The 288,358-nt window shown below is 42.1% G+C and overlaps 2 protein-coding genes and 1 pseudogene across 5 annotated transcripts; 1 reads left to right on the top strand and 2 right to left on the bottom strand.

Annotated features, from left to right (window-relative positions):
• Positions 1–46,881: 46,881 nt before the first annotated feature.
• On the top strand, positions 46,882–55,338 carry LSM8 (LSM8 homolog, U6 small nuclear RNA associated). The gene is made up of 4 exons (XM_088457679.1): positions 46,882–47,028; positions 50,627–50,667; positions 51,811–51,938; positions 55,151–55,338. Exons 1-4 carry the CDS (start codon positions 46,998–47,000, stop codon positions 55,239–55,241), a joined length of 291 nt encoding a protein of 96 aa, XP_088313805.1. The 5' UTR covers positions 46,882–46,997; the 3' UTR covers positions 55,242–55,338.
• A 14,611-nt stretch (positions 55,339–69,949) lies between these two features.
• On the bottom strand, positions 69,950–200,060 carry ANKRD26 (ankyrin repeat domain 26). 4 transcript variants are annotated; one of them, XM_088457675.1, is made up of 39 exons: positions 199,646–200,060; positions 191,320–191,434; positions 191,050–191,223; positions 187,621–187,727; positions 179,234–179,371; positions 178,127–178,284; positions 171,996–172,046; positions 153,305–153,341; positions 151,474–151,537; positions 150,398–150,446; positions 150,077–150,306; positions 147,734–147,854; positions 147,122–147,183; positions 145,961–146,057; positions 141,558–141,595; positions 141,396–141,471; positions 141,268–141,312; positions 138,792–138,998; positions 128,446–128,492; positions 125,266–126,243; positions 124,638–124,780; positions 120,068–120,101; positions 119,765–119,888; positions 119,122–119,335; positions 118,525–118,708; positions 117,605–117,742; positions 111,163–112,131; positions 104,371–104,523; positions 104,116–104,291; positions 101,167–101,260; positions 100,815–100,892; positions 96,433–96,567; positions 95,074–95,186; positions 92,189–92,327; positions 87,873–88,163; positions 76,690–76,901; positions 76,355–76,598; positions 74,292–74,337; positions 69,950–70,909 (listed from the first exon to the last, which is right to left on the bottom strand). In XM_088457675.1, the coding sequence occupies exons 1-39, from the start codon at positions 199,849–199,851 to the stop codon at positions 70,761–70,763; spliced, it is 6,636 nt and encodes a 2,211-aa protein (XP_088313801.1). In that variant the 5' UTR covers positions 199,852–200,060; the 3' UTR covers positions 69,950–70,760. The 4 variants fall into 4 exon arrangements, with proteins under 4 accessions (XP_088313801.1, XP_088313804.1, XP_088313802.1 ...); XM_088457678.1 differs by lacking the exon at positions 125,266–126,243; XM_088457676.1 differs by lacking the exon at positions 171,996–172,046.
• Positions 89,393–89,491, bottom strand: LOC148538004 (U2 spliceosomal RNA; annotated as a pseudogene).
• Positions 200,061–288,358: the final 88,298 nt, after the last annotated feature.

Here is a 288,358-nt window from a genome sequence, read left to right as displayed (position 1 = left end):
TTGTTGGTCACCTCACTGGTTTATACACTGTGGGCCTGGCTCTGAGTCAAACACAAGTAAAATTGCTGGTGCATCTATTGATGAATAGTAAACTGCGCATGCACAGCACCATGTATAGTATATGCACGCATATGTGCATTGACGGAGGGTCCGTGCGCAGCTGGTCCCATTTGGAATGGCTGGGAGGTATGATTCGTGCATAAGCCACACCGCCTGCTTTCAAAATGCTTTGTTATACCTCATTTACACAGATGCTTCGCTTTTTAAATCCACTACATTTATATTCTTTGGCTTTGAGTGAAATCATGTACATCAGAAAAGCATGTTCCTACCGCACTCAATTAACAGACCCTCATTTATAAGTGTACCCTCTACTGTAACAGACTCACCCCAGCCCATTCCAAAGCAAGAAGAAAGAATCTGAATTGCAGCAGATGTGAGTTCAAAGCAACATTCTCTACTACATTATTCAACTAGTGCTCATTTCTTTCATGTAATCATGATATTTTCAATAGAAACATTACCATTTTAATTGGAATTATTCATTCTAAAGATATTTATGTTTTTTGTTATGAGTCTACTACCAGAAGATCTCAATGTCTCTGTAAAGCACTGCAAAATATGTATGTGTTATACAACTAACTGGTGATAAATAATAATACATGTGAATGGAAAATTCATATAAGAAGATTTTTTTATGCTTTTATACTTATATTACACAGATTTTCCATTTTCTCATTTCATGCCACTATTGTACATGCAACAGCTGAAAAAAAAAATCAAACCTGACAGGTTTACCTTGGAAATTGTCAAAAGAAAATAAGTAGTATTGTTCTGGATTAAGCAGTAGATAATTCAATAACCTGACAGACTGGATGAAATGAATGGTTTGTGAATGTTGCATGTACTGGCTTGTAAAAAAAAATGTTCCATGAAACACAAATCAATATTGTATTTTTTTTTATCATGATTGTCACCTTAATTCTCCTGACATCCTTGACAACCATTACATATTTGGCAAAGAAAGAATCTAAACAGGACTTACCTGGTCATCTAGCATTGTCAGGAGTAGAGGATACTGACTGTATTCTACAACTCTCCAATTTCAGAAATGAAACTATAAATCTAGTAGATGAGGAATTTACAATGAAAGGTATAATACCACCCAGCATATGTGACTCACTAGCAGAGTGCGTTGATGAGAAACGGCATGGTCACGCCACAGGGGGGCAGCAGCCCTCTACCCCTTGCCTAAAACAAACCATCACTTTGTCCTTGTTACTACTTAGGTGTTTGGATTTGGCCAATTATTGCTAATGTAGTTGGTCACATCATTGGTTTATACACTGTGGGCCTGGCTCTGAGTCAGACACAAGTCCAATTGCTGGTGCATCTATTGATGAATAGTAAACTGCGCATGCACAGCACCATGTATAGTATATGCACGCATATGTGCATTGACGGAGGGTCCCTGCGCAGCTGGTTCACTCTGTCCGTGAAATCTGTGTCAACTGGGTAGCCATCGTGCGAACTCACTCAAGACGTGTTTCATGGGTTATTATGGGTGTTATGAGAGTTATATCCTATATTTGCAAAGAGAAGCAAAAAAACCACAAAAAAACAAAAAAAACCTTTTCTGGGGCACAATTCAAAATAATATATTGTAGTATTGTAACTATTTAAAACATACTGTCTCTTTTACTAAATATAATACCCCTAAAAATCTATATTGATTGTATTACTTTGGGTATATATAGGGAACCAATATATTAAAATTGTATTAAATCATTTCCTTACATCTGAATGATAAAATAGACATCTAGAAGTAATACCCAGCAATAATGAAACTAATTTTTACAGGTTTTCAGGGAGATCGTGAAAGCACCACTTATAAGCACAGTGGTAAAGTGGACTGTACTGCTACATCTGAGAGGCATGTCATAAAATTTACTAATCCAAATGTTAATGAGCCCCAAAGCAGTTAGTAAGATCTACTTGTTGATGAAAACACACTGATACTTTTCAGGGCTTGCTCATGTGTTTTACAAGGGGTTCTATTTAAGTGGCCAAGAGAAGCCTTATATGAAAATACATGTAGCCATACGGATCATTGTGCCTTATTACCAATGCAAGTAAATGGCACTGATGATCCCATTTAAATGTATATATCTCTAGTTTCTTTTTTTTACCCCCCAAGTATATGACAGCTACATAATGGGGTAAGGTGCAATCAGGGAGAATGCTAGACTCTTCAGGGAGTCAGGGAGATTGCTACTATTTCAGGGAGTCTCCCTGACAATTAGGGAGAGTTGGCAAGTATGGTTATAAGAGAAAACAATGGCTCACCTCCAATATGCGTCTGTATCCATGAGTACATTTCTCAATGCAATTTATCTCCTAAAAAGATAAATATAATATATAATATCACAAGTTGCAGTCTGGAGTATATATAATATTTGCAAGGATAAATGCTATTGATGGTCTAGACCAGGGGTGGGGAACCTTTTTTCTGCCGAGGGCCATTTTGATAAATAGAACATTATACACAGGTCTGGTTCAGGTCACGTCCCCTCCATGTGATGTCACACGTGGGCATGGCCACAATCGCCAGTGATTACAGCAATGCCCAGAGCATCCTCAGGAGCTGTAAGGGCATCAGTGTGACCATCTGAAGCATCCTAAGTACATGTCAGGCGGCACTGCTGCATATAGTCTGGCTGCAGGATGCCATTCTAGGCACCCTACTAGCCAGATGAGGCTAGCAGAAAAAAGCTCAGAGGGCCAGACCTAATGATTTCGAGGGCCTGATATGGCTCCCGGGCAGGAGGTTCCCCATCCCTGGTCTAGACCTACCTGATTACTGTTATGCATATACCACCAAATTAACTAAAAGTATCTTGAGAATTAACCAGGTATATGGATATCCACTCATCTTATAAGAACAGTATTTGGAAATTATCCCCACAGGCATAGTCCAGTAATCCATAGTCCAGTAATCAGTTTTTAAAACAATTGCACAGCCTACTTGCCAACTCTCCCTGATTGAGTCCCTGAAATAGTAGCAATCTCCCTGACTCCCTGAAGAGTCTGGCAATCTCCCTGATTGCACCTTACCACCATTATATATCTGTTATATGCTTGGGGTAGAAAAACAATCAGAGATATATACATTCAAATGGGATCATCAGTGACATTTTTCTGCATTGCTTATAATAAGGCATATGCATTTTCAAATAAGGTTTCTTGTGGTCACTTATATGGAACCACTTATGAGTAAAACACAATACATGACCAAATTATCAGTGTGTCTTCATCAAGTGTGTGTGTGCCATACTATATAACTGCTTTTAAGCTTTTTTACATTTGCATGTAAGTCAATTGTATTACATGCCTCTCAGATAGACTAGTACATGTCCACTTTAACACCGCTTTCATGGATGCTGCTTTCATAATCTCCCTGAAATGCTTTTTCAAAAGTAGGCAAGTATGTTGCACAGTTTACCATAAACCAGTTTACCATGATAGTATAACCCGTACATAAAGTTATTTCTTCAAATAAATCAGTGGCGTAAGTAAGGTATTTGGGGCCCAGGGCAAGATAATTGCACCCGCCAACTGTGGGCCACAAAAACTGGGTGTGGTCACTGAAAATGGGGGTTTGTCAACATGACCCGCCACCATTTCTTGTCAGTCTGGGAACATTCCTTTCCATTCCATATGCACCTTAATGCCCCCAGTAATAGTGCCCCTTATGGAATGCCCCAGTAGTAGTGCCCCTTATACAATGCCCCTAGTAGTAGTGCCCCTTATGCAGTGCCCCAGTAGTAGTGCCCTTTATGCAGTGCCCTCAGTAGTAGTGCTCTTTATGCAGTGCCCCCAGTAGTAGTGCCCCTTATGCAATGCCCCAGTAGTAGTGCTCCTTATGCAATACCCTCTGTAGTAGTACCCCCTATGCAGTGCCCCCAGTAGTAGTGCCCCTCCCTTATGCAGTGCCCCCAGTAGTGCACCTTATGCAGTGCCCCCAGTAGTGCTCTTTATGCAGTGCCCTCAGTAGTGCCCCTTACATAGTGCCCCCACTAGTACGCCTTATGCAGTGCCCCTTATGTAATGCCCCAAGTAGTAGTGCCCCTTATGCAGCACCCCTAGTAGTGCCCCTTATGCAATGCCCCCAGTAGTGCCCCTTATGAAGTGCCCCCAGTAGTTCCCCTTAAACAGTGCCCCCAGTAGTGCCCCTTATGCAGCGCCCCCAGTAGTGCCCTTATGCAGTGGCCCCAGTAGTGCCCCTTATGCAGTGCCCCAGTAGTGTCCTCCCTTATACAGTGCCTCAGTAGTGCCCCAGTAGTAGTGGCCCTTATGCAGTGCCTCAGTAGTGCCCCCAGTAGTAGTGCCCCTTACACATAAAATACACAGACACACAGAACACAAAACTACTTAGCCAAATCCCCGCTCCTGCGCCCGCTTCTCCCGTCCCGCTCGGCACTGTGGGAGAGACGTCATGATATCTCTCCTTCACCCACTGCAGGAGCCGGAAGGCAGAGCTTATGAGTGAGTTCCACCCAGAGCTGGCCCTAGGCATAGACAAACTAAGCAAATGCCTAGGGCATTTGAAATGCCTAGGGGCATCCAAGCCCACCTAGGGCCGGTGGAGGTTTGGTGCAGGTATGGCCGGGGCACCTGCTGTCGATTGGGCAGAGACTGGCAGTGGCTACTGCCGCTGCATAGCATCCGTGATCGGAGCTCAGCTAACACCTCCGATAGGACCTGGCAACAGCAAACAGTGAGCAGGCAGTGGCAGAGCAGCTGGCGACATTTTGAAGGGTCGGAGCACCTGGATGGCGGCTAATGGTCATCCCCGGGCCGGCTCTGAGGCATCACACAATCAGAATAAGCTTCTGCGCATGGCAGAGGCTCATTCAAGACTTTGAGTAATGGTCAAGGGAGGGCTGTTGCACCATGGGCCATTGTGGAGCTCGAAGTAGTGAGTCACACCTTATGGCTCTGGGCTCTGCCTCCAGCAATCATCACTCACAGCTGCGGCCTGCCAGCCTGAGACGGGGAAAATGGGTCCGCCAGCAACAGCTTGCTTTACCTTTAGTCGGACAGCTCTGCAGGCTGCGTTCAAGTAAAGTAAGTTTAAAACTGGGAAAGGGCCTGGGTGCTGTGGTGCTCACTGATGGGAGAGTGGTACTCTGCTGGGATAGGGGTGGTGAGTGAAGGTGGGTGCTGATACCGTGCTTTGCTGGGATAAGGGGTTGCTTTGCTGGGTGAGGGCCCCTTCCATGAGGCCAGACCCCTTTTCAGGATCCCACGGAAAGGGGGCACCACCTAAAATCTTACCTAGGGAACTAATTTGGATAGCGTCGGCCCTGGGTGCAGCAGCCCACTGCTGGCCCAAAGCACCCCGTGCCCACCAGCCCCCAACAAACACCCCCCATCCCCCACCACACACACACACCAGCTGATGTCGCGCTAACATCAATGACATCAGGCGCACCTCACCTTCTATCATTTTGGAGGAGTCTGTCAGTGTCCGTTGAGGGCGCCCATCGGGACCAAGTGAGTAAATCACTGTTCGTGACTGCCGCAGTGCCCCCTTCATTCTGGTGCTCTACGCAGCGGCTTACCCGGTGTATAGGTCGGCCCGGCCCTGTTTCTAATGGAGTAGTTTGGGTCCCAGTCGACCTCACGGTGGAGTGTGCCGGGAAGCACTTTGACCAAGGGAGCCTGTTCTGTGTATTTCACTGGATGGATTTGGATGACATCACATAATAAAACTAAATAACTTTAAAATTTAAACCCAGGCAACGCTATATGTACTGTATATATATATATATATATATATATATATTATGATAAGGTCAGGATAGGGGGTCCCTCTCCTGGGGTAGATGGACACCTCCTTACACACAGAAGCCAGGAAATAGCACACCAGTCGTGGATTTTTGTGCAAGCTGGTCGGTGCCAGTTTTTAGTGTGTAATATCAATAATCAAAGAAACAAAACATAAAACAAACCCTAGCCCGGCTGGGCACTAACTAGACATTAAGTTCCCTCACTAACCGAACACTAAATAAATCCATGTCCGCAGTACCTTCTGGTTTGTAGCCAACAGTGTCTCAGAGCAAGCTAATCTGCGGCCTGCTCTCCCAGGTATGAGACACTCAGCTAAAATAAAACATAGCTTATCACAGCCATTTGCAGGTGCAAGCCCTGATGACCTGCTTTGCTACCAGGCTGAAAGGCCCAACACTTGGAATGGCCTGTGGATGGAGCCCTCCCTCTCCTCACATCCACACCCCCAAGACCCATTCCAGCTTTTCACAAAAGCCGACATTTATAGTCTGCTTATTTTTGAGAAGTATTCCCCTTTAATTACTTAAACAATACACTGAGTGCCTGATTATTTTTCCCTGTGTTTAGTATGCTGAAGGGACAGCTGTTTCTGATGCAGCTTTTGCACCCAGCACGGGACTGGTGTAAGTGACCATACTGATGATAACGGCTGCCACTATGGACACAAGAACAGTTGGCGCTGTGACTATACGCATAAAGCCACACAGATACTCACACTAACATAACGTAAATCTGACTGACGGACGCAATTGCATTTGCATTGGGTCCTTCTCAGAATCAGGCTCTTTGATAGTTGGGATACTTACTTCAAAAGCATAATATATATTCATAAACTACAATGCTATGAACGTGGGCGCAAACAAAAAAAGTTGATTTTAAATCTAAATCTAAATTGATTGAAATCGGTGTTGTGTTTCAGAGGCTAAATTGCACATTTACTAACATTTAAAAATCAATATAAAAAAGAATATGTCTGTAAATGTGTGATTTAGCCACTGAAACACAACATCAATTTAGATTGATTTAAAATTGATGAAAATCGACCTTAAGTAAATTTACCATCGGGCTAAAACTGGATCACTTTGGCTAGTATATACATAAGAAAGCATTGAGAACTTATTTGCAAGAAGTGCATCAGGTTTGCCCCAGAAGTTAATTCAGTATATATCTTTAACTAAGGTATCCTATTTCGGTACCCAGACGGGATGCCGACTGTCGAAATGCCGACCGCCGGCTTCCTGACTGTCAAATCCCGGCAAGGTACTAATGACAGGCGTCGTAATCCTGACGCCTGTCATTAGACCTATGCCGGGAGCTCGACGCCCGGCATCTCGAACGGAGGTGGGGGGGAGAAGGTTAGCAATAGTTAAAATACTTACCTTCGGGATTTTCAAGGCTGCCTGTCTTCCGCTGTCAGGATTTGAACCGTCGGACATAGGTCCGGCGGTCATTCATATCGATCCCCCTATTTCTACTACATAATAAATTGTACTGTGCAAAGCAAACTTGACCTCATGTGAATACAATACTTCAAGGAATAATAATATAATTGTACCAGCACACAGGTAAGTCACTGGGGGTGTTTACAGGTGCCTGAATCCCCCATCAAGCCCAGATTAGGATTAAAACATAAATTACATATGTGTCCTCCTAATACACCTATCCTTATTGTGTCTGGCACGATTTAAACACTTTACAACGTGGTTGTGTACTTTTTTCCCCTAGATTTTGTTTCTAATAGGGGCTTATTCATTATGTTAATTATTGGGGCTGGGTTTCTAATACACTGCAAGCACCGAAGCAATTCAACATTGCTCCGGTGTGGAGACAGCTGATCCGAAGATCAGCTGTCCCCACGAATCCTTTCACTGTTACTTTAGAAGCAGTGAAATTAGGACTGCCGAGCTATGTTACGAACCCCCTTGGTGCGGTTGCACGATAAGTCACTGTATAATAATATTTATACTGTAGTATGGTATTTATTCTGGGAGAAGGCATACACACAGACAGGGCAGGATTAAGGCTTGTGGGGGGCTCCACCAAGCCACACGGAGCCTCGGCAGGGTCACACCGACCCTATGTGGGCAGGGGCAACCGCAGGAATTTCTGGGAGGTACTATATATATATGTATATATATATATCCATATATACAGTATATATATTAGAATAAGAAATATTTTAGAAGTGAACTTGATGTGCAGCAACAATAGTGCTTTGATATATGGAATAATTAGTAATCGTTAATTCAATAATAAATAAATAAATAAATAACTGTGAATATTAATATAACAGTGTACAGTTTTCTAATGAAATGTAGATACAGTAAATGTGTGCCTCTACTCTGCCCTATTTAGCATGCCTAGGTACCCTGGGCTGACACTCATGCAGTGGAGCTATGTTTGGGCTCTCAGTTTCCCTGTGTCAGTAATCAGGAGAGCAGAGCAGGGCCTTGTAGAACGCTGAGCAAATAAACACATTTCCCATAATACCCCTTTTCCACCTAAATTCCGGGTCTGACCCGGAGTTGGAACAAAGTTCCTATCCGGATCAGACCCGGAATTTTGCCGGCGCTGACTCTGGATATTCCCGAGTCAGCGCCGCTCACACCGCAGTCGGGTCTGCATAGACCCGGCTTTTGCGGAGTGAAAGTGGACGCTTGGAGATGACGTCATCTCCAAGCGCCACTGAAGCCGGACCAATCGGCCGGCTAGCAGCGCACTCCAGGTCATCGTGACCCGGAGTGCGCTGTTCCCATAGCAGGGTTTCACGGGCTACGCCCGTGTTAAACCCTGCTAGTTACCTGGGTTGGATTGCCGGGTCACTCGACCCGGCGATCCAACCCTCTGCCCTTTTACACCAGGGAGCTGCCCGGGTTAACCCTTCAAAAACCCGGGTTTTAGCTCCGGTGTAAAAGGGGTATTAGTGGGCTTGGTGATTGCTAGCTGTGACCCAGGCTCAGGAATGTATGCAGTAATGTAGTCATGTGAAACCCTTATATAAAACTCTCTTTAACAATAATGTCTACTGCGCCTCAATAGTGGAGAAATTTAGCAATAAATAATTATATGGTAGTAAAAAATACAAGGCATCTTTACGTTTTTATAAAATGGTCCACATTTCTTTTAGGCTTGGCAAAGATCGTGCATCACAATAAAAAACAAAGTAACTATAAACAATTTTTGGAGTCCTGTGACATATATTTATAAGACAAATATAAATCCAAGCATTAAAGCCTCGGATAAGTAATGGTCATAACAGGGAGCTTTTCTATTGAATGGTAAATATACCAGCACAGTTTAGTGAGTGCAGTGATTTAGTACAGGTTACCAAAGCTCATTATTCCCTAGCCTATTACAGTGGCTCTGAACTCTTGGAGTGTAATCTTCACAGCTATAGATGAAAGTAAACTGGTTTGGGGCTTTCTGGCTTCTGCAGTAGTTTTGCATGAAGTAACAATGATATGGAAATAGAAGAACAGCTGTAGGATCTCCTCAGGGGAAACAAGGCCTACATTCATAAATAGTTCTGACATATCAGTGAAGTAGAATCCTCAAATTAGAGCTAATTATAAAGCTGTTCTCCAAAGCTGGTATTCAAATGAAAATCACCTACAAATTATACTTTCTGCCATTTTAATCTTCCTTTATCCATCAAACAGGGACAGGTCTATTAGGGCTTGTGAACCAAGGCAGTTTTAATTCACCCGTGCTATGTTTGTATCACAGGTAGACAGAGTAGAGATAAGAGGGTGACACTGATGCATTAGGGATCATTGATATCCAGGAAAGGTAGCCGTGCAGTTCTCTGGGACTAATATAGATGCATAAAAAGGTCTTGTACATTCATCCTCACGCATTCTTATTATTACTTTTTCATACTGTATAAGGAATAGAGGGCCTGATTCAGCTTTGGGAATAGAGTAAGACGTAGCAAGTAATTATGTATCTTGGTAAAACCATGTTGCACTGCAGGTGGGGCAGATTTGGATTTGGGAGGGCCGTGTCCAAATTGACATCTAAAATGCAGTGTAAAAATACAGCTGTCCAGTATTTGTGGGCTACATGCAAAAGCAGCCAGTATTTACCCCGCATGCAAAAATAAATGATGTATTTGCACCACTTTTATTGCAACATTGTTTGTCCAGGTACAGTTACTTTCTTTGTCTTCAGGGGCCTATCCTTTAGCAGATCTTTCTCTATGATGAAAGACAAAAGATTTATCCCTTGAAAATTTCTGGGGCTGCGGTGACAGATATCTGTCATGTACATGACAGATTTTTGCGAACGACGAACAATATTGCATGACATCATTCAGGGAGTGGATTTTTTTTTATGTTTCTATTAATTTTCATTAAAAATATCGTTCGTCGTTTACCGCTTATAAACTGACAGATATTTCTAATGTCTGTCAGCAATAAGCGATAATTGACCAACATGTTGGAGAGACGAAAGACACAATTTGTCGACTGCGGGAGTGCGCATCTGTTATCGTTCAGGGCCTATCCATGACAGATAAATTGAACGACTGAACGATATATCGTTCATCATTCAAATTTATCTGCTAATGGATAGGCCCCTTTATTCTATTCCCAAAGCGGAATCAGGCCCAGAGACTGCTAGTGCACCAACATCCCTCTTGCATATCCTAGAAGAAAATGACATACGTTACCAGTGGAATAATACTGATGGCATACACAATGGTAGTGTGATATGTTTCTGTGCACTCTCTTTTGTTTTTGTATTTAGCAGGACCTATATTTGATCTGACGCAGTGCTCGAAGTGGGAAATTTGAAGAGGGGGTATGGAAATTTGAATACCTCCCCCACTGCCATGGGCCTGGAGCTGAAATTCATGAAGGGCTTATTGTGTGCAACTGCAGGGAGTGTGACAAGTGCCGCAATACTGTGACTGGTGATGTGGGGTCGTGACCAGTGTGGTGTAGGTGTGGTTTACATAGAGGTGTGGCCTGTGCTGTGGGTGTGTTTAGTTCCATGGAGGGCATAGCTGGTGCCTATCTTCAATCTTGTGAAAGGATGTAAGTTATATTGCATGTCTTTCCTTGTGTGCTAGAATAGTGTAGCTTTATAAAATAAGAAAAAGAATCCAAAATTATTGTCATATTTCTAGAAGTGTTATCAACGTTTCAGCGGGGTTAGACACTAGGGAAGGTTAGGGTTAGGCTGTGGGAGGAGGAGGATAGGGGAAGGTTAGGGTTAGGCTGTGGGGGGAGGAGGATAGGGTTAGGCACTAGGGAAGGTTAGGCTGTGGGGGAGGTGGATAGGGTTAGGCACTAGGGAAGGCTAGGCTTAGGCTGTGGGGGGGAGGAGGATAGGTAAGGCACTAGGGAATGTTAGGCTGTGGGGGTGGAGAATAGGGTTAGGTACTAGAGAAGGTTAGGCTGTGGGGGGAGGAGGATAGGGTTAGGCATTAGGGAATGTTAGGCTGTGGGGGTGGAAGATAGGGTTAGGTACTAGAGAAGGTTAGGCTGTGGGGGGAGGATAGGGTTAGGCACTAGGGAAGGTTAGGGTTAGGCTATGGGGGGAGGAGGATAGGATTAGGCACTAAGGAAGGTTAGGGTTCGACTGTGGGGGGAGGAGGATAGGGTTAGGCACTAGGGAAGGTTAGGGTTAGGCTGTGGGGGGAGGAGGATAGGGTTAGGCATTAGGGAAGGTTAGGCTTAGGCTGTGGGGGGAGAGAAGGATAGGCACTGCAGGGAGAGTTAGGAGCTAGGGAGAGGTTAGGTACTACAGGGAGGGTTAGAACAGGGGAGCATCTATAATGGGTGCAGGGTGTTCACACCCTGCACCAATATTTTTAATACTTACCTCTCCAAAGTCCCACGTCGGCTGCAGCAGGGTCACATAAATCACCTGGAAAATAGGAGTCGGCCATTTTCTCTTCATTTTGCGTATGCACAGTAGTTAAATCACCAGGAAAATGGCCATTCCCCCAGTGACATGCACATGCACAGTAGACTCTGGGCACAGACTAGTGCTCAGAGTCTACTGCTACGCTCAGTACGCTGCCAGCTGCTGGGGAGTGAGGAGGGTACCCATGTGCATTCCTTGTCTGAGGCCCCTTCCTTTCTTAATACGCCCCTGGGTTAGGGATAGGGGGGAATACTTGCCGGAGGGCTGGAGCAGCAGAGGTCATGACTGCTGGGACCTGGAAGCTGTGTGTGTGTATATACTGTATATGTATGCAAACCTAATGCCGGAGTTGTGTTGTTATTAAGAGCATGGAGTGCAGCTTCCCCCACTGCTGTATGTAAGTAACATTGTGCAGGCACCCAGCCAAGCATTTTTTGCACAGGAGGGCCGGACCACACGGACATATATATATATATATATATATATATATATATATATCGGAAAAGAAATAAGCTTGCGCTCGGTTTTACCCATATCATACAGCAGCAGCGTGGCAATATTGATACCATAAATGTATACAAATCAGAAAAACTTTTGCTATCGGCGCTCAAATAATATACTGCAAATCTATGTGTGTGCAGCAAATAAAACCAAGGGGATTTTGTCATGATTTGATCAAAGCATATAAGCCTGTAGCCCAGCGTCAAGGGACCCCTTCTTTTTCTGCAGGTCCCTAACACTAGCATATATGTCCAGCACATCATTACATTGCAGTTAAATGTACTCACCTCCGAGATACAGAGGAACACGTCTATACATGGGCTGGCTGTGAGCCACACCCAACTAGGCCTTTTATAGCCTTAATTGAAAGCTGCCATGATAGCACAAGGCAAAATTTTGAAACAAAACAGAAAAGAAATATGCCCGCACTGGGTTTTACCCATATCATACATGGTACCAGCAGCGTGGCAATATTAATACCATAAATGTATACAAAACAGAAAAACTTTTGCTATCGGCGCTAAAACTAATATACTGCAAATCTATATGTGTAGCAAATAAAACCAAGGGGATTTTGTCATGATTTGATCAAAGCATATAAGGCTGTGTATATATGTGTGTGTATATATATATATATATATATGTGTATATATATATATATATATATGTGTATATATAAATATGCATGTGCGAGTGTATAGATATATATATATATATATATAAACTGTATATATATGTTTATATATACACACACACATTTATATATGCACACACACACATATATTCACAGAAATACATATATAAACATACAAACACACATACATATATATATACACATAGATATGTACATGTGTACCCACTTAATGTAACACCTATCTATCTATCTATCTATCTATCTATCTACAGGGCCGGATTATAGGAGGGGCGAACAGGTTGGTCGTCCAGGGGCCCCCACACTGCTGAAAATATTGACTGGAACCTGGCCACTCACCCTGCCACTGATTCACGGACCTGACACAGTGGCTGTCTATGGAAGCCCCTGCCCCATTGTTGACATATTGGCGCGATTTGTGGGTGCACGGGTAGTTGACGGGGCCTAATGCAGCGATGTTCCCGCCCCCATCAGAAGACTGATGGGTTGCCTGCTGCAGCTGCAATAGCTTTGTGTGTGTGCTCCCTTCCTCCCTCTCTCTCTTCCCCTCTGTCCCCTCCTCCTCTCTCTCCCTGTCTCCCTCCCCATCCGTCTGTCTCACTCCCACCCCCTCTCACTCTTCCTCCCTCCCTGTCCCTTCCTCTCTCTCTCCCTCCCTTTCTCTCTCCCCTTACTATCTCTCTGCCCTTACTCACTCTCTGTCTCTCTTAACCCTCCCTGTGCCTTTCTCCCTCTCCCTCTCCCTCCCTTTCTCTCTCTCCTCCCTCTCTCTCTTCCTTCTCTCTCCCCCTCCCTGTCTCCTCTTCCCTCCCCTTCTCCCTATCTATACTGTATGTATATATATATATATATATATAGCTCTATCTTTATCTATCTATAAATATATCTATATATTTATCTATCTCAATTTATATATCTATATTATCTAAATATGTCTATCCCCCCACTCTAAATCCTGTGTTTTACCCTGGCAGTGGCCATTTTCTTTTATGGGCACCCCACAACTTAGTTGTCTCGGGGCCCCCGCAATCCTTAATCCGGCCCTATGTATACAGGGAACAGATATTATTATTACACTGACCTGTGGAAAGATTCTGAGCATGCTGGGGCCTGGGTTGCTTTTCTTCCTGAGCTAGGAAACAGCTTATGAGTATTACAGCACAGTGGGTGAAGCTTGAGATGACTCGTGGGCATAGCTTCGGCAGGTGTGGCTTTGTGACAGCCAGTGAACCCTCTGAGGGGGGGAGTGGGAGTAAGAAGAATAGGCTAAACTTAGGGTAGCCGGGAGGTGAGTGAGCTGGGCAGTGAGATGGGCTGTTGGTGGTGACAGAAAAAAAAAAATTATTTCTTGTTTGCACTGCAGTCTGTGCATTCTGTCGGCCTATTATCAATGGGAGGCCTGGACTGTAGCTCCACCCGCCCCATTGTTAATCCGGTCCTGCCTCCCCCACCCAAAGCTTTAGGGATTTTGATAATGAGTTAAATTTTAGATGCTTTTAGCACTATGGGGTCTATGTCTTAGTAAACAGACCCCTATGTGATGGGAGCTGGTTGGCTGGTACCTTATCTCCGTTCACTTTATCTCCTTCCAAGTCCTAGTAAACAGACCCCTATGTGACAGGAGATGTTGAACAAACTTTGCTCACCTCTCTTATGTCTTCCATATCTCCCTTCTGCTTTCTCTTATCTGTTTCCTTTATCTGTCTCTCTCCTCATGTGCCCATATCTTAATCCCAGGTAAACTTCTTACTGCCCATGTACTCTCCTTTGTGTCTGATCACCTGCAGTCTCTCCTTTTCTTACCCCTTGCACCTCTCACTGCCTTTTTCAGCCTATACTTCTTTCTAACCCCCTGCACCTCTCAGTCCCAGACAGCCTCTTTCACCCCCTGCTCATCTCACTGATTCCCTCTGTCATTCCCTGCCCCTCTCACTAACTGATTCCCTCTCTCACCCCCTGCCCTTCTCACTAACTGATTCCCTCTTTCATTCCCTGCCCCTCTCACTGATTCCCTCTCTCACCCCCTGCCCTTCTCACTAACTGATTCCCTCTCTCATTTCCTGCCTCTCTCACTGATTCCCTCTCTCACTACCCGCACCACTAACTACCACCCATCTGCCCCTTTCACTAACTGGTTCCCACTATCACCCTTTGCCACTCTCACTAACTGCTTCCCTCACTCACCCCCAGCGACGGCATTGTGTGGAGATGTGTCCCACTGGGGACATTTCTTTGATCTGCGCTGAAAAGAAGCAGGGAGTCCCGGCGCCTGCCAGTGCAGATGCGGCGGCACTGCAATCTAAACTTGGCAGGCGGCCTTTTGAATTTGGCTCCAGTCACAAGTGGACTGCTAGCCAATTAGAAGCTGCCAACATTGCTGCTTCTGATTGGCTGCTGGTCTGAGAGCCGCAATTGGCTCACGGCAGGCGCCAAATTCAAGAAGCTACAGCTTCTTCTGATTGGCTGCTTGTCCTCAAGCTGGATCAGCTCGCAGCAGGTGCCATGTTTAAACTGCAGAGCCGCCACATTCTGCACTGGCCGGCACCTGGACCTTTCCAGCTCAGATCAGAGATTTGTCCCCAGCACAGTGGGACACATCTCTACATAATGCAGCTGTTGTTCCAGCACTGGGATCCTACACTCGATCCCAGCGCCGAGGCACTTCTCCACTGGAAATGGGTCTGATAGAGCTGTTGTGGAATATTGATGGGACGTACCCAAGGTTAGGGAGTGACCTAACGCAAAACTTATAAATAAGGAAAAGGTTCATAAATCAGGGGAGTATTGATAAACAAAATGAGATACATAAGTGTTACAAGAGAGGTATCAGAAGGCTACAGCCTGAGTAAGGTGTCCATTCATTTATTGTGAAAAACATAACAACCTCTTATGCTAAGCTTAACGTCTAAAAAAAGACATAACGACACTGACAACAACTGCTTGGTTCGATTCAGAATTTATGTATTTATTAATTGCAAATTTATTTTAATGAAAGAGGGTGGCAAAAGAAGGCGCTACCACAATCGAATTCTAGCCAAAATACCTCTTACCACAAAAATGGGGGAAGACTAAAATGTCCCCCCTTTCAACATGTGTAACCTGCGTTGTGCAAGTCTCGGCGCCCCTTACTTTGGCACAGTCCGGACGCTTTCGCAAAGAAAACGCCCAATCGTCCAACTCGCATAGGTAGACACACTCGTCATCCTTCAAAGGGGCAAATGCCCCACAATGACCGCTTACGCCAGATGTGGCCGCTGGTTAGTAGCACCTTCCCACCAATGCTAGGTTCAATGAACCACAGCTTGCCACCCAAAACCCACACCAGCTAATCAAATGCAGAAAAAATTCCTTTAAGGGAAACTCCCAACCCCAAAGCTAATAAATTCATTCCATCTGGTCTAAAATAATTCGGACTCTCAAGAACCAACAATGGGTGCTTGACCACAACACCCCCGACAGCAATCACGAACTTAGACACCGCAATGTTTACCTTTTTTGTAGCCTTGTCCAAAGCCGTTAAATCTCTGGAGCCTCTCCAAACAAATCTAGGTACAATCTCCGACCACACTATATGTACCCCCGGTCAATGGCATGACACCCTTTCCAAATCCTCTTTATCCTTTATCTGGCCCACATCATTGCCTCCTAAATGCAAAGTTAGCCAATCAGGACGGCCCCATTGCTGCTCCTGCTTAAACAGCAATGCCATGAGGGACGCCCAATGTAATCCTCGGACCTCAAGCCATCTGATTTTATGACCTCCCAGCAACATATCCGACCTTTTTAGCCAACGGGTGCCTTTCAGCCCAAAACAGATAGGAGTGGTCCACAAGCCACACCTGCTCCACAGAGCCAGTGGATGCTGAAAAAGAAAAATACCTAACCGTCAGTGTTCTATGCCCCAAAACCATGTAAATGAACGAAAACGTGCAACAAACAATATTAATATAGAAAACCCAGGTGAAGGAGAAAAATTTTAAATCTCCCGAGGACCACTTGTAAAGCCAATTGTAATCAGGGCCCCCTCGGAGCAAAAATAAAAAATCCCTTCACACCCCAAGTTTTTGAATGCTAATAATTCAAAAACTGACAGGTAAGCAACGTTTTCTGGGTTGGCGCAACATCAAAGTTTATCACAACGAACATAACTTTTAAAAGCAGCTGATTTCCACCTCCCAATCTCCTACATAGCAGCTGCTAGCACTCCTTCAGCAGCAGCGCACGTAGCAGCGCCAATGCGAAACGAGTGAGTACCATACTCCTCACTCTTAAGGCCTAAACCAAGTAAACATTGCCTAAAAACTGCCGCAAACAGGAATTTCATAAGAGGGGAAGAATCTAAATGAGCTAAAAATTGCAAACCCCCCGCGGGCTTTGATTGACTGTAAAGGGCCACAAGACGCAAAGGGCAGATGTCAGGAATGGCATGGGATTTAAGTGAAACTCACCTCACGCGGCCCGTCTTATCTGTTTTAGAACGGGGAATTTTGCAAATGACTGACTCTGAACTTTTATTAACCGCCACCAGCTCGCTGACCCGAAAAGCACCGAAAAATGCAAACAAAAATGCTCACCTGAAAAGCAAGGCTTCAAAATCACTCAAAGCCACAGATGGCAAGATTGACATAAGGTCCCATAATAAGCTCAACTCAATGGGCCTGCGGCAATACACAGGGGCAGATCTCTCTCTGGCCCAACCTTTAAGGGCCTTAGATAGCATGAAGGTCTTGGTGGGATCAGGTATCTGATAAATCTTCAAGTAAAAGGATATACCCGCTAATGCAGCAGCCATGGCTGCCTTATATCTACCCCTTTCATAGTGACCCCAAACAAATGCAAACAAGCAATCCTCCTGGGACTTACCCGCATCCCCATATTTAGCCTGGTATGCCTCCCAGTCCTGCCGCGCAGATGTATATGCTCGTAAAGTAGATGGTGCCAAAGACTTCCGTGCCAGCCAAGGTCTGCATGCTTGATAATCTGCCAGACACAAGTAGGACATGTAAGGCCAATGGGGGCAGCCCCAAGCACCAAAGTGCGAAATCTGGTAAAGCTGAAATGTGACAAAGCATCCACTATCTCATTCTCAACCCCTGGCACCTGCTCTGCTAAAAAATTTTTATTAAATTGTAAACACCTCAGCACTAAATGCCTCAGAAGCCGCAAAGCCTGAGGGGAAGAGGAGCACTGATTGTTAACAGCGTGAACCACTCCCAAATTGTCACACCGAAATACCATGCTCTGATTTGCCAATCTGGCGGCTCAAAGTTCCACAGCCACGATTATTGGGAATAGCTCCAGTAACAATAGGTTGGCCGTGAAACCCTGGACAAACCATGACCGCGGCCAATGTTAAACGCACCATTCCCCCTGAAAAAATGCACTGAAACCAGTAGAACCGGCCGCATTGGTAAATAATTGTAGAGTTGAAATTAAAAACTGCACTAGAGCGCCATAAAAGCTCACGATTAAAATTTATCAAAAAGGAAAACCACACTCGGAGATCATCCTTGATCTCCTTAGAGAGGCGGATGGCATGATGTAGCTTTACCACACTAGCTTGCGGCAAAAAATTCATCCCATTGGAATTATTCGGCATGCAAAATTAAACGAGCCTAAAAGGGATTTCACCTGCCTCAATCTAAGCCTATCCAGCCTCAAACTTTCTTCAATTTGTCCTAAAAGCTACTGGACCTTATCTGCCGGGAGTCGGCAGCATCTCACCCTGGTATTGACCTCGATACTCAAATAGGACAAACAAAAAGTGGAGCCCTCTGTCTTTTCACATGCAACTGGAACCCCCAAAACATGTAACAACGAGCTGGCTGAAAACAAAATTTCCTGACAAATGGTGCTGTCACCTGGACCTATAAAGAGAAAATGATCTAAGTAATGGGCCACGCCATGTTGGCCAGTGCCCGCCACAATACACCAGTGAAGAAAAGTGCCGAATTTCTCAAAATAGGCACAGGAGACAGAACATACCATTGGCAGACACTTATCAATGTCAAACTTATCTTCCAACTTAAAACCCATATATCGCATGGAATCGGAGTGCAATGGCAGTAGCCGAAAAGCCGATTTGATGTCTAATTTTGCCATTAACGCCCCAGGGCCAAAGCTGCGAATCAAACTCAGTGTGTCATCAAATAGCTAATACCGCACCCGGAAAAGCTCCTCAGGAATGGCGTCGTTGACAAAGCCCCCACATGGGTGAGACAAATAATGGATTACACAGAATTTACCCAGTACTTTCTTGGGCACCACCCCCAGAGGGGAAATGCACAAACCCGGCAGGGGGTTCCACCTCAAAGGGGCCGCACATATGTCCCAAATGAAACTTCGTTTCCTCCTTCTGCCTCACCTCCAGTGGTAACTCCCCCGCCGACTTGAGATTCCTGCGAGCGACTACTTGGAAAGAACTGGAAATGGGCAAACGAAAACCTAAACTAAAACCTTCAAACAAAAACCTTGCATCATACCACTTAGGATAACGCGCCAACCATTTACCAAGTTCTTCTAAAATAATAGGTTTTGGCGCCCTATTTAGTGGCCCCACCGCTCTCCCTCTGTTCTGACTGGGAACCACCACCCCCGACCTTGCAATCTTTGGCTGGGTGCCCTCCCCAACAATTGCAACATGAGTGTCGAAAATGACAATTCGCTCCACTCGTACATTTAGAATCATTGAAGACAAAGCACTTACCCTTTGCCATGTAGCCTGAGCTCCCCATCCCCCCTACATTTGGTTTCCTATATTGACTCTCTGATGGGTCTTTATTATTCTTGTGTCACCTCCAACCACACCTCTACGTCCTTAACACATAAAGGCATGACCAAATTCCCCTCCTGCTTACGACAACATTTTTCATCATAATCCCTCCAGACATAACCCTGGGAATTCGTTAACATTTCATGATTGAGGTAAATATATTTAAGCACATTCATGTGCTCCCCAGGCCTGGTTTCAAGGTAGCAAGCCGTAAAAAACAAAACTCCCCTCATCCAATGTTGGAAATTACGAAAAGCATTTTCCCCGATGCCATCCGTCTTCCTAGCCTTTTCAAAATCCTGCTCATGTCTTCCATAAGGGTAAACATATCAATATATTTCCCTTTCCTTATCTTTTCCCTAATTTTCTTCCTTACACCCCTCATTATAGCCGTATTGGCGCAATGAACCATATCCGAATACGGTGGCACTTCCGCAGGCGCAGCTGTTTTGTGTGCACCCTTGCTCTTCACTGTTTTCTTGACAATGTGATGCGCAATCAATTTAGCTAATTTCCTTGGGAGCTTAGGGGACCCTGATGACTCGCTGCTAGTAGATGAGTCAGATGAAAAACTGTCATTGGAAATTTGAGCAGATGTATGCTCACTGGATCCAGACGGGCCTGGAAGTTCCAAATACCCAAATACAACTCCTGCAGGCCCCGTAGGAATGCTCCCTGATGCCGCAACTTTGTCCTGAGATACCTGTCTCTTTCATCAGACTACCTCTTCTGTCACCGTAGTTGGCACTGAATCACTAGGGAAAATATCAGGGGTGGAAACAGACATGTTTAAATCCACAGATGACTCTGACACAATGGGAGGGGGTTCGTGGGATGGGTGGCATCTGCGGGGCAGCGACCGGAGCAGTCTGGAACAATGGGGAAACAGGGTTGAAAGAAGCTGTGGGCACGGCTGGGGATGATGAAAAACTCTGCTGCATTGCGCTTGGTGGAGGGAATACTGGCAACCAGGCCCCGGGTGAAGCATAACCTGCCTGCCAGCGGTACAAAGGGTCTGGCGTCTGATGCAACCCAGAAAAATGTAGCTGACCACATCGAAAATGACTAAACGCTGGGGCCGAGGAGGTGTAGGAGGGATAAGATACCGCCATAGAGGAGAAAATGGGATTCTGGGGCAAAACATGCGGTGATCCTATTGACCATGTGGTTTGCATGGCATGAGGAGAGGACACCACTGAAGGTAACTGAGAACAAACTGCAGGTGACACAGGAATCTGAAAAATGGCTGCCGAGCAGTAATGATGGCAGGCATGGCAGGAAAAGGAGGGGCATGAACGGGAATGCTAGATACACCATAGCCAGCTAAAGCCCTATGTGAATTTAAAATAGTGGGCTGAGATCGGAAACTGTAAGCTGCTGACCACAAACTTCCAGTGTTCATGACCTGCACATATGCTGCAGATCCAGCAGGTGGCAACCCAGGCACATGTAATGTGGGCCCAGCCGTCACAGGGGCTGCAGAGCTCCCTCCTGCAACCCTCAAATTGGCGCCTGTAGAACTAGCGGTTGGCCAGGGCCCTGAGACCTCTGCAGAGAGGCCAGGGGTCCCTGTACCATTGCCCGCTTCATCAATAAGGCTCACCGCAGCCTGGGATTCCCTGTCCCTGGCGTGCACTTCATAATATGCACCCCTCTCAGCCCTGGCATCCAACGCAAGCGCCACAAGGACACTCGGGCTGTCAGGACCGGCAGCAGGTAAGGAGGGAGGCGGAGGCACCCTGCCCGTGAGCACACCAGGGCTGCAACTTCTGCTGGGCCTGGGTGTGATTACTAAGGGCAGTGGAAGCAGTGCTGCCAGGGATTCAATGTCCACGCATCACCACCAGTCCTCTGTCCCTCCCCAGCGGCAATCCCGCAGCCTGCGCCACATTGGACGCTGGAGGTGGGCAGTGGAGGCTGGGAAACTGCGGTCCTGCCTAGAGGAGGGACGGGCGTGTTCACGGCAAGCTCCCCAGCCAAGGTGGGAATGAGGGAGCCTCAGCAAGTCACCAGGGAGGGGGAGCAGCGCACTTGGAACAGGGCATAGTGTATTCAGGAAAAGGGGAAAGATAAAGGTATAAGGAGGGGAGGAGATAAAAGGAACAGGGGTATAAAAGGTTGTGTGAGGGCAAGGTTTGAAAAGGAGAGGGTGACAAAATAGGCTGGCTGAAATTTAAAAGTGACAAACAAGCACCAAAGCAAATGGGGAAAAAAAACAATAGGCTGAAAGAAAAGGGGGTTTGAAAAGAAATTGAAAGGACCAAAAGAAAACTCCTGAGGAAACTACACTAAATACACAGATACTACTTATTTGGCTTCCAACTGAAAAAGAGGCTGAACCTATCCAAATTCATCGTAAATAGCAAAACCTAGATGTACCCGCCCCTATATACACCTTAATTGGCTGACAGTGAACTAATAAAATAAAAGACCTCACAAAATAGAAAACTGCCTAGCAACAGAGTCCCAAAACTACCCATTACAAAAAACTGAGGACTCTTATACAGTCTGATGCTTATACAGCCTCATCTAGTCTAGTGTAAGGTTGTTATAAAGAAGAAAAAATGCTAATGAGGGTGCTGGCAATCGGTAGGTATGTGGGTATATGGTGACAATTTGGGGATATTCTATGCCTTATATACTCCCGGATTATGTCTATTACATATGTGGGAGGAGAGCATATAAATGGTTGTCCCCAAACTCTGAAGGAATATTTTTCCTGGGGAAACTAATACCAGCTGTAATGACAATGTCCCATGAACAAGTAGTAAAGATACTTTCAATATCACTCAAACCATATGTCCACACAATTTAGCTCAATTAATAGATAACAATAGATAACATCACCAATATGCATGATGACACCTTTAGGTACATCTCTAAAGAGCTACAGGTATTCAAAACAGAACTAATTCAACATAGTATATAGTACTGAATTATCTAAGGTCGGTGACTAGGAGATATCGTATAATTTTAAAGACAAAATTTAGAATAAAGTGGGACTTACATTACAAATGAAGCAGATGATCCTGAAGAATGACATTTTATAGATGTAATGTTTTTAGAACTATTTATTAAGAATTTTAGCCATGTACACTGTCTCTGCCCCTGAAACTCATTCCTCCCCTCACCAATAATACTGGAAGACAAATGAAAGCCAGCATGGGATACTTTTCAGCTGAAACTCAGGCTCTAACAAGATCCAGCCACTCAGGTAAAGGAGAAGATCCTGACCTATCTGACGTTGAGTATACAGAGATTCCTACCTGTACCCAATGGGTTTATTCCCCTTGGGCTATTTGAATGTTAATCTTTAAATTGTGCTAAAATTACCCCTGGAAGTCAATGCGTTCAGGATTGAAGCCTTGTATTGGTGCCAATCACACATGACATTAAATTGGAGGTAAGGTTTCTTTATATTGACCAAAGCAGCGTACCAAACTCACAATTCACACGGTGTTGGATGTGCACAACAGAGTTTCTTTCTCTCTATGTATTCTTATTAGTCACCACTCCGTATGATCTAAAAAAAAATCTTAACAGTCCAAAGATGTAGACCCACAAAAATAAGTTATTCGTATGTGACCACACAATTCCAAAAGTATAAAATAACTCCAAAACTGGTAGGTTAAAAGTTATATATGTTTAAAATACAGAAAAAAATTAGAAATACAATAAAAAGGATTCCAAGAGGCAGCCAAAAAACATATAGAAATACGTTTTTTCTAAGTTAAAAGTGCAAATGCCCAATGACATACCTCTGGAACAGTAAAAATTGTAGTACTTCCTCAAGGTTTGTGTATGGATTAGGTGATTTCCATTTAGACTTAGGAGACCCTTTTGGCTGCTCTGCGCATTTGGTGTGAAACCCACCACACCTCATTTGTTACATTAAATTGGCGGTACTCTTTTTATTTGTTTGTGCAAATAAATCCTTTGGACTTTGGAACTCTAAGTAAGCTGATCTCAATTATTTTACTTGAATACTCCCTAGGGTGACCACAGCTCCTTCAGGGACATATTACAGGGTCATAACTAGGGCTGTATGTCTGGTGCTGCAGCACAAAGCACAGGGCTTTGCAGACGGCACCTTTGCCACCCCATGCGTCTAGTGAGCAGGGTTCATGGAATGGCACCCTACAATCTGTAACACTGTGGCAGGCAACCTGCCATGTATACAGCTGCACGGACCTTAATCTAGATGCTACGTGCACTGCCATGCCTCCAGGTGCTGGCTGGACCCGCCATTTATGTGCATTAAAGCCCATGGAGTGGTAAGAAATAAGTGGAATATTCCTTGATTATGAAGGAAAAGAGTCAGTCTCACCAAAGTCTGCTTTCCAAAGATGGCGGAGTCCATGGAGTCTGGTCAGCTTTATAAAAAAAAAGTTACCCAGCGAAGCGCGTTAGTTGTGGAGCACCTGTACTCTGTTGGAACTCTTGGACTTAACACATTTGTGCAACGGATGCACTGTGACCTGGACCAGACTCCATGGACTTCGCCATCTTTGGAAAGCAGACTTTGGTGAGACTGACTCTTTTAATTCATCATCAAGGAATATTCCACTTATTTCTCACCACTCCATGGGATGATGCCAAGCGAGATTGTGTTCCGCATTCACTTCAGGACCCCTGTACATTGTGAGTTGGTTTAAGACTATTTGCTTTCACACTTACCACCATACTGCTTGCAATTGTCCACCATAAGGAGTCACATAGGAACAGGACACTGCCATTTTCCATCTACCACATTGATCAGTAGTACCCAGAGATCAGGTGCATTATGCCAATTGGCTATATTGTTTTTTATATGTGTCAAAGCTGCTTATACTAATGTCTGTATTCATGTATTATTAAATTATGTTTTTTATTCATTTTTATTTTTATTACACTTCATCTGATTGTGTTTTACACTCAAGCCTCTCATAGTAGCGCTGTTTCCCTACCATTTTTTTCTTGATATACAGTAAAACATACACTGTAAGCAGTGAATATCTTTGTGTGGTAAAATGAAAAAGAATACAAGGGATACCTTTTAATGTAAACAATAAGTCTACGGTACTGAACCCTCGTTATGGGACATATTGTCAGCCTCTGTCACTAGCTATGGAAACGGAATGCACAGATTGGAAATGCACATACCTTTACTGGGTTCCATTACTTATGTATCCATTTACAATGGTTTCAGGAGACACCACCACAATTACATAAACTAATATTTAAAATATCAGTGCCAAGATATGTATCTGCTAAAACACATTATTATTTAAAATAAAATGCACCATTCCTCTATTTCACATGAATAAACTATGCCATACAGTGCAGCTACTGAAAGATTCCTTGACATCTTGCTGTAAGTGGCTTTAATTGACAGGGATGAATTTAGCAGAGCTTTGGTTAACTGGCTGAAAACATCATTATTCTCTCATCAGCGTCTGTCATGCAGTGTGTGCTCCAATGGAGGCCAGACTCTATATTAGCAGCTTTCCTACTATCCAATATCCCCTATATTTCCAGTGTAGTTAAACTACATTACAACTGACAGAAAATAACAGTCTGGTTCCTATGTCATGAAATAAGATCAATCATCAATTAGATAAAATGTAACCACCTATAATTGCTGACCACTGCAATCTTTTACTATAGTCAGTGACACTTTCATTCAATTGAAAAATATTACTATAAATTTACAAGAGAACTGACAGCCAAAACTGTATTTATATCAATGTACAGAGCAGAAAAAAGGAGCAGAACACTTTCTTTATGTAAACAATTATCAAAGTTAAATAATACCTCTTTTTCACCAAATACCCAGGTCCGACCTGGGTTTTAACAGACATGGGCCCTGATTCAGACCTGCTCGCTGCTGGAGGTAGCTTGCAGGTCTGAAGGGCGTTTTTTTTTTCAGTGCGGCCTCCTGGCCGCTCGCTAAGCTGTGGGTGACCACCCACAGCTTTAGCGAGTGCCCAGGTGATGGTTGTGATGGTCGCGACCATCGGGGCTTGAGACGAGACCCTTGTTGTAGGGTCTCATCTGCCACAAGCCCCAGTGAGCTTCCAGCTCTAATAGAGCCGGAAGCTCACCACTGATATCAGGTCTGAATCAGGCCCATGGTTCCAACCTAGGTCAGACCCAAGTCAGACACCGTTTACACAGCACCATCGATGTGGGATATTCTCAGGTCAGCCCCGTTCACACTGAACCTGGGTCTGCCCTGCTAAACTTGTGAGGTCATAAAAAGTGGGAGGTGACTGCTCCACAACCACCAATCAGCTCATTTTAGGCATGACCCAGGTCAGATAACCTGGGTTGCGCTGTTTACACTGCACCATTACCCAGGTCCATCCTGGGTCTGACCATGGTAGCTACCTGGGTTGGATTGCTGGGTCACTTGACCCAGGTTATATTTCAGGGACCCTTTTACACTGAGCTGTGACCAGGGTAGACTCAGCAATAACCCAGGTTATTGCTCTGGTATAAAAGAGGTATTATTGAGTTTTTTATCCAAAGTAAGTTCCAATATATATATATATATATACAGTCAGGTGCATAAATATTCAACTCAAAAGCTATTTCATGGACAGGTGTGGGATATTCCCTCGTTATTTCATTATCAATTAAGCAGGTAAAAGGTCTGGAGTTGATTCTAGGTGTGACATTTGCATTTGGAATCAGTTGCTGTCGACTCTCAATATGAGATCCAAAGAGCTGTCACTATCAGTGAAGCAAGCCATCATTAGGCTGAAAAATCTAAACAAACCCATCAGAGAGATAGCAAAAACATTAGGTGTGGCCAAATCAACTGTTTGGAACATTCTTAAAAAGAAAGAACGCACCGGAGAGCTCAGCAACACCAAAAGACCTGGAAGACCACAGAAAACAACTGTGGTGGATGACAAAAGAATTATTTCCCTGGTGAAGAAAAACCCCTTCACAACAGTTGGCCAAATCAAGAACACTCTCCAGGAGGTAGGTGTATATGTGTCAAAGTCAACAATCAAGAGAAGACTTCACAAGAGTGAATATAGAAGGTTCACCACAAGATGTAAACCATTGGTGAGCCTCAAAAACAGGAAGACCAGATTAGAGTTTGCCAAACAACATCTAAAAAAGTCATTACAGTTCTGGAACAACATCTTATGGACAGATGAGACAAAGATCAACTTGTACCAGAGTGATGGGAAGAGAAGAGTATGGAGAAGGAAAGGAACTGCTTATGATCCAAAACATACCACCTCATCAGTGAAACATGGTGGTGGTAGTGTCATGGCGTGGGCATGTATGGCTGCCAATGGAACTGGTTCCCTTGTATTTATTGATGATGTGACTGCTGACAAAAACTCGCAGAATGAATTTTGAAGTGTTTCGGGCAATATGCTCATATTCAGTCAAATGTTTCAGAACTCACTGGACGGTGCTTCACAGTGCAGATGGACAATGACCCGAAGCATACTGCAAAAGCAACCAAAGAGTTTTTTAAGGCTAAAAAGTGGAATGTTATGCAATGGCCAAGTCAATCCCCTGACCTGAATCCAATTGAGCATGCATTTCACTTGATGAAGACAAAACTGAAGGGAAAATGCCCCAAGAACAAGCAGGAACTGAAGACATGTGCAGTAGAGGCCTGGCAGAGCATCACCAGGGATGAAACCCAGCGTCTGGTGATGTCTATGCGTTCCAGACTTCAGGCTGTAATTGCCTGCAAAGGATTTGCAACAAAGTATTAAAAAGTGAAAGTTAGATTTAGGATTGTTCAGTTTGTCCCATTACTTTTGGCCCCTTAAAAAGTGGGAGGCACATATAGAAACCGTTGTAATTCCTACACCGTTCACTTGATTTGGATGCAATTACCCTCCAATTAAATCTGAAAGTCTGCAGTTAAAGCACAACTTGTTTGTTTGATTTCAAAGACATTGTGGTGGTGAATAGAGGCCAAAATATGAAAATTCTGTCAATATCCCAATATTTATGCACCTGACTGTATATATATATATATATATATATATATATAGGACTCATCCTTCTGTACTATATATATATATATATATAGATATATATATATTAGGGGTGTGCACCGGCTACTTTTCGTGTTTTGGTTTTGTATCTGGATCTCTCTTCGTGTTTTGGATCTGGATTGGTTTTGCCAAAACCACCCTTCCGTGTTTTGGGTTCTGGGTTTTGTGTTTTGGATCTGTGTTTTTTTGGAAAAAAAGCATAAAAACAGCTAAAATCACAGAATTTGTGGGTTTCTCTGCTCCTATGCTATTATTAACCTCAATAACATTAATTTCCACTCATTTCCAGTCTATTCTGAACACCTCTCACCTCACAATATTGTTTTTAGGCCAATATGTTACACTGAAGTAGCTGGATGACTATGCTAAGCGACACAAGTGGGCGGCACAAACACGTGGCCCAACTTGTAGTGACACTGCAGTGGCAGACAGGATGGCAGTTTGAAAAACTAGGCCCAAAACAGTACATAATGAGTACAAAAAGAGGTGCAAGATGGAATTGTCCTTGGTCCCTCCCACCCTTATGTTGTATAAACAGGACATGCACACTTTAACAAACCAATCATTTCAGTTCCTAGGGTCTGCCACCCGACTGTGGCTGAAATTATTGGTTCATTTGGGCCGCCACAAAACAAGCTGCCAATTAATCTGTCCCTGCACAAACTGGCTCTACGGAGGCAAGATGTCGTCCTCATCCTCCTCATCCACCCTCTTCAGTGTTGTGTATATGCTCATCTTCACAGAGTATTAATTCATCCCCGCTGGAATCTACCACCACAGGTCCCTCTGTACGTTCTGGAGGCTGGTCTCCCCTGAAGAATTGATAATTCATTTTGATGAACATTATCTTCTCCACATTTTGTGGAAGCAACCTCCTATGCCTTTCGCTGACAAGGTTCCCGGCTGCACTAAACACTCTTTCGGAGTACACACTGGAGGGGGGGAAACTTAGGTAAAATAGAGCCAGTTTGTACAGGGGCCTCCAAATTGCCTCTTTTTCCTGCCAGTACAGGTACAGACTGTCTGACACCCCTACTTGGACGCTGCCACCGATGTAATCCTCCACCATTCTGTCAATGGTGACAGTATCATATGCAGTGACAGTAGGCCTGTCAGAAATTGTTGCCAGGTCCTTCAGTCCGGACCAGATGTCCAAATTTGGTCCTGCCTGCCCTGCATCACTGCCAGTGGGTTACTTAGGATACCTAAGTTGTTTCCTGGCAGCCCCAGTTTCGAGAGAAAATGAAGAAGGAGCTGTTGACATGTCACATTCCGCTTCAGCTGACAGTGTTTTCACCAGCAGGTCTTTGCACCTCTGCAGGCTTGTGTCGGCCAGAAAGAGAGACACCACATAGGCTTTAAACCTAGGATCGAGCACGGTGGCCAAAATGTAGTGTTCTGATTTCAACAGATTGACCACCCACGAATCCTGGCAAAGCGAATGAAGGGATTCATCCACTAGTCCCACATGCCGAGCGGAATCGCTCCGTCTTAGCTCCTCCTTCACATTCTCCAGCTGCTTCTGCAAAATGCCTGATGAGGGGAATGACCTGACTCAAGCTGGCAGTGTCTGAACTGACTTCACGTGTGGCAAGTTCGAAGAGCTGGAGAACCTTGCACAACACAGAAATCATTCTCCACTGTGCAGTAGTCAGGTGCATACCCCCTCCTTTGCCTATGTCTTAGGTGGATGTATAGGCTTGAATGGCCTTTTGCTGCTTCTCCATCCTCTGAAGCATATAGAGGGTTGAGTTCCACCGCGTCACAACCTCTTGCTTCAGGTGATGGCGGGGCAGGTTCAAGAGTGTTTGCTCACACTCCAGTCTTTGGCATGCAGTCGCTGAATGGCAAAAGTGGCCAGAAATTTTTGGGGCCACCCAAAGCGTCTCCTGCATGTCCTTGCTCTGTTTCAGAAAATTCTGCACCACCAAATTTATTGTGTGAGCAAAACATGGGATGTGCTGGAATTTGCCCAGATATAATGCCCGCAGAATATTGGTGGCGTTGTCATATATCACAAATCCCCAGGAGAGTCTAAGTGGGGTAAGCCATTGGGCGATGATTTCCTTCAGTTTCTCTAAGAGGTTGTCGGCGGTGTGCCACTTACTGAAACCGGTAATACACAGTGTAGCCTGCCTTGGAATGAGCTGGCGTTTCTGAGCTGCTGCTACTGCTGACGCTGCTGTTGTTGCTGCATAAGGCGATACATCTACCCAGTGGGCTGTCACAGTCATATAGTCCTTAGTCTGCCCTGTTCCACTTGTTCACATGTCCTTGGTTAAGTGGACATTGGGTGCAACCGCATTTTGTACCTGAGGACACTTTTTCTGATGTCTCTGTACATTCTCGGTATAGCCTGCCTAGTGCAGTGGACTCTAGACGGGATTTGGTACCGGGGACACACTACCTCTATCAATTGTCTAAATCCCACTGCGCTAATGGCAGATACCGGACGCACGTCTAACACCAACATAGCAGTCAAGGTCTCAGTTATACCACCCTTTAACAGGTGAGCCAGCTGGCCCTTAATTTATGACACAGGCGCACACTTGGTGCTGCTACTTTGTTGAAGCATGTGCGGCTACAGCGCACACAATTCACAAACACAGAAAAAAATTATTTTTTTATTTTTTTTGGAGTGCACTTTGGGGGTTACACCACCCTTTAACAGACAAGCCAGCCGGGCCTTGATTTATGACACAGGCGCATGCTTGGCGCTACTTTGTTGATGCATGTGCGGCTACAGCGCACACAATTCACAAACACAGAAAAAAATGTTTTAATTTTTTTTTGGAGTGCGCTTTAGGGGTTACACCACCCTTTAACTGATGAGCCAGCCGGCCCTTGATTTATTACTACTCCCAGAGGAAGACCTTCAGCGGTTGAAACGCATTGGAGACATATCAGACCAACTAAGTGATTTAATTTCCCATTTACACAAGTGAAGAACTGCACAAGCAAAGAACTACTGCAATTTCAATCCGTACATAGCCGCATCACGTGATCGGCCACCGTACATGTGACCAGGAAGTAACAGCACCGAAGAAGGAAGAGAGAATCGGGACGATACAGACGGGCGCCCGCCACCGCCGAACGGAAGATACCACACTCAGGCAGAAGAGGAGGGATCCGGCCACATGGGGGGACAGGAAGACAGGTAAGTCTCTGACAAAGAAGGGGGAACCTGGATTAGGTCACGAGTGGTCTCGTCCGACGATTCCCCTCCCCAGACAGGGGAGTGGCAGGTACATGGTTGAAGTGCAGGATACAGTCTTTCAATAGACGTATCACTCACTTCATCAACACCTTGCACGACCCAGGTCTGGAGATCCTGCACCGCAGCCCAGTGGTTCTCCTCTCTTCTGACCAGAAGACATCCCAGGCAACAATCCCTACAGACTGATTCATCTGGACATTTGATTTGCATTTCTATGAATGAGATAGCGGGACACCGCTAGTCTCATTTTTTGTACACACAAACTTCCAGTACTTTATCATTCCCCTCATTCCCACCAAGAGTTCCAACAAAGTGCACCTATTTATACTTAATCACCATTGAACCACAATAACTATTATATAGCAGGTTCTTTGCATTGCAGACCATTGTGATCACTTGTTGTATATATGCTGGTAATATATTGCATATATGCCATTTTAATCCAGTAAACAGAAGTTTCTGCATAGATTGTGATAGTTTGTCATTATTGGTATATATCGACCTTTTCAAAATCAGGATACATAGAACAGGCATCTGCCTGAAGTGAGCATAACATTTAGATTCGAAAGGTGTAGCGCTGTTACCATTATTTCTTTATATTGGCCCTTGATTTATGACACAGGCGCACGCTTGGCACTACTTTGTTGATGCACATGCGGCTACAGTGCACTCTATTCACAAACACAGAGAAAAAATATATTTTTTTGCACTTGGGGGGAGCACCCTTGATGGACAGATCACCCCCTGGACAACACTACAGCACCCCTTTAGGACTACAGCCTTTATGGGACACTGCACAACACAGCCCAGCCAGCCCCTATAGACTTTGGAGTGGGCACAGCCCCTATGGACAACTGACTGCACAACACAGCCCAGCCAGCACCTATGGACAACAGCAGCACAACACAGCCCAGCCAGCCCCTATGGACAACAGCAGCACAACACAGCCCAGCCAGCCCCTATGGACTTTGGAGTGGACACAGCCCCTATGGACAATAGCAGCACAACACAGCCCAGCCAGCCCTAACTCCCACCCTCCCTCTTCACTGTCCACAGCCGGAGTGAAAAATGTCGCCGACGCGGGGACCTTTTATAGAATCCAAAACCTGCGAGATCTGACAGCGGGATGATGACGTGTTGCCTCAATTTCCGATCCAAGTCAGGCGGGAAAACTCGAGCCTGACTCAGATCAGGGGGGCTTGGGGGGGTACGGATTCCATAAATCCAAACCCGCTCATCCCTTTTATATATATATATATATATATATATATATATATATTCTGCACACAAAAACATATAGCATGCATTCTAGCTCAGCTTCAGTCCTGAACATGTTGGCTTTTGCCCAAAGGCTCAGTTTTATTCAGACATACCAAAAGAAGAGGGGATAGAAGGAGGAGAGAATATGTTATCATGAATATATTATAACATTGACAGCGACATCACTTATTGTTATTTAGTGGTTCGGTTGGCACTCCCTATTTATTTCCAAGAATTTGATTATTCTGGTATATTTATTAACATTTACTCATATATCGCCAACATATACTGTTGTGCTTTACAATTGGGTACAGAACAGTAACAAAACAAGAGGGGGTAATAACATACAAAGAGGTAAGAGAGCTCTACTAGCTTACAATCTATAGGGAAATAAAGATTTCATACATGCGGATAAGTCCAGCCAGATTGCAGAGGGTCTTGGCTTTCTATATGATCCAGTCCCACAACAATGTTGTGTGCAGTGGCGGGCTGGGCCGGGGGGCAGGGTGCCATGTGCCCCCCGGGCCATGGGAAGTCTGTGTCACTGTGACACAGACTGCACCGCGTGTGTAGCGCTGACCGGACAGAGTTCGGTCAGTGCTACACAGCACAAACACACAGCCGCCGGTGCCGGCAGCTGTGTGTTTGCTGTGGAGTCTGTCAGACTCTCATCGGCTGCTGCTGCTCCCACTGCGGGAGCCATCTTCCGGCTCCCGCAGTGGGTAATGGGAGATCTCCCATAATGCAAAGCGGCCGGAGGAGCCGGTGGAAGCGTCGGGACCAGGAGCGGGAGTTTCAGGTAAGTTTTTTTTTTTTTTTTTTAAATTAAGTCTCTCTCTACTGGGGGCACTACCAGGGGGGATTACTATGGGGACACTACCAGGGGGGGATTACTACTGGGGGCACTGCCATGGGGGTGGATTACTACTGGGGGCACTACAAGGGGGGGACTACTACTACTGGGGGCACTACAAGGGGGGGACTACTACTACTGGGGGCACTACAAGGGGGGGACTACTACTACTGGGGGAACTACAAGGGGGGACTACTACTACTGGGGGCACTACAAGGGGGGGCTACTACTGGGGGCACTACAAGGGGAGGGGACTACTACTAGGGGCACTGCATAGGGGGGAGGGGACTACTACTACTGGGGGCACTACAAGGGGGGACTACTACTGGGGGCACTACAAGGGGAGGGGACTACTACTAGGGGCACTGCATAGGGGGGAGGAGACTACTACTAGGGGCACTACATAGGGGGAGGGGACTACCACTGGGGGCACTGCATCGAGGGACCACTGCTGGGGGCTCTATATAAAGGGCAATACTGGGGGTACTGCATAGGGGGGAGACTACAACTGGGGCCACTATTTAAGGGGCATTGCATAAGGGTTACCACTATTGGGGGCACTGCATGGGGGGTGGACTGCTACTGGGGGCACTGCATAGGGGGTACCACTACTGGGGGCACTATATAAGGGGCTTACTACTGGGGGCACAAGGGGCACTGCATAGGGGGCACTACTGGAGGCCTGCATAAGGGTGTTCTCTCCTGTGGCACATGGGGGCACTGCATATGGGCACTACGACAGGGGGCTGCCCCATATCTTTATTTTTACCTTACATTTAATCCCATATGGACCCGCCTCCTCCCTGAAACACTTGAGGGGGGGCGGCGCCGTAGCACGCACGTTCTTCGGGCACCCTGGCTACACGCTACTCCTCTGCCAGGGCCGCCTGCATTCATTTGCCCCCCAGGCTAAAAGTTGCCAGCCAGCCCCTGGTTGTGTGAGTGTAGAAAAGTAAAGTTATGTGTGGACTGTGTTGAGGGGAGGTAATTAGTAGAATAGCTTATGAAGGTAATGTGGGTAGTTCTGGAATTGATATGCTTTTAGGCTAGAAGAAAGTCTTGTTGAGCGTGGGAGGGTATTCCACTGAGTGGGTGCACCTCCAAAAAGTCCTGTAGCCAATAATGGGAGAAGGTAATGAGTGCGGTTGAAAGACACAGATATTGCTAAGAGCTGAGTGGTCGAGCTGGGAGAAATTTTGAAGCTAAGCAAAGAGATGCTGCGTGATTTCATGCAGTGCCCCCAAGACACAGCATGATTGACACAATATACATACTAGGGTTATTTTTTTGTTGGGAGACAATTACCTACAGTACCAGTATATTTTTGGATTGTGGGAGGAAGCTAGAGTACCCAGAGGAAACTCATGCAAGCAAGGGAAGAAAATACACACTCCATTTATTATGGCCTTGGTGGAATTCAAACCCATGACCTCAGTGCTGTGAGGCAGTAATGCTAGTCAGATCATTGTTTAGTCAAGTCCTGAGTAATATCGCTCTGGAAGACATCCTAAACAGTGTGGCTCCTATTTATATGCTTTTTGCCAAATGGATTGTTTGGCCAACTTTCCACAAGTGTTTCCTTAATGAGGTGGACTGCCAATGTAACATCCAGAGAATCTATTTCTGCTGACATAAGTAGAGCTGTATGTTTACCTATTATTCATTGCAAAGTAGTAGTTAGTGATCTGGTATAGACTATAATGCTGAAGCCATACTCAGGGGTAAGCAGATAATTATGAAAGTGAGGATCCAAACTTTGTCTTTTGCTAAAATATTTATATTCTATGCAGGGCGGATTGGCCACAGGGCTCACTGGGAAGAGTATTTCTCTATAATGCGGTACCTGAGGCAAATACTATACTGACATAATCTCCCTATAAAATGCAGTTCTTTATGTTTAAAATATTTTCCCACTTGCGGGTTAGGATTTTCCATTGGGAATGCCTAATTGCTCCTCATATAGGGACATTTTGTGAAATGTTGCAGAATTTTATTCATGTTAATGGTTGTAGAATTCTTACACATATTATTTAGAATATTGTAAATTGCTTTGCATGTTTCATGTTTTCATTGCTGTAAAATGACAGCATACTCAACATCTTAAAGAACACTAAGGGGCTTATTTAATATTGTGGTGCTGTTTGCAGATTTGATGTAACCCTTAGCAGCAATCAAACATTTGTTTTCATTATGTACAGTAAATTGCAGTATAAATGATTGAATTTGATTGGCTGTTGTTGTTTTCCTGTCTCCACACTCTCCCCTCTTGACACTTTCTTCCACCTCTCTCTCTACGCTGACTCTCTTTGCCAGTCACTGTGTTGGTCTGACTCTGCCTACCATTACATGTTGCTTTAGCTTCGTCTTTCACTGATGTCTCCAGGTGTAGTGATGAAATAATCCTGCCTACTTTGGCGTTGGATCCGCAAATGTGAGGTCATTTCTAGAAATTTTACAGGGCCACTTTTAGTTCTCTATCTGCTCCTGCATGGTAGATACTATGTATCTGATCGGTTCTGTGCTTCTCATAATTTTACAGGCTTCACAGAAACCACAGTGGTAAAAATTCCCATCTTTTATGCTAGGCCCTAGAGTTTGATGTGGTTCTTCACAATTTTAGCTTTCAGATCTGGGGCCTTCTGGTAGACTATATTATATTGTTGTGGGGGGCAGTCTGACAAAATTTAAACTTGGAGTAGAATGGGCCACTATTTACAGATGTGACAGACTTCATAAGCCTGTTGGTTATATGGCGTGATGAAGTATACTTCATATGATGTGTTGGTGATAGGTTTTCTTATATTCCAGGAGGAAAGGTGGGAGGGGGGTGTTAAATTGTCTAACTTGCTCAAATGTTTTCTTCACTAAGTTGGTGTCTTCAGACAGCTTTCATACAGTAGGTGTTTGCCGTGCTCTTGGAAGTCTCTAAATTTGGACTAGTTACTTCTTAGGTATTTGAACTGCCAAATAGGAATATTATTAAGCCAGTTGAGGTGATGTCCACTGGATGCTAGGATATAGTATGTACATCAATCCACTTGTGAAAGATGTCGGAATGTATCCTCTTATCTTCAATGAATATGTTAAGATCCAAAAATTCTACATTGGTCTTGTTATTATTATTATTACCAGTTATTTATATAGTGCACTCATATTCTGCAGCGCTTTACAGAGAATAGCTTACCATTCACATCTGTCCCTGCCCTAGTGGAGCTTACAATCTATGTTCCCTATCACATGCGCACACACATACACACTAGGGGTAATTTTGTTGGGAGCCAGTTAACCTACCAGTATATTTTTTGGAGTGTGGGAGGAAACCAGAGTATCCGGAGGAAACCCACACAAGCACAGGAAGGATATACAAACTCCACACAGTTAGGGCCGTAGTGGGAATCAAACCCATGACCTCAGTGCTGTGAGGCAGTAACGCTAACCATTACACCGTCTGTGCTGCCCTTGTTGTAGTTGGTGACTTCTAGGTTGTTGGTGTTGATATTAGTCATTAACATCTTGAGTGATTTCTGACTACCTCTCCAAATGAAGAAATCATTGTCAGTACATCTGGTCCAGATTATGATGTTTACCACAAGTTGATGTTGGGACCATATATATTGGTCTTCCCACCTACTCATAAAGAAATTAGCATAACTTGGGGCAAACCTTGTACCCATTGTTGTGCTGGTCTTCTGTAGAGTAAAAGTATTTTCATACCAGACATAATTGTGCGAAAGGATGAATTCAATACTGTATTTAGTTTTGCTGTCGTATTGCCATGCTGGTGTCATTACTTAAATAATAATTGATGCTCTCTGTACCGTTTGTGATTGATGACAGTGTAGAGGAATGTGACATCACTGGTAGTTAGTCCCATTCAATACTTTGGAGGTTATGCAAGATATGAGTAGTGTCCTTTAAGTATGATCGCTGTAGTTATTCAAATAGTCTATGTGCTTCTGCTAGTCTTTATCATGCATCATTGTTGGCAGATTTGATAATAAGTACTTAGTTGTTTTGCAGGTCCTGTAATGCTAAAGCTTCTGTCTTTGTATTTGTGGGTTTTGTAAGTTTACTACTTAATTCCACAATGTCATGTTCCTCCATACTCGCAAAGGTGTCAATGTGATTCCCCTTCAGGTAACTTGGATAGAATTGTTCCTTGTACTTGTTGATGTACACGATGCTCTGTGTATATGTCTGTTTGTGTATTAAATACATGTACTTTTGGTATGTTAAGTCTCTTGTAAACTAGGTTTCTATTCTTACTAGGGCTGAACATGATTGTTATAGTTTGTAGCTGATATATACATTTGCTTTCGACTTTTGTGGCTAGTGTCTCTTTTATGGATGCCAAACTTGTCAAGTATTTTGGATTTTTTTTCCTATGGAAATGATTCTCTTCTCTTTTTTTTAAACCTATTGGAGTTCAAATTCAAAAGATGTATAAATTATTTGTTAATTTATTAATTTCAGAGGTTCCAATTTGAAGTCTAGTTCTTGTATCTCTACTTCTAACTTTGCTGAGTTCTTGTAGAAATGTGTCTATCAGTAATCAAATGTTTAGAGCACAGAGTATGTTGTTCTATTTGCACATTGTTGTTGGTGTTGTGTGTAGGTGTTTCTTTTATGTGTGAACCCTTTGGTATGGTGTCATTCTGTACATACCATTTAGTGTATGCTTATCCCACAAGAGTGGGCGTCCCAGCTTTGTAAAAATCGTCCATGCCTGACTCAGAATGAGCCCCATTTTCTTAGTTTATTCCTTCCCTCTCCTTGCATATCCCCAGGCAAGGCAGCAGTCAGTGAAGTCGTTCAATAAAAAAATATAATTAACAAGTAGAGTTATCTTATTTTGGCAATAGACCATGCTACACTTTAATTCTACACTAGGGAGTACTGAGTTATGAACTATAGATATAAATGTGGGTATTTGAGAATAGCTTAATATGAACCCTTTTCTCTGAGGGACAAGACAAAATTATCCTGCTATGAATACTCTAAACATTCTGGAGCTGTTAATCTTTTTTAAAACGTCACATGCACGGGTCAGTGAAAACACTCCAGAAGCCTTCCTGTGTATGGAATGAAGAAAGCAATGCTCTACTCTCACTTTTATAAACATTACTTACTATACAATCTGCATTTTACATTGTTCCAATTTTTTAAGAGAATATCACAATTTGTTTATTTAATGAGATCATAATATATAACAATTGCTGTGTTCAGAATAAAAAATATATTTTAAATCTTAAAATTGTCTGTTAACAGCAGGTATCTTATAGTTAATAACAGATGTATAGGGCTAAAGGGCCAGATTCAGAGGTGCATGCAATGCCCATCACTGCTGCAATCCAGTATGCAGAGGACGTGCGAAAATATGCTAATGAATTAGGCGCCATCTTGTGCACATAGACATCCATCCGCTGCTTACATACAAAAGAGGAAACATCGGAAACCACAGTCACACTTTGAACCTCTGAGTAAGCCTATGCTGTCTCAGAATATCTGTCTCACCTAAGACCCTGGGGACTCTCCAGCTGCGTACGAATTTGAGACTCATATGGGCACAACCAGAAAACAGTTCCGACATGCCTGGGTTTTTGTAGCCACCCACATTACCTACCTCAAAAGCTACCACCTGTCACTCACTTTGTAAATAAATCCACACTGCATCTAATGTCTCAAACCCATTGCTGCGCGTGTGCAGTGCGACGTTGTTGTATTTAAAGGGACATTTATATTAAATACAAAACACTACTGGTTTAGTATTTAATATTATTGCCCCTTTAACTCCAGGCCGAAAATGCAGAAGACGGAACAGCTTTGAAGAGCACAGCCTAGTGAATTTAGCCCTTCATTTAATATGTAAACATATTTTCTTCTATGCATAGTCTTTGAATAAGATGCAGTCTGCTATCACCACCTAGTGATGGAAAAACACATAAACCCATCAAGATACAGTACTGTTAACAATGGCTGGAGTGCCCTGCAAAGATGGGGAAGTTGTTTTACCCAAATAGAATGCAAACTTCAGGACTGGGCTTCAGTTCCGCTGCGCAGATGTGAGCTGACAAGCCAGGATTAAGTTTGTAAGCAAATAATATATTAGAGTTTCTTTGGGGAGTGTATTGATATAACTTTAATCTCCCTCAACCTCGAACTTGGAAATAAAACACACACACACAAACATAGTATGCAGTTCTGAGTTCTACGACTGCAATGTCGACACTCAGAACAGGGACAGTGTGAGTTTGAAGCTGTAATGGTAGACTACAGCTTGATTTGTTGGTTCTGACACCTCACAATCTTTTTTTTCATTCTGTACTATTGGTAAGGTAAATATTGAAATTGTTGAAGACGAGATTCCTTTCATATTGAAATTGTTTATGATGAGATGCTGTTTTTTTTTTCAAAAAATGTTTTGTACAAGGGCTGATTGAAAAGTAATGAGAGTGATTTTTTTATTCAGAATCAGATGACTCCACAGGATATGAACATTTTTCTTTTTCAAAGTAGGGTCCTTCACATTCAATAAATTTTTTGCAGCATTTGAACAATGATTCAAAGACATGCAGTAGACTGTTTTGTGACATCACTTTAAGTGTTGCAGCTGTGGCATTTTCCACGCCATCATCTGTTGAGAACGTATTTCCACGCAGTTGTTTCAGGGTTAGAAATGCCCCAAAAATTAGAGGGCGCTAAGTCCGGGCAATATTTAGGGTGTTCCAGTGCTGTTAATTTCAGACAGTGCTGCCAATGCAACAGCAGCAACATGTGGTCGGGCATTGTCTTAGAGCAAAAACCAATGTTTCTTCAGCAAATGCGGTCTTTTCTTCCTCATGGCTCCATGCGAATGGGTTTTCAGGACGTTAGTAGCATAGTAGTCACCATTAATTGTCTGTCCACGGGGAAACCAGTTCTTTAGGATCATACAATGCGCATCAAAGAAAAGCAGAAGCATAACTTTACATGCCAAAGGAATCACACACATTTTTTTGGGTGGAGGCGAATTTGCGTGTTTCCATAAACTGGACTGCTGTTTGGATTCCGGATCATAATGATGAATCCACGATTCGTCACGTCACAATAGATGTCAGAAAATTGGGTATCCTCTCTGACATTCGAACAGGGTTCTTGCACGATTCAACTCGTGAGATTTTTGGGTACCCACCTGGCACACATCTCTGACGTAATCTTACAGACATGTCTTCCTCATCCGCCATAACAAAATCTTCCACTTGCTGTGACCAAAGACGATAGTCCAACCGCAGGTTCAGACACATTGATGTAGGAGCTTCACGTCTACCTATGCGACAGAAAAACAGAGGCAGTCTCATTACTTTTCAATCAGCCCTTGTATATAATGCATATATTATGCGTATAATAGAGACACTCCTTTTTTATTCACACTAAAAGATAACTCTAATGAAGTCTCATGTGTAGACGTAATGGTAAGGGTAAAGAAGCTATAATATCTGTTATGAGGAGTCACAATTGAATGGCAGCACCCTTCTATTAGGGGCAAAAAGATTTTTTGACCTCAGGATTGGATAAATTGTACAGCTATATATCACAAATCTGTAATATATTTACAACTCTGCTATTGTGTGGTTATAATTTCTGAATACATTTTATAATTTTGATATTATCTTGTGGCCATAGGCCATATATTGGGTGTTGATAAAGGTTCAAGTCTAGAACCCATAGATAATTAGTTACTAAAGGCACCAATTGGAGATTTATCAATATTGGAAAATGTAATTTATCTTATATAGATATACTCCTTTTTATCAGTTGGCAATAAAAGTTTTATGAATCTCGGATAAGATTCACCTTTGATGAGGGCAATAGTACTGAGGATTATATGAAGTGTTGGGGTCAACAGAAAAGATAGTCCAGTTGCAGCCTTGAGGGCTGGAAATGCTTGACTGAGATGTGGCCTTGTGGCCAAGTTGCAGCCTTGGGGTCTGGAAATGCTTGGCAGAGATGTGGCCTTGTGGCCAAGTTGCAGCCTTGAGGGCTGGAGATGCTTGGCAGGAATGTGGCCTTGCAGGCAGGTTGCAGCCTTGAGGGCTGTAGATACTTGAAAAAAAGGGGAAGGAAAGAAATGTGCAATAAAAAGTAGGGGTGCAGCTTAATAACTACACGTGAGTATACACCCAAAACAATACTCAATAGCATACATGGAATTTGAAATGTGCAATGATATGAAAGCGCTCCCTACTAAACATGTACATAAAAAACACCAATGTGTATTCACAAGGATAAGAACAATATTCACCAAATAAGGTTAGTTCAAATAAGTCCCATGCAGCTTCAGGAAGGGAGAGTTCAAATTCCTAAGTTCCACTGGTACAGTTCAGGGACTTATACCTATTAACCCTTATTGCACTGGTTCACACCATAGGCATAGGGAACAAATAAAGAGAATAGAATAATAGTGCAGATTGTCTTATTAAAAAACAATAACTTTAATCACAAATTTGCACTTACAATATGCAAAAGAATTAATTGCATTTAACACAATCCAATAGCAGATACTGCAGCCAGCAACCGTCAATGTGTAGACCTCAATCCCAGATGTTCCCAGGGAGAAGTCGGATCGTCACTCTGGATGTTTGGATTCGCTTTAATGGTGTACACGTAGTGATGCAGCAAAGAATCCAGAAAGTGAGCTCCGCTCAATGCATTTCGGACAGCAATGGTCCTTCATGGGAAGCATGGCATGCTCACTTTAGTCCCGCTATAAATACCCTCAAACTAAGTACCTCACCTGGTACCACTTGTCGCTAAATGGCAGATATCCGGAACCACGTCCGTGCACTAGAATCCGGAAGTTAATTACCCCGAGTGTGTTCGACAGCACCTGGAAGTCCTGCGTTCCATTTGCAACCAGTCACGGCCCTCCATAGTTAATGGGATCAAAATACTGGTTTCTTTATTGTTCCATGACATCAGACAATGTCTCCAAAAAAGCTTATGCCCTTATTGTCCTCTGGCAATCCATGGAGTTTGAAAATATGTTGAATGAATAGAGTAGGTAAAAGGTAAGAGTTCTTGATGGTTATCTTATTTAACCCTCGAAAATAAAGACCCGCCCCAACCGGAGATTTGGATGGTCGAATAAAACCCTTTTGCAAAGCATCCTGGATGTATTCTTGCATAGCCTTGCTGTCAGGTATGGACAAGGCGTACAACCTGCCCTTAGGAGGTCTTGCTGCAGGTAAGTCAATTGCACAGTCATATGGGCAATGTGGAGGAAGAGTGTCCTCTTTCTTCTTAGAAAAGACCAGCTAAATCACGATAGGGGGCAGGAATAGCGGATGACGAGTTGGACTGAATGGTGGCAGCAAGTCGAATAGGACGAGCTAGACATTGTGAAGAGCAGGAGGATCCCCACTGCAGAACTTCACCTGCCTGCCAGTGGATAACACGGTTATGTTTCCTGAGCCATGGTAGTCCCTGAACCAGAGGACACTGGGTGCTAAACACTACATTTTTAGAAGTTTAGATGCACCACACACAAAAATTAAGCTGAAATTCAACATTTTAAAAATATGACAATAATATATGGGGTAGGTAGTCATAATTAATTATTAGAAGCAGAAAAACATGTACACTCTTAGTAGTTACATTTTATTGATTATATGCTTGACTCATGTTACAACAGAATGGACATACAAACTAATGTGACATATATTTAATTTAAACCTGCTCTCCTAATTATTTTTACAATATGATTGTTACACTATACATTTATAAGACCCTAAACTAATGATTGACACACAAGCAAAAACCGAATGTTAACCAAACTATACGTAAAATAAATTTTGACATGTGACTCATGTTACATAGAAATGTGACTCACATTACATTTATGTCCCGTCATAGGGCTCTGAAAGAAATTGCCCAAACCTGTAAAATCCACGTGAATCAATATAAGCCTTTTTATCTTTCTGATTAACTGTGAAGATGTATAAAATATTTCACCTGGTGATAATGGCCATTTCCAGTTGCTGCCAGCTTGCTCCATTGTGCTCATTACATATTCACCATCTCTGATGTTCTTGATCTCACCTGGTTAACTTTTTTCATCATATTCAGCATAGAACCAGTCACCAGTATTTACATCATCTGAAATCACTGTGACAGTTATTTTAAGTTAATCAATGAAGCTGAAAATGTCTTGGCATCTGCTGTGATGCAATTTCATTTCATGTATTGTGTCTTATATTTCATAGAATGACCCTACAGTAAATTCACACACAACAGAGAAATAGGGAGGGTGAACCAGATCAGATAGGTAGTAAATCTGCCTAGCATCAGCTATGACTCCACAATTTACAGTCTCAATCCTAAAGGGTAAACAACACCAACACATTAAAGAGACAATACACATGGTTTAAACTCCTGCATTTTTATTTCAAGTCATAACCTTCACGTCCTACTGAGATGAAGGAAGAAATACTTTGGATTTTTAATGTTAGAAAGTATTGAAACATGGTTAGTCAAGGTTTCCAATTTTCACAGTAATGTAATAAGCAGGATGTTTTCATAAAAACATTAATGCTAAAAAACTTTTTTTTTTTTTTTAAACGGTTTAAACAGAAAAACAAAGGTTTAAAAAAATAAACAAAAAAAAGTTTAAACAAAAAAATGTTTTGTTTTTAATTTTATTAAAAAAAAACGTTTTTTTTCCAAACCTGTTACATACCACCTTTAGGCCTGAAACAAAATCTTTGTTCTGGCAAAATACAGGAGGGTGAACGTGGCTAAAAAGGGGAGGTGTGGTTTCCCAAAGAAATAAAAACAAAAATACATTTGTACCCCTCAGCAGTGCTGCAAAAAGGACGATGTCCCCATCAGCAACTCACCAGGCCTCTGCCAGGCTGCTCCAATAAGCTCGGGTCCAGATAAAGAGTACACCTCCCCCCATTGGTGCCCTTGGCCCCCAGTGCATCCCTAGCTTCTTTGCGTCTCCGTGGCAATCAGGGGTGTCTCTCCAACAGAAGCTACTGCCCCCTTCTGTCTCTGCAGCCCCAGGGTCTAACTCCACCCCCCGCATTCCTCCATACAGAGTACAGTCATTTTCTTCTATGTCTTCTTGCCGCAGCTCTTCTCTGCCTTTCAGTGTGCCCTGCACCACAATAAGCGACAAATACTTTATTACACCGGCCACCACAGTTCCGGCAGTTCAAGCTACAGTGGCTCCCTGGAGCCCGTACATCATACTTACCTACTCTCCAGGAAGTTGCGGGAGACTCTCGATTTTTCTGGTAGTCCCCTGCACCCTCGGAAGAGTGGGTGGATCTTTCGCATCCTGCCCACTTCCTAGGCGAAATGGGAAGGATAGGGAGATAATACTGGGAATCACGGTCCATATGGAATGTGCAAAATTACATGAATCGTTTTATTTGCGCCCCGTTCTGCACAGACCAATGAATAACAGCATTTTCTGAAACAGCCACTTGCATCTACTTTCTGGAGAGGACATAAAAAAGTTGGCAAGTATACAATACATGCCTGCGCCCTGCTGACCAAAGGAAGCAGTTAGAGCTAGAATTCGGGACAAACTGCATAACTGTACTGGACGCTGCATGATTCTTTCAGTTGTAGGACGAACCTGTAATATACAGGACAAGTGGCAACCCCAGGGCCGGTGCTTCCATTAGGCAACTTTAGGCAGCTGCCTAAGGGCGTCGGGAGCTGAGGGGCGGCCCGCTGAGGCTACATTGGAGAGGGAGCATTGTCTTGCCTCTCACGAGCGCCACTCCTGCTGGCTTAAGACACCCCCTGAAACCTGCCTACCCCAGCGACAGGCGTCCATCTACACCTGTCTCCCGCAGAGGGCAAAAAAAAAAACCACACCAATAGCAGAGACAAACTGCTGCAGCTGGGTCCCGTGCTGCTGAAGTCAGTGTGTCATCGGCCAGCCCACTCTGCTGCTCCGACCCCAGTCTACTCGGCTTCAAATTATATGCTCTCTGGCTGCTGGCCGGATCGGGACCATCGCCTTTACTCCCGCTGCTGCCTCCCGCCCTCTGAGGATAACTGAGAGTCCCTACAACTAGAAATCCGGCGGACTAAGTCACTACTGCGGGACACGGAGCCTGCTCTCCCCCAAGGTAAGTTGCTGCTGTTCTGATCCCACACTCTGCCAGGACTCCCAGGATGACAGGTCCTTCAGCTGCTCTGCTGATCCAGCGTTCTGCAGAGGATTCCAGGCTGACAGGTCTGCAAGCCAATTAGAGCTCACGGACCTGTTAGCCTGGAAGCCCTAGCAGAGCGCAGGAGGAAAAGTGCAGAGCAGTAGCAGCTTACTTTGGAGTGGCTTGGTGATGGTCCCATGGATTTCTAGTTGTAGGAACTCTGCACCAAAATTTACCCTCCCCACTAGCTCCTCCTCCCCCCACTGTTGCCACCCGGATTGAGATTAGCGTCTTTCCCCCAGCTGCTGCCTCCTGCCCTCCAGTCCCTCGGGGGCTCCTGCTGTTTGCTGAGGGCAGAGGAGTCGGTGCCCTGCTATCGATACTACCTGTCTCTTGCCTACTATCTGCTTGCCTGCCTACTACCTAAATACCTATCTACCTGCCTACTCTCTACTTACCTACCACCTGCCTACATACTGGGTACTTACCAACTGCCTACCTTCCTACTTACCTTACTACTTATCTAGTCTACTATCTAGATACCTACCACTTTCTTACATACTACCTACCTGCTATAAACCTAACTACCTATTGTCTCCTTCCATACTACCCAATTTCCTACTACCTACCTTATTACTTACCTATCTACTCTCTACTTACCTACGACCTGCCTATATTTTACCATCCTGCTATTAACCTTACTACCAATTGCCTACTTACCTACTGCCCACCTTCCAATTGCCTACCTTACTAATTACCGATCTACTGCCCACTTACCTACTAACAACACAGAGAGACTGGATTGCTGTGCATGTAGCGGTCTGTGAGCTCCAATTGGCTAGCGGACAGTACCAGATTCAAAATGACTGTGGCGTTGTGCCGCTGTCTCTCCATGGATGCCTGCTGGGCCTGGCACCAAATCCAAACCTGCTGCTGACACATGGGAGGCAGGTCTGCGGCTACTGCCAGTTGCCCCTTGATGTGGAGGTGAGAGGATGCTGGTGGGACAAGGGGGAAGAGGCTGCAGTAAGGGGGGCTTTATTGTGTGGCATAATGCATTATTGAGTGGCATAATGTGTAAGGGGCACTAATTCTGCGTGGCATCACTGGTAAAGGGCCTGTGTGGCATAATGTGTTATAAGGGGCATTACTGTGTGTGGCGTAATGTGTAAGGGGCATTACTATGAGGCATAATGTATAAGGGGCACTACTACTGCATAGCATTATGTGTTATAAGGAGCACTACTATAGTGTGGCATAATGTGCATAAGGGGTACTACAGTGTGGTACACTACATTGATAAAAAGGGGGCTCATCTTAAGGACACACCCCTTTGGAGTGACCATGTCCCCTTTTCCAGCGCATAAGTACGACCTTATATATTCCATACCCCGACCACTGTGTATATGTATGTATGTATGTATGTATGTATGTATGGAAGGGCAGCAGGCAGAAATTTTGCTTAGGGTGCCTAGAAGCCTTGCACCAGCCCTGGGCAACCCTACCTGAAACCTTCAACAATACAATGCAAAATTAGCCTTCCTGATTACCTAAACTACTACAGAAATCATCTACTGCCAGCCACAGACGCCAGTAAAATAGACCGGCGATTTTTATGCTAGGTTTTATAAAATGTGTCATTGCCTTGACTACAGAAGCCATTTTATCGTAGACTTTTTTTCAGTGGCACCGGGAAAATGTCGACCTCTCGAGAGTTAATTTTCCAGCTTCCTCTAGAGGGGAGGGGTTACAGTGGACGAGGAGTGATGACGTAGGGTGCGCCTGTTCCCCTGGATCTCTTACCGTTACCGAGCGGCTGCAGCTTCGCGGTTACTGGCGCAGAAGAGTACCGACATGACGTCAGCGCTGGAGAATTACATTAACCGTATCCTTGTCCTGGTACCGGAGCGTGATGTGTGACCAGCTGGCCAGCCTGTGGCCCTCTAGCTGTGCCGGAAGCCTCCACGTGTAATAACTCATATATTCCGGGATTCCCGTGTAGCGCTGCGGACATTAGCGGAGACCCCGCAGCGTCACCGGACACACGCGGAGGCCTCCGGGACATAAGTAACCTGCAGTCGCAGTGCAGGGATAACCAGGGACACTGTGCTCCCTAGAGGCAGGTTACGGCGGCCTTCCAGACGTCTCTCTAGTCCAATACCGCTTTTATACCTAAATTCCGGTTCTGAGCCGGAGGTTGGAACAGGGTTCCAAGCTGGATCAGACCCGGGATTTAGCCGTCGCCGACCCAGGACATTCCTGATTCGGCGCCATTCACACTGGAGCTGGGTCTGCAGTGACCCGACTATTCCATCGTGGAAGTGGACGCTTGGAGATGACGTATTCTCCAAGCGCCACTGAAGCCGGCATGCTGCGCGCTCCAGGTCATCGTGACCCAGATCACTCCGTTTACACTGCGGGTTTCACAGGTCATTCCCGTGTTAAACCCTGCAAATGACCTGGGTTGGATTTCCGTATCACTCGACCCGGGACTCCAACTCTGTCCCCTTTTACACCAAGGAGCTACCCGTGTTAACCCTGCAATAACCCGGGTTTTAGCTCCAGTGTAAAAGGGGTACGAGTGGCAGAGGCCGCCGATATAGGAACATGTCCCTTTACTGATGTAGAGTCAGGCTATTTGGTTGTGGAGCGTGACTACCATCATATGGTGCAGAGGGCTATAAATCAGGTGAGGGAAGAGGGCTGCTGGGTTTTGTGATACTGAGCAGTCGTGTCGTTAGCATTTCTGGACCAGCTGCCAATACATTTAGTCAAACGGCCACATGACCAGATTCTATACCAGAGAGATGTTACAGGTGGGTGAAAGATCTTGCACTGTGTGTGTGTGACAGATGGGGCGGCATTTGTGTGACTTGTTGGGATGGGGGGATTGAGATTGATAGAATTGTAAAATCCTTCCATTAAGTGGTGCATTCATCACCTATAAATAATGTATTTTTATGTAATTTACATAAAATATTTTATAGTGACAGCCCCATTCATTAATTTCCGAAAATCATATTTTTCATGAAATTGACTGCTCCTTTATGCCACCCCGATAGTATTCACAAGTTGTCATTTACACGGCAGCTTGTGCAGCAGTGGGATCTTTTCAGATCCCTACTTGCTGTGTTCTGGCTGCCAGCTCCATGCATTCACTGAGACTGCATGAAAAGAGGTTTCATGCCAGCAGTGGGTGTCAGCGCGCGGCCGGTCCCTCTCACTTTTCTCCTGCTCCTCTGGTCTTCCGAGAATCTTCGCAACCTTTCCTCATGCTGCAAATGTTCAGCTTGAAGACAGGCTGTGAAAATTGAAGGAAGACCGTACTCACAGCACAAGAGTCCCCCATTGGCTGTTTTAGCAGGGTGCTACGCCCTGCCCAATTTTGAAGGGACAAAATGCGCTCTGCCCTATTAGCGGCGCCCTGCTAAAGTGGCCTGCCTTGTGCCTTCCCCACTTGCGTGCCACAGTGTCCCGCGGGTGGGAAAAGTTGTGGTAACCGATCTCTGCCGGCGGAATAGATGCCATACACACAACCTCTTTTCACCTTGAGGGGAGAGCTTGAGGATGCCCGCCACCTCCGTAAGTGCTGAGCACGCCCCCAAGTGTGATAAATTGGGGGCGTGCTGCAAAGACCGGCGACTCCCTTCCCGCACACCTTAGTGCTCTGCCCGCGCTGTATCGGGAATATCTCAGATATATTGGGCATCAGCAGTGCAGCACAACACACAATGTGTCTGTGAACGGCGTTGTTCAGACGTATTGCAGGTACACACTGGCCGACGTAAACGCGATATGTCAGCCGTTTAATTGAATGGCTGATATGTCGGCTAGTGTGTACTCAGCATTAGCCTCCCCTATATTGATCAATATTTGATTGTGATCGTTTAGGTAATTATTAGTGAAAAATGAGGTCTGAGGATGACTGCAGTCTGTGCATTCAGTCATTGTTCAGCTGTACTAATTGTGACCCATAGTATCTGGACATATGGCCCTTTCTGATTTGGCTTTGCTTGTGCAATAGGACTGGGAAAATTCCAATGGCTTCTCAAGTACCTGGATGTCCCTAATATATGAGCACGTTTATGGAGATTGCTTTCAGTGCATGTGATCTATTTATCAAAGAGGATTAGAAAATGTGTGAAACTGCGAATGCCTTCAGAGGAGCTCTTCCTAGAGAATACAGGAGCAACTGTGCATACAAACCCATCTTGTCGTCATGGTCACAGCATGATCAGGCTTCACCAGTTGAATGAGAAACAGATGGGGGTGGATAGTACAATAAGAAAAAAAAAGTAATTGTCGCCAATGTATTTCTATCCCAAAATAACAATTCTTCCTCACAAAGACACGTGATTTATACAGCAGGTTGTATATTGTATAGCGATTATAGAACGCAGTGCCTAAATGTATGGTTACTTGCTGTGTCTAAGCATTTCTGATGCCTAGAATTCCTCTAATTAGGTTACACATCAAGAAGTCAAAGCAAATTCCACTGCAACAGTAACAACATATTTTGGTGAGAGAGTAGACATATTGGCAATAAAAAACTGTAAGTAAAATAGTCTGAAATACAGGTAGTACATAAAGAGGCTATAGGAAACCCACAAAGGAAAATGAGTACATAAGGGTAAGAGTTGCTAGGAAAATATTGGCATGCGTATACGTCAGGACACCGCACAAGTGTCACAAAAATTGAAATTAGTTAGTGTAGGATGTTGGGGTGCCATAATTACGCACAGATCAATAATATGTAAAAAGGCATATGTTCTTGAAAACCTCCAAGGGATTCAGTAGGATTTGTTGGTACACTCGTTATGTAGTTGTCGATAGGCTTCCTTGATGTACATTTACTCGTGTCATATTACGACATTGCTGCCTTTGTCAGACGGCTTGATCACATCTTGCCAACTTTGGATGGTTTTCAGGGCCTCCCGTTTCTAGTTAGATTATCAATGTTTTTATGAGAGCATCTATTTTGATAGTTTGTCCAAGTCTTGAGCTACTAGATTAGTAGATTAGCTTTAACCTCTGAACAGATACTTTCATAGGGAAGGTGGATTTGTTTTTACAGCTTGGTCTCTTATACGCCATTGATGGGGCGTCGTTTGATTCCTCTTGTAATTCTTCTGTGTCATCAGTGCTAACTGATCCTCTTCTGTCAGATCTACTGACCCAAGAGACTGACCCCCCCCTCCCCTATTTCTCTAATGCAGCACACATTTTATGTGTTTATTAAAGTAGATTAATCCATTATTATGTAAGTGGTTTATACAGGAGGGCACAATGGAACTTGAGAATAACAAAATTTTAAATCATTGAAATAAAATGTAGATATATATTTTTCTGTTTTATGAACTCTGGGTGTAAAACCTAATGCAGCAGCAGGTGTAGCTTACACAGTCTTGGTGATAAACTTGTATTTGAAAACAAGTTCGTTCGTTGTGTGTGCATATGTTTACATTCCTTGACAGATATTTCAGGAACGGTTGCAGTCATTACAGCCGATGGAAGGATGATTGTGGTAAGAGACTTTATTCATTTGCCTTTGAGCTCTGACATCATAGACAGATGTTTTTGGGACTTCGCTTAGTATTGAATCATTTCAACATGCAGAAGTATTTTTTACACTTCATTCACATTCCACTCATAGGAAAACTATACTATTATAAAACTAAATGTATTACCGGTTTCCTATTATATCGTACCATTTTATCATAATTGTAAAAAAACTGGCTATCCTAGAACTATACATTTACAAATTGAAAGAACTTTACCTATGAGTGTCCATAGAATGGAGTGTTGTGCGTTATGCTGAGTCAGTGTTTAGGGTAGCAAAATCAGTCCCATTGTTAGTGTCAGATAAAATATTTGAATAAATATATTTGTGTCAGCACTTTTTTCTTTCCTTTTTTTTTTAATGACTGACTATGCCAAACCAATGCAATTAATCTCTACAATAGATTTGCAAAGTGTATTCTGGCATTAAACTGGGTGCACACTAGACAATATGACGTCCGATCCGGCGGATCGGAGCGACTTATCTGGCACATCGTCTAGTGCGTACCCACTATGTCGCTGACAATGCGTGCTCCCACGGGTCGTCAGCAACATCCTCAGTCGGCCTGCAACTCTAGATCAAGCAGGCGCACTAGTACTGCCGAGTCAGACTCGGCAGTGCTAAGTTTCACTGCTCCAAAAGAAGCAGTGAGAGCATTCGGTGAGACAGCTGATTTTCGGATCAGCTGTCTCTGTGCCGGAGCAGTGATGATTACTAAGGCATTTTCTGCGAGTTATTGTTAATTATCAGGGTTAGCCCAGACCCCGATAATTAACAATGAACAGACCCCTAAATCAGTGTTTAATGGATTCATAAACTGATATAGTGATATGTTGAGAGATCTATTGGATTGACATTGAGCTACATTTACCACATTCATTTTGGTGCACATATTCCTAAAAAATGTATTGTACCTATGTATGATACACATATTAATATCCATACATTTAATAATTGTTTTATTTTTTTTCCTTTCCAGATGAGTTTTTACATATAGTTTATCAACTGTCAGTTTCAGATAGCACAACGTATGCAATTTGGGGAATGTTTGGTAGATCTTTTCTTGATCATGTTTATGTTTTTTTTTTTTTTTTTGTTTGTTTGTAGGGAACACTCAAGGGTTTTGACCAGACAATTAACCTTATTTTGGATGAGAGTCATGAAAGAGTATTCAGCTCTTCACAAGGAGTGGAACAAGTGGTGTTAGGACTGTATATTGTAAGAGGAGATAATGTGTGAGTATTACTGATGTGGGTAAATGTTAAATTAAAAACTGAATACCCATTTCACCAGTTCCTGAAATAAAAAAATGTAGTAGCCTGTTAAATCATCCTCAAAATATTTAGGCTTGAGTCAAATTAGTTGAACCTCTTTGCCATTGAGGGTTTTCTCCGAGTCTGTGTTTGACACTTCGCGGTGGTTGAATTCCATCAGTATCTGTAATTTGTTTTATACCGTACCCACTAAAATGATAAAAACAAATTAATTTTTTTTAAGACTGAAATTTCAGTAACTGCCATTAGTCTTCTAACGTGACCTATAAATTCTACCCAAAATGCCCCAAAGTGTGGTAGTGGTTGTGGTGGTTTTTTGTTAGTGAACTAAAACAAGTGTTTGTACCTTGTGGTTCTTGGGTTCTTGAGCCGGGGTTAATCCACCTTTCCAAACAGCAAAAAAAAAAAAGTAGGATTTCATAATAAATTATGCACTGTAAAATTATGTTTTTCTTTTGCAACTTTTCTTCATTTGAAAGTAAACCCATACCGTTTGTAGGTATATTATGATAACCAGCCATAGCACACATGCAATTTTTGAAAATGAGAGAACCTACCACATTAGATTCTCCCCTCACACCTCCTTCCCATCTGTGGACAAAATGTTTTGGGTAGTGTTGGGTGTAATTGTCTGGTGATTACATTCTCTTTCTAATATGTCTGTGCAAGTAAGGGGGAGATAGGGCACATTTAATGCTCACCCCAATAGCTACTAGGACCTAAATCATTTGACGGAGGGTGCCCCTGAATTAATGGTGTCATTGTGAATGCCCTCCTTTGTTATGTCATTCCAGGGAATTGACAATCTCTTTGTGTGGATGTGTAGTAACAGGATGAGCTTTCAGTACAGAAGAGCTAGCAGTTCCTCATTTTGCACACAACATTGTTTCACCAGTGTGTATCGATCAGAGCCATAGACCAAATGGCATGGTTGCAAATTTATTTATTTTTTTTAATTGGGGCTGTAATCATTAATTATCTGGACAAAGGGCCTGATTCATTACCCATCGCAGAGTGATTGACAGGAAGCGCCGTTTGTGGGTGGTGACGTGGGGGGGATGGTGGTCGGAACGCAGGTGTACCAGTGCGTTGAACGCTGTTGCATAGGCGTGCATAAATTATCAACTGCGATGCCGTACGCAGCTTGAGGACTCATAGTGTGCGATGAAGTTAGCAATTTCTGAGTAAGTTATGACCTTGTGCAAGTGTGCATGAGGCTGCGATGGCACTAGATTGTACCTATGGTTTTGCGGTCTTGCTAAACATTACGGATGTGTGTAAGTGAGCATCCTTATGTAGTGCTGCAACGGCAAGCGCGATTGCAATGGATTAGCAGACTATCGTTGATGAACTACGTGTATACTCGGTATTGCAATCGCAGTTGTGATCCATAGCGAAACAGGACCAGAGTTACAGCTGTGACCATGGTCATTTGTTCCACTGGCTCTATATAGGACACAAATTGTATGTAGATCTAAAGCTGGGTACACATTATACGATTTATCGTTCAAACGCAGACCGGAATGGTATATCGTACACATCGTATAGTGTGTACGCTCTATTTGTCGTTCAATGCATCGTCCCATCTACTGTTCTGCACGGCAGATGGGTTGATATAATGAACGTGGTACAGTTTCATGCAGCATGTAATAATACATCCCGCTATTGTACGCCGGTTCATGCAGTGTATGTGGTGCGCGCAATGTATAAGCACATTAAAATACAGCACCTGCAGTCTCTCTAGCATTCTGTCTCAGCTTATTCTTGCAGAGAAAGAAGTATTCTTGTATTGTTTTTATTAATTCAGAGCTTTTAGCCGGGTTTACTTAACATTCTTCAACTGCTTATCAGCTGGTATAATCCTAGCAAGTAACCATAACAATGGCTGTTTGTGGAGAGGTACTTAATGTATATTTCTATCAGCACTTTTGGCATTCAGTTCAACAGAAGTATGAATAATCACAATTCTAAGAAGGCTTAGACATGTCTCACAGGGAAGCATTGCAGTCACATTTGTGTTTCTTGTGACCCCTGAAAGTTGTGCACCATGTGAAATGCAATGCTATTGTGCTTGTTACAACCTGTAAATTTATGTAAAACAGCCCAAACTTTTAAATAACATGTTTGGAGTAACGCAGCAACTTTTGTACAGAGGTGTCCTCATAACGGAATCTGTATGGAATCCCGGCTGCCACATAGCCGGCAGTTCGATTCCCGGCAGCCCGACAGATCAGCAGAGCCCGGCAGCGGAAGCCTGACAGCGCTGGAAATGACGATCGTCCCTAAGGTAAGTATAAACTAACCTAACCCCCTAACCCTCCTTAGGGGTGTCTATCCCTAACCTCCCCCCCAAGTGCCTAACCCTAATCCCCCCCCTCTAAGTGCCTAACCCCCCCCCTTCCCCGCTGCCTGAAACCTAAGTCCCCCGGGGGGGTGCCTAACCCTAACCCCCCCTTCCCCTAGCCTAACTGTAACCTTAAGTCCCCCCGCGGCTTAGATCGGGGTGCCGGGCGCCGGGTAAATGACAGGCGTCTAGATATAGATGCCTGTCATTTATCCTACGCCGGGATAAAGCAGCCGGGAAGCCGGCTGTCGGTATTAAGGCAGCCGGTTTCCCGACTGCATACCCTCATAACACCTAGCCTGAAAACGCCAAGCAGCGCAAAATAGCCGCAGCCTAGCATTTTTTTTTCTGCCTGAAGGTACGTGTAGTGGCAATTGAATGTGACAGACCGCTTCACAAGGCTGCACTGATTTTGATTTGTGCCTGAGTTTAAATCTGTATACCAAATACAAGGAAACTTGGCATGGAAAAAAGCCTCAACTGCTGCATCGCAGTTCATATACAGAGTCAGACTTAGTCGCACACAGATATATAAGTGTCACATATCAAATGAATCGGTGCAGTCTCGTGTAAAGGATTTGTTGTATCACATTTCAACAAAGATGCATATTCGGGTGAAAAAAGACACTCAGCACAAGCCGAGTCGCATGGGACCTGGCACACCAGGTGTATGAGGACACACCTGTATGTGTTAGTTTTTGATTTATGTATAAATCAGTGTGTACAAGTTTTTAATATCACTGTATAACGTGTGACTTACTTTTAATTAGTCTTCTGTATATATGTGTCCATCACATGGCTAACTTCTGTTCTGAATCTTGATCAACAGGGCAGTTATTGGAGAAATTGATGAAGAAACAGACTCCGCATTGGATCTGGGGAATATTAGAGCAGAACCTTTGAACTCTGTTGTAAATTAGAAGTTAATGTAAATCTTGAGCTGCACATTATTTGAAGAACTACATTATTTTTTTTACAAACTAATGCATTTGGATTATCGCCATATTCTACGTACATGTTTTAGTTTATTATGTGAATTAAAATGTTTGTACATTTTTATTTATGGAAAGACTGATTCTTTACTCTTAGCACACCACTATTAGAACATGACATTTAATTTATACCATACTAGAATGGCTATGAATCCTGCCTTATTTTAATACTTGTTTCTACAAATGACCACATTAATTGATATTAGTAATATTTTTTAGTATGGTCTAGCATAAACACCTTTTCAGGGATGTAGTTAAAATACGGCGGGAATGGGATCAGGATACAGGCGTCGGCATCTTGAACGCCGGAGTACTGATCGTCCGGACGCTGTTAAGTATCTGTTAGCCGAGGTGTGGAAGGTTAGGATTAGGCACCCCTGGGGGAGATTAAGACTTGGCGCTTCCCCCCTCCGGGAGGGTTAGGGGAGGGAGGTTAGGCAGCCCCCTGGGAGACTTAGGTTTAGGGTGCAGACAGGGGGGGCGGTTAGGGATAGTGGGATACTTACCTCTCCTGTCGGGATCATCACACTTTGGGCTTCTGGCGTTGGGATTTGAACTGGCGGCTATTGAGCTGCCGGGATATTATACCCATTTCCCTTTTCATACATATATGTTGTTACATAGAGTATGGAAAACAAACCATGTATGAATCTAATGAGGATATATGTATTTTGCATGTAACTTCTCTTGCCATCGACTTTAACTGTGTTCTGTTGCATTGATTAGCCTAATTTTGGTACCAGCCCCACTGTTCACGTTTGGTTCCTGCCTGAGAAATTGCTTTTAAAATATGGACACAAGAATCACTCTTTGGACAGGTCGCTAAATTGTTTTAAGCGAGTATGTTATGTTTACTCTAATCTAATTCCATTTACCCAAGGATATCCCAAAACGACCCTTTTAGCTGTGCATAAGTTGAAAAATGTAGATTTAAGTATTGATGTTGTTAGGAATTACTACAGGTGTGATCCTCTGAGGCATATTGAAGGGGAAGGAGATCAGTTATAAGTGTGCTAAATATTGCTATCTGCTTGAATTGGATCTATTGAAGCTGGATGCTACCATTAAAATTAAGGTGATGTCTTTTACTGCTGATCATGCACTAAAATAAATTGTGGATGGAAAAATATTTAAGAGCAATAAAATAAGCTAGAGCCAATTGCACTGCAGGTGATGCAGATTTACCCTTTATTTAATAGCACAAGCATTGATTAGCGTTGTGTACCTTCAGTGGCCTAAATACAGTTCAGTCCTGCTGTAGTGCAAAAATCTCATCCCTATCATCAATAACTTGGAAGCCAGTTATATTGCCAATATGTCTTTAGATGAGAGAGGAAATTAGTATGATGATAGCTATGCATTGATTGGAATAGATACCCCATCCCTGCACTATGCCACATTAATGCTAACCACTGTGCTGCCATACAATTGTTCTACTTGATTTAGGGCCTGATTCAGCTTGGATCGCAGCTGCTAATACGCACGCAGTTAAACTGCGGTGATAGCAAAGATTAGCAGATTACATTGTTATTGTAATGCTCTCACAGCACTTCACAGGGACGCCCACTTTACCTTACACACATCCGTAATACTTAGCAGAATAGCGAAACCAATCGCAGCCTCACGCACAGTTGCACAAGCCCTGACCTTACTCAGAAATTGCTAACAGCCACGCACGCTTGGAGACCTCAGGCTGTGTAGGCTATCGCAGTGACCAATTTATGCACGCCCCTGAAATGCCTGCGTTTCCCCGACCACTCCCCATCACCACCCACAAATGGCACTTCCTGTCATTAACTGTGCAATGGGTCTGCGTAGCCTCTGCGCTCTCAGTGGCCAGCTCACGCACTGCGATATGTATGCAGAACGCAACAATCAGCCAATTGCGTGCGTATTAGCAACTGTGATCCAAGCTGAATTAGGTGCTTAACTGAATAGTTGGACTGTCCAAAAGGCCAGAGTTTATTCAGGATATTCCTCCATTTCACTATAACAGATGGATGCCACAAAATTAATTGATGGATACTATTTTATAGTCAGAACTAATCTATTCTGCAAAGAATTGCTCTTTGCGGACATCAATGTACTGTCCTGTATAGCTGTTCATATTAGCAGCTGCATGGACAGTTTGACATTGAAAAAGGATTGAATTTGGTTGAAAAAATGCATTTGTCACTTAATACTTACAGTAAATACAGAAATACTATTTTCTCTAAGGCAGGTGTTAGTGCGTCATTGTAATAAGTTATTTTTGTTGTCTATGGCATTAGTTTTTGTAATACTTTATCTTATGTTAGAGTGGAGAAATGTGTCTAAAATCATAAACTCTGGCTGCCACCATGAGGACTAGTTTACACTATGAAAAATCATCCTCTTCACAAGCAATGTGGGTCAGATATACTGGGCGGAATTCAATTGATTACGCGGTCCGGATCTCCTGTCTAAAGTGACAGGAGATCGCGGGCAGCTATTCAATTGATGCCGTTTTTCGTGCCGATCGCGCCCATAGAAGTCAGGTTTAGCCGCGTAAAGCAGCTGGGCGCGACCGTGAAAAGTGATGTTTGGGGGCCCAAACGGGTCACTTTTCGCACATTTCAGCTCTCATCCCCCTGGGGCTGCGAGCTGAAATGTAGCGCTGGCAGCTGATCGTGCCCGACAGGAGCAAGAATTGAATATATCAGTCGGGCGCGATAGGGGCTGGAATCAATTGAATTATGCCCACTGACCACTGGTAAAGTGCAGGGCAACGTAGGTCATTGATTTGTGCCTTAAGCGGAGTACACATCTAATAAGATTGGTCGGCTCGATTTGCAGATCTCTTTCTAACCAGCACTGGCTCTTTTAACCTAGTTCTGGTTACCCCCAAATCAGGGGGAAAAAACAATGTGGTGTATCCCCTTATAACCAGCAATTTGGTATTGCCAGCTTGTGCTGCTGGAACCATTGATGGGGTCATTCCAGGGTTCAGCTGCTGGGGCAAACTTTTGTTTGGAGAACCACAAGTGCCAGCTGGCACTTAATCAGGAACATTTTTGTAATAAATAAAAACACTACAAGTTTACTTTCAACCTTGTTTTATTTCATTCTTACTTGTCCAGTTATCCTAAAGTAACCTGAGGGAGCAGCTATACAAGCAGAGGTCCAATATCTAAGACTGTGAAAAAATGGTCAAGTCAATATGTTCAACAACATAATTTTGTTTGTGTTGTGTGTTTGATTAGATTCTCTTTATAGATGTGCCCTCGTACACCATGGCTTCAGTCACACCAAACAGCCCCTGCCAGCTGCACCAAGCGTCTTACTAGCATAAAAAAAACTTGAAGCAACAAAACCACTTTACTAGATTGTACTGATCAATTTGATGTGACACTTGTACATGTGTGTGTGTGAAGGAGTCTGAATCTGTACACAAAGTGCTATTATGCAGTGGCTGCAGAGTTTCTCACACCAAGTTCCATCGTGCTTCATCTGCAACTTTGTACATATTTGAAACTAATTCCTGTGCAGTTAGTCGCATCTCTAGTACACGGTGAGTGGTGTTTTACTGCACCTGCGATGCTAAGACGACCATTTAAAAAAAACAAAAAAAACAGCATGCAACACTCTCTCACCAGCGCATGCACCAAGTAAAACATCTACTGCAGAGGCGCTGATCTCAAGGAACATGACTCCAATGCCTATTTCCTGGTGATCACTCTACTGTGCATGCGCAGAACATTGGGGAAATAAAAGGCACTTGCGCCTTCTTCCCAGTGATCTCTGCAGTGCCGACAGACAGGTAAGTATCATCTATGGATGGCAGGGCGTGCGTCCGTATTATCATGCACTCATTATAGATATGCCCAAATTAATATTCCATTACACCACTTGTCTTCACATTCCATGCACCAAACCACCTTCATCTTCTTATTTGTACCTGACCCTTTCTTGCCTCACTTAGCAGAACAAGATGATAATTAAACTCTTCCCCTTTGCTTTAATTTCTAAATAATGTTTCTAAAAGTGAAAATGGAAAGCTGGAACTGTAGTAGCCAAGACCAGATTGAGTAAATCCAGAATAATCACTTACTCGAGCTGCATGTAAACTAGTCAGATCTGCAAAGGGGATGCAGTCAGGAAGCAGACGGTAGAAATGCCGACCGCCGGCTTCCCGACTGTCAAATCCTGGCAGGGTACTAATGACAGGCATCGAAATCCAGACGCCTGTCACTAGACCTCCCCCGGGAGCCCGACATGCCGAACAAAGGTAAGCAGGGCGTTGACAGCCACGTGGGGGGACGGTTAGGTTTCAGGGCTCCCGGGGGAACTTGGGGCTAGGCGCCTCTCCCGCCCGCAAGACTTAGGTGTAGGCTGCTTAGGTTTAGGCACTTGGGGGAAGGTTAGGGCTAGGCACCCCTAAGGGAGCGTTAGGGGGTGGGAGGTATGGTTAGTATTACCTAAATCCGCTGTCGGGATCTTCACCCCTGCCGGGCTTTCAACGTCGGGATTCGGACGGCAGTAATACATACAGATTCCGTGCAAAGGAGCTGCAGAAAGGTTTAGCAATGTTGAATTAGCGGTCCATATGTCCACAGTACAGCATTATTTACACAAAAATGAGCTGGATGGAACAGTCGGTAAGATCATTTCCTACAACCTGATCACAAGAGTGAATGTGTAAAACAATAGTTGAGCCAGGCTCTGCTAAAGCACTGTGGTCAGCCTTAGGTCCTGACACTCATTCAATGTTTAAGATGCCCCCTTGACAACCACCTCGGTGTTCACCTAATTATAGCATCAGACCTGAATGAGCCAGAAACGTTTTGGAATAAGGTGCTGTGGATATATGAAAAGGTTTGGCAATATAATGTTTGGAGTTAAATGGTAAAACATATAAAGGGAATAAAAACCTTGCCAACCATTTGTGTTCTGCTTTGGGGTTATGTGGCACAAGTGCCACATGAAATATTATTTGGGTGGAAGGAAAAATTTATAAATTGTAAAAGCCACTTTCCCAGAGTGTAGTGGGAAAAATAAGATTTTTACTCTCCGTAAAATCTCTTCCTTGGAGTCCATATGGGGTGAGGTGTGGAGTCAGACACTAATTGAAACTGGCTCTCATTCCCTATATAACCCCTCCCCTTCCTCCATAATCTCAGTCTATGTTTAACAAAGCCAGAGAAAGACTCACGGAAAAACTGAGAAAAGAGAGACCAACAGGTATCTAGTATGAACCCAAACAAGGGAGGGATCTCGGCATCCACCAGATGGACTCCAAGGAAGAGATTTTAAGGTGAGTAAAAATAGAATTTTCTTTTACATCCATATGGGGGATGCCATTACTTCTGGGATATACCAAAGCAAGCCAATTAAAAGGGGGGGGGAGCGTTGGAACAGTCTGCTGTAAGAAATTTCCACCCAACACTGGCATCCTTTGCACCAACTGTATGGAAGCAGTAACATTTAGTAAAAATGTGTATGAATGACCAGGTAGCCGCTTTGCACAGCTGCTCAACCAAGTCACCATGCCGTACAGCCCAAGAAGCCCCGACAGCACGAGTCAAGTGGGCCCAAATTGAAGCCGGAACAGTCACATTCAAGGACAAATATGCCTGCCGAATGGCAGAAGTGACCCATCAAGCGATGGATCCTGTTGAGGCTAGCCAGCCTCTTTTTGGTGCATCAATCAACACCAACAGGGAATCCACTGGCAAATGAGGGAGGTTTCTCATCCTTTATTGGCCTGAAATTTGTGTTTCAACTATTTCAGCAAATTACATTCAATGGATAACTGATGCAAAGTCTCCCTGACCGCATCTATTAACATAGGAACTTCTGAGACAGAATGGGAGTCACCCTCGGATTATGACTGGGAAGACACCTCAAATTCGAAGTCCCCTTCTTCCTGGGAAGATATAGCTGAAGCCTCTTCTCCAGGAAAAACCACTGAGGAATGTCCAGAACGTTTCTTAGCGGCTGTGGTCCTGGCGGACTTTACCATTTTATTTAGGGACATTGCCATCTGATGCGAAACATCGTCCCATAATCTGTGCCCATCTGGGCTCTACTGAGGGATCAGACAAAAGGAGGAGCTTGAGTGCAAGGTATCATATAATTAGCCTGACAGTGACGTAATTCACCTATGGCCTCAACCATAGACCTGGCCCAATCAGGCATCACCGGCTTTTAGGCTGAACGTCCCGGTAATGAATCCCCCTGTGAACAACCAGCACAGAGCAACCCTGGGTCCGTACCTTTTGGCAATATGTTCTCACATTTTTTACAAGCATAAACAGTGACTTATCCGTGTTTTTTGGAACCCTTGTCTGACTTATCCATACTGAGAAAGAAAGACTAGACAAGTCTAACCAATACAGATAGCTACCTAAATTCCTATGGAAAAAGTGTAGCACTGATTGAATAGCAAAAAACCAAGGAGAGGCTAATTAAGACTCTAATTCACCCATCTGTTAAATGCAAAAACCCCATGACTCCTAGAAGTCCCTATTCTTTGCAAACTAATCTTAGTACACCCCTGTATATTACTGCCTAAATTCCTCAGAAAAAGTGCAGTAAAAGGTGCTTATATATACACACATCACAATACTATAAGCCCAACAAAGATCAGCAGGTTAATATAATAAGTAATAATCCTAGTTCACTGCTTATCTGTTAGTACACAGCCATCCCCGTGTATCTGCTGTGAGACTCCAAGCAAAACTTCAGCCTCTCTCATGAGCTGTATTGTTGCGTGGCTCTGAAGCCATGTGAGTTGCTGCAACTGAAATACCTGGGGGAGGCATGGCCAGGCACACACCGCCGGCATCCTGCTTCACTCAGGACACCTGATGTAATCCTAGCCTCTGGCGTTCTTCAGAGGCTACCAGCAGCCCAAAGTGATGTGCAGCGGCGCTACGTCCTGGAACTGATCAAGCCTCTCTCCCCCACAAAAGCCAGCAGCATGTTGCTGCTCTGTAATCCCCTCCGGCAGTCCTGGAACAGTCGGGGTCCTCAGAGCAGTGGGTGCTGCGGAAGCCCCTGGGGAGGTGAGACACGCCGGCCCTACAGTGTAGTCATGCGAGTAATCATATACCCGACCGCTCTGCTCAAAAGCAGTGTGCCGGGAAGCAGCACATATATGTAAAAGACCTTGTTGCCTCTATCTATAAAAAGCTTACCTTCTCTTTGCCAACGCCCCCTCAGATGTGTGTCTGGTATGGAGAGAGACCCAGGGACTATGCAGTTTGGTGAATTGGGCCATCTTTAGGGTGGGATACAGGGTTCACACAAACCTCTATTCTATCTGCTAGTGCTCGTCACCTGTGGCCAGGAACTAAGCACCCAAACAAAAACAGTAAAATAAAGAAATTAAACCTAAGTAAAAGCTAGGACCTAGCCAGTGCCTTACTCCAAGGCACTAAAAAACAAGACTGAGCTTATGGTTGAAGGGGTTATATAGGGGATGGGAGCCAGTTTCAATTAGCTAGTGTCCAACTCCACACCTCACTATGCATAACCCCAGAGGTAATGGCATATCCCAGATGGATGAAAAGGGAATAAACCTGAAAATAATTTAGATCTTTCAGCAAGACAATAATCCAAAACATAGCTCAGAAGCAACCAAAGCTTGATTATTATTGATAATGTGTGGGGAGATCCTAAGCACGTAGCTCATACACAGAGAGCTAAGAATGTCTGTGCTAGATGGAATCTACAAGGTGGACAAGAATGTAAAAACTGAAAAGGCTATAGGAAACATTTGGAAGCTGTCAAAGTGCTAAGTATAGCAAAACATAGCAAAGAACCCACTAGCACGAAAGCTTGATCTTGAGCTCTGTATAACCTGGCCACCTAAGGAGAGGTATGCTGGGAGAAAGCAGTCCAAGGTGCACTGATCCTGCGCACCAAACAAATAAAAACTACGTGCCTGTGGCCAGGGGCAGGGTATATATGGAGGAGGACCCAGTGCATTCTGGGAGCTAAAGCTTGTTACTGTTTGGTGCCTGAATCACTCCAACCACATACCCCAAGGTAAGGTAATTCCTGTGGATCCTATGGAACCTGAAGAAGAAATACTTCATAATTTTTTCAAGTCACCCCATATCCAAAATAATGAGACCCTTAGGGTGCCTCAAACTGAGAGTTTGGGAACCATTGTAACATTGCATTACAGTGTGCACAAATGTGTCATGATTAGGTAGAACAAAGAAAATGTCAGTGTTAATAGAGATCTTTCTACTTCAGGGTCCATAGGGGGTCCGCAGGGTTGACCTTGGGGTTATAGCTGGACAGGATCCATGGGCACCACACAGTTAAGCTTTTAGCTCCCAGGATGCACTTGGGTCCTCCTCTATACCCCGCCCCCGAGCCACAGGCACCTCAGTGTAAGCTGGTGCCCGGCCGGAGTCGGTCACCGCGCAGGGGGGCTGCAGGAGCAGCCCCCAGAAGCTTTTTATTTTAAGTTAGATTTTATTTATTTTTAATCTCTTTTTACTACAGACGGCAGCGAAGGGCTGTCTGTACAGACGCCCACGCTGCCGCTCTGATCCCCGACTGGCGCCGCGACGCCAGTACTGATCTGGGGATCGCGGCGGGAGGGCAGAGTCCGTACTAGCCGGACTCTGTCTACCTCCCAGGACTGCTGCCGGAGTCGCCGGGGATTCAGGTAAGCCGCGCATCGCTGGCTAGCGGCGGCGCGCGGAATGCCTTAAAATGCAGTCCTTTAGCCTCCGGTCCTGGGGACAGACCGGAGGCTGCTGGCAGTGGCGGCGGGCCCCCCCCCCATAACCCGTGGGACCACTAGACCACCAGCGATAAAGGGGCAAGCGGGAAGCCAGCAATCCCTGGGGTTATGGCCAGCCAGGGGAGGAAGCCTTCCCTGTTCAGCGGCTCCTCCCCTCAGCTCAGCGCGCCTTTCAGCACGCAGTCTGGCGTCGCTGAGCTGCAGACTCTACGGCCACTCCTCCTCTGAGGTCTCTGGTGGCCATTTTCTCTGTGGCAACGCAGATCTCAGGGAGCACGCGGACCGGTCCCCCTGTGTACCTCTCCCCTGATTTAAGGACAGCGTACACAGCACTATAGCCCTCCCAGACACTGAATCTGGGCAGGTTGATTGTAGTGTAAAGGTGCAGTGAGTATATCTTCCTGCATGGTATGTGACTTTTGCTAGTGCTGCCTGTCTGTGCTTATTTTCCGCTTACTGTCAGCTTATACCTATCTTTACTTCTCCTACAAGCCCTACAGGTGTGTGGGGGAGGGGCGTTTCTACTGACCTCACTTATATAGATCACGTATTTGTGAGGTCCGTCACATACAGTTGTGTGCTACTCAGTGCCATATTGTGGGCTGTTGTTCAGCACACCGGTGAGTGCGTTTTACTTCTACCCTGGTGCCAGATATATAATATATTCTGTCATGTCAGACGAGGAGGTTGAGCGCTCAGTGGCTCCGGTGTTGGCCTCCTGCGGACGCTGTTCTGCAGGAGTAGATAGGGAGGATTTGTCACAGGATGGCCTTGTGTAGTCGATGCCAGGTGACTCCTGGCCCATCCAGACCTTCTCTGGCGCAGGAACCACCGTGGGCGATGTTTTCTCAAGTGCTGGTGTCTATTGCGGACCGTCTGTCGGTCCCGACTGCTCTCCCTACTAGGGCGGTGCCCCAGCCGACCATCCCCCATTCCCCGGGTGTCCCGCAGTTATTGCGGAGTCCTCCTGGGTCTCAATCAGTAGGTCCCTATGCGGGGTTGCCTATGTATATACAGGCTTCCCCTGTGCCGCAGCAGCCTGTAGTACCTTTTCAGGCCCCTATGGCGACGCCTCCACCATGGGTGGATGTGCTCTCCAACTCCGTGCAAAATTTGGCGGCCGCTTCCTCGGCTTTTCAGTCAATGTTGCAGACTGACATGTCTTCTAGGATTTCTAAACGCCCACTCATGACACGGGCTGCTCAGGTATCGGACTCAGAGGGTTCCTCAGATGATGGGGAGGTCCCTGATGACACTGACTCGGACGCCTCGGTCCAGGAAATGGATACCAAGTCGTCCATTAATGTGCGAGCACTAGTTAGGGCGGTGCGAGCTATTCTTCTTATAGAGGATGAGGCACCGGTTCCTAAGTCGAAGTTTCCTAGTTTCAAAAAAACTAAGGTGGCTTCTGCGGTGTTTCCCCTGTCGGATCAGTTGACGGATCATATGGCGGTAGCTTGGCAGGCGCCCAGTAAGAGATTCCTTCCTCAGAAGCGGTTGGCTTCTAATTACCCCTTCCCTGAGGCACATTGTAAAAAATGGGAAACTCCACCGGCGGTGGATTCCCATGTCACCCGTTTAACTCGGGGCGCCACCTTACCATTACCGTCGATATCCTCGCTGAAGGATCCCACGGACAGGAAAGTTGAGACTTGCTTAAAGTCTATTTACTCCCTCTCCGGGGCGGTGGCCCGACCGTCCATGGCCATCTCCTGGGTGGCCAAGGCCATTGAGGGGTGGGCCAATGCATTGGAAGATACCTTCCCAGACGACGCTCCGGATGTCCAGCGGGCGTTGTTGGGACAAATGAGGGACGCTGCTTCTTACATTGGTGAAGCTTCTTTAGATGCTAGTCTGCTGACCTCGCAGGTATCGGCTGCAGCGGTGTCTGGCCGCCGATCCTTGTGGTTGCGGTCCTGGAGAGCGGACTCTGATTCAAAGAAGGGTCTGGAGGCCTTACCTTTCAATGGTGAATTACTATTTGGTCCGGACTTGGACAAAATAGTGGACACCCTGGCTAAATCCAAGTCGGCCTTCCTCCCTTCGGCGGCACTGCCTGCTAAGGTTCGGAGTTCGGCTTTTCGTTCCTTTCGGGTTCAGGGTAAGGCGAAAGGTCAGTCCTTCCCGAGACAGTCTGCGAGTAAGACTGCCTCTAAACCCAAGAAGCAAGCCTGGAGTGCTCGGCGCCCTTCTTCCAAGCAGGAAGATAAACCTGCGGCCTGATGGGACGGGCCTCCCTCTGAGGGACCTCAGAGTGGGAGGCCGACTTCTTCTATTTGCCCAGTGCTGGCACAATACCACCACGGATGCCTGGGTTCGAGAAGTGGTCTCCCAGGGGTACGCCCTGTCTTTTCGGCACAGACCACCCCACCAGTTTTTCTGCACAAGTCCTTCTCAGGACAAGACCAAGGCGTTACAGGTTCAGGAGGCTATAGAGTCCTTGCTGAAAGCAGGGGTCATTGTTCCCGTTCCTCTATCACAACGAGGGACGGGGTATTATTCGTCTCTGTTTCTGGTGCAGAAACCCAATGGTTCTCATCGCCCTATCCTCAACTTGAAGTCTCTGAACAGATTCCTCAGAGTTCCCAAGTTCAGGATGGAAACGTTACGTTCCATCATTCTGGCGATGGAACCGGGGGATTACATGGTGTCCCTGGACATCCAGGACGCCTACCTCCATGTTCCGATAGCATCTTCACACCAGCGGTATCTGAGGTTCGCTATCCTTCAACACCACTATCAGTTCCGGGCGCTACCCTTTGGTCTCTCCACGGCACCGAGGGTGTTCACGAAGATTATGGCGGTCATGGCCGCACATCTTCGGAACCAGAATGTACGGCTGCTGCCATATCTGGACGACCTCCTGTTGCTGGCGAGCTCCCCGGAGGTACTGCTTCAACATCTCCACCTGACGATCGCTTGCCTGCAAGCACACAGGTGGTTGATAAATTGGAAAAAGTCCTCCCTGATTCCATCTCAGCGGATGGTGCATTTGGGAGCCCTGCTGGATTCGGGTCAGCAAAGGATCTTCCTGACTCCAGAGAAGGTCGCCTCCCTACAGCTGCGGATACACAGTTGCCTGAGCCGTTGCCGCCTGTCGGTCCATTCGGCTATGAGAGTTCTGGGGTCCATGGTGTCGACATTCGACATGGTGGAATTTGCCCAGTTCCATTCCCGGCCCCTGCAGGGGCTGATTCTATCAGAATGGAACGGGTTACCTCACCGGATCCGCTCTCAGGTGCTGGTGTTGTCTCCGGACGTTCGGCAATCTTTGGCTTGGTGGCTTCAGACAGCTCATCTGGTCGAGGGGCGCCCATTTTGGATCCCGGACTGGGTCCTGCTCACGACGGATGCCAGTCTCCGGGGTTGGGGGGCAGTGACCGGCTCTTTGTCGCTTCAGGGTCGTTGGTCAGCGGAAGAAGCACTTCTCCCCATCAACATCCTGGAACTGCGGGCAGTATACAGGGCCCTGCAGTCGTCCGGCCCCGCTCTTCACGGAAGGGCGGTACAGGTGCAGTCCGACAACGCCACCATGGTGGCGTATATCAACCACCAAGGCGGAACTCGCAGTCAGGCAGCGATGTCGGAGGTGTCTCGTATCCTGACTTGGGCGGAGGGTCACATTCCGGCGATCTCGGCGGTCTTCATCCCCGGAGTCCTCAATTGGGAGGCGGACTTCCTCAGCAGTCACGACGTGCATCCCGGGGAATGGTCGCTTCACCCAGAGGTGTTTCAGCTACTCGTGGACAGGTGGGGACTGCCGGAGCTGGACTTGATGGCCTCCCGTCACAATCACAAGTTGCCCGTTTACGGGTCAAGGACAAGAGACGCAGGCGCAAGTCTGGTGGACGCGCTGTCGGTGAAATGGACGTTTCACCTGGCGTATCTGTTTCCTCCGCTATCCCTGCTTCCTCGGGTTCTGTGGAAATTCAAGCAGGACGGCGGCATGCTCGTGCTGGTAGCTCCGGCGTGGCCCAGACGTCCTTGGTACTCCGATCTCAGGAGCCTCTCCATCGACGCTCCGTACCTTCTTCCTCAGCGTCGGGACCTGTTGTCTCAGGGGCCCTGCCTTTACCCGGATCTGGGTCGGCTGTCTTTGACGGCGTGGCTCTTGAGACAGCTGTCTTGAGGTCTCGGGGCTTCTCCAGTTCGGTTATTGGTACCATGCTCCGGGCACGCAAGCCTGCTTCAGCACGGATTTATCACAGAGTGTGGCACACTTACTTTCAGTGGTGTGAGTCCAGACATTATGATCCTCAGGTGTTTCGAGTTTCTAGGATCTTGGAATTTCTTCAGTCAGGATTGGATCTCGGCTTACGCCTTGCATCTCTGAAGGTTCATGTGTCCGCCTTGTCCGTGTGGTTTCAACGGCGGATTGCAATACTACCAGACGTTCACACCTTTTTCCAGGGTGTTCTCAGGATCCAGCCTCCCTTTGTGCCTCCTGTGGCTCCTTGGGACTTGGCGGTGGTGCTACGGGTCCTGCAGGGTCCTCCGTTTGAGCCTCTTGAGGCGGTGGAGCTCAAGTGGCTGACATTTAAGACGGTTTTTCTCCTGGCAATTGCTTCGGCCAGGAGGGTGTCTGAATTGGGGGCGCTTTCCTGTCGCCCTCCTTTCCTGATTTTTCACCAGGACAGAGCGGTGCTCCGCACTCGTCCTGAGTTTTTGCCCAAAGTGGTCTCGAAGTTCCACATTAATCAGGAACTTGTTGTGCCAGCTTTTCAGTCCCCTGGTCTTTCAGCTGGTGAGACTTCCTTAGATGTGGTCCGGGCGCTTAGAATTTATATAGACCGGACGGCTTCGGTTAGGAAGTCTGATTCCTTGTTTATCCTCTTTGGTTTTCACAAGAGGGGTTGGCCTGCCAACAAACAAACGTTAGCCCGTTGGCTTCGTTCCGTTATTTGTGAGGCTTATGCACAAGAGGGTTTACCTGTGCCAGCCTCTGTTAAGGGTCATTCCACTCTTTCTGTGGGTCCCTCTTGGGCTGCTAGACGTGGCGCTTCTGCTGTTAAGCTGTGTAAGGCGGCCACTTGGTCTTCTATTCAAACGTTTTTGAGGTTCTATGCGTTTGACACCTTCGCCTCTCAGGATGCTTCCTTTGGGCGCCGGGTGCTCCTTTCAGCACAGGAGCGTCCCCGCCCTTAGTTGAACTGCTTTGGGACATCCCCAAGGTCAACCCTGTGGACCCTGAAGTAGAAAACAAGAGATATGGTAAGAACTTACCTTTGTTATCTCTGTTTCTACGAAGTCCATAGGGTCCACAGGGCGCCCGCCCTGACGCACCTGGCTTCAAATGGGCTGTGTGGCTGGTCACCGGTTTTCCGTCTCCTATTGCTGTGAGTATGGTTTCTTGTGTGTTCCAGTCTTCCTTCTCTCTGTTCCATATTCTCCTCCGGCCTAGGCTGCTTACCAACTGAGGTGCCTGTGGCTCGGGGGCGGGGTATAGAGGAGGACCCAAGTGCATCCTGGGAGCTAAAAGCTTAACTGTGTGGTGCGCATGGATCCTGTCCAGCTATAACCCCAAGGTCAACACTGTGGACCCTATGGACTTCGTAGAAACAGAGATAACAAAGGTAAGTTCTTACCATATCTCTTGTTTTTACAAGAAAACGTGTAAATATATACTTTCTGAATTTACCCTTTTTGCTGTGGTCAATCTTGCACATGATGCAAATAGACATTCACTTAGCAACAATGCCTATTTTATCAGACAATATTTTCTGTACTTCACAGGGTATTTCCATGTCCCATTTGCAATGAAATCTAGTTAATAGATTTTTTTTAATAATACAAACAAGTCAAGCAAATCTGTTTAGGAATTCTTTTGCTAGAGGAGCTCAGAACACTTTCATTTGATATCAGTAAAGAAAACATAAGTCTTGTAAAATGTAAATGTAGAAACGTTTACTGTAAAGTTGAATAAATACAGTTGTAAACATAGTGTTCAGGGCAGAATTGAAATAAATAGTAATTTTAAAACATGCTTCTGTCTCCATAAATTTACAATGTCAGCCTCTCCTTTAAAAACAGTAGCCTGCAAGAATATAGTCATATATATATATATATATTTTTTTTTTTTTTTAAAGAGGCAGTTTAATTATAGTCTGAAACAGTGGAACATAGTACCTGTTCGTACCCTTCCTTTTCAGCAGCAGTGTATTAATTTGTTTTTGCGTTTATGAAAATGCATTCTAAAACTTTTTTTGGCACTAACACTAAAGTAAATACTGTCACAGGATTAACAAAATACAGAGGGAGTGAACATTTGACTTATAAAAAATATAGCATATTTTGACAGTTTGTAATATGTATAAGTATCTTACAAAAAATGAAGTACCTGCAGTGGTTAGGAGGCTAAAAAGGCTGTGTATCGTACCAAATATGAAACAGAAGTTCATCTGTAGGATGTCTATACAGTTAATGCAGAAAAAAACATTTTATGTACCCACAGATCTAAGGATTCAAAATATGATGCTGATATATGCACATTTGATAGAAATAATGTAATGTAATGGAGGGACTACAATAAAATATAATAAACAAATGTACAAAACTTACTGCTTGTAAAAGTCATGAGCTATTATGATATTCTATAGTACTAAAGTTATTTATGTAAGAAGTGCAATGTGCAAAACAGTTATGAACACTGGACAAGTGGTTAGCACATATTTCACATTATATTAAACCTGTTTTATGTAAACAATTTATAAATGTTTCACTAGTGTTTAAATCTTGTAATTCTTCTTTAAGACCTCTAAATACTGCTGTTTTGCTCTGGAAACTGGGTCTTGATCAGCATTCAAATTTCTCAGAGAACCAGCTATTGAACCCACAGGAGACACTCTGGTACATCCCACATCCAGCTCAGCATTCGCTAAAATACAAAAAAAACATTGGTTTACAGTATGAAATTTGGTAAATAAAAAATAATACTATATATGAAGTAACATTCAATACACATAACTGAAAAACCAGTTTGAGTAAAGAGCAATGAATAGGCATCCCTGACTGCTAAACTTCCAAGAGTTGTTCTGACCATTTTTTCACAGCCTAGAGCTAAAAGTGGTCTATGAGAAGCAACGGCTGCAAAATAATTAAAATTTGCTGTATCTGGGAATTGAATAGTGGTGGCTTTAGACAATCGACCATTACAGAGTTTGAGATGGACCCAGCCATTACAGTAGTTTTAAGTAAGTAAGTTTTAAGGATATCTGTGCTTCAACACAGATGACTTAGTATTAGTACCTCAGTCAATTTGATTTAACCATCTGGACGCCAGCACAGATATCTTTAAAATCTGAACTGTAAAGGCGGAGTTTGGGAAACTGAGGTTTACCATTTATCTGTATTCGACTTAGATAGGGGATAAAATGTCGCAATTATATCACTTGAAACTTCCGTTCAGGTTTTGCCAATGACTCACAAAGCAAACGCTCTACTAGGGGAGAAGATGGGAAGTGACTGGTCCTTCCTCCTTTTAAACAGTCTGCTGGTACCTTGCTGTTGAGGTATTGCCTGCACTACAACATCTACCACAATATAGGATTCCTCCACTATCTCATCTTTTTCTTGGGAAGAACGCTCAAAATCAGACCCACCCCCAGACTGGTGCAAGACTTCACTCAGATGTTTCCAAGACTTCACCAGTGTCAAAACCCACAGAATTTTGTCTAAAGAGAAGGAACGTTATTTCAAACTATGCCCCACTCTCTGATAAAGCCTCCTATAGAGGCCATACGAGTCAGTGACTGCTCTACATGCCATTTGTTGCTACATTTGTGTCTCCGTGCTGTGCATTGGACTCAGTGGTCATTCTGCTGCCATTTGTTTGGACTCTAGCTGCTGCTGTGGAACTCGTGTGTAAGTTCACACCAAACGGCTTGTTCATCTTGGAAGTGCTGATACAGAGTACATACACCTGGACACTGCGCTCTGCATGTATTCCCTTAAAGAAAATCCAAATACAAGCTGGGCATTATACTGGTGATTTGGGATATTTACTATTACACCGTCCGGAATGATATACAATTATTAAGCATTCTGAGGATTTTAACAAGTCCATAAATTTGTGGCTTTTTATATGGACAGCATTCACTGTGCACACAGATGGAACTTTCAACTAAATTAATAAAACATTCAAAGAGTGACCATTAGAACCTTTCAGGTTTTATATTGACTATATTTATTTTATATTGTGTAAAGTGTTCTGTTTATTAAATGTGGTATTTGCAATTTATAGAATACAAGTGTCTTGATTATATCATTCTGCCATATCAATGCCATCATTTGAATAATACTAGCGCAGCAGCACACTATTGTTCATACTATGCACCGATTTAGCCAAGCCAAACCGGCTCACCCAGTGGTGTTTGTTTGGTCAGAGGCCATCTGCTTCATTACACACTCATATGCATGTATCTATTCACTGGGTTTTCAGTAAAAAAAGGTGAACCATGGGTCTAGACACAAACTGCATGTGCTCAGGATTAGAATGGATTAAGGATTTATCCCAGGCTGGTTCTGCCAGATCAGTGATCAATTCCATAGGCATATTCAACAGATGGCCATCAGGCATAAAAGCCATGCATAAGACTGCCCACTGGGTTACTTAGTTTGACCTTTCATGGATGAATCTCCACCAGTTTTGGGCAGGAATTTCTCTATCAGACATGCCTGGTGAAGTAAAGTAAAGAAAAATATACGAAGATACAAAGTGCACAATCAGTAAAGAACACCGTAGACAAAGATACCCAGGTGGAATATTCACGCTAATTCACAAAACAACCCCACCCCAAGTGAAGTAACTTCCCTGAGGACACTCACAAGAGAGATGAAGTAGGAGCTGCTGGCAAATTTTACAAAGCTACAGTCAATATACTGAAAAGTCAGAAGAAGGTGCTATATCGCTTAGGTACTGCAATTCCTCCCCAGGTCCCAGTTCACAATCGACTGATGCCCTAGTAGACTCTAACCAGAATGTGACTGCAAGTTGCGTACCTTTCCTCCTCCCTTGGACCTTGAACACTTTTTAAGTCGCTGAACCGGCACATAGACAGCACTGTTGCACCAGGCTGATCATACAGTGAGAGCATAGGGCACCTGTTCACTAACTCCGTACCAGTGAAGAGGTCCCCTCTGGATAGAATTCTCACAAAAGATGCCTCCTCAGCCTACTCCAGTTCTCAGTTGAGCGAGACTGACAGTTACAAATTGCAGCGTTGGTATCAATAAGAATTGCAAAATACAAAAATGAACTTACATTATACATAAGAAGTTGATCATACAAAAAACAACTAATACCCTGCAGGATTGGAATATAGAGGGAAGATATTTTAAAGTCCTGAAGGAGCGTTTTCACCCAAGAGGATTAGAGGAATATAAATCTTACCCAAGTGAAAGCTAATTTACATGAGGACTAGTTGTCTTACAATATATGCACATTTTTCTTTGTTACGTATACTTGGACACTTCCAACAGTGGCGTTTTAGAACAAAAGTAAAAACTTAGGTAAAATATATAGGAATGGAGAAGCAAGAACACTATTATAATACTGTGAATTATAAGAATATTCAAAGTCCCCTAGGAGTTTTGTTACCAGGGAGTGTATTATTTCTTAAAATAATCAAGTTGTTTTTTTTGTGAGAACTAAAGTAATAACATTTGAACCCAACAGTTATAAGCAATAATATCAAAACTCAAAGTTTAAACAGATATTTTCAGAAGTCTATAACGATATTAGCATCACTTGCAACTTACATACAATATATGCGACTGCAAATGTATTTAAATAATGAGTGTCGCACATACAGATCCATTTTGATGAACAGCAGTTATGTCTACAGGACCACCCTACAGCAGGACAATAGTGGACAAATCCTATACAATGTCTGGTCCTTTGTATAAAATGCACCTATTTAGTACTAGGTGAATTGTAACTATCCTATCAGTGTTATATGTTTATATGGTTAGCCAATGACCCATTGTAATAGTGAGAGGAATCCAAGAGGTAATGGTTTAAAAAAAGATGAGATGTAACATGTGCACCTAAATCAGTTATAAATATTAGGTGCTCTGGCACCCTGCGGTACATACAGCAGAAATGTAATGCTGACATTAAACAGCTATATAGATGCAGAGAACACTTTAGGAACAAACCAATCAGTATGCATCTCACTTAATTCAGTTGACCCACTGTCCACTTATTGTTTCAGGTTTCATGGAAAATGAAAACACACATTTCACCATGTTTAACGTACCTTGGTCCAGCTCTTTAGTGATATTTTTTTCCAGCTCCTGTTGCATCTGAGATACAAAATTGCATGGCTGTTAGCATCGACAACTTAAAATACATACCTAATAGAAAACAAATGGTTACAGGGTAGGATCTAACTTTTTGTTGGTACTGTTTAGTTTACTGAGAGTGCCTATACCCCATAACTGACCAAGATGAGAAAAATATCATTTTCCAATAAAAAGCTGATCAGAGGAATGGCCGCGCCTGCAGTGTGCTCCTGCTACGCCCTATCCAACTTGGAGACTTTCGATGTTGAGAAGCATGTGCTACAGTGCAAACTAATTTTTTATGCCGTACTCAGTGGAAATACCTGCCTCCACAACATGCAGCATTGCAACAGCAACCCCCCATAAATCAGGACGAGGAAGACTGTTCTCCAAAAGTGGAAGCATCTGGCTAAAAGCGAGACAATTGGAAGGTATGGTGCAGAATTTCATTTCAAATGAAGACGTAGCTAAGGATTTCAGTGTGTATCTAAACTCCTATACAACAGTTCTCCAAAATAGTTTACCCCTCATTACAACCTTAGTGCATGAAACACACTGTATTAACATACCCAAAGTATGCCGCATAAACACAGATTGCCTAATGATGAAGAAATTATGTTCTAAGATGAACTTCATTATTTTTCACTTTTATTTATAAGGTGCCACACGGGTTGTGCAGCATTGGGATCAAACATTCAACAAAGTCCATAAGTACAAAATAGTACAGATAAGGTAACATAACTATACATAATTACATAGAGATTACAGAGTGCCCTGCTCGCGAGAGCTTATTATCTAGGCAATGGGCGGGCACAAAGAGGGAGTGAGGAGTACTATGAGCAACACCGCTATAAACATGCACTTTAGTAAATATACCCCTAAAGTCCAGAGGGAATGTGCATTTGAAGCTGCTGCAGAGGATGCCAGTCTTTGATTTACCCTACTATTAATCTACATACTACCATTGATACAAACTACCTTAACACTATGCAAACAAACAACTGCACCCCTAGTGTGCAGATTCCTCACTCATATATTATTTAAGTGGGAGGGGGATTACCCTTAGAATTATTTCGGCAGCAAATAAATCATTATATAGAACATTCTTAGACCCCACATGAGGCAGCGCAGTCTTTTAGCCTTTACATGCGTACCTGTGTATACAGACTTAATGCAAATTCAGCTGGAAAACCATGACCGCTTAATAAAATTATATTTATCGCCTTTTACAGAAAATTGGTTAGTTTGAGTAAATGCAAAGCCACTCAAGGTAAAAAGAACTCCATAGCTTTCTAAAAGTAAAAAAATAAAATAAAATATAAAATAACCACTTTTCCCTACTGGCAACTTGTCTCTTCTTGATTTGAACTCGCTCATCCATTTTATTTTTTATTCCCACTGTCATTCCACATTTCAGCAGATTCACATTGGAGGTTGTTTTCCCCCAAAGTAAGTTTAGTTTAAGCTGCGATAACAAACGCCCACATATATAAGCATTTGATCCTTCTTACAAGGATATTAACTGTTCATAAGAAAAACTCGTGTGATGCACTCTTTAAGAGTGCACCACAAGAGTCTGACTTTTTCTTTGCTCTTTTGAACATTGTGACTTTATACAGACTCTGGTGCACCAACAAACACATAGGCAATTACATGATGTTTACACATCAATATCTGCATAATAGTTTGTTTTGTGATTATTCTGCCTGAATCTCTGCCTTGTGCGGACTCACACCCTTTCTTTTAAGGATATTAACTGTGCGTACAGCTTTCTGCTCTTCAGACAAAACAGATAAGAATCCGTTATTCTATTCAATGTGAACTGGGTACTGGCGGAAAAGCCTGTAACAATCCTTTATACAGCTTAGAAAACCAATAAATATAAAACAAAAAAAAAAATCCCAAACTAACTGTAAAAACTAAACACACACATAGGTGAAGCAGTAAGGAAGTCTCTTAGTACTGGAATATTAGAGTATACACATCCCTGTTAACATACTATATCAAGCAGCTGCACAGACAAGTAAGAGCAACTGACCTTAGCAATATATGACTCCACTCTATTTGCAGCCAAATCATTCCCGACTGAATTAAAAAAACTCCCACCAAGACCAAAACTTCTGCTGAGCGTGAGATTATTGCCAAGGTTTGCAAGTGGACTTGTATCATGAACAGGACCGTCGACCAAGCTTCCATTTAGAAAACTGCTTGCAATTAATGACTTGCTCCTTTGCCGCTCATTAAGTAGTTTGGTGTTTGCTTCTGCAAGCCTTTCATTTGATCTGTGGAAATATGTAATTAAGCAGAAGATAAAGGTCTGTGCTTTCTTTGAAGCTTGGTTCTACTACAATTCATATGACATAAGTTATTCACCTTTCTAGTTTTGAAGCCAAAGATTTTCTATTCCTTTGTTCTTCTGCATACAAATCTTTCAGTCTGTTCAGTTCTGACTGAGTGGCATCTTGGTGGCTTATATTTTCTTGTTGTGTGCTCTTTAGTCTGTTGAGTTCAGATTCTAGATCTTCAATTCTGTGCTCCAGCTGATTTCTGATAGACACATCATTTTCAGCTCTCATTTGCTCTACCTGAAAAGAGGTTGGTATATATAAATAACATGGCTAAATAACGTATGGACTTAAGTTAAAGTCTTTCTGAAAGTACTGAGGGACAATGGGAAAAATTATAGAAAGGTCTCAGGCAGGAGTTTGCACACTAAGAAATCTGACACAAATCTGAAACTCCTCCTCCTGTAGATCGCTAGCTTGCTGGAAACCCGTTATTTACTGACCCGGCCCTACATGACTGAGGAGAGAGAAACGAAATTAATACAAAAATCTTTTTTTAAAAATTGTTCCAATAGTTTATGGATAAACGGAGTCAGCCATTTATCGGTACTATTGCATCATGGCTGAACCCCACAAGGCTTAGCATTACTGCTGAGTATCCAAAAGCATTTTTGGTAGATGCCATGTAACTTTCATTTAATTTACAGTCACCTCCCTTTACCCCCCAGTAGTACGGCCTCTGTGGCAATCTCTGTGAAACCTTGCTTAAGACTATAAAGAATTTTATACATCCACTACATTGTACTTAAAGCATTGAACCAGAATATACAGGCAGGACGCCTGTCTCTCAATGGAATCGAAAAAAAAAAGAAGAAATTAACCAAACTACAAAAATCCTGTTGTCTCAGTTATACTATTGGGGGTCACTAAAACTATGGAGACCACAGGTGGTGTGCTCTGAAGCGGTATCCAAAGCTAGCATCATTGGATACCAATAATGAATCTGTAAATAAATGGCTAAAATAATGTTGTTCTTCTATGTATGAAATATAGTTATGGTAGACTTCAAGGTCCATAGGGATACCATGGGGGATATTATGGTTGCTTTGGCTCCCAGGATGCCCTGGGTCCTCCTCCATATATACCCTGCCTCTAGCCATAGGACTTCAGTTTAGTTAACAAGCCTAAAGGCGGGAGGAGAAGGAAGAACAATTGTACATCAGAAACACTTACAGATGATGAGGGAATCTGTGACTGAAAGAAAATCACCCAATGAAGTCAGGTGCATCAAGGTGGGTGCCCTGTGGACATCAAAGAAAATGAGTTTTCTAGGCAAGTCTACCATAACTCTAGATTTCTTCTTCGGAGGTCCATAGGGATCCACAGGGATACCATGGGGATGTCCTAAACCAGTTCGCCTAGGGTTGGGGACACTCCTGAGCAGAAAGGAGAACTTGTCGCCCAAAGGAGGCATCCAGAGAGGCAAAAGAGTGTGGACAATAGACCACATGGCTACCTTGCACAATTGTTCAGCAGAGGCACCACGACTGAATGTCCATGGTGGCCTTACAGAAAGAGTAGAATGTGCTGTCACTGTGATTGGGACAGGAAGATCAGCCTGTGTGTATATCTAAGAAAGAGTCATGCAAAGCCATCTCGCCAGAGTCTGCTTATTAGCTGGCCATCCTCATTTGTGAAAACCATATAATACAAAAAGAGAATCTAATTTTCTAACAGTTTGTACGCTACACATAAATATGGAAAGCACGAACTACATCCAGGTAGGCTTCACCTACAGAAAGGTCTGGAGCCTGAAAAGCTGGAACAACAATTTCTTCATTTACATGAAAACAGGACACTACCTTGTATGAAGAACAGCTTTATCCTGGTGAAAAATAAAAAATGGGGAACGACAAGAGAGTGCTGCCAAATCAGAGACACTGCGAGCAGAAGAGATAGCAAGAAGAAAAAGTGTCTTTGCCGACAACCACTTCAAATCTACAAGTCTAAAGGTTCAAATGGGGAAGCTTGTAACCCCTTAAGGACCAAACACAAATCCCACAGCGCTACCGATGGAACAAAAGGAGGCTGAACTCGCAGAACTCCTGGGAAAAAAATTCTAACATCTGGTAATGAAACAATCTTCTGACCGTGCAGAAACCTACACTCTCAAAGTGGCCAGGCAGAGACCATTGTCTAACCCTTGCTTGTAGAAAAGCCAGTATTCTTGAAATCCTAAACACTCTAGGACCATATTCCTTATGAGACCACCATTTACCAAAAGAATGCCAAACTCTGTAATAGATGCGGGCAGAAGCTCTAAGCATCATTTGAATTACAGAACTGGAAAATCCCTTTGCTTTTAAGATGGAAGATTTAAGAGCCATGCCGTTAAAGCCAGATGGAGCAAGTCCGGATGTCGGCAGGGGCCCTGCGTTAGCAGATCCTGCCACAGAGGAGGATACGGACCATCTACTGACAGATTCTGTATGTCGGTCAACCAATGACGTCAGGGCCAAGCCGGAGCCACCAGCATTACTGTTCCGCCGTCCTGCTTGAATTTCCTAAGAACTCTTGGAAGCAGGATGAAAGATACTGTACGCCAACTTGAAGTCCCATCTTACTGCCAGTGCATCCACGAAGGCTGCTGATGGGTCTCTGGACCTGGCCCCGTACCTGGGGACCTTGTGGTTGTGGCATGACGCCATGAGATCTATCTCTGGTTGACCCCATTTGTTTACAAGGAGCTGAAACACTCCCAGATGGAGAGACCATTCTCCGGCGTGTATGTTCTGGCAACTTAGGAAGTCTGCTTGCCAATTGAGTACTCCCGGAATTAATATTGCCGAGATGGCCAGAAGATAACGTTCTGCCAATGAGAACCTTTGTCACTTCCTTCATGGCTGCATAACTTCTTGTGCCTCCCTGATGATTGAGGTAGGCCACTGTAGCAGGTCCTGTGCCCTGACAAGTGCTTTGTATACTGCTTGCAGTTCCATAATATTTATTGGAAGACAACTTTCTTGATTTGTCCATCTCCCCTGGAAGGTGCAAAGACTGGCGTCCGTAGTGAGAAGCACCCAATTTGGAATCCAGAACAGGCACCCTTTGTTTAGATGCTTCTTTTAAGCCACCACAGGAGGGTGTGACGAACCTCTGAAGTGAGAAAGATCATCTGGGACTGTATTAAATGATGCTGTCCATTACACCTGGAGAGAATCTACCTTGCAGAGGCCTGGAATGGAACTGATGTTGAAGGTTGATACCATTGATCCCAGCACTTGCATTGCTGACAGAATGGATACTCTTCGCTTGCCTAACAGCATGTGTATCCGCTTTGATAAGGCCACAATCTTGTCCTCTGGCAGAAACACCCTTTGTGTCTGAGAAGCTAGAAATGCTCCAAGATGTACCATCTGCTGTGTTGGAAAAAGTAATGATTTCTTCCAATTGATGATACTGCTGTGCCTTTGTAGGCACGCTATGGTCAGTTGAAGATGGTGTTGCAAAACCACCGGAGTCCGTGCCTATCAGAATTCTGCCATATCTGGACGACCTTCTGACTCCCTGACGCATGAGATAAGCCGTCATGACTGACATTATTTTGGTAAAATACCCAGGGAGTCGTAGAAAGGCCAAAGGGTAGAGACTGAAATTGGTAATGTTGCTGAAGGACAGCAAACCGTAACATTTGCTGGTGAGATGGGATAATTGGAATATGCAGATATGCATTCTAAATATTCAGAGAAACCATGTAATCTCCCGGCTCCATAGCCAAAATAATTGACCGGAGAGTTTCCATGCGGAATTTGGGAACATGGATAAACCTGTTGAGGGTATTTAGATTAGGTATAGGCCAATATGCCCCATTCGGCTTCTGGACCAGAGATAGATTTGAGTAATAACCCCTTCCATGTTGGGACACAGGAACTGGGACTATTACCCCTGCCTGTAGCAGGTAGTGAGTGGCTTCCTGATAAGTGAAAGCCTAGTCCACATCTGATGGAGGCTTTGTAGCAAAAAACTTCTGGTGGGAATGTCTCCTGAAAGTGAGGACATGCCCCTGAGACACCACTTTTCAGACCCAGGCATCTGTAGTTGTTTGATGCCAATTATCCACAAACTGAAGAAGTCGGCCCCCCTCCCTGGGATCCCCCAGGAGGAGGTCCACTCCATCAGGCCCGAGGGCTTGTGGTACGGCTTAGAAGCTGAACTTCTTGCATTAGTTTGTCGCTTTGACTTACGAAAACTAGCCGGCCTAGAGGAAGTCTGTACTTTAGCTCTTCCCTGAGGACGGAAGGACTGAAAAGAAACCTGCCTAGCTCTACTATTTGACTTAGATGGCAGACCTGCTGACTTTGAAGCCCCCCAGAGTAGTAATTAAGTTATCCAACTCTGATCTAGGGATGTGCAGGCTCGGATAGGTTCGAGTTTGCACGTGGAGTTCGGATTTTTGCCTCCAAAAAAACGGAACTCAGAACGAGGCAAAACGTCATCTTACATGGACGAACATCATCATTCCTGGACAAAAGACCAGGAATGATGATGTTCGTCCATGTAAGATGACGTTTTGCCTCGTTCTGAGTTCCGTTTTTTTGGAGGGAAAAATCCGAACTCCACGTGCAAACTCGAACCTATCCGAGCCTGCACATCCCTACTCTGATCCAAAGAATACCTTTCCATGAAAAGGTAAGACTTCCAGCGCCCTTTTTGATCCTGTATCAGCTTTCCAAGATCTTAACCAAATGGCCCTGCATGCTACTATGGATGCTGCTGATGCCTTAGAACAGTAGTTCTCAAACTCGGTCCTCAGGAGCCCACACAGTTCACGTTTTGCAGGTCACTCAGCAGTTGCACAGGTGTACTCATTACTCACTGACACTTTTTAAAAGATCCACAAGTGGTTATAATTATTTCACTTTTGATTCTGTGAAGAGACCTGCAAAACATGCACTGTGTAGGGTCCTGAGGACCGAGTTTGAGAACCTGTGCTTTAGAAGCTAAAATTCCAGCATCCACTGCAGCGCCTCCCAGATAGGAAGCTGCTTCCCGTATGTGGGAGATATTTATCATCTGTTCTCTGGTAGCATTTGGTAGAGTGTTTTCCAATGCCTCCATCCATTCAACAGCCTTGGCTACCCAGGCTCCAGCTATAGCTGGACGGGTAACAGTTCCGTATGATGAAAATATTGCCTTAATGGTGCATACACATGGTCATATATGTCAGATCAACGATTGAATGATTTGAACGATTTTACCAATGATTTGAACGATATTAGACTGTATTAAAATGAATGGAATTGTCCAAATCTGACAGCACACATCAGATGTCAGATATCGCGATCTGACAAGCGGGAACGCGCATTGTTCATCGTTGCAGGCTCACGTCAGATTTTCTTTCAGATATGAATGATTGAATGATTTTTAAAATCATTATCGTTCAGATCTGACAGAAAATCTGACCGTGTGTATGCACCATAAGACAGGCTTCAATCTTTTTATCTGTGGAGTTCTTCAGAAAAGATGCTGATGGAATAGGCAATGTAGCATTTCTGATGAAATGAATTACATGAGCATCCACAGTAGGAGGAAGCTCCCACTTAACACATACAGAAGGTGGGAACGGATACAATGATTTTGTTCTAAAGTCAATAGAATGTTGTTCAATTTAATTAATAAGAAAATCTTGTTTTCCCAGTAAGAATACCTTCTGAAGCCCACCAAAAAAATTATTTGTAGAGGTGTGACATGACATCCTAAGATTGTGGGTGCTTTTCTGTACCCAGTACAAGGAATGGACAGTCTCAGAAAACTGGGGCTCTTCTATAAATTACCCGTTCAGATCCATTCCAAAATCCTAAGGGCCCACTGCCCTTACTTAGAGGAGCTTTATCCTACTCCCCTATAGCGGGTGCACCTGCCTCCCTCTCACGTTTAATGCCATTCAGTACTATGTTCATCTGAACTTTGTTCCCCTGCATCTTGTTGGGGTTCATCCACTTAACTCATTGTTGCGCCCCCCCACAATTTTGTCCAGGCCTTCTCTTTGGAGCACCTTGTAGCCTTTGAGTTTATTCTTGTTTTTCCCCCCTTATACCATTCCTGCATTTGCTTTTCCACAGCTGTCTTCCAATATAACAAAGTTCCATGTGCCAACTGTGCCCCAGAGCGCCTCTCAGGGCACAAGTCTAAATAAGCTTAAGCTCCCATGACACTTAATGTGTTGGATCTGAACATTAAATGGACTAAATTACCCAAATAAGAGAACTATGGTGCTTCAATTTCTTAAAAGGCAAAATGTGGATATAGTTCTATTTAAAACATGTCCATCCCTCCCTATTAAATTCTTCTGAAACTTTTTATTCAACCTCCCCAAAACACAATAAGGCACAGCTGTTTTAATCTGCACTTCTTTGTCCCTGAATGTTCTAAATGGTCATGTGGATCCCCAGGGACCTTTCAATATTGTTGTTGCAAAACTGTCCTCACCATACCTGAAAGTCACTTCCACTTTGGCATCTAACATGGGAAAGGATAATTTACTCAACAATTTTTTTACCTGCAATGATAAGCTCCCCAAGTGCGGATGCACAGCTTAGACAAGTGTAGAGACAGCTGGACAAGTGTAGAGACAGCTGGACAAGTGTAAAGAACCCCAGACGGTCCATTTATGTAAGGTTAATTGCTCTCTGAGGTCAATTGAATTAAATTATTGTCAATGAAAGCACACAAAATGCTTCAGCGTTTACAACTGTTATATTTCAAGGGGCACAATGCAGACACCATTTTGGCTGCCAAATTACACACTACTATATCTCTTAAAAGACTCTATGGTTGAAATTCAACTATTTTTAACACCACAATAATTAATGTGCGCCCCATCGGAGCAATTCATTTGTTTTGGGTGGCCATTAATCATTACACTTGTCGCACCCAAATAGACATGATTTTGCTGTGTAATGTGGCTGTACCCGTCTAAAGTTCTGGTTAGGGTGCCCAAATTAGAGACTTTTCACACATTTCTACATGCCACGTAAGAAGGCTGTGAGCAGAAATGTGTGAAGCCGCTGCATTCGTTGCCGAATGGAGCAACAATTGAATTGCTCCGGCGAGTGCCCACTAATTAGCACACTGTATAAAACAACTGAATTCCCCTCTACAGGTCACTTAGCGTGTAAATCAGAGTGTATTGTGAAATCTTTTCAGGAACACTATATGAAAACTATACGAACTCCCTTCATGGTCCAACAGTTTTTCTACTTCAGAGACATTCGATTACTTTTTGTATTCCTGTTCATTAACCTAAATTTTCCTCCACCCAATTCCAAGGCAATCTCTTCTGAAGAGATAATTCGGACCATTAAAACCTCCTCTGCTTCAGGGCCCGATAGTCTTCACTACCAGGATGGACATGGCTGTGATTCCTAAACTAGGTAAACACCTAGCCATTTCCTACTCGGTCCACTCTGACCAATTGCAATGCATCCCTGGCCATCAAGATTGACGATATCAGATGGTCTGTAGTTCTAACACTTCTGGCCTTCCCTCACTGGTAATGTTGCTAGACATGTAAAAAGCATTCAACAACACAGTCTCTTGGGCCTTGATGTGGAGGATGCTTCCTCATAGCTTGAATGTCGATTTTCACAGGTGTAGAAGCATTTTATTACAACCTCACTACTTCAGTTTCCGCTAATGGCATCTCCTGCATTCTCTATTTGCAACGGTACAAGGCATGGTTGCGCTTTGTCAGCTTTGATATATTTTCCCTAATGGTCTCCAAAAACAGAACTAATTCTATATTTCGGCTATGTGGACAACATTCTGAGAATAAAAAATATTATAGGTGTATATAACAAATTAGTTGATCACGCTTCCAAACTTATTGAAATTCATTGCTTCCTTCGGTAAGCACTCCAATTTTAAAAATCACTTCAGATAAGATCTCTCGATTCCACTGGGCAATGTAATCTCATGCCATAAAGACAATATAAAAATTTCCCTGCCTCATTGACCTTATGTTGGAGAGACTGTGGTTGGATAAAAACCCTGTCCCATTTGACCTGTACTACAATAGCCCCCACCGGAAAGCGGTACACCACCTAATTGTTCTGATAACTGGTGTCCAAATGGCAGATTTCTTTAATGTACTCAAAATGCATTTGGCATATCCTAAATGCAACAAAATGGCAAGTCCCAATTCTGGCAAAGAGTAAACCCACCCTCTATGTCTTTGACCTATTTAGTTTATCAGATGGACAACATTTGATATTGAGAATAAGGCTGATGAGTTTTCGGCTATATGGACACCTTGTTTACTTAATCTAGGAGCATCTCCCTCCATGGCCTTTGGTATATAAGTGCCTAGGTGGTTCTCTCTCCGGGCTGGTGGGCACGTGTGATGGACCCTCTGACTTTCCCATCCTGAAACATGTACTCTTATTTGGGAAGATAACTAATTTGTATGGTTCCCTTTTTGAAAGTCATTATGCATAGTGTAGGAATTGTTGGCGCTTAAAGCTTTGTTAATTCATTGGATGTTGCATTTCCCTTCATCCCCACCTTTTATAATGAAACTCAAATTATATTATATTTTGCTTGACAGCTACTAAATTGGATTCCGGGATTTAAAGATTCACCCATAGCATGTTGTTAAGGTCTGTGTCATCACTTGCATATAGTTTCAGAGAAATGTTTAGGATTCTACCCTAAATAAACAGGCCATCCAGGTAACGAATGATGGTCAACCCCTGGACCTCTAAAAAGTGACCATTATCTTTGAGCACAAAATCAACACTGTATCCAGGCTGAAAGACAGAGAGGGTTATGTAAGAGGTTCCGAATTCACAGAGCAGTCTGTTTTTTTGCAAGATTGCAGCTAAACGTAAAGAAGCAATCAGTTATAAGGCTGGTTCAGACTTTTAATAATTTGCTTCTTTAAATTAAGCTGCAATCTCACAGAATAACAGATGGCTCTGTGAAATCTGAATCTATTACATAACCCCCAGAGTCTGAAAGTGATAATGAAGAGACTGGGACTGAATGTGAGAATCTGTTTGTTCCATGACATTTATGAGCAACATCAATGACTTTTTCTGACGGCTTGGAGGCTGGTTGCTTAGCTGATAAAACCGGTTTCTCTCTTGGTTGCTTTCCACGCAAAGTGGTGGTTTGCCTTCTAGAATAAGGGACCGCTAGATTTTTCTAAGAAGTGAAAGGACTAAAATATAGGACCTCTAGGCTTGGAAACAGGCAAAAAAAACCTCTTCCCCCATGTAGAGTGACTAATAATTTTATCCAGCTCAAGACTGCATTTGAGGGGCGTAGTTCACACCATTGAGATTAACTGCACAACGCAGCAATAAAGTAGTCTAAAGATTTATCCCAGCTGGTTCTTTCTGCCAGATTGCCCAAAAGCATGCACAACTGCCGTCTCTCAGCGTCACACACTGCGGCAAGGGTTCTGCCCCCAACAGTTGCCTGGCATTTTGAGCATACAAAAGTAACAAAAAAAAAAAAAAAAAAAAAAAGAGTGGTCCCTACAGACTTGGCTGTTGAATTACCCCTTTATCTGACATGACAGAAAATATGCAAAGTAGAAATGATTGATCCCACACAAATATCTCTATCAAAATGGTAAGGGGTGATCAATATATGTAATATTGATGTCACAATCTCTGGACGTTCATTAGACAGTGGTTGGTGGTGCGCCGCATATGTAGAAAATCCTACACGTAACAAATGAAAGGGTGACCAAAGGGGTCAGCCAAAAAAAAGACATCTTTCGCAGCGCAATTGAACTAATGTACGATTATAAAATATAACTTTTATTGATGTACATTCTAAAAAATATTTTCAGTGCTGTCCCAAAAAGAAAAAGACTAGAAGACACATATTTTACAGTTGTAGTGTCTCTATATCTGCATATATAGAAATATGAAGTAAATAAAAGTTTAAAATATCACATGGGGAGAGATGTACTAAGCTCTGGAAAATGATAAATTGGAAAGTGATAAACTACCAGCCACACAGCTCCTAGCTGTCATCTTACAGGCAGCATCTGAAAAATGACAGTTATGAGCTGATTGGTTGGTAGTTTATCACTCTCCAGGGCTTAGTACATCTGCCCAGGAGTATCAAACTCCTGACGTGTTTTAAGGTGAGTTTATTTGGTTGGTTGTGTTGCTCAATATTTTTAATAAATACATATACCTTAAATTGTATTTTATGCAACACCCACCTGGAGCATACACCATTTACATATATTATTCACATTTTACTAAAATGTTATGGCTTAAGATACAGATTTTTAATTCCACTTTATTCACCACATTTTCTTAAATGGAAAAGCGTGTACTGTATAGTCACATCCGCTCATTAGCATACATGTGTATCATTCCCAGATTTGGACTATCACACACACACATATATATGTATATATACACACACACACACACACATATATATATATATACATGAATGAATTTCATGTACACAAACGTTTGCACCACAAAATTATTGAAAATATTGTATAAAATTACCTGCAGGCTGTGTATATCAGGTGTATATAAAAAATAGATGTATTCTGTGTTTAGATATGTGTCCCATCCCCAAGATCTCATTATGGTATACAAATATTCCAAACAACATAATATTCCGATATCCAAAACACCCCTTGTCCCAAGCATTTTGGATATGGGAGACTCAAGCTTACACACACATAAATCATTAAAGTTAAATAAAAACGTTATCTGTATTGCTTGATTAAGTAATATGTTCTAAATATGTTCAAAATAATTGTCTTTAGTAAATTCTTGCAGTCTCCAAAGGGGTGTTGATGGGTTAACCACAAAACTGAAAATGAAAATGTGGTTTTGAGAAGAGCTTCATGGACACTATGACTATGGTGGCGTCTGCCAGTCTGGAACAAGACAAATATCAGCCTCGGTCCTTATTTATTTTATTGAAGAACTAAATCATATCTGCTAAATGTCAATTCGACCAAGTGAAATGTCACAAAGATCACTTGATCATCACCTGATTTCGCTTATGTGTCCCCCTAGACCACCCCTTGAACATATTGTTACTCCCTTTACTGTACATCATCCAATGAAATATCTGTATTGTAATGTATCTGTGAACACGCCTTTGTAAATTTTTATCTAGCTATCAATACACACAAATATATATACGCACACATTAATATATACATATATATATTATACACACATACATACAGTATATGATTAAAATTGCCTATGTGATATATACCTGGAAGAACATGTTGACTTCCTCTAGCTTTTGTTGTACTTCTTGCCTTCCCCTCTCATCAATCTCCCTTTTATACTTCTCCATGTAACTTTGATCAATCTTGCTTAAATCAGTACGTCTTCTGAGCTCAGCTACTTCCTCCTCCAACAACCTTTTGCTTCTCTCTAACCGTTCATGACTCTTCTGTAAGATCTTCATTGAAGACAATTGTTCATGCATGTCACGAGTTGTTGATTCCAGTTGCATATATTTTCGGGATTCTTTTTCTAAATGCGAGGAAAGTTCTTCAACCTGTGTTATTTATTAATCATGTAAGATTAGTCAGGTAACAATAAAATAGAACAAAAAGGCACGTACAAACTGCGCAAAATAAGCGTTTTACATCAGGTGTAGTCAGCGGTTATGATAGAATGAATGGATCTGTATGGTAAACAGGAATTCTATGCTCTGTAACAAGCATTACAAACCAAAAATACAGTAGTACATAAAGCATTTGAGGCGCACACCGCACTTGGACTTATGTATGGAGGTCATTGTCCACCATACAGACCAATGATCTTGTAGACAAAGCTAACTGCATCCGAGGTTATAAATTAGTGCTTAATGAAGGTGTACTTCGCTTAATAGTGTCCAGGAGAGAAATTTTGTAGCCTATAGCCACCGAATGTTTATTTTTTTCCCCTCAACTATACAAGAAAATGTCCAGGTAGACCAATGGTTGGCACATTGTTCTACATTCAGCTGTCATACAAATCTGTATGTATCAATAGTGCTAACTAAATATTCAGCACAGACTGTTTTGTTTTAGCAGAAATATTCAGCACGATTACTTATGATTAAAAGGTTTCAAGTTTCTTGTTGAAACTTCCAACAACCCCCTTATTTAGGTCTTGCCCTACTACATGTTGCAAATAAGATCATCCCTTCCTTGCAGTCCAACTTTTTTCCAAATCCAAGCAAGCCCTTAACAGATTTATTCTCTAAGGCAAAGCTAGCAAACCCAGGAAAATGGTTTTCTTCAGGTTATGGAGTCAAGTCAATCAGCAGACGTGATACCGGCGATGCGGGGGTGCACCCATATTGCCATATATACGTTACCACTGGCATCAAGTGGAAACAGATTTTTGTGCGGATCTCCATCGGAATGATAGAAAATCCGATGCAGGTGCCATGTGGAATCACATTCCAGAACACTGATTGAATCGACCCCTATTACAATCAGTTGCAGAGCAAACTTGTACATTGAGACTTGTTCAAACTATTGATCCCAACCTTATGTACTCTTAAAATAGGATTTTGGTACTTACCAATAAAATCCCTTTCTCCAATTCCACAGGGGACACTGGGGTTCAAGACGCTGGAGTATAGACGGGTGGATGAGAAGAGCTGGCACTTTAAATCTTTAAGTGTGAGTGACTCCTCCCTCTCTATCCCCCAGAAGCCCCAGTTAGAGAATGGAGCCCGAGGAGACGGAAACAGAATCAGAAGACATAAACGGAGGAGAAGGAATCAAACCACAAGGACGGCAAAAGCCAATAAAAAATATGGCCCTCAATCAGAAAGTAAACTGATAAGAACAGATACTACACTTGATCATAGCCAAAAGGCCAAGAAGTGATTTAGAAAACACACAGAAAAACCTAGTGCATACAATGAACGTAAAATAGAACACAATGGCATAGTCCATACAATGAATGTAAAACAGAACATATAGAGCAGAGCTGGGAGGGCGTTCAGTGTCCCCTGTGGAATCGGAGAAAGGGATTTTACTGGTAGGTACCAAAATCCTATTTTCTCCTTCATCCACCAGGGGACACTGGAGACGTCCCAAAGTCATTTTCACCCGTGTGGGAGAGCCCTGAATAACCTGCCAAATTTCCTGCGACCAAAAGCAGATTCTGAGGCCACAAAGGAATAAAAATACAAGAGAAAACCACAAAAGTATGGACCATGTGACTTCATGGCAAAAGTGAGTTGCTGAGGCGCCACAACAGGCAGCCCAGGAAACACCCACCGCATGAGTGGAATGCGCAGTAAAAGAAAACAACGGCGGAGGCCAGGAACCTGACAACATACTGTACGCTTGTCGGATGGCCAAAATGATCCCTCTGCCCCTCCTTCTATAGCAGGCCAACCGTGTTAGCAGCAGAATAAAAGGACAACAAGGAATTGACTTCAACAATGCTGCTGTGCGAGTCAAAAATCTGAAGAACCCACACCTCACGCAAGGAGAGGGAGGGCAGAGAGCCATCTGACCTCAACAAACAAATTCTGTTGGGTGATATGGAAGGCTGAAATCACCGTAGGCAGGAAGACGGCAAGGCTCGGAGTTCCTCACAGATATCCTGAAAATGAGATAAGGAGGCTGACAAGAGAAAGGACTCCCAACTGCGAACCCGCCCCAACGAAACCAAGACCAATAGGAGGACCAACTTCCGAGAGAGGAGGTTCAGTTCCACCTTCTAGAAGGCTACTGCTCACTATAGTTTACAGTCACACTGACAGGCAACTCCCTATAGGAGAATTAATGTGTTATATCATCCATCTTATGACTAGAGAAGCTGGATGTTGGTATGAATGTCCTGTGTGAGCCATAAGACATCCCTCGCCTGCTGCAGACCGCCCCCAGCCCCGCTGATGGCAGGAGGAGAAAGTGGTCAGCGTGTTATGAGACCAAATCCCCTGCACCACTGTATAGGGATTCTTACTCTGAGAACGGCAGCACTGTTTTAGCCAACAGGCAGCAGCCCGTTCATGGTCTGTGCTGTACTGGGGGATCCGCGCGGTAGCTCCGCCTCCTTCATGTGTGGAATGCGCCAAATTCCCTTGTCCCCCCCCACTGGCGCCAAGTCAGCATCCCCCGAAAGTGGTCTCCCCCTTGATACCGCCGCGCTGAAGTAGGCGCCTCTCACTGCCTCCTGCTGTTAGCTAAGCGCTGTCGGATTGAGCAGTGCTGCTATGAGCCGTCCCACTTCAGACACAAACACTGCCTCATAAGCCTGACATTAAGTGCAGGAAGAATCCTCTGCACTGGACACTGGAGGCTTCTGTTTACAAAGCCTTCCAAACTCAGTTTGCAGCAGGACTGTAAGGAGAGTTGGAGGGGGGAGGAGGAGGGAAGAGGCATACTTACCCTGCTGCCAGCATCAAGTAAAGGTGGTGACATGGACACAGCCTCTGTATTAGGCTGCGGCATGTCCCTTCCCTGAGTTGGTGTCAGGAACCGGACACTCACTCTATGATAGTGGTGGCGGGTCCTTGAGGCTTCCATGTAGCAGGCTGAAAGCTGCAGCTACAGTATCTGTCAGCCTGTCCTCAAGGATACTAAAAATAAAGTTAAAATACTAAAGTGTGGGCTGGAGCTCAGCCCGAAGTGACCGGCTCTCTCGGGCACAATTCTAAAACTGGGGCTTCTGGGGGATAGAGGTGGAGGAGTCACTCACACTTAAAAGATTTAAAGTGCCAGCTCCTCTCATCCACCAGTGGGAGAAAACCCCAGTGAAGGAGAAATCTTAATAACCCATTCAAATGTCCATAATTTTTTAATGTCACTACTTTTTACGCCTTAGGGGCGGATTCAGTTAGCAATTTGCTCCTCCATATGGTGTGAGCAGTATTTGTGTACTGAAGTTAACATGCAGAAGTGTTGCTACTTGAATAAACCTCTTAATTTTCATTAGATTACAAAGCAAGTTCTTCACTCAAAGTGTATTAGTAGGTGAAGTAAGTGTGCAATAAACAGCAAGACCATAGTCCAGACCCTGGTAACACCTCTGGTATATTCCACAACCAACTGAATTAATTTAGAATGAACTGTAAACAACTACAAGACTGCCCACTAGTTTATAAGCATATAGGTAACATTTTCTTTCATAATTATTGAGCAGTCAACTGCTCAATAATTATAAGGCTCTTATTTAATAGTTGTTTTCATGGGGATGCTGTCAGAATGTTGTACAAATAATGTACTTGTCAGCAGCATAATGCCGGCACCACTATGTCGCAGTTCTAATGCCAACAAATGTTAACAGTAAATTTACCTTTATACTGTCAACAGCAATAAAATGCTTTATTTAGCATTTTAACGAGTTTGACATAGTGGTGCCGGTATTATGCATGGTCTGCAGTGTGCTTGTCGACATTCTGTACACAACCCACTTTCACTAATTCCTGATTTGGTTGATAATTTGGATTTATTTTGTTTTACATATATGAAATGTTGGGCATATCTGAGACACTAGAGTAAATGCAGCCTGTTTCTCATTAAGAAAATATAATAATTAAATATGGATAACTATTTTAGAGATAGATAAGACCTTTTCTTTAAGTTTGAGAACTTCACTGTCCATTTCTTGGTGACTGCTCTTTGAACCTTCCTTAAAATTGTTCTGTTCTCGATCACCAGCTTCAAATTCTTTCAGTTTCTTTTTAGTGGTTTTCAAAAGTTTCTTCAGTCTGCTCCGAACAACAAATATTCAAGGTGCACATAAAGTAGATAAATACAAAAAATGGGAAACAAGTTAAAAATAAATAATACACAAAAAATAGTAAGAAAGTTGTAAGAGAGAATACCTAATATTCATTACTCATTTAATTTTAGTAGGTTAGTTCTGTGAAACAAATGTAAAATGTTTGCACTGCAAAGAAAGTTTTAATAAATTGCACACTAAAAGAGGCCTACACACTTAGCGATGCGCTCACGATCAGACATTGTGTCAGATTTCCCCTTGAACTCTCCCCAGCAGCTCCCCGGCAGTCGTGGGCACGATTTGGTGTTAAAAACTGTCCAATGTGACAAACGATCTATCATGCCTCCTAACTATTCCAGTGCATCGTGACTGAGATTGTCCAGATCTGCCCTACAGCAGGGTAGATTTGAAGATACAGCAAAAAAGAAAGAGCGCTAACCATTAACAGTATCACAGTTTATTAATGCCAACAATTCACTATACTATATATACCAATAAGAATTGCTGGTCACATAGACCTAATCACAATATTGCAAATATAAATACATAGATAGATAATTGAAAAATAAAAAATAGGAAACACAATATATAAAATCACTATTATATACGCTGCACATAAATGACCCAATTGAAATAATAACCACTAATATAGTAGTGGTACTGTGCAGCATATGTACATTGGAATACACATCAAATAGAACACAGCCTCAGGCGCCTGGAGACCTATAAAAAATAAAACTAAAAACTTCCTTCTATTAAAGAGTTGATGGATGGTGTTCCACAGCCAACAATTAAAAATTCCTTGGCATAATGTCATAAAAAATATTGATAAGGGATAATTATTCCTTGGTTCTCTCTTGCTCTCAAAGATTAAGTTACAAGGTAAGATATTAATGAACCGGATCAGCAGCATACGATTTACAATGTTGCAAAACTAGTAACAGTCAATAGGCCAGCCAGCTGAGTGCAGTATAAACTTAGATTGAAACAATGTGCCGCATTTAATGAATAACATTAATTCAGCAGATAGTCTGAAAAAAGTTCCATATTCTTTTAATCAATCAGAGTAATTCAACATAACCGGCAGGCAAAGCAACTCCCAGGGTAATTATTTGTATTTACCCTCCGTATAGGGCTCAATTCCACTATTAGCGTGGAAGAGACTTTTGGGCTAAGGCTTGTTAGATAAATGCAGCTTAGTGCTACCGCATGGGGAAACTCCAGAGGTACAGTTCTTACTCTGGGTCACAGTCTGGAGTGGAGCGTAAGCCTCGGCTGCTGTGCCACGGTGTACACCAAGTGCCGGAGCACCTTGATCGGCTGCCTCTCTGGCCAGATAATAGTGGCTGTAGTCCGGTCTTTAAAGAAGTTAAATAAGGTCCCGTCCTAGGTTGTAATGTTGAAGACGGTGGAGCTTGACGCGTTTCTCAGCCACGGCAAAAAGGGGCTGTTTCCTCCACTCCAGACTGTGACCCAGAGTAAGAACTGTACCTCTGGAGTTTCCCCATGCGGTAGCGGTAAGCTGCATTTATCTAACAAGCCTTAGCCCAAAAGTCTCTTCCACGCTAATAGTGGAATTGAGCCCTATACGGAGGGTAAATACAAATAATTACCCTGGGAGTTGCTTTGCCTGCCGGTTATGTCTGATTGATTAAAAGAATATGGAACTTTTTTCAGACTATCTGCTGAATTAATGTTATTCATTAAATGCGGCACATTGTTTCAATCTAAGTTTATACTGCACTCAGCTGGCTGGCCTATTGACTGTTGCTAGTTTTGCAACATTGTAAATCGTATGCTGCTGATCCGGTTCATTAATATCTTACCTTGTAACTTAATCTTTGAGAGCAAGAGAGAACCAAGGAATAATTATCCCTTATCAATATTTTTTATGACATTATGCCAAGGAATTTTTAATTGTTGGCTGTGGAACACCATCCATCAACTCTTTAATAGAAGGAAGTTTTTAGTTTTATTTTTTATAGGTCTCCAGGCGCCTGAGGCTGTGTTCTATTTGATGTGTATTCCAATGTACATATGCTGCACAGTACCACTACTATATTAGTGGTTATTATTTCAATTGGGTCATTTATGTGCAGCGTATATAATAGTGATTTTATATATTGTGTTTCCTATTTTTTATTTTTCAATTATCTATCTATGTATTTATATTTGCAATATTGTGATTAGGTCTATGTGACCAGCAATTCTTATTGGTATATATAGTATAGTGAATTGTTGGCATTAATAAACTGTGATACTGTTAATGGTTAGCGCTCTTTCTTTTTTGCTGTATCTGTTATAACCACACTTGATAAGTCCAAGCTCCTTATCCGTTAGTAGCTGCTACCAATACAGTAATCGCATGTTATGATTCAAGTGGGATTTTATTTATATTAATAATTTGTGTTTAACCGTTTATTTTGTTAGTCACATTAGCGCCTTTGTGAGGATTTTTCCTCAGTGTGTGTTTTAGATTTGAAGATGCAATGTATGACCTGCGTGGACGCGCATCGGCATCGTGATCGAGAGTGGATATTTTACACAATTTGTCGTCACGATGCATTTGAATCGGGCAAATTGTGTAAAATATCCCAAAGTGTGTAGGCACCTTTAGCATAAAAAAGAAACCTCTATCTACTGTGCTAACTAGCTTCTTTATCATCATATGATAGAACATTTCTTGTTTATTGAATTTCCTTCAAAATAATTGTATTATTTCAGGCTCATACCCCATGACTTCGCGCTGCAGTTCATTGTTCCTTTTCATTTCCTGATCAAATCGCTCCTCTATTGATTTCTTTAGATCTACCAATTTCTTCACTTTCTTTTTCTCAGTTCCAACCTTAAACAGTAACCAAACGGGAGTGTGAATGACTAAATGAACATTAAAGAGAGTTTTAAAAAATAATGCGCATGTAAATCTTCACATGGACTTTAGTAATATAAATGAAACTAAAAAAATAAAAATCAGGAACCCATTAAAAGAAATTGCCATAACAACCAGAAATGTGCCATTATTTTCTCCATATTGCTAGAAACACGACAGGTGCAATATGATTGGCTGCTATTGGTCACAAATTCTTCACAAGGAGCAGTTTTCAGTTTTGTTTAGAGGTAGCCAATGCAGATTAATTACAGCTTATAAAGTTATTGTAGAGTGGTGACACCGGAAGGTCTTCTAATGGCACCCCACACTGAAGACCTAAAGACTCCAAAATGGCAGCAAAGAGGTTACTGCACCCTGAGGTGTATGGCCAGCTTTACTCTGTTGTGTGACAGTGTTCGGACACTAAAGGGAAAAAGTTAGCACATGATATACTTTCTAGAAGTGTTTCTAGCTCTACTCATCTAAAGGAGGAGTTCATTTATAGGTTATGGCTGCCATGGAGTTTAAAAGAAAAGTAAGATTCTTAGGGCCTGATTCAGAGATGTACAAAAACCCGATGGTTTGCAAACATCTCAGATGATATTTTGGGGTCTGCGCAAATACAGAACGGGTCCTGAGATCTCGCTCGCAGATCTCCCAAGCCGCAGCATAATTGACATGCTGCAGTGTTTGGGGAGGTGGCGGAGTGGGGGCATGGCTGGCCAGCGTTCCCAGAAAAGGTGACATGTTGCCCCAGTTTTCCAGGAGGGACGAGGCCATGGCCTGCATTTGTGGACACAGCTTTCCTGGCCTCGCAAGCTGCCAGGAACTGACCAGGCTAAATAAGTCTCAGCTTACACAGCCTGATCAAAAGGAGCAACCATCGTTGCACTCGGATCGCAGATGCAGCAAGGAGATGTCTATTTCCTTACAGACACCACCTGCTGCATTTGCATTTGAGTTGGTCAGTATTGCACAACCGCTTCCTATGCAATGCCGTCTCATCTCTGAATCAGGCCCTTGATCTTAAGTCCAGTTACACAACTAAAGCACAACTCACTGAGTACATTTTCCAGACCACACATGTTCCTTGAACAAGCCCAAGACCAATGTGGCCAACACTGCACAATATCCAGACTGGCCTGCATTTAGTTGAGATCCCTTTAAGCACCAACACACTCCACAAAGACAGATTATACAAAAGATAATATGATGTAATTACCTGATCAGCTAAACCAGCATTTGATCTTTCAAGCTCTGCCATGCGGATACCCAGTCGTGATCTTGACTTCAGCTCTTCCTCCCACAGATTATGAGACTCATGTGCACTTTGACTCAAAGCTGTTTGTTTATGCACCTGAATCACAGAACACAAACCTGAGTCTTCTTCAAGGTACAGGGCAACATTTACTTATTCTGTAGGTTAGATTTAAGGAGTTTTTGAGAAAGCTACTAATATTTTTAATCAAATATCTAAATTGCATAGATGTTACTGTTGTAATTATTAAATAGAACAAGCTTTTCACTTATTGATTATTGGAATGTATAGTAAAATACTGAATACTGAAATTAAAATGAAATCATAATACAGAAGTATAATAGACTCAAGTAACCGCAGATGCCTAGCAAAAGTTAAGTTCTCAAACTCACCATACAAGACTTGCAGGATATAATTCAGTCTCTAAATTGAATTAAAATAAATTTAATGGTCTCAAAGAGAAAAAACAAACAAAAAAAAACAAAAAACAAACAAACTGTTTTTTGTTGGTATTATGGACCTTTTATCAAGACCCACAAATGAGAGACAGAATTCCTCAAATAGATCAACAAGGAATGTCATAAGATCAATAACTTACTTGGACTTAAACGCATTTATTCACTCCTCACAGGTGTACATAAAATAACCAATCAGCAGGCTGCATCAGGGCACTAACTACAAACACTGAATAACGGCAATACTATGCCATCATTTGTTAAAGACTGTCATGTGACAAAGCTGTAGAGTTACTTGTACATTGCGCTAAAAAATTGGATATTTGCCGTTACGTTACATCTTTTTATTACTTTGTGGGACACTACAACTATAGCAAACAGAGTTTTCATGCATTATTGGCACTTTAAGAAATTTGACACAAGTGTGAAACTTCTCTCCCTCTAGTCTACTGTGAATCAGTTATGTAAAATCAAGCCACACAGCACACCTTGCGACACCAGCAAAAACAGAAATAAGAAAAAGAAGCAAGAGTCTGAACGTAAAGGGTGGGCATTCAGTGACTCTCAATGGAGTCAGAGAAAAGATAATAGGAGATACTGGAACCATGGGAGCATCAAGGCACTTCCCCCTCTGGGAGAGTGCTCTCTGACGGTGCCTTGAGCAACAACTTACATCCACAACTAGAGTCTTTGGATGCAAACACATTGAATCTGTAAAACTCAATGTATGGATAGAGGACAGGTGGCTCCTCACAACTGTTAAATCGAGGCACCATCCGGTGACACCCAGGTGGTGTTAAATGATCTGGTAGAATGTGCTCTCACATTTCCACTACTAAGTTTCTCTGCTCCAATGTAAGCTCCTCCAATTATTGAAGTAATTTCCATAGTAATGCTTAAATGTAGGATAACCTTCCTTGTAAGCAGCATAGAGGCATAGATGTAGGCTAACCTTCCTTGTAAGCAGCATAGATGTAGGCTAACCTTCCTTGTAAGCAGCATAGAGGCATAGATGTAGGCTAACCTTCCTTGTAAGCAGCATAGATGTAGTCTAACCTTCCTTGTAAGCAGCATAGAGGCATAGATGTAGGCCAGTGTTGGCTAACCTTGACACTCCAGCTGTTATGGAACTACGTAACCCAGCATGCACTGCTACAGTTTTGCTATTAGGGCATGCTAAAACTGTGGCAGGGCATGCTGGGATATATAGTTCCACAACAGCTGGAGTGTCAAGGTTAGCCAACACTGATGTAGGCTAACCTTCCTTGTAAGCAGCATAGAGGCATAGATGTAGGCTAACCTTCCTTGCAAGCAGCATAGAGGCATAGATGTAGGCTAACCTCCCTTGTAAGCAGCATAGAGGCATAGATGTAGGCTAACCTTCCTTGTAAGCAGCATAGAGGCATAGATGTAGGCTAACCTTCCTTGTAAGCAGCATAGATGCATAGATGTAGGCTAACCTCCCTTGTAAGCAGCATAGAGGCATAGATGTAGGCTAACCTTCCTTGTAAGCAGCATAGAGGCATAGATGTAGTCTAACCTTCCTTGTAAGCAGCATAGAGGCATAGATGTAGGCTAACCTTCCTTGTAAGCAGCATAGATGTAGGCTAACCTTCCTTGTAAGCAGCATAGAGGCATAGATGTAGGCTAACCTTCCTTGTAAGCAGCATAGAGGCATAGATGTAGGCCAACCGTCCTTGTAAGCAGCATAGATGTAGGCTAATCTTCCTTGTAAGCAGCATAGAGGCATAGATGTAGGCTAACCTTCCTTGTAAGCAGCATAGAGGCATAGATGTAGGCTAACCTTCCTTGTAAGCAGCATAGATGTAGTCTAACCTTCCTTGTAAGCAGCATAGAGGCATAGATGTAGGCTAATCTTCCTTGTAAGCAGCATAGAGGCATAGATGTAGGCCAACCGTCCTTGTAAGCAGCATAGATGTAGGCTAATCTTCCTTGTAAGCAGCATAGAGGCATAGATGTAGGCTAACCTTCCTTGTAAGCAGCATAGAGGCATAGATGTAGGCTAACCTTCCTTGTAAGCAGCATAGAGGCATAGATGTAGGCCAACCGTCCTTGTAAGCAGCATAGATGTAGGCTAATCTTCCTTGTAAGCAGCATAGAGGCATAGATGTAGGCTAACCTTCCTTGTAAGCAGCATAGAGGCATAGATGTAGGCTAACCTTCCTTGTAAGCAGCATAGATGTAGTCTAACCTTCCTTGTAAGCAGCATAGAGGCATAGATGTAGGCTAACCTTCCTTGTAAGCAGCATAGAGGCATAGATGTAGGCTAACCTTCCTTGTAAGCAGCATAGAGCCATAGATGTAGGCCAACCGTCCTTGTAAGCAGCATAGATGTAGGCTAATCTTCCTTGTAAGCAGCATAGAGGCATAGATGTAGGCTAACCTTCCTTGTAAGCAGCAGGTTGGCCAGGCCTGCACTAGACTATTAAGTTGAAAAATTGTTTGTTCAATTGTTTGCAAATCATTTGCAAAAGTGTCTAAAACGACCAGCGATGCGCGTGCCCGCAGGTCGTTTAGACATCTATCATCTTTCAAACATGCTGGTCAACCTGACGATATAGTCAGGTTCAGCATGTTTCAAGATGATTGATGACCCTACACTGAACGTCTGCTCGTTCAGTGCAGGATCATCACACGACTGACAAACGCCTGAACGATTACAATGTCGTAATCGTGCAGTCATTTTCAGATCTTGTAGTGGACCAACAGCAATATATGAATATATGAACCATAAGATCGCTTTGCATGTCCTATCTGTGGCTAAGACACACAGCATTTGGAATCAGAATAAGTATTTGACAGATGCTCTGGGGACATCCACATTTTGAGGGAACTTCCATTTTTCAGTATCCTCACTAGGGAGAAGATACACGTCTGAAGTCTCACTAGGTAAATATTGTCCTTTGAGGACAGGAAAGAAAAGAAAATACTGTTTCTTTTTTTAATGGAACAATAATAATTTTTGAGTAACAGGTCCTCACTCTCCCTCTTTACTGCCCGCACCAGGTCCTCCACACCATGCTTTCTACAAGTGTCCTCATCCAAAATATGTGGAATCTTCAAGGTCTGAGTCATCAGCCACTTTAGTTTTCTTCCTGAGAGGAAAACTCAAAGTCTACTCCCTCCCAAGACTCAACCACTGCTGGACTCTGGTGATTGCAGTGTCTAGCTGAGGAGATCAATTCTAAAATCCTTTTACAGGATGAGTAAACCCTCACTAATTCCTGAACTGACTTAATGAGGCTTTGAATCCAAACCAGCTCCTCAGAGGAAGTGTGAAGGGTGTCCCTGGGAACACTTGCCACTCTGAATAGGTTCTTTACCTAAAGTTGTGAGGGAGCAGATGGAAGGAATAACATCTCCGCTCACTCACTTGGGAAGTAGTGAGCTGATTAAGCTCTGTAAAAGACTGGGTCAAAGTTGACAACTGCTGCAGCGACTGATGACTTGTTGAGAATAAATAAAATGAAAACTAATTGATTATCAAATTTCTTATATTGCCGTAGGCAGCACTGAGCCAAAACACCATGCTCATGGACATGGGGAAAATGTATTCCCAGAAGGCTAGGGCATATAGAGGAGGAGGAGTTTCACAATTATGTCAGGTTTCTTAAAATGTCAAAACTCCTGCCTGAGCCTTCTATAGCCCAGAGTCCCCCCATAGGGCGATGGCGAAAAGGACTATATTAAATGTCCTTGGCAGAGGTTCCCAAAGTCCACTTTTTAAGGATATCCATCCTTGAGCACAGGTGACTTAATTAGTACCTCCGTTTGATTTAACTATCGGGAATTAAGCATGGATATCCTTAAATCCTGGACTGTAATGATAGAGTTTGGGAACCTCTGCTCTATGGAACAGTTCTTACATACCTGATTGTTTATCTTCTCTTCCAAGCCAATTTTTGATGACTGCAAATTAGTTACTAAATCTTCCAACCGATTTCGAATCTATAAAACATGTAAGCAGGAAGACAAATATCTAAAAAGGTCTATTTTGACTCAACTACTAGCTTGTAATTAGCATTACGATAATTACCCACATTAACTTTGCTGCATAACACTTGTTTTTAGCCTGACTTTATAACTTGTAGTTAACTCTTACCTTAGAGTCCATATACTAAAGAAGCAGCTAATGTTCTGGTGTGTGTCTAGATTTGCAGTGCAACAGAAATCGGCAATCTGTCACCAATAGTAATGAATATCTGAGAAATAAGGGACTTACAGAAACTGCCTCATGTAACTCTTTCTGAAGTATATCAATTTGTCCCATTTGTTGTTTTGCAGTTGCCTCAATTTTGGCATTTTCAATTTCAAGTCTGGAAAAAAATATATATATTTCTATGATAAAATATAAGACACTACAAAATAAAAATTTGTATGACATTGATAAGGAGCCGTTACTAAAAGATATTTGTACCACAGGGTGGATAGGAAAATATTCTCTTACTACACACACTTCATATTTTCATGGAATCAAAATGTAATTTGGGAATTATGATCAATGATTAACAGAAAATACACTAAAATGTTAGCAATAAACAGAAACTTTAAAGTTTTTCTATATATTACAACTACTATAGGGTAAATGTCAAATATTAAAACGGTCTCTGCCCCTAAAACTCATTCCTCCCCTCATGATAGCGGAATACAAGGGAAATCCAGCATGGGATACTCTTCAACGGGACCCTCAGGTTCTATTAAGATCCAGCCACTCAGACAAGGGAGAAGATCCTGACCTAGTCAACGGAGTACACTCAGATCCCTGCCTTTATCCAATTACATTATTCCCAAAGGACTATTTGAATGATAACTTCTAAATTGTATCACATTGACCCTTGGAAGTCAGTTCGTTCAGGACTTAAGACTTCTGTTGGTGTCAACCACGCGTGACATTGTATTGATGGTAATCTTTGTATTTTTTTTTGCGAATAGATCTCTAGGACTTTGGAACTCCAAGTTAGCTGATTGGACTTAAATTATTTTACTTTAATAACACTAATGCATAAGCATTCATCTCATCTTTGTTTCAATAATTAGTAGAGGAACCATTAGCTGCAGTTACAATTGTGGATCTACTTTGGTAGAGGTCTAACAACTCTGAACATCTGGATCCTGCAATTTTCACCCATTTCACTTTGCAAAATGACTCATAGTCCATCAGGTTATAATATGAGGACCATTGGTAAAAATCAATTTTCAAGCCAATCCACATATTCTCAATAGAATTGAGGTGTGATATATATTTTGTCAGTGGCATGCTGGGAAAGCAGTCTGCAGCAGTTTTTGTTTCCCAGTTTTTCCCCCCAAATTACATCTTACTCCTGTTCTAATAAGACCATAGATTTTCTTTCCAATGATATAAGTCAGAGGTTCCCAAACTCCGCCATTACAGTCCAGGTTTTAAGGATATCCATGCTTGAGCACAGGTGACTTACTTAGTAACTCAGTCAATTTAATTTAACAATCTGGACTCAAGCGTGAATATCCTTATACCAGGGTTTCCCAAATTCCGCCATTACAGTCCATGTTTTAAGTGTATTTCATATTCTTCTGGCAAATTGTAAGGAGTTTCTATGCAATTTTTGTTTATGCCACTCTTGCCTACCATAAAGCGCAGATTTGTATACTGCTCAAAGTATTTTACCATGGCCAATATATGCCATGTCTATCATGTAACATAGGTCATATTTTTCACATTACTTCATGTACTGAACAGTACTCACGGTTATAAGGCTTTCAAATATTCTTATATGTTTGCCCTGATTTTTCTTTTCATTAAGAATTTTTCAGATTTGCTTTAAATGACCTTTTATCTTCATGATGCTCTTCTTCAAAATGCATTAACCAATTGTGGGATCCTCACAGACAACTATATTTATTTATATTTTTAAATTAAATTAAGGAAATCATTCAATTGTACACAGATGGACTGCATTCAATTTAGTGTGTGGTCTCGGAGGACAACTATACTTTATGTAACCAGTTGTCTTTTTAATATGTAGTTAAGATAAATCTTTACCATTATTGAATTCACTAGTATTTTTGAGTTGATCATTTGTAAGGATTGCTGCAAAAATCCTTTTTGATATCATGATGCAAAGAAGGGGGGATACTGGTTAGCCAGTATACGTGTAAGATGCAAGCTGAAGAAAATGCACATGGTTAAATTAATTATAAGGACATTTTAGGTGATTCCACTTACTTTCCGTACAAAAACAAGCATTTGAAAATAGAATATTTGAAATGTTTATAACCAAATATAGTTTTCTTATGTCTTAATAAGTGCATCAATTTTTTTATGCTGGCTACAAAATGCATTGCTGGATTGTAGATGGCTGATAAAGGAATGGATTAAATTGGTAAATACTACTGTGGAACATGGAATATTTATCTATAGTGGTAGAAAGTTTATGCCAATTTTTTAAAAAGAATTACCATTATAGATGGAGTCGTGCTATATACTTGTTTTGGGGTATGTAGTGTAGAATGCCTATTAAAATCTGCGAGCACCCATCACATTGTTTTTATGTGCCTTAGTTTTTATATTTATCTTCTTTAATATATGAATTGTTTTTTGAATCAAAGCTGCAGTGGCAGATACTTAAAATGGTATTTACTTCATATATGCACTTTATTTTTGGCTTTAATAGGGATGATATGCTATGTGATTATTAGAACTTTTTTCCTTCTAATGTTCATAGAATTACGTCCTTGTACGTCAACAAAAGGTATTGAAAATGCTTAAAAGAGCTGGCATATATGCTTACAAATACTGTGTTTGCAGCCATCAAGTAAATTTTGATTAGCAAAATGAGCCTAATCATCATCATAGTCAGGCAACAAGGGTGTGTGTGTGTGTGTGTGTGTGTGTGTGTGTGTGTGGGGAGGGGGGGGGGGGGGGTCAGGGGTAGCAGTCAGTAACTGCTAATAAGCAGTGTGTGCAGCCATCTTAAAAGTGCACCAATAGGCCACAAAGCAAGAAATGATATGTGACTAAGCCCAAGAGCTAAATGGATGAATCCTGTCCAAAATGGCTCCTTATTTGAGGTCCAACTAAATGATAGGCGTATTCACTTCCAGGTCAAGTGGAAGGGTTGACCTAGGTGTGGCCATGATGAATGATAAAATGATGTAATAAACCTATATATCTTGATAAAATATTTGAACCTACTTTTGCACATGATCCTCCAGCTGTTTAGCTGCTTTCACAGCACCAGCTCTTTCAGATGAAACTTCCTGCATCTTCTGAAATGCAGCGTTTACTTCTCTCTCTTTATCATCCAATGCATTCTTTATCTGATGGTTACGTCTTTCTGATTGAATAAATTGGTCTTCAAGATCTTGTAGCTGCAACAGAAAATACAAATAAACAGAAACCTAACATTGTCCAAAAGCCCTCCATTAAGTGTAAGTCCACGTTCTTTACCTTCGCTCTGAGTTTCTCTAGTTCTTTCAGAAGGTGTTGTTTTTCCTCTTCAAGGGCATTTCGATAACGTGTTATAACTTCAAGAGATGCCTCAGACATTGATAACTTCTTCAGAGCATCGGCAAGTTCCTGCTGAAGTTGTCTTATAGTACTCTAAGATAAAATCATCCATTTGTAGTTTATACTCTAAGTAGTACATGCATTTCTAATGCATAAAACATTGGGAAATTAAGCATAAATACCACGTGTTAGTTTATATGTCAACAGACAACTTTCAAGGTAAATCTAAAAAGTAATTTCAGTTTCAGAACACTTTAATCTATTTTCATAGTGTGTATATAATACAGTTTAGCAATACATGTTTGTAGCTGCTCAGTAATATCACTCAGGTGCATGTAAGGGAGGGGTTATTCTATACAAGAAACAACAAAAAGTATCCCCCCAGCACTCAGAATGAAATCAGCAATACAATTTGAAAATCTACATCGTGGTAAATAATTCAGAGATCTTAGCCATATTTTTTAAAAATATGGCTAAGCCTTCAGGCCACATCACGGCTTCTCCGATTACTGGAGATCCCTAATACTTGGTCAAAGTCTGGGGTGCAGAACCCCAAAGAGCCGGCGATAGCCAGCCACCCCAGGGAAGCTCACCAGTGAAAGACTAAAGTGTTAGCAAGTGTTAATAAGAATGAAGCAAAAATTAACAGTTTGTGTTTGGAATTTACCATAGACACAACGCATGAAGGAACTCACAGATTTAGTGACACGGTGCTATATATAAGTACATTGGGAGTAACCAAGAAATTCATTACTTCTATGGGGCCGATATATTTTTAATATGAGTGTTCTACTTTTTTACTGTATATGTTTTGTTATACTTTACTTTTCTCCCTATCTACTTGCACTCTTACTGAGCAGGTGTTAATTTATAAGACCGGTCTGGTTACACCCTTTTGTTCTCTGGTTATCTTCCAATAAATACTTTTATCCTGATTGTTCTAATAATGTGTGTTTATTTGGCAATTGTCATAAGGATTTTTTTTTAAATATAATATACTAATAAAAGTTAATTATTAAATACTCAAGTTGAGAACCCCTATATAGAGTACTTTGCCCTCTCTGGGTGCTTTTCTTTATAAGTTACTACTTTGCTCTTGGGTGCACCACCACCCAACTAGGAGGTTTTGCTTGTACTACTGTATTAAGCATACAATATCATCCTAAAGGTGTTATACATACAGTCAGGTGCATAAATATTGGGACATTGACAGAGTTTTCATATTTTGGCCTCTATTCACCACCACAATGGCTTTGAAATGAAACAAACAAGATGTGCTTTAACTGCAGACTTTCAGATTTAATTTGAGGGCAATTACATCCAAATCAGGTGAACGGTGTAGGAATTACAACGGTTTCTATATGTGCCTCCCACTTTTTAAGGGGCCAAAAGTAATGGGACATATTAAACACTCCTAAATCTAACTTTCACTTTTTAATACTTTGTTGCAAATCCTTTGCAGGCAATTACAGCCTGAAGTCTGGAACGCATAGGACATCACCATGACGCTGGGTTTCATCACTGGTGATGCTCTGCCAGGCCTCTACTGCACATATCTTCAGTTCCTGCTTGTTCTTGGGGCATTTTCCCTTCAGTTTTGTCTTCATCAAGTGAAATGCATGCTCAATCGGATTCAGGTCAGGGGACTGACTTGACCATTGCATAACATTCCACTTTAGCCTTAAAAACCTCTTTGGTTGCTTTTGCAGTATGCTTCGGGTCATTGTCCATCTGCACTGTGAAGCGCCGTCCAATGAGTTCTCAAGCATTTGACTGAATAAGAGCATATAATATTGCCCAAAACACTTCAGAATTCATTCTGCTGCTTTTGTCAGCAGTCACATCATCAATAAATACAAGGGAACCAGTTCCATTGGCCATGCCCACACCATGACACTACCACCACCATGCTTCACTGTTGAGGTGGTAAGTTTTGGATCATGAGCAGTTCCTTTCCTTCTCCATACTCTTCTCTTCCCATCACTCTGGTACAAGTTGATCTTTGTCTCATCTGTCCATAGGATGTTGTTCCAGAACTAATGGCTTTTTTAGATGTTGTTTGGCAAACTCTAATCTGGTCTTCCTGCTTTTGAGGCTCACCAATGGTTTACATCTTGTGGTGAACCCTCTATATTCACTCTTGTGAAGTCTTATCTTGATTGTTGACTTTGACACATATACACCTACCTCCTGGAGAGTGTTCTTGATTTGGCCAACTGTTTTGTTTTTCTTCACCAGGGAAATAATTCTTCTGTCATCCACCACAGTTGTTTTCCGTGGTCTTTCGGGTCTTTTGGTGTTGCTGAGCTCTCCGGTGCGTTTTTTCTTTTTAAGAATGTTCCAAACAGTTGATTTGGCCACACCTAATGTTTTTGCTATCTCTCTGATGGGTTTGTTTTGATTTTTCAGCCAAATGATGGCTTGCATCACTGATAGTGACAGCTCTTTGGATCTCATATTGAGAGTCGACAGCAACGGATTCCAAATGCAAATGTCACACCTAGAATCAACTCCAGACCTTTTACCTGCTTAATTGATAACGAAATAACAAGGGAATAGCCCACACCTGTCCATGAAATAGCTTTTGAGTTGATAGTCCCATTACTTTTGGCCCCTTAAAAAGTGGGAGGCACATATAGAAACCGTTGTAATTCCTTACACCGTTCACCTGATTTGGATGTAATTACCCTCAAATTAAATCTGAAAGTCTGCAGATAAAGCACATCTTGTTTGTTTCATTTCAAAGCCATTGTGGTGGTGAATAGAGGCCAAAATATGAAAATTCTGTAAATGTCCCAATATTTATGCACCTGACTGTATTTAGATTAGCCAGGGCTCAGAGCCTCAAAATCTGGTATAGTGTCAATAGAGTAGCAGTAAACTGCTAGAAACACAAAACAAAGAAACTACATATTTAAAAGTCATGTGTGTCACACTATTGGACAAATGTACTTGTTATCAGAAAAAAAAATTACTTGAGAAATACACCCGCACACACACAATACATACTATCTGCAAGCGATAGAACGGTGAGGTTTGTAATATTTGCCAGTTGCTACAATTCTCACATTCTAAATTTCAAAGTCAGAAATACAGTTGGTTATTTGATGATAGTACAAGAGAGAAAGGAAAATTTGAAAATGAACAATTATAGGCTTTTGATACTGATCTAACTAAATTCTGCATAATACATGAGATGCCCCAAATAATCCGTTATATGCAAAGGAAAGTGTGGAGCAGCATAAAATCACGTCAGTCACAGTCTGTCATATTCTAGTTGGTCAATTATCATACTGAGATGTGGTCATCCTTTTACAGTGACTCCCACCAGCAAGGAACGCAATGGCAAAGACACGCAATCGGTCGATTGTTGCGTTCTGCACATGCATTGCAGTGTGCAAACTAGCATTTGCGATGGAAACTGCGTTTGCAGAGGCGTGCATAAATTATCAACTGCGTGGCCATAAGCAGCCATAGCACTGATAGCGTGCGTGGCCGTTAGCAATTTCTGAGTAAGGTCTGGGCTTGTGCAAGTGTGCATATGGGTCCGATGTTACTGATTGTTTCGCCATGTTGCCCTAGTATACAGATGTAAGGGAAAGTGGGTGTCCTTAGGTCTGCCTGCGATCACAATGTGAATGCGCACATTTAAATAGCACCGCTGATATTAGCAACTGCGTTGTGTGCGTATAAGCAGAATTGTGTTCCGTAGGGAATCAAGGCCAGAGACCAAACTTTGTAAGTGTGCTAATTTCTGTATTTATATCCTTATTATTTTAGAGAATACTGTGCAATTTCTATTCTATGAGCATATCTAATTAGCCGCGAAAGGCCGCATTTTGGCGATAAGTGTTTGCAGGTGCAAACTTTTCGCACAAAAATACGTATCATGCAATCCTGTGGCCGAAGCCATAGGATTGCAGATACAGGCAGAGCAGGTGAAACAATTGGCAAAATCCCTGTTTTTGATTAAAAATGTGGGGATTTATTTCAGAACCCCTTAAACCCCCCCTTCCTTATGACAAAAATTGTCATACTTTGGCCAATAATTACATGTCATTTTTGGGGTGAAAAAAGTATTGGAAAATGGGTTTAAAGTAGTGGGTCAGGTATTTTGGGGGGTTGTATAGCTGGGACACATGTTTCAAACATTGCAGGTGGCTGCAGTAGGGGTATTTTTAACATTATTTTATAGAAGTGCGTTTTTAGGATACACAAATATACTTGCACCCATTTTCATGAACCTCTAATTTAACTGCATTTATTTTGCCCCAAAAAACTTGCTTTTTATAATTTTTCCAATTTTATACAAATATGCATATAATAGCCATTTAACACAATGTAAGAACCCCAAATACTTTTATTTGGGTCTCTAATACACTTCTAAAATGATTTCCTATGTCAGTAGCCTTTTTAAGGGGTACAGACTGATTTCCCCAAAATGAGCTGTACTTTGTTGGTTTCATCTTGCACAGTTTTCGCAAGAATGCGTGTGTGTCTTTTGTAATAGGATAGTGCAAAAAAAGGGAGCGCGCATAGACAAAAGACACAAAAAAATTGCACCAAAACACTCAGACGTTTAGTTTTCACTTTTTCGCAGCTAAGTGGATATGGCCCTATATATGTAATTTATTATCACTGTTTTTTTGTACTGAAGAAATTGTTGATATTCTTTCCATATTAAATTAGAACATTTAATAAAGTCCTGAGTCCGTGTTCTTACAACTCATATCCAATTCTAGCTACAAATTGTTTTATTTTTTTACCCTGCATAGCTACTGACAGGGGAAAGCGTTTTAGGAACGTTGTCTCTGATTAAAGTAAATTGTAGATATACAAGGGAGGATGACCTGAAGAATTCCTTAAGGATGAGTCCTTGAACGAAATCTAGGATATGGTGGTGGTGGTGAAAGTAATAATTACTGTGCGATAGAAAAAAAGAGGGGTTTAATAATTTTTAGACATACCAGGTGGCTGTTTTTGATTAAACCTTTGTTACACAAGTGTCACAACGGTTTCAGGTGAGAGCTGGTTGTGTCAGATTGGTTGCAAAGGGGAAAGTGACATAATTATGACTGGATTATGGGTTAAGACAGTTTTGGCTAACCTTGACACTCTCCAGCTGTTGTGGAACTATATATCCCAGCATGCCCTGCCACAGTTTTAGCATGCCCTAATAGCAAAACTGTAGCAGTGCATGCTGGGTTATGTAGTTCCATAACAGCTGGAGTGTCAAGGTTAGCCAATACTGGGTTAAGAAAATAATAACATAACTATATAAATGTGCCATTTCCAAATTGGGGGGGATTTCTATCCTGTAGCATGGAAAAAGCACTGTACTAACAAATAAAAACTGAAATAGATCATGTGCTCTTACAGAGCATTTCACAGGTTAAACCAAACCATGTTCTTCTGCTACAAGTTTTAAATAGGTGATATTTCATCACGCAATTTGAGAACTTCACAATGGCCCAATATTACAGAAACAGACTATATATAGTATACACAATAGTTACCTTAGTGACTCCTAAAACACATCTGATTATCCTATGACAGTCATTGTGTGTTAGTACTACAGGTGTCAGTTATGTTGAATCTACTTTAAAGGACTGTGGAATATTTAGAGAAGTGTGTCTGGTCACATAGATGGGTTGCCTTTATTTTACTGAGGCCTAGAACCAAACCACAGTAACTTCAGATAAAGATCATCAGGTCAGATAAGGTTTTTGGCACCATCCGGCTGCTATGCTTCAAGTGGACAAAGTGGCTATCCCAGGTCTTTATAATATTCCTTGTAGGGTAGTTACATCAAAGCAAAATTATCCAGTGCAGATCTAAGGTGATCCCTGTATATATCTGTACTATATCGACCTAGGCCCAATTCCTGTATCAGTGATGACTACTAATCTCATGAAGAAGCTATATAGATTGTCTAAGATCTGGAGGGATCTATATTTTATATTAATATCTCATATGTATGTGTGTAGAAATTATAGGTTAAGTGGTATATATTTCTAGAAGTCATTTATAAATTTTCTGACTAAAGTGTAATCAAACAAAAGGATAATGCTTAAACACACTGAACTGATGTTAGAACTTTGCCATTCCTTGAGGTCGGAAACAGTATCCCGGCAGCAGCAGCCCGACAAAGGAGGAAATCCCGATCGTCCCCAGGTAAGTATAAACTAACCTAATTTTACCCCCTAACCCTCCTTTAGGGTGCCTAACCCTAACCTCGCCGTCTGTGCCTAAACCTAACCCCCCCTTCCCCGCCGCCTAAACCAAAGTCCCCCGGGGGGGTGCCTAACCCTAACCTCCCCCCGGGCGGTGCCTAACATTAAGTCCCCCCCCCCGGGAGCCCTAAACCTAACCCTCCCCCCAGCCCCCCCCCCCCCCCTCTCTCTCAAGGTGGCAATGGAATTTGTGAGTATTACTGTATAAGAGACAAGCAGAGTTTCCTATGCAATACACTATAATGTAGGTTACAGAAGGGGAAGGTGTGCTTTTCAATGACCCCGGATGCCTGATCTTTTTTCATTGTGCTAAGCATGCAAACAGACGGCTGTAATACTGCGCAGTGCATGTCAGTATAACAATTTGAAGGAACCTTCAAAAATCTTTATAATTAACAGTATAGGATCTATTATCTTATAAGTTACTTAAGTTTTATCTAAATGATGCCAACCGTTTTATTATGATAAAGCCAATAGTCACATATAAAATGATTCCTACCTCCCGTTCCACTTTTTCAGTTTCCAGCTTATAAATTTGTTCTCTATGTTCATTAGACTTATTGATCAAATCCTTGTTCCTTTCTTCAATTATGTGAACTTGTCTCTCAGAATCAGCTCGCAGCTTACTGAACAGATCTGTAAATCTGTCCTGCACCTCACTGACAGTCTTTTCTTTGATTATGTCCTTATTTTGCACATCTTCCAGCTGCTGCCGAAGCTGCATATTCTCACTGGTAACCTGGGCCAGTCTTTCCTGCATGGACTCATGCTTTATAGTGCTTTTGCTAATCTGATTTTTTTCCACCTGCAGGGTTTGTTCAAGATCTTTTATTTTGCACTGTGCTTGTGTTAAGTCCCTTTGTGTACTTTCTAAAAAGAGAGCTCTCTCTTGCAGAGTTAATCCTGTTCTGTGAAGCTCATTTTCGAAACTGTTTGCCTTGGCTTCTGCTCTGCTTAGCTGCTGGGACAGGTTGCCGTTGCTCTCGTGCAAGCTGGACAGCTCGTGAGTTAGTTTGTCTTTGGAACGCAACCATTCATCACGTTCTCTTTGCAAGGTGCGCTCAGTGTCCGTTTTTATTGTCTGACTTTTCTCAAGTTCTTGTAATGCAGAGTTCAACCGTGAACGTACTGCCTCCAGTTCAGTCTCTATTCTTTCCTTGCCTTGTTTCTCATGCTCTAGCTTGGAACAGAGCATAGTTGTCTCGGTTTTTAGTGAATTAAGCTGTCCATTGCATTGGATTACAGTTTGGGTGAATGATTCCTCATTAATTTTTAGATCTTTTCTTAGATCTTCAATTTTTTCTTTTAACATCTCATTTTCGTCAATGTATCTGCTCTCCTCCTCTTGACAATGAGATCGTACTTGTTCCAGTTGTTGTTTAAGAATGTTGTTTTCATCTTGTAGTGTTATATTGTTATGTGTTAAAGCATTTACCTTTTCACTTGTCTCAGACTGATGGCTTTGTACCTGACAAAAATAGACGGCAGTATGGGGTTAGCTTACTGTGGGATGCATGGCTAGCATAATTATAGTTATCTAGTTAAATATTACAGATACAATGTTAAGCTTTAATTGCTTCTTAGTACTCTAGTCTTTAATATATCATAAAAGGTCATAAAAAAATACATCTAAGAGCTCATTACAAAAGGTTAGTGACCTACATACAGAGAATTAAAGAGTACATTCATAACATGATTATTAATGAACATTTAGGGGCATATTCAATTGGCACGAGGTTTAGTGCGGAAAAAACCTTGCGCCCAAATTTGGATTATCGCGGGTGTGTGCGCTCCCGATATTGTGGACTTTAGGAAAAATTGGTCGTGCTCTGGAGGTGAGCAAAATAAAACCTCCCGGCGCTCAAAAAAAACCAAAACAATAACGCTGCTCCTAATTGAATAGCAAAAATCCCGCACCTGCAAGAAAACCTTGTGGGTGCGGGATTTTTTTGCTATTCTCACCCCCAATTGAATATGCCTCATAGAGCTGCAAAATCACAAAAATATGCATGTAAATCAAACCACAAGCCACATTATGTAAAATAAAACAAAAAAAAAGTTTACATCATTAATAGACAACATATCAATAGTTATATATCTTTTTTTTTTAGTGGAATAAATCTTTACAATTTCGGGAATTAAAGAAATGGTGATACTTTAAAGGTTTTCAAACATCCTGTATATATATGTTTTCATATATCTGTTAAAAAATAGGAATCTACATATAAAAATCAATCCACATTTGTAGAGTTATAGGTTAAGCAAAATAAAACACAATTGGCCTATATTGCAAACAGTCATCTTATCTCTAATGCATGGGTACATGCACTGTCGATAGTTGTACTCAAGAGTTAGGGACACTAGTACCTCATATTGTGTTTAGGGAACGCAGGTATATGCAATACTGTGCATATGGTCAGCTCACATTAGCACTTCTAAAAGAGTGTGGCTTAGTTAGGTATGGGAAAAAAGTATTTTTTTCTGCAAACACCAGACCTCCTGCAGACTGTGCTGTATACTGGAAATATTGCCTATACTTTTATTTCAAAAGGCCTTTTCTCTTTCATACATGTGGGGGACACTGGTAACAAGAGTGCACTGGGGGATCTTCCGAGGGGAGTGGGCACTCTTTTTCATGGCTGACACCTGTTGTGACCGGGATCCAGATCAGTCAGGCACCAGGACCAGCATTAGCCTGTGCACTGAATGCATGGCTTTGGGGTACTGGCAGCTCCATACTAGCCACAGGAAGGCATATTGCAGTGCTTCTGGACAGCAGCCATCCCTTTGGTACTGAGTCTTGAGTTGAGGTGCTGCCCCTACAAAACACCTCTTCATTGGTGGGGTTCCCTTGCAGTAGCAAACACACCAAAAAGACAGCAGCAGAAGCTTCTCCTCTTCTATCCTTTGTATCTGCAGAGTAGGAGTATATTAGGTATTTGGTTGCTTTGTCTGTTTTTTTCTTATTCCTTTTTCATTGGCCTGTATCTGTTTTTGCAGGTACACATCTACCTTTTCACCTTCCCTCATGTTCTATCATATCTGGTAAGGAATGTACATCAAGGGTTAAATCTGAAGGCACAGTGGCAAATTTTTGCTAGCTCCAAATGCCATAACATATTGCTGTGCTAATCTGGGTTGTTGCCTTATGCATGGCAAGTGAGGGTGAGGACCAACGGATGTGCTCCCTCTGAGATGACAAGACCCAGCCTTGGCACAGGGGAGACTTGGAGAGTGACACTTCCTTCCTGTCTCTCAACCAGAGGCATTTGGGTACCTCCTCTGCAGCAGTACTAACGAAGGCTAAATGACTGTCAAAGTCAGTGCAGTGTCTGGTAAACGTTTGCTCTAACTTGGAAAGGATCATGGAATCTGCCACCACTTCAGGACTGTAGAAGTATACAATTTTGGTGGTCCTGGGTGGGATCAGACTAGGAATTTTCCTCCCAGGACAAAGAGGAGTTCGCTAAAAGCTCTAATCCTTATGAGTATTCTTTACAGGAAGTAGAAGATCTAGTGTAAGCCATCTAGCAGACACTAAGGGGGGGATTCTCTTAGCAATGGGGTTTAGTTCTCAACTAATTGGACATACATTCAATTAGCTGCGGGAACTCCGTGCGCTAAGCTCCAGAGGGTGGATTTTTCCTCACAGCTTCAGGAGCTGCAAGGAAAAATCAAGGAAAAATCCACATTAGAATGCACACTCTGCATTTTACCACGCAGGGAAACTCAGATTCCAGCACTCTACGCAGAATCTATAGGTTAGTGCGCGTTACTGTTGGTTTACTGTACTGGGAAAATGCAGATTAATTGAATAGCTCCAGGCAAGATGTTTTTTTTTTCCTACTGGTTAATGCCCCAGGACCTAAGGGACCTACATAATTGTCCTCATATATCTAGCCTAAACTACCAAGATGTGCAAGGAGATCAAACTGATTACCTAGCTGAGTAGCACGGGACGTGGCGTGCTGAGAAGGGCTGTTTGGCGGAACTGCAGTAATGCTATATGAGGACTCAGAACGCAGCTTGAAATGGGAGGTCAGCAGAGAGGAAAACAGGCTTCAGCTTCTAATCGTCCCACTCCCAAGCTATTAGACAAAGAATAGGCATGCTGGGCAAGCCACCCACTTGGAAAATTCTGTGGTGGGTGCCCATCTGCTAGTCTTCTGGAAATAGTGGTTCAATTCTACTTCAGATGCCTGGTGAGAGGAACTGTACATTTTTTTTACTAGGCTGGCCTTATTGGAGACAAAACAAAGTTTTTTTCTTCTATGGGAAACAATTCAGACCTTGATCCGGACACGGGTATTCATTCCTGTACTAGAAGAGCACAAGGAATTGGAGTTATACTCAGATCTCATTTTGGTTCTGAAACATGAGGATCATTTTGACTCATTCTGAACCTCCATAAACATCCATGTTTGGATTTACAATGAAGTCCTTCAAGTCAGTCATCAACAGCATGGAACAGTATAAATTTAAGGTGTCTATAGACATCAGTGATGCATATTTGTATGTTCCAATATGGGAGAGACAAAAGTGCCTTTTCAGCTTTGCCTTTCAGTCCCATAATTATCTATTTCAGGATCTAACATTCAGACTGGTGACCGCATCAAAGCTGTTCACGGATCCGTACAGTGATTGCTGGGTTATTGTTATTCCTTATTTGAATGATCTGCTGATCAAGGCAGATGGCTTTAACTTGCTGCGGCTTATGTTCAGGGAACAACTCCGAATTTACAATCCCATGATCGGATCATCAAGTACAAAAAAAAAAAATCCAACCTGTATGATCTTCCTGGGGATGCTGTTTGGCAGATAGCAGGAGGTGTTTTTGCTAGATGACAAGATCTACTCACAGTAAAGTCTTGCAGACTCATCTGTTCATATATGCATGAAAGCCACAAGAGCCAAAACAATTTGCAGTTCCACTCAAAGCAGATTTTGACACTAAAAGTCTCATCAATTGGCCAACCAGTTCATCATATTATTTCCAAAGGTGCATCAGTCACTCCTATGGGAAACAACTTTTAACAGAGATTATCCCTTGACCACTTGGGAATGGAAACTGGTAACAACAGACTCAAGCCTTCAGGGGTTGGAGCTTTCAGTGTCACTTTCAGGGTCTTTGATCTCCAGAGGCGATCCTGTATGGCAGTGCCAAGGCAATGCAATACCTGAAATCTCAGGGAGCATTACGAGTGTCCTGACCATGAGAGAAACAAGCAGGAGATTGGTAGAGCGTTCCATATGATAGCAATGCTTTTGCAGGCACTAAAAGTGAGGAGAGAGTGTTTATTGTAATTCTGGTAGCACTGAACAGGCCAAGAAGATTATGGTACACGAACATTCTGAGCATGACAGTGGACTGGTCACGAAATCTGCCTCCGGGCCAAGTTCTCTTAAGTCACGAAAGTTTAGTTAGGCTGGCTTTAACAGAGTGGAAGCTGAAGCCGTGATTTTTAGAGTACAAGGGCTTCTCTGACATTGTGGCTCAGGCCATGCTCAGGAAGGAATTTCAACTTTTTTTTTTTTTTGACAGATTGACATATAAGAAATGAAGACAATTCACAATACTGGGTACAGAAAAACTTGTATCCAATAAAACAAAAAATAAAAAAATTAGCAAACATGGGAGAGCATGTAAAACATCAAAAAACAGTGTACAATAAAAATTGAGAAACAGATATACAAAATATATATTATACAAACAGATTTGTATTTAGAAATATTTCAAAAGGGAGTACCATTAGTTAGCACTGCAAGATTATACCAAGTAGTTAATTGGAAGCACTTTCTTAGAGCTTCTTTCAATACTACTGATAGTGAGTGAATATAGGGGTGCCATATGTCAAAACATTTCTCAGTCATCTTTTCTTTATGTAAGGAGGTCCCCTGTCCAGTACAGAAACAAAAAAGAAAACAAAAAGAGAATATAGGATAAAACAAAAACCATGTGCAAGGGATCAGGGAAGATCCACTGTGACAGAATAGCATTTGCCGCTGCTGCCAGTTTTACTAATAACACACGGTTACCTTTTGACAGTTTACACACTTTGGGCCTAATTCAGAGCCGCTCGTAAGCGGCCGCTCGTTCGCTCCAAGCGATGTTCGCACAATTGCGCATGCATATGGGTCATAATGTGCATGCGCCAACCAGTCAGTGCGGTCGGAAATCGAGCGCTCGCAAAATAGCGAGTGCCTGCTAATTTGAGTGACAGGATGAGGCGTTTGTGGGTGGTAACAGGGGAAGGTGCTTGAAAACGGGGAGTGGAGATCCGAACGCAGGCGTGCCAAACGGTCAAAACGGGCGGTTTAAGAGTGTGCATAATTAACAAAGCAGCGTCATCGGCCACGTCACTTGGTTGTCTCTTAGCCTGAACTGTTCGCATGATTGTGGTAGGAAAATCCTACTGCGAGCAGTTCAGACGCCTTTCGATGTACTCGATTAATCTAATAAATAGCGGAGATGACGTATGATGCGAGCGGCCAGGGGGAGTCTTTACAAAATAGCGTGCGCATGTTTCGTTCGCTCGCTCAGACATAGAGGCGTCAACAGACCGCAAAGAGGGAGCGCTCAATTTAAATATCCGGCCCCTTTTTCTGAACGAGCGAGCGCAAATAGCGTCCGGCTCTGAATCAGGCCCTTTATCCGTAGGGATAAATACCCCAGAAGGCCCAGGTTTTATCAATCATGAATTCCAACTTTTAAGTATTAGTAATATAAACTGGAAGGGCCATCCATAATGCTTGTACTTGAGGACAAAAACATAAAACGAGCTTCAACTTTTTAACCAAATTTAAAATGTTGAGCTCCCATGTGTATATAAAAAAAAAAAAAAAAAATCCAGATTTTACTATTACCATAAGGAGAACTGGTTAACAAATGATTTCAGTGAGTAGAGAGCTGTTACAAATATCTAATTGCTCAACTAAAATACCTCAAAACTTTTAGTCAGCAATTTCTTGCTTTCTTCCTCTTCATTCTTCTTCAAATTATTTAACACTGCTTCTTGAAGTACTCTAGCACTGTGTTCTTGAGCATATAACCGCTGAGTTTCACTGCGTTCTTCTTCAACCTGACAAAATAATTTGTGATAAAATAGCATACAATTCAAACCATCAGCTGTTTTGCCTGTTACTAAGAAAAAAATGCATAAATAAAAGAATTGAAAAAAAAAAATAAAAAATCAAATTAAAAATACACCCCCCCCCCAACTTACCCAGCATCGATCGAGACCTGGGATGCAAACAACTATTGGGCTTCCACACATATAGAGCCCTGAATGTCTGAATAATACCTCTGTGTCACATACAGTCACTAATAATTTATTTTGGCCATGGTACTCCATGTAATCAAAGCGACAAGAGTCCATGTTGAAAGTCCCTTCCTACATCTGTGGTTGCCAGTAAGTTAGCATTTCCAGTCTATCCTGGGTTGGAGTGAGTTAGACAACTAGTTTTAGACTTCCAGTGGGTCTTTCAATGTTTTTTTTATTGTGGGTTCGGGGTTCTGTAGCGTTCAGGTCATAAATCAGATGTAGTAACTGTAGTGGGAGCCAGTAAACCGGAAGTGTGATAAATCCGGCAGACTACTGTAATCCTCTCCATTCTGTAATGGGAGAAAACATTTGCAGCAAGGTTGCAGGGAGACATTGGTCTCTAGGAATGGGTAAATGTTTAAAAAAAACAACAACAAAAGGATCTAAAATTAATTTAAAGTCAACATATTCCCTATTTTGTAAGTGGGCCACCACAGCCAGTAGGGGATGCCAGGAACAGTTTGAGGCACACTGTTAAAAGTGAAATGAGAGGGGCATAGCATTGCCATCTATCTATATCCATAACACATACACACTACCTGTTTCAAGCTGTTCCTCAGGCTCCTCATTTCAAGTTCTAGGTTTCTTAAAGTCAATTCAAGCTGTTGTTTTTCTTTCATTTCTTTGCAACATTGATCCTCTTTCTTTCTTAGTTGTTCTTTGCTCTTCTCATACAGCATTTCTGCACTCTGTCTCTTTTCTTCTTCTTGTTTAAGAGTAAATCTAACAAAAATAATGTATTTGCTTTCATTGTCTCCCGTTAATATGGTACTTATCAAAATTCTATACAACATGAAAGCTGTAGCATCATTGTAGTAAATACAGTATATTTATTGATGGTTTAATTAACACCTTTAGTACAAATGTTTGTATAGATAACACTATGCAGCTTTTCAACCTCCAAAGACACCAAATATAGGAGATAAATTGTTTTATAATCCCAACTGATAAGATATCCTGCAAACTTCTTTAAAATTTGGGTGTAAGATTTAACATCTCTTGAACAAGAAGTACTTACAATAATGTTGTGTAAACTTTATTACAATAAATTATATTGGTCACTTTGTGTTCAACCATTTTTTAGTTGACATCTCGCTCTGGTGCAGTTAAAAAAACAAAACTAAAAATATTCTAACCTTAAATTGTTGAAGTCACTTTCCCATTCCACTTTGTGCTGTTCCAACATAGACCTCAGCTCTCTGTTTGTTTCCATAACTTGCTGCATTTCTTTCCGTTCGTTATGTAGTTTTTTTACTTCTCGTGACAGGAGAGCATGTTGTCCTTTTTCTTTTTCTATTAATCTTTCATACTCATGAATAATGTTTTGTATTTTCAATAAATTCAAGGAATCTGCATGATAAAATGAAAATGTTTATCTACACCAAAAATTTGACACTTTTTTTTTTATTACTCTTGTACTATTTCATACAGTAGAGGGCTGAAGAGCACATACTTATTGGTAATAAGGTTGCAAGTGAGAAAGAGCTTTGAGATCTATTACTAGCTAATTTTTTTTCACTAAACACACAAACATTTGAGTTCCCCACGCAGGAATCTCTTGCTGTATATTGGCTAAGGCCAATTACTTTAATTTGCGTACATGTTATTCAATTCCTGGGGCACCTCCAGCTAATTTTATATTAACAGGTTATCATTACTACTATTAACACGTTGCTGGTTCTCCTATACTTTCTAATCAACCCAATTCTCTCTCTTCTATCTTGTGCGGGATAATACATTATTTTGTGACTAAAGATCTATTACTACTCATTTTATTACCTTGGCCATTAAAATTAAGTTGTTCGATCAGTAACATGGAATTCCTGAAAGTTGAAGTAGGCAGTTCATAATCTTCAGTGGCAGTATCAGAGGAATGTGAGGAGTCATCCATATCATCATTCATCTGCATTGGACAAAAATGTATTTATGCTTTTCTTTTATTGTGTTTGTCCCTATGCCAAATCCGACAATTCTAGGTTTACTGAATGTTCAGCATAACATTTCTATACTTGGTTCAGAAACATAGTACAATGTGTGTTCGTTATAGTAAAAATAACTACAGTTTATAAACATAAGAAGTACCTTGTGTCTTTCATCAACATGTTTACCAAGTAACCTGAAATAATAATAATAAAAAAAACATTTTTAAATATTTATTGTTATGCCTCCTTGTAGGAAACAATCTATTTGCTAAATTACTATACCACCACCGCTACACATCATAAATTGCAAATTCCACATATGGATTACCCATTATCGGGATAACAAATATAGTGCACTTTTTATAAAAATTTGAAATAATTGCATTAAAATTCAATTGCAAATGTCACTTATTTTTACCAGAGGAAACTTTGAGGGATCAATTACAGTAAGACTCCAGTAGGCAATTCTTATTTTCCATGCTAATAGATCCACACGCAGACTGAATGCTAGGCTGGGTACACTAACAATATATCGTTCCGATCCGCCTCTAAACGATATATCGGGCACATCGTCTAATGTGTACCTGAGATTGGGCATTGCCGCGGGTCGCATGCGCTATCATACGACTGGCCGTGCTTCATGGCCAATCACACGATGTTGCATGCAGCTGAGAAGTTTAAAGAAGGACAGAATGATTGATCATTCCATCGTTCATTAATCTTCCTAGTGTTTACCGGTAATCTTGCATAGTCCAGGGCAAAGGGCGATTGCCCCAACCATCGCAAAATTGGCAGTCGTTTAGTGTGTACCCAGCCTTATAGTAACTTATGCAGCAATTTCTATTAGATCTATTTGCATGGATCCATAAGTAATTATTTGCAAAGAAGGCCAAATTCAGATCTCATGTGCATTTAGCTGGGTCTTTCTAGCCTGCAAGGAAACACCTGTGGCATCAGCACAGTATTTCCAATTACAAATGCAGAAGTACTTAGCACTTTGGCATTTAACACACTGTAATCATTGGAAAAACGGTATGTGTTGATTTTGGCCAGCAGGGCAGTGGCAACAAGTTAGTGTTCCCTAAATTTTGCAGTTACATACCTCTATCATGAAAAACAAAGTCCATAAGATCATCATTAAAGGCACTTGTATATTATAAATTACATTTTGAATGTATTACTTTAAAAATAAAATGAGTTACGGCATATTTTGAATGGGTTTGTTTAACAAACTGTATAATAGCTGTATAAAAATTAATTAGGATGTAGTTTCAATCCCGGCTGCTCTGAATGCTGGTGCTGGAATCCAGACACCAGTCAGAAGCCCGGCGCTGGGATCCTGACGATAAGAATTGGTGTTAGGGGGAGGATTAGGGTTTAGGGTTAGGCACTAGGAGGAGGGTTAGGCACTAGGGAGAGGGGGGTGTTAGGTTTAGGCTGCGGGATCCTGACCAGGATTGGAAGCCTCCAATCCCGATCACGGCATTGGCCATAAATGTTTTTTTTTCTTAAATGCTGGGCAGCACTGAGCACCTCCAGCAGAATGCTCAGACGCTGCCCGGCTCCCCCTTCCCCCAGCTGTGTGAACTGCGCAGCCTGACGTGATGCCGCGTAGCCTGGCACTGACTGGAGCTCCCGCCCACCCATCCACCCCTCTACATGGCCATGCTGTAGTTTCCCTGCCACCACCCTTGCCGCCCGGTAAGTCACTGTTCGGGGACGGACAGGGTACATTTTTTGTTTTAAAACCAGGCCAATCCCGGGTATCCTGGGAATCCAGGGATTCTGTTTTTTTCAATCCCAAACTCCGTGATTGAAAAAACGGCCGATGATGGCTTCCCTATATTAAATTGGCTTCATTTTTTTGCACCTGAAAACACATAGAATCCATGAATTCATGGTCGCAATAAAGGGGCTGATAATCTGGGATTTCGCCTCAGGTAAGCGAAAAAAAAAATCCCCGATGACCGCTGGCTTCGGCTCTAATTGAATAGCTCACGGGGGATTAATAAGCAGGTGTGCAAGGGAGAGAGCCTACAGTGACTACAACACAACCATCTATTAACTGAAATACGATACTGAAAGCCATCTACTGACCCCTGCAAAATAGTGACAGCTATCAGCTACAGTATGTAGTCCCTCCTGCATTACAAAGAAGAATAGTACTTTATACTCCCATTGCAACACGTGAGCGTTTATACTAAATATAATAGTGTACTGATGGCGGATGCTGTGAATAGCAGTGTAGTAACAGTGCACAGTAATACAAAGCAAGACATGCCGCCTTATAGTAACTTTCTAATATTCACAGTATTACTATGGGTCTGGTATATTTCCTGTCTCTATTTCACACTATCCCTACAAAATTTGGAACGTCCCAGCTGAATTGGTGCAAAAGGCAGTAAGTAATGATCTCTCCTGCCTGTTCTTGCAGCTTTGACTATCTGCTGCTGATGTCTGAAGCTTACTTGATGCTTGAGTGGGCTCTGAAATGTTTGTCCCTGTTTGTAAAGTGATAGATCCTGTACTACACACATCCTGCAAAGTCTTGCAACAAGAGAAAACTCTAAGCCTTCATTCATTGGTCAGTAAATAAATGACAACTACATTTCAAATAAAAGTCTCTCATACCCACCCACCAGCTGCTATTTTAAGTCAATAACATCTAATTTTAATAATTAGACCTCACCAATCACCAAAATTATTATTAAATAATGAATATGTCACTACAACTTGCCAGAACATGAAATTAATAGCAATCACATTAAATGTATAACCCATTTCCTCACTCAACTCCGCATAACATTCAATTAATAGAGGAATTAGACAGGAGCTGTATTTAGACTTTACGAAAACAGGTGCGGCCACTCCACACCAGAGCCTACAACCTTGCTTCATAAAGAATTCCTACATTATATTAAAATATAATTCCAATATCATTCCATTGTAATTGATTTGTGTGTCAGAGCTTAATATCAAAAATATATATTTTTTCACTATCTTGGCGTGTCATCAATTTCTGATAACAGCATCGATGATGGCCTCCAATGTAATTAGTATTCAAAGCAATATTTACTCATATTTTAGGCGTGTATGTTACATAAGCCCCAGGCCCATTATGTGCTTTCTTTACACTAGATTTTGTTCCCAATTGTAAATTTTTTGCCAACAATAAAATATATCAGCACAAGGACTGATTGAGAGGATAAATAACACAAATTAAAGTTACAGGTGGTCATTGCTGTAATTAATGTTCAAAGCACGTTATTTTTAATTATAGATTAGTGCAAGATCTTACTTTTAACAATAATATTAGGCTCTTAAAAAGCCATACACTGTAATTATAGGGTTTTGGGTCTGTATGCACCAGTACACTCCGAATCAAATGTTCTTTGTAGTGGGCCTGATTTAAAAGAACACTGTAGGACCTAAAATTAATTTTGCAAAGAAAGATTAATGCAAAGAGATAAAGTGGAAGATAACATTTTTTGCAACAGTTCAGAGCTGGGCGGAAAGGGGTCAGTGATGTATTTTTATTGAGACCACACTCTTCCCACTCATTGGGCACTGAGTAATGAAATAAATAAATTACAAAAACATACAAAATGTGCTCTTACTATATAGCCTGCACTATTTTTCACTATCAAATGTCCACATATGTCTATAGCAGAGAACAAACATAGAATAATTCAGCATGGCGCTCTTGTTTTTATGGGGGCAAAGGGAAAATTCCCAGCATGCTTCTTCCCCTACCAGAGGTTACCTTTTTGGGACAGGGTAATTTGCAAGGCTGGAACCTTGGAATGGCATCCAAGCCCACCCAGGGATTTAAGAGACTTTAGTTCACTCCCTATCCTTTGACCTTCTGATCTTTTTCTGTAGTAAATGGATGTCATTGCGCACCAGTCCGATGATATAACTAAGTGCCAACAGTGCTGGTGACCTGCTTGTGGCACAGGGTCAGCCTATGTAAAGACAGGAAAAGAAGATAGTCCTTACTTGCATACTGGACCCTGGGGGAGAGACTGACCTCAAGGGCAAGCATGGTGTGTCTGTTTCCTGGTTAGCATCAGTGCATGGGCAGACATCTTGCCACTAGCTCCAGCTCTCTTCCACTTCTCAGTGTATCTAGCTGCTGTTATATTATTTCTGGAGCTGGGGTGGGATTGCATATATGTCTACAATTTTATTGAACTTGACCCAATTGACAGAATGCCTTATGCACAGCCTGCAAGGCAGGCAGATGGCTGTCACACGCCTTCAGGAATCACCATTAAGAACTAGCCTTGGTAAAATATGTTGTACAGTCTCTCTGAGTTTGTACAGCTTTAGGTGAGCCCCCGACTAAAAATTTTAGGAACCGTCCCTGCCCATTCATAAATGAGACTTCGGTGCATGACACTTGGCAACGCAGTTTGCTTTGCCAGTGGCCAAAACAAACTATAGCTAGTTAAACACTTCAACCCATATTGCGTGTGGCATTCCACTGCGCCAATGGTGTACCAGATTGGAGCTACATCTGTTCAGTACTGGCTTGCATGATTTATTTTTAGATCTGCTTGTACTTCCTTTTCGAAAAAAAATGTAATATGAACGATTGATGTGGCCACTACAGTATACTGCTTTCTATTTCACACAAAATGTAGTTTGCATTATACAGTAGCAACATTTTTAAATTACTTGTACAGGTAACGTGGCTCATGGTGGCAAATTTCATTCAAAATACTTACCCTTTACACAAGCCAGATTTGGAATTGGTTGTGTCTAGCTGAACAGTTTGTTCTGCTGGTAGATCAGGACTGCTGTCACCACTGCTTTTTAACTTCTCCGATTTCATTTGTCTGCTTAGATTATTGTCTTTTTCATGCTCAATCTACAAACATAAAATGAAACAAGTTACATTTCCAGGACAGTATGGTCATGTACAACATGGAAATGAATGAAGCACAGCACAGCACACACAGCAAACGAAAAGAAAAAAAAACACAGGATAATGGATTCTACCATTTATTAGAGATTAATGAAAATTACTAGACACTGAATACAACAATGAAAGCCCCACTAAGAAGAGATGAGAAGATTTATGATTCATGGGTAGATTGCTTAATCAAAAAAACAATGTTGAATATGAAACAGTGTTACTGAAGCACACAGCAGAAGGATAGTGATATTCCTTTTTTTTTTTTTTTTTTAAGTATTAATGACAGATGGATGAAGTGAAAGATGCCACCCAAACAATGTCCACATTGTAAGCGCCACCAAAACCTCGGTCTACTGGACAAGAGCAACAAACATTAAAGCTCATTTAATGTTCTGAGAGAAGCAGAGAAACAGGGTCAGAAGAATGTAAACCTCTACCTCTTTCTGTAGTTGTGTGCGCTCTCGTGTTAAACTCTGGAACACCATTTGTAGCATTCCTACCTCGTTCTTAAATCTTCTCCTATCTTGCTCCAGTTGTTTATCCAGACTCTTGTTAGGTATTTCATAAGAGAAGAATCGGGATACATCTTCCCCTTCCAGACGACTTTGTAGATAGTGACGCTGATCACTTTGATGCTGGCTAAAATCTTTATATTGCTCGGTTTCGTTTCCATTTTTCAGAGAAGGCACATTTTTATCAGCATGCAATAACCTATCACCTAATTGTCCAGAGCTTGGATTTAACAAATCCTTCTCTAGCCCTTCAGAAGAAAATGAAAATGTACTTCCTAAATTACTTTGCTTGGGAAAGGTAGAAATTCCACATGTCAATTCAGAAGTACTAATTCTAAATGATGGATGTTTTTCTTGATCTGCTAAAGTTACAGGATCTGCACCAATTTCCACAATGCTAGTATTATTGCTCCTATGGATGGAGCAACTAACTTCAAGACTTCCACTCTCCTTATGTACAGTTAGTGGAAAATTTACTGTACAGCTTGGTTTCTGGAGTTCAGTTACTGGGTGATGTTCTTCAGCGGCTGTAGTCTGCCTATCTAGAGCGGAATGCTGGTCTCCAGCATGCAAACTAAGTGAGCACTCCTGCTTTTCTTGGCTTTTCTCGTTGTTTGAAAGAGTCTTTTTGTTCGTTCTAGAAATTTCCCAAAATTTTTGCTTCAACTCAGCAGTTATGTCTTTAAAATGAGATTTCACGTCTTTTTTCTCATTGGTAACCCACAATTTTTCATATCTTTCCTCCCAAGGTATTTCCGAATCAGAGGGGGACTCCTGGTTGTTTTGAAGGTTTTGTGCTAAAAGTGGATTTTCCTGCTCCTGTTGTAAGATTTCCTCATTCCCAACATGATTAACCATTTCAGGATTGATTTTCAAGCTGGGCATCTTTAACATATGTTCATTCTCCAAAACACATACAAATATAAAACAAATTGACACCATAAACAAAAAAGTTACATGATGTGTACATTTATGAACCACGCTAAGCACACAAACCTCAAAAACATTTAAAATGTTGATAAAATTACTATTAATGAAAATGCCCTGTATTTGACAAACAAATGGAACGATTACTTTTGTTGTCAACCAGAACTATAATTTTACAGGAAACAGCATGTGCATGTAACCAATTCTGTAAAGTTGATAAGGTTTTGTTTTCAGTATACAGATCAGTATTATTTTCAAAATCTGCAATTATGACCCCTGATGGGATGCTTTGTCACTGCTTGATGTAACATATGCTGTTCCCATATGAGTGTGGCATAGAGCACTGTGCAAACAATTTGTTAAAGTGTCCTATGCCATCTAGTTCTTTAAAAAATATTTCAATAGCCACAACAAAAGGGCAGTATTAAAAAAATAAATAAAAAAAAAAAAAAAAAAAAAAAAAAGTGTACATTTTAATTTCCTTCCCGAGTAAAATACTGGATGTGATTCTGGCTGAAAGGACATTAACAGATGTGGTGCACAACAGCGATTTAGGACAGAAACAAAACTAAATACATACCAGTCAAACATGAATGCAACTACTGTAGCTTTAATTATAATGGAGAATACAGTGACATACAATATGCCTGCTTATTGTAGTACAAACTAGATGACTGGTGCTGCATTAATTTGCATTTGAACTATGACTAAAAATATAATTATACTAATACAGATGTGTCCTGATACACGATTGCTGCAGTCACTTCAAAAGACCTTCTCAGTGCGCTAGGAACCGTACGACTTAGCGTGCACCGAACATTTTTCTCGTATATCTGTCCCACGCTCGTCTCTCTCGCATATCTGTCCCACGCTCGTCTCTCTCGCATATCTGTCCCACGCTCGTCCCTCTCGCATATCTGTCCCACGCTCGTCCCTCTCGCATATCTGTCCCACGCTCGTCCCTCTCGCATATCTGTCCCACGCTCGTCCCTCTCGCATATCTGTCCCACGCTCGTCCCTCTCGCATATCTGTCCCACGCTCGTCCCTCTCGCATATCTGTCCCACGCTCGTCTCTCTCGCATATCTGTCCCACGCTCGTCTCTCTCGCATATCTTTCCCACGCTCGTCTCGCTCGCATATCTGTCCCACGCTCGTCTCGCTCGCATATCTGTCCCACGCTTGTCTCGCTCGCATATCTGTCCCACGCTCGTCTCTCTCCATATCTGTCCCACGCTCGTCTCTCTCGCATATCTGTCCCACGCTCGTCTCTCTCGCATATCTGTCCCACGCTCGTCCCTCTCGCATATCTGTCCCATGCTAGTCTCTCTCGCATATCTGTCCCCCTCTCCACCCCTTGGCTCTCACATCTGCCCCCCTACACAGTTCACACACATTTGCCCCTTCCCCGGCTCGCACACATCTGTACCATCCCTGGCTCTCACATCTGTCCTACTTTCTCATATATGTTGCCCTCCCATCTCCCTCAGCTTTTTCCCCCTCTTGTCTCACATTCTCTGACCTCTGTCCCCTACCAACTGTATCTCACCACTCTGTATGAATGGATTTAGGGCTTGATTCACTACGGATTGGAATTCTGCTTATACGCACGCACCGCAGTTGCTATCATCGGTGCTATGTAAATGTTTGCATTCACACTGCGAACACAGCCAGACATAAGGACTCCCACTTCCCCTTACTCACATCTGTATACTAGGGCAACATAGCGAAATAATAGATGACATTGAGTAACATCGGACTCAGTCACATTTGCACAAGCCCTGACCTTACTAGAAATTGCTAACAGCCACGTACGCTATCAGTGCTATGGTTGCTTAAGCCACGCAGTGGATCATTTATGCATGCCCCTGCAACTGCATTGCAACGCACTGGCACGCCTGCGTTTGCCTGACCAACCTCCTGTCACCATCAACAACGGCACTTCCTGTCAATCACTCTGCTCTGGGTCTGCGTAACCTCTGCAATCGCAGTTCGGAACACAATTGCTAGTTCAGCAAGCGCACTGCTTTGTATGCGCAGAACGCAACAATCAACCAATTCTGTGTGTTAGCAACTGCATTCCTTGCTGAATAAGTCCCTTAGTGTCTTATATGCCCTTAAAAAGTTGTACAGCACTACTTTAAGAAATATATTATAATATTGCTATAAATAAAACTTACCAGTATATCACTTTTGTCTTTGGTCAATACTTTCCCATTTATTAAATCTATATTAGAAAGTAAAAAAAAAAACAGGATAATGGTAATTAACTCAAGAACATTTGAAACAAATGAATTTGTATGTTGATAGAAAGTTTATTTGACAGGGATAATTACACTTGCATAAATTACCAAATTCAAAATTCAATCTGTAAACATTGATAAAGTTCTAAAAACTGTATACAATACTCTTGATACATTAAACGTTAACACACAAAACAATATAAGAACCATTTCTTATCAGCGTTTTGTGTCAACAACCCATCCACTGAGCAAGACACAGTCTGACAGAGATAATCATACTTGTAATAGGTTATAGACTAAGAAATTCAGAGTTCTGGTAGACTTACATAGATAACTCCTTTTCTTCGAGGTCCATAGGGTCCACAGGGATACAATGGGAAATATTATGGTTGGAGACCAGGCACCAAACGGTTAAAGCTTCAGCTCCCAGGACGCCTCGGGTCCTCCTCCATATGTACCCCGCCCATAGCCATAGGACTTCAGTTTAGTTAACAAGCCAAGGTAGGAGAAGAAAGAGCAATCGTACACCAGAAACACTCTTACACAAGATGAGGGAATCTGTGACCGAAAGAAAAAATGACCCATGCAGCCAGGTGAGTCAGGGTGTGTGCCCTGTGGACCTTGAAGAAAAGGAGTTATCTAGGTAAGTCTACCCATAACTCTGATTTTCTTCTTCGGAGCTCATAGGGATCTAAAGGGATACCATGGGGATGTCCCAAAGCAGTTCTTCTAGGGTGGGGGATGCTCCTGAGCAGAGAGGATAACTCGTCGCCCAAAGGAAGCATCCTGAGAGGCAAAAGTATCAAAGGCATAAAACCTAAGACAAATGTGGACAGAAGACCACGTAGCTGCCTTGCACAATTGTTCAGCAGAGGCACCACGACTAAATGCCCACAATGGCCCTACAGACCGAGTACAATGTGCTGTCAACATGCTTGGAACAGGGAGATTAGCCTGTGAGTTCACCTGAGAAATAGTCATGCGTAGCCATCCCGCCAGAGTCTGCTTATTAGCTGGCCATTCTCGTTTGTGAAAACCATATAATACAAAAAGAGCATCTGATTTTCTAACAGAGTTTGTACGCTTCACATAGCTACGTAGAGCACAAACTAAATCCAGGGAGGCTTCACCTACAGAAAGATCTGGAGCCTGAAAAGCTGGAACAATAATTTGTTCATTCACATGAAAAAGGGACACTACCTTAGGAAGGTAACCCTCCCTTGTATGAAGAACAGCTTTATCATGGTGAAAATAATGGGGTGCGACAAGAAAGCGCTGCCAAATCAGAGAGACTGCGAGCAGAAGAGATAGTGAAAAGAAAAAAAGTGTCTTCGCTGTCAACCACATCAAATCTGCAGAATCTAGAGGTTCAAATGGGTGAGCTAGTAGCCCCTTAAGAACCAAAAGACAAATGCCATGGACCTGGACCCGTACCTGGGGACCTTGTGGTTGTGACATGACGTTATGAGATCTATCTCTGGTAAACCCAATTTGTTTACCAGGAGCTGAAACACTCCCAGATGGAGAGACCACTTTCCAGTGTGTATGTCCTGGCGACTCAGGAAGTCTGCTTCCCAATTGAGTACTCCTGGGGTGAATATTGCCAAGATGGTCGGAAGATGACGTTCTGCCCAAATCAGAACCCTTGTCACTTCTTTCATGGCTGCATAACATCTTGTGCCTCCCTGATAATGAGGTAGGCCACTGTAGTCGCATTGTTGGATTGGATCTGGACCGGCTTGCCCTGGAGCAGGTCCTGTGCCCCGACAAGTGCATTGTATAATGCTCGCAGTTCCAGAATGTTTATTAGCAGATGACTTTCATGATTTGTCCCTCTTCCCTGAAAGGTGTAATGACTTGTCACTGCTCCCCATCCGCAAAGACTGGTGTCTGGTGAGAAGCTCCCAATTTGGAATCCAGAATGGGCATCCTTTAGTTAGATGATCTTTTCTCAGCCACCACAGGAGGGATTGACGAACCTCTGGAGTAAGGAGGATCCTCTGGGACTTTATTCGATGATCCTGTCCATTCCGCTTGGAGAGAATCAATCTTTGCAGAGGTCTGGAATGGAACGGAGCATACCCCACTATGTCGAAGGTGGATACCATTTATCCCATGACCTGCATTGATAACAGAATGGATACCCTTTGCTTGCATTGCAGATTGAGTATTCGAAACAATAGGGCCATGATCTTGTCCTCTTTGTAAGCAGGCTATGGCAGTTGAAGATGGTTTTCTAAAACAATCGGAGTCTGTGCCAATATCAGAAGGTTGTCCAGATATGGCAGAATTCTGACTCCCTGATTCCTGAGATAGGCAGTCATGACTGCCATTATTTTGGTAAATACCCGGGGAGCTGTAGATAGGCCAAAGGGTAGAGCCCCTGGCTCCATATCAAAAATAATTGACTGGAGAGTTTCCATACGAAACTTGGGTATATGGATAAACCTGTTGAGGGGTTTTAGATTTAGTATAGGGCGGTAAGCCCCATTTAGTTTCTGAACCAGAAATAGACTGGAATAATAACCCCTTCCCTGTTGCGACACAGGAACCGGGATTATTACCCCTGCCTGCAGCACTGAGTGAATGGCTTCCTGAAGGGCCAAAGCCTTGACTGCATCTGCTGCAGGATCTGTGCAAAAAAACTTCTTGTAAGGATGCCTCCTGAAAATGAGGGCATACCCATGAGGGACCACTTTTCGGACCAAGGCATCTGTTGTTGTTTGATGCCAACAATCCGTAAACTGAGAAAGTCAGCCTCCCACCCTGAGATCCCGCAGGAGGAGGCCCGCTCAATCAGGCCAAGGGTTTGTTGACCGGCTAAGAAGCTGGGCGTTTTGCCGGGCGAGACCTCTTAGTTTGTCGCCTTGGTAGTCTGCAAAAACTAGACGTCTTAGAGGAAGGCTGTTCCCTTGCTCGTCCCTGAGAACAGAAGGACCGAAAAGAGACCTGCCTAGCCGTAGATGACAGACCTGCTGACTTTGAAACCGCCAAAAAAAGAAAGTTAAAACTTCCAGCGCCTTCTTTGATCCTGTATCAGCTTTCCAGGATCTTAACCAAAGGGCCCTGCATGCCACTATTGAAGCTGCTGATACTTTAGAAACTAACATAAGCCGCTTCCCTTATATGGGAGATATACATCATCTGTACTCTGGTAGCATTTGGTAGAGAATTTTATAATGCTCCAATCCATTCAACAGCTTTGACTACCCAGGCTCCAGCCATAGCTTAACTAGTAACAGCTCCAGATGATGACAAAAATTGTTTTAAGACATGATTCAATTTTATTTATCCATGGAATCCTTCAGGGAAGATGCTGATGGAATAGGCAATGTAGCATTTCTGATTAAATGTGTCACATGAGCATCCACAGTAGGAGGTATCGCCCGCTTCGTACATACAGAAGCCGGGAAAGGATACAACGCTGTTATTCTCTTATTCACATAAAAACGTTTGTCAGGGTTGCCCCATGCCTCATCCATAAGCTCAGTGAGCTGTTCAGATACAGGAAACTCTGTTTTGACCACCTTCCGGTGGTGATTAAAAACTGGAGCCTTCTTACTATGAGCTGGTTCATAATCCTGATTATCTAGGATTTAACTGCCTTCACCAAAGAAGGAACATCCACTTTGGACGGATGGTCCTCCTCCCCAGAACTAGATCCTGGAGAGGAACCTTGCGCATCATCTGATTCTAGCAATGAAGTAGAAAGAGAAAATTAACTCTGTTAAGCGAGCACTCTTGTTTGAAATGAATAATTATTACAATTTAAAACATAACTTTTAATGAGTCATACATAATAAATATTTCACTATTGCATTAGACATATACCTATATAAATAACTGCTGTATCTAAATACACTTTATCTCCTATGAATTAAGCCCTATGGGATCAATTGGAGCAAATATGCAAGGTGAATTGCATAACTGTTAATCACTTTATCAAATAAACCGACTATCAGTCGGCAACGGTCTGACAAATAACTGTACATATATAGTAAAACCTATAACATTATCTCAAAAAAATCTCAAAAAGAAATTTAATATAATCCAAACGATATTGGCAGGACAGGAGGTACAATGACCAACCTTATCCTGTCTCCATAGGCGAAAATATACAGGTTATAAAATACAAAGAATCTTGTCTGGCTTTAAATAGCAGATACATAAAACATCAGTTATGCCCTCGTTTAGGTATATCTAAATAACAGATTAAGGAAGGTCTGGGCAGAGAAACTGTTATACCTCATTCTACTACTCCTCATTTAGACCAATGGCTATCAATGAGGAGTGAGAGATTACCGGAAAAGCAGGTTGCCCTTCTGCTCCACGGGAGGTTTCTGTCCTGCCTGAGCTCGCCTTAGGACACCTGCGTTACGGTTTGACAGGTGTACCGCCCCAGTCAAACTCCCCACCTGTCACTGTCCACAGAAACAACAGTGTAACAGCAGTTTTGCTCAAGTTTTCTTTCCTGATGTTAAGGGTCTTGCTGGCTAGTATTGGACCCTTAATGAGAGAATTACTAAGCTTGAGATGGCTGTCGGTTAATAGAGCGATACAGACAGAGACCAGTGAGATATAAATAAATATATAATGTAGATTTGAAATCCTCAAAATTACTCTGATATTCCAATTAGGTCTGGTAGATAAACCTGTCAATAAGTCACACATCCATTATCGATATTTTAATCACTGCTGTTCAACAGCCTGTATATCAGTTTAGATTTGAACTATTAACAGGTTAATAACCTAACTTAATTAGTCAATCGGATATAATACATCTCATATCCACATATTAACTATTTGTTAAAACACCCACAATATACTTTTCTTATCAGCTCTTTCGAAATACACATAATTCTTTGATATTAATATTAATAGTGCCCTTTTAATTCAATGGGTGTCTATAAGAAAAGCCCTCCTTAATCTATATGTTATAGCCTCAAGTAATTCAGTGTATCCACTCTGCAAAAATGAAACCAGCTCTTAAATTAAATCTATAATAATAGGAAACGAGTGTGAAACATATAATATGTAACAATGACACAATGACATAGGTTCAGCCACTTGAATGGTGGCTGCAATCACCCAAGTAATCAGAAGTTTCCTCTAGTCTTCAATCCTTCAAGCGTTCCCTGAAAACTCACCTCTTCAGACAAGCTTATCAGATTCCAGAACTGATCACAAAACCTTCATAGCTTCCATGTTCCCCTCTCACAGTCCACACATAACCTCACATATTGTCTTTCTTTCACATACTCCTGACATTTGGCCGACATTCCTGTGTGACTGGATCATGCAGCACACCAGAAAACTCTGCAGTCTGGCTGGACCAAATATATATATAGCACCTATCCTTGTGTATCAATGCCTATTTCCCTATAGATTGTAAGCTTGCAAGCAGGGCCCTCTTAACTCTATGTCTGTCTGTTATTACCTTGTTTTGTTCTATAAATGTTCCCAATTGTAAAGCGCAACGGAATATGCTGCGCTATATAAGAAACTGTTAATAAAATAAGTTTCTGCGGGTTTATCACAGTATACTATGGCATCAAATAATTCTGTGTGTCAACTCTACAACAATGAAACCAGTCTTAGAATAAATCTGTACTAGTAGTAAAGAGTCTGATACGTATAATATGTAACAATGACACACTGACGCAGGTTCAGTCATTTAAATATTGGTTGCAATTATCCAAGTAACAGCACATTACTGAACTTAATACTTGTTATCTCAATAAAGAAAAAGATATCATGTAGTCCGGTGCATGTTTTGGGCAAGATGATATAGAGCGAATCACGTGGTACAAGAAAAATCTGCAGGTGTACAAAACCTGGTGGTAGTCCAATGCATGTATCGATCTAAATGCTAAAGAGCGTATCACATAGTATAAAGATAAATCTGCAGGTCTACAAAACCTGGTGGTAGTCCAATGCATGTATCGATCTAAATGCTAAAGAGCGTATCACATAGTATAAAGATAAATCTGCAGGTCTACAAAACCTGATGGTGGGGTGTTCCGTGCTGTACAGCCACGGACACCCTTTCTGCCGCCGACGCGCGCTTTCGTCCCTATGACATAGGGACTTGCCAGCAGGTGCATGTGAGTTAGGAGAGTTATATAAGAACTGATTCAATAAATTCTATTTTTGAAATCATATATATTCTGTTATTAAGTGGTGAGTGAATATATTTGCTTTTTCATATATGGAATTTAATATCCATGATTGATATATCATATCTCAGTAACCTGAAAGAAGTGTAATTGTGTCTTTGTCCCTTATAATACAAACACCCTGTTATGATAAACTCATAATAAGCTACTAAGCCATATGATGATGAGTATATAACATATCAACCAACAGTGGTCACACAATGTTATTTACATATTCCCCTTTTTCCTTTATATTTCGCAACATTCCATTTTAAACAAGAAACAAGTTATATTTTATTTATGTATTAGATGGTTCCCCTATGTAGTTGAAGTATGTTTCTTTATTTACAACAGTCCTGATCCGCGAGTGCCCCATTCAAGGAATTTTTTTATTTTGCTCAGTGTTAAATGAACCAGCACAGAGGGCTCCAAGTCCTGTAACCCTTTATCGTTTGACATGTTCAATAAAGGCAATAACCCCAAGAGCATGGAGCGAAAAAACAGTGATCGTTATAATTGACAGACAGAAATAAAAGACAGTGTCAATACAGCAGCTAGCAAACAGTCACATACAATGCATATGTAATAAAATTACAATCGACTCTGTTGCTAGCAAGCTCAGCCGCTACCAGCCCAGTTACTGGTGTTGTGGCCCGGCAGAGGTAGATTGAGTCGCAAAACATGCGTCTAAATTCAGACGCTCAGTACTGCCAACCCAAAAACATACAAAATAAAATAAAACTTAAAATAAAAGCTTAGGACTGCCTGAGCAGTCCCCGGATACAAAGGTGCGTCTTGATCCTGCAGCGTCAAAACAACAACTGCAGTCCTATGGCTAGGGGCGGGGTTATATGGAGAAGGACCTAATGCAGTGTTGGCTAACCTTGACACTCCAGCTGTTGTGGAACTATATATCCCAGCATGCCCTGCCACAGTTTTAGCATGCCCTAATAGCAAAACTGTAGCAGTGCATGCTGGGTTATGTAGTTCCATAACAGCTGGAGTGTCAAGGTTAGCCAACACTGACCTAATGCATCCTGTGAGCTGAAGCTTTAATTGTTTGGCACCTGGTCTCTAACCATAATATTCCCCATGGTATCCCTGTGGACCCCGAAGAAGAAAATACAGATGGATACACATACACCTAAGCCTCCTGGGGCGTTAAACAGCCCTTCTAGTTGCGCCATACCGTGGCGTGACTCTGTAGCGCTGAGCATCTTTTCGTGCATCTTTTTACCTTCAAATGAGTCTTATTCAAACAATGCAAATATAAGGCACAAGCAGCTTCTGCTGATTAAAATGATATGCAGCATACCTATGTTCTCTGTGCGTCTGGGGGTGCATCTGCATGCAAAAAGCTACGTTATAGTGTCAGCGGCTGTAACACTAACGTAATGTTTAGCATGCAGTCACACACAGAATATAGGTATGCCACAAAGTCTAATCAGCATAAGCTGCTTGTGCTATCTATTCGCATCACTATGCGAATAAATACGCATTTGAAGGTGAAACAACGCTCGGCGCTACAGAGTCACACTCAGCTCCCGCGCTGTGTGGCGCGACTTGTAGTGCAAGGAGGATAGATGTATGTGGGCAAATCTGTAGATATAGGCTAAAACAAGGAAATCTCAGTAACATTGCTAGGAAATAATTCAGGTATTTGGTTAACAATTTGAATGAAGTGCATATACTACTCACTGGTAACCTCCTAACAGGGATGCTTAGGCTAAATTTCCATGAGTCCTTACTATATTACAGAGGTTGTTTCTACAGTGCATCACTTGCTGAATGACCCATCTTGCACCAAATTAGCTCAAATAAGGCAGAAAAAGGGACTGACAATACTAAAGATATAGGGGAATCGGTACGATACCCCCGGCTGCCGCATGGCCGGGAGTTCGAATCCCTGCAGTGGCAGCCCGACAAAACAGCAGAGCCAGGCAGCGGAAGCCCGACAGCGCTGGAAATCCGATCGTGGTAAGGTAAGTATCTACTAATCTAACCTAACCCCTCCTTAGGGGTGCCTAACCCTAACCTCCCCCCCTGTGCCTAACCCTAACCCCCCCCCTTCCCCGCTGCCTAAACCTAAGTCCCCCGGGGTGGTGCCTAACCCTAAGTCTCCCCCCGGGGGTGCCTAACCCTAACCTAACCCTCCAGGGGGGTGCCTAACCATAAGTCCCCCCCGGGTGCCCTAAACCTAAACCCCCCCCCCCACGGCTGTCCGCTCGCGGCGCCCGGCGTCGGGGAAATGACAGGCGTCTAGATATAGACGCCGGTCATTTATCCCACGCCGGGATAAAGCAGTGGGGAAGCCGGCTGTCGGGAATCCAGTAGCCGGCTTCCCGATTGTATACCGATATGGGGAATGTAACTTTTGTGACAAGATCAGTGTGTGGCCTGATGTTTATTTAGATGTTTATGTAGTATTAAATGCTTTGTGTGAAGGTGCGTGTTCTTATGCATCTTGTTCCAAAATTCTGCCACATAGGAGGCCCATCAATGATGATGATAATAAAGTTATTTGCATTGTAATGCATTATTTGTATTAAGGTATTGGCATTTTGTATTAAAGTCTGTTGACACAGGATTCCCATGTAAACTAGCATTTTGTCTAAAGGTGGGTACACACCCGAAAGATATATCTGCAGATCGAGTGATCAGCAGATGGTCATTCATACACACTGAACGACCATCATCTGTGCTGCAGCAGGTCCCTGGGGCGTGGCCACGTCGCCTTCAAAAAACAAAACAAAAACATTTGCGGTGCTGGGGAGGGGGGTGCTGTGTGCCCCACAGCCCGGTGCCCAGCCAATGGGGGGCGCGATCAGAGTGATCGCTCCCTCCTTTGGCATAGGAGACTGCTGCTTTAGCAGTCTCGGACAGTGTCTCAGTGCAGCCCAGCACACAGCAGTGTGTGCTGGGCTGCTTCGGATGGGGAGCTGTGCCGTAGTCGGGTAAGTAGTACCCGCTCGCGGCTCCCCCCCCTCTGCACCCCTATGTACGGGCGATCGGCTTATCGCCCATACACACTTGACGATGGACAGATATGTCTGCAGATTTATCTGTTCATTGGCTGTGCAGCATAGCCAATGCAATATGTCTGTGAACGACGTTGTTCACAGACATATCGTCTGTACACACTGGCCGACGGGGGCATGATATATTGGCCGATCAATTGAAACTTTGCTTTCTTTATGGGCCTGCAAAGCAGGAGAACATTGAACTTGGTCCCTGCACTGCAGTCAGTGAATACAGTCTGGCCCTTTGCCTGGACAATAGTTGGGTATGTGTTCCTGACAGTCAGAATCACGACACCTGTACCTAAGTATACTACCACTAACCTAACCGCCCCTAGTGCCTAAGCCTAATCTCCCCCTCCCCCTAAACCTAACCCTTCCCCCGTAGTGTCTATTCCTAACCCTCCCCCTAAACCTATCTTTCCTCTAACTCCGATACTTACCTTCGGGATTCCGGCGGTCTGGATACTGGAGCCAGGATCCCGACGCTGTTGGGATTCAGGCACCGTTATTTAGCCGTCGGCATCTCGCACGCTGGGATGCTGACTACATTCCCCTGGACAGTGCTCCAAAGACACAATGATAATACTTTTAGCTTAGGGCTGACTGGTAGGCTCCCTGTTTGATGAACAAAAACAGATTTAGTTAAATAATATTACTCCAAAAATAGATATGTGCATTTATACCGTAATATAATACAATTAACAAAAGCCAGAGGTGTGTTATTTAAATGCACATATTTTTGAAATAATATAAAAAGGTACTATTGTATGTGATTTGGGAACTCAAAGTACCATGTACCAGGAGGTGGCACATATGGCATCTTCAGATGACCAGCCAGCTCTGTGTAGGCAAAAAGAATTAAGCATTAGTCCAATATCCTCACACCTTGCACATCTCTTTCCACTGTTTCAGTTGGGGTGCTCAAATGGTGTATCACCACCTAAAATAAGTCTGTAAATAACTAACAGGTTGTTTCTGTAAATAACTAGCAAGTTTTTCCTGTAAATTTGAACATAACATTCACAAAGTATGAAAGTCAACAAATAAAATCAGATCGTAAACTGCAAACATACAAGCAAACTAATCTGAGGCAATTAACTGAATTTACCATATTCGCTGTTCATACGATCATCTTGTTGGATTTCTGGTACCGAATGTAAGGGGTTGGAAGGCACAGCAGCAAAGCCTTTTGGTGGAACATTATCAGGCACTGTCTTTGGAGAGGTGCTTTCAATCAATTTATTGTAGGACTGACTCACACTCTTCAGGGCATGATTTCCAAGTGAATGGCTTGTTGAGTCCCAATCAGATGCATCTAAACAAAGCATAATTATATAAAAGGTAATGTTTTGCACTTATTAGATTTTCACCTAAGTATTTAATTAGTATTTATTGTGGTTACATCAGAAACAGATCTGACTTATTAAGATCACACGATAGCAATAAATGCTTTGTTGCCAGACAATTCACCAGCAGAAGACCAGACTATTACTGGCAGAAAATTCAGATAAAAAGGATTTTTCTAAGTATTGTAAACAATACTTTGGTGCAAATCCCAACATTGGCATCGTGACTCTGCAGCATGATATTGGGTGGTGTCAGATATATCTATTGGTTGGCACTTTCCCCTGCCAACTAGGAGACACAAATTCACTAATATCTGGTCAAACAAGAAACATTACATTTATTTTAAAAATCGGGATTATTGCAAACCTTGGGGTATAGTTGGTTGAACAGGCTTCTCCCCTATATACCCATACGGCTACAACAGCATTTCAGTTTTGCACTTGCAAATTCGAAATAGACAGACTGGAGTATATATGAGTGAGAGGAGAAAAACCAGCACATAAAACAGAAAAGAACATAACTCAGAGTGTTAGGGAGAACGTCCAGTATCCCCAATGGAGCCAGACAAAGTGATTTAGGGGCAGATTCAATTCGCTGCCTGACTTACAGCAGGGTTTTAGCTCCCGGGTTCAGTGCCCAGAGCTATGCAATTGTTGCTCGCTGTAAGCCCAAAACTAGCTCGAGAAGTACCAGAAAACACGGATTTCTCTTTGCAACGGAGGGTGCGAGCAGAAACACAGCACCTGTCCACACCACAATTTAGTACTAGAGTGTGCACATATAAAAAATAAAGCCATAGTGGCGCCCTTAGCCTTAACCACCTTTGCCTTGTCAAATGGGAATGGAGGGGGCTGGAGTGACAGATGGAGGGGCTGAAGTGTGTATTATGTGATTCTTGCTTTTTCAAATGTATTTTATGCGGTTCTGGATTTCAATATGTATTTTAAGTGGCTGTGGTTTTAATATGTATTTTATGTGGATCTGGCTTTTTTCTGTGTATTTTATGTGAATGTGGCTTTTTCAATGTTTTCTATATTTCTCTGGCTTTTTCTTTCACTTCAACAGTGAAAAAATTATATTGGGAAGATTATGTAAATTGTGTATTTTCAATGTGTTGTGCTCGCCCCCATTGTGACTAAAAACAGGGGTGTGACGCAAGGTCAAGCTCCTGGAAATTTCATACCAAAGGCATGTGCACAAAAATGGGGTGTGGCCTTGTGACAGCTAGGCCACTCCCCATTTATGCACACGCATGCTATCGGCTCTTTAGTTTGACTACAGATATTTTCTGGCTCTTTGCCTCTGACTAGTTGGCCACGCCTGCACTAGACGATGACTAATGTGCCCCGACATCTTTCGCAATGGGGCCGGCAGTGACTGAGCGACGACGGGGGCGGATCTGCATGCAGGAGCGCGCATAGTCAGCGACATAGTGGATACATATTAGACATTGTCGACATATTGTCTAGTGTGTTCCTAGAATAAAAGGACCACAAATAATTAACACAGTTTCACTGAGGCACATTTCTGATAAATAAAAGTGGGAAGCTACAGTCAGGTACTTAGCCGTCCAGCAGGCTACCCCAGACCACCACTGAGGAGGAAACCAGTGGGCGTCCTGCAGACAGCGATGCTGAAGACCCAGTGCCAAGGAGGCTGTCTTGTGCCGATGCCAGCGTCCTACGCAGCTTGTAGGACCGCACCACCACAGACATAGCGGGAAGACAGCCAGGCCACCCCTCCTCCTCAGGAAGCAACCACTCTCTGTCCCTAGTGCAGAGCCCCGGATGCATTAGTATCGACGGAGAACCCGGCCGCTGCAGACAATCACAATGGAGGAGCCCCAGGGACCTCAGCCACACCACATGCCCTCTAAAAGGGTGAAGGAGCGCTGCACTCCAGGGTCCAATCGGTCTCTAGGAATGTCTGGGGAAGCGACCAGCCAGTCCACCCAAGGCCACATAACGGCAAGCCTCCCTGCAGCCGCCACACTGCTGCTGAAAGCTACCTGCAGCAGCGTGGAACTAAACTAGAAACAAAAAAAGTTACAAATAAATAAAAGCCCCTAACTTATAACTACGAGGGCTACAGCCCCTTCAAAGGGTGCCCACCCCGCAGGGCATTTAATTCGCAGTGCCGGCTGGGGGTTGCAGAGGAGAGGCGCCAACTCCTGTGGACCACATCACAACCCCATGGTCCTGTGTCCCCCAGCAGTGAAGAAAGAGAAAATACATTACCTTCAATATCATCTGCATCGTCCAGACCTAAATCTGCCATGAGATCTACAAAAACAATTAATAATAATTAATACACTAGGATATTTAAATTACCACTAAATGAATTTATTAAAAATAAGTTCCATTACCTTGCTTGTTATTGTTCTCAATTGATTTTGCCAACGAATTAGTAGTGGAGCCATTGTTAGATTGCAAAAATATATTCTGTGGTTAAAAAAAAAAATATATATATGTACTTGTATTACAGAGAACATCATGAATTTTATAAGTAAAGATTATTAAATTGATACCTTGTTTGTTTGCAGAGCAGTCATTTTCTCAGACACCTCTGAGGGGAAAAAAAAACAGATGAAACAATGTTACAATTTACTTTCACCACGATGGCTTCATGAAAGATGACTTTAGGCTCAGGAAACAGTTCAAGAGAATTAATATTGCAGAAATACTTTAATGCATTACTCTTGCAATGCGGGCCTGTGAAAACCACTTTGAAAAGATATGGTTAACACCCATTTGCCTAAAGAAGTTTTCATACAGCATCTTACAGCTTCTTGATGGTCTGTATTACATATCAAACAAACAAAAATGTTTAGTTGTACTTTAAATAGAACCCTGAAACTTAAAGACAGTGAAAAGTATAGTTTCCACCGATCTCCGAAGTATTTTATTAACACTTCTACAGCAGCCTTATCTGTATTTGTTTGTAGCCTACAAGAATAACTATCTGTAAAAAAATGTATACAAGAGAGCATCCGATAGTGTAATAATCACTTTACTCTCACCGATAATTTCATTTACAGTATTTGACGTACTACATGGCAACCCAGATAAATGATTTAATGTTGTTTACATTCCCACGCAGCCTCAGCAAATATATATATACAAATAACATGGCAGGGAATATTGAGGCTGCCATGCAGTACGTAAGGAAGGTAATTAGATTTATCAGAGAACATAATTTTTTTATTTCCTTCCATGTTCTCCATGGGAGACCTGAGAAATAACCCAGGATTTTTAAAAGAAAGTGACCAATCCATGCATATAAAATACTAATTAAATTCTCAAATTTCATCCACACTGAGGACCTTATTCAGAGGCGGCCGTACGGTCTACGACCGCCTCGATGTTTTGCCAGTGCGCAGTGCGCACTAGTGATGTCAGTGGAGAGCTTCCGGCTCTGACAGAGCCAGAAGCTCTCCGGGGCTTACGACAAGTGAGACCCTACCCTAGGGTCTCGTCGTAAGCCCCGATGGTCGCGATGGTCTTTGACCATCGCGACCATCACCCGAGCGGTTGTTAGAGCTGTGGGTGTTAACCCACAGCCTAACGACCGAAACAGAGGCGGGCGGTCAGGATGCAAGCGACCGCCCAGTTTCTGAGCGACCGCTTGCATCCTCCGACCGCCTCTGAATGAGGCCCTGAGTGTCAGCTGAAGCTACGACATCTAGAATGCAATGTTGGGAGAATGTATGAAGTGATGGGCAACCTGCAACTTTGTATATATCATTTATTGAAGACTTAGCTGTGTGCACCCACAGGGTTTCCACCATCCATTAGGAATAAACCCTAAAATATTTTTCGCACTTCACAACCATTCCTCTTAAAAGCCTGTGAAATTAATTATCCTACCCATCCTGCAAGAAGGATCTTGTCTATAAAGAAAATGTTTTCCAGAATTCTCTGCTCTTGAAAGATAATGGCTCTGACCAGGTGTAGAGAATGTAATATTTTTTACTTTTATTTAAAGAATTCTGAAGAGAGAGCTAGAACTACAAATTCTTGGTTGATATGAAAACACTACTTTGGGTAGGAGAGCTGTATTTGCTCTCAAAACCATTCTAATATCTGCATATACAGTACTGTGCAAAAGTTTTAGGCCAGTTTGGAAAAAATGTTGCAAAGTAAGAATGCTTTCAAAAATACAAGTGTTAATAGTTTATTTTTATCAATTAACAATATGCAAAGTGAATGAACAGAAGACAAATTTAAATCAAATCAATATTTGGTGTTACCACCTTTTGCGTTCAAAACAGCATGAATTCTTCAATTCATCTAGATACACTTGCACTGTTTTTGAAGGAACTCGGCAGGGAGGCTGTTCCAAACATCTTGGAGAACTAAATATATAGCTTCTGTGAATGTAGGCTTGCTCAAATCCTTCTGTCTCTTCATGTAATCCCAGACAAACTCGATGATGTTGAGATCAAGGCTCTGTGGTGGCCATATCACTTCAAGGACTCCTTGTTCTTCTTTACACTAAAGATAGTTCTTAATGACATTGGATGTATGTTTGGGGTCGTTGTCCTGCTGCAGAATAAATTTGGAGTCAAATCAGACGCCTCCCTAATGGTATTGCATGATGGATAAGTACCAGTCTGTATTTCTCAGCATTGAGGACACCATTAATCCTGACAATCTCCAACTCCATTTGCTGAAATGCAGCCCCAAACTTTCAAGGAAACTCCACCATGCTAAACTGTTGCCTACAGACACTCATTATTGTACCGTTCTCCAGCCCTTCGCTCAGAACTGGAGGAAACCAGTGGGACCAAGGTGCACCCATCTAGTGTTTAGAGAGTCTGGCCAGAGGGGGTCTTCATAGTAGAATTGCGGCCAAAAGCCATACCTTCAACGTGGAAATAAGGCAAAGCAACTCAACTATGCACGAAAACATATGAACTGGGGTGCAGAAAAATGGCAGCAGGTGCTCTGGACTGATAAGTCAAAATGTTAAATATTTGGCTGTAACAGAAGGCAGTTTGTTCACCGAAGGGTTGGAGAGCCTGTCTGCAGGGAACAGTGAAGGTTCCTTGCAAGTTTCGGGCTGCATTTCAGCAACTGGAGTTGGGGATTTGGTCAGGATTAATGGTGTCCTCAATGCTGAGAAATACAGGCAGGTAATTATCCATCATGCAATACCATCAGGGAGGCATCGGATTGGCTCAAAATTTATTCTGCAGCAGGACAACAACCCCAAACATACAGTCATTAAGAAATATCTTCAGTGCAAAGAAGAACAAGGAGTACTGGAAGTGATATGGCCCCCACAGAGCCCTAATCTCAACATCAGGTCTGTCTGGGATTACATGAAGAAACAGAAGGATTTAAGCAAGCCTACATCCACAGAAGATCTGTGGTTAGTTCTCCAAGATGTTTGGAACAGCCTCCCTGCCGAGTTCCTTCAAAAACTTTATGCAAGTGTAACTAGAAGAACTGATGCTGTTTTGAAGGCAAAGAGTGGTCACACCAAATATTGATTTGATTTAAATCTCTTCTGTTCATTCACTTTATTTTTTATCAATTAACAAAATGCAAACTATTAACACTTCTATTTTTGAAAGCATTCTTACTTTGCAGCATTTTTTCCAGACCTGACCTAAAACTTTTGCACAGTACCACATATTTGAAAATGGAACCTAGAGTGTGAACCAAGTACAGTAGATTCTAGACCCAGATTAAGGTCCTATGGTGCTACTACAAGTTTAATGTGTGGATGAATCCTATTGACTGCTTTAAAAATAAATATATTTTTAAGAGATTATCGAACACCAATCTTTTAAAGGAATAAACTAATTGTTGAAACCTGTATATTCAAATTATTAAAAGGCCAATCCTAATGTAAATTTTCTGGTAATCCAGTACCTACATTATTACTAGCAATAATTGGATTGATAACTCTGGAACTGCACAAGAGTCTACTTCCAAACGCTATACAGGTTGAGCCTCCCATATCCAAAATGCTTGGTACCAGGGGTATTTTGGATAACGGAATATTCCGTATTTTGGAATAATTGCATACCATAATGAGATGTCTTGAGAATAGGACCCAAATATACACACAGAATGCATTTATGTGTTATATACACCTTATACACACAGCCTGCAGGTAATTTTATACAATATTTTCAATAATTTTGTGGCTCAAGCAAAGTTTGTGTACAGAAATGAAATTCAGTTATGTTTCATATACACCTTATACACACAGCCTGAAGGTAATTTTATACTATATTTTTAATAATTTGTACCTTAGACAAAGTTTGTGTACATTGAACCATCAAAAATCAACGGTTTCATTATTTCAGTCATGCCAAAATTATTCCGTATTTCGGAATATTTGGAAATGGGAGTCCTCAACCTGTAGTGCACTACTAAACGGTCCCTTGACTCAAAAGATCTGGCTGAAGAGTTAGAGGCCAAGGTGGCTCTATGAGCCTTCCCCATGCTACGGCAAACCACAACCATCAAGGCCTGTTAGGGTTTCTGTTTTTTTTTCTTCTATGTATTCACATTTTAAAAGGATTGTATTAGTGTTGATATTTTTAGTGCATATAGGGAAACTTTTTGTTTTTATGCTGTGTATAAAATGTTAGCGCTTTCTATACTTGATGTCTAGGTGATCTTCCCAGAGAAATGGCGCTAAAGAGAACATAAGAAATGCATATGCAGTATAATAAGTTCCAAATATAAACACTGCCATCAGCCACCCTATTTGTATAAATTTTTTTAACCAGAATGCGCACATGCAGACACACTACTGTATCAATAAACCCATTTCACTATAGCCGAGACAAAGTTTAAAACGTGAACTTGTTAACAACTAATTATTTATTAAATCACTTTATTTTTATGAAAATTAAAACAGATTTATATATTGTTTTCAGAACAATCATAAAAAAAGATTGGCCGCCATTACCCTCATTGGATTCCTCCGAAATACGCTGCATGGCGGCCTGAGCAGCAGGATGAGGAAGGTCACTAGAAGATTGTTTTCTTGGGCTTTCCGAGGCAGACTAGTTTGAGAAATGGCAGAGAACTGAGTAAACTTTATCCATAAACGAGCATGTAAAAAATCTATAATATGCAAAGCAATAAACGAATGGTGAAAAGAACGGAACACCAAATGCACACATCTTTGTAACATGGCACTTCATAAAAAAACCATCATAATCTATAAGGCATTTGTAAATGAGGAGTTGATTATGAACCACTAGATTATTACAATTAACTGGCTATACAATATAAAGAAGAATAATCTAGATAAAATATTCTGGCTTCATATTGTAAATATGTAACTTTACATTGTTAGTTTTGTATTTCAATTTCAATACAACACTAAATTAAAATCCCATATGATCATTTTATAGGCAAGGCTCAGATGGGAGGGAAGTATTGTTTTATGCTTGCTATCAGCATTTATCATTTCCCACCCTAAAGGTCCTGAACTTCGTCAGGGGGTCCTTGGCTGACGAAACTAGTTGGGCATGGTTCGGTGTCTGACATTGGACGTGGTGTCGTCACGAGCTGAGTCCCAAGCTGTTTGTTGCAAGGAGAGCCAGACGGCATTGCCACTTTGTATAACGTGGATATCTATCACCCTGGTTGAGTGCGAGACGGCCGCTGTTTACTTTGATGCATGTGAGCTTTATTACACTTAGTAAAAGTGATTGACCTGTTTTGAATGTAATTACCCTCAATTTAAATCTGAAAGTCTGCTGTTAAAGCACATCTTGTTTGTTTCATTTCAAAGCCATTGTGGTGGTGAATAGAGGTCAAAATATGAAAATCCTGTCAATGTCCCAATATTTATGCACCTGACTGTATGTATGTATGTATGTATGTATGTATGTATGTATGTATGTATATATATATATATATATATATACACACACACATACATACATAGATCCATGCATCGCGGTATACAGTAATGGCACTATGGCTCATGACAAAACACAGACTATTTAGAAGTACATTCAGTAAGCCATCTATAACGCATATCCAAAGAAAATGATGGCATATTCCATGTTTTCTACCCACAGCATACTTTATCTTTTGCAAAAGGTTTGAATCCTACCTCAGAATCCCAAGGTGATTCAACATCATCCTCCTCAAATCCCAGTTCGGACATTAAAGCAACTAATAAATAAAAAAAAGTTAGTGTAAATTGCTTAAGATTCACACAGGACAGTAAACTAATGCAATATTTATCAGTTGCATTCAATATTATTATGAATTAAAGCAACTTTGCCTTTCATTATTAACAAGGTCTCTCCCAGGGCTTTACATAAAGATTATTTACCCAAGAACAGGAAGAGTTTTACAGGCTTGTGCCAAAGTTCTCTGTGAGGTGGGAGCTTCATACTGTTCTGTATGACAGGTGCCTAGAACAGGTAAAATCGCCACCGAACCTTCTTATGGCTGCCAAATAACCCTGTTTTGGTATTGTACTACAGGAGTTGGAATTTACTTTTCAGGTTGTTAACACATTAAACACTCAAAACTACTCCAACATTGTTTATTTTGTTATCTAGGTATATTTATACAGAGTTCCTGGAGAGGAAACTGAAAGGTCTAAGGTGAAGATATCACATTACCAAACAATAATAGATAGAAGTCAATGCATAACAAATAATATTCCATAATATACATACACGCACACATATAATATAAGTATGTACACACACACCTTTTCTGCCAGCACTTTCTCCACCAGGTTGTACTTTTACTGGCCCAGAAATGTCTGTTCCAACTGAATGTCCAGCAGCTACATCATCTTCATCACTTTCGTCAGCAGAAGACGACTCTTCCTGAAACAAAGGAAAGCAATTAAAATGAATAAACAGTGAATAGTAATTATCCAGTATTACAGTGCATTACCTATAGCTGGTTCGGTTATTTCCATATTATATTCAAGGAGATGCGGTTAAAATACAGACTGTGGGGATTCCGGCAGTAAGAATGCCGGCACCGGAATCCCGACACCTGTCAGAATCCCAGTGTCGGCATCCCGACACCTGTCAAAATCCCAGTGTCGGCATCTCAACCGCCGGAATCCCAACACCTGTCAGAATCCCAGTGTCGGCATCTCAACCGCCGGAATCCCTAGAATAAGTACCAGGGTTTGAGGAGGGTTAGTGTTAGGTTTAATGTGTGAGGAGAGGGATCCCGAACGCCAGCACCCCGTACCCAAGTCGGGTTTCCGATATACTGTAGGACATGCATAATTTAGAAAAATAAAACGATGTACTGTGCTTCAACTAAAGTATATTCAGGAATTTACATTACTGTCAAAAAGCTAAAATAATGCTCGGGAGAAACAATCAGGTAAAGGACTGGAAGGACAAAACCAGTATATCAAAGCAGTAGCAATGAACAAGCATGATTTGGAATGGATTGCACAGACCTGCCTAGGCATTCAAAAAGTAGAAACAGATCATTTATATAAAATCTCAGTTGATGTGCAAGACAAATATTAAGGGGGTGCAAAACCATGTACTTTTTCTTAACCCCATCACTGAAGACAATCTTAGGCAAGATAGGGGAAATATAAAATACAGGACATTGGGACAAGGCGTTTATGGCAGACAGACAAATTGACATTGCAAAACAATAAAAATATGACATACTAAAAAGCCTGAAAAACTGAGCAGACCAAAAAGGCCCTGGCAGAGCATACTACACACAATGACTCATTTGTTAGTGATTGATAGGAGATTTTGCAGAGACTGCAAAGCAATCACAAGAACAATAATCCATGCTACTACAGGATGAGGTTAGAAGTGGACAACATGAGGGGGAATTGCACCTCTCCCTCAAGCATTAAACCACCCCTTTAAAAACACTCCCAATAGTCATTCAATGAACAACATGGCTTTTCCATTTGTAAAGCCCAGAGCCCAAGCATCCTTAAAAGCCCTAGCCAAAAATTCTAAAAATGTACACAAGCCGATAGCAGGGAGCAGATAAAATGACTGTTTAAACCGGATTTATTTGTAATACAAGATGGTAGACCCACTGTGTACCCGTCAAATTGACAGCATGATAATGTAATTTATATTAAATTCTACATGTAGTGATCATTGAAATAATGATTGCAAAAATGCTGTTGATGCAAGAAGTTTACGCACATGGTTTGTGTTCACACTAGCATGTACGAGTATACCATTTACTTTCAAACCTGAATCTACCTGGGCATTCAACTCATGTGAACATGAAGGGTCATTATTTTCTTCTTTAACATAAATCTCATTATTTGGCAGAATATTAATGGCAATACATTGCGAAGCACAATGGTTTGCATTGCCATCATGGTCTTTGGTAACATTAATTGGTTGGTCAGTTTGGTTCTGTGACTGCAACCAGCTTGTCAATGAGGTAACTTCACTTTCAAGTTCTTCAGGATTTTCAAGTAAGCCAAATATTAGTGACACTGGAACATCTCTGCTATCTGGAATAGCTCGAGCACATTCTGAATTTTGAAGAGATTCTTCCAGGCTTTCGGAATTGCCCTTGGGGGGACCATCATTGTGACAGCTTTCTGGTTTACAATGTGCAATTTCTTCATGCTCTAATCCAATACTTTCAAGAACATCTGAACCTTCAATTATTTCATTTTCAGTCTCTGCTTTTTCACGTGCTTCCCCAATGTCAGTGTCACATTCACTTTCTTCTTCTGAACATTGCTCATGTTCTTTGCTTCCATCATCCTCATCTTTACTTTCTTTTCCTGAACATTCCTCCAGACCTTCAGTCACATGATCCTCATCTTCACACTCTTCCTCCAAATCTTCAGATTCATCTTCTTCACATTGGTCATCATCTTCTTCACATTCCTCTTCATCATCATCATCATCATCTTCCTCCTGTCGACCAGCACAGCAATTATCATCAATGTCTGACAATGTACTTGCACAGGCTGGTTGATCTGATTTGCCTTCAATTTTGTAGTATGAACAGACCAAGAACAAATAAAAAAAAAAAATAAACAAATTAATAAAACAAATTATAAAATGACTAACAAACATTTTACCTTCTTTATGCCAAGGAGGGAAGCAGAAGCCAGCTGGGAGGGTTTTGTAAAGGAACCAGGTGTAAAGTACACAGGATGAGGAAAAGAATGGGCTTGGGAAGGCTTAGCAAGGGATTGGATATTCACATCTTCATCTTCACTATCATGAACAGAGTCTTCTTCACTATCAGATTTACTTAGCAGAGCAAAGCCTCTAGGCTGTGCTGCAGTAAAACTACCTTTTTCATTAACTATATCAAAAGAAACAAAAATAAGTCAGTTACACATTTCAAACAACCATTCTGAACACATGACAACAAGCTACATTATTTATTCACCAACCATTTTTCTGTGTGCGCAGCAGTTGTGTCAAACTTGGCTTGGAAGCCTTCTGCAAAAGAATCACATATTACTGTAAATAATTTTCTTGTTGCCCGAACAAACAGATTACCTACGGTTATGCTAAAAACTTACCAGACAGACTAAAATAATTTTAGTTAAAGCCATAAAAACTCAAAAGAAAAAAAAAAAATTACACAGATTCATTAGCATTGAGGATCAAAAATAATAACAATTGAATAAAAGAGGAGGGAAAAGACCCCCCAAAGCAAGCATCTGATGTATGGGATCCCTTGCACATACTACAAGGTTTGATAGCAATATAAGAACAGTATATTAGATCAGAAATAGAGGACTTAAGTGCACAAAGTAACAGCAGCTAGTGCAACACGTGTCAAAGGAGGGATTTCCCCTTCCCTCCATCAAAATGATACCACTAGTTAGAAAATAGACAGTGCTTCTAGCGCTACTAAACAAATAATACTTTTAACCACAAATTTATGTAGTAATGCTCATTCAGCATAAAGGTCATGGCTCTCAGACAGTTCCTCCTCAATGCCGTATCATCATATATACATAAAACAGCATCAGCCTCAATCTAGACTCTTCATGGAAAGTTGACAAAGCTCAAAAGTCTAAAGTTAAGAGTTGAGCACAGGTGATTAAATCAAATTGGCTGAGGTACTAATTAAGTCGCCATGTGCTCAACCATGGATCTTTCTAAAACCTGAACTGTTGGGTAGCCTTGAGGACCATGTTTGGGAACCTCTGCTCTAAACCAACTAGTCTAGTACAGAGGTACAAGATCAGAGATGGCAGCAGATGTTAAAGACAAGCAAACAGCTGACTAAAGGCTGGGAGTCGCAGCTGTCTGTTTCACATCTTTCCTTTTCTGAGGGCTTTATAAAAGGGAACAGGCCATTTATTTCAATCCAGATTTATTGGTAACATGGCCATTATAAAAATAAAAAAAGTTACAAAGATATTAAACAATGAATATTTATATACACAGATATCCCAACACAATGGATTACCATATTGAAAAAAAAGTACATTGTTATGCTAGTTGGAAATAATACCTTTGGACTAAAGTCCAAGTCATCTTCATCAGAAGTAGGCCAGGAATGATCTTCAACAGAGGCTCTGCAAGAACAGAATAACACATTGTGGAACATGTTGATATTTTATTATTTACTTTGAAAAGGTAAAAAAAATGAATACAAGAAATGCTACGCAAAAAAAAAAAAAAAAAAGGTAAAACCATTATGGCTAATTGCACAAAGCCAAAAATAATATAAATACATGCATTATTTCTTTAAGGATTAATTCCTCCCCTCCAGAGCTACAAGGATCCCATGTGTGGAGCCATTGCAGTTCCTAGATACACATCCCATTGACACAAAGGGGTAAATTTACTAAATTAAAAGTTTTTAGAAGTGAGTTTTAAAAGTGATGTTGCCCGTAGCAACCAATCAGATTCTACTTAACATTTAACATACACCTTCTAGAAGATAATAGCTAGAATCTGACTGGTTGCTATGGGCAACATCACTTTTAAAACACTCTTCTAAAAACTCTCACTTTAGTAAATGTACCCCTAGTAGTGGATAGTTTTTTGGGTTCAATACCAGGGAGAAATTTTAAGAAATACAACACTCAATACTGTAGGTTTATAAAGCCTAGTGATTAGGACAGTGGAAGTAGTAACCGGTGGGGGGCTTAGACCTCCCCACAATAGGACGGGCCTAACAAAAAAAAAATAATAATAATTCCACCTATATTTAGACATTAGCCACAATGATCAAAGAGAGAAACAAAATTATATAGCACATCATTTAAAATAATAGTATAACCAATAAAGTGTACTTTCAGTTAGAAGGCAAAAAACACCAACAAATAAAGTAATATAAATAATAGTTATGCGAAAGTATGTGTTACAAAGTATAAGAACTACTCATTTCAAATTAATCATAAAAGTGATCAGTGTGAGGACTGCCAGTGAATGAATGCACCATCTTCACACCTCTATCATTTCAATAATCTTGCGCTACAAATTGAAAATTTATTTTTGTACTGCTCAAGAGTATCAACTAGGAGAGCATGTACACCAACTACATAAGGGCTTGGTATGGGATCCCGGCGGCCAGGGCACCACCAGTCAGAAAAAAAAAAAAAAAAAAAGACAGTGGCATCCCTACAGTCAGGATCCTGACACTAGAAGGTAAGCTCCCAAACACTAACCCTTACCCCTAATCCTCTCCGGTGCCTAAACGAACCCCCTCCCCTAGTGCCTAAACCTAACCTCCCCCCTAGTGCCTAAACCTAACCACCCCCTCTCCGCACCCTAAACCTAACAATTAGTGCCTAACCCCCGATACTTGCCTTCGGGACGCCGGTGGTTGGGATACTGGAGCCGGGATCATGACGCTGATGGGATTCCAGTGCCGGTATGTAGACTGTCGGTATTTTGCGTGCTGGGATGTTGACTACATCCCCTACATAATTAGCAAGGTATCCTCTCACTCACAACTCCTCCTTAGCTAGTACAAATATCTGGTTACACACACACTTCGGGGTAAATATATAATCCCTTGGCCAAATTTAGGCTTCAAAACACCAGACATTTTTTTGTGCTACACCTAGGCTGATTTGCACTGAGTAATTGTGCTTTATTTTTAAACCTAACAATTAACAGCTTTGTACCCTAATGCAAATTTGAAGTGAATAAAAAATTATATTTTGCCTATAAAGTCACTCTGCAAATTACAAACAAATGAACCTCACCTGACCAAAGTAGTAATCAGGAAATATTAGAAAATTAAAATAGGAAATGTATAAATAACAAACACATGAACAGCTTAAAAAAAACAAAAACCCCACAACAATAACGCCGCCTTTGAAAACTCTTACCGAGATTCAGATTCAGCTTGAGAAAGGTCATCAGTCCCTGTCGAGAGAATAAGTTACAATCAACACCGGGTAAGAAATAAACAAAATGTATGTTTAGCAAATTATTATTATTTTTTTTTTAAATAGCTCATTTAATGTATGATATAATTCCATTAACTAAAATTGTTAAAAAAAAAAAAAAACACAAATTCTGGGTGCAAATTATGAAGACTTATGCACACAATAAAAATGTTTATAGTAGCCAAGTAGATCTTAAATCATGTTTCTAGAACGGTCACTAAATTAAAATTATTTCCCAATTGGTTACTATGCATATTTTGTACAAGGCATACATTTTTTTTTTAAATTACCCTACCATATTGTACTGTTAAGCAAAGATAACTTTTCTATCTATATTATTGTTGCTCTGCGAGAGTGAGCCTCCAGGATCCGTGCTACTCTGCTAGCATTGGGTGTTTTTTTTTTTTCCTGAAAATACATCTAATGGTGCATACACACGATCAGATTTTTCCTTCAGATATGAACGATAACGATTTAAAAATCGTTCAGTCGTTCATATCTGAAGGAAAATCGTTCATATCTGACATGCCTGAACGATGGACGATCAACGATGCGCGTTCCCGTTTGTCAGATAACGATATCTGACATCTGATGAGTTTGCAGTCAGACTTGGACGATTCCATTCATTTTAATGCAGTCAAAAATCGTTCAATCGTTCAAATCGTTCAGTCGTTCATCTGACAAATCTGACCGTGTGTACGCTCCATAAGTTGCAAAGTGATGCGACTAGAATGCACTAGCAGACACTGCTGATTAATTTGATATATGACACTTGTATAACTGTGTGCATCCGAGTTTGTATATGAAGCACAACAGAACTTGGAATGAAAAAAGCTGCAGCCACTACATTGAAGCACTTTGTATACAGATTCAGAGACTCAGTCCACACAGATATACATAAGTTGCATATCAAATTAATCAGCAGTGTCTGCTGGTGCGTCCTAGTCGCATCACATTGCGACTTAGACTTATTTTCAACAAACGTAAAAGACGCAAACAAGATGCCTGGCGCTAGCAGAGTCTCGTGGGACCTTAGCGCGGATGCAGCGATGATGTATAAGTACACATCTGCAACATTAATGGGCCTGATTCAGCGACGGACGCCATTAGCATCGCTGCTGCGTCTTTGCACACAGCAGCGGTGCTTACATGTTAATGCAGAAGAATGTGTCTGATGACAAAAGATGCCTCCTGACAGCATTGCAGATCCGAGTGCTGCATCCGAAGACGCAGCATTGGATCACCATCGTGACCAACGGTCCTGAAGACCGTAGTCATCGCCCAGCAACAAAACTGCTCAGCTGGGACCAGAATTTGCATCGGAACATGCAAACCCTGGCACACCCATAATGTGGCCACTTGTCGTTGCCCCCAAATGACCACAACATGTAAATTATGCTGCGGTTTTGGGAGCGCTGCAAAGGTTGTTGCATGACTCATTCTTCATATGCGCAGAACGGGTCATGCGCAGTACCCCCTTCATTTGAGATGGTTTGCGTACATCTCTGATTCAGCCCCAATGTTCCTAACATACAATCATGTATATGACATTGCAATAAGAAATATTAGTTTTACTACTTTTCACTATGAGAGATCATCCTAGGGCCTTAATTAACAAAACAAATGATATGATACTATGATGTTTGAAGCCTTTATATCATCAGTCTTTAACATGAATTCTGTACATTTTCCAGATTGCTAAATTCTATGCAATACTGAGCATATATATCACTAATACAGATTACTTTGCAACAATTAAACTTACAAAATGTATTATTTAACCAGTTAACTGGCGATTTTTCCAGCAAAACGGTCAGAAATTTCCGGGTACGCAGGAAAAGTCCCGGGAGTCAGAGGAGATCCATTCTGCACATGTGTAGAACAAACTTCCTCTTCAAAAACACAATAGGGCGGTACGGTTGAACCTCGTCAACTGAAGCACAGCTGGCTGCGTTCGCATCCCGTACAACCACATTAGTTAAGTGTTTAAATGACCTATTGCAACTATAGATTAACGGCAAGATATTAAATTTCCCCTACTTTAACACAGCAGTTACAATAAAACTACTATGTCTACTGTACACTTCTCAGTGTATAAACATCAAACATTGACATTTGAAAAGGTTTCTATACGCAATGTAAATCACTTACAAAAAACCTTACTTGTTATACCGTTGTCAAAATAATTGGAGTTTTGTGTAGATCTCTAAGACTAAAGCGAGATAAACAGTATCTGATACTTTCCATACAGAATCTTGAACCCATTAAACGCCACAATTTTACATGAGCAGAGAGTCATAAAAATAGGATTTTGATACTTAAAGATAAATCCCTTTCTCCGATTCCACAAGGGACACTGGAGCCTCAGTACAATGGGGTATAGGAGTGTGTGTTAACCGGGAGCTGGCACCTTTAAATAAAAAACTACTGGTAGCTAGCGCCTCCCCCTCTATACCCCCCCCCCCCCCCCAGGTCAGTCTAAAAACAACTGTGCCCGAGGGGAGCTGGAAAGTAAGGAGGAGACAGAAAAGCTACATTAATCACATATACATAAGAAAACAACTTATACATGAAAACAAGAACAGGTCAGTCAGACAACATTAAACACAGCGTCTGAACACTAGACGGAATACCCTTTTTTCTGAGGACGGCCCTTTCAGTAGCCAGGCCGTCAAACGAAGCCGCCTTAAGTCGCGATAAACAAATGGGCCCTGAAGAAGGAGGTTGTCCTGAAGAGGCAGTTGCCACGGCTCGTCTATTAACAGATTCTGTATCTGGGAGTACCACGCTCGTCTGGGCCAATCTGGTGCTATCAGAAGCACCTTGATCTCTTCTCGCTTGATTCTTTGAAGCAGACGCGGAATGTGCGGAAACGGAGGGAATAGGTAGACTTAATGAAACTTCCATGGAGCCGTCAGTGTGTTCACTGCAGCTGCTCGTGAGTCCCTTGTTCTGGAGTAGCAAACTGGTAGTTGGTGGTTTAACCTTGACGCCATAAGGTCGGCTTGAGGATAGCCCCACCTCAGAGTTAGTTGCTGGAACACCTGAGGATTGAGTGACCATTCTCCTGGATGAACATCCTGCCGACTGAGGTAGTCGGCCTCCCAGTTTTCTACTCCTGGGATGAAGATCGCAGAAATCGCTACTGCAAATTCCTCTGCCCAAAGCAGAATCCTTGTTACCTCCCTCATGGCGGCTCTGCTTTTTGTGCCGCCCTGCCTGTTTATATACGCTATTGCAGGGGCGTTGTCCGACTGGACTCTGATTGTCTGCCCCTCCAGCAGCAAAATACTGCTCTCAACTCTAGGATATTTATGGGCAATCTGGCTTCCTGCTGCGTCCAGTGCCCCTGAAAATGCTTTCCCAGAGTCACTGCTCCCCAGCCCCTCAGGCTTGCGTCCGTGGTGAGGAGGGTCCAATCCCACACCGCCTGATGGAGAAAGAGGTGGGATCCTGACCACTGGGAGAGGAGATCCAGTTGAAAAGGACAGGCGTGAAATCTCGCATACTGAATCGCCTCGAAAGCCGCTACCATCTTCCCAAGAAGGCGGATACAGAGATGTACAGACACACTGCGATGTTTTAAGACCAGGCGCACCATATGCTGAATGGAGGCAGCCTTGTCTTGAGGCAGGAAAACTCTTTGCTGCACTGTGTCCAGTATCATTCCCAGGAATAGTAAACGCTGTGTAGGGATCAGGGAGGACTTTTTGAAATTTACTATCCAATCGTGTTGCAGGAGGATGCTCTGAGTTAAGCGAATGTCCTTTAACATCCGAGCTTCCGAAGAGGCCTTTATCAATAGATCGTCTAAGTATGGAACAATGACGACTCCCTGACCATGCAGTAGGGCCATCATTGCCGCCATAACTTTTGTGAATACTCTTGGGGCCTACGAAAGTCCGAAAGGTAGGGCCTGGAATTGAAAATGCGACTCTAGGACCGCAAAACGAAGAAAGGCCAGATTGGGATGTGGAGATAAGCGTCCTTTATGTCTAAGGACACCAGAAAGTCGTTCCTGTCGAGACCCGCTATAACGGATTGGAGAGATTCCATCTTGAATTTGAAAACTCGAAGATGAGTGTTTAAATCCTTGAGATTGAGTATGGGCCTCATGGAGCAGTCGGGCTTGGGCACCACAAACAGGCTGGAATAAAACCCTTGACCTCTCTGGTGGGTCGGAACATTCACTATTACCTGAGACAATAACCTCTTTTGTATTGTCTCCTGAATTTCTCTGCAACCAGAGGTAAACCGGTTCTGAGAAAACGAGAAGGAGGTTGGACCCTGAAGTCCAATTTCAGGCCGTGAATAATGATGTCCCTGACCCAGGCGTCCTGGCAAGACTGGATCCAAAAGTCCTTGAAGTGTAAAAGGCGTGCCCCAACCCTGGGATCCCCCAAATGAGAAGGAAGGGCGTCATGCGGCAGGCTTGGCAGCTGCCTTATCCTGCTGAGTGTTGGAGGCGGCTGATGCTGCAGCTCTACTTCGGCCTCTGGAACCTCTTGAGAAGGCTGGACCTCCTCTGGAGCGCCCTCTAAATCTTCCAGAGGCACGCAAGGATTGAAAGGAGGGACCTGTCAAAGGTCTTCTAGTAGGAGGAGGAGCTGCAGATGGTAGGTACGTGGATTTCCCACCTGTAGCTTGTGAGACCCACTTATCTAACTCCGATCCGAAAAGTACCTCCCCAGTAAAGGGAAGGGCCTCTACCGCTCTCTTGGACTCTGCATCTGCCTGCCATTGACGCAGCCACAGAGCCCTTCTAGCAGATATAGCTAATGTGAAGATCTGGCGGATAGATTACAAATGTCCTTAGACGCTTCCCCGAGGAAAGCAGCCGACTCTGCAATCTGTTCGGCTAACTGAATTAAGTCATCAGTTTGCGTACCTGTCTTAATCCCCTCAGCCAGCTGCAGCGCCCAGGCTTCAATGGCCTTATTTACCCAGCAACTAACTAGTGCTGGACGCATCAAAACCCCTGCAACTGTATACAAGGATTTCAATGTGTGTTCCATCTTCCTATCCGAGGTTTCCTTTAGGGAAACCGCGCCAGGCACCGGAAGCACCGTTTTCTTAGAAAGACGGGCTACTGACGGGTCCACTGCTGGAGGAGTTTCACATAATCTCCTACTGTCAGGTGGAAAAGGGTAATAAGACAGATATTTCTTAGATATTTTGAAATTTTTTGTCTGGGTGTTTCCATGCGGAAGAAAGAATCTCATCCAGCTCTTCTGATGCTGGAAAGGTAACAGACTGTTTAAATCTTTTACCGAACATAGATGGTTTTTCAGTAACCTCTAAATCCTCCACATGCAAAACCTGGCGTACTGCTGAAATTAAAGCATCCACAATCTGAGAAGCAGGTTCGGGGTCCTCAGGAATGTAAGTTTCCTCTTCCTGAACCTCACCCTCTTCAGTGTCCTGCAACTCCTCATCTGACTCATTCCAGTGCAAGGGATTATGAATCAATCTCCTACTAAGGACCTGAGCAGGAGAAGAAGAAGCAGGTGGGGCCTGGGACATTGCTTTTGTAAGTCCCTCAACAAATCTGGCTAGAGAGCGAGCCCAATCTGGTTCAGCTGTTGTTTGTCTCAGCCTCTCCCTGTCCTTACGAGCTGCTTCCAGCTCTGATGACAGATTTGATATAACTGCAGTCAATTGATCAGACCACCTAGGCTGGACTACAAGATCAGTATCTTGAGGTAAAAACACACATTTATCACACAGTAAGGAAGTATTAGATTGTCCCTGTGTGAAATTTTTCACCACAAGCCTTACATGAAAGACTTTTTTGCAGCTTTAGACCCCTTGGTAGACATGTCTCTAGTACAGACACCACACACACACAGATAAAATGACAGTAATGCAATAACAGATTTTTCAATCACACTACACAGAGACCCTGCTGAAAGGGGCACAGAGGGAGATAAACTATGTTTGCAGCACTAACAGAATAGTGCTGATAACAAGAATAAAAATGCAAGTGCTGATACACAGAGTACTAGCCTGACTCCTGACACAGCTCTCTCTCCACCCTGTAGTGCGTGTAAAATGGCCACCAGAGTCCTTCTGGAAGCGCTGAGGCTGCTGGGAAGCAGAAGGAAAACTTAGGCTCCGCCCCCCCGCTATGGCGCTCTCAGCGCTAACGGAGCGCACTGTGAATGCCCACCTAAATACTTGTCCTGGCTCCTCTGCTAACCAGGGAGCCAGGGAACACTAACCTTATCCCTGCCTCTGCTGTCGGCGGCGGACATATGCTACTGTGTCCCACGACGTGCACTGCATGCAGCGCGTCTTTGGGTACCCAAGAGATTGAGGTCTCTGTAGCAGGAGACCTCAGCGCAAACAGCATGCAGCAGCGGTGAGGATCTCCCCGGCAGCTCCCTCGGCGCAGACAGGCAGGGGCAGTAGGCTGCCTGTCTGTCCTCATGCTGATAGAGATCATATTTTCAGAGCCCTAAGGAGGCTTACGTCCAGCTCCCAAGGCACATTTGTTAGACTGACCTGGGGGGGGGGTATAGAGGGGGAGGAGCTAGCTACCAGTAGTTTTTTAATTAAAGGTACCAGCTCCCGGTTAACACACACTCCTATACCCCATTGTACTGAGGCTCCAGTGTCCCCTGGTGAATGAAGGAAAAATACATGACCGAAGTACAAAATTACAGTCAAACAACCATAACACAAACAGAATAAGTTAAAACTCTCCCTTTGGAAACAATTCCTATTACACAGTTTTAATAATAACCCACTGTGTAGTGACATATGTCTGTAAGGAAAGTAGTCTCTCCAGAGACACTTCTAAAATGTATTAGCGATAGTGTATATGACACTTTAATTCTCTTTGGGGTAATACCCCTGGTTCCCATGAATGTAAAAGGTGTGTACACAAGTGACGATGTGCTCACAATGCAACATCGTGAGCAATTTCTCTTGAACTATCCCCGGCAGCTCCCCAGCACTTTCGTGACACGATGTGCAGCAAAAGCTGCATGATGTGTCACAAGATCTATCATGCACGATCTAAGGATTTGCTGATTTAGATCGTGCAGAATAGCAGACAGATGCTTGCACGGATCAGGGATATCCGTGATGCATGCATCTGTCTGTAAAAAAAAAAAAAATAAACACAGATGCAGACGGATCAGCGAGATCTGTCTGTGCTACTGTGTTTAAAAAAAAAAAAAAAAAAAAAAAAAAAAAAAGGACTGCTTGTGTGAAAGAAAAAAAAACTTAAGGTTACTTTTGCGGTTATCACCATTGACTTCAAAGGTGGGAACCGCTCATTGGCTGAAAGGCAGAAGGCTTGCCTCTTTCGGCCAATGAATGCTCAGCACTATAGTGAAACCCCGCCGCTAAGCTCTCATTCGGGAAGTACCGTCCTTTGAGGATGGTACTGTGTCCGGTGGCTCACGTATTTGCGTTTTTTTGTTTTGCCAAGACGCCATGGATTGCCTACATGGAACGAAGAGGATCCAAACTTCGCATAGGAAACGGTGAGTATGGATATATATATATTTTTTTTACAGGTACTCTTTTGTTTCTACTGGACAAGGGGACCGATGGGCTACAGGGATATATAGGTGAGTATGTTGTGCATGTATGTTTAATAAACTTTTACTTTGTATGGTGTGTGTGTCCTGTGTTTATTTTAATAATGTTTTTGCTGTGGAACTACAGGTACCAACGGGCTCATAATGCCCCGCATGCTGGTCCTTGTGGTTCTGCAAGTACCAGCATGCGGGGGAGGCTTGCTGTGGCCTGTAGTTCTATTACAAAAGACAATATTTACACTTCTATATTTTACACCACATTTACACTATCAACCCGGCATTCATCGCCCAGGGGTGCTGGGGATAGCCCCGGACTATCAGAGCCTAGACATGGGGTGCCCTGGAGAGGGGAACCCCTTTATTGGGGGGTCCCCAGCGATCACCAGCCTGGGCTGACTAGCAGTCAGGGATAATGCTTTTGCCAGGGGACCCGGTGATAGGGTTCCCCTGGCTGTGGCATTAGCCCTCCACTAGAAAAAGTTTGGTGCTGGTTCTGGTAAATACAGGGGACCCTACTCAATTTTTTCCCCTTGTTAATTCCAGAACCAGATCAGAGCCCAGTGCTGGCTGTGCAAAATATGGGGGACCCCAACGTCGTTTGTCCCCTGTATTTTGGCAACCAGGGCCGGTTCTGACTAGCCCAGTGCTGGTTGTGCTTAAATACGGGGGGACCCATATGTCGTTTGTCCCCTGTATTTTGTACAACCAGCACTGGATCACCAAGCCCGGGGCTGATTGCTCTTTTTGGGGAGGGGGATGGGGCCTTTTTTTTTTTTCCACAGGTTATTCATTTTTTAGACTCGGATGCACGGACGGAGATCTCCTTGATCCATGCCTGCAAGCATCTTATGCGGATCCAAACGACATATCATACAGGCATAAACACTGTACGATATGCCGCCAGATCGTGTACAAGATTGGCAGATCTTGCCTGTTGCAGGCAAGATCTGAAGATGCGATGTAGGACCCGCGGGTACGCGCATTGGCATCGTGAGTGGACACTCACGATTTGAACATATTTTACACGATCTATCGTTCCGATGCGTTGGAATCGGGCAAATTGTGTTAAATATCGTCCAGTGTGTATGCACCTTAAGTAATCTATGAGAATTGTGTCTGACACTAACTTACTCAAAAAGGACAAATGATGATGGCTAGAGAAGGTATGAACAGATGACCAACCTGCTGCCTTTCGGAGTTCTTTGACCAAGTTGTTGCTACTGCACAAGAAATGTGGGCTCTTAATATTTCTGCCACTTTATGCAATTCCTCTAAAAATTAGTTGTTTAGAAACCTTTCCAAGGTTCTGCAGGAATGACAAATTAGTATTCTGTAGCATTCCCGCTAGGCTGTTTTACCGGGGCGCGGCGCCCTGCCCTCCTTCTGAAGGGCAAAAAGCGCCCTGCCCTCACAGCCTGCAATTATTCAGGATTGCATCTGTTTGATGGCACCAATATGGACACTACAGTAGTGGGAGCCAGATGGAGAGAGTACAGTGGTGGTGTAGAAGTATGTGTTGCTATGGGGTTGCTACAGTGGTGAGGAAGTGTGCGGTACAAATTTTCAATATGTTCTGTACGTCAACATGGATGGGAGATTGACTTGTCAAATGTTGATGTTGACAGCTGACATGTTGATAATGAGGTTTTGCTTGGACAAGGTAAGTGTCCCTAACCCTATCTGCAGCTTAACCCTAAACTTGTTTAAAAAAAAAAAACAAGAGATATGGTAAGAACTTACCTTTGTTATCTCTGTTTCTACGAAGTCCATAGGGTCCACAGGGTTGACCTTGGGGTATAGGTTGGGAACCAAATCCGGGCACCACGCAGTTAAAGCTTTTAGCTCCCAGGATGCACTTGGGTCCACTCTCCCTATAACCCCACCCCCAAGCCAGAGGCACCTCAGTTTGTAAGTAGCCAAAGGCCGGAGGAGGAGAAAAAAAGAGAGAGAAAACTGGAACACTCGATAACCATACTCACAGAAATGGGAGACGGAAAACCGGTGACCAGCCACACAGCCCATTTGAAGCCAGGTGCGTCAGGGCGGGCGCCCTGTGGACCCTATGGACTTCGTAGAAACAGAGATAACAAAGGTAAGTTCTTACCATATCTCTTGTTTTCTACTTCAGGGTCCATAGGGGGTCCACAGGGTTGACCTTGGGGATGTCCCAAAGCAGTTCAACCAAGGGAGGGGACGCTCCTGTGCTGAGAGGAGAATCCGCCGCCAAAAAGGAAGCATCCGGAGAGGCAAAGGAAACCAATGCCTAGAACCTTAAAAAGGTGCGGGCAGAAGACCACGTGGCCATCTAGCAAGGCAAAACAGCCAAGGCGCCACAGCGAGCCACCCACGAGGGTTACATGGCCCGAGAAAAAACAAGCATCAACAACAGAAAGGCCTACCCATGGGTAGGCCCCTGAAGAAGACATACGAGGCCGTCCAGCCAACATTTGGCCATAGGCCGGCCATCCTTTCCTGTTAAAACCAGAAATCTCAGACCACCAATAAGGAGTCCGATTTCCGTCAGGAACTTGAACGGATCACATAAATCCACAGAGGCCGGACCACAGTCAATGAGGCCACACCAGCCGATAAGACCGGGGACTGAATGGCCTCACCATAAGTTCCAGAATAATATGGAACCTAAAAATCACTAAGAAGAAACACAGGGTGAGAGCAACTCACACCCTGACAAGATGCCCTCCAGAAGAGGGAGCCACATGAGAACGCTCCCAATTCCGACACTCACCTGGGTGATATAAACTCCCTGAGAGAAAGAGAGAAAGCCAAAGCAATAGACCATGTAATGGCAATCACAACCAGCGGTTCCATTAACTTTCCCCGGAGTCAACGAAGAACCACTACTAACTCCCAAGGAGTCCCTAGGGAGGACAAATGGAGGCATAATCCAGAAAACACTCCAAAGGATGAACTGGATACCAGAGCGGAGCAATTCCACATCTTAATCATACTGACAGTGTAGAGATCCGCACTGTCAGGAAGGCCAGGCCGAGGGTGAAACCCAAGCCAGCCGGAAGGAATGCCAGAATATCTGGAAATCCTGGACACCAGAGGATCATATCGACAGGTATAATACCATAAGAATTATGGCTACCACAGTTTGTGGTAGGTCCCAGCAAAAACTGATCCATGTGCTCTAATCATTCCAACGATGACAAAGCCAGGGAAGCCGTAAGACCACTGTAGGGACGCAGTCAAAGACAAACGACCCAGGTCCAAGACAAACCCCAGGACCCTGAGACAACAGGTCTGGGCAGTGAAGCATCAGGAATGGAGTATCGATGGAGAGACTCCGAAAAACCAAGTACTCCTGACATCTGGGGCAATCAGGAGCCACCAGCAGGAAAGCATCTCCGTCTCGATTGAAACACTTCCCTCGAGGAAGAATGGAGACCGGAGAACACAGGTACGCAAATTGGAAGAACTACTTCACCGACAAAGAGTCACTGAAGGTTGCTTCAGAATCCCCAGAGTTGGACTGTAACACCATAGTGTGATAGAGTCAGAAGGCCATGAGGGTCACCTCAGGAGGACCCCCCCCCCCTGCTCACCAGGAGATGAAACCTCTCTTGGGGAAGAGACTAGTCCCCTGGATGCACGTCGTGACGGCTGAGGACTCCCGCTTACCAATGGAGAGCACCTGAAATGAACACTGTCGAGATGGTCGGGAGGAGACCCTCAGACAATGTCCGAATGTATGACATACCTGACATTGCCACCCAACGAACAGTATTGCTAAAAAGGAAGCCACTGTTCTGACCCTGTCGGACTGAACTTTTTCAGGTTCACCGGGAAACAAGGGTTATGCCAGAGTGAAGGCCCAAGACAGGCTAAAGTTCCAACCAGTTAATTGACAGGGTGGAATCGACAGACATCCAACTGCACTGAAATGGATGCGAACCAGACACTGTCCTTAGCAAAGAATACCCTGGACGAGATGGCCATAGTCACCCGAAAAGGGACCGACTTGCCTCCGGGGAGAGCATCATCGTTTGAACAGTGATCAGACAGAAATAACTTGTTCCATCTGGAGATAAGCCAATTATGGAAAGGCCTGGAATGGAACTAAGCCCATTCCACCCTTCCAAAGGCAGACACTGAATAGTGGACCATGCATCCCAGAGTGTAAAGACATATGTCGACTGCGCAGACATCCATGTACTCCTAATGGAAGAGTGGAGATGCCGTCTTATGCCAGAAGAATTCTCAGATTCTGAGAATCCAGCAGGGCTCCTAGGTGAAGAATACCCAGAGACGGATGCAGGGAGGACTTTTTCCCCATTGATTAAACGTCTGCAGTCAACCCCCCTGTCAGTCAGTCAGACCCGGCTGTAAAGTACCCCGGTGATCCTGCTAAGAGCAGGAGGCCATCCAGGTACAGGAGCATTGGGATATACTGAACAGAAGAACTGTCAGAAAATCCAAAACGCTGGTAAACCCCTGTGGGGCTGAGAGCAGTCCCAACAGGCAGAGCCCGAAAAATCGTAAGTGCTGTGATACAGCAAACCTCAGTCCATGCTGAGGTAAGGTCTCTGTAAGTACCCGTAGGCACGCGTCCTGTATATCCAGTGATACCATAAAGTCCCCAGGTTCCAAACATAGTATGATGGAGCATAGGGATTGCTTCCTGAGCCCAGGTAGCTTTAGGAACTGGTTCGGGGAATTGAGACAGAGAATAGGCCAAAGAGGACCATTCAGCCACCGCACCAGAAAGAAAGCAGAACAACCAGTCCCTCGCTGAGAAAGTGGGGATGGCCCAATTAGCTCCGCTTACCGCAACAACTGTATAGCTTTCTGGATTTGTAAGGCCCTGTTCCGAATAAGGGCCTGCGTACCATCACATGGAAATAGGCCGCCTGAGCAAAGAGAGTGCGTACCCTCCTACCCACGTAGCCGCGGCAACTAGACACTAGTACCGGGCAAACGGAGAAATCGCCATCTCCCAGTGGTAGGCCTGTCTCGTCAGGCTGACGATATATCCGTAGGTTCAGAAGCAGGATCGGCTGGCAGTCCAGGTCTGCTCGGAACTGGATATGTCGGCCCTTGTAAAGGCCGACAGTCTATGAAGAAACAGACCTTTAGGCTGACCCAGAGGACAAAAAGACTTAATAGTCTGAGGCCCCGTAGTGAGCATAGCTGACGACGGGAAATTTGTATTGCCACTGTCAAGGTCAGGACCCAACAAGATATACCCTATAGATGGTATCTGCACCTCTGCATTCCCAGAGCGCAGCCATAGGGTATTACGGAGGATACCGTCGCAGCCGGAACTCTGAAAATTAGGAGCTGGTATCCAATATAGGCATGTCCACCTATGACAACTGCATATATTACGTGAGCAACCAAATACATTTGAACCCCAGACGTGTTGGAGGGGAAAAAACATTACAAATGCATCAGCTCAGTATGCAATAGTATTAACCAACCATGCTATCGCCATGGTAGGATGGGTAACAACCCCTGAAAGCGAGTATACTGATTTCAGGCAGAGTTACCACCTACGGATCAGAAGAATCCGACCACGCAGGAATGGGATGCGTAGTAACGTCTGTAATCCGACGAGTAACACGCCCATCCACCCCAGGAGGGGCTCATGATGACCCTCAGGGAATTTGGGACAGGAGACCAAACACTGTTGTAATACCTCATATCTGGCAACAGCCAGAGTCCCGCCATGCGATCCACCCGCTAGTCAGCAACAGGGACCCAAAAGGCATGTAATACTGAGGGTGTATGATACAGGTGCAGAATGGACCTGCTACCAGCCCTAAAACAGGGATAATAATACTTGAGATAGGCTTCCCCCCGTGTAAGAGGGAAAGAGCCCAAAACAGTATCCAGTTCACGGTAGAGCCAAGTGGGAAGTAAGCACAGGGCGTCAACCACGCCAATTTGCGTTTCATAGAAAAACGACATCCACCCAGGGTGGCTGTTGTGGTAATCCCTGCAAGGGGCATGACAGACTATTGTGGCACCAGGGGGAATTCATATACTCGAAAAACCCCTGCAGGGAGCGGTAGTCTGTGTCACAGGCGAAGAGTGCAAGAAACTGCGAGATACCCTGAGATGAAAAAGGGCAGTATGGTGAAGTAACCCCAAGTGAGGTACAACAATGGGGCCCGCCCGGCGATCCGCAATTAAGAGGATCCCGAGAAAACAAACCGCCCAAGGGGGTCGTGAAAGGGGCCGGCACCCGATGACGCCACATACAGAACCCTTTAAGAGTTAAATCCTCCGCACTAACACCTGCAGCACATGGCTTGCAGGATAGTAAAAATGGGTGCAGTATAACGCTCTATCTCCTGGTCAGACATATCTGACCAAGCCTTGTGATCAAGCAGCGCTATACTGGTCCTGACTGAAACTAAAAATTAGCTGCAGGGACCCATTTTCAGCGTATGCAACACACAGTTCCACTCAAAATATGGCAACGTGCAGCACGCAACAGTATGTGACAAACCTCACAAATATTAACAAGTATATAAATGTGAGGTCTCAGAACCACCCCAAGTACAGCTGTATTAGGGCAGATAAGGAAAGGGATAGATATACACTGACAGGTGAGAGAATAAAGTACAGTCAGCACTAGCATAAGTCACATACAATGCAGATATATACATATATACATAAACATGTCATATAATATACTGCACTATTACACTGCATGCAACTTACCCAGATTCAGTGTCTGGGAAGGCTACAGCGCTGTGTACACTGACCTGATGGTGAGGTACGCAGGGGGACTGGACCAACTGCCATCTCCAGAGATCTCTGCTGCACCACAGAGAAAATGGCCGCTGGAGACCTCAGAAGAAGCGTGGCCCGCGGAGGAAGCAGCTCAGCGACGCCAGACTATAGATACTGAAAGGCGCGCTGAGCTGAGGGGAGGAGCCGCTGTAACAGGGAAGGCTGTCTCCCCTGGCCGGCTATTAACCCCCGGGACGCCGGCTCCCTGCACCGAACACTAAGTCCCTGGTGGTCTAGTGGACACACGGGGTATGGGGGGCCCGCCGCCACTGCCGGCGCCTCCGGTCTGTCCCCAGAGACCCGAGGCACAGGACTGCATTTCAAATGCGCGGATCACCGCAAGCGGTGACCCGCGCCTTACCTGCTCCCCGTGGATCCGGCAGCAGTCCTGGGCGCCCGCAGAGTCCGGCTAGTACAGACTCTGGGGTCCCGCTGAGATCCCCAGATCTGTACTGGCGTCTCAGCGCCAGCGGGGTGACGGAGCGGCAGCTTAGACGTCCTATGGACAGTCTGACGCTGCCGCTCTGAAGAATCCAAAGGAAAAATAAAAAACTCTGTCCTTTAGAAAAAATAAAGCTTAGGGGCTGCTAATCAGCTCCCCACTGCACTAAACGGTGACCCGATTCCGGCCGGGCACCAACTTAAACTGAGGTGCCTCTGGCTTGGGGGTGGGGTTATAGGGAGAGTGGACCCAAGTGCATCCTGGGAGCTAAAAGCTTTAACTGCGTGGTGCCCGGATTTGGTTCCCAACCTATACCCCAAGGTCAACCCTGTGGACCCCCTATGGACCCTGAAGTAGAAAATCTGGTATCATTTTATTGATGATATTCCCAAAGTCAAAAGGCAGACAGGACAACTGAAAGTGTGTCATATGATCCAGAACCTGAGAAACTTACTTGCTGAAATGCAAATGGAACATGAAAGTATGTATCTTGAAAATCTATCAGTGTGAGAAAGTATCCTTTGCTGGTGACCTTGAGGATAGACTTACTGATTCAATTCAAATCTATCTGGCATTGACAAATCATTGCAACACCTCATGTCCAAAATAGTGCAAAAGGCTTATGAGGTTTTCTTGACAAACAATACTCAAAAATAAGAACAGTATCTTTCTTTTTTAAATACTTAATTTTGACTCAACTGTTTCAAAAAATGGAACTGCTCGGTAATTATTTTGGCTAACGGGTGCCTTGAAAAAATTATGGAGATCCTAAAGGTGCCTTGAACTGAGAAAGTTTGGGAACCTCTGCTCTAGCTTTTGCGGTGTCTGATGGGATCCTGTATTATACCCAATTATTTCCCTCTGGATACTAATAAAACTATCTTGTGTCAAATTCTTATGTAGTCTAAAACCCACTGACAGAATGATCTACTGCACAATTCTACGTCAAACTCTAGTTAGGTGGGGCTGATCCTGACAATAGAGGGGGTCTTTTGATTATGTATTTCACTCTTTTCATCTTGAAGGCTTGAAATTGTTGTCTAGAGGCAGATGGATCATTCTGTGCATTATATTGCCTTTCTGGCTTACAGCTCCTTGAGCCCCTAAACTGATAACATGATGAAAATACTCAGACAATGGCATTTTGTATTTTATTATCATAGAACCTGGTTACTCTCCATATAAAAGCCCTTTCTTATAGGTGGTAAGCCAAGCTATTTTCAGAATCGACATCTGCTGCCCACGTTGAAACCCGAGGGCTCCTCTGAGTATTACTTTTGATGGCATATAGGATATTCTTGCTGAAGAAAGAATAGTGCCTAAAGAAGCTTCAAAAAGGAATTAAACTCCTCTTTGCAGACTTCCTATATTTCTCCTCGATATACATTTGGATGTATCCCCCCATGATCTTTGAACTCTGATCATGGAGGCTACAGTGACAAGTTTTCAATGCGATTTCTGAGGAAATAATTTGAAAGACTTTCCATTTTCCTATACATGGGGTCTCTAAGATGACACACCCCTTCAACTGGAATTGCAGTTCCAGCAGGTATGCTGGCTACGACTGCATCTATTTTAGGAACCAGACTCATTTTAGTATCTCTTCACCTTAAATGGATACGTGTGTTTTAGTCTTTTAGCATTACATTGATGGTTTTCCTACCTATTACCATTTCTTATAGTTTTGCCTGATGTTTTTCCTACTGCACTTTTTAAAAAGAGATTTCTGTGCTGATAAGGCTGTTGTTGCTAATCATCCCAATGGATTTATATGTTTTTTAAGCAACATTTCCAACATATAGGTGCCTATGTTGCACTTTTAAAAAAGAGATTTCTGTGCTGATAAGGCTGTTGTTGCTAATCATCCCAATGGATTTATATGTTTTTTAAGCAACATTTCCAACATATAGGTGCCTATGTACTAGTAATCGCGGCGTTTAATTTATTAATTAGAATATCCCTGCTATGTACTAAGGGAAACTCGCAGGACAGAGGTTGCAGTAACCGCTGTCCTTGAGAGTTATATCTCCGCCATTTTATAGAAGGATTTTACGTTTGTGAAAGACTTTCAGGGGAAGCTGACACTATATATGTGCACAATTTTAGCTTCCACCAGAAGCTGCGTACAGAGATCGGAAGATCTCTCTCCTGCTTGTAAGTCTCCATAGGCTTAAAGCAGTTTAGACCATCTGAAAATAGTGTAAACTAACAGGGCCAAACACTGAAAAGCTTATCTTTTTGGAGTTTGGTACATAGGGCTGAGATCGTAGTCCCCACTAATAATAATTAATAAATAAATAATAATAAGCACTCTGCCAGAAATTTCTTTGAATCTACTGCATTGTGCTATAAGTACATAGCAATAATTCATAAAATTAATCAAAAACTACAGTAGCTACAAAATTTTATGAAAAAAAAAAGCTTAATAAATAGGCCCATTATAGGTGTTTCGTCAAATTTACCAGCTTAATCATTATATGAGTCTTCCACTATCCCTGTGGAATGCCTTCTCTCTACATTCATACTTGTAAAAAACCTTTTAACTCCATGGTGTAAATTTACTAAAGTGCGAGTTTTTAGAAGTGGAGATGTCTATAGCAACGAATTAGATTCTACTTAACATTTAGCTAGCACCTTCTAGAAGATAATAGCTAGAATCTGATCGATTGCTATGTGCAACATCTCCACTTCTAAAAAAGCTCACTTTAGTAAATTTACCCCCATGTCTAACAAAGATCTGACAAAGTATTCCTTCAACTATCCAACTGTTCTGGAAACAGACTTCCATCACAAACTACACAGATTGGGTGCGCCTTTCTGGATCGCCACCATGGCATCATATGGTGCATTGTTGAGATGGAAAGTTCAGCACTACGAAAAAGAAACAAGCTACTACCTGACCCATCTATGCTTAAAGAAAGGAAAACACAAAGGGGAATAGGAGAAGCCACATTATATACTACACGGGCACGCATTTTTTAAATACCTGTTTGTACCAAACTTAGAAGTGAGTTAGCCCATTTCAAGGGCTACCATGAAGTATTAAAAGGACACATTAAACTTGTATATGTAACATAAAACTTCAGTGTATTTATCATGCTTTACCCAACAAATGCAGGTATAATTATATGGGATAAAAATAAAATTATATATATATATATATATATACACACACACACACACACACACACACACACACACACACATATATATATATATATATATAATGTTTACACATATATATTCTCTTTGAGAAAAATGCAGGTATGGGATCGTACATTGCTACTTTAAGCATCTATGTATTCTTAAGATTTTGTAGCTCAGACAGAGAAATAACAAATGTTAATGTTTGCATGTTTAGACAATGGTTTAAGCATTGATTATAATATATACTCTATAAGAGCAAGTAGAAAGTGCTATAGTGATTTGTTACGATCATATTTTTATTATATTCCTGTAGCATTCATCTGATAAAGTTAGTAAGGTTACTTTTATATGAAGGGACGCATAGTCCCATTGCAGCTAGAATTTGAACTGGGATTGATCTACTGGATTGAAGGTGTTTGTGCCTAGTTGACAGGTATACAAATACAAAAAACTTATGACTAGGCTATACTACACACCACACTTCACTACATTGCCAAACTACTGCTCAGCCGTGTTGTCTGGTACCTGCTGTGGCCACATGCAGAATTGAGTGACAATTATTGTACACTGAGATAAAGACAACCGAACAATTGAGGCTCTGCATTGGCAGTTTAGCAATACGAGTTTAAAAGTGCTTAATAACCTTATAATCAACATGTTCTGATATAGTTTTTTGATTAGAAGGTCACTTTGCACAGAAAAAGGTGACCAATAACACGTAGAATACCTTTCTCTGAATCTCTTGCTCTCGATGTCTGCTTTGAAGTCATTTGCAACTCTATATCCACATAGAGAAAAGTACAAAGTAATAATCATAAACAGCCCGGAAGCTGTGTAACTGGGAGTTAAAAGGAGATTACTAAAGAGTTGATGTAATCAGTATCATAAATGTGAACAGTTTAAGTCATATATACATGGTAGAAGGTCATATGAAAAACAACATTTAAAAAAGTACAACTGAGAAGTAGATCAAAAATAGAAAAAAAATGATAACTATATAGCGAATGGCTATACCACTTTGAGTAGAATTTTAAAATGACTTTAGTATTTTAATTCCTGATGATAACAATTCTATATGCAACATTGGAGTGGAGAGAGAGAAGACGTGAGCAAGGGAAATTGCAGCTTGCGATTAGTCCTCCCCTCATCCCTACAATTTTAAGATGACAAACTCTTTTGATTTCTTATTAGTAAATGAGAATTACACAGGTAAAAAGCTCCAGGTTCCAGACCAGAGGCATAATCAATAAAGTTTTCTGTATGTGGTAGTGCATATTTAATAGATTGCACACATCTACTATAAAAATACATAGAAATCACAGGCTCTAAATGCATACATAGTATTATATATATTTGAGTAAGGTATGTGTTTTTCCTCATTCAGCTCTATTTGAAGTAAATTGTTGTCACCTTAAAAGAGTTGTCCATTTTTAATTATCTAGTCGTTTTGATCATAAACTAGCCTCAACAACTGTCCAATTAATTCATTTTCAGATCGCAGTGAGCATGTGTTATATTGAAGTTGTGGTTCAAGCAGGAAAGACAGGTTGTTAAAAGTGAATGGTTCTGGATACAGATTTGTCCTTCTAGTGCTTTAAATACAGGAAGTTTGTGTCAGGTGATTCTATTGTAAGAGGAATTGTTGTGGGAGTTGGTGAAGTGCTTTGGCTCAGAGAGGTGCATGGTTACAACTGTTCAACTGGATAGTCAAGGTGGAGACTTGAACAGTGCACCCCAGAATATGTAAAATATAGGATAAGATAATCTCTACAGGTTGATCTTTGATCTACGTGATCATCAGTATTTTATGTCTTCCTACTGTCCCCAAATACTAAATAAAACTATAAAAAAAAAAGTGAATGCAGGTGTGTTAAGTATACAGTGAAGGTAAATAAGCTGCAGTAATTAACTGTGAGCTAAATGGTCGGCTGTGGCTATTCAATTACAGGCCGCAGCAGGCTGCAATAAGCCCGGAGACTGCACTTAACGCAGATTTCTGTTCGATTCTTAGGGAGGATCAAATAGAAATCAACAGTTAGTGCTTTAATTGCTGGTGCCGCAAACATGTTAACCCAACGCTCTGGGTACTTATCCTGGAACCCATGGGTTACCGCACGTCATTTGCAACTTTACCGGAAAAGGAGGTCATAATGGAATAGCCTCGGGCGTATAAGCCAGAGGCTACTACCTTTTTGTGAAGTGGTAAATAACCGCAGATAATTGAATCCAGCTCAGTCCACACAAGAATAAACATTCAATTATGAATAGACCAGAGGTACCCCAAATGCGGTCCTCAATGCTCCCCAATAGTTCAGGTTTTAGAGATATCTATGGTTGAGCACAGGTGACTTAATTAGTACCTCAGTCAATTTGATTTAACCACAATGATCAATCACGGATATCTCTTAAACCTGAACTGTTGGCGAGCCTTGAGGACTGCGTTTGGGAACCTCTGGTATAGCCTAAATAAATATGCCTTCTAAGTACATTTGGAAGTGTTATTATACATCGGCAATATACAGTAATGCATTATGAATGAGAAATAATTCACAATGATTGTGGACAGTGTATAAGTCAGTATGTAAAAGAGGCAGTCTCCATCTCGTACTTGAAAAATAGAGGTCTCAGTTCAAGGATCATTTGTTTCATTAGCGTTCATTTCATTGGGGGGGGGGGTAGTTCATAGATCAGGAAGTGAGCTCCCTGAATTGATGTCAAGGGATAGATTAGACCTATTACTGAGTCATAGTACACATTTGAAATCCATGGCTAAGACATTGTGGATTTGTGGAAACATAGGGAAAACTGGCAGACTACCTAAATGACTATTTTTGCTCTAGATTTGCTGTTGAAAGGGCACATCTAGACTCAAAGGTAAATAGATGCTACCGTACTTGTAATTATATTACAGAAGAGGTGTTACTTGAACTCTCAAAATTCAAAGTAGATAAGTCAATTGCTCCGATGATGTAGCCTATATCAATAGTATGAAAACTAGAAGCAGTGCTTACAGCTGCAATAACCAATGACTGCTGACAAGTAAAGCTCCAGGTAATTGTTAGATGGCAGCTGTAAATTCATTACACCAAAAAAAACATAAGGCAAGAATATGATGACTAAGGTTGGGTACACACGTAAAGATTTTCTGTCCAACCATCCAAATAGTTGATTGGTTGGAATGAAAATCTGGTAACGTATGGGAGTAACTGATGATCAGCAATTTGCTCCTAAATGCCACGAAACAGATGAAAATGGTCGTCAGACAAGTTTGAACAAATTGTTTAGATCAAACATTTAACAAACAGTTTTTGTCCATTTTCTGGCATTTGGGAGCAAATTGCTGATTGTCATTTGCTTTCATACCTTACCAGATTTTCATTCCAACCAATCAACTAGTTGGATGGTTAGACAGAAAATCTTTACATGTGTATGCACCGTAAGTTGTCAGTTTCACACCAATAGTAAGGAAATTAATGGGCGTAAAAAAATAGTTTACAAGATCTAAGGCGTTATGGATTTGATTCCAGAATATATTTAGTGGATATACTCAATATTTGATTGATTTTGGACACATGGCACCTTAATGAAGCTTACAAAAAATTGCAATTTACACCAATGTCTAAGAAATATGAGTTGCCACCATTTGTAAATATATGAGTTTCACCAGGGCAGTTACTCCATTTTATGGTGTGCACCAGCACAAATAAATAATGATATATTCAAAACACAGACCTACGTTTAATACTTGCTACAGTATAAAAAGAGACTTATGTATTACCTGTTAAGTCTTTTTCTTTGACTCCATGGGGGCACAGGGACAACTTTGGGTATGGAGAGGAGAGTCTGGGCACCAAATGGTTAATGAAGTTTACAAAACCCAGGCTCCTCTCCTCTATACCCCGCACCCAGCCACTGTTCCTCAGTTTAGTTTACAAGCCCAAGGCAGAAGCGAGGCAGAGGAGAAAGAAGGAAGGCCAGCATACATACAGAACCATAAATGCCATGGAAAGTACAGCCGGACTGGTCACCAAGGAAACCCCCCCCCAGGCAGGTGCCCCGTGCCCCCTATGTAGTCGAAGAAAAAGACTTAACAGGTAAGACATGAGTATTTTCTTCTTCCTTCACTAGGGGGACATCCTAAAGCTGTCCCCTATGGGCCGGGACGCTCCTGAGCTGCAGTGAGTACAGATCGTCCGAAGGTGGCGTCCGAGGATGCAAAAGTATCATAGGCATAAAATCTGATAAAGGTATGAGCAGACAACCATGTGGCAGCCTTACAGAGCTGTTCTGCAGAAAGCCCACACAGTGCTACCCACGAAGTCCCCACTGACCGGGTGGAATGGGCAGTCACCATGGCAGGGGCAGGTTTGGTCCCCAAGCCGAGTAAGCCTGGCGAATTGTAAAGCTTAGCCAACGAGCTAAGGTCTGCTTAGTAGCTGGCCAGACCCTCTTGTGGAAATCGTGTAAGACAAATAGAGAGTCCGACTTACGAAACCCCTTAGTCCTTTAGACATACATAAACCTAGAGCCCTCACCACAGCCAACGAAGCCTCAGGGTGAGATGGATCTGTAGACTGAAATGCAGGAACAACTGTTTTCTGATAAATAAGAAAATGGGACACTACCTTGAGATGGTAGCCTAAGCGAGTCCTTAAGACAGCCCTGTCGGAATAGAAAACAAGAAAAGGAGAGCGACAGGAGAGAGGGCTCAAATCAGATACCCTCTGAGCCGACGCAATGGATAATGGAAACACCGTTTTCCATGTGAGCCAACGCAAGCCGACCATCTGTAACGGTTCAAATGGAGCCGACTGGAGAGCTCGGAGAACTAAAGAAAGATCCCAGGGAACCACAGAACAAAAACGGTGGCTGCACATGGAGAACTACCTGAATAAAAAAAAAAAGTTCTCACTTCAGGAAGCAGAGCTCTCGGTGGTTGAAAAAGGACAGACAAGGTCGATACTTGGATCTTCAAGGATGAGAGCCGAAGGGCCAAATCCAGACCGGTCTGCAAAAATAGAAAGGATACGGGAAAGGCGAAAAGACCTGAGGTTTAAATCCTTAGTCGAACACCATGAAAATTAGGTACGCCAAACCCAATGATAGATATGAGCCGCATACTGTTTCCTCACCTGCAGCATGGTCCTAACAACCCTCCTGGAGAATCCTTTTGCTCTTAAGGATGAACGTGTCAAGAGCCACCCCATCAAAATGAGACAGGCTAGATCCAGATGGCAGCAGGAGCCCTGAGACAGAAGTTGCGGCCATAGTGGAAGACACAGTAGGGTGTCTATGGCCAGGCCTAAAAGATCTGTATAACCACCCTCCAGGGCCAATCCGGAGCCACCAGGATCAGAGAACCGCCTTCCCGTTTGAACTTGTAAAGTACCCGAGGAATCATGGAGATTGGAGGAAAAATATCAGTGGAAAGGTCCAGGGATCTGCCACTGCATCTACCAGGAGAGCTCCCGTATCCCTGGAGCAAGAGACGTCCGGATATAACGCCCACTCGCCTGCATGTACGCTGTGACTACTTAGGAAGTCCGCTTCCCAAAAGGCAAAATCACCTGTTGCAGGGCCCCAAAGCAATTGACACACAGGCCATCATGCTCCGGATCCTGAGTAGAAATGACAGACACTGTTTACATGTGCGCATTGCTGTAGCGCCAGTCTCCTTAGTAGTTTTAGTTCTGGACATGTTGTACGTCGCAGAAATCACTATACACCAAATAGTAAGGTTTAAGCAAAAAAGGGGTCTTTATAGTGTTAGTTACATATATAGAAAAATACCTGTATAATATACAGGTATATTTTAAAAGTAAGTCGTACTCACCCCCGCCAGGGATGTTCCCTCAGTGACCAGCCACAGCGGTACAGGTATAAGGAATCACACACTTACACACAAACACCTAGACTACTCAATGCAGAAAGTGGGCTAGAGTTCTACAAACCAGCCAAAATATAGCAGGCAGGAGCAAGAATCGCAGCTGCTGGGAGCAGGCTAACAGAGGAGACAGAAGCCCTTGCTTCTCGCTCTCCAACACAGGCTATGGCTAAAATGGCCGCTCAGCGTTCTGGAGAGGGTAGGAGAGAAGAGAAACAGTCATCCTAAGGCGGTGACAGCTGCGAACCCATGGTTCCCTGCATGCAGGGAGCAGGCTTACCTTATTGTCCCCCGCTGAGCACTGGCTGCGGCTTCTGCTGTGTGGGGATCCGCAGCCGAAGACACTGACCCAGTCGCTAGTGCTACGGCCACCGGCGCTGGGGCAGTGGAGGCGTCTTTTAGAACGCCTTCCACTGTACACCCTAAGTAAGCTATTTGGATAAAAACAAATAAAATAAAGAAATAAAAATAGAGGACCACCTAAAGTAGCGCCCCTAAATTACCGGTGTCTAGCTCTTGTCGACACCAAACTTAAAACTGAGGTCCAGCGGCTGGGGGCTGGGTATAGAGGAGAGGAGCCTGTGCTTGTGGGTAAATTTCATTAACCAATGGGTGCCCAGACTCTCCTCTCCAAGCTATACCCAGAGTTGTCCCTGTGCCCCCTAGTGGAGGCAGAAGAAATAAATGTATTTAGCTAATAATACCATTCAATTTACTATCCTGCACTGTTGTACACTATTATTTCTGAAAGCTTTGTGTGCGTATGTAGTCATATTTGCCATGCTCACTGAAGTGAAGATGTGGGTGTACTGAAAGACCATGGAGTGACCCTAGTCATTTAAAATATATGTTAGACTAGACGGTGGACAGAGGTTTCCCTTCATTTCAAGTTTTATATTAAAAAAAAAAAAAAAAAAGAAAAATGTGGTCATACACACAAAAAAAAACTTTTACCTATGTACACCTGATCTTACCTGCTTTGTCTAAAGCTGGGCTGCCCAGGGTAAAGCCACCTTCCTCTACTCTGCCAGGACTGCTAAACATCGAGGCACCTTTCTTATTACCAGCTCCGAAATAAGGAGATGCATTATGTTTATTCCTTTCACCATGTTCAATAATTAAATGGGAACAGCTGCAAAAAAAAATGCTAGTTAATAAATCAAATGTACAAACACTAACTGAAAACAAGTAACTGATATAAACTGAAACAATGTAATGATATCAAACTTTGTGACAGGCTATATTGTTGGGAAAGTACATTTCCCTTGTCATGTACACTTCATCTTCAAGAAGGAGGTCCTGTTGCTATTTATTCTTATTTTCTTTTAATTATACAATGCTAACATAATAGCAACATGACCTTCTTAAAGATGAACATAATACACAGTAAAGTGAAGATGCACATAAATACGCAATAAAGTGATTAAACATTGTGAACACTGTTCAGTGCCATGCAATCACAGTGTTCACAATGTTGAATCACTTTATTGTGTATTTCTATGCATACAGGCACAAGTTCTAATCATACTGTGAACTGTTATCACTGTATGTACAAATCATTTCATATAGCCACCAGATCAAATAAAAATACAAATACTTAAAACTAAAAGGGTTCACCTTTATAATTTGGCTAATAGCAAAGTGAAGAGGAATTTGTATGTATGTGCCTGCTTATTTTCTAGATAAAGCCTCACTTTCTAGCACCTGCTGCCACTTGTACATCCGTTTGAGCAACTTCCATGTTATGTATCATTATCTGTGCAGCACATGTGGGATCACTAGCTGGAAGAGAATGCTGGTCCTCATAGTTCTATTTTGGAGAATTTTAGAATACATCCAGGCAAGTTAGCTCTCAATTTAAAAACAAATGTGTATATGAATCAATAATCCAGATAGGGAACAGTTAACTATAGTAGCCCAAAAGTCAATACAATACAGTGTTAGATAGAAGTGCCAGAAAGCTATGTGGTTATGTATACAATGAATTACGTTACTAATGGGCAGCATAAACACTTCTGCTATAGATGCACAAATCAAAAATAGAAAACTGGAAAACAAATATACATATTTCTAAAACTCACGCATGATGGCCATTCATAACCGCATAATCTTCAGCACTCATGCCAGTCTGATCTTTTATGGCAATATCAGAATTATTTTGTAGTAAATGCTTCACTAAACTGATGTTACCATTGCATGCAGCAATTATTAGAGACGTCCTGAAACAAAACAAAAACATTTATTAGAGAGAGTGACACAATCTGTCGAGCATAAATGTGTGTCCCCGCGGCATTTGCGTCTGAACCGGGCAACAACTGAATTGCAGTTCACCCTTTGGTTTAGCCGGATATAGAAGAGCCGTCCTATTTTTGTGGCAGCTTATCCCGCTATTCCTGGCCCATCATGCGTTCCACCTTGCGCTCCACAGATGGAGGAGTCAGGTGGACGATTAACTTACGGCGCCACTCATTCCAGTGAATACTGAGGCGGAGGATGGATTGTTATTACTTTCCATCGGTACCCTCGCCTGGTGATGTGTACCAGGTAGTAGTCCCTAATAAGTTTCAACTAGCCCCGATCACGGACTATCCAATGAATTATTCTCATCGTACCATTTCCGGTTAGGCTAGGTTTCCATGGTAACGCAGAAGTCTCTGGTATTTTCAAGGTAATTTTAAAAGTGTTTTGGAGTCTGTTTGTAATGAGATTATTACCTGTTAGATACACTATATATTTGATGTATTATTAATCAGCTTTTAGTGTAAATATTAAAGATATGTCACTTTAAAAATGTGATTATATTAAGCTGCTGAGGTCATTTCCTTTCATTAATGATTGGCTGTTCTTTCTTTAAACAACAAGAGATATGGTAAGAACTTACCTTTGTTATCTCTGTTTCTACGAAGTCTATAGTGTCCACAGGGTTGACCTTGGGGTATAGCTGGATCTGGATCCACGGGCACCACGCAGTTAAAAGCTTTTGATGCTCCCAGGATGCACTTGGGTCCATCCTCCTCTATACCCCGCCCCCGAGCCACAGGCACCTCAGTTGGTAAGCAGCCAAGGCCGGAGGAGGAGACGAAACAGAGAGAAGTTAGACTGGAACACACAAGAAACCATACTCACAGAAATGGGATATGGAAAACCGGTGACCAGCCACACAGCCCATATGAAGCCGGGTGCCCTGTGGATCCAATGGACTTCGTAGAAACAGAGATAACAAAAGGTAAGTTCTTACCATATCTCTTGTTTTCTACTTTAGGGTCCATAGACTGCGAGTATCTTGCATTTCACTTTCACTGACACATTTTATGTGGACGTGACAATAAATTTGCTTTTATTTGATTTGATAGGGGGTCCACAGGGTTGACCTTGGGGATGTCCCAAAGCAGTTCAACTAAAGCGTGGACGCTCCTGTGCAGAAAGGAGAATCCGGCACCCTGAGAGGCAAAGGTGTCAAATGCATAGAACCTCAAAAATGTCTGAATGGAAGACCAGGTGGCCGCCTTACATAGCTGAACAGCAGAAGCACCGCGTCTAGCAGCCCAAGAAGGACCCACAGACCGAGTGGAATGAGCCTTAACAGAGGCTGGAACAGGTAAACCCTCCTGCGTATAAGCCTCACAAATAACAATAGAACAAAGCCGACGGGCTAAAGGTTGTTTGTTGGCAGGCCAACCCCACCTGTGAAAACCATGGAGGACAAACAAGGAATCAGACTTCCTAATGGAATCAGTCCAGTCCACATAAATTCTGAGAGCACGGACTACATCCAAGGAAGCCTCACCAGCTGCAAGATCAGGTGACCGAAATGCTGGCACAACAATTTCCTGATTAATGTGGAACTTCGAAAACACTTTAGGTAGAAACTCAGGACAAGTGCGAAGCACCGCTCTGTACTGGTGAAAAATCAGAAAAGGGGGACAACAAGAACGCGCCCCAATTCTGACACCCTCCTTAACCACTTGAGTTCCACCGACTCAAGAGGCTCAAAAAGGAGGACCTTGCAGGGCCCGAAGAACCACCGCCAAGTCTCAAAGGATCCACGGGAGGCACAAAGGGAGGCTGGATTCGAAGAACACCTTGGAAAAAGGTGTGAATATCTGGCAGTGTAGCGATCCTACGTTGGAACCACACAGACAGTGCAGACACATTAACCTTCAGAGAGGCAAGACGTAAGCCCAGGTCCAAACCTGACTGAAGAAAAGCGAAAATCCTAGAAACCCGGAACACTTGAGGATCATAGTTTCTGGACTCACACCACTGAAAGTAAGTCTGCCACACTCTGTGGTAAATCCGTGCGGAAGCAGGCTTGAGTGCCAAAAGCATGGTACTAATAACAGAGCTTGAGAAGCCCCGAGACCTTTAGACGGCTGTCTCAAGAGCCACGCCATCAAAGACAGTCGACCCAGATCCAGGCAAAGGCAGGGCCCCTGAGACAACAGGTCCCGACGCTGAGGAAGAAGGTACGGAGCGTCGATGGAGAGGCTCCTCAGATCGGAGTACCAAGGACGTCTGGGCCACGCTGGAGCCACCAGCGGAAGCGTGCCGCCGTCCTGCTTGAATTTCTGCAGGACCCGAGGCAGCAGGGATATCGGAGGAAATAGATACGCCAGTTGAAACATCCATTTCACCGACAGTGCATCCACCAGACTTGCGCCTGCGTCTCGTCCTTGATCCGTACACTGGCAACTTGTGATTGTGACGGGAGGCCATCAGGTCCAGCTCCGGCAGCCCCCATCTGTCCACGAGTAGTTGAAATACCTCTGAGTGAAGCAACCATTCCCCAGGATGCACGTCGTGACGGCTGAGGAAGTCCACCTCCCAATTGAGGACTCCGGGGATGAAGACTGCCGAGATTGCTGGAATGTGGCACTCCGCCCAAGCAAGGATGCGAGACACCTCCGACATCGCAGCAAGACAGAGTTCCTCCCTGGTGGTTGATGTATGCCACCGTGGTGGCGTTGTCGGATTGAATTTGAAGAGCAGTGCCGGACGACTGCAGGGCCCTGTACACGGCTCGTAGTTCCAGAATGTTGATGGGGAGAACCGTTTCTTTTGCAGTATAACGGCCCTGAAGTGACAACGAGCCTGTAACCGCCCCCCAACACCGGAGACTGGCATCTGTTGTGAGCAGAACCCAGTCCGTGATCCAAAAGGGGCACCCCTCGACTAGATAAGCCATCTGAAGCCACCAAGCTAGAGACTGCCGAACCTCCGGGGACAACGCCAGCATCTGAGAACGGATCCGGTGAGGTAACCCGTTCCATTCGGATAGAATCAGCCCCTTCAGAGGCCTGGAATGGAACTGGGCAAATTCCACCATGTCGAATGCCGACACCATGGACCCCAGAACTCTCATTGCCGAGTGGACCGACACTCGGCAACTGCTCAGGCAACTGTGTATCCGCAGCTGCAGGGAGGAGACTTTTTCCAGAGTCAGGAAGATCCTTTGCTGATGAGAATCTAGCACGGCTCCCAAATGAACCATCCGCTGTGATGGAATCAGGGAGGACTTTTTCCAATTTATCAACCACCCGTGCGCTTGCAGACAAGCGATCTTCAGGTGATGTTGAAGCAGTACCTCCAGAGAGCTCGCCAGCAAAAAGAGGTCGTCTAGACACGGTAGCAGCCGTACATTCTGGCTCCAAAGGTGGGCGGCCATGATCACCATCACTTTGGTGAATACCCTTGGGGCCGTGGAGAGGCCAAAGGGTAGCGCCCGAAACTGGTAGTGATGTTGTAGTACCAGAACAAAAAAACACAGCGCTCTAGTAACTATGTTGGGACATAGACAATAACACATATATGTGTATAAAGGTCTGCACTGACCAATTTAATCAACCTTGATAAAAGATAAACACATGAATAAATACAAAAGAATACTAATAGCTGTCAATGGAATAGAGGACCGGAATTGATCAGATTCCTAGTCCACATATGCATAAATATTACAACACTCAACATGTAAATAGAGCTCTGATTGTAGATATTGAAAATTGCAACAAATGATGAATGCAACTATTAAAAATAGCAACAATTATAAGATACATAGGAATACATTAAATTGTTACATATGTCGCAGGTTAATGCAGATAGGTTAAAACATATGGGGTCATATTAACAGTCTGGAAAAATTCCAATTCAAATCCCTGTGGATATTAATGACTCCCGTTGGTGAGACAGTTGCAGCTAAATGGCAATGGAGTCTAAAAAATTAAATAACGTATCCTGGGGAGGTCACAATACGGCTTAGGTACCTGCCGCAGAAAGAGACTCCTGTCTCTAATCAAGCCAAATGCTGGGGGTCATTCGAATTCGTGCCACAAGCAGTCGGGCACTTGACTGCATATATAGGCGGCTCCGTGGATCAGGAGAGATCTGCCAGGGGTATCTGACGGGGCAGCTGAGAGATAGACGTGGTTAGCGGTCAGTCGTCCCGCATCGCTCACCAAACACAGCCGGAGACCATGCAGTGGACAGCATGATGTTGTAGTATAGCAAACCTCAGATACCGCTGGTGTGAAGGTGCTATAGGAACATGGAGGTAGGCGTCCTGGATATCCAGGTAGACCATGTAATCCCCAGGTTCCATCGCCAGAATGATGGAAGATAACGTTTCCATCCTGAACTTGGGAACTCTGAGGAACTTGTTCAGAGACTTCAAATTGAGGATAGGGCGATGAGAACCATTTGGTTTCTGCACCAGAAACAGTAGAGTAGTACCCCGTCCCCCATTGTGACTGAGGAACGGGAACAAAGACCCCTGCTTTCAGCAAGGACTCTATAGCTTCCTGAATCTGCAAAGCTTTGGTTTTGTCCTGAGAAGGACTCGTGCAGAAAAACTGGTGGGGCGGTCTGTGCCGAAAAGACAGGGCGTACCCCTGGGAGACCACTTCTCGAACAGGGAAGGCTCTCTCCCCTGGCTAGTCATTAACCCCAGGGATGCCGATTCCTGTCCAGCCATTACTCCCTGGTGGTCTAGCGGATGTGCGGGGTATGCCTGGAGAGGGGGAGCCTGCCGCCAACTAGCACTGCCGGTCTGTCCCCAGAGACCAGCGGCTAAAGACTGCATTTCCCCGCGAGCAACGCAAGTTAGCGCTGCTCACGGTTTACCTGTCCCCGGCGATCCAGCAGCAGTCGTGGGAGATCCCGGAGCCCTGCTAGTACAGACTCTGGGGTCCTGCTGCGATCCCCAGAGCTGTACTGGAGTCACAGCGCCAGCGGGGTGAAGGAGCTGCAGCGTGGATGTCCTAATGGACAGTCTGATGCTGCCGCTCTGAAGAGTGAAAAAAAAATCCAACTTTTCTTCTTCAAAAATAAGCTTAGGGGCTGCTCCTGCAGTCCCACTGTGCAAGGGTGACCCGACTCCAGCCGGGCACCAACTAAAACTGAGGTGCCTGTGGCTGGGGGGCGGGGTATAGAGGAGGATGGACCCAAGTGCATCCTGGGAGCAGCAAAAGCTTTAACTGCGTGGTGCCCGTGGATCCAGATACAGCTATGCCCCAAGGTCAACCCTGTAGACCCTGAAGTAGAAATGGGGCCTTTTCACACACTAGGCGTGTCTTGATAAAGGCCCAATTAGGGCCGAAATGCGTTCACCAGTTAAGAGTGTGAACAACCTTCTCTCTACCTCATATGGATTTTAGGTATGATGGACTAACTTTTAAAAATATTTTATTTGAAAGAAATGAATTGTCCCCTTTTTTTATTATTTTTTATTGTTAAATCTTTTATGTACTGTTTTTTACTGGATATTGTGACTCTCAGTGGACCCCTGGTGGTCTTACTTTGTTTTTATATATATGTTTGTTTGATGTCCAACACGTTAGGGATTTTGTAATAATTTTTCTCTGGAATTATATACCTTGGTTCCATTTTTCTTGAATATACACGGAGGGTAGAAGTATCGTTGGTGACTATCGAGAAGTGATTAAAGATACCCAGATATGCTTCAAAAGAGTTATACTTACCGTGATTCTGGGGTCATTTTTCACGCATGGGTTACTCTAAGGCTGATATTTCTGGGTGATAAAGATACCTTTGTATGCTATTTACTACATTTGGAAGTGTGAGCCGTGGTACGCGGATTATTACTCACCGGGTTTTAGTGTGGATATAGGAGGATTCAACTTTGCTTTTCTGATACGGATATAAGAAAAAAAAAAAAAACTGTACCACACATCTATATTTGCTTTTTCTTACATGACTCTCTCTCATACTTGAATTGAGAAGATTAGGAGGAAGAACTTTATTTCGACCCAGACATCATCCTCGATCATCAACAGAAGGGATGTATTAAGGCGTTTTCATTTGTATATAGAGGGCCTAATTCATGAGTACCATTATTTATAGTTTGAACAATTAAATTGCTCCGTTGGGCCCCTACTAGTAACAGCCACCGGGGCAAACAATTGAATCGTCCCTATGAGTCCAACACCCAGTCAGAACCATATGGCAGAGTATTGCAAAATCCAGCAGGTATCTGGCTGGGCTAACCTGATGAATGGGGTACATCCCTACCATGACGTTGTCAGACTATATTTTTACTGCCATTTCCCACAAGAGATTACGTCCTCTTACTAAGGTGTAAACCAACCTTAGCTCTAGGACAAGAATAGACTCTACTAGAATCCAAAGAAAGTGGAAGCTAGCATAAAGTACAACTGCTCCCTAACCCCGAAGACTGGAATCAGTTGTCAACGGCGACAAATTCCAGATGTTGAAGGGTGGCCCTCGACTGAGATTCTGGGCCCTCAACCACAGTATGAGAGCCTGAAGTACTCATGAGTATAGATGATGCTGAAACATGTTCTGCTATGACATGAAAACACTTATGAAAAAATGAACAGACAACAAAAGGATGCTATCTGCCTGAATCACTGACCTCAGCTAGCTTTTCAACAGGAGCCAAGGAAAACTATACCGTGGAGAGGGGTCAATCTTGACTTCTTGCAATTGTCAACCCCCTACTTCCACCCCTAGAGCTACTAAGCATTAGCTGTGGGGTCCCGATCATTTTTCTGGGCCCCAAACTAGAGGAATGGGCTTGATTGCTTAGTAGCAGAGGAAGGGGCTTGATGCTTGGTAGCACTGGCCTTTTCTAAAATGTATGGGTATGGACATTTTTATTTCTTTGTTCACATTGAGCTATCCTGGCTGTCAGAACAAACAAGTGGTTTCAAACATCTCAACTGCCAGAACAATGTTGTAGATTTTTTTCATTCTATGCATATAAGCAGCAGTTTGCCTTGTGGTTTGTCAAAGCACCACTTAATATATGGGACGGTTTCTGTGCATCCCATGTATAAAGCTTGCGGTTTGCCCGTTGGAAAATCGCTATTTTAAAACCACACATAGAAGTTCTAGGAAACCTGCGATTTGAACAAATCACGTTAGTATATCCACCCATCAAGTCTCCAGAAGGGGTCGGTATGATTTTCTATATTTTTTATAGACAAGACTATAATTTGTATTATGATTAAGTACAATTTTATTATGGGTCTTCCAGTCGTCTTTGTCATGTCATGTTGGGGGAAGAGCACAGCTTTATGTCTGCATTGAGTGTTCTGCATACACAGATAGGAAGTCACCTGTATTTGGATTTTTTTTTTTTTTATTAAACACTAACAAACTAGTTTACTGACTGTTGTGTAAGTAGCAGTTCGGTGCTCTCACTTGGGGAAAGAGGGATGTAATCGGCATCTCAGCGCACACAATGCTGGGTTAAGCTGCGGGGAGGGGGGAGGGCTAGGCTGCGGGAATAGTGGATTATGATTAGGGGTAGGGTTAGATTACTTGCATGAGTCTCATCAGGATTCCGGTGACAGGATTCTGACCACCGGAATTGTGTGCGCCAGGATCGCATACCCATCCTGGGGGAAGGGCGTGATAGTCAAAATATTTTCATATTTGGCAATGAAGCTTTACTTGGTGATAGTAGACTTACATAATTCTTAATTCATATTTGCAAGTTATGTAATCGGTCTACGAAGGCCAAATTTAGACACATTTGAAATGCTCTCTTTAAAGATTCCTGGAGGGTAAATTTACTAAAGTGAGAGTTTTTAGAAGTGGAGATGTTGCCCACAGCAACCAATCAGATTCTACTTAACATTTAACTAGCATCTTCTAGAAGATAATGGCTAGAATCTGATAGGTTGCTATGGGCAACATCTCCACTTCTAAAAACTCTCACTTTATTAAATTTACCCCCTGTACTCAAACATTTAGGGCCAAAAGTAATAGCGTACGATTCCGTCACTAGATTTAAATCTGTAATTAGTTTAAAGGCAAAACCAGATTAGTTTTGCCTGTAAACTAATTGCAGCTTTAAATCTAGTGACCTTCTTGATGGGATTGCATCAGCTCCCTCAAATTCCGGGCTATTAACATTTAGCCAACTTCAGAACACAAACTTTTTGCTGCAGAACACAATGACACGGTACTAGCTTCCTTTCTGTTTTACCTTTTCTGTTTGTCCTGTGAATTAACATTGGCTCCTTCCTTAATTAAAAACTCAACCATTGTTTGATGATTTTCGATAACAGCAAGAATAAGTGGAGTGCAGTCCTCCTATAAAAAAATATTATACTGTGTTAATATTGTTAAAGCAATTTGTACTGACCAAAGGAAAAAAATAAAAACATAATACTCGCTTCCAGATGAAGACACATTAATTAAATACAAATCTAGAGCTACCAGGCCTCTTTATGCAAAATTGGATCATTTTAAAAATTATATTCTGCCAGTTTCATGTCGTAGAACTTCAGCCCTTGGCCAAGCGAATGTCATCTGTGAACAAATGGTTGGGCCTAAATCAAAAGCTAGCTAACCTTTACTGACAAATCCAAAAGGTTAAAAGAACAAAATATCTTTACTATAATGCTTGATGGATATGTTTAGGGGGAATTGAAAGTTGTTGCCTGCAAATCTGGTGCCTCTGCTCTCTCAGCTCAGGAAGCGGAAACTGTGCTCACTAAATGCCCCCTTGTTGTAGTGGGAGAAACTTGTTACTGAATAGATGGTTAAAGTATAGCCAGCTTCAAACATCTAATGTTCTGTTAGAGGTTGTGTATCCTCAGTTACTACTGAGATGCAGGTAAACAGATATTTGGATTTCCTAAAATGCTAGAGTCTCCTTATTTTGACATCTTAAGGAGGGTATCCACTACCCGACAGTGAAAAGACTGAACGATAACGATATCGTTAACTACACTGCAGGGTGCCCACACTGAACGATATGTCGTTCAGTGCAGGCACAATCAATCATCTTCAAACATGCTGAACCTGACGATATCGTCAGGTTGACCAGCATGTTTGAACGATGAGAGATGTCTAAAAGACCAAATTTTCAAACGATTATTGAACAATTGTCGAATGATTATCAAACGATTTTATTGTCATCGTTCAACTTTATCGTCTAGTGGATACCCCCCTTAAGCAACCAACTTTCATTGCAGTTTTAGAGAGATGGGCACATTGTGGGTAGAATCACCATCTGAGGTCTAGGGAAGGTTGAACATATATTAAAAAAAAAAAAAAAAAGATCTTTAGTATGAGCCTTAGCAAAAGCTTATTCTTCCCTATGATGAGAGACTGCCATTCAATGAGGATTATTGCTGTAGTTACTACATTATTACTGCTCGACAATGCTGACGGACATGGTTATAAAACAAGGGTAATACAATAGCACTTTGTTTGGATAACATTTTTCCCAACATACAAAGTGCATTATTTGCTGTGCATATTCATTTCCTGGGGTAATCTGCAACTAATGAAAAACACACACCTTACAAAATGACACAGATGCAGTACATGTAAACCAATTTTGAGTCACCCTCGGTGCTGTTGTGTTTTCACACAACTGGCGGACTTGGGCGCGCTACTGTGCAAGATGCGTTTGTCATAAAAAGGGGAGTGCATTGTACAGTATTAGAATTTCACAAAATTAATATACAGAATAGTTTTGCTTTTATCAATTTCGGGGCTACTATGAAATTTATACTAAAGATACTAAACCAGCAAATTGGTCCAAGTACAATGTTGGAAACCGATCTAATATATCTTTCTTTTTCGTTATATATCCTACAAACATGCCACTTGTCCCAAAAGGTGTTAAAAACATTTGAATACTGTCACACATCGGGCTTTCAATCGTCATTACCGAATGCGGCGCTGCAGCTCCCTGGTCTTGGGGACGCCCATGGCCGCCGAAAACATTGAGTCTGGTATGCCAGCCACCTGACTGATTGGCAAATATCTCTGAGATCATCTCTCACATCAGCAGTGCATTGGCCCCCAATCTTGATTCCTATCAGCTGACTCTCTGATCATTAATTAGAAGCCGCTATAAGATCAGCTGACCCAAGGAGCCTATCAGGACATAGGGCATCCTATTTAAGACTGTTCCAGTGAGCAGACCAGTACCAGAACAACTTCACTCCTGTGAAGTGCTACTGACTCCTGGCTGCTATTCACTGGTGTGTTCCGGTTTCTAGTTGTTTTCCTGCACTTCAATCTGCAAGTACCAGTATCCATTGTACGCAGTGCATTCATCCAGCAAGCAAAGTGTGGTGCACCCCACTCAACATATTATTATTAGCGTTCCCGCTAGGCTGATTTAGTTGTGCGCCGCTCCCTGCCAGACCTCCAAAGGGCAGAATGCGCCCTACCCCTTTTGGCGGCGCCCCGCTAAAACAGTTTGCTGGGTGTCGTCCACAGCTATAAGTGCAAAATACATATATGACAATTACAGTTGATATTGCTATAAAATTAAATACAGACACAAATAAGCATTTTGATTAGACCCCAACATCTCTTCGTGTTGATAAGACGACTAATGTTATCTACAAAGAAATCGGAATAAGAGCTCGAAAAAAAAAAAAAAAAGAGACTAACGCCGTAAATTCAAAATTGTTCCTGTGCGAAGCTGGGGTGGGGCGCTAGTGCATAGTATTAAAGTCACAACGATGGACTTTATTTTATACCATGTAGAGATTGATACATTGTATCCGGTTTCTCCAGAACAATGGATGTAAGCCCTGTTTACTGATAACAAAAAAAAGGGAAACACTGAAATTTTGTGTTTCAGATTTCATTTATGTGAAAAAAACAATTCTTTAATTTCAAACAAGTCCAACTCCTGACAAGAGTCTGTTTTGGCAAAACTGTTTCTCTTATGCACAACTTTACGTGGCCCTTTTGTGTGTCACGTCAAATATACAAGTCTACGATGCAAGAATAAGTAACATAAGAGATTCTGAGGACTAGTGGCATTATCAGTCCACTATATATATGATCCTTGTGTTTTTGTGCTAGACTGGCTAATTTCATGGTGCAATCATCATTATATATGTGTTTGTTATGATATTTTTTGAATATTTAAATGGTATTTTGGAGTTAATGTCAGTGTTTCTTGTTTTATCTTCTGTCACCGATTACAGGGTTTAATTGCCCTCTTGGTAAGCTGTAAATATTAACCTCCCCTAAGGTTTTTGCTGCCTTTTTGTTAGCAATCAGAATTTTAGTTTTAGAAGCCCACGTTTCCACTACGCACAACATTCCAGTAAAAAAATAACATAATTAAATATTTAAAGGTCTGTAAACACTTAACATAAAGGATTAAGATTTCTAATCCCTTAGCAATGGGTTTAACGCATTCCAAGTTAGAAAGTGAAAAATCTTCACTTTTTTAATGAGAAAATACCGTACATCCATTCTAAATGGAAAGAGATCAAGAAGCATCAGGTTCCTAATAAATTTAAATTCCACTCAGGTATATAATAGTATATGATCCTGAAAGACTAAAATGCACTTTGATTATTATAACTTTCATCCTTCCTTGTGCAAATAGCTTTGGACAGTGACTTAGACCATGTAACAAAGCATTGCTCACCTTATTTACAGCATCTATTTTAGCTCCATGTTCGAGCATCTGATTTGCTATGGACATAGACGGGATAAGAGCAGCAAGATGCAGAGCGGCATTACCATTGATATCTGCAACATTAGGATCGGCTTCATGTTCTAACAGAATTGCAGCACAGTGTTCATGTTGACATTGTATAGCCTAGCAATAAAGTAAAAAGAAAAAAAGTTAAACCCACCCCACATGCAATAAGTGTACATTTTAGAGACGGATCAAACAATTGGCATGGAAACATACCTTCATTAGAGGAGATCGATTATCATTGTCGCAAAGATTTAACTTGGACTTGTTTTCTACTAACAACTTTACTGCATCCAGATGTCCATTTGCACAAGCAAGATGCAAAGGTGTCCTGAAAGGGATTAAATATGAATGTTAAAGATTACATCGTTACTCCAGAAGCAATTTTTTTTACTTCACATTTTGATAGACTAGGCTACATAGGGTGAATCGTATAGTGAATGAACAGTTAAGGGACTACTCATATTTAAGGGGTGTATGTAGAGGATACTAGATAAAAGGAGGGTTAGGCATAGGCTATTCCCCAATCGGGACCCCAAGCACTCCAATAGGCATCCCAGATCAATTGCCACCCCTCTGTAAAGTTTTCATTCAAATCCATCCAGTGGAAAACGCAGAACAGGCTCCCCGGGTCAAAGTTCTGCGCAGCGTACACCAACGGGAAGGTCCGACCGGGACCCTTCTAAAACTTGGGCAGGATCAAAATGGACCACCTAGCATTTGTTTCATTCCAAATCGGTGCAAGGGTGTCCGAAAGCATAACTGCATACATACAAACAGACCAATTCATTTTATATAGAAGATTAGATGCCCGGTCGCCTTGTCACTATGTGTTAGCTTACTTTTTCGATACTAACTACGGATCCGGCAGCTTTACCTTGAAAGCTGTGGAAGATTAATATATATATTGTGTGCAAGACATCCGAAAGTAAAGTGCATTCCACCTGCTGGAACACATTACCTGAAACCGGAAGTGTCCATAAACTATCAATAATAAAAGTATAGCAGAATTCTTATTTATAGTGCATCCGGAAAGTATTCACAGCGCTTCATTTTTTCCACATTTTGTTATGTTACAGCCTTATTCCAAAATGGAATAAATTAATTTTTGTTCTCAAAATTCTACACACATACCCCATAATGACAATGTGTAAAGTTTTTTTGCGATTTTTGCTAATTTTATTTAAAAAAAAAAAACTAAGAAATCACATGTAAATAAGCATTCACAACCTTTGCTCAATACTTTTTTGATGCACCTTCGGCAGCAATTACAGCCTCAAGTCTTTTTGAACATGATGCCACAAGCTTGGCACATCTATCTTTGGGCAGTTTCGCCCATTCCTCTTTGCAGCACCTCTCAAGCTCCGTCAGGTTGGATGGTAAGCGTCGGTGCACAGCCATTTTCAGTTCTCTTCAGAGATGTTCAATCGGATTCAAGTCTGGGCTCTCGCTGGGCTACTCAAGGACATTCACAGAATTGTCCTGAAGCCACTCCTTTGATATCTTGGCTATCTTGCAGACGTCATACCCCAGTGCCGATGGGCTTCAATAACAAACTTAATCAACCTAGCATAGAGTCACAAGCGGACTAAGGGCCTGATTCAGCAAGGATCGCAATTCTGCTAATAACAGCGGCAATATGTAAAGGTTCGAATTGCGATCACAGCCTGACATAAGGATGCCCACTTCCCCTTACTTACATCCGTATTCTTGGGAAACATAGCAAAACAATCGGTAACATCGGACCCATATGCAAAGTTAATGTAGGAAAGATCTCACGCTATGAGGCCTCACACTTTGTATGGCTGCTAATTTATGCACGCCCATGCAACAATGTGGAAACGCACTGGCACGCCTGCACTCACCAACCCGTCACCACCCACAAATTGCACTTCCTGTCAATCACTCTGCTCTGGGTCTGCGTAGCCTCTGCAATCACAGTACCGAACGCTATTGCTATCTCGCAGACTGCAATGCATACACAGAACGCAACTATCGACAGATTGCGTGCGTATTAGCAACTGCGTTCCTTGCTGAATCAGGCCCTCAGACTGCATTCCATTGTAGCAAACTTTTAACAGTGTGTGCCATTTACAGGTAATGTGGACTAGACAAGAAGCTAGTGTCTATATACTATTAGCTTTAGTACCACTTCCAAAACCATATATATTGTACCCAAAACCTATTTTTTTATATAAATATTGATATTTTTAAGTTTTATATATTTACATTTTTTTTTATTTTTTTTTTTTTAAGACATATTTGAATAAAAAAATAGAAAGATTGAAAAATAGATGTAATTCTTTACATATAAAACTACACAGGGAAAAAAAATAAAACTCTCTCTCAGGCAAGCCCAACTACAGTATCTCTAAAATACATTTAGGGGGTTGTACACATTAAGGACTCTTGGCGCTACCGTATCTAGGGTAAAAATTCACATTGCCTCCTATTTAGGCAGGCTTAGTTCTCTGTCTCCTCCTCTTACAGGTTTAAGGACCCAGTCAATAATATGACTTTAGTGCAGAAACTTGATGTCCTACTTGCAGAAAGTATACAGCCACTGGTTCAGAAGCACCCAACACGAGTGCTTGTCTGATAACACAGCAATGATTTGCCATCCTCTCTCAGAAAGAACAGGTTGTCAGTCCAACATGGACCAATCCACATAGACAGGCAAGTAAACCGATTACATAACCCATCAGACAATGAAGCTCATGCCTAATCTTTACAGGTTTTCCACTGTGAGGATGAGGGAATGTGGGGCTAGTTAACAACGACATACATGTAAAACAGTTTGGTCATTTACAGCACCCTGGATTGGCGGTTTTTAAACAGGTCTTAGCACTCCCACTTGAGCAACTTGTGGGGTGCATGAATAATTGTTTTACATTTTGAAGAGTAATTTTTGAAAAAGAAAAAAAAAAAAAAAAGTTTGTTCAAGTGCTAGTTTATAAGAATATATAATATAAACTCTATAATTGTTTATAACAACCAGCAGCAAAAAATACCTCTATATGCTTGTGAACATACAGAAAGATTTATTCCTACACATTGACTTGATTGGTCAGCGTATAGTAACAGAGTAATGTTGTTTTAGTATAATTTGCTCTATTAGTATCGTGAAGTCTGATATGTGAAACAAAAAATACTTATATAGTACACAACAAATATTTTATTTTCTAATACATAAAAGAGTATATATGAGGTATGTCTATAAAATAACGAGGCTGATTCCACCTAGTAAACTAGGCAGTCAGAATCGGTTCTAACTGCATACGTAGTAACCTTGACCTTGTCTGAACCTGCATGACAAGCAGCAACACTATGATGTTCAGTTGATTGTGAGTCGCCATTTTATTTGGTTGTGTTTTCTGTAGAGTGCCGAAAAAATGCTAAGTTTAAAAGTTGAATAACGTGTGAATTTGAAATTTTTAGTAAAATTGCACAAAACACCAACAGAATGTTTTCAAATTCTTACTATAGCCTATGGAAATAACTGCCTGTCTCGTGCGCATGTGTGTGAGTGGCACAAAAGATTCAGCGACAAAACACAGTCCATGCACTGGAAAACACAATCACCAAGAATGAAAAAAGCTCGTCAAAGCAAGTCAAAATTCAAAGCAATGCTCATTGTTTTTTTCGCTATCAAGGTTGTAATTTTGCAAGAATGGGTTCCAGAAGGCATAACAGTTAACCAGCATTATTATAAGGAAGTTTTGAAAAAGCTGAGAGAAAGAGTCAGAAAAAAATGGCCGCAACTGTGGAAAAATGGTTTAATTCTTCACCAGGACAATGCGCCTGCTCACACAGCACTTTCTGTGCAGCAGTTTTTGACCGACAATCACATTACTACACTTGAACATCCTCCATATTCGCCAGATTTAGCACCTTGCGACTTTTATCTTTCCCCAAAAGTTAAATCAGTGCTTAAAGGGCCGCATTTTGAATCAGTTGATGCTGTAAAGAAGAAAACAGCAGATATGTTGAAACAACTAACAGAAATTGATTTGCTCCATGCCTTCCACCAGTGGAAAACAAGACTACAGCAATGTATTAGTGCAAATGGGGAGTATATTGAAGGGGACAAACATTAGATTTGTAATACTGATAAATAAGGATGAGTTATTTAATCAGTCTCGTCATTTAATAGACATACCTCGTATATTTGTACAATACAATCTATAAAATAGAAACAACCGTGAAACAGAGACAGTCAAACGTGGTTGATGTGTGGAATGACGTTGCCGGACGTCAGGTGAGAGCAGAGCCGTGGCTTCATTGTTGCGCACAGCCATTCACAGCTTTGTACAGTACTTGATCCGTGTAACATGGCATACAAACAAGGCTCCCTTTGAATTACTATCTTTAAACATCTGGATATTAGTTATTCACTGGGGATCGATTACCCCATACAAGTGGAGAATTTAACAGTATAAAGGAAGATCATCATATGTTATCCATTGAAAGCAATCATCTGTGTTGTCCACATATTATATCATCTATTTTCAGTGGAAAAACAGGTGAAAATTGAGAGGCCAGGTGAACATTAACTCTCACTTAATATAAAGAGGACAATATCCTTACAAAGTTACATAAATTAAATTTGGCTACTATGAGTGATCATTATACAATTAGCCCAGTCTTATAAATTTTTTAGGATTAATATATTTGTGTGTATAGATATATGTCATGGTTTTTATAAATACAACCCGGTTGTTTCTATTTTATAGCTTGTATTGGACAAATATATGTACTCTTATGCATTAAAAAATAAAACAACATTTGTTGTGTACTATAGAAGTATTTTTTTATTTCACATATCAGACTTCACGATATTAAATACCAATAGCACAAATTATCCTAAAACAACATTTTTAAAAGTACCCTTAAAGATCAGGTCTGAGGCAACCACATGCCTATTTTTCTTGATGGATTTCTTAGTGGACATATAGTCAAACCATTTACAAACCAATACTGGTGGGCCCCATCAATTTTGTATGATATACTCAAACCAGCTTACAAAGATCATCCAGTTTTTAAGTATTTGCATCCTAAATCAGCTTTTTTTTCTTGCTCAGCTTTTTTTTCTTGCTCTGGTTAAGCAGCCCTCAATGGTGCCACTTGAGTATCATCTTTTTTAAAACATTCCTACATCTCTTTGATTTTTATTTCTGCAGTATCAATATCTGTATTGTTGCGAAACATGTAAAAATGGTGAAATCAGTAAGCTAGTCGGTAAATTTGAGCGGATAGTGGATTGTTGCACAGAGTACAGTATTTCTGTCCATGTCTTTATGGAATAGGGTTGTTCCATACGGCCTGCCATCCCTAAAAACAGTTATGTCCAAAAAAATCCATGGATTTCATATAAGATTTTACAGTAAACCATACAGGATCAAACACATTCAAATAATCAACCATAAATCCTAGACGGTTTGTCCAAATAAGGAACAAGTCGTCAATATATCTCTTTATAATAGAGGATATCACTTCCAAACATCTGCATGATGTTGTCTCCTCATTGTCATGCATAAATATATTGGTGTAGGCGGAGGTTCGAGCCCATCGCTGTCTCGACATTTACATAAATTATTCCTCATTGTACATAAAATGATTAGTTTTGAGTACTAGACGCGACAGATCCATTATAATCTCTAAAAGTGGGCCCTGCATAGACTTCTCAGACATTAGCTTTCTTACAGCTGACATACCCTTTTCATGTGGGATAATCGTATCGAGTGAGGACACGTCTAAAGATACTAGTAGGGCTTCAGCAAGAAGATTGTTAATATTTTTAATTTTACTCTAAAAATTACCTGTATCCATCAAATAGCTTGGAATAAATAGTACCACTTCTTGCAAAAAACTATCAATAAATTGTGCGAGTTGGAGGAGGGAGCCTCCGGCAGAAATTATAGGATGGTCAGGAGGATTGTCCATAGTTTTGGCCACTTTCTGCACAAACTGCTGAGATACAGACCAGTGTGTGCTGGAAGCACCAGAGCAGTGTGAGACACCCTAGGCAGAAAAAAGGAACTGCACGGGTTATGACAGGTGCAGGGTGCTAGAATGAACGGACCCCAGAAGTCCAACAGATGAAGATCCCAACAGAGGGTGGTAAGTATCCTATCCCACCCCCCCATCCTTCAATCTTTGGTGCCTAACGCTAATCTCCCCCCTGGTGGTGTCTAACCCCCCCTTCCCGCTTCCTAAACCTAACCGTCCCTGGGGGGTGCCTAACCCTAACCTCCCTCCAGTGGTGCCTAACCCACCCCGCAGCCTAACCCCACCCCTCCCGGTGGGTTGGCTAGTCCTAATTCCCCCCCCAGGGGGTACCTAAACCCACCTTCCCCGGGTAAATGGACAATACTTACCCATCCGGACGATCAAGATTGTGGCGGTTCGGGATGCCAATGCCGGTATCCTGTTGTCCTTCGGGATATCGGTGTCGGCATTATGCCGGGCTGTGGGATTCCAGCGTCAGTATATTGACGGCCGGCAACCCATCCACCGGCAATATAACTACATCCCGAATGAACACTATGCAGTTTCTGTGAATTGACTAAAGAGAACATGGAAATTCATTGCTTTTAATGTTCCTCTAACAAACATATGAAAGTTCAGTTTTGTTGTTTTAATCCTTTGGAACCCTAGGTCTGTGTAAAAATAAATAACTGGAATTAAATTTAGATTGTCGATCTTCACAGCTTTTCAGGAGCATAGAAAAAGTGATACATTGGAAAAAAAAAAAAAAAAACCATCATCAACAATCTAACACAATGGCTAAACATGGCAATATACAAACCAGGTAAGTGGTCCCTAATTATCTAAGAGATCAAGCAAAGCTATAAAAGCTATAGGGCCACAAATTAATGTGTGGCACACCACCTCCACATATGGTACAAATGAGATTATGCCACTATCTCAGAGTGGTAGCTCTGGATACTGGTACATATGAGATTAGGGCACTATCACAAACATCTGAGACTACTGCTGTTCATCCATGGTAATAATAATATCACGAGAGAGTGAGAGATATGTATGCCATATAAAATAATAGAGAATATGACATACATTTGCTTACATGACCTAATAGGATAATTCCAAGACAATCTATGTCTTACAAAAACTGCAGACCCATCTGTTGCTCACATACAAATGCCAAAATATAATCTTATTTAACAAAGATGAGCTATTACTCTGTTAATAAGCAACTTTTTTTTATATAACTATAGACTTATTTAAATATATATACATATTATCCCCTATAAAATTTGACAATCAAATTTACTTTTATGAACAACTCAAAAGATCACAAAGAGGAGTTCTTTAGAATGGGATACACTGGAATGTGATAACACAAAGCAATTGATTAGATTTGTTAGTTTACCTTCACTGTCTGACACGTCAACTATCGCCTAGCATACTGTAGTTAACAAAAGAGGTTGTATAGGTTACCATGGCAGTATGTAAATTGAAGATGTCCCACTGATGTAGGGGAACTGTAAAGGAATGTATTGGTTGCCACACTTAAGTTATAGCAATGGCACTACGAAAAGCAAATTGTAAGAACAGCAAAAAGACATGGAGCCGCACAGACAGGATAAGAATGTAATCAGATTACAATTTAATAGGATTTATTTTCAGCCTCTGTAGTCATTGAGGTGAAGGTAGTTTTACCAGGCTCCAGAGATCTTAGCCAAATAGTTTCACATGAACATTTTCTAGAGTGTCAGTTACCGAATATCCCTTTTCCACTGCCACAATAACCTGGGAAAGAACCAGTTAACGGTACACTGTAAACGGCGCGACCTGGGTCATGCCTCAAACCAGCAGGTTGGCTGGCTTCAGTAGCGCTTGGAGAAGAAATCATTTCCAAGTATCCACTATAATGCCGGAAGACCCGGGTCCGGTGTGAATGGCTGGACCCGCTCACTAAAGGGGTTATGCCATCCTTTCAATAGTTAAACAGTGGTAATCTAAGATCACTGCAGTTTGTCACTGCATCGCTCTCCCCATCTTCAGTGAAGCCTTCCAGGCACTGTTGGGCACATGCGGAGACTGACTGTTGCGCATGCACATGACAAAGAAGCCATCACTGGTGGCGATAGGTTGCCGGCAGTTGAGCAGAGAATGTCGCTGAGAAGGGGACGTTGCTGGTCCTCGTAGGAGAGGTAAGTGATGATGAATAACAGTGACATATTTGTTTGTATCACTGCAATACTAAACAAAATAAGACGCTGGGATTTAGCTTCGTTGTTAAATAGGGCCCTTAGTATCAGATCCTACACACTGTCCTAAGAAGAGTTTATTGGTCAGTGTGACTAGTTCTCCATGCATAGACCAAAGGTGGGCAACCTGTGGCTCATCAACTGGTGTGGAACTACAATGACAAGCGTGCCTCCATGCAAAATTGCACTATATAGTTCCACGACCCTAAGAGCTTACAGGACAAGCTGGTTCTTGCATGCCCAAGCTTGACCATGCCAGTAATAAGCGATATACAGTCAGTAAGTAAACGACATGCTAGCACCCTCACCTGTTCTCCTTGTCCAGCTGGTTGATGTCATGCTTGTGCAGCAGCTGCCTGAGCTTGCCCACATCCCCGGAGGAGGCAGCGCGGTGCACCTTGCTCAGGTCCTTATCCTTCAGCTCATAGCCCACTGAATGCACGCTGCCGGTCTCCGAGGCGTTGAGGGAAGGGCCACTTTTTTTCCTCTTCCCGAAGCCGAAGATCTTCTTCATCTCCGAAAAGGTCTCCTGACACTGGCAGCAGTCGCCGCGGTTACGACCTGCACATATCTAGATAACCCGTGTGTCTATAGAGACAGAGCAGGACGGCACCAGCAGCGTACTAGCTAGATCCCATGGAGATTATCACTCTCTCTACCCACTCCAGTGCTTCACATCACAACACAGCCCCGGCTGGCCGTTTTACTAAGCCCGCCCCACTCCTAGCTCCGTTACTACAAGCGCAAGCCGCTTACGTTGCTCACAGCATTAAGCAGTTTATGCAACAAGTCCTCAAAGACAGCTGTAACTTCCTGTCTGCCAGACAGGCGACATTTTGTTGTAGACAGTTCTCTGAGCATCACTGAGCGTGAGCGGTGTTTTAGTTATACCCAAACCCACTGATAAATAATACCTTATTATAAAATAACTACATTGCAGTTAGCGTGTTAACGTTAGTTGTTTATAGCAGGGGGCATACATGAAACATACCTGCCCCATGGATGTTCTTCAATTATATGTCTGACATTAATATTTTAAAGGGATTCAGCTTGTATCTATTTCACTTGCAAAGACTCAGGCAGATCCAGTATTTTATATGATTACTCCTAGATACCGTCCATACTTGCCTACTTTTGAAAAATAATTTCAGGGAGATTGTGAAAACATATAGAAAAAGACAAGAACTCAGCGCTTAACTCCAGTAAACACAATAAAGAATGATATGTATTTAAATAGTGTACTAAGGACAATAACCTAGCAATGAGATGTATAAAAGTAAGCATTTATTAGCCAATACTAATACATAAAAACAATAATCTAGACAATGAAAGAAAAAATAATAAATAACATTCAAAAAATACATAAAACGCAAACAGTAAACCAATAATTGGACATGAGTGTACCCCAATTATTGGTATACCTGAACACTGTGCTCCTTACAGATCATAAGTAGCCTTGTGTTAAACTTTGATACAAAATAACTTCATGCTCCTCTGAGCTAGTGCTGTAGCAGATAAATGTGGCTGGATATCCAGAAGATATAAGGAAAAATATTTATGGGAATCAGACAGTCTGTCCAAAAATATATATGTTTTATATATGTTTCCTTCCAGCTTTCAATAAACAATCTCTGTAGATTAAATCAAGATGTGATGTCGGCTCCTATTAACATATTCCGAAGCATGTATTTCAAACTGTGCCTATTAACACTTCCACCGCTAATCGAAAAATTAAATAAAAATAAAAATAGTTCTCTTTGCAATAAATACAGCCCTTCAAGGCAAAGTGGTATGTGCTTTGTAGGCAATTAGAAATTGGATACAGCTCGTATAGCTGATTAAATCATGTCTCCAGCCAAGGCTTGTAAGTAAAAACTTAGACACGGACCGTCCATAGGTGGAGGAACTGTGAGTACTCACGGTCTGTAGAGAATGGGGGCCCCCTTTATTCACCTCACCTCCTCCAGGAGTATGTTGTCTGGTATCAGACTGGACTGAAAAGCCGATCCGCGTGCCATGTGCCGCGTGCTGCAATGATCTCTTATGTGTCTCAGGCGCCCGGAGCATGAGCCTGGACACAGCGCTGGAGCATGTATCTGTTCAGAGCGCAGACAGTCACAGGAAGCAACTGTGTATCAGTGGATACTGAATGATGAGATAGTCCCGCCTAATGCGTTTCATCACTTAGCATGTGACTTTATCAAAGGTGATAGGGAGATCTCCATGCTACCTTTATATACCTGCTAACACAGGTGATTCTACAAAAATCAATTAATCAATCAGTAAGTTATTTAGTCTGATCATTGTGACATTAAATATTACACGTACTACATTTATATCTCATTGCATTAAAGGAGAGAAAAAAAGAAAAAGATATTCATGAAACCACACAATAAATAATAAATGTGTATAGAAGCACGACCAACATATATTAATATATAACAATGTTAATAAATTAAATAATCTACCAATAATAGATAGTAATTAGACATAACATAGATATGACACTGCTAATATAAAACTGATTATGGTGGATTAATCTCTCGATCATATAACCCATAACAGACTATAGCCAGACATATAAATACTAAAAAATAAATGTATTGAAAAATTCATAAAGATATGGATATCTACAATCAATATCAAAAAATATATAAATATAAGATCATATGACGTATTGGACCCAGTATACCATTATAATGCATGACTCACCCCATATAAATCATAAGGACACTATGTAAATTTTTACAGAGGATTCTTATAACAAAATGATCAATTGTAATTTATAAGATAGTATCAGAATGCATCTTGATCGCTATATATAATAAAGATGAAATTATGGCGACTAATTCCTACAAATCCCAATAAATATATATCTCCAGTTAGTACATATATGTATAATCTGAAACAATCACCCTCAGAGTTTATTTGAGTCTTCAAAATATAAGCATAGTAGCCTTCAATATATATCTTAATGGGTAACACATAACAATATATAATACTGTACAGGGGCGTCAAAAGAAAAGATAACATTATATTTCAGCATCAAATGGATATTGAAGGAAAGGACAATGCACAACAAATTTAGTAATGAAGTAGGGAGGGCATAGTACATAAGGGGTGGCGGAAATATAGATCTCAGATCCCTCCGGACAGAGGGTCCCCGATATCAAGTCCCACCCACCCCTATTATACATCTACCTAATGATCCAAAAAGCCATTAACAAAAGTCGTCATTACTGGACAGTGTACTCATCAATCTATTTCAATATTTTCATTAAACCCCTCAGGAGAAAGTGTACCCATTTTATGTATCCAGTAGTTTTCTCTTAAACAAAGTTTCTGAAACCTATCACCACCCCTTGCTGTTTGTGGAATATGTTCAATTCCTGTAATTTTAATATCTTTAGGATTGGAGTGATGTATATTCATAAAGTGCCTCGGGACACTATGCATTATACTTTTCTTCATGATAAGTCTCCTGTGCTCTAAAAAACGACACCTTAATGGTCTAATAGTCCTACCAATACACAAGTGCACTCCAGCATATTTATCACGTATGTTGTATTGCAGTTTATAAAACTTCTTATAGGATACTTTTCATTAGAATTTGTTAATACAATTTCACAGCACCTATTTGTAATGTAGTCACAAGTGATACAGGATGGCCGACCACACTTGAAACAGCCCTTAGGTTTATTACTCAGCCAATCGCCCTTATTATTCATCTTGTTGGTGATTATGGGATCTTTTCTAAAGAAACTCGGTGCCAATATATCCTTCAGATTTTTTGCTTTTCTAAAGATGACTGAGGCATCTGCCGCAATATGCTCTTTGAGTTTATTATCTAATAATACAATCTGATAATTCTTAGATCTAATATTCCTAATTTGGTTAGAGCAATTGTTAAACTTAGATATAAATTTAGGCTGAGCTAGAAAAGGATCGGATCTTAGTTTAGAAGCTGACAGCTCTTTCCTGTCAAGTGATCTAGTTTTTTCGAGTGCTGTGTTAAGAAGGGTATCAGGGTAATCTCTTTCTCTGAAAGCTTCAAGAATATCCACAGATTGACTCTCAAAAATGGCGTCACTTGTACAGTTGCGACGCATCCTCCTAAGTTGTCCATAGGGGATGTTGTTAATCCAAGGCTTATAATGTAAACTGTTAAAATGAAGAAAATTGTATGTGTCCACATCCTTTCTATAAGTTTTGGTGTGAATATTATCATCCTCAATAGAAAGGGTGATATCGAGGAAGGAAATAGTTGAAGGGTGATAAGTGCTAGTGAATGTTAAATTAAAAGTGTTGGAATTAAGCTGAGAAATAAATAACGTGAGTGATTCTACATCCCCATCCCAAATAAAGAATAAATCATCTATATAACGACCGTAGAGCACGAGATTCGAGCCGAGCCCCGCCCCCCACACATGTATCTCCTCAAAGACCCCCATGTAGAGGTTGGCAAAGCTGGGCACGAATCTCGTGCCCATCGCTGTACCAAGTGTCTGTAAATATGTGAAAGCAACACCTACAAGCGCGCTTTAAAGTGGGCATGTACTGCTGCATCTGAGGGGCGTGTTATAAAATTGACTTACATCCAAATGTAAATGAGCCCAGAGCAGTTGGTAAGATCTACTTGTTGAAGAAAACACACTGATACTTTCCATAAAATGCATGTAGCCATAGGGATCATTGGGGGAGATTTGATAAAGCTTGGAGAGAGATAAAATTGGAGATAAATAGCACCAACCAATCAGCTCCTAACAGTCATTTTTCAAACACCGCCTGTAAAGTGACAGAAGCTGATTGGTTGGTGCTATTTATCTCCAATTTTATTGCTCTCCAAGCTTTATTAAATTGCTCCTTAAAGTGGTCCTAGAGATGTGGTGGAACTCACCCCTCCATCCTCAGCGCTATCTTATTAAAGGGACAGCATGTGCCGTAGGCACGCTCCGCAAAAAGGGGCATGGTCTGAAAAGAAAGAGGCATGGTCACAGTATCCCCCTATTCAAATTACGCCACACAGTAGCACAATCTTCACATTACACCGCACATAGTGCCCCTGATTCACATTACACCACATAGTAGTGTCCCTTATTCATGTTATGACACACAGTAGTGCCCCTTTTACACAATGCTCACATTAGTGCTCCTTATATACAATGCCCACAGTAGTGCCCCTAATACACATAATGCCCACATTAGTAGTGCCTCTTATACAATGCCCACAGCAGTAGTGCCCCTTACACATAATGCCCACAGCAGTAGGGCCACTTATGCAAAGCTCACTGTAGTGGTGCCCCTTATGCAATGCCCACTGTAGTGGTGCCCCTTATGCAGTGCCCTCAGTAGTGGTGACCCTTATGCAGTGCCCACAGTGGCAATGCCCCTCATGCAGAGCCCCCAGTAGTGGTGCCCCTTATGCAGTGTCCCCAGTAGTGGTGCCCCATATGCAGTGCCCCCAGGAGTGGTGCCCCTTATGCAGTGCCCCTAGTGGTAATGCCTCCAATAGTAGTGCCCCCAGTAGTAATGCCCCCGTTAGTAATGCCCCCAGTAGTAATGCCCCCTAGTGCCCCCAGTAGTAATGCCCTCTAATGCTCCCAGTAGTAGTGCCCCCAGTAGTAGTGCCCCAGCAAGGGCTGATCTACTATGAAACTAATGAAGCTTAAGCTTCAGGGCCCTTAACCCTGGAAGGTCCCTAAAGCAAATTTTTTTAATGAGTGAATTTTTCATTAAAAAAATTGAGTTTTATTAAAATAAGGTTATTTTAGTGATAGAATCATAAATGGGTTGAAGTATTTAATATTGACCTCAGAATATGTTCTACAGTATTGCATGTAGGGGTGGTTTCTGAGTACCCAGAAACAAGTGATGTGTGATCAAAAAAATTGAGTTTTATTAAAATAAGGTTATTTTAGTGATAGAATCATAGATGGGTAGAAGTACTTAATATTGACCTCAGAATATGTTCTACAGTATTGCATGTAGGGGTGGTTTCTGAGTACCCAGAAACAAGTGATGTGTGATCATATGAGGCAGAGCCTTTCCTCTCATACTTAGGTATACTCCAGAGTGTTGACTATAAAAATGATAAGAAAAAATTAAGGAAAATACTATAAATATCTTCTTTATATTATTCTAATAATTTTTATAGTCAAAACTCTGTAGTAAAAAGTGTATGGCAGGTGAGTCTACCTTTTCCGCACATCTCTGATCAAAACAAACCAAATTTCCAGCACTATTAATTTCCAGCACCTTTGTATAATGTCCACATGAACCCTTGGGTTTATATATGTATCTGTAAATCTGGCTCTGACACTAGCCAGTGCCTCACAGGCCATTTATCTTACCGCATGTTACTGCCAGAAACCCCCCTTATCAGTACTGGCTGACAGACACTCTATCTACAGCTCCGACCAGAGGATGGCTCATATGAGCCAGTTGAGCGCAGCATAGAGAGATGCTGTCAGTGTCACTGCTGAGTGCAGTACTGCCAGGTGCTACTAAATGCTCCAATCTCCATTTGTGCTGTCCCATCTACCAGAAGTCGGCCCTGCAGTACTGACCACAAACTGAAAGCTGACCTGACTAAGGGATGGCATGCAGCTCAGAGGCAGGAGCACGCAGTGTGGGGAAGAGTCCTGACTCAGGGATTCCAGAGATCCCACTCAGGAGGGATCCTACAGAGGAAGTAAGTTTTGGTTTTGTATGTGATCTATCTGTAGTCTCTCTCTCTCTCTCTGGGGGGTTTCCACATCTATCTATCTACAGTGTCTCACTCTCTGGGGGGTTTCTACATCTATCTATCTACAGTCTCTCACCCTCTGGTTTTTTTTTTACTTCTATCTATCTATCTATCTATCTATCTGTCTATAGTGTCTCACTCTCTGGGGACTTTCTATAGCTATCTAGCTATTGTCTCTTACAATCTGGGGGGTTTCTACATCTATCTATATCTCTATCTATCTATAGTCTCTCACTCTCTGGGAGTTTATCTATCTATGTATCTATCTATCTATCTGCAGTGTCTCACTCTCTGGGGGTTTTCTACATTCATCTATCTATCCATATTCTGTCACTCTCTGGGGAGTTTCTACATCTATCCACAGTGTCTCACTCTCTGTGGGCTTTCTACATGTATCTATCTAGCTATTGTCTCTTACTATCTGGGGGCTTCCTACATCTACATATCTGTTAGGAAAAGAGGGTTAGTCTTGCAGATTTGATTTGTACACAGGGCCTAATTCATACCCGCTTTCGAGCGCTATGCGCTCCCAAGCGGGTTGATGGCCGTGCAGTGCACATGCGTGAGACCCGGAGTGAGCGAGAAATCACTCGCTCTGGCGCTCACATCCAAAAGGGGCGGCTGTCGATGTTGATCGACAGCTTGCCCCGTTTGGTAGGCGGGTCAGGGGGGGTGGCTTGCCAAACGGAGGTGTTCCCGAAGGAACACCTGCTATTTGGGGGCGGCCCCACTGACATCACGAGTGATGTCAGTGGTGAGCTTCCAGCTCTATTAGAGCCAGAAGCTCACTGGGGCTTGCGGGGATATGACCCTTCAACAAGGGTCTCATCGCAAGACTGATGGTCGCGACCATCGCAACCATCACCTGGCCGCTCGCAAAAGCTGTGGGTGGTCACCCACAGATATGCGAGCGGCCAGGAGGCTGGTTTCAAAAAAACATGCGGCCGCCCTGATTCAGAGCGAGCGCTCGCTTTTTGCGAGCGGCTCTGAATCAGGCCCACAGTACTAAGAAACAATGCTTTAGTCGGACACTGCCTAGAAAGTTTCAGCATGGTGCGGCCTTTGAGCCATGTAGAAACCTTGAGGGTTGAACCCTTGGCAAGTAGCATCCTGTGGCCATAAATAAGATGCAGCCTTTGGGCTGTGTGGTAGCCTTGAGGGCTGGCTAGTTGTGGCAGCGTTGAGGGCTGGTATATCTTGGATTATTGCGGCCTGTGGACCAAGAGCCAGATGCACCCTCTGGGCTGCGTGGCAGCCTTGAGGGCTGGTACATCTTGGCTTGTAGTGGCCTGTGGGCCGAGGACAAGATGCAGCCTTTGGGCTGTGTGGCAGCCTTGAGGGCTGGGATATCTTGGCTTGTTGCGGCCTGTGGGCCGAGGACAAGGTGCAGCCTTTGGGTTGTGTGGCAGCCTTGAGGGCTGGGATATCTTGGCTTGTTGCAGCCTGTGAGCCGAGGACGAGATGCAGCCTTTGGGCTGTGTGATAGCCTTGAGGGCTGGGATATTTTGACTTGTTGTGGCCTGTGGACCAAGGAAGAGATGCAGCCTTTGGGCTGTAATTCTCTGATTATGGTGTGCCAGATTGCGCACTATGATGCTGAGATGCGACCAATGTCGCCGGGTTGACACTGGCGTTAATACACTGGACTGCGCACTTTGGACGCTGAGGTGCAGCCAACATCGCCAGGTTGACACTGACGTTGGTACGTCGGATTGCGCACTTTGGATGCTGAGGTGCGGCCAATGTCGCTGGGTTGACACTGGCGTAGTTACGCTGGGTTGCGTACTCAGCACACTGAGATGCGGCTAATGTCACCAGGTTGACACAAGCCACTGGACGCTGGATTGTGCCCTAGGATGTGAGTGCACTCTGTGCCGCTGGGATGACACTAGCAGCTGAGGGCAGAGATGCACACCGTGCCACCTAGATGACATAAACAGCAAACAATTGACACGGCAAACTGGAACCTGGAACTCGACTGAACATACATGAGACTGGGCACAACTGGAAACACGTGACAATGCTATCACCAGCATCGGAGCAGTGTTCACAGCAGCAGGATATGGACTCAGGAGCCAATCTGGATCAGCACCAGAATGACAGACAGGAGGTAGGCGAAGTGACAGTACCTCCCCTTGACGAGGGGTTAAGGAACCCCTAGACCCAGGTTTGTAAGGAAAGTTCTCAAAAATGTTTTCCCCAGGGTATGAGCATGAAACAATCTTTCCGGAATCCAGGAGCACTCCTCCGGTCCGTACCCTTTCCAGTGCACAAGGAACTTGAGACAGCTTCTGGAAATTCTGGAGTCCAAGATTTTTTCCACAACAAATTCCTGGTGTCCCTGTACAAGAACTGGTGGAGGTCTGACTGAATATTTGGGAGAAAATCTGGTGGAGAGGAGAACAATGGAAAGTGTTATTTATCCTGTGAGACTTTGGTAACTTTAGTTGCAAAGCCACAGGATTCACTTGAGCAATGATTCTGAATGGCCTGATGAACTTGGGTCTCAACTTCTGCGATCTCTGGCGCAGGTTGATGTTCCTGGCGGACAGCCAAACCAAGTCCCCCACTTTGAGACTGCAAGGCCTACAATGTCTGCCTGCCCAGATCTTGGAATGAGCAGACGCCTGAAGAAGGGACTGATGAACTTTCTTCCAGGCCCACCATAACCTGGAGACAGATGAAGAAGAAGGAGTTATGGTTGATGAAGTCTCAAAGGAATTGCTCCTGGGATGAATCCTGAAATTGCAGAAAAACGGAGATACTGAGGAAGTGGAATGGCAGGAGTTGTTGTAGACGAATTCAGCGAATGGCATAAGAGATACCCAGTTGTTCTGACATTTGGCAATGATGCAACAGAGATACTGAACAAAAAGAACCGCCAGTTCTTTGGTTGAGGGTAAGTGAAGTGTACCATCTTGGAGAATCTGTCGACAATGGTCCAGACGACCATACAGTGGGAAGAAGATGGAAGATCCATCACAAAGTCCTTTGCGATATGTGTCCATGGTTTGAGAGGAGTTGGTAATGGACACAACAGACCAGCAGGAGAGGTACGGAGAGTCTTGTTTCTAGAACAGACATCACAAGCTGCCACAAACTCATGAACATCTCGAGGCATGGACTGCCACCAGACAGAGCGGGAAAGAAGTTCAAGAGTCCTGGTGACACTTGGATGACCCACAGCCTTCGATGAGTGGAAATCCTTAAGAGCTGCCTTGTGAGATCTTTCTGGAGCAAAAATGAATCCTCGGGTCATTTCTGGAGGAGCTTCAGACTGACACTGTCTAAGAGAGTCTGCCAAGGTTCTCGTCAAGGCCAAATCAATCCAAGCAGATGGTCTCCTCTCCATCAGTAGGACAATGGTCAACAGCAAAACTATGAGAAAGGGCATCTGCCTTCACATTCTTAGACCCAGGCCAAAAAGAGATGGTAAAATTGAAGCGGGTGAAGAACAAGGTCCATCGCACTTGTCTGGCATTCAATCTTTTGGCAGACTCAATATAAGCCAGATTTTTATGATCCGTCAATACAGACACCACATATTTAGCCCCCTCTAACCAGTGTCGCCAATCCTCGAACACCCACTTGATGGCCAGAAGCTCTCGGTTGCCCACTTTGTATTTCCTCTCTGCTGACTGAAATTTCAGAGAGAAAAAGGCACAAGGATGTAATTTACTGTCTTCCAAATCCCTCTGGGGAAGAATGGCCCCTACTCCAACCTCAGAAGCGTCTACTTCCACACAAAAGAAAGGTCGGGATTGGGATGTCAGAGAACAGGAGCACACACAAATGCCATCTTGAAATGATTGAACACCTGCACGGCTTTGGGAGGCCAATTACAGATATCCGCCCCTTTCTTGGTCAAGTCCACAATAGGAGAGCCGATTGTTGAGAAGGACTTGATGAATCAGCGGTAATAGTTTGAGAATCCAAGGAACCGCTGAATGGCCTTTAGGGATGTGGATTGTTCCCAATCTAGGACAAAGCACAAAAAGAAAAAAGTAGTCCAATCGTTTGGATGCACAGTATTGTTATTATAGGTATATAAATGTTAAAACATAACTTTTATTAAATATCAGTAATAATACAAAATGTATTCAAATCAGCTAAATAAAACAATAAAAAAGTAATGAAAATTAAAGTATGAATGGCTGTATTAATCTCTGTGTCCCATTATTATTGTGAGACGTAGTGTGTGTATATAATGACTAGTGAATTACTGCACAGTAGAGTAAAAGCAGAACTATTGGAAAATTTAATAAATACAATACTACGTTTATATTATATTACTCAATTGCAGAGAAGCACATAAGCATATTGTCACTTATGTTCCTCAGTTGCAACACTGTTACCTGTATATCTCTAAAGGGACACAATGTGCATGTTTATCATATGAGGTATTACTACAAGTTCAGACCAAAACTGTACGTCCCATAATATCATATATGTTACAGTTGTGCAATAATTGAGCCTGTGTTAATGAAAGTATCCAACCAAGTATCCAACCAAGACACCTTGTTATAATTTTATAGCTACTTTATCTCTATTTCAGTGACACAATCGTCCTTTAATAAAGATGTAACAAACAATAATATCTTACAAGCACTGAACATTGGCTCTTTTGATGTCACAGTAATGGAGTTTAATTGTTAGTTATCATTTGTTGCTGAATGCCATTACATAGGCTTACATTTTATTTGCACATAATGTCTGAAACTATAGTATATATCCGTAGCCCCATATGATTCAGATTGGTCTCACTGCAAACAATGAAACCACGATAGCGGTCCCTAGTTAGAGACCACTATCGTGGTTTCATTGTTTGCAGTGAGACCAATCGTGGTTTCATTGTCGAGACCAACGACTGCGACCGTGTTATCCAGAGGTTCAGAAGAAAAACCCAAGGTCTCAAAGAATGCCTAGTCCATAAAATTCTCTGCGGTCCCACTATCAATAAAGGCAGAGACTGAAACCTGGCCGTACAAAGACTTGAGCAAGGTGGGGAAAAGGACTGAATTTCTTGGAGAGATGAATGCAAGGCCTAGATGCAACTCTCCACAACCATCTAGACCTTGCCTTTTCCAGACTCGATGGGACAAAGTTTGGCCAAATGTCCTTTACATCCGCAATACATGAACAGTCCCAGTGTGCACCTCCTCTGTTTTTCTTCTGCAGGAAGACGGAAAGCTCCCACCTGCTTGGGTTCCTCCTGTTCCACAGAAGGGACCAAAAGAGGGGAACGAGGAGCTTGAGATGGCAGATTCTTCTCCAACTTGTGATCCCAGAGACGTCGGTCAATACGGATTGTCAAACTAATAAGGGCATCCATTGTGTCTACAGAGGGATGATGAACCAGGATGTCCTTGATCTGATCCAATAGCCCCATCGGAACTGACTCTGCAGAGCAGGATTGTTTCATCCAGAGTCCATGGACCACTTCCGGAACTCTGTACAGTAATTCTCCACTGTCCGGTTCTCCTGTTTCAGGGACCAAAGGCTAGCCTCTGCCATGACTGTCTTGTCTGGGTCATCATATAATAGCCCAAGAGCCGAGAAAAAGGAATCCATGGTCTGAAGAGCTGCAGAAGTGGAGGGGAGACCGAATGCCCAATTCTGTGGGTCCCCTTGCAGGAGGGAAATCACAATCCCAACTTGCTAGACCTCAGAACCTGAAGATTGAGACCTGAGCCTAAAGTAAAGTTTGCAACTATCTTTAAAATTGACAAAGTCCTTGTGACTCCCCGAAAAATGGTCGAGCAGATTAAGTCTGGGCTCGCGAACCGTTGGATGGGTGGGTGCAGCCCGCATCTCCTCAACCGTAATAGAAAGTTCCTGCACTTTTTGGGTAAGCACCTGAATCTGGGCTGCCAGAATTTGTGCCAGATTCTGCCCGGGTTCCATGACTAATCCTCTATAATTTTTTTAGGCCAGTGATAATGTTAGGAATAGAGGGTTAGTCTGGCAGATTTGAGTCATACACAGTTCTGAGAAACAATGCTTTAGGCGGACACTGCCTAGAAAGTTTCAGCACGGTGCAGCCTTTGAGCCGTGTAGCTACCTTGAGGTTTGAACCCTTGGCAAGTAGCGGCCTGTGGCCATAAACAAGATGCAGCCTCTGGGCTGTGTGGCAGCCTTGAGGGCTGGAATATCTTGGCTTGTTGCGGCCTGTGGACCAAGGGCCAGATGCAGCCTCTGGGCTGTGTGGCAGTCTTGAGGGCTGGAATGCCATGGCTTGTTGAGGGCTGTGGGCCGAGGACAAGATGCAGCCTTTGGACTGTGTGGCAGTCTTGAGGGCTGGGATATCTTGGCTTGTTGCAGCCTGTGGGCCAAGGACAAAATGCAGCCTTTGGGCTGTGTGGCAGCCTTGAGGGCTGGGATATTTTGGCTTGTTTGCGGCCTGTGGGCCGAGGAGGAGATGCAGCCTTTGGGGTGTAAAGTCTCTAATTATGGTGCATCAGATTGCGCACTATGATGCTGAGATGTGAGTTGACACTGGCGTTACTACACTGGACTGTGCACTTTGGATGCTGAAGTGCAGCCAATGTTTCCGGGTTGGCACTCAGCGTACTTGGTAAATAAACAGATCCACGCAGAAGTTACTGCAACGTTTCAGGATTTATTTTCCCTTCGTCAGGCTACATAATACAAACACATAGATACAAAAGCTTACCTTAAGTACCATCTGTCCAGTTGTCCGTCCCTGCCGTCCACCTCCCGCGCTGCATATAGGACTTCCGGTGAAGCCCGGTAATGCCCCCATGCTCAGCTGACAGGATGGTAACCACGGTGACCAGACGCCTGCAGAGTGGAATGGAACAAGCAATCTATGAAAAATAAACAAATGTAGAAAATAAACAATACAAGATAAAAATCTGGGAGACACATAAGTAAAACAATATGAGGACCGGTGAATGTCAAAATGCACAACTATACATAGAAAAATATGTATACTAAGACATTAGAAATTACATATGGGCGCATGTAAATCCATCTAATTCAATGGGAACCATGGCAAAATCACTGGAGGATCTGGAAGTAAAATCTGTAAACATATATTGAAGATAAGGGAGCTCATAACCAACCAAGTACATCAATTATAAATAGTTATAAATAGACATTCAAGTTCAACTGGTCATTAAGGACCCTGGGCTTCACTGTGTCAAGTGTATGAAACTTGGTCTCCAGACGCAATAATCTCTTATGTCGATCTCCTCCTCTACCATCGTCAGCGACATGATCAATAATCATATGTCGGAAACTGGACATGTTATGTTTATATTCCGCAAAATGTCGGGCAATGGGTTGATCAATTCTTTTGCCATTAATGGCTGATCTTATGGCGGATCTATGGAGAGCCATTCTCTCTTTAAATGGGCGTATGGTTTTGCCCACATAACAGTGTCCACAGGGGCATTTAACCAAATATACTACATAGGAGCTTGTGCATGTCAATCTGTGCCTTATCTCATACCTATACCCAGAATGTGGATGGTAAAAGTATTTTCCAATTGTCATATGACTGCAGGAAATGCAGCCTAAGCACTTGAAGCAGCCATCGGTTTGTTTGTGTTTCTTTTTTAGTCGCTTTCATCTGGTTGGTAACATCTGTGTGTACCAGCCATTCCCTAAGATTCTTCCCTCTCATAACAGGATCTGATCTTGGTACCGTTCCAGGCTTGAGATGTCTTGATCATTCTGTATAATCGGCCAAAGATCCATACTGAGGCTCCTGATTTCTTTATGTGCAGTGTTGTAAGTGTGCACCCAATTTAACACATCCTCTGTTTTTTTGGGGGAGGCCACTTCCAGGGTCTTAGCCCTAGGGATTTTATCCACTGTTAATCGAGCTTGTCTTAGAGATCTCTCCAAATAACCTCTGTTCCTGAACTTTTCCATCATGTTGTCAAGATCCCTATTGAGAGTAATAAGGTCACTTGTTATTCTTTTAACCCTTAGTAGTTGGGAAAAAGGTAATCCGTTGATTGTGGCTTGTTGGTGAAAGCTATCCGCCCGAAGCAGAGGGTTTCTGTCTGTTTGTTTGGAAAATAAGCTAGTCTGTAATTTATTGTTCTTCAATGCAAGTGTGACATCCAAAAATGCAATTTCTTCAAAACTTGCTTGATAGGTGAATTTGATTGGATGTTCTAATTTGTTGATTCCCTCTATCAGATTCACAAATTCCTCGTATCTGCCGGTCCAGAATAAGATTACGTCATCTATGTAACATTTGTAGAAATACATTTTATCACGAGTATCTCTGTTAAAGAAATTGTTTTTTTCCGTTTTTGCCATATAGGTATTGGCATACGTGGGTGCCACATGTGACCCCATGGCACATCCAGTTCTTTGTAAATAATACTGACTGTTGAAGTAAAAATAATTTCTCCTCAAAATCAGGTCTAGTTATGTCAGAAATAATTCTACATGGGGGCCTTTGTATAAGGCATTGTCCAAAACGAGGTCCCTCACTGCATCAATGCCTCCATGTGGGATATTTGTGTACAAACTGGTGATGTCCAACGTGCATAGCCAAGTGTTGGCAGGGATAGTGCCCAATTGTTCCAGACAGAGGAGAAGGTCCGTGGTGTCTTTAAGATATGTATCGCCAGACTGGACACAGGGCTGTAGATAATAGTCCAGATATTTGGAGATGTTACTAAATAAGGAATCTTTGGCCAAGACGATTGGACGTCCAGGGGGGTCAATTAGGCTTTTGTGTATCTTGGGTAATGAATAAAGTATAGGGACCCACGGATAATCGTGCTTCAGAAGTACACTCTCCTGGGCCTCATCAGTGTTCTCTTTGTCCATTTCCCACCTGTATCGGATACCTGACCAAAAGGCCGCAACTTGCTTGCTGGGTGCAGCTTAAACCCATATCCCGCCTTGAGGGTCACTGGTGAACACCTCCCAGCAGGTTAAACTCTGCGCCTTTGGTCAGGTCTCACCAACATCCAATACTTGTGGATGAGGAGGACATACATCCAGGCCCCTCACCTCTGATTCCTTCCACAACCCAGGACCTCAGCTTTCAGCTCCTCAGTAGGAGATTATCCTGAGCCAGTCATGACATCAAGTTTCAGGGCCCCAAAAATGTAGATCCCCCAGTAGTATTGACCCCTGTAGTAATACCCCCTAGTGCCCCCAGTAGTAGTGCCCCAAGTAGTAATGCCCCCTGTAGTAATGCCCCTTGTAGTATTGCCCCCAGTAGTATTGCCCCTTACACAAAAAAACCCAGTAACACACAATACTTACCTTAAGCCCCGCTCCTGCATCCGCTGCCGTCCAACTGACTGCTCCTCAGAACTATGGGAGAGAAGTCATGATCCTCTCCCATAGTGCCCACTGATGCTCACGAGTGAACCCCAGCCTTCGGCTGCCACTGTAGGGAGGAAGTCGTGCACACACTGGTAACAAAATCTCAATGGGCGCCCTAAAGCTCCCTGTGGTGCAGGACTGACTGACCAGGTAAGTTGGGCTGGAGGAGGTGGAACTGGTTCTGTCTCCAAATAGAACTGACGAAACGCAATTCTACCCCATTCTGGCCCACTTTAACTCCTGGTGCCTTATAACCAATGCAGAGAAATGATACTAAGATGTATATTAACTAAAGTGTGGGTTTCTAGAAGTGGAAATGTTGCCCATAGCAACCAATCAGATTCTACTTAACATTTATCTATCATTTTCTAGATGATAATAGCTAAAATCTGATTGGTTATTATGGGCACATTTCTACTTCTAAAAATCAGCACTTTAGTAAATATACTCCTAATGATCCCATTTGAATGTCTCTATATTTTGTATATATAACAGCTTGATAATGGGATAAGGTGGAATCAGGGAGCATGCTAGACTCTTCAGGGAGTCAGGAAGATTGCTACTATTTCAGGGAGTCCCCCTGACAATGAAGGTGAGTTGGCAAGTCACAATAATAAACTGTGCCCTGAGCCCTAACTTGCAGTCACTAAACTTCCATTTCTCTTTTGAAATGGTTGCTGGTGTATGAACTAGGGGCCTGATTAAGCAAGGATCACTATTGCTATCGCAGCTGCGATTACGCACGCAGTTCAACTGAGATAATATGCTAAGTCATTGCGATCACTATGCCACCGCAGCACTACATAAGGACGCCCACTTTACCTTACACACATCCGTAATGTTTAGCAAGACTGCGAAAACATTGGTACATTTGAGTACCATCGCACCCTCATGCTCACTTCCACAAGCTCGGAGCTGAATCGTTTGTAGTTTGGAATTTAATCACATGACGTCAGTTCCAGTCACGCTGATTGGCGTCGGAAGTATAAAATCTTTTCCATTTTTTCACTGTTCACTATGCCTTGACAAAGATATACCTATTGAAATGCGTTGGCTGTGGGACATTGAAACACAAATGATTTAAGTGACCAAGCAGCTCTTACTTTTAGAGGTACTTTAACTTCTCTCTATAACTAATCCAGACTGTTATATTGAGCCATTATTTATATCATTACCACTATTTGTTGGAGTTGTTGCTATGGTGTGAAGCTGGATCTTTAACCATTCCTATTGATTTTACCACTTAATAAATCATTTAATAGTTAATGTGGAGATTTCTGAAGATCTGTGTATAATTGAATTATTGTGATACCTGAAAGACACCATTAAGTGCAGCACCTTTGAACTTCAACTATGTATCTTTCATGTACTAGAATGCCTATTGCGAAAGCCGGGTCCAAAAACAGTCAGTCATCTTCTTTAACCTCACATGCAATACGTTCTTACTCCGAGTCTAGATGTGTCACCTTTAAAACAGGTAAATCAGTGCACAAATAGAACACTAAGGGTTATATTTACTAAAGTGGGAGTTTTTAGAAGTAGAGATGTTGCCCATAGCATCCAATCAGATTCTAACTATTATCTTCTAGAAGGTGCTAGTTAAGTGTTAAGTAGAATCTGATTGGTTGCTAAGGGCAACATCTCCAATTCTAAAAAACTTTCACTTTAGTAAATTTACCCCTAAGACTGAAGAACAAACTGTTTTCACAAACTTCACAGATCCATGAGGAGTATCTAAGGATGTCCATGAGTGCCATGTTTGAGTCTCACATTTGTGGCACTGTAATCAGAGGCCTCCTTCCACTATTTCTGAACCCTCTGCAAATGTGAGGATGAGTAGTAGTAAAAGTAATGATGACATAGAAATTGAGGATGCTACGGTGGAAGTGCAACAGGATGAAAGGGATATTTGTGTATCTGACAGTGTTGATGTTGATGATGAATGTGTTAGACAAAAAGAAGTTGATAAAATGCAGAGGAGGATGTTGTTTGGTCAAAGGAAGTCAGCCACCAGTGGCAGCGGTCTTGCCAGTGAATCTTCATCACAGAAGGGGACCAACAAGACTAGTAGTTTCAAACAACAATTGACTGTGAAACAAGCATTTGCAAGAGAAACCAAGTATAACAACCACCATCCTGTTTCACAGAGGATCACTGAAGCCATGGTGGCTATGTTAGCTTTAGATTTGCGTCCAATATCCGCCATCACTGCATCTGGTTTTAGACAATTAGTTGAGGTCATGTGCCCTCCAAATTCCATCTCAATTCCATTTTGCCAGAACATAAATTCCTCATCTGTATCGGGACGTTAAAAAAAAGTTACTCTTGGCCTAGTAAAATGCCTTTATACTGGCTATCCACTTAACTACAGGTGTGTGGACAAGTGGTACTGGTCAAGCTAAAGATTACATGACTGTGACAGCCCACTGGGTGGGTGTATCACCATCAACAGTATTTAACACACAACGCAAACTCATTCACAGACAGGCTACACTCTGTATCACTGGCTCCACGAAGAGGCATTCCAGTGTCAGTTATTTGGAAAAACTCAGGGATGTGATAGCAAAATGGCTTACCCCACTAAGACTTCTCTCAGGATTTGTCATTTCCGATAACACAAGTAACATTGTACAAGCTTTACAGTGGGTGATTTTGAACACGTACCTTGTTTTGCATACACATTGAACTTTGTTCAGGATTTCTTAAAAACTGACAGGTGCATGCAGGATGTGCATTTGGAGTTTAGCAGCTGTATGTAGAAGATTGCAGTGGCTGCAACAGCAGTATAATTTGCCATGCCACTAACTGAAAGCAAGAGGTATTAACCAGCTGGAATTCCACCCTTTATATGCATCAGTAACTGGAAGAACAGCAACAAACCACCCAAGAGTACATAACAAACCATGAGATAAAGAGAGATGGGGCATGTTACCTTAGTCCAGCACAGTGCAAATCCACAGTCGCAGAGTAACACTAAGAGCACACATTTGAACTATGATCTTAATAATCTAGTTTTACATTTTCAGGGACAAAACTGAAAGTAGTATGAGTTGGTACCATGGGCGCCGAGAGGGGGGGAGTGGGTACAGTTTACCCGGGCTTGTTTGAGGGGCCCGGCATCACCCCTCCTCTATCACAGCAGCTCAGCACACAGCTTGTGCTGTGCTGCAGTGTGAGACTGCTCACAGCTGCTGCAGCAGCCGGAGCAGTCTCCTATGGCTGTGGTGGGGTAGCGATCACACTGATCGTGCCCCACCCTGCTTAGCGCCGGGCTGAGAGCTTACAGCGCCCCCCTCCCCGGCACGCAGTGCAGCAAAAGTGATATGTTTTGTGTTTTTTCCAAGGGGGCGTGGCCATGCCTCCCATAATTAGGCCACGCCCCTCCTTTATCCGGGCTTGGCCAGGCTCTCTACAGCCCTGGTTGGTACTCCAAAAGATGTAGTGTAAGATGCAACATAATGCATTGGTTCCAACTTAATATAGTGTATGTTCAGGACCATTAAAGTTTTGGTGGCAGACTAACACACAAAAGACATCCATTTTTATAGTGACACAACTTATATTATAATTCTATGATACACAGTACATGATAGAGGTCATGTCAACATGTGGTTTTTTATAAAATTTTATTTATTGACTTATTTGATAAAAAAGTATGGTCACGGACTAAAAAAGAAGTGGTCGTGGACTAACAAATGAAAATCCATTTCTTAAAGTATATTGAAACAGCATTTTAACATTTTAATGGCTGCCATGGAGGATTGAAAATTAAAGAAAATTATCTGTTGACACAGCGATTACAACATTGAGTGAGCCAACATCTCAGAATGGAAAAAAGCATCTACACTGGAGTAGTTCTAGCATTACAAGCAAATTTGTGCATGAAATTATGCATGAAACCAGATTCTTGCTAGAAGAGCTGGAGCTGCATGCATTCATGCAAGTTCATGGCTGGAATCTCTGGGCATATTAGCAGGCACTGGCGGCAAACTGTAGCAGCCAATACTGGTGGGCAAGCCACCTGAATCAAGGCAACCTCACAGGACGCCAGCCGTGGAGAGACCAGATAAGATAAGTAACATGGCACATGGGAACCTTGGCATCGCTTTAACCCCTGTGTCATGATCTGGCTAAGGTGATTCTCTGCCACGGAATTAGAAGACATGGACCCACATTGAGGAGGTAAGAGGAGGCGAGGGGCCTTGATTAGTGACTTCCTCATCCACCAGCAGGGGCTGGCTGGCAACTTTTAGCCTGGGGGGCAAATGCATGCAGGTGGCCCTGGCAGAGGAGTAGCGTGTAGCCAGGGTGCCCGGAGCACATGCGTGCTTAGGCGCCCCCCCCTCAAGTGTTCCAGGGAGGAGGCGGGTCCATATGATGTAAAGTAAAAATAAAGATATGGGGCAGCTCCCTGTAGTGGTGCCCATATGCAGTGCCCCCTGTGCCCCAGGAGAGGACCCCCTTATACAGGCCACCAGTAGTGATCCTCCTATGCAGTGCCCCTTATACAGTGCCCCCAGTAGTGGTCCCCCCTGTGCAGTGCCCCTTGTGCCCCCAGTAGTAAGCTTATATAGTGTCCCCAGTAGTGGTCCCCCCTGTGCAGTGCCCCTTGTGCCTCCAGTAGTAAGCCCCTTATATAGTGCCCCCAGTAGTGGTACCCCCTATGCAGTGCCCCAGTAGTAGTCCCCCCCTTGTAGTGCCCCCAGTAGTAGTCCCCCCTTTGTAATGCCCACAGTAGTAATCCCCCTTGTAGAGCCCCCAGTAGTGCTCTCCCCATTGTAGTGCCCCCAGTAGTAGTTCCCCCCCTTGTAGTGCCCCAGTAGTGCTCTCCCCCTTGTAGTTCCCCCAGTAGCAGCCCCCCTTGTGGTGCCCCCAGTAGTGGTCTCCCCCTTGTAGTGCCCCCAGTAGTAGTCCCCCTTGTGTCCCCCTATAGTAGTCCCCCTTGTAGTGTCCCCAGTAGTGCTCTCCCCCTTGTGTAGTGCCCCCAGTAGTGTTCTCCCCCTTGTAGTTTCCCCAATAGTAGTCCCTCTCCCTTGTATTGCCCTCAGTAGTGGTCCCCTCCCTCCCACAGTACACACACACACACAATAAATAATTAAAAAAACACTTACCTGAATCCCGGCTCCCGCCACCGCCATCCGCTCCTCCGTCTGTCCTCCTGGGCCGCTCTGTATTATGGGAGAGACGTCATATGATGTCATGATGTCTCTCCCATTACCCACTGCAGGAGCCGGAAGATGGAGCGGCTCCTGCAGTGGGTGCACCGGCAGTCAGTGAGGATCTGACAGCCTTTCATTGGCTGCCACTCAAAACAAACACACAGCTGCCGGAGCCGGCGGCTGTGTGTTAGTCCGTCCGGTCAGTGCTACACGCGCGGTGCAGCTGTGTCACACAGACACAGACTGCCCACGGCCCGCATGGCACTGTGGCCTGGGGGGGCACATGGCACCCTGCCCCCCCAACCCAGCCACTGTCCACCAGTACCGGATGTTGACGAGACCTGACCAAAGGCACGGAGTCTAATTTAGTGCGAGGTGTTCACCAGTGACCCCACCAAGCGAGATTTGGGTTTAAGCTGCAATCAGCAGGTCGCGGTTCTTTAGTCAGGTATCCAGCACAAGTGGGAAAATGAAAGAACACTATCATAAGGAAAGCACAGGAGAAAGAATCTGGATCCATGCATTATGGATCTTCCTGCTCATTGGTCCACCGGCACACACGTTTTTTGTTTACATCACATAACAGACTATTTATGGTAATCATAATAATCATTGTTTTTTGACAATTTTCATCTGGACATTCATTACAATATCCAGGATATACAGTAGATTTTTTTTAATAACGTATTTTTACTGAGTTTTGTAAAACTGCATTTGTTTGTATTTATGTATGTTTTATTAAAGTGTATTTTACATTCAACCAAGCTTTACCAACTAGGAATTTTATTGATAACTGGTTTATTTAATGTGTTATTTCCACACTAGCACTGTTCTCTAATATCTATTTTTCTTTTTGTATTGGGGAGTGACACAGTGAACAGCTGCTTAATTTGACAATGCCAATTTGATCACCTTTTAGTATATACAGTGTATATTACTGTACCTTACTGGAGCATTCATGTTCTTTTGTATCATGCAAGGTCATTCATCACCAGCTTCTCATTCAAGCGTATAGGCCCCCGTTTCCTACAGCTTCTCCCCAGATACAGAGAAGTATCATCAAATCATATAATCATTAATTATTGACTTTGAACTGGCTGCTACTTTGCCTTGAATCTTTTGTATTATACCGAGTCCTGTGATTTTGTTTTTGGATTCAGTTTCCACTTTAAAAACCTCATTGGGATTTTGGAAGCTTGTTTTTCAATAGTTTTTCCATGTATCCAATGTCTTGATAGTTATTACAATACTATTAGTAATCAATCAATCAATCAATCAACCAATCAATTCTTTATCTGGCTTCCACTAAATAATCCATCTCCATTTACCTGTGTTGGCCTTGGGCCTCTGATCTAGTTCATTATTATTGAAAACATTCTATAAGATCGTATAGTTTATTAAACTGCCATCCTCTCTGCAACTGCAATGTCACTATGTTTCATAGATGTGCTTTTAAACTGCTATGTATGCTACTTTGAAAGTTGTTGCTTGGACTGCAGGGTGGTTTTACTAAGTATTGTTGTTTTCTATGCTTATGGGATAGTCAAGCAACACAGCAGTATTACATTGTGAAGGACTGGCCCATCAAAGAGGAATTGTCCCGAGAAAGTACAGTATCAAGTATGCTCACTTAATGAAACCTAAAATGGTGCTTCTCCCTTAATTAAACATTAAGTTAGGCCTCATGAAATAATTTGTAAAGAATATGGACAAAAATGGTGAAGGTTTTGATCACTTAATGGGTCTGTTCCAAAACTGAGTTATGCCAAGTTGAAATGTAGTTATGTGACCGCCGCACGGGATGCTGACGGTCGACATCCCAGTGCCAGAATCCAGAACAGTGGCGCAGGAATCCCGACATCAGTTGAGATGCGGACACTGGATTTCCAACAAACGGCATCCCAAACGTAAGTATAGCGGGCCGGGTTAGTTGTTAGCCGTTGGGGGGGGGAGGGTTAGGTTTAGGTACCATGGGGGGGTTAGGGTTAGGCTGCGAACCAGGGGAGTTAGGTTTCGGCACCCCCGGAGAGGGGATAGGGTTAGGCACTAAGGGGGTATAGTTAGGTTTAGGCACTAATGGGAAGGGTTAGGGTACAGGGGGGGAAGGGTTAGGATGTAAAAGAGGATTAGAAGACTTACTCAGCCCCTGTCGGGATTCTGAGCATCAGGGTGCCGCTGTCGGTATTTTGACAGCCGGCATCCCAACTTCCGGTCTCCCATACCCAATCCGAAGCAAGGTATATTTGTAGGCCCTCAAATTAGACTACTTTTAAAAAACAAAACCTTCAAATTTAAACTTAATGCAGCAAAATTAGCTGCATGGAAATCCCTTGGTTCTGTGGTTGGTGATTTTTTAGGAAATAAAAAAGCAGAAAACTGATAGCCAAATTACTGAATAAATACAAAAAGTTACGATGCTGTATATCGTTGAAGATACATTTCTTACATTCACAACTGGACGTCTGTCTGGACAATTTGGAAGCTGTGAGTGATGAGCAGGGAAGATATTCACACAATGGAGCAATGGTATCAAGGGAGATGGGATGCAGCGATGATGGGTGATTATGATGGTTTTTGATAAGGGAAAATCAGACTACTCTTAAGCGTGAAAAATAACTGAAAGTAGTATATTTTCTGGATTTATGTACCCAACTTTGTAAGGATTTTGTTTATTATTCATATGTGTGTGTTTTAAACATGCTTTTTGTCAGCAAATGTGACTATTTTTCCAGTATTACCCCTGCTTTAAGTTAATTTACATTGGTAAAATAATTGCATTTTTTAAAACAAAGAACTATAAGACTATAAAATAAAAATGTGACCTTACCAACTTTTAATTGTGAAATTTGGGTTCAGCGTGTATGATTTAGTCAAAAACATTCTATTTTGCTTATTTTGTTGAAAAACAATGCTTGAAATTGATGTCTAGTGTAATTTCCTTGGTAAGTAGAGTTTTCTTATAGAGCCTCACAGACATTGTGCCTGATTCAGAGATGGACGTAGTACACATCGCTGCTGTGTCACTGGACACAGCTGCTGTGTGCATACTGTATGTGCTAATGCTGCAGTTGACATCAGAAGGAAAAAGACGCTCCCCGTTTGCATCTGTGATCTGAGTTCTGCATCATCAGATCAACATCGATATTTCCAGCATCCGTCATCTGAGTAAGCTGAAGCTTACTCAGACTGGCCGCTTACTGCCCGGGTTGTGAGGCCAGGAAATTTGCATCCTCCAATGCAGACCCTGGCCTCGGCACTCACAGGTCCCCCCACCATCAGAGCTGTATGTAAACCATCGGCTTTACGTACACCTCTGAATCAGGATCATTATATTTAGGGGCATTTTTCCATAGTTCAAAATGCAGATGCATTCCATTCTGTTTTAGCAGGACTGTAATCACAGCACTAAAAGTGAATGGGACTTATACAAAATTTGATACAGGCAATAATTACTTACTGTTATATACAGTATGTTATACAAACAGGTCTGCTCATGATCTATATGTTGAGCTTTTGTTTTTATATTGAATGTACATTTGGATATGTGCTATAATTGTTTATTTTTATTGGTGCTAATCGTAACTATTTTTAGTTTGAAATTTATTTTTAATTACGTAATATTCATTAGTGGCTTAGTCCTAGCGCTGCTTATATGAGTACTTTCATGTGGTGTAGGGCTCAATCTGCATCAGCCCCAAAATGTGTATATAAACTATGAGGTTTATTTACTAAACCCACTGCTTTTATGCCCCAAATTTAAAATGACAATGAGTTTACTGGCAATACACGGCTAGTAAAAGCATTGTGCTTTTAAATTTCGGGCATAAACACGATCAGAAGCACTGTGTTTTAGAATCAGATTCTTAGTAAATAAACCCCTATATATCAAACTTTAATTATTCAGATTTAAACTGGAATGTATTACTACCTATTGGTCTGATGGTGTCACTCTTGTACCATATATTTATCATTGCAGGACTTCAGTTAGTTATTACTGAAACATAACATGATCTGAAGTCACCTTAAGTCCCCAGAGCACAATGTACTGACATTAGATTTTGTTCTTTTCAAGGCAAGCATTCATTGTTCATGTATACTTTCTCACAACGCCACACATACACTGTAAGTGCTATATATTATTAAAAGAAGTATACAATATCCACTACAATTGATAAACTAAGTAACAGTGACATGCCATTTATTTTTCTTCTTCCTGCAGCTATTTTTTTTCATTTCTAGATAATAATTGGGAAGTTGAATGCGGAAAAAATAAAATGACGGGAATTATACACAGAACACAGCCAAAATCCACCAGAAGAACAAAATGACACAAATGCAGAATGAGGCTAAAATCCTGAAGAAGAATTTTTTTCTCTCCCATCTCTAACTCAGCACTTGATACCAGTGCCAGATTAAGGTCTGCATGGGCTTGGAGCTGACATTTGAGAAGGGCCTATTGAGTGCTGCCACATGTGGTGTGACCCACGACGTGATGGGGATGTAGTTTGGAAGCAGACGCTCTAAATGCCAAAAGCCGGCTTCCAGACTTTCTAATCCCGGCGTGGTACTAATGACAGGTGTCGAAAACTCAACGCCTGTCATTAACCAGATGCCGGAAGACCGATGCCCGGCATACCGAACGAAGGTAAGCCAGGCGCGACCAGCTGCGGGGGGGGGAGACAGGGTCAGGCACCCCCCCCCCCCGGGAGGGTTAGGGTTAGGCTGCGGGGAAGAGGGGGGTTAGATTTAGGCACTTAGAGGGGGGATTAGTGTTAGGCACATGGAGCGGAGGTTAGGGTTAGGCACCCCTAAGGGAGGGTTTGGGTTAGGGGGTAGAATTAAGTTAGCGATACTTACCTTAGGGACGATTTGGATTTTCACCCTTGCCGGCCTGCCGCTGTCGGGATTTGAACTGCCGGCCGTATTACCTACTACACCCATGTGATGTGGAGGTGTGACTACTGATAGCAGACATGACCAATGCTGCATACACAGTGTAGCGTGTTGCATATCTTTGCAGAGGCATGCTTTTTATGTACAGTAATTGGAGAAGCTTAAACTGATCATATATAAATATATATACTTATATAAAGATATAAAGATATATGTACATACAAACAAAAAAATATACATACATATATTTCCACATATAAATATATATATGTTATAAATATACATATGTATATATACACAAACACAAAAACTCGGGTGCGGCACTCAGGGCTATGCAAACATTCAGAAAATACAACACTGCAAGTTGTTTTACAACATTTCAATCATTTATATGATTTTCTTCAGGTAATATAAATGATTGAAACGTTGTAAAACAACTTGCAGTGTTGTATTTTCTGAACGTTTGCATAGCCCTGAGTGCCGCACCTGAGTTTTAGTATTTTTATGTGAGTGCCGGACCATTGTGGCTGATATATATATATATATATATATATATGTATATATATATATAGGGTGTTGGAACGATTTTATGTTGGGGGTGTATCATAAAATCGTTCCAGCACCCCCCCCGTTCCCCTCCCCTCCACCCTACCTCGCTCTTACCTGACTGTCAGGGGCTGTGCTTTATAGTAATAGGCTGCACACCCCACGGAGGAGATGTAATGTGCAGTGAATTAACTTAAAGACTGCACAATACACCTCCTCCTCCATGCGGTGCAGGGGCTTTGCGGCCTATTACTATAATGCACAGCCCCTGACCGTCTGCGGCCTTTCACATTGGGGGGGGGCCACCACCACGCCCCATACCCCACCTGTTCACGCACAGATGATATATATAATATAAAACATATACATGTTTTTAATATATATATATATATATACATGTTTTTAATATATATATATATATATATATATATATACATATACATATATTATAAACAATCATTTTTCCAGTACACTAACTTACATTTTTGCTTCCATGCAAGTAACCACCCCATGGAGCTCATCTGGGGTGGGAGGCTGGCATAGCTCACAGTGGTTAGGGAGAGTTAAAGAGTCCCGCGGTGACCATATCACATTATAGTGGGGGTAGAAGAGTTCAACTTATAGGCTAGCCACCAGCTGCTGCTGAGCACACACTGCATCCGGAGGGCAGGTGGAAGTGAAGTGAGGAGCAGGAAGCAGAGGTCGGAGCCCCGGGGGCTGTCAATTTTGGGCGGTGAGTAATTACTAGTTAGAGTCTGCATGATCCCGGCTGCTCGGGCTAGTGCTGATCACATTTATTTTAGCGCACCCCTGCATGGCCCTTACAGTAAAAAAAAAATGTCGCACATAGGTACCGCCACTTGGCGGTACCTATGTGATATCACATGGTGCAGGGTGGGAGGGCTTGTGAAGCCCTTCACTCACATTCACTGTACACTGTTTGCAATGCCCGATTGCCGAAAATGGAGAAGCTTTCCTGGGCGGGCAGGGTTGGTCTGGTGGTAGGGTTTGTAACTGCTGGCAGCTGTGACAGGAATTTTTTTTTCATATCAACGCTGTCAGTCTCCTGTGGGCCTATTTTCATGGGGAGGTCTGGAGCTGAAGCTCCACCCGCCCCATTGTTAATCTGGCCCTGCTTGATACATAGTAAAAGTAAACATTACTTTAAATCATCATTAGCTAGCTCACACTTCTGCTATGTCATCTTATGTTATTTCATTCCAGTTTTCCCATATGGAGAGACACTGCATAACCAGGAAAGCACCAACTTCAATGAAATTCTGATTCACTACACTCTGATCAAAAGCTCTGCATTCCTATTATGTTGTTTACTTTCTCCATTTTGCTCTCTTCTTGTCTACTTAACCTCCAAAACATTCAGTGGATGATGCACAGTTGCATGCTAGTCCGTTGTTTGTCTGGTTCATGTATGTTTTCACAATGCCCTAGTTCATGTATGTGTTACAACCTGACAAGTCATAAATAAACCCCTTATTATTCATAAAGGGCAGAAATCTATGACAATCAATAAACAGAAGTGAAAATTACAGGGAAACCTCAGCCTCAGACCTTTAGATATTTCTGTAGGCAGGTTTCTCATGACTTAATGTTAAAGTGTCATTGAAATAGTGGTTAATGGTAATACATGGAAAAGGAATCTTGTGATCCCTCCAGGTGTCTTTATATACTTTTACTGAAGGTAACAACATCCACTATAATTTAACAAAACTTTTGTAGTTATTTTGTCTAGGCACAATCTGGGGGTAACTGTATTAATTGACACTGGGTTTTTTTTTGTGTTTTGAAAACCACACATCGCCACTGGTTTTCTCCTCCAAACCATGGCACTTTCTGTCCTGCAGTTTGGAGGGTAAAAATATAAACTGCTGGTTCCATTTGCAGTCACGTAAATCGTAAGCAGTTTAAGCCAAGCCACCTGGTAATAATGGATTACAATCTAATAACAATCAAATCAACAGCTATTTTAACCACCAAACCACCAGATGTATCATCCAGTAGTTTGGAGGGTGTAAGTCCAAACTGCCAATAATGTGCCACATATTGATGTTTTTTTTTAGCTTTCTTGTCATGAGAAAAGAAGTACTACTAAAATTAAAAGGCATTAGCCCACATTGTATGACAAGCCTGTGCTATTTAGCATCTGGTCCAGCCATTACAGGAAGGGGGTGGGGGGAGGGAGCAATTACTGGCCCAATACTGAATAGAATTATGCCCTTCCTGATACCTGTGAGCTGTCTAATTCTAGAAAAACCTGAGCTTGCTTATAATATTATTTAGAATATGGGGCTCCAATATAATATATTTGAGAATCTAGTTCCTCCTTATAAATTTACTAATAAAGCATTGCTCTCTTAAAAAAGTAGTCCCCCTTGTAATAAAAAGGATTAATTAATAAATATATAATAAAAATAATAATGACTCTTAATTAAATTATAAGGGGGCACTTTTTTATTATTACACTGGTATGTCAGCCCACAGGTGCCGGGAAGGGTCTAGTGATATTAAACATTGGATTGTTTACCTCTAGGTAGTGGAGACACCACATTTGTTCAATTCCCCCCCCCACACCATACACACTGAAATAGCTGGGCCCAATGCTATGTGTTTATTTTTTGAGCATTCCATCATCTCTAGGGCATAATTTTACCATACTCACTTTAGACTGTGGGTGATGTCTAATACAGGGTGGTGAAACTAGTTGGATAGCCAGTTAATTTGTTAAGTATATGTAATTTATGGGTCAGGTATACCAATGTCTTGATGAAAGCTCAAACACAGATGGAAATAAAAATAGCAGTTTGATACTCCGCTTGGTTGATTAGCGCACAACAAACATTCAGTTTCCAGCAATCTCAATACTGGAAATTTGATGGCCAATCATCTGGTATATCATGCATGGACATCTAGAACGAGATCCAATGTTACATCTGGGAGCTTCAGTACCTTCAAATTTTCATATTAACTCTAGGCACAACCACTCTGTCCATAGATGAAGCTACAGGACATATGACTGTTAGGGCTTATAAAGACTAGATGCTTGTCTGTAATTTATACATACTACGCTATGGGGTGTTAAGCAGCATGACTAAGCAATGGTTTTAGTGCACATAAGCGTCTTTTGCGCAGTATAGGAAATCAATCGCAAGAAACAATGTTACATTCCACTCCTGACTTATTTCCTCACTGAAAAATACTTAATTTTCATGCCAAAGCCTCAGCAATTTGATCTAGAGAGCATTATCAAAACAATCTGAACTACAAAGTAAACACAAAATGCTATAACTAAAATCAATAAAGAGGTATGTAACATCAACCGTCCCATCTTTGAACCAATTGACTGGGTTTAAACCAAGTTAACCACTCTGGCTATCTTGCATCTTCCTGCTACTAAATTGTTTGTAGGTGTTCCTTTATATTGTGTGAATACTTTGGCATAATGTGAGTAAAATGATTATATACATTATAAGTATTTATATGCTCTTGTGTACTGTTATATAGGGGCTGATTCAGAGATGTGCACTAACCATCAATCTCTGATTCTGACTCCTCTGCATCGGTGCATGACCCGTACTGCGCATGCTGGGCAGGGAGGGGGCAGCGACGGCCTCTGTTTCACAAAACTAACACCCCAACACGTTTCAAGTCTCTAGGACTCTAGTCACCTGTGTCCCTGATCCCTCTTTATATATATATGTAACAAACAGGAAGTGTCATCATCAATCTTAAGAAACATGGCCAATCAAATAATCCTTTGAAAACCCTGCTAAAATAAAATATGAGTACCACGTTCCATAGTCGCAGCTTGGCTGTACATAACACAACAAAATTCAAGTTAAAAAATTATTCATTAATCTGGAGCATGAAACCGGAAGTGACGTGATGATCGCTCACTTCCAGTTTCGCGGTTCTGATCGCGAGAGATTCCTGCTGATCCTCTGGCGTGCAATGTGCTAAAAAGGGCACCCAGGAGTAGGCTCTTCTTACTGGCCTTCCCCAGGAAGTCCCACATTCTCCCACTGTAAGTGCGCGTTAAGTGCAAAACCGGAAGTGGGTCCTATATGATTAGTCACACGGAAGTGCGCAGCGTATGAGGGACTTGGAGTGGCTAATCTGAGTAAGATCACATGGTCACTACTTAGAGGTGTAAAACCGGAAGTAGCTTGTACATGAAAGGAAATTTGTAAACAATAGACAGATAATAATATCATAAAAAACAAAATAAAGTGCAAAACTGCAATAAATATTCCCAGTACAGTGATCCATTAGTGTTCCCATATACATATGATGTATATCGAATAACAAAATAAACAACATAAAAAATATAATTTTAAAATCAATATAGATTGAGAAAATATATCCCTTAAAAGACAACTATAAAAACCATTTGACCTCAAAATCCATATTGAGGCCATCAGGGAAGAGAGTACTTAATTTATAGATCCATGACATATATATATATATATATATATATATATATACAGTCAGGTCCATAAATATTGGGTCATTGACAGAATTTTCATATTTTGGCCTCTATTCACCACCACAATGGCTTTGAAATTAAACAAACAAGATGTGATTTAACTGCAGACTTTCAGATTTAATTTGAGGGTAATTACATCCAAATCAGGTGAACGGTGTAGGAATTACAACGGTTTCTATATGTGCCTCCCACTTTTTAAGGGGCCAAAAGTAATGGGACAAACTAAACAATCCTAAATTTAAACTTTCACTTTTTAATACTTTGTTGCAAATCCTTTGCAGGCAATTTCAGCCTGAAGTCTGGAACGCATAGACATCACCAGACGCTGGGTTTCATCCCTGGTAATGCTCTGCCAGGCCTCTACTGCAAATGTCTTCAGTTCCTGATTGTTCTTGGGGCATTTTCCTTTCTGTTTTGTCTTCATCAAGTGAAATGCATGCTCAATCGGATTCAGGTCAGGGGATTGACTTGGCCATTGCATAACATTCCACTTTTTAGTCTTAAAAATCTCTTTGGTTGCTTTTGCAGTTTGCTTCGGGTCATTGTCCATCTGCACTGTGAAGCACCGTCCAATGAGTTCTGAAGCATTTGACTGAATATGAGCAGATAATATTGCCCGAAACACTTCAGAATTCATTCTGCTGCTTTTGTCAGCAGTCACATCATCAATAAATACAAGGGAACAAGTTCCATTGGCAGCCATACATGCCCACGCGATGACACTACCACCACCATGCTTCAATGATGAGGTGGTATGTTTTAGATCATGAGCAGTTCCTCTCCTTCTCCATACTCTTCTCTTCCCATCACTCTGGTACAAGTTGATCTTTGTCTCATCTGTCCACAGGATGTTGTTCCAGAACTGTAATGGCTTTTTTAGATGTTGTTTGGCAAACTCTAATCTGGTCTTCCTGTTTTTGTGGCTCACCAATGGTTTGCATCTTGTGGTGAACCCTCTATATTCACTCTTGTGAAGTCTTCTCTTGATTGTTGACTTTGACACATATACATCTACCTCCCGGAGAGTGTTCTTGATTTGGCCAACTGCTGTGAAGGGGTTTTTCTTCACCAGGGAAATAATTCTTTTGTCATCCACCACAGTTGTTTTCCGTGGTCTTCCGGGTCTCTTGGTGTTGCTGAGCTCTCCGATGCGTTCTTTCTTTTTAAGAATGTTCCAAACAGTTGATTTGGCCACACCTAATGTTTTTGCTATCTCTCTGATGGGTTTGTTTTGATTTTTCAGCCTAATGTTGGCTTGCTTCACTGATAGTGACAGCTCTTTGGATCTCATATTAGGAGTTGACAGCAACTGATTCGAAATGCAAATGTCACACATAGAATCAACTCCAGACCTTTTACCTGCTTAATTGATAATGAATTAATGAGGGAATAGCCCACACCTGTCCATGAAATAGCTTTTGAGTTGATAGTCCCATTACTTTTGGCCCCTTAAAAAGTGGGAGGCACATATTGAAACCGTTGTTAATTCCTACACCGTTCACCTGATTTGGATGTAATTACCCTCAAATTAAATCTGAAAGTCTGCAGTTAAAGCACATCTTGTTTGTTTCATTTCAAAACCATTGTGGTGGTGAATAGAGGCCAAAATCTGAAAATTCTGTCAATGTCCCAATATTTATGGACCTGACTGTATATATACATACACGCACACACATATGCATATCGAGTATAAAATATAATTTTGTTTACATATATGTAGGGGCGTAACTACGTATTTGAGGCCCCATAGCAAAACTACGTAGGGGCCCCTATGTACCACCCACTGGTGAAAAATGTATATAACACATGTAACTTGACAAGGAGGATGCCCCCTCAGCTCTGGGTCCCATAGCAGATGCACCCCTTGCACCTATGGTAGTTACACCCATGCATATATGTGAGCCTATGCACGCATTCATACACTGATTCACACTTACAACCCATGAATGACAAGCAGCATAAAAATTCCAGTGTACTCAAATTTATTTTCTATAAACTGCTGGTCTATCTGTATGAATCTTCTTGGATATATAAAAAACACTTTAAGTCTTTGGGCCTGATTCAGCTGCATACACAATTGCGATCGCAACTGCGATTTCATACAGAACGCAGCTGCGAAAAATATGTTAATGCTTGTCAAAGCACAGCTGGCATAGGGACGCCCACTGCTGCTCTCTCATATTCGTCAAACCTTGCTTTCCTGTGTACACAGTACTGTGCAAAAGTTTTAGGCAGGTGTGGAAAAAATGCTGCAAAGTAAGAATGCTTTCAAAAATAGAAGTGTTAATATTTTGTTTTTATCAATTAACAAAATGCAAAGTTAATGAACAGAAGAGAAATCTAAATCAAATCAATAGTTGGTGTGATCACCATTTGCCTTCTAAACAGCATCAATTCCTCTAGGTACAATTGCACAAAGTCAGGGTTTTTGTAGGAGTATAGTCAGGTGTATGATTAACCAGTCATACCAAACAGGTCATAATTATCATCATTTTCATTTGTAGGTTGAAAAACAAGGCCTGATTCAGCAAGGATCGCAACTGCTAAAGCGTACGCAGATTGCTGATTGTTTGTGTACTGCGCATACATCACAGTGCACGTGCGCGAACACTCCACTGTGATCCAGACTGTGATCCAGACTGCGATTGCAGTGACTACGCAGATCCATTGCAGATTGATTGACAGGAGGCATCATTTGGGGGTGGTGACGGGGGAGGGGGAGTTTGTTGGCTGCCTTGAGTTTTTATTAAAGAGTTTGTTTTTTTTAAAAAAAAGTTTAGGGGTCTTTTTATGTGGCAATCTAGATGATGTTTTGTTATGTGAGAATAAATTATTATTGTTATAAATGAAGAAAACAGAATTTAAGAAAATATTTAAACTTATAAAAACTTAATAAAAAATATATTTGCATACATTAACAAACTGTTATTGTTTTTTTAAATATTAAATTAAACTGCCACATTTTATCCACACAACATCAATGTATTAAAGATATACAATAACCAAACAGAAAGTCTACACAAAAATCATAGAAAATCAAGAAAGGATGCTGTTATGTACAGTGTGTGCATCTTCACTTAATGACTTTTCAATGACGCAGTGCCTCCACCTGAGTCTTCTTCTCTGGTCATGAGTGGATGTGGATAGGGCACTAGGGGCTGACTTGGCCACCTTGACACATTTAATAAAGGACAGGGAAAGGTGGATAGAAATATATAAGGGAAACATTTAGGGTCAGTAGACAAATGGAATATGCACTTTGCTACAATGGGTCAAACATCATAATATAGAATATACATATAGAACTTCACACTGCGCATAATCAACTTGCACAGTTCATTATCACATCCATCCTGATGCATACACCACACTCCTATGGCAAACTAAAACACACTTTAATACTAGCTACTGGAACACTAAACATCCTAAACTAACTAGACAATGGTGCATTACTGAGGTTGTTGGCGAGCTTATGCTGGTGAACCCAGCCACATGTTGTATGGTGTAACAAGTGAAATGTATAGTTTGTTAAATGGACAGTTTATGAACAATAAGCAACTACCAGCATCAGTGCACTTTTAAAGACATTAGTGAGCAATGACTTATAGTATCTGGTAGATGATCCTCCTATCCCGGATGGCTATAGATCCAGACACTCCTTTGCTAGGTGTCCTATCTGCTCACTTGCAACTCACCTATACCTAGAAATGCCCTCTCGGGTAATGGGCTCACTTTGTCTGCTTTTAAAATCTCCATGAGAGGTGGCGGTTCTGGCTTACATCGGACAAATTCCCACTGAATGCTGCCAGGAACCTATAGTTCCACAAGGTGCTAGTTATCTCAATTGTTCTATCTCTAGTGCACACCCTTTTCTCTCTGTCTGTTTCTGGGCTGTCAATGCGGAATGCTTGCTTACTGAGCCCTGTAGTTCCATAGATAAAGGGATTGGTAGAACTACAGCTTCTATCTGTTACAACCCCCGGTCTGTTTCCCCTGCCTCCGGGTCACTTACCGATTCTGCCAGTATTCCCTATCACATCCCAGACGCACAGGCTTCAGTGTTTCTCAGCCTGCTAGGCCTCAAGCAAGATCTACGCCTGCTACAGATAACTGCAGTGACAAGTCCCGATCACCTGTCTGCAACAGCCAATCAAGTGATAGCCTGAGCCTCACCATACCACCTGTCTCTGCTCAGCCTATCCCAGGTAACCCAGGGGTATATATCCCAGCTGCTGACTCTACCTAATTGCCAGTACAATGTCTAACCTCAGTTCCTACTGAGTGAGCTATACTGAGCTCCTGTTGCTTACTTGTATCCAGTTTGTGCAGTTTTGCTTCCTTCTGCTATACGGATTCCTGCAAGCAATCTACACCTGGGGCAGCTATTCCACTGGCTGCACTGAGAATCTCAAACTGTTCCAGCTATCCAAACCTGCAACTCGCCTGTGTATACTGTTCTCATTGCATGGTGAGTGTTCCTGGTTCCTGCGTCATTGATGTCGCTCCTAGTATCACCATCCACTATCCATTCTGGTGTCCGGTCAGCATCCAGTTCTATCTATGCCTGAAGCAGCTATCTCACTAGTTGCACAGAGAATTCCTACCTATTCCAGTTATCTGAACCTACAACTCGCCTGTGTATACCATTCTCACTACATGGGTGTTCCTGGTTCCTGCTCCATTTGATGCCATTCCTGGTATCATAACCTACTACCCATTCCAGTGTTTTCTCTGCATCCGGTCCTGCTATCATCTAAGTGCTCCTGGATCCTGAATTACAGCGACAACCCAGTTTCAGCCTGGTGAATACATTGCCAAGATCTACCACTCCAGCATCCCGCTTACAGTAAGAAGAGTGTTTTATTATATATCTACAGTATTAATGCAGTATTAGCCTGGTCCATCTACTGCTTTACTCTCCTCTAATTGCACATAACAACTTGTCTTCAACACCAATGTCCGTGGTGGTCTAGTGGGTACGATCCGGCATCTCTCTTCCAAGACCCGGGTTCGATTCCCGGTCAGAGAAGTGTTCTTCAATAACATGCTAGGAGGTCTCCTTAGGCCTGCCAACTTTTATTACACACCTCCAGACACCAACACAGATGAATATCAGACACCGGGTTCACAAACAAATACTAGTCTGACAGATTGTACTGGCCACATGTATCCAGCCAAAATAATTAGTCTTACACCAGACCTCCTTAGCAATATTGTGGGATGTCTGGAGGGTCTGGAAGTAACAAGTCGTCAGCTGGCGCAATGTCTTCAGGAAATCTCCACTTGGAGATTTAGGATCCTAAATTCTAATGGAGGACCTGGAGTTACTACCCCTCCTGCATTGACTATTCCTCCTGCACCCAGACTTAACCTACCAACTCCTAATAAATTTGATGGGAACCCCAAGTTATGTCATGAGTTCTTAAACCAATGTGATGTGCACTTTACCCTGAAATCTGCCAATTTTCCATCAGACGAAACCAAGATTGCTTACATTGTATCCCTGCTCTTGGGTCCAGCTTTGGATTGGGAATGAGCTGACCCACTACGTCTGTTTATACTGACTTTATTGCCACCTTCCGTAAGATATTTGACGAGCCTGGAAGATCTACGTCAGCTTCTAGAGGCATATTATGGCTACACCAGGGCAGTAAATAAATGGTCAATATGTAATCCAATATCAGACTTTAGCATCAGAATTGCAATGGAACGAGGAAGAACCTATGCAAATTGGTAGGTACCATCTCTCGCCTGAAGAACATCAAAGACGACGTCAGTTGAATTTTTGTTTATATTGTGGTGAAGTTGGACATATGATTCCTTCTTGTACCAAATGACCAGGGAATGGTCGCTCCTAATCTCTCAGAGAAGGAAAAGATTAGGAGGAATACATCCCTCTTCTCAACCACTTGACTCTGTGATTCCTGTGACTCTTATTCTTGCCAATAAATGTTATTCTTTTTCTGCTCTCCTGGATTCTGGTTCTGCTGAGAACTGTATAACACAAAGCTATGTCATCAAGCATCATATTCCCACTGTGACTTAGTCCCATCCAATATCACTTTTGGCAGTGTGATTCCTCATGGCTCCATCACTGACTGCACGTCAACTGTTAAACTCCAGGTAGGAGCATTGCACTCTGAAGAAATGTAATTTATTGTTATTCAAAAGACTACCTGTCATGAACCGTAGAGAAGAAGCCAGGAGTAGGTTGACTAGAGAACAAGAAGGTGAGTGACAGCTAGGCCTCCCTATTGCAGCCAGACCCAGGTTTGGCTAGACCTGCCCAAAGGTGTGGAGTCTAACCCTCTTGGTGGTCTTCACCAGTGACCCCTCCAGTCAGGATTTGGATTTCGCTGCACCAAGTGGGCAGGTCGCAGCCCTCTGGACAGGTACTCCCTCCTGGGGTATGAGATTAGAAATGAGAACTGTGGACTGGAACCAAGAGTGTTGTCATACAGTAGCAAGTCTTACTGTAATTATCTTTACTGGGTTGATGAAGGAGACAGTGCTTAATAAAGTGATCCGCCTTTCCACAATGTAAACAAAGAAAAAGTTAGCGGCATCGCTCAGTAAGCTTCGGGCTTGGGAAACTACGATGTCTTACTTTTCCTCATAAGAGTGGAAGCACAGGTGGCTCAGTTGACACAGGAACGGCACTAGACAGCTTGGGAAATATTTGGAAAAATTTAGGGAGGAGTTCTTGAAGTTGCACTAGAAGCTGGTAGAAACTAGTAAACTGCACTGAAGTACAGAAATTGGATGATTCAGAGGCTAGGGGACTACTGGAAGGTGGGTTGTACAACTAGAAAGGAATTCTGCAGTCAGAGTAGATATTTATTGGGAACTTGGCTCAGGAGGAAGAGACCCAGAAGAATTTATGGATGGAACTTGAAATGAGGCTAGAAATGAAGTGGCAACAACAGAACAAATGGAACTTAATTGAGAAAAAAATTCTTGTAACTGTAGACTGGGCTGTCTCTTGTGCAGTCACACGAAGGAGTAGATCTTGAAAACTTGCTTCAGCCTGGAACCCGGTGGCTTGCATATTGGCTGTTCAAATGAACTGTAGAGAAGAAGCCAGGGGGTAGGGTGACTAGGAAACAAGAAGATGAGTGACAGCTAGGTCTCCCTATTGCGGCCAAACCCAGGTTTGGCTAGACCTGCCCAGAAGCGCAGAGTCTAACCCAATTGGTGGTCTTCATCAGTGACCCCTTCAGTCGGGATTTGGGTTTCCCTGCACCAAGTGGGCAGGTCGCAGCCCTCCCATGGGAACGCCTACGTCTGGGGGCCGGCCCCACTGACATCACTAGTGATGTCAGTGGGAGTGCTTTGGCTCTGATAGAGCCAAAAGCACTCCAGGGCTTGCGGCAGCGAGACCCTACCTTAGGGTCTCGTCGCAAGCCCGATGGTCGCGATGGTCTTGACCATCGCGACCATCATTTTGGCCGCTCGCTATAGCTGTGGGTGGTCACCCACAGCTATGCGAGCGGCCAGGAGGCCGCTCCAAAAAGTAGGAGGGACGGCCCTGATTCAGAGCGAGCGCTCTGAATCAGGGCCTCTACCCATTCCACTACAACCATGGACCCATATATCTATGGATTTTATTACTGACCTTCTGGTCTCCAAGGGATTTACCACCATATGAGTTATAGTCAGAGAAAAATCTAAATGAATGCATAAATGGATGAAATGTATATAAGTTTGCAATAAAAAAGTTTATTTACCACTAAGAATAACACATGAAAAATACTATAGCATGAATAAATAAACAATTAAACACTGAAAGACTATTGATAATAAAAGATTGTTGATTCAGACTGTTACACTGTTATATAAAAATACAATGTTGCTAATCACTGTGATCCGTCACAGCTGGATACATATAATAAGCAGTAGATAGTTCAATTCAGAACTGAAGAGCTTTCTTACAAAAGGAGCTTTTCACACTTCCACAATAATATACAATATTTAGGCTAATTCTTTTAGCAGATGAAAAAATAGGATGATGTTGATCCTCTGTATATTAGGGAAAAGTCACATATTTTAATGAATAATTGCTCAAAAGCTTCAGATTTTTGATACACAAAAATATCAGTAACTGCACTGTGATCACAGGCACTTATTAATTCCCAGAGCTGTATTGGTAAGCATTGCGCTGAAATAAATAGTATCGTGTAGAGACACACATTAATCTAGCAAAGTGTAGCTCCCTGGTTCAAATTCAAAATAACAGTGGGAGAATGGACACTGGGCCTGATTCAGACCCACTCGCAAGCGCTATGTGCTTGCGAGCGGGTCGATGTTTGGCCACTGCGCAATCGCGTGCAGGAGCCGGCTACGATGTGCGCATGCACGAGATCCGGCTAGCGACGGGCGCTCCGTCGCTCCGGATCTCGCACCAAAAGGGGGTGGCTGTCGATTTTGATCGACAGCTCACACCGTTTTGGAGGTGGGCAGGGGGGGGTCGCCTGCCATTTGGGGGCGGCCTCACTGACATCACGAGTGATGTCAATGGTAAGCTTCCAGCTCTATTAAGAGCCAGAAGCTCACTGGGGCTTGCGGGAATGAGACCCTACCACAAGGGTCTCGTCGCAAGCCCCGATGGTCGCTATGGTCGAGACCATTGCGACCATCACCTGGCCTCTCGCAATAGCTGTGGGTGGTCACCCACAGCTATGCGAGCGACAGGAGGCCACTCCAAAATAAAAAAAAAATGCCCTGATTCAGAGCGAGCGCTCTTCCAGAGCGTCCGGCTCTGAATCAGGCCCACTGTCACAGTCACAGGTGGGTCTGAAATACCCGGACCACGTTCTCACAGTGTGAGCTTCATGTACTCTTGTGCTGATGATACATCAATATGGGGGCCCCCCTCTCTGTATTCCGGTATCTCGTATATTCAAGCCGGGATATTGGAACAGCCAAGCTGGGTGTTGCTGGTGTATAATTCATGCAGCAAGTTCCTGAACAAAGATGTTAGTGGAACATCAATCCAGTGTAACGAGGCAACACTGTATCCAGTGTAAAAAGGTAAGTTTGAAATCAAGAGTCACGCTAACGCATTTCGTCACGTATCATGTGACTTTTTCATAGGTGATAGGGAGAACTACATGGTGCCTTAATATACCTGCTCCCACAGGTGATGCTTAAAAAGTCTATTAGTGCAGAAGCATATTCTTGAGTGTGATCATTGATTGTGGTTCTATTAGTATATATAATATGAATATCATATAAAACTTTTAAATCACATATATTTATACATTCACATCACATTATATAAAGAATGATAGAACATATATATAATAATAATAATAATAATAATAATAATAATCTCTTGCTATAATATAGAGTTAGCTCGGATTCCGTTTTTGTTCCTTCTTCATATTACAAACACACACAGAGTTTGTCTATCTGCTGCAGCTCTATATTATATTTTATTGTAATGTGTAGACTATTTAATGGATAGAGGCGCAGGAATTATGTTTTTTATTATATGGGTTATAGTCTACAGGTTTTCGAAACACTTCAGAATTCATTCTGCTGCTTTTGTCAGCAGTCACATCATCAATAAATACAAGGGAACAAGTTCCATTGGCAGCCATACATGCCCACGCGATGACACTACCACCACCATGCTTCAATGATGAGGTGGTATGTTTTAGATCATGAGCAGTTCCTCTCCTTCTCCATACTCTTCTCTTCCCATCACTCTGGTACAAGTTGATCTTTGTCTCATCTGTCCACAGGATGTTGTTCCAGAACTGTAATGGCTTTTTTAGATGTTGTTTGGCAAACTCTAATCTGGTCTTCCTGTTTTTGTGGCTCACCAATGGTTTGCATCTTGTGGTGAACCCTCTATATTCACTCTTGTGAAGTCTTCTCTTGATTGTTGACTTTGACACATATACATCTACCTCCCGGAGAGTGTTCTTGATTTGGCCAACTGCTGTGAAGGGGTTTTTCTTCACCAGGGAAATAATTCTTTTGTCATCCACCACAGTTGTTTTCCGTGGTCTTCCGGGTCTCTTGGTGTTGCTGAGCTCTCCGATGCGTTCTTTCTTTTTAAGAATGTTCCAAACAGTTGATTTGGCCACACCTAATGTTTTTGCTATCTCTCTGATGGGTTTGTTTTGATTTTTCAGCCTAATGTTGGCTTGCTTCACTGATAGTGACAGCTCTTTGGATCTCATATTAGGAGTTGACAGCAACTGATTCGAAATGCAAATGTCACACATAGAATCAACTCCAGACCTTTTACCTGCTTAATTGATAATGAATTAATGAGGGAATAGCCCACACCTGTCCATGAAATAGCTTTTGAGTTGATAGTCCCATTACTTTTGGCCCCTTAAAAAGTGGGAGGCACATATTGAAACCGTTGTTAATTCCTACACCGTTCACCTGATTTGGATGTAATTACCCTCAAATTAAATCTGAAAGTCTGCAGTTAAAGCACATCTTGTTTGTTTCATTTCAAAACCATTGTGGTGGTGAATAGAGGCCAAAATCAGAAAATTCTGTCAATGTCCCAATATTTATGGACCTGACTGTATATATACATACACGCACACACATATGCATATCGAGTATAAAATATAATTTTGTTTACATATATGTAGGGGCGTAACTACGTATTTGAGGCCCCATAGCAAAACTACGTAGGGGCCCCTATGTACCACCCACTGGTGAAAAATGTATATAACACATGTAACTTGACAAGGAGGATGCCCCCTCAGCTCTGGGTCCCATAGCAGATGCACCCCTTGCACCTATGGTAGTTACACCCATGCATATATGTGAGCCTATGCACGCATTCATACACTGATTCACACTTACAACCCATGAATGACAAGCAGCATAAAAATTCCAGTGTACTCAAATTTATTTTCTATAAACTGCTGGTCTATCTGTATGAATCTTCTTGGATATATAAAAAACACTTTAAGTCTTTGGGCCTGATTCAGCTGCATACACAATTGCGATCGCAACTGCGATTTCATACAGAACGCAGCTGCGAAAAATATGTTAATGCTTGTCAAAGCACAGCTGGCATAGGGACGCCCACTGCTGCTCTCTCATATTCGTCAAACCTTGCTTTCCTGTGTACACAGTACTGTGCAAAAGTTTTAGGCAGGTGTGGAAAAAATGCTGCAAAGTAAGAATGCTTTCAAAAATAGAAGTGTTAATATTTTGTTTTTATCAATTAACAAAATGCAAAGTTAATGAACAGAAGAGAAATCTAAATCAAATCAATAGTTGGTGTGATCACCATTTGCCTTCTAAACAGCATCAATTCCTCTAGGTACAATTGCACAAAGTCAGGGTTTTTGTAGGAGTATAGTCAGGTGTATGATTAACCAGTCATACCAAACAGGTCATAATTATCATCATTTTCATTTGTAGGTTGAAAAACAAGGCCTGATTCAGCAAGGATCGCAACTGCTAAAGCGTACGCAGATTGCTGATTGTTTGTGTACTGCGCATACATCACAGTGCACGTGCGCGAACACTCCACTGTGATCCAGACTGTGATCCAGACTGCGATTGCAGTGACTACGCAGATCCATTGCAGATTGATTGACAGGAGGCATCATTTGGGGGTGGTGACGGGGGAGGGGGAGTTTGTTGGCTGCCTTGAGTTTTTATTAAAGAGTTTGTTTTTTTTTAAAAAAAGTTTAGGGGTCTTTTTATGTGGCAATCTAGATGATGTTTTGTTATGTGAGAATAAATTATTATTGTTATAAATGAAGAAAACAGAATTTAAGAAAATATTTAAACTTATAAAAACTTAATAAAAAATATATTTGCATACATTAACAAACTGTTATTGTTTTTTTAAATATTAAATTAAACTGCCACATTTTATCCACACAACATCAATGTATTAAAGATATACAATAACCAAACAGAAAGTCTACACAAAAATCATAGAAAATCAAGAAAGGATGCTGTTATGTACAGTGTGTGCATCTTCACTTAATGACTTTTCAATGACGCAGTGCCTCCACCTGAGTCTTCTTCTCTGGTCATGAGTGGATGTGGATAGGGCACTAGGGGCTGACTTGGCCACCTTGACACATTTAATAAAGGACAGGGAAAGGTGGATAGAAATATATAAGGGAAACATTTAGGGTCAGTAGACAAATGGAATATGCACTTTGCTACAATGGGTCAAACATCATAATATAGAATATACATATAGAACTTCACACTGCGCATAATCAACTTGCACAGTTCATTATCACATCCATCCTGATGCATACACCACACTCCTATGGCAAACTAAAACACACTTTAATACTAGCTACTGGAACACTAAACATCCTAAACTAACTAGACAATGGTGCATTACTGAGGTTGTTGGCGAGCTTATGCTGGTGAACCCAGCCACATGTTGTATGGTGTAACAAGTGAAATGTATAGTTTGTTAAATGGACAGTTTATGAACAATAAGCAACTACCAGCATCAGTGCACTTTTAAAGACATTAGTGAGCAATGACTTATAGTATCTGGTAGATGATCCTCCTATCCCGGATGGCTATAGATCCAGACACTCCTTTGCTAGGTGTCCTATCTGCTCACTTGCAACTCACCTATACCTAGAAATGCCCTCTCGGGTAATGGGCTCACTTTGTCTGCTTTTAAAATCTCCATGAGAGGTGGCGGTTCTGGCTTACATCGGACAAATTCCCACTGAATGCTGCCAGGAACCTATAGTTCCACAAGGTGCTAGTTATCTCAATTGTTCTATCTCTAGTGCACACCCTTTTCTCTCTGTCTGTTTCTGGGCTGTCAATGCGGAATGCTTGCTTACTGAGCCCTGTAGTTCCATAGATAAAGGGATTGGTAGAACTACAGCTTCTATCTGTCACAACCCCCGGTCTGTTTCCCCTGCCTCCGGGTCACTTACCGATTCTGCCAGTATTCCCTATCACATCCCAGACGCACAGGCTTCAGTGTTTCTCAGCCTGCTAGGCCTCAAGCAAGATCTACGCCTGCTACAGATAACTGCAGTGACAAGTCCCGATCACCTGTCTGCAACAGCCAATCAAGTGATAGCCTGAGCCTCACCATACCACCTGTCTCTGCTCAGCCTATCCCAGGTAACCCAGGGGTATATATCCCAGCTGCTGACTCTACCTAATTGCCAGTACAATGTCTAACCTCAGTTCCTACTGAGTGAGCTATACTGAGCTCCTGTTGCTTACTTGTATCCAGTTTGTGCAGTTTTGCTTCCTTCTGCTATACGGATTCCTGCAAGCAATCTACACCTGGGGCAGCTATTCCACTGGCTGCACTGAGAATCTCAAACTGTTCCAGCTATCCAAACCTGCAACTCGCCTGTGTATACTGTTCTCATTGCATGGTGAGTGTTCCTGGTTCCTGCGTCATTGATGTCGCTCCTAGTATCACCATCCACTATCCATTCTGGTGTCCGGTCAGCATCCAGTTCTATCTATGCCTGAAGCAGCTATCTCACTAGTTGCACAGAGAATTCCTACCTATTCCAGTTATCTGAACCTACAACTCGCCTGTGTATACCATTCTCACTACATGGGTGTTCCTGGTTCCTGCTCCATTTGATGCCATTCCTGGTATCATAACCTACTACCCATTCCAGTGTTTTCTCTGCATCCGGTCCTGCTATCATCTAAGTGCTCCTGGATCCTGAATTACAGCGACAACCCAGTTTCAGCCTGGTGAATACATTGCCAAGATCTACCACTCCAGCATCCCGCTTACAGTAAGAAGAGTGTTTTATTATATATCTACAGTATTAATGCAGTATTAGCCTGGTCCATCTACTGCTTTACTCTCCTCTAATTGCACATAACAACTTGTCTTCAACACCAATGTCCGTGGTGGTCTAGTGGGTACGATCCGGCATCTCTCTTCCAAGACCCGGGTTCGATTCCCGGTCAGAGAAGTGTTCTTCAATAACATGCTAGGAGGTCTCCTTAGGCCTGCCAACTTTTATTACACACCTCCAGACACCAACACAGATGAATATCAGACACCGGGTTCACAAACAAATACTAGTCTGACAGATTGTACTGGCCACATGTATCCAGCCAAAATAATTAGTCTTACACCAGACCTCCTTAGCAATATTGTGGGATGTCTGGAGGGTCTGGAAGTAACAAGTCGTCAGCTGGCGCAATGTCTTCAGGAAATCTCCACTTGGAGATTTAGGATCCTAAATTCTAATGGAGGACCTGGAGTTACTACCCCTCCTGCATTGACTATTCCTCCTGCACCCAGACTTAACCTACCAACTCCTAATAAATTTGATGGGAACCCCAAGTTATGTCATGAGTTCTTAAACCAATGTGATGTGCACTTTACCCTGAAATCTGCCAATTTTCCATCAGACGAAACCAAGATTGCTTACATTGTATCCCTGCTCTTGGGTCCAGCTTTGGATTGGGAATGAGCTGACCCACTACGTCTGTTTATACTGACTTTATTGCCACCTTCCGTAAGATATTTGACGAGCCTGGAAGATCTACGTCAGCTTCTAGAGGCATATTATGGCTACACCAGGGCAGTAAATAAATGGTCAATATGTAATCCAATATCAGACTTTAGCATCAGAATTGCAATGGAACGAGGAAGAACCTATGCAAATTGGTAGGTACCATCTCTCGCCTGAAGAACATCAAAGACGACGTCAGTTGAATTTTTGTTTATATTGTGGTGAAGTTGGACATATGATTCCTTCTTGTACCAAATGACCAGGGAATGGTCGCTCCTAATCTCTCAGAGAAGGAAAAGATTAGGAGGAATACATCCCTCTTCTCAACCACTTGACTCTGTGATTCCTGTGACTCTTATTCTTGCCAATAAATGTTATTCTTTTTCTGCTCTCCTGGATTCTGGTTCTGCTGAGAACTGTATAACACAAAGCTATGTCATCAAGCATCATATTCCCACTGTGACTTAGTCCCATCCAATATCACTTTTGGCAGTGTGATTCCTCATGGCTCCATCACTGACTGCACGTCAACTGTTAAACTCCAGGTAGGAGCATTGCACTCTGAAGAAATGTAATTTATTGTTATTCAAAAGACTACCTGTCATGAACCGTAGAGAAGAAGCCAGGAGTAGGTTGACTAGAGAACAAGAAGGTGAGTGACAGCTAGGCCTCCCTATTGCAGCCAGACCCAGGTTTGGCTAGACCTGCCCAAAGGTGTGGAGTCTAACCCTCTTGGTGGTCTTCACCAGTGACCCCTCCAGTCAGGATTTGGATTTCGCTGCACCAAGTGGGCAGGTCGCAGCCCTCTGGACAGGTACTCCCTCCTGGGGTATGAGATTAGAAATGAGAACTGCGGACTGGAACCAAGAGTGTTGTCATACAGTAGCAAGTCTTACTGTAATTATCTTTACTGGGTTGATGAAGGAGACAGTGCTTAATAAAGTGATCCGCCTTTCCACAATGTAAACAAAGAAAAAGTTAGCGGCATCGCTCAGTAAGCTTCGGGCTTGGGAAACTACGATGTCTTACTTTTCCTCATAAGAGTGGAAGCACAGGTGGCTCAGTTGACACAGGAACGGCACTAGACAGCTTGGGAAATATTTGGAAAAATTTAGGGAGGAGTTCTTGAAGTTGCACTAGAAGCTGGTAGAAACTAGTAAACTGCACTGAAGTACAGAAATTGGATGATTCAGAGGCTAGGGGACTACTGGAAGGTGGGTTGTACAACTAGAAAGGAATTCTGCAGTCAGAGTAGATATTTATTGGGAACTTGGCTCAGGAGGAAGAGACCCAGAAGAATTTATGGATGGAACTTGAAATGAGGCTAGAAATGAAGTGGCAACAACAGAACAAATGGAACTTAATTGAGAAAAAAATTCTTGTAACTGTAGACTGGGCTGTCTCTTGTGCAGTCACACGAAGGAGTAGATCTTGAAAACTTGCTTCAGCCTGGAACCCGGTGGCTTGCATATTTGCTGTTCAAATGAACTGTAGAGAAGAAGCCAGGGGGTAGGGTGACTAGGAAACAAGAAGATGAGTGACAGCTAGGTCTCCCTATTGCGGCCAAACCCAGGTTTGGCTAGACCTGCCCAGAAGCGCAGAGTCTAACCCAATTGGTGGTCTTCATCAGTGACCCCTTCAGTCGGGATTTGGGTTTCCCTGCACCAAGTGGGCAGGTCGCAGCCCTCCCATGGGAACGCCTACGTCTGGGGCCGGCCCCACTGACATCACTAGTGATGTCAGTGGGAGTGCTTTGGCTCTGATAGAGCCAAAAGCACTCCAGGGCTTGCGGCAGCGAGACCCTACCTTAGGGTCTCGTCGCAAGCCCGATGGTCGCGATGGTCTTGACCATCGCGACCATCATTTTGGCCGCTCGCTATAGCTGTGGGTGGTCACCCACAGCTATGCGAGCGGCCAGGAGGCCGCTCCAAAAAGTAGGAGGGACGGCCCTGATTCAGAGCGAGCGCTCTGAATCAGGGCCTCTACCCATTCCACTACAACCATGGACCCATATATCTATGGATTTTATTACTGACCTTCTGGTCTCCAAGGGATTTACCACCATATGAGTTATAGTCAGAGAAAAATCTAAATGAATGCATAAATGGATGAAATGTATATAAGTTTGCAATAAAAAAGTTTATTTACCACTAAGAATAACACATGAAAAATACTATAGCATGAATAAATAAACAATTAAACACTGAAAGACTATTGATAATAAAAGATTGTTGATTCAGACTGTTACACTGTTATATAAAAATACAATGTTGCTAATCACTGTGATCCGTCACAGCTGGATACATATAATAAGCAGTAGATAGTTCAATTCAGAACTGAAGAGCTTTCTTACAAAAGGAGCTTTTCACACTTCCACAATAATATACAATATTTAGGCTAATTCTTTTAGCAGATGAAAAAATAGGATGATGTTGATCCTCTGTATATTAGGGAAAAGTCACATATTTTAATGAATAATTGCTCAAAAGCTTCAGATTTTTGATACACAAAAATATCAGTAACTGCACTGTGATCACAGGCACTTATTAATTCCCAGAGCTGTATTGGTAAGCATTGCGCTGAAATAAATAGTATCGTGTAGAGACACACATTAATCTAGCAAAGTGTAGCTCCCTGGTTCAAATTCAAAATAACAGTGGGAGAATGGACACTGGGCCTGATTCAGACCCACTCGCAAGCGCTATGTGCTTGCGAGCGGGTCGATGTTTGGCCACTGCGCAATCGCGTGCAGGAGCCGGCTACGATGTGCGCATGCACGAGATCCGGCTAGCGACGGGCGCTCCGTCGCTCCGGATCTCGCACCAAAAGGGGGTGGCTGTCGATTTTGATCGACAGCTCACACCGTTTTGGAGGTGGGCAGGGGGGGTCGCCTGCCATTTGGGGGCGGCCTCACTGACATCACGAGTGATGTCAATGGTAAGCTTCCAGCTCTATTAAGAGCCAGAAGCTCACTGGGGCTTGCGGGAATGAGACCCTACCACAAGGGTCTCGTCGCAAGCCCCGATGGTCGCTATGGTCGAGACCATTGCGACCATCACCTGGCCTCTCGCAATAGCTGTGGGTGGTCACCCACAGCTATGCGAGCGACAGGAGGCCACTCCAAAATAAAAAAAAATGCCCTGATTCAGAGCGAGCGCTCTTCCAGAGCGTCCGGCTCTGAATCAGGCCCACTGTCACAGTCACAGGTGGGTCTGAAATACCCGGACCACGTTCTCACAGTGTGAGCTTCATGTACTCTTGTGCTGATGATACATCAATATGGGGGCCCCCCTCTCTGTATTCCGGTATCTCGTATATTCAAGCCGGGATATTGGAACAGCCAAGCTGGGTGTTGCTGGTGTATAATTCATGCAGCAAGTTCCTGAACAAAGATGTTAGTGGAACATCAATCCAGTGTAACGAGGCAACACTGTATCCAGTGTAAAAAGGTAAGTTTGAAATCAAGAGTCACGCTAACGCATTTCGTCACGTATCATGTGACTTTTTCATAGGTGATAGGGAGAACTACATGGTGCCTTAATATACCTGCTCCCACAGGTGATGCTTAAAAAGTCTATTAGTGCAGAAGCATATTCTTGAGTGTGATCATTGATTGTGGTTCTATTAGTATATATAATATGAATATCATATAAAACTTTTAAATCACATATATTTATACATTCACATCACATTATATAAAGAATGATAGAACATATATATAATAATAATAATAATAATAATAATAATAATCTCTTGCTATAATATAGAGTTAGCTCGGATTCCGTTTTTGTTCCTTCTTCATATTACAAACACACACAGAGTTTGTCTATCTGCTGCAGCTCTATATTATATTTTATTGTAATGTGTAGACTATTTAATGGATAGAGGCGCAGGAATTATGTTTTTTATTATATGGGTTATAGTCTACAGGTTTTCGAAGATGGCACACTCTCAGGATTACCATCAGCTCCACGTCTCTCTCAGCTCTCTTCATATGTTTATTACTTCCTCTCAGGATGATTGGATTGATTTCCTGTCATGGGCTGAATTCGCCCAAAACAACTCATACCACACTTCATCTGGAACTACTCCCTTCCTAATAGTCTATGGGCAACATCCTCATATCCATGAGTTTCAATCTCTTCTGATATTTGATGTACCTGCAGCCAAAGCATCACTTCAATACTTTTCAAACATCTGGAAGGAAGTTCATGCCACTTTGAAAAAATCCTCAGTTCGTTACAAGATCTTTGCTAACAGAAAGAGGAGGGCCATTCAATATCTTAAAGTGGGCTATCATGTTTGGTTATCCACACACTGTGCCGGATTATAGGAGGGGCAAAGGGGGCGGTCGTCCCGGGGCCCCCACACATAGGGGGCCCCCACACACTGTACTCAACCCCTGGCAACTATTAATAACTTAAAAAATGGAGCACAGCATTTAGCTGTCTCCGTTACAGTCCTCGGTGGCTCAGCTGTTCTCTTACAGCAGCCGCCGAGGAGCTTCCCTGCAGTTACAGTCTCGCAAGATTATGATACCAATTCTCGCGAGACTGTGACTGGAGCCCAGGCTGCCTGCACTGTGCGTGATCATGATGGTGTTAGGCAGAGCAGCTAACTCGGATGCTTAATGTTACTCTGCCTCAGCGTTTCACCGGGCTTTGACCAGAGAGCAGTGAGTCTGTCTGAGTGTGTGTATGTATAGAAATGTGTGTATGTATGTATATATATATATATATATATATATATATATATACACTACATGTGTGTTTATGCATTTGTATATATACTGCACGTGTATGGATGCAAATATATATATATATATGTATATATATATATATATATATACTGCATGTACGTATATATATATATATATATATATATATATATATACTGCGTGTGTGTGTGTATATATATATATATATATATATATATATTTGCATTTATATACATATACAGTCAGGTGCATAAATATTGGTACATTGACAGAATTTTCATATTTTGGCCTCTATTCACCACCTAAATGGACTTGAAATGAAACAAACAAGATGTCCTTTAACTGCAGACTTTTAGATTTAATTTGAGGGTAATTACATCCAAATCAGGTGAACGGTTTAGGAATTACAACGGTTTCTATATGTGCCTCCCACTTTTTAAGGGGCCAAAAGTAATGGGACTATCAACTCAAAAGCTATTTCATGGACAGGTGTGGGCTATTCCCTCATTATTTCATTATCAATTAAGCAGGTAAAAGGTCTGGAGTTGATTCTAGGTGTGACATTTGCATTTGGAATCAGTTGCTGTCGACTCTCAATATGAGATCCAAAGAGCTGTCACTATCAGTGAAGCAAGCCGTCATTAGGCTGAAAAATCACAACAAACCCATCAGAGAGATAGCAAAAACATTAGGTGTGGCCAAATCAACTGTGTGGAACATTCTTAAAAAGAAAGAACGCACCGGAGAGCTCAGCAACACCAAAAGACCCGGAAGACCACGGAAAACAACTGTAGTGGATGACAGAAGAATTATTTCCCTGGTGACGAAAAACCCCTTCACAACAGTTGGCCAAATCAAGAACACTCTCCAGGATGTAGGTGTATATGCGTCAAAGTCAACAATCAAGAGAAGACTTCACAAGAGTGAATATAGAGGGTTCACCACAAGATGTAAACCAATGGTGAGCCACAAAATCAGGAAGACCAGATTAGAGTTTGCCAAACAACATCTAAAAAAGCCATTACAGTTCTGGAACAACATCCTATGGACAAATGAGACAAAGATCAACTTGTACCAGAGTGATGGCAAGAGAAGAGTATGGAGAAGGAAAGGAACTGCTCATGATCCAAAACATACCACCTCATCAGTGAAGCATGGTGGTGGTAGTGTAATGGCGTGGGCATGTATGGCTGCCAATGGAATTGGTTCCCTTGTATTTATTGATGATGTGACTGCTGACAAAAGCAGCAGAATGAATTCTGAATTGTTTCGGGCAATATTATATGCTCATTTTCAGTCAAATGCTTCAGAACTCATTGGACGGTGCTTCACAGTGCAGATGGACAATGACCTGAAGTATACTGCAAAAGCAACCAAAGAGTTTCTTAAGGCTAAAAAGTGGAATGTTATGCAATGGCCAAGTCAATCCCCTGACCTGAATCCGATTGAGCATGCATTTAATTTGATGAAGACAAAACTGATGGGAAAATGGCGCAAGAACAAGCAGGAACTGAAGACATTTGCAGTAGAGGCCTGGCAGAGCATCACCAGGGATGAAACCCAGCATCTGGTGATGTCTATGCGTTCCAGACTTCAGGCTGTAATGTAATGTAAAAGTATTAAAAAGTGAAAGTTAGATTTAGGATTGTTTAGTTTGTCCCATTACTTTTGGCCGCTTGGGGGAGGCACATATAGAAACCGTTGTAATTCCTACACCGTTCACCTGATTTGGATGTAATTACCCTCAAATTAAATCTGAAAGTCTGCAGTTAAAGCATATCTTATGTGTTTCATTCCAAAGCCATTGTGGTGGTGAATAGAGGCCAAAATATGAAAATTCTGTAAATGTCCCAATATTTATGCACCTGACTGTATATATATATATATATATATATATATATACATACACTAATATATACTGTATATATATATATATATATACTTCATTACTGCATGTATATTTATATATATATATATATATATATATACACTGCATGTGTATGTCTGCGTATATATATATATACTGCACGTGTATGTATGCATATATATATATATACTGCATATATATATATATATATATATATACTGCATGTATATATATATATATATATATATATATATACATACTGGATGTTCAGTGTATATATATATATATATATATATATGTATATACACATATACTGCATATGTGTGTATATATATATATATATATATATATATTTGCATTTGAAACTCCATTTTATATATATTTTGATGTAATTATGCATTTTTTAGTATATGTTATTGTTTGTGAATAAACTATCTATGGTAATACACTATGTGAATATATTTTTTCTCCCGGTACATATCCATACTTGGGGAGTAAGAGAACTAGTCTAAAGACTCAAGAAACAAAGATCTTGTATGAGCTACTGGATGAGCATTTTTGTGGTACGCATACTAAATACGTATGGTGTGTGCACTTTGTGGTTAACATAATACGCTATGAGGCGCTTGTCTTTCACCTTTTGTTTTTCATAAATCTTTGGGACCCATACAACGAGGATCCACTTGGGAAGACTAAAGCTGCCACTGGGACACCAGAATCATAGCAGAACTATTTTCTGAACTACCTTTAGCTTAACAGAAACGTCTTATTGGTTGAGCGCTGGGATTAGTATAATTTTATCATTTATATATATATATATATACATACATACATAAATATATATATACTTCATTACTGCATGTATATTTATATATATATATATATATATATATATTTGCACTTGAAACTCCAGTTTATTACATTTGCTTTAAAATGTAGTATACTGGGATTTTACGTTACTCTCTCTCTCTCTCTCTCTCTCTCTCTCTCTCTCTCTCTCTCTCTCTATATATATATATATATATACACACAAAGAAATTATCCTTTTTTTATGACATCCCTAGTATATTACTTTAATAATTTTATTGACAGGGGCCCCCACCAGTTTGTTGCCCAGGTGCCCCCACAGACCTTAATCCGGCCCTGTCCACACATAACCTCAGACTTTGAGTTCCATCTATGAAGTTCGCTCCTCGTTTAATCGGTCCATTCCATATTATCAAGATCATCAATCCAGTGGCGTACCATTTACAGCTTCCTCCATCATTTAAGATCCCCAATTCCTTTTGTGTGTCTCTCCTGAAACCTCTTTTTCTCAACAGGTTCCAATCTTCTCCACCAAAACCTCCTTCAGTCAAGACCCAGCGAGGGGTAGAAATTGAGTTGAGAACATTGTCAATGCTCAATGTCGTTATGGGAAACTCCAATATCTGGTCCATTGGAAAGGACATGGTCCTGAAGAGATATCCTGGGTGAGTTCTGAAGATGTTAATGCTTCTCGTCTAGTTTCCAGCTTTCACGCCAAGTTTCCTGGGAAGCCAAAGAAATGTCCTGAGGCCACTCCTCAAGGAGGGTGTACTGTCACACCCTGGGTCTGTTTCCCCTGCCACCAGGGCACTTACTGATTCTGCCAGCATTCTCTATCACATCACAGACACACAGGCTTCAGTGTTTCTCGGCCTGCTTGGTCTCAACCAAGATCTAAGCCTGCTACAGAGTACTGCAGTGACAAGTCCCAATCACCTGTCTGCAACAGCCAATCAAGTGATAGCCTGAGCCTCACCATACCACCTGTCTCTGCTCGGCCTATCCCAGGTAACCCAGGGGTATTTATCCCAGCTGCTGACTCTACCTAATTGCCAGTACAATGTCTAACCTCAGTTCCTACTGAGTGAGCTATACTGAGCTCCTGTTGCTTTCTTGTATCCAGTTTGTGCAGTTTTGCTTCCTTCTGCTATATGGATTCTTGCAAGTGATCTACACCGGGGCAGCTATTCCACTGTCTGCACAGAGATTTTCAACCTGTTCCAGCTATACAAATTTGCAACTCGCCTGTGTATACCAGTCTCATTGCATGGTGTGTGTTCCTGGTTCCTGCGTCATTGATGTCGCTCCTAGTATCAGCATCCACTATCCATTCCAGGGTCCGGTCAGCATCTGGTTCTGTCTATGCCTGAAGCAGCTATCCCACTAGTTGCACAGATAATACCTACCTATTCCAGTTATCCGAACCTACAACTCGCCTGTGTATACCATTCTCACTACATGGTGAGTGTTCCTGGTTCCTGCTCCATTTGATGCCATTCCTGGTATCACCTACTACCCATTCCGTTGTTTTGTCTGCATCTGATCCTGCTACCATCTGAGTGCTCCTGGATCCTGGACTACAGCGACAAACCAGTTTCAGCCTGGTGAATACATTGCCAAGATCTACCACTCCAGCATTCTGGTTACAGTAAGAAGAGTGTTTTATTATATATCTACAGTATTAATGCAGTATTAGTCTGGTCCATCTACTGCTTTACTCTCCTCTGATTGCACATAACAGCTTGTCTTCAACACCGACGTCCCTGGTGGTCTAGTGGGTACGATCCGGTATCTCTCCGCCGAGACCTGGGTTCGATTCCCGGTCAGGGAAGTGTTCTTCATTAACATGCCAGGCAGTCTCCTTAGGCCTTCCAGCTTTCATTACACACCTCCAGACACCAACACAGCCGAATATCAGACATCGGGTTCACAAACAAATACTAGTCTGACACTATAATCTCTCACACTAAGTGCAAGCAGTTAATGCAAAAAGTGTCTAGCTGGGTATTGTAGTTTCACAGCTGGATTTGCTCAATCTTTTTCATCCTTCCTTTGACATTGGACTACTCTGTGACAGCTCACAGAGCCTCCAACATGACCCGTTCCATCAGCTTCAAAATGTTCTGCTCCTGAACTTCCAAGCTAACCTATGATTGCAGCCATCTGTGTTGAAAGAAACACCTGTATCATCAATTAACTAGTTAAACACAGGTGACGGCAATCATAAATTAGGTGGGATGTCCAGGAGCAGAGCATTGTGTATCTGGTGGAACGGGTCATTTTGGAGAGTAGGAGCTCAATGGTGGGAGCTGGACAGGCTTTCCTCCACTCAGGAGCACTCCTCTTTTCTCCACGCTCTGTCTCTCTCTCACCCAATGTGTGCCAGCGGGACTCTCTGATAAGTCCCGTCCTCTTTCAGGATCATGGGAAGGGAGACCTGGCACTCCATTGGTCAGCGGTGGCCACCTTTATGCAGCCCATTTTGGCCAGATCCAGGGGAACGGGAGATCAGGGCAATCCTGCCCTAATGATTTGACCTGCTCACATAAGGCCTGATTCTAAGGAAAGGGGTAAAGTAAAAAAGAGCAAGTTTACATGCATCTGGACAAAACCATGTTGCAATGCAATGCAAGGGTTGCAATTATTATTTTTTAATGCTGAGTATGCATGCATGTTTTTGAATGTGTCACACAAATGCTGGGCAGCATTATTTTACACTGCAATTTAAATTTGAGCTAAGATACACTGTCCCTTTTCTAATTATCTCTGCACATTTTAAATCTGCAGCAACTGCAGTGTAACATGGTTTTGCAAAGGTGCAAAGTTACTGATTTTTTTTCACCCAAGTCGGAATCAGCCCTTAGGTATATTCTCTGCACATGTCAGTGCCAAACTAATACAGCTATAATGGAAACTTCTGCTATATTTCTCCTTTAAGCAGCTACTTTCTAGGTCAAAAAAAGATAGGATAGGAATTTCTATACAGCAACACTAACATGTAAGGATATTGCTTGATTGGTGGTGTACTGACAAAAATTGAATGAAATGAGTGAAAAGAGATAAATACATATTTTATGTTGCAAAGTTTAGCAGGTGTGAATAAACTTCATCTCATATCCCTGAGATGGTGCAGAAAAGGAAGCACTATAGATATAGGATTATACCTATTCCTATTTTTAGATCAGCTGCATTCGTGTATTTAGTAAAAGATCCCATATATTTGACAAAATATAAAATTTTGATGAGGTTATACTGTAGATCAGTGAGGTATATCATAGCAGGACTGCATTTGTAATACCCCTTTTACACCAGAGCTAAAACCCAGGTTATTGCAGGGTCAACCCGGGTAGCTTCTTGGTGTAAAAGGGGACAGGGTTTAATTCCCGGGTCGAGTGACCCGGCAATCCAACCCAGGTACTGCAACTTGCAGGGTTTTACATGGGAATAACACCTGAAACCCTGCAATGTAAACAGCGTGATCCGGGTCACGATGACCTGGATCGTGCCGCATGCCTGCCGATTGGCCCGGCTTCAGTGGCGCTTGGAGATTACGTCATCTCCAAGCATCCACTTCAATGCTGGAAAAGCCTGGTCACTGCAGACCCGGCATTGGTGTGAACGGTGCCGACTCGGGAATATCCTGGGTCGGCGCCGGCTAAATTCCGGGGCTGATTCGGTGTGGAACCCTGTTCCAACCTCCGGGTCAGACCTGGAATTTAGGTATAACAGCAGTATTAGCTGGATCTGCATTTGTCTTTTGCTAATCACTTATGGGGGGTTTTATCATAGCTGGGAGAGAGATAAAATTGTGAGAGATAAAGTACAAACCAATCAGCTTCCAATTTACATAGTGCAGACTGTGTTTAAAAAATTATAGTTAGAGCTGATTGGTTGGTAATTAATTTTTTTTACAATTTTACCTCTCTCCCAGCTTTGATAAATACCCCCTTAATCACATCCTAGAGTCAACTTGAATGGGATGTTAAACCAACAATATTGTCATATTTTCCCAATTATCTTCATTGAATGATAACAAATTTTAATAGGTTTGCAATGAAAACTCTTTAACAATCAATGAAAGAACAAAAAAAAAACAACTCAAAGCAAATTTGATTGCAGGTGTGGTCCTTTAAACTGGTCAGCACTTGATCAACTAATAGGCTGGTCAGGCTGCAGTCTAGAGCACAGACTTTGGGGGCACTGAGCATATTCAGAAATCTGTGGTCACCTCACTGATGGTCTTGTCCCTCTCCCAGACCTGTCTATTTTACTGCCAGCAGCCTCTTATCATATTGATATATACTCCCATGCTCCTCTCTCATATGCTGAATTCTGGATTGCACACTGTTATGTAGCCAGAAATAGAGTGTGCCTCTGCAGCACAGGATAGAAAAAGGTAAGTGTGTGTGTGTTATACCCCTTTCTGACATAGCCTTTCAACCCGGGATATTGCTGGGGCTTGTGGCTTGACCCGGGTCTTGGCTATGTGTGAACAAACCTTACCTGGGTCATATGTCCAGGATCTGTGACCCTGCTCAGTACCAGGGTATTTCCTGGGACAGACCCGGGTTGCCTGTAGTGTGTACAGTGCGACCTGGGTTTTTAGAGCCAGGTTGTGCTAAAAAATATTTGATTGACTGTTTGAGGCACCCAGCAGCCAAGTCACCACCAATTTTCATGAGCTCTTTATTGTGAGCCAAAAAAAAGCATTCCCTATCAATGCCTCACACTGAATGCCAGGGCAGACATGGGTTCAGTGTGAACAGTGTCAAAGCCGGATGATTGGCTGAGACCAGATCTTTAAATTAATATCGAGCGACGCCATTTTAGGTTGCCCCTGACAACACCATCTTGCGTCGTCAGCATGAAACCATTGTGTATGATGCTAATATGCTATTATTAGCATCGTGTGATTGCATTGCCACTGCATACTGTTTAAAATCCTATCATACCCCATACGCATGAATACACATATAAATATATATATTTAAAGACTTCATATATTCAGTGATGACAGACTTGTCTTGTGGACATGTTTGTGACAAATAATTAAGAATACACAAGGATACTGTTAGTGTTTGCTCTGCATACCGATACAGTGTGTCTGTGACACTTGAAGTATAACACAGACACTGATATGCTGAATGTTGATTTGGAAACAATGCTCAGATGTTTAGCTATCGTTTAACAACTGTAGGCCTTGTATCCAATGCTGATGTGGTTAAGTAGAACTAACAGTTGTATTCTGGATAAACATAGGAAAACCTTTTGTTAAAATTATCAGACTGTTTGCCAAAGCTTGCTCCATCTATGAACAGGACAAACTCCATTGTCTGTCTTTGTTTAGCTCAGACAGAAGTAATATTGATAGTAGCCAGTGACTGTTTGAAACTGTGTATATATATATATATATATATATATATAAATATTAATATATATTTGTATATATACACTTAAACGATCGCATGTGTAGCCACAATGCATGCACACATATATACAGTTGCAATTATAAATAGAAACACACAAAGCGCACCTTTTACGCTGCATGAAGACATACAACACATACTTACATATAATCAAAAATATACACGCACTCATAAGAGGTTCCTGCACATTATGGTTTATATTGAAGTTATTAATTATGATGTAAAATTCATGTATTTGATATTAATGGTATACAACATGATAGACATGGCATGTTTGGTACTAAACTGATACACTGTTTATTTCCAGGTATCTGAACCTATCAGCGAGGGAGTCGCATCTTGCGTTCAATGGTTAAGGAATATAGGAAATTATTGGTTAGAATGTATACACTGTAATGTAGTGTCTCTATCTAGTTTAATTCAATTAAAGAAAGACAATGTAATCTGGAGAATTGGGACATACCCCTAGTGAACTGTCCTATGAACTACAGCGTACTACAAAGACCAAGAGCAAGAAACAATGGAATTCTGTTTGTCTGTCTACATTGTTGTTATCATGATCTGTTAGGGTATATAGCCTGTGTCCCTGTCCCAGTTAGTAGCCATTCTCTTGGATGACCACAGACCTCAGGATTGATGACTGTAACTGGGACCGGTGCGCCTGCGTAATGTATCGACTGTACCTTGTTTATGTATAATCTTTTGCGCTAATTTTATTTAGATCACAGTGTGTAACTAAATGCTTTTTATGTGAATAATAACTTTTTGTGCTTTGGAACCACACTCAAAGTCTGGAAAGCAATTATTTCTTGTGCGACTTACAATGCTAAATAGTGACATTTAGGATTTATAGATTATTAGGTATCCATAACAGGGTTGTCCCAGGAGTTTCCCGAGTACAAGGTGTAGTGTAAAAGGGGGTCCCTACCTGAAAAACAGGTTGAAGCAGTTTTTTAAAAAATCCAGGTTTGAGCTGTGTCAGAGCTTCGGCTCATGTCTGAAAGGGGTATTAGTGTGTGTGTGTGTTTGTGTGTGTATGTGAATGCTGCAACTTTCCAGCATTGAGCTTAGTCAAAAATATATAAACAACTATGAGGCATAACACACCAGAATGAAATATTAAATAGAAACATACAGTATTTATTAGGGGTTGGGTATGAAATCACGGCTGTCAGGATGCCGCTGGTCAGAATACCAACAGCGGCATCCTGACACCCATAGGGAAGACAGGTAAGTGTTTTTATAACCCCTACCCTAACCCTCCCTCCCCGGTGCCTAACCCTAGCCTCCCCCCTATTGCCTAAGCCTAACCATATCCCTCCGCACACCCTAAACCTAAAACCTAATGCTGGACACACATCTACAGATTATCTGTCCAACCAGCCAACTAGTTGATTGGTTGGAATGAAAATCTGGTAAGGTATGAAAGTAAATGACAATCAGCGATCTGTTGGGATTTCGGCGCCAGTACTCAGACCGTCCACATCCCACACGCCGGGATGCCGACTACATCCCTATATTAGATGTCAGTTAAATAACCATTTTTTGGGAGCTAGTGTCTGAAAATTCTGCTTCTCAAATTCTTTCAGACATGTGCTAATTTTATGCATCTTAAAGCTAGTTGACATAAATGTTCAGTGGTCTCTTTTAGGCAAGTTATTGAGATTGTACCAGGAAGTCACATATTTTCTGTGGAAAATACAGAAAAGAATCATTTCAAGTGAGTAAAAGCTGACAACACTACTACTATTTCCAAAAACAACACAAGAATGATGAGTTATTTCCATGCAGTGCATTAAAGACTAGATAAAACTTTATTGATATTATATAAAAATATTAAATATCATAATATCCTATCAAAATATTTGTTAGATACAACTGAATGGAAGAAATGATAAGTAAAGAAGTATAGCTAAAAATACCTGTGTCTTATACATAGTTTTGCCATATATCGGTGAAAGAGGAAAGCAGAAGTTACAGTACAATTCTGATTTGATTAACAATGTATCCTTAGATAAAGTAAGCACATTTCCACTAAGTTCCTCCCATGTAACATAAGATTTCCAGTCTAATGTTAGTATTACTGTTACACATGATGGTAGTCTGTACCTCTTCATGCGGTTTACGTATCAGTTTGGTCAGCATATGGTTTTCAATTTGCTTATTGACCCGTTATGTAAAATTACTGTACCTGCAACATTACAGGAGAAGAATGGCTATTTACTTAATGTGAATTCTGTTTATTTAATGTTAAGGCTGATCAGGGGTAATAGGTGTATTTACTAAATATGAATAGTATTAAAGTCAAGGTTGGCTGGGGGCAATAGTATTCTTCACATACACAAAACTATCCTCCAAAAATCACCAACAGAAAATCAATTACATTTACATTTAATAAATAAACGCTTTACTATTCCCCATTGGAAAAAAAAGTCTCTTATTTTGCCACTCTGCTGCTATGAAAGAAATCTCATCATCTGATATACTAAGTGCACTCTATAACAGCTAATTAGGTGAGACACTTGAGACAATCTCTAGTACACATAAGTGATTGTGAGCTATATATTTTTTCCATCTGTCTGATCTGCTATACAGTATATTACTTTATTGCATTCTCGTGATTTTATGTTATAGTTTAATAAATCTAAGTATAATACATGGTACATTTGAGCAATTCATTTTCTATTGTGAGTTACATAGAGTTAAAGAAATGTTCTTTATTCTTGAAACCAGCTGCTATTTTGTCACTAGTACCTGGGCTCTTTTGGAAAGTCTCTTGCGCCAGAGGCTATTTGGTGTATGGCTGTGAGAAACAGTACTAGCTATTATATGTGTATCCTAAGTGGCTGGTCCTGGGGGTACCCTTATTAAATTTGTGTGCTATTGAATTAATGGCAGGTTGGTTGGGGAAGGGAACTCTTATATTGTTCATTCATTGCTATGCTATCCATATTTCATGTGCCTATGACTTTTTTTATATAGGCCCAGAGTCTTCTAGGGTCCAGATAAGCAGTAATTGAGAATAATACACAAGGAGCAACAAGTAGGGAAAGTAGAAGAGAGTGGGACTGACTGTCAACTGTCCTGATACAATTCACAAACAAAGGATATGATATCAAAATAGTGGAAGGGGCAAAAGAAAAAGGACACATTTTAGATAGATTGGATGTTATATGTAAATCTAAACAGAAGGATAAAGAATCCAAGTACAACCAAATTGCTTTCATTACCCATTATAATAGCCAATATAGAGAAATAGAAAAATAATACAAACACATTGGGGTATTTTAAATCATGATATGTCCCTAAAACCCTTCATTAATGAAAGACCGAAATTCACATATAGAAAGGCACGGAATATCAAAGACAGTCTGGTAAGAAGTGCCATCGCAATTCCCACCCAATCCTCTATAAATAGATCTAAAGGTTTTATAGGTGTGGGAAATGTAGTATGTGCAAAGTCTGTAAGAGTTCTACCTCAAAGATAACACAATACAAATCAACCCAGACAAATAAGGTCTTTAGTATAGATGATTTTATTACATGTCACACAAAATACTGCATTTACCTACTTGAATGTTCAATATATTGGCAAAACAAGTAGAATGCTAAAAGATCGGTTAGCGGAACACGTGAGAAATATCAAGAAGGGTTTAGAAACACACAATGTCTCATTGCACTTCAAGACTAAACAACAGTGCGATTTCAAATATTTGACGTCTTTTTGTGGTATTAAAATAGTAAAACCCGATTGGAGGATTAATAATTAGGTTGATGTTCTTGCTAGAATGGAAATGAAAATGATATATCTATTAAAATATTTAACCCCAAGAGGACTAAATGTAGATTTTGAGATGAAGTGTTTTTATAGTTTTTATTGTTTATTTAGTTCATCTGTATGTCCTACATCTCTTAATTATCACTTTTACTAATTATGTGTCTTTTATATATATTTTTATGTTCCTCGGATTATATTGGGAGACATCCCATGGAATACAACATAAGGAATTCTGATTGTGACCTGCCTGGTAGAGGTCACCTGGACGTGGCGGGCAGGCCCATAATAATGGCCATTATTATGCTAAGAACCTCTTGGATGCAATTTAGCAGTATTATTAATAGGTTCAGCATGGTTAAAGTGTGCACTTGCATCTGTCTCTTTTTCTGCTTGCAGCACTACAAGTCTCAGCAGGTAGCACCTCACATTGTGCTTAGGGTGGGCAATCTAGGGCCCCTAGCCCCCTATGTATTCAGGACAAATAATAAGGATGATGTTCTTGCTAGAATGGAAATGAAAATGATATATCTGTTAAAATCTTTAACCCCAAGAGGACTAAATGTAAATTTTGAGATGAAGTGGTTTTTATAGCTTTTAATGTTTATTTAGTTCATCTGTATGTCCTACATCTCTTAATTATCACTTTTACTAATTATGTGTCTTTTATATATATTTTTATGTTCCTCGGATTATATTGGGAGACATCCCATGGAATACAACATAAGGAATTCTGGTTGGCATAACAACCACCTTTGTTTATTAGTTGAAGCCTGCGTTCATCTAAAGCACCGGAAGTATCCTCCCCATGGTCCACGGCTGACAGCTACCTTCACCAACTATCATGGGCGGAACTACTAAGTTCATTTGGTGTTTCCTGAAAAGACCGGACCGCAACTGAGTTCTGTTGCCGCGTGATCACTTCCGGTCAGGAGACGGTGACAACTTCCGGAAATTGGCAGCACTAACAGGAAGCAACTGTCAGTCCGGTTTTGCTCTATACATCGGGGCTGTTTTGGTGCCCAAAAAGACAACCAGGGGTTTCTACAAAATATGGACTGGATACACTACAATAAATTTTGTACTTTCTCTGGATAAAATGTATATAATATCTGTGGCTGTATCTTTGTATATATACATTGTAGGATTTTAATGTTATTATATGTTTATTTTAAGTATGTCACTCATTTTTTATCCAAAGGATTAATAGAGATAGATCCAGATTTTATATAATACTGGGTAATCATTAGTTGTCATGTGACCTAAACCAGGGTATATATACCCTTTTATTTTCATCATACAGTACACCCTGAGGAAGGACCTATGGTAAGAAATGCGTTGGTGCTATTGCTAAGTATTTTATTGTATTTTGTTTTATATTCTCTATGGTACCCCTATCTGTCTATTTGACAATAGTGGTAGATATCCAATCCAAAAGAGAATTTTTTTCCTCCAATTTTTTAATTACTGTTTTGGATGTCTGTCTTTTGATATGTTGTGCAAAACTTCCACACCTCGTTCATTAAATTCTATGTTTTTATGATCCATTGGTGGAAAGGACTTTCTTTTTGATTACTTGCACATGAAATTGATCTGGATATGAAAGTTCACCTCCACTAACAAAGAAACCATTATAGGAATGTAGATACCTGTCCCCAGGTGAGTGTTGTCCCTAGAGGTTTCAAGCGGGGATTCGAGACTAAGATTTCTATAAACTATTGGTGAAGAAAGAAAGATACCTTTATATGAACGCATTTCATTTTATGAGGTGAGTCCCATGAGGAAAACTCCAGAAAAATCAGAAGTATTTCTGTTTTGAAGACATAATTTGCTGTATATCTTCTCTTCTGTTTCAAGTTAGATCCTTTATCTGGACGGATATCCATTTGCACATTACTAAGGGATCGCGCTTTTCTTGGATCACTCTATTGTTTGTTGTCCTGATACTAGTGGGGCAGTCAAAATTATAAGTGGCTGTCTTGCTCGTTTATAAGTTATAAATATATTATTTGTATGATTCCAATCATTTTTATATCAAATCTAAGGAGTATGACAGGGGAGACTCTGCCTTCCCTGCCTAACATCCCTGCATCACATACAGCATTTGCCTAGATCATTATTTTTTAAAAGCATTGGACATCTCAGGACCCCAGGATGTGACATGTGTTATTATGTTTCGACATTATTAACCAAAATCACTCAAAACTATTGCTTGATCCTTTACTTTATACATGTCCGACTCCAAACCAACTGTTGAGTTTAGAAGGGCAAAACATTGGAAAAACTATCTATGTCCAAACTATTTAGAGGCAATTAAATAATTCATTCATAAGCAAGGGTAGGATATTAACTGTGGGGCACAGTAAAAGGCTGCTTTAGATGTACCATAGTACACTAGGTGCAACAGTGCAATGAAACACATTATTCTTCAACATTTTTCAGCTTGTCATAATAATTGTGAGTGATCCCACTCCCTTGGCTGAGATGCAACCCCACACATGAATGGTCTCAGGATGCTTTACTGTTGGCATTACACAGGACGAAGACTTTTTCAGGATGGCCTGGGGTCAAGAAGGCAAGCAAAGAAGCCACTTCTCTCCAGGAAAAACATCAGTGACAGACTGAGATTCTGCAAAAGGTACAGGTATTGGACTGCTGAGGACTGGGGTAAAGTTATTTTCTCTGATGAATCCCCTTTCAGATTGTTTGGGGCATCTGGAAAAATGCTTGTCCAGAGAAGGAAAGGTGAGCGCTACCATCAGTCCTGTGTCATGCCAACAGTAAAGCATCCTGAGACCATTCATGTGCGGAGTTGCTTCTCAGCGAAGGGAGTGGGCTCGCTCACAATTTTGCCTTTGAACACAGCCATGAATAAAGAATGGTACCAAAACATCATCCAAGAGCAGCTTCTCCAACCATGCAAGAACAGTTTGGTGATGAACAATGCCTTTTCCAGCATGATGGAGCACCTTGCCATAAGGCAAAAGTGATAACTAAGTGGTTCGGGGAACAAAACATCAAAATTTTGGGTTCATGGCCAGGAAAATGGGATGCAGTCAGATAGCCGACGGTCGAAATGTGCAATTCCAACTGTGCAATCCTGACAGGGGACTAATGATAGGCATCGACAGCCACAAGGGGGGTCAGGCTAGGGGAAGGGGGGGTTAGGGTTAGGCAGGGATAGGGTTAGGCTTACTTACCTTAATCCCCTGTCGGGACCTTCACTGCTGCCGGTCTTCAGGCATCGGGATTTGAATTCACACCGATCCCAGGAAACTTCCCAGACCTTGAATTCATTGAGAATATGTGGTCAATTCTCAAGAGGCGGGTGGACAAACAATAACCAACATATTCTGACAAACTCCAAGCATTGATTAGGCAAGAATAGGCGGCCATCAGTCCGTATGTGGCCCAGAAGTTGATTGACAGCATGTCAGGGAGAAAAAGAAGGGTCAACACTGCAAATATTGACTCTTTGTATAAACTTAATGTAATTGTCAATAAAAGCCTTTGAAGCTTATGAAATGCTTGTAATTTTACTTCACTATACCATAGTAACATCTGACAAAAAGGTCTAAAAACACTGGCGCAGCAAACTTTGTGAAAACCAATACTTGTGTCATTCAAAAAACTTTTGGCCATGGCTGTATGTGTGTGTAAGGGGAATGAGTGCTAATGGTGAGTTAATGCTTTAATGGATGCTGGGATGTGTGTGACATGATTGATTAATGGGTTAATCATTGCTAGGTGGGGGAAGTTATTAGGTGCTGAGTGGGGTTGGTAATGAATAAATAGGTTGATGAATACTGTGTGGGGAGATCTTTATATGAGCTGAAAGAGTGGATGAAAGTGTTACTGGGTGCTGGGTCGGTGAGATGATAATGGAATGGAGAGGAATAGGTTAATGGATTCTCAGTTGGGATTGGTGGGTTTATGAGGGAATGGCTTAATAGGGGGTCAATTCATGGATTATTGGGTGATGGATGGGGGAAAGGTAATTGTTGATGGGTTAATGGGTGTTGACATGATGGGTGAATGGGTTGCTGGGGGTAAATGGGGGTGGACGTGAATGGGCAAATTGTGTTCTCTGAGTATACAACAATGTATAATAGATTTACAGACAGGAAGTGTTGGTTCATGCCAGATAGAGAGGATAGAGAGGGAGCTGCTCATGATTCCTTACAATCTAGAGGAACAGGGCAATGCTTAGACATTAGGAGCTAGTCAGACTCAAAGTGGACATGGGAATAGAATAGAGCATCACCGGTTAGAGCATCACTGGCTGCTCACTGGCCATCTTGCATATTGAAAAATGTCCCCTGGCCCCTTTGGAATGCCACGCTGAGTCCCGAAGTAGAGTCATTTGGATTAGAGGGAGGTATGGCCGCACTTCCTCCTATGCTGAGACATCTGTTTTCTGCCTCCATGGCTATTTTGGAGTCTAAGTTCCACAGCTAGCACCAATTTATGGCCTCTGTCTGCATCAACCTGGTCTGAGGTAAACTGGTATTTATATGTGTTATAATGTGATTATTGGATTGGAGACACTTATGTGCATTGTGGCATTAATGTGTGTCAAAATTATGTATTGTGGCACTCATGTGTGGCATAAATATGTACCGTGGCACTTATGTGTGGCATAATTACATATCGGGCACTTATATGTGGCATAATTACATATTGGGCACTTATGTGTGGCATTTTGTGAATATGGCACTGCTGTCAGGCATAAGCATGTACTGTATTAAGGGCACAGCTATGTGGCATATTATGTTTTAGGGGCGCTGATGTGTAGCATATTACTGTCCAGAGTATACACACAAATGCTGTTCCCAAATTTTAAAAGCGTGAGAGTAAGGTTTTATCTAGATTGCTGGGGGGAGCAGCGTGGTAAGGCCAATCTTTTCCTAGGGTGCCCAGAAACCTTGCACCAGCCCTGGCACCAGTTCAGACAGGGGTTCAGAGGTAGCACATACAAACTGGTGAGTGAGCATGCAGAGAGGTCATGAACCACATTGTTTCAACAATTGTGCTAGAGACAGATGCAGTCTTAAATAGGGTGCTCTTGCAAGGGATAGAAGGAGATGGTTATGTGAGCACAGCAGACAGGTAGAGACTGGATACTAGCACTCACCTGATCAGAGTAAACAGTAATGTAGTGACAGCACACTGGGACAGAGTGACCCACCTTGATGAAGTACCACTGGACAGGATAAGTGTGATTAAGGGCCTGATTCAGAGTTGGGAATAGAGTAAGAAAGAGCAAGTAACTGTGCATCTTGAGAAAACCATGCTGCACTGCAGGTGGGACAGATATAAAATGTGCAGAGAGATTTAGATTTGAGAGCGGTGTGTCCAAAATGACATCTAAATTGCAAAAATAAAGCTGTCCAGCATATATGGGCTACATGCAAAAGCAGCCAGTATTTACCCCACATGTAAAAACAATGTATGTATTTGCACCCCTGCCTAATGTTGTTTAAGTACAATGAAAATAATGTGGCTTGTTAATTAATTGCAAGCCTTACTTCAACTTCCAGTAAGATGAAGATCACGATTGTACTGTATCTTTAGATATATGAATTAATTGGTATGGATCTTTAAAAGTATAGACACAGTACAAGATTATCTATCTGTGTAGTCTTTGATATGACACTTCAATTATTTTCAGTCAGTCAATGCTGCAAAATTCTGACATAAAATCCCATTCAGACACAGCACAAACAAGTAATAGTATGGGAAGTGTATGATTGATTGTACACCTAACTGTGTCTACCCTAAGGTTATAAATAGGAATAGGTGTATTTATAATTCACTCCCCAAAGTTATACTGTGTCCTGGTTCTTTCAGTTGTTGCTGAACTTAGATAATGCTAACATAGTATATATTGGCCACACATTTGGACCTTGGAGTCATTCTATTTATAATTTAAGTCTGTTAATATCACAAGCCTTTGATATATGATCCAGTTGTTGATGATCTTATACTTGATGTACAATAATATTTGTGCAAAGATACCATTGTTAGTAATAAAACCATTGTAATAAAACTCTGGTGTAAAATAAAAGACACAATATATTTTATTTGAAAATCTAATTTTATACATTTTGTCATCATAATTAATAACATTCATACCATTACATAATACATGATGTTTGTAGCAAACCAGGACATGATAAAGTTATGTTAAAACCGCTACAGTATCCTTACATAACGTAGGATATTATTCCAGTACATTGTGCTTACTCTGTTTTCTAAATCCTCTTAACTTTTCAGTTTCCTACTGACCTCTTGCTTACTGTGGTTTATATATAGTATTCAAAAGGCAGAAAAGTTGCAGATTTTACAGTCATTCTAATAGTGTGGAAATAAAAATGGGCTTTGCCACTGTAGATTTGAGGAGACAAATGTAAAAAATAATAACAGTTCCTGGGGGGAGCATTTAGGCATGCAGAAAAATGAGATTTTGCAATGCTAAAACCATTTTGTCCTGCTGTGTTGTATAATATGCCTATTTATCTGCGATTGTGGATGCGTCTATGGAGTTGTGCAGTGGTTAGTGATGCTAAATAACACTGATGAGTGAATGAACACATTTCAGTTCAATATGGTAGGCATATATGTGAGAATGGGATAGGTAATACTAAATGCAGGTTGTGCACTAATGGTAAAGTGTTTACTCACAAATGCATAAATTAAATTTCATTTATAGTCTCAATTCAGTATTAATATTCTGAACCCACAGAGCCTTAACCGTGTAAAACAGTTATATTCTTACCTCTAACACATGGCTGCAATTGGCATTTGGGGAAGTGAATCATTTTGTTTAAGATAAATTAATGTAAACAAATTTAAATAAAAATATAAAAAGTAGATATAAAATGAAGTCCCTCATGGTGCGGGAGATTATTATTAAGGATTCCATGGGATTAAGGGAGCCCAGAGCTTTGTTCAGGCACTCCAATCTCTTTAATGTCTTGTGTGGCAAACACCTTCAGCTAACTTAACTTATTTTTACATTTCATTAATGATCCACCGTGTTGTGGTCTTATTCTAGATGACTGTCATCATCATTGTTTAATTGTAAGGCACCACAAAACTGATTGCCAGACCATTAGAGTTCCAAATGATAACAAATACAAACCATTTAAAACAGAACAAGTACAGACAAAGGTTGACAAAGTACAGTAGGTGCAGACCTGAAACAAAGGATAGAGAGGGAGCTGCTCATGATTCCTTACAATCTAGAGGAACAGGGCAATGCTTAGACATTAGGAGCTAGTCAGACTCAAAGTGGACATGGGAATAGAATAGAGCATCACCGGTTAGAGCATCACCAGTGGTGCTGCTATAGTTGCTGCAGTACCTCTGTTCCAAAGGTGCTTCTCTCTTTTTGGATTTCACTGCAGTTCCACTGTCCACCAGTGGTGTTGCTTTCCTTGTGATACTTATTATGCATGCAGTACAGTGCTTTATCATAGTTGCTGCCTTCTGTGTTTATCTGATCCTGTGCCTGTGCTAATTGCAATATTCCATGCTCCAGCATCTATGAACTTCGAAACCTGCTTCTTTGGCCTTTCAATTTCCAGATCATCTTGTTACAGTACATTCTGTGCCAAAGACCTGTGTGCTATTCTTTATTATCCAGTTGGGCTCCCTTTGTATAAACATGGCCTGTTTGTGGCTATGCTCTTGCTCATCCCCAGTAGCTTATTTTGGATGCCTTTACAGCATTGCTACATGTATATACAGATTTAAGCTCTGGGACCATTACCTAGAATAAAGAGAGGGAGTTGTTTCAGGTAAAATAAGCTACTAGAGGTTGCTTTTGTGAGGGCATTTGAATTGACGGTTGGGGGTCTAGTCAGGCAGATATGTAGATCAATAAGTGGGAAGCACCTGGAAGAAGTCTTGGAGGTGGAAATTAGAGGTGGTTACCAGAGTGGAGAAGCAGCATAGGTGTCATGCATACTTGCGGACATTCTAGTTGCACCCTTAGGTAGTGGACAGCCAGGCTGGCACATTGAAGGGGGGGTGGGTGGGTGTGGCTAAGGGGGGCATGACAGGGACTTGACATGGCATTGGGGCAGAGCGGGGGGTGTGACTGCATAATCATGTCATCGTGGTCCCGCCCCTACTATGCAATTCGGGAGCATCTGCAACTTCTGGGAGAGTAGGTAAGTATGCAATATACAATGAAAAGTTGGCTGCAGGTGATGTTTGAAGCTGCTTGGCAGCAATACACAATGAGTTTGCAAGTACAGTTTTCAGGGATGCCACCTGCTGCCAGAAGGGACATGGATGGCCAAGATATGACAGTACTGGACCCAGTGACAGGAACTGGGACCACAATGTATGACAGGAGGGAAGTGGAGAAGGGAATCCCATATGCCTAACATAATTTGTAATCATCTGACATCTTGAATTCTAACCAATAGAACCACATACATGTAAATTCCACCTTCCTTTCAGAATCAGAGAGTGTGATATCCTCCATCTCCATATACAATATAGATCAAGTCGACAAAACCAATCTGTAACAGAAGGTGGGGCAGTGGACCTGCAGGACACTGGGATGACTGCATTGTTTAGATGTCTTAGCCTATCAAAACATCTGGACCCACCTCTGTTTTGGATATGAGTAATACTTGTTTCCAGAGAAGTAGCAATGATAGGTAAATCCCACCAAATATAGAAGGGGGCACCAGGGTCATTACCACATCCCCAGCATAGATTTGAGGAGTTTGGGTACATTTTATGCAGTGCAGCATGGCATCGGTACCAACGAGAAAGAAATTTATGCTGTGCTTTGAGAATTGAGACACTCTGGACGGGATGCAGCAAAGGTAGAAATGTGATCAAACTCCCAAAATTTCTCATATGCACCAAGCCCAGTAATGCGATGCACTCTGATGGCGTTATATATAGAATCCTATGGTCTTCTATCGGGAAAGTGCTGTCAGAGGGATCCACAGACCTGGAAGTCCCTGATTCGCAAAGGGCCACTCTTACCGAGAGAGCGGTCCTTTACACATTCCTACATGCATACCGGCATTACCAACGCCGGCATGCATGCAAAGAGCGGCGTCATGCATTGCAACCCGAATGCCCTCTTTGAGTTAGCATGGATGTATTGGGAGATCCTGACTCAGTCTGCTTAAAAAAAAAGTCAAGGCTACATTCTAATTGCCAGATGTGGGCAAAGTGAGGGGGAGGACACCAAAGATGATTGCCTAGCAATTTATAAATCAATGACACAGAGAGTGTGATTTAAAGGTGAAACTTTTGTTGCAGCTGTTACTGCATTTTTGTTAATGGCATGGTTGATTGGCGTCCTAATAAGACACCCGCAGGCATCAACACGATTCCCCCTATGCGCTTACAAAAACACACTATTGGTGGATTGTCTGATATTGCACCTTAATGTCCAAGAAACCATGGCTGCTGGTGTCAGTGGAACTGCATCTTTAGATTGCTGACACAGACATGCCCGCGAGACACCCCCATCCATTAGCCATTCCCCAGTTACCACCAAGAAACGCCATAGAAGTTGCTTTGATCTCCATGCAATTTCAAACTGCGTAACTCAGCGTAACCATCGGGACACATGCGCAGTGCAACTTGTACACATGTACAGAGAGAAAACTCAGGCACTTGCGCCCAATTCTTTCCCAGCATCTAACTCAGAATTACCTCCTGAGTGTTTAAGACTGGATCAAATAACTGTTTTGTTGTGAATGCAGAGATTTGAAACCATTTTGTCTGCTGCTGTAAGACAAATGACAGTAACAGGGTTACAGAGAAAATACATCAATGCCTGTCTCAGCGGGGATCACTGAGTTGCCATAGGAATTGGATGCTAAGAGGAATTTAGAGCTAACAGGAGTACGGGTAATAGAGGTTTCCCTTAGCAAACCCCTGGTTGACCCTTCTACAATCAAGACAGTAGTAGAAGCACTGCCAATGAAGAGATATACAGAAAAGAAAGGAGTCGGTGTATCGTGTGACCCTATCATCTATACTATATATACGTGTTATAGAATTATACCATTTGTATAATATTTTCATCAGTGTCTATTCACTTTTATATGCATTACTTGCTATTATTAGGACCTTTGCTAAACCTAGGCGTTTGAAGACCCCATAGCAAAAGTTTATAAGGGCTATGTATCTACCAATGTTGAAAAATGAATATAACACATGTAATTTTGACAAAGAGGATGGGCCCCATAGCAGCTGCACCCCTTGCACCTATGGTAGTTACGCCGATGCTGGTTACCATATTGGTACTCCCACTTAGGCAGGGGCATATCTATAATGGGTGCACACCGTGCACCCATGATATACTTACCTCTCCGGAGTCCCATATCGGTGTGGGGGTCCGGCACTGTAAAACATCTGGAAAATGGCTGCGGCAGCCATTTTCCTGGTGACCTGCGCATTCGCTATAGACTTTGGACACACTCTAGTGCCCAGAGTCTATAACTCCGGCGCTGGGCGCGCATAGCTCAGTGCGCTGCCGGCTGCCGAACAAAGAGGAGGGGGCCCGTGACGGGCCCCCTACTAACTAGAAACGCCCCTACACCTAGGTATATTGATGCAATCACCTGATATACCCTCTGTATGATAATTTGATCTAAGGCTAGACATTTATTTTTATATTGCGTGTCTATACAGTGGCAAACACAGGATTTTGAAAGGGGGGGTTTCTAAATCCTTGCTTACCGAACCAATGAAAAATCTTCTAGCCACAAATAAATATATATACAGTATATCAGTTTACACAGGATTTACAGTAAAATACACCACTCAGCCTATGATGGGGTACACACTGACTGACACACACACACAGTATACAGTGCCCCCAGTAGTGGTCCCCCTATGCAGTGCCCCTTATACAGTGCCCCCAGTAGTGCCAGTGCCCCCAGTAGTGCCTCTTATGCAGTGCCCCCAGTAGTGGTCCCCCTATGCAGTGCCCCTAGTAGTGGGCCCCCTATGCAGTGCCTCCAGTAGTAGTCCCACTATGCAGTGCCCCCAGTAGTGCCCCTTATACAGTGCCCCCAGTAGTGCCCCCCTCTATGCAGTGCCCCTTACATATAAAGGACAAAAACACACAAAAAAAATCTACTTAACTGTATCCCACACCTGCTGCTGTCTGCTCCTCTGTCCTCCGTCCTCCCGGCCCGCTATGCACTATGGGAGAGACGTCATGACGTCATGTTAATCATAACAGTGAGGAAACATTACAGTGGTTTTTATTACATGTGTCACCTGTTAATTTAAGAGTTTATTATATTGATTGAAGTGCACCTAGAAATTTCCTTTCATGAACTGACAAATGAGGTTTGTTTTATGGCACCCCTAACTTGCCAGTGAATTCAAATTAATTAATGGGATGAAATATTTTATGTGCCTACCTATTGGGGAGGTGTTTCCCTAAAGGCACTTTCTACACCTAATTTAAGTTTGAGATGTTGTCATTTAGCAAGGTAAGTTTCCCATCTGCCCAACCTTCACCTATCAGATGGTGAAAACACATATAGAGGACGCCATCTTGTTCCACAAATCCATGTACTTATCCCAAAAAATTTATGAATTTGTACAATAGTTATTTGCAGAATAGCTCTTTTACATGCTTGTAAATAACATGTTATATGTTCACTTTTAGGACCTGATTCAGAGCCACTCGCAAGTTGCGGCCGCTCGCTCCCAGAGTATGTAAATTCGGGTAAGTGACGGCATGGAAAGATCTCGCTCACCAAGGCATAAGCACGCCCACTATGTCTTGGCGAGCGATCACTTTGTGTATGTATACGCCCACTAGCACACGTCAACTCGAAAATGTGTCATTAAACATTGGTACATCGAGTACCATCGGATGCGAGCGCAGCACTTGCGGGTGCCTCTACCCTACCGCAATTACTGCGAGGTCTTCAGTGTAAAATCCAGCCTGGTGACGTGTACTATGACGCTGCCTGTTAATTATTCACGCCTTTGAAACGGCGTTGAAATACTCAGGCACGCCTGCATCCGCACATCCACTCCCCCGTTTTTACTGTCCTGCCCCTGTTACCACCTACAAACGGCCTCGCTTATCAATCAAAACACTGGGCTGTTTTTTCGGGACGAGCGAGCGCTTCCCAATCACTAGGAGTAGTTTGCTTCAGCAACGAGAGTCCGCTTGCTAAGGAGCGTCTCTGAATCAGGTCCTTAATTCAGAGTATATCACATACAGGGCATGCTTATATATTGAATTTGTTATATCTTATTGTATCCTTTACAGTTGCTGTTCTCTCCACACTTTATATTTTGAATTTGCTCAATTTATTTTATACTTATTGTTTTAGATCTACAGTAGCATAATAGCTTCAGTTATTTATAATTTTTCCATTTACAAATGACCTAGAATGTATTATAATTCACAGTGCATGCACTAATTGTTTATTGAATAATCTTATTATTTCAGTACACCATGTTACTGCCTGTAATGCATAATGGAACACCAGAAAGCTTAGAATATCTGTCATAAACACATTTCACAAAACAAACAAGTGAGGGGGAAGCAGACTGGAGATTGTCCATGACATTATGGGATGCAGCTGCACAAAATTGTATTGCATTGTTTAACTGTTTAATTATGATAAAAATAATCTACATTTTAATCGAATTTGGACAAACACATTTTACATCGTTCAGTGTTTTATTTGTATTCAAATAATGTCAATTGTCTAAAGAGCCCTAATCCTACCGAGGTCAATATTCTATATCAGACATTTCTGGCTTTATTCAACAGAGGCTTTGAAAAGCTAATACTATGGTTATTAACTGTGTTCAAAGTGAAATCAATTCTTAATAAAAAAAAAAACTGGAAATAAAGCAGGACATTTTGGAATAGAGACCTTCAAAGCTTGTTAGAGGTCTAAAATGCAATTACATCACCTAAACCACAGAGCAATAATCAAAATAATAGCAAAGAGATTTTCGGAGTATACAAAGTCATTCGCCCCAATGGATATAAAACAATGAAATGATTGTGTTGACAGATTACCACTCAGCCTTGTTGACACAAACCTGATTGCAAATCTACAAAAACATTTTTCTTTATTTGAAGTTTATAGAAGTCTATGGGCCTAATCCTCCAGTTGCGCATCTGAATGCCTCTACAGTACATCTCGATTATTAGCAAACTGCACATGCTTCACAGCCAACATACGCAACTAAAGGTGAGTATACACCTGACAGATATATCTGCAAATGATGGTTGTTCATACACACTGAACGACCATCATCCGCATGCTGCAGCGGGTCAGGCCGGGGGGGTGGGAAAGGGGCATGGCCTATGCCCCCTTTGGGAAAAACCAAAAAAACATTTGCAATGTGGCGCTGGGGAGGGGGTGCTCAGCCCAGCGCACAGCCAATGGGGGCGCGATCAGCATGACTGCTCGTGGTAACTGCTCGTGGCTCCCCCCCCCCTCTTGGCCCCCCAGTGTACGGGCAATCGGCAGACAGGCCGTACACACTTGCCAAAGGACAGATATGTCTGCAGACATATCTGTTCATTGGCTGTGCAGCACAGCCAATGCGATATGTCTGTGAACGACATTGTTCACAGACATATCATCTGTACACACTGGCCGACGGGGGCATGATATATTGGCTGATCAATTGATCAGCCAATATATCGACCAATGTGTACCCAGCATTAGAGCAGGTACGAGGATCTTGAGTCGGACACTTTTTTGTTCATACCCACAATTACCAATGATCTCTCTGAATATGTCAAGTGCACCACCAGTTTTTAAGGTTTTACTCCAAAACATATGACTTGTACTGAATAAGACACCACACAGCACAATCTACAATACTATCACATTTGACCCTCCTCACCTCCTTAATTTAAACTACTCAACTTTTCTTCAAATATACTGCTAGTGTCACAAATGCTTTCATTTTCAGTGACTAATATTTTATTTCCTACATACATTGGTTTACATATGCATGCATAGGCTGCTTTCTTGTCATAAAAGTGCGTTAAATAAAAGTACTTATTTCATATTCTGGAGGCAGGCACAAGCAGATGCTTAATGGTCCTACACGGCAAGACTTAAAGCAGCAGTCCCATAAATAAAGTTTTTTTCTTCTTCTTTAACTAACAGTTTAAATTTCTTTTACACATGAATTTGATTGTTATTGTTCTTAGCCATTGTCCTACAAGTCATTACCGCCTATTCTATATCTCTCTGTAGGCTAAAACAATATGGCCACCTAAGCATGTCATGTGATGGGAGAAGAGGGGGCTGGTTTCACAATGCACACAGAAATTATATTGTTTGGCTGTCAGACACAAACAGAGTCTAATACACAGACACAGGCTCAGACTGTCAGAATGTCATCTGAAGGCAGAAGTGAGAAGATGGAGGGGGATATTGTCACAATGAAAACAGCACAGTTTTTCTGACAACTACATCATGCGCCATGTGACTGTAGTTGCTATGGTATTCAAATAAAACACTAGAAAGTCTGCAGAATTTTTGATCAGTAATGTGAAGAAACAAACACAATGGTGAAAAAAGTAATTTTCAAGCTGCATCTTATAGCTTGCCACAGTAATTTAATAAGTAAAAACACACACATCTATTTTTTTCATAGTATTGCTGATGTAAAAACTCCAGAAACCTGACTCTTGACACTTCATAAAGTAAAGCTAGTTTGAGTGAATCGTCCATCAATGTCCAGATGTCTCAATGAAAGAGTCCTAAAAAGTCACTATGTTAGGCTCAAGACAGTGCTGAAGTGGAATGGCCCAATGGTGTGGCCAAATTTAACAATGCTAGGGTAGACTTTCAAGGAATCTAATGCTTTACCGACAGCAGATTAACTTGTCCCTGCAATATGAAATTAGGTGAATGATAATGGAATTTAAACAAGTTCAACAATTGAGAGACAGTAAAGATGGATGAGATTCTCATAATGTAGTCTATGTTCTGCTAATAATAGCCATGATTCTGAGTTGCACGCAATCTGCACACCATGCTATTGTTCATGTAGTTGAGCAATTATTTGCAACTGTGCATGAATCAAAATTTCTGAAAACCCCTGACACATTTGTTGCACAGAGTGCACGCACAAAGGTGCTGTTGCGATCAGGAGAGACTATCAGAAAAGTGGCAGAAAAGTGATAGACATTCCTCGATGGTTACTGGGAGGTGGCTACTAGTTTACACAAAAAATGGGCTGTTCATTCATTGGGTGTACAGTGGGAGTGTCATGGCATGTCAATGTAAGTGTCTGCAGTTACAGATGCACAGCCACAAGCACAGGGGGCTGGAGAAACTGCACCTGGTACTAAAAGTGGGTATCTCAGTCCTTGCACATTTGGCCACAGGAATTTTCACAAGGGTTTGTAGTCTATTTGCGTATATTTGCAGGCGTGCAAGCACCAATACATTTTATGTGTGGCTCAGAATCAGCCACAATGAGATAGTAGATGCCAATAATGCATTAGAGCAGAGTTTCCCAAACTCTGTCATTACAGCCCAGGTTTTAAGGATATCAATGCTTTATGAGCCTATCTAGAAAGGAAATTGACTACAGTTCCAAACACCCTGTCATGCCCGGATGTTTATAGGCTACAACTGCTGGAACTTGGGCTGGTGGACTGGTAGCAGTTGAGCCAAAACGGGAAGGCAATATATATGTCCTCTTCATACATATCTCCTAGGTGTTGGCGAGACCTACCCCAGGGCATGGAGTCTAGTCCACTCGATGGTATTCACCATTGATCTCTCTGCACCAAGTGAATAGGTCATGGCCCCTGAGGCAGGTACCTGGAGAGAACAAAGAGATAGATATGGGAGGATTATATAAGCACTGATGAGCAAGGATGATGCTCCAAAGACTGATATTTGAGTTGCACTGGTAATCAGCACCTGGTATGGGATGCTGAAAAGCGATTGTAGTCAGCACTTGGAATGAGACACTGAGAATCGATGTTAATCGATGGTTGGTATGTGTTGCTGAGTGGTGATGGTAGTCAATAGTTTTTATAAGATGCTGAGTGGCAATGGTAGTCAGCACTTGGTATAAGATACTGAGAATCGATGGTAGTTAGCACTTGGAATGAGACACTGAGAATCAATGGTAAGTGATAGTTGGTATGAGATGCTGAGTGGTGATGGTAGCCAGCACTTGATATGAAACACTGGAAATCGATGGTAGTCAGCACTTGGTATGAAACACTGAGAATCGATGGTAGTCAGCACTTGGTATGAAACACTGAGAATCGATGGTAGTCAATACTTGATATGAAACACTGAGAATTGATGGTAGTCAGAACTTAGACTGAGGCACTGAGAATCGATAGTGATCGATAGTTGGTATGAGGTGCTGAGTGGCGATGGTAGCCAGCACTTGATCTGAAACACTGAGAATCAATTGTAGTCAGCACTTGGAATGAATAGCTGAACAGCAGTGGTAGTCACAAGGAGGGTTCACTGGGAAGGAACACTATGGAGCCTGAGACGCAGTCACAGTAGAAACCACTATAGGAGCAGGAAATGCCCTAAAATACCCCTTGGTAGCTGGTAATTGGATAGAGACATCAGCTGACTGCAGAAATACCATAGGAGCATACTGATCAGATGACATGAACCAACATGGCTGCGCCCAGGACTGCACCAACCAGGATGCACACATGAAAGCTCTAGCATTCCCTGAGCAGAATACTCAGCCACTACCTTTCTCCATGGCTGACATCCAGACGCTTAGTAGCCCGAAGACACCATTGCCGACTTGGGTAATGGCTGATCCCAGGTTGCATCCTGACACACCCTTGCTGAGAAAAATTATTTAAAAAGAACTCAAGTCTGAAAAATGGATTATTTAAAAATCAGTAGATAAGGGAGGTAGATTGGTGGTACAGGATATACAAGATTACAAAAAAGAGGTCTATAGGCAATTGCTTAATACAGTTTTATTTTAAATTGATACATAATCCAACAGAAATATATCAGTAGGCTATGAAAACTTTTTTGGATGGGGCCTTGGCCAATGGACTGATTTCCAGAGAACAGTGGAGATTTTTGTTTGTCCCCTTTTCCCTCATACCTATTTATTAAAACCTTCCTAAAATTCATAAGTCACTTTCCTCACCACCAGGGTGGCCTATTATTTTGGGTTTGGTTTTCTGTACTACTAGTTTAACTCCCTATATTCAATATATTTACAGCCCTTGGTAATCACTGTGAGGTCCTACATTTGTGGCTCAACGCATACTAACAGATATTGTGTGGCAAGATCACTATGGTTCCTTATATTAGACATGGAATCCCTGTACACTAATATTCCACATAAGAAAATACTTCAAGCTACAGAGAAAGCGCTGAGTGATGACAGTAGCACAGATCATCAAAAGTTTGTTCCAGATTGTTCTAACACACAATCATTTTTTGTCTTACTGTATGATAATTTTTTACAGGTTATGAGAACAGCCATGGGGACCAGGTTTGTGCAAAATTATGCAAATCTATACTTGGGCAACTCTGAGAACCTCCACATGTTTTCAAGTGACTTTGATATGAACCTGGTCCTCTATATATGTGAAATAAAAAAAAAATATTATCTGGGATGGAGGGGAGGACCTAACACTTTTCTTTATTGCACATATGAATAACAATGATCACAATTTGAAATTTACCCACACTTATCACAGTTCTTCCATCTCCTTTTTGAATCACAGTCTATTAGCCATGGGTGTTAGGATAGCTAACAACTTTTTGCACTTTACAGGGCTGATTTAGAGGTGGACACAGGAGCTGCCATGGCTGCATCTATTTGCGGTTGCCCATCTGTGACTTTATGCAAATGCCACTACAAAGTCCTTCCCTGGAGTACATCTGTGCATATAAAAGTGCAAGACTGAGACACCGGTTTTCAGCATCCATAAATGTGGTAATACTACCATTGGTTGCCCTATCAAAACTTGCACCAGCCCCACAGCCCTATGGCAGATGTAGCTCTTCTCAGGTGTTACCTTGCATATACAGCTGTTACCCTGTGAGATCACTGCTGTTACCCTGAGTTATATACCTGTCACAGACATTACTTTATACCACTGTTTCCACTGCTAACTCCTGTATTACTGCTGTATATTGCGGTTACCAATACAACTGCAAACCAGCTTAAGGACATCCATTTGGCATAAAATCCACTTTCACATTCCGCTTGGCATCTATTATGACCACCCAGGTCCCACCCAATAGATTATGTCAATAAAAGGAATGCACTTCAATTGAACAATATACAGAATATTCTACTATAAAAATTTCACAAGGGAAAGGTAACCTTTATACATATGGTGAATACCATTGCTCATTGTTAATGTATTTTTTCTTAGCCATAATTGGTTGTTTTATTTAATAAATAACCTATAATCACAATTATTTAATAAATAGCCTACAATCACAACTTACAGATTCTATTAACCATATAGGTGGGTTGTTCTCCATTACATATGAAGACATGAACTTTTAAATGTATGCCTTCTGGCCACATTCTCTGATGAAGCCCTAATCTGGTGAAATGCATAAAAAGGAAAGAACAGTAGACATGCATGGACAGGAAGGGTTATCTAATTCACATCAAGGAACCCCCACTACATGACATGCCGCTACCGCCACCACACACAGAAGCCTGACTACCAGTGAAGTATAATGACCTCTTGCAACTCTGGACCAGCATACCACTAGGAAGCATATAAAGGGAGAGGACAATAGTTGAATGCCAGGAAAGATTATCCCTAAGCAGCAGGGCAAGATGGAAGGAACAGGAGTATTATGCTTTCATCTAAAGGAGCACTGACCCCATGAGAGACTGCAACATATCATTTGAATATCCCATTGTTGTACACTTTAGAAACTAGGGATAGAGTGGTTTGCAGAATCAGTCCAGGACTTATACTGTACATATTATGCTTTTGGATCTGAGTTATAAAATCTCTGTCATTTAAAACCAATGCCAGAATTAACCCTGTGAATATACATACAAATATAAAATATATGATTTTATATGCTTATATGAATTTGACACAGGAAAATTCCCATGTGATTTCTCAGAGAGTATTTTTATTGCATTATTGATTTTATATATTATTATTTCTGTACAAAAGCTTGCCAACTATTACCCAATACAAATAAATATATATTATTTTATCTATACTCAGCGCCAATCATATTCATTTACATCAGAAACATATATAAGTCTAATAAGGTGGCAGGTCTTTGGACACTGGTTCCAAGGCAATTACAAAAGGCTATAACTGTTGGACTATTATCCTCAGAATTCCATACATATTCGCAAAGGAATAATTTACCATAAATAACCAAATCAAAGCTATGGTGTTGTCATAAGGCCAATTTTAGGTAAACAGCTATTAAACTGATAGCTACACAGTAGAAGGAGTGGTCTCATCAGGGATTAAAGTGGGCCATAAAGGGGTGGAACTGGGTTCCATCACCTCCAGTGGTGGGTGGAACTAGTTCCACCTCTGCAACATCTCAGCACAGAAGTCCCATGGACAGAGAGCCACTTCGTCTAGCAGTGGCCACCTCCCCCCTCCTTGGCTTCCAACTCCATGTTCCACCTCCTCAACCCACGGCCCACCCCACCTGGGGATGGCATTGGAGAGACGCAGGGGGGATGAAGCTGATTAGATGCAAGGGGGGTGAAGCTGGTGAAATGTGGGGGGGATAAAGCTGTTGAGTAGCGGGGGGGTGGCACTGTAAAGATGCAGGGTGATGACACTGGAGAGATGTAGGAGGATGTTGTCTCTCCAGAATGTTTGATCAGGACAGTTCACATTTTGCCCTACATCAAAACATATTTTACTATGTATTATCTGGTTAAATCTCTTGTATGAAGATGAAATATTATTCCTACCCAAACAGGTGGCTACCATACCACGTGATCTCCTATATGCATACTGAATACTGGCTCAAGACACTGTCTGCCTAGGGAGGCTCAATTTTGTAAGAAGTCCCTTATTACAGAGAAACCAGCATATAGGTAACAAAAGACTCAAGCAAAGGGGATACATAGGGGTTGCAAAAAAACATGGGGCACCCAAGTGACATAGACTTGTTTGTGGGCACACCATAAAAAAACTCAAAGGCACGGCAGAAAAATAATTAAGAATTACACTGATATAGAACATTTTGTTTTCTTTTTGAGTGACCTAACATTGTAGTCTCAGCTGATGTCTGCAGAGCTAAATAAGCATGTACAATGTATTTGACACTGTCATAATCCCCAAACCTTCTGGGGGCCTAGACGGTCCCTAGGTTAACGGCCATTCACTTTAAACTTTCCTATACACAACAGTGTGTATAAAGAACAGTTTTCACAGTTGCTCTGGCTTCTCAGAGTAGCTCCACCTAGTGTGGGAGGGGAAGGGGGGGGGGAGCAGGTGGCGAGGAAGATTAATTCCACCACCTCTCCAGGACCACTTTAAGCTGTGGGTCTTTACCTTCCATATTCTCACACTGCTTTAAAATCTATAGGTTTTCCACAGAGTCTCCCACTATATAGATAAGTAAAGATATGTATTGACTCTACTAAAATAAAAACTACATAGCTTACATTTGGATAAATATGAGCTAGCATTGAAAATAGTTAAATGATGATGTATACGCAATGTAATGGAACTTACTTTTTTAGTTAGTTACTGCTTGAAATTCCAATATGTTGATTATTGAATCTGAACATCTTTAAACCCGAAGCTATTGCTAATGCCTTGAAGGTATTGTACTACGTGTTTACGATCTTAAGGATGATATTAATACTGCTCAGCTCACAGATTTTGTCATTATGTCTCATATTTAGAAAATACAGTTACCCCCCCCCCCTTCCCCAGGTATCTTTCAGTTTATAGTGACTGGTTGCAGAATTTATAGTGACTGGGAAATATTGTCTCAAACCTAATAGATCTCCTGCACCTTTTGGGTGTATAAATGATTACTATAGGAAATTCTGATTTAGTTTAAGCTCCACAGTTAATAAACATATTTAATGAAGCAGGTTAAACAGTAAGGTTTTCCTGAGAAATGCTGAAACACTATCAAGCCAAAATATTTGTCAATTCTCCATGTTCAATGCTGATATAAAGATTTATGCAAAAACATTAGCTTCTATACCTCCTTTAATCTTTAAAACTGGTCATGTAGGGTTTGTGATAGAGTACCAGCCTCAAGATGGAACATTTACAGGTTGCTGGCTCTAATTCAGATCGTCTGCGAGGCTGCCTAATTGAAACTGTTCAAACGGAATTTGTTTCATTATATACAAAGAAGGCCCTCAAAAGGACTCTGGAGTCTGTTATTGGTGGTGCAAGATACATTTAATTTTATGGGTTATTGTAGACCTGGATAACTGACTTTGTGTGTCCAGTTTTTTTTCAAGGATTTTTACTATAGGCTAGTACTCAAATGGGATTAATCTATCTGTGCCCTGATTATGGAGCCTTTTGCAAACATTCTAGTGAAGGCTTTATTGACATTCAGATTGGGTGCAAATACAAAATTGGTCTGTTTAACAATAATGTTATCATAGTCATTACAGCCCCATTAAATTATTATGAACAGTACCAAGAGTGAATCTTAGTGCAATATGATATAACAAAGTCATAAGTACCATGTCTTTGTGGGAGTTATCATGTATTGAAAGCACAATAACAAAAAAGTTGGCTTACCCAGGGATACCATAGTTTACAGAGCAAATTAATGACATTACATATTTGGGTATATAATATACTTCTAATCTTGGAAATTTACAATGAGGGTGAAGGGTACCCCTTTTTTTGACACTGTCTACACCAGCTGCTTTTTCAATTGCACACTTAGGTTTCTTTACACATTTTTCTGTTTGTATCCTGACTTGCTCCCTTCAGCAAAGAATAAAGAGTGCTGCATTATGTTTACTCATAGAGATCACAGGAAATCTGTATTTGATAATGCTTTCAAAGAAGAAAGTGATGTTGTGACTTTGATAGATGAGAATCTAGAAGATACTATGTGCAAACTTGAAAATGTATTATTAAAAGAGACCAAGATTTGGTGGGAGACATTAACACTGGAAAAGTATATCACCCACCAAATAGTACCGAAAGGTTTGATAATACATAAAGCGGCATCTTTTTCTACCTCTGACGAAAACTTTAGAAATAAGTGGGATAATATTCTGAAGGATTGTTCCCTTAATTTGATGAGTCTTATTATTCATGTGCCAGCATTATTACCAACAGCTGGTTATTATTGATACAATTAAGTCTATTTAATTTTATTTGTTTTTAATTCATTTATTAAACTGTACTTCACTATATGCTCCTTTTTCTTTTCATGGGACCTATGTTTTCCATATTCATGAGGAAAAGGACAAATCTATGAATTATTCTGTCATCTATTATCTGATGAAATCTGGAGGATGCTGACCTCATTAACAACTGGTCATAAGTATTATATATAGGTTCTAGCACTGGAAGTGTGGTGTCTACTGTATTCCCTCTTACCTTTATGTCTATTTTTTTACAACCCAGTCTTGTTCTATTAATGTTGCTTCAAATTGGAATATGCTGCACTATATGAGAAACTGTTAATAAACAAACTGGAACGAGTGAACAACCAGTAGCATGACATTTTGCGCAGGCTGGACATGGATTAGCCACCCTGAGGTATATCATTATTGACCATATTGTAGAGTCAACACGTGGAGGTGATAGATCATTAAAACTTTTAAGATGTGAAACCCGGTGGATTTATCATCTGGGTACTTTAGCCCCTAGAGGCTTAAATGAGAATCTGGGTTTGCATTGCTTGTTATAAAGTTTTATAAGGAGTGATGTTTTATTATAACTCTTTACTGTGATACTTTATAATGATTGTATTCACGTTTTTGTTTATAGTTGCTATGGCAACGGGATCTTGGAGACGACGTCATTGGTGGGCGCCTGTTTCCATTTCCGGATGCCGCTGTTTGCACGTGGTATGGGTGACGGTATAAGGTAAGCCTGTATGTCTATGTTTTTTACCCTGATGACGATTGACTAAAATTGAAACGTTGGTGACATTTACCTGCCGTGAGGTCTTTATCTGCTTGAGTGCCACTGCTGATCGTTTGTAAACTGTTAATAAATAAATAATAAATTATGATAAATGATTTGTGGTGTGATGGACCAATTCTGCCATTTGAGTAAAACGTCACTAAGCAGCTCTAAAAGTTTCAACAGATTATTGGTTCCGTATGAAACTTTTCCTAGCCTCTCAGCTGAGCTGTAATACATCTTTAAATAATAACAACATTATTGCAAATTGTGAATTGATGGTTATTTTATTTCTCATTACATCTATACCTACTTTATAGCAGTGTAAAGTTCTCATAACATGCCCATCGTCCAGTGTGAAATAAACATACTGTTCGTTTTATTGAGAGCATTCAAACACAATTTCATCAAACCCAAATGTTTATGCTATCACAAGATATCACCATATTATGCTTGAGGAACACTTGCACTATATCTCAGGTTTGAAAATGACACTAAGTTTTGCTCACAGTCCTGTAAATTAATATAACAAGTAAATATTGTATGTTTTAAAGTACTTATTGCAGAGTAGTGTATTTTATGTTTCCCACATTTCTTCCATATATCTTACTTTTGTAGTATGTTTAGTTCTTTATTTATGTGTTAATGCTGTTAGAACATTCATATAGCGTATAGCATGCCATTAGTTTTAATTCCACTTTACAGATAAGCTGCTATATTTATGCTGGTGTATACAACTTACTAGGTAGTCAAGTCAGTGGACAACATTTATAGCAGTTGTTTATCCCAAATTTAATTAGGGTCCTTTCCCCTGTGTCTAATTACCATTAAAATCAGTGGGCAGTAGTACATATAATGAGATACTTGAAAATATCCCCTCTGAGCGTTCCTACAGATACTAATATTTATTGAATCCCACTTCACGGTTTGAAATCCTGCCTTCAGCTCCATGACAACGAAGTGAAAGTTTTACTCAGCTGTAATCCCCGTTGAGTAGAATAATGAATAAATTGTTGCTCTAAGCAGAAATGAAAATAGAGATTTAAATATAAACATCATCTCTGCTTTATTGATAGTATTAATATTCAAATGATTTTAACCCCCCCAGCTTGTGTAATTGTCCCAATACAGTTGACATGCTGGATTCAGATTTCAATGAAGATGAAAGGCAATATTTTATGTATAACTGGTAATGTAGATTTTTTTTTTTAAGTGTTCCCTTCAATTGTTTTCACTACATTGTACAATACATGAACTGTAATACCTTTTATATCTGTAATGTAATGTTTTATTCTGTAGTTCAAATCCACAAGTGTATGAAATAGGTCTCTGCATAGAACAATGGAAAGCAAAAGAGCTTTTCAGATAATGTATATTATTAAGGATCCACATGAGTATACCTGAAGTTTCGCTTGCAGCCTTGGGAAATGTATTTTCAGAAAAATGGTTTAACAGGATGACAGGCAATCATTTTTTGAAAATGTAGACTAATTAGACAGTCCTTCTTTGTCTACTCAGCCACCATTTTCAACAAGAGTAATTTCCAGACTAGCATATTGTCATTTTATGGCTTGCCTATAGATATGATCTCCAAAAATAATATTGAAGCACTTTAACACTGCTAAAATAAATATCACATAAATATACTAGAACAATTTTTTTTAAAAATGCAGACACTTTTGAGGAAACATTTTATGCATCAGTTGTCATGAATTATAAGCTATTTGGAGCACATATATATTTGTTATTGTGTCATGAATCAGAAGTATGGTATTTATAAAGCTATATTTATTTGATCCCATTTTGTTATGACTCCTATTTAATGACAAGATGGTTTTTACTAAAGATGCTCAAAATAGTTTCAAATGGGTTCTTAACCTGGTGCAAAAATTTCAAAATGTGCAGTAATTCTCTATCTTTACCCTAAAGAATTTAGACATTCAAGCGAGTTTGAACATGTTTGAGCTTATTTGGCCATAAATGGCTACTTTTTATAGAATTTGAATGTTTCTTTTTCTCCTACTAAAGGTAAATGTTGAACTCTGCATTCAAACTTAAAGTAGAACACAGAAATATTGACAGTACAAAGTTAAAATCATGTTAGCAATACTGTCAAATGTAGCCATTTAAGATTACAGGGACAGAAAAGGCAACACTTTACATCTTACTTTAACATATTCAAGACTATTCAGACTTCAGACTATTCAGACTTTAACTCAAAGTTTGAACTCAAATTAATGGTTTATCAGTTATCAATTACAGAGCATTGCTATCAAACAAAAAATATATTTCTGAAATTGGTTAAACTAAAAGTCTGAGATTTTAAGTGACTCGAACAGTCCCAGCATTTCTAGGGAGTTAAGTGTTGAGTTGCAAAACCCAACACTTTTGTTTGTGTACATGCCTGATATTTAAAAGGGTAGTACTTTTACAAGCTGCATCTTCCTAGTAAAAGTACTGTCCTTTTAAACATCGGACATGAACACGAACATGTGTCGGGTTGTAGTAAATAAATCTCTAGATTTTACCCATTTATGATCAGACCAATTTTAATGTTACATGATACAATGATACAGTACATCAGCTTCAATAGGATATAACAATATTGTTTCTGTTTCTGCTCAAGGAAATGTTTATATTGCTTTCCTCACATACAGGCTCTCTTTTGGAAGGAACTTGGAAATGTGTTGTTTTATGTGCATTGTACATAGTTTAAAAAGCCAACAGTGTATTTCAGTTACTAATGCATCTCCAGATGTTTACCCTAAGATGTAATTAATGAGGCCTTCCAAGTATAGTGATACAGATAGCTTTATTTTACTGAAATAATGAAGAAGTTCTAAGATCCAAGACCAAAGGGACACATTTTTGTTTTTAGGGGATAGATGACTGCAGGACGGACCTGATGCACAGACCTGAACTTATATTTAATGGCAAATTAGGTTGCACAGCTGTTCACATATAATAGATGAAAACCAGTGCATTCAGTTGGGGTGAATTTCAAAAGCTGAAAGGCAATATTTCAGAAAATACAAAACAGTCACAATTCCCTATAGATTTTGTTTTGTTTTGTATTTTCACCAATATTGCATTTCAGTTAAATTTCTATTTCAATCACATTGCGTGCAGCACTGGTTTTCATCTATTGTATGTGAACATTTGGACACCCTAATTTATTGGTATATTGGGCCTGATTCAGCATGGATCGCAATTGCAACGGCGTATGCAGATCGGATGATGCTGTGCACTGCGCATGCGTAAGCACATCAGTGAGCGTGCGCAGGATAGCATTGCGATCGCACTGCGATCAAGCACGCCCATAGAAAGCCATTACAGAGTGAGTGATGGGACGTCAGCGTTTGGGGTGGTGACGGGTGAGTGGTCAGAGAAACGCAGGGGTGCCTGTCCGTTTGAGCTCCGTTGCATGGGCATGCATAAATTAGCCACTGCGATGGCATACGCAGCCACGAGACTTATTCCACTTACATTTCAAAATGTCGCTGTTTTCTTTTTTTATGAACTCTATTTTCCCCTTAGTCCTCTATGTCTGTAACCTGCTCCACAAGTACATGTATGCTATTGCTACCCCATCCCCCTTATAAAAAAAAAAATCAATGCTAATTTCCAAATAAATTATAATAAAGTGAATTACATAAGTTATTCAAAAATATGTTTACAATAATTAAATGCTACAGTAA

This window comes from Taudactylus pleione, unplaced genomic scaffold (assembly GCF_031769625.1).
Source record: "Taudactylus pleione unplaced genomic scaffold, aTauple2 ptg000041l, whole genome shotgun sequence".
Lineage (NCBI taxonomy): Eukaryota > Metazoa > Chordata > Amphibia > Anura > Myobatrachidae > Taudactylus > Taudactylus pleione.
This window is presented reverse-complemented; position numbering and strand designations above follow the sequence as displayed.

Coding starts and splice junctions, on each gene's coding strand:
- LSM8 (XM_088457679.1), top strand. CDS start 46,998: ATGACGTCAGCGCTGGAGAATTACATTAACC. Junction 50,668..51,810: donor CCGATGGAAGGATGATTGTG/GTAAGAGACTTT, acceptor GTTTGTTTGTAG/GGAACACTCAAGGGTTTTGA. Junction 51,939..55,150: donor ATTGTAAGAGGAGATAATGT/GTGAGTATTACT, acceptor CTTGATCAACAG/GGCAGTTATTGGAGAAATTG.
- ANKRD26 (XM_088457675.1), bottom strand. CDS start 199,851: ATGAAGAAGATCTTCGGCTTCGGGAAGAGGAAAAAAAGTGGCCCTTCC. Junction 124,781..125,265: donor GCACACAACTACAGAAAGAG/GTAGAGGTTTAC, acceptor TTATGTTTGTAG/ATTGAGCATGAAAAAGACAA. Junction 101,261..104,115: donor CTGGAGGATCATGTGCAAAA/GTAGGTTCAAAT, acceptor ATTTTTTTCCAG/ACTTGAAATTGAAAATGCCA.